This window comes from Lytechinus variegatus, chromosome 6, assembly GCF_018143015.1.
Source record: "Lytechinus variegatus isolate NC3 chromosome 6, Lvar_3.0, whole genome shotgun sequence".
NCBI classification, from domain to species: Eukaryota; Metazoa; Echinodermata; class Echinoidea; order Temnopleuroida; family Toxopneustidae; genus Lytechinus; species Lytechinus variegatus.
In genome coordinates, this window is record NC_054745.1 from 23,436,615 (window position 1) to 23,724,972 (window position 288,358).

Below are 288,358 nucleotides of genomic sequence, written 5' to 3' on the forward strand. Positions count from 1 at the left end.
GCAGTAATTTAGGTTTCTTGACAATTGCTCCGGCGATCATTGCTCTGCTCTTAATTCCATAACTAATCGAATGACAAATTTCAACCCTGGGTTGAATACTTTACCTGTATACCCAAACACCCTACATCTTAGATCAATTGTCGCAGGAGTAAATGTAGTGTCACCGTGATTTGACCTTGTATAATCTACGTCAATAGTATATATATATAGAAACTCCTTAAAAAAAGTTTGAAAATCTGATTTTCATTGATAATCCCTCCTCGGCTTTAGTGGATATTGATATGTGATTGATACTAATAAATAGATAATTTAATTCTCGTTAAAATGATACCCTACATTTTATAATTATGGTTCACAAGGAGGTGTAGTACCTTGAAATTGATTGATTGATTTTATTTGTCAGGTAACTGTGAACAAGTACATGAAAATATGAACAGTAGTGTATACCTTGAAAGGATTGCCCATGAAAGCCGAGATGGCTTATTTCCAATGGGGTCCTTACATCAGTAATTGACAACAATGTACATCTATGAAAAACACCTATAGAAATCTACAAACTACATCAATTAAGTCTAGACCACTAAAATTACACGAATAATTGTAAAACTTAATATATAAAAAGACAAAAACAAATAAGTTTGCCATGAAAACCATTTACGCAAAATATGATTAAAATTGTAAAACAGGTTGAATAAACGATCATTACTTCTAGGTTACATATGAAAATTATACTATAATCAGTTTTTAAATAGCGCTAAATGCATCGTAACTAATACAAGATTCATGAATCGTAAAACCTAAGATATGAAAAAGTACAAATAAGTTTGACATCAAACTTTCACGCAAACAACAAAAGATGATGAAAAAAATGTAAAACAAGTTGATTATTAAAATAAATCATAACTAAATAGTTATATATAAGACTACATGATACACATGAAATTAGAAAGAATATTTAACATTACAGAGTGGGGACATTTTTGAAGTGTTGTTTCAATACTCTTTTAAATTGTGTAAAAGTCTTAACCGATTTAACATGATTAGGGAGGGAATTCCAAAAATGTATACCATTATAATAAAATGTGTTGCCAATTTGACCTTTTCTCATAGGTACAACAAAGTTAAACAGACTATTTCTTGTTTCATGCCCGTGAATATTAGATGATCGTATAAAGTTTTTTGAGATGTAATGATATTCGTTTGAATAGAAAATTTTATGAACATGGTGAAGTATAAGTTGTTGCGACCTCAAGTCTATGCGAAGATGGCCAGCTTTTTCGATTTCATTCTTCCCAACGTGTGTTCTTGGGTGTAAGCAAGTAATAAATCTAACAATCTTATTTTGAATAATTCTAAACTTTTTTTGATCAACCTTTCCAAGACTGCAGTACCATGCTGCATTAGCATAATCAAATAAACACTGTATTAATGAAAAGCTTAAAATGCGTCTGGATTTCGTATTCATGCAATTTTGATACCGGTATAGAAATTTCAAGCGAGCATTAGCTTTTTTTGACAATAGAGTCAACCATAGATGTACATGAGAGATCACTATTTAATATCAGGCCTAAATACTTCACGGAATTCTGTCTCTTAATTAATTGATTGTTATAGTATATATTGAAATCATCTGTATGCTTAGACCTAGCCCGCGAACAAAACAAAATACTTTCGGTCTTACCAACATGTAAGCTAAGCTTATTATCTGTCATCCATTTAACACAATTTGATAATTCTAAGCTAAGTTTTTCACCGATCAGCTTAGGACTTGTATCAGAATAGAGTAAAACACTGTCGTCTGCATATAAAAGTAATTTACTTTCATTAACACAAATACACATATCATTGATATAGCAAATAAAAAGAATGGGACCTAATATGCTCCCCTGAGGAACTCCACACTTTATAGGCATAGAATATGAGAGTACATTTTGCATGGATACCACTTGGCAGCGATTTGTCAAGTAAGACCTAAACCAATTTAAACATGCTAAATTCAAACCCATCACTTCTAATTTCTTTAAGAGTATTTCATGATTAACCGTATCGAATGCTTTTTGTAAGTCAAGAAGAACCATTCCAACATAACGGCCTTCGGAAATTTCATTCCTAACAAAATCCAACAAGTGAATTAAACATGTTTCAGTAGAATAACCATTCCTAAAACCAGACTGAAATTCATAAATGATTTTGTATTCTTTAAAGTATTTCTCAATTTGAGAATACACGCATTTCTCCAAAATTTTCGACACTATGCTTAACACACTAATAGGTCTATAATTCCCAACATGAGTTTTGTCTTTCTTTTTGTGTAATGGTGTGACTTTAGCGATTTTCATTTCATCAGGGAAGGTACAAGTTGAAATAGATAGGTTAATAATGTAAGTTAAAGGAATAAAGACGTTTGTTGCACCATCCTTTAAAAATCTAGCAGGAACCAAGTCAAGTCCGGTACTTTTTGATATTTTCAACTTGGATAATTCATTTAATACAAACTTTTCTGTGACAGGAGAAAAATTAAAACAGCCTTTTTGTATACCTTTATTGTCGTAAAGTTTTTTTAAATTAGGACTGTCGGCCCCAAACTCACTTCTGTCCGTAATGGGGAGCTCACAAGCTAATTTATCGGCCACTGTTGTGAAATAATTGTTAAATTCGTTGGCTATCTTTAGATTATCATGACATAGTTCCCCTTTAATATTAATAACACTTTTCTGAATATTTTTTTGTTTGTTTTTTAAACCTAACTCTTTGAGATTTTTCCATAATTTCCTAGAATCATGTTTATTGTCTTCAATTTGATTTTGGAAAAATTCGTCTTTAGCTTTCCTCACTTTCCTTTGTACCACATTTCGCAAGAGTTTAAATTTCCTTTCAAGTTCTAAATTACCAATATCCTTTTTCATTTTCCTGAAAGCTATATTTCGTTGTCTTATCAAACCAATAATTTCACTGGTCATCCATCTTTCTGTTCTTTGCTTAATTCTTACTTGTTTTATAGGTGCACTCTTATCAACTACTGACATGAAAATACTTTTGAAGTGTGACCAAGCAATATTCACTTCATTACATTCAAATATAACAGACCAATTGATTTGAGATAAAACGAAATTAAAATCATTTTCACAATAGTTTTTCATACATCGAATGCTTATAGTTCTATGCTGCCCAAATACAGGCCTGATAAGTTTCCTTGAACAATACGTTAAAAAGTGATCACTTAAGCCAATTTCAAAGACACCACTTTGACAAATATTTTCTTCTTTACTACAAATTACATGGTCTATTAATGAAGAAGTGGTAGGTGTAGTTCGGGTGGGTTTTGTTATAAGTTGGCTCAAACCATATAAATTCAAAATATTCTTGTATCTTTTGGTCAGTGCTGATTGTTGTAATAGACAAATATTCATGTCCCCTAAAAGAATAACCTCATCATCTTTTGTGGGGCAAGGTCAAAATTCAAAAGTTGGAAAATGACACAATATTGAAAGTCACTGTTCTTATTTTCCGTGGTGATGAGCGAGTTTCCCAGCGGTTTCTTTTGTTTCATGCATGCTTGACATCAACATTAACATTGAATCAAACACACCTCTGCACAAGCAAAAACATAACAAACAAACAAACATGCATGGGTATTTCAAATCACGACTCAAACCATGTTATCTCGCAGAATCATAACTACATAAACCACAACAAAGCATCAAAAATGAAGAAACTGGGGCCTGATTTGAATGGATTTTCATCTTTACTGACACAGACAAAAGAATCATATTCTTCATTGACCCTTCATGACCATTTCTGCTCGTTTTGCAGTTTTTCAATTCAGACCTCATCCAACATTTTTCAATCTTGCTCTTTTCGTAATGGCATGGTCATAACAAGTATGGTATAATTTAAAAGAAAATTAAATGATATTTAGAATGATATCAAAATTGTATTGTGTAAAATTGGGAGTTGGAAGAAATTAATGGCAAAACTCTGATTTCCAAACTTGTTTGAGGGGGTTATACAAAGGCATATTGCTTAATTGGTCTTAACAGACCAATGTCAGTTTTGCCTGGCGTGTCTCGAGGGTAATTAAAAAGAATCCTTAAACATGTTAAAGAGACCACCAAAATTCCTACAGCTGCAGGGTATCGAGAACACCTGCAATCTTTGTACAGTGTAATCTCAAATGCTTTGCGTAAAAATTACAGAAAGCTATATTTTTGGCGTACGTATTGATTCTATTAGCTGTATTTTAAAAGCTTGATTTTTTTTTATATACAACCTCTTTTTTTCTATAAACGTGTGTATGAGAGAAAGGGCCTTGACTTCGGAAAACTTAAGTCGTCGACCTTCAAAACTGTCTGGCCCTGCCCTCGATTTTCGGGCCGGGTGCACAACTCTGATCGAATCTCAGGGGCCCATTTCATAAAGCTTTTCCTAAGATACGAATGACTGGTGATCCTTTCTTGTGCTACATGATATCCATATGTTACTTATTTAGCGCCTCAGATCAGGTTCCAGTCTTGCGTAAAGTTGTGCTAACTTTCCGAACAGCTTTATGAAACACACCCCAGGTAAGGTAGTCAGAATCTTCTCACGGTTTCTCAGCTATCACATCACATGATCATGCGTTATAGGACCCCAGTTTATCCTAATTGAAAATACAATATAATTTAGAAATTTATTGATAGTTGGATGAACTCGTAAACGTGGTAAACAATCACAGTTGCCAAGATACGACTGAATGAAAACAATGTAGGTAATAATCTCCAAACAGTACCAGGTACCGACATGTACTGTTGCGTACACGAGAGTGTGAGCAACGCGTTTGTAGTTATTGGCAGAAGTTTGTTTACAAAGATGTTTGCAAAGCAACAGACCGTTTTTATGGATAATTTTAAGAGGGGAGGAAGCGTGAAGATGCGATCAAACAGCTTTTACTCTTTTTTCATAAAGTGTTTTTAATTGTCTATAACTTTTTATGTATAGTGAACGTGGCAATTATTTTCATATTTCTAATGGGTTACGACGAATGATTAAAGAAAAAAATATATATATTCCGGTTGCCCATATTTTTTAGGTTTATTACATGATAATGATGATGCACAGCATTTTGTATAGCGCCATATATTTGTGAAAGGCATTCAAAGGCGCATTGGAGGAGCAGGCCAATCTGGGTCGCCAAGAAGGGCGCGCACACAGAACTGTGACCCGCAGATCTCTCCTCCTGATAACTGGTTGGGGAAAGAAATTGAGAAATTGGAAACTGCTGGAAAGATCAATGTTCCACAAAATAAAATTACCATCACATTGTTACATCCTATTATTGAAAGAAGGTGATTGAGATTTTCCTATGTTTCATTGTGTTTTGGCACGTGGTCTTTCCAGCACACCCCCTCCCCTAGCCGAGCAGTAAACATTCCCTTTGACCCCAGATTCAAGTCTCTTTAAAGGACAAGTCCACCCAAACAAAAACTTGATTTGAATAAAAAGAGAAAAATTCATCAAGCATAACACTGAAAATTTCATCAAAATCGGATGTAAAATAAGAAGGTCATGGCATTTTAAAGTTTCGCTTATTTTCAACAAAATAGTTATATGAACGAGCCAGTTACATCCAAATGAGAGAGTTGATGACATCACTCACTCACTATTTCTTTTGTATTTTATTATATGAAATATGTTTATTTTCTCGTCATTGTCATGTGAAATAAAATTCCATTCCTCCCTAAACACGTGGAATTCCATTATTTTAACATTTTGTGCTTCAGGCAAGGAGGTCCTAATCGTCAAATTCGTAAAAATGGAAATATTGTATAATTCAAACAATAAAAAACAAAAGAAATAGTGAGTGAGTGACATCATCGACTCTTTCATTTGGATGTAACTGGCTCGTTCATATAACTATTTTGTTGAAAATAAGCTAAACTTTGAAATGTCATCACTTTCTTTTTTTACATCCGATTTTGATGAAATTTTCAGCATTGTGCTCGTCTGATTTTTCTCTATTGATTCAAATCAACATTTTTCTGAGGTGGACTTGACCTTTAATGCTAATAATGTGCTTTTCGGTGTTCTAACATCACTTCCCACACTCGTGGGCGTCGTGTACTAAACATAATTACAAAGTACATGTTCTTTTCAAAGATTTTGATTTCACCTGATTTTTACATTTTCGTCTTAAAAAAGGTCCAAAGATGTGTAGGGAAGGGGGTTATTGCCTGCGCAACGATGATCTTAAACACGAGACGAATCCTTGAACTTTGTCAGTATTTCTTTTCTTTCATTTTTTTCAAAATTACTGTTCAGTCCTTTTTCTTCTCTAATGGCTATTTTTTATCCCATAAATGAAAGCCTCACAATTTTTAATGCATTATTGATCTCTTTTCAAGCGGCAGATGTAATAGAGAGCCAAAAAGAACCCAATATTTTCATAAACAATAGAACCGCCATCTATCAACTATCAATTGTTATATATATATTTCTACTTTTTGGTGCATACGTCAAATGGGTCAGGAATTGACAGAACCACATTGAATTTGATAATATCACTATCAGGTAATTGATATATATTATTTGGGGGGTAAATACGTTTTTAATCTGCTTACTGCAAATATCAATGAATTATTGATTGCTTTAAAAAGTAATTTCAGATCAACTCTTCAACAACAAAAGTTCGAAGTAAGGCAAAATACAAAACGACGTAGCGGAGTGAAAAAGGTATCTTCTGTTGAGCATACCTTTTAAATAGGAATTAGCAACAATTTCAATAGCGCTATTATTTCAAACGCCGCATACCATAACCGAAGTTTTAGCAAGGCTACTCTTACCTGGCAGTCGAGCATGTAAAAATCTCGGGTAGGCCAGTCAGACTGCAGGTCCCAAGAAAGTGGCTTCTTTCATCCAAGTGATATTCATGACATGGAATGTTTTGCATATCTAATGAGCTTGATGCGGACCAAAACTCCTCTTTTCATTCTGTCATTGCTGCTCTAATTGTGCATCGAATTTCATGAATTTGGTACCATTGTGAAGAAAAAGAATCATTCTTTCAGGTCATGCGTTTGGATTTATTCAAAGATTTTGTAATGTAGGTTAAAATTTTGATCTAAAATATGCTACAAAATAAATATTTTCACCTGACAAAAGCTGCTATTTTCACACTTTATTTTTGTTTGAGCCCCAATGATTTTTATATCATGATAAAGCTGAATATGTATGCTTTGAAATGATATAGGTTTCAAAATAAGAATTGGTTTAATCGGGTCAAGATCATACTTTTCATTTGCCAAGTACATAAAGCAGTTTGAAAACAAGGATACTGCACTCTGATTGGTCAAAGAGACCACACGATGACAAATTCCAACGGTCCCAGTGCCTGGGCTCGTGGGAAGGTCACACTTCCCATGTGGTAATCTCCTCAAATACCCCGCGCCTGTTCAGTGTTCTGTGAACCTTATCCAGCCAATCAGAACTCTGGATTTCATGCAAGAGGAAGAAAATTCAGTTTTGAGGCACATTTTCAGGCCAGAAATTTACATATTGAACAAAATATTGTATACAAAATGAATGACCAATATGAAAGAGTAACTTTTTTTCTATCTGATGGTGCAATAATATTTCATTTAACTTGAGGTTAAAACAGGTAAATTCTTAGAGGAAGAAAATCTCACGATTCACGAGATTTTGCAAGGAGGAGGATTCAGCCACGAGATGATTTGGATAAATCTGGCCTTTTTGCTCATTAGCAGAGGGACCTGCGGTCTGACTGTAGGCTTACCCATTCACTCTACATGGATGGAGAGTGGCAGACGTAGGCATGTGAGGGTGTATGTATTTGCGTGTGTGAGGGGGTGTGGGAGGATGTATGGGGGAGGGTGTGCGGATGTGTGTGTGTAGATAAAAATTATGTAGCTTGTACGTTATGTATTATGGAGTTAAGGGTAATAGTTTCACGTAATGCAGGTCCCGCTGGGAAAATCGTTCATATGATTTTGTTTGCCACAAAAAAATATATTATTTGTATTATTATTGTTACCAATATTATTTATTATTATCAACATTATTTCTATTATCATTTTTGTTGTTGTTATCATTATTATTATTACAACTATTGTTATATGTTAAGTTCAATTGATGTGGCCAACTTTACACGTTATTCACAATTGAATTAGATTTGTAACGTCGTGTTTACCATTTTGTTTTCATTGTTGACTCTTTATATCTCGTGGGCCATTTTTATTTTGTATGCAAATCAGTCAATAAATCAGTAGATCATAAAATGGTTATCACCATTAACGATAGCAAAAAAGAGGATGCAAAGGAAAGGCCAATATCAATCTTGATATACAATGATAACACAGATAAAATGACAATGAAATGACGCATTTCTACGCTTTGTATATACGAGACATCGTTTTCGGCATTCGTCTTTGAATGTGACATTAATATGATTCGTATCGTACGTTTTTTGGTCGATGACTTCTAGAAAATTGTCTCAATGATATTGTGGAAATAACTTTAATTTTATTGTGATATGGAGCCTACGTGCATTTTTTAGAGACCTGTGATTATCTGCTATCAACATGCAAATCAATACTTATTATCTGATAATTGTAATTTGATAAAGAAGAATAAAGTATTTCTAGCAAAAAAATAAATAAAGATGGTACAAACAAGTACCACTAAATAAAGAATATGGAAAAGGCCGTAGCAAGATCAATACCAGTCTTCATCAAGCTTTTTGGGCACATGCCCTTCATCAGTATCTAACCCAATATGCAAATCAAATAATGCGTGAATAGACTATATATATATATACACTGTTAAAAAACCCTGATTTTACAGAAAAATAAAAGAAGATTTTGCAGAAAGCAATACCAGAATCATTCTTTAAATTCATGAAACAGGAATTTTTCTGCAATTTAACAGAACAGGTCTGTTAGAAAAAGGGGAAAAGAGTGTTTTATTTAAGGAAATTTGTAAGATTACACACACCAAATACCAATTTCCTGTAATATTACGCAATCTGGTAAGATTACAGGTGTTCTCGAGACTCTGCTGCAGGAACTTCTTTTAGTTTAAGGATAAATTTTCTAACAGTGTAGTAAATATAAGTATATTATCAATGATAAATAATTTACATTTTATATATGACTGAAACATCTTGTAAAACCTTGTCCATTAAATACAGAAATGCAAAATACATTCTTCAAACCCACACGATCACCGCATTCATCGTACTGGACATACACATCGCCCTGGTAGGCGGGTTGCTGGGAGTGGTAAGCACCACATGATTTTTTTTTTGTACGTTATAATGTATTTCATTTCGGGGGAGGATTGCAAGATTACCACACTTCCGTCATTCACATATCTCTCTCAATTTTTGTCGTGATTGAAACACCTTCCTTCCCTCCAAAAATCACTTCCATTCAGCAGTGAAGACTTCATTCGGGTAGGGGGCAGGGGCTGTCACACTTACAGAATAAAAGAGAAAAAACCCACGATCCTGCGAGTCCACGTGAATTATCATTGTGCGAAAATGGGACCCGTTCTCCCAGAAGAACTATAGTACTCGGCAACCACACGTTTATAACGACCATTCGTTGAATATCCACAATTCACAGAAGTTTGTGATTGTCTATTTATTGAATTCTGGTTATTTTTACGTTCATTTTGAATTCGAAATTATGTTTAACGTCCCCTTTATTATGTGCATTATCAACCAGTCAAAGCTTCGCAAGCATAAGCCCCATCGTCCCTGCAAGTACCAGGGATGAAACAATGTAATATGTATAAATGTAGTAGTGGACGCTAATTAATATTTCAGCGCTTGATTATTAGCAATTTATTGCCATACTGTCTAAAATACTAGTAACCTTGTGCATCTTCAACTAATAAACTAATGGAATTCCTACAATGCCGAAATTCATATCAGCATCGCAACGTCATCATCACCATCAACAAGTGTCTTCTCTCTCGATTTATATTTCTCTATGCGGCAGGAGCGTTGGTGGTTTCCAGGGAAACACAAAGAATCATCGGTAGTGCGTCCCGCGTTGCCATAACCACGGATCGTCTGTGTTGAAATTAACGAGGCACGGGCGGGCTTCGAGATGGCGGCGATGGTGTCCATGCGTGACTCCTCAAACGAAAAATACGACAGAGACCAACTTTATCGAGATAATAATTTCTTAAGTGGGGGGGGGGGGGTGTCAATCTGGGGCCCGTCGCAGAAAGAGTTCCGTTTAAACGCAGGCCAAAAAAATCAATCGCAAGTCCCACACGCGCGCTTTTGATTGGTTGAAAATCAAGTTGCGCATGATTTTTAGCGTTGCGATTGATTGCAACTCTTTCTGCAACGGGCCCCTGAACTGATGCCATACCGCACTTGTACAAGGAGCTGTCTGTATCAATTTCCCTTTTTATATTTTGATTTTATAATGAGTGCCGAGGCTTTCTGTGTGATATTAATTTGTGATAGGTATCTCCTAAATTTGTGATGAGACGGGTTCTACTCAGCCCTGGGAAAATGATATGACAAGGCAAAGTTTGTTTTCTTTTATATTTTTCTTATTTAGCCGAAAGAGAGTTCGATTTTGGTCGATATCATAATGGTGTTGATGAAAATCAAGATCGTGATCGCAACCGTGAGAAATATGGTAACAATGAAAGTGATGATACTATGAAAAGGAATCCAGCCGTCGCTATAGGGTTTCGTTAGAAAGGAGAAAAATAAGTAAAACAGAATGGTAAAAATTTGAATGAAATCGCAGAAGCAATAATTTCCCCCTCATTTCCATTTATGCTCTATATTATACTGTTTTTTTTCCTGTTTTACGAACTAAGAATGCCCTATAAAATTGTACTTGATTTGTATTGCTTAATATTACTTTGTATTATGTTTTGAATGGAAATGAAATAAAAGAATTGAATTGAATGGAATTGAATTGAATAAGAAAGTAATGGCTGCTTTGAAATTGGGATCCCTATGACTCTGTATATTTCAAATGGATAGTCTCTTTTGGACATTTCATGTACCTGTATCATGTCCTGAAAATCGAACATTCTGGGCAATGTTTGCGTTCCTGAACAAAATCCGTATATAAATGATCGAAAAGGGACCTGTTCAGGGCTGTTTGTATTTAGTCATAAAGCGATACATATTTAATCAATAAAAAATAACGCGGTCGCAAAGCGCAAGCTGAATATTATTGACATTCAACCTACAAAATGGAAATTCTATGCTTATTTTGTAACCATGGGCATATAACTTAACAGTGTGAGCGAAAAGCGTGAGCGAAAAAAAAGAAAGATTTAAACCCAAAACGGGTCAATCTATTCATGTATTGTCAATCATGAAAAGAATGGGCAATTGGGTATTATAAATCAATAATGCAAGCATGGAGTGCGAGCAGAAAATGTTATTCTGAAACTGGATAATATGAAGCATTTATTAATATAAAGAACAAGCTGTGTATCTCAATAAACATGAGTGCAGGTGTTTAAGATTTGAACCTAGTATCTGCATGATCTGGGCATTCTATATATATGTTTATCATGAAAATCAATTATATGATCACTAAGGTCGAACTGAAAATTTTTAAAATGCCTGAAAAACTTTTTAAAATAAATTAATTTAAGCACCTAATTCAAGCACTGTGTAGGAAAATCGTGAATCGAAAATCGTTAAAATATTATGGATCGCTCCCAACAAATGATTTGAGCGCAAAGCGCATTCTGATATTTTTATTATTTGTATTTTGACCTAGGACCTCGGTATTTTGTCATATGAAATGATGAATTTCTTCTATTGCTCTTCTCAAGCGCGAGATCTTCTATTCTTAAAAAAATAGTTATAGGAATTCAAGAAAATGTTATGTTGTATTCATTAATCTAATTGGCCCAATGACAGCTCGAAATTTGTTGATATTGATTCCTGAATACTGGATATTTTAAGCACTTTTGTAATAATGCAGGGTGTCTTATTGCAAGATTCGGACAATCATATTCTTCTATTACTTTTTGTGGATAGGTGTGTGACTGTGTGTATGTTTTTGGTGGAAGCACGTTTTCTCGTCCATACTACCCCCAGCACTTTAATATCTCTTTAGTTCCTTTTTTCCTTCCCTTACTCTCTTTTCTCCTCTGTTTTCCTAAATATTTAATTGAATTATTTCAACCCCTTGTATTTTGTGTCAGTCATCGCGCTTTCTCTTCGCTTTTATTTCTGACATTGATTAAAAAAACATTCGTAATGCTTTTCTTTAGTCCTTTTTGGGGGTCATTAGGAATTAAATAATCGATACTTGTAGTTTCCTGTGGCTTACTGGTATGTTTCTTAACACTTACAACAAATACTTTACATTGCATTTTTATTTATCCAGAAAGATAATAATGCACACCAAATTAAGAAACAAACCTTCACCAACAAGATGTTACGGATGGAAGATAAAATCGCATTTTATTTATTTTGAATATTTTGCGGCAAAATATAACTTTGAAAAATGTACATATCCTCCTCCCTAGCCTCTCTCACTCTCTCTGTCTATCTCTTAAAATATTTCACATTTAGATTTAGAACATTTCATGTCTGTTCCCATCTTATGAAAATCAGTTCTCGAAATCGTTTGAATTAAATATATTTTATTGCCACCTTCGATCATTTTTTCATCTCTTCATTCTTTAAGTTCTATAATTGCTCTAGACCTAAATCTGTAAACCTGTAATTTAAGACCACACGGAACTAACGCTTACAATTTTTTTCAGTAAACATGTACATTACATTCCAATTTTTTCAGGTTCAGCACCCGCCCCCCTCCTTAGTTTCATATCTGTCCCTTGGCTGTGTGATGTAATAGGATGCAATACATGTAACATTGCCTGAACCGTTTTCATAGTCTAGATACAACAAAAATACTGTTTGTGATAATTATAACCATAATGATACTTTTATAATTTTATCATCAGTTAATAACAAATGTATTTCTTTCGGTTTTCAGAAATAACATATTTGAAAATATTTACCTGTCGTCAAATTCTAGTAACGAGAACAAATCAAGAAAGGGTCACTTCCGTGCGTATCGTTATTCGAAACTTAGAAACAGCTTTTGAAACACCAGATTTCGACATTCTCTTGAGCATGTTGAGCAATAATGGCATTTGCTTTAATCACGTCAAACGCTCTGATGTAATATTCGATGCGAAATAGATCGCATCTTGTCTTGATACCAGAAAGTGCCCTCTACGGTGACACAATGAGTTGAGTCAGGTAAGAATTCACAACAGATTTGTCACCCTTTTTTTTTTCGTTTTCTTCGCTAGGCCTATATGCAGATTTATTCAAGAAGTTAAAGACAGTCCAAGGTAAGTTTTGATACGAGAAGGACAAAAAAACATGTTGGAAATGTAATGGGTATGTACATATTTATTTTGGCAAAATAAACTACTTATAGATAGAGTAATCTAAAGGACAAAATAAAAAAGTCCATTGTTGTCGCAAAACTTTTTGTGTAATTCGAATTTAAGAATAATAATAATGATAATAGCGATATATAAAGCGCCTTTTACCTGAGGATACAAAGCGCTGCTATTATTACCCCGGCTTTAGCTCGAGCTGCCATCATCGGCGCTCAGTGCATGCAAGGAATTAATCCTGCCGGGTACCCAATCACCTCACCTGGGTCGAGTGCAGCGCATTGCGGATAAATTTCTGAAGGAAAACACGCCATGGTTAGGATTCGAACCCACGACCCTCTGTTTGAAAGGCGAGAGTCAGAACCACTAGACCACGACGCGCCCGCATGAATGAATGTTCTTCGTCAATATTATATATGAATCTATATTCAGGTTATGTATACAAGGTAGAAACCTGATGTCAGATTTACATTTTTCCCCTTGTAAACATGATGAAGCTAAGAGCGACGCGACTGGCGATCCTTTATTGTGGTAAATGGTATACACCAAAATGTTCAACGGCGATGGTTTAGCGCTTCAGGTTCGCGAGTCATGAGTCGCTCTTAAAGGACAAGTCCACCCCAACAAAAACTTGATCTGAATAAAAAGAGAAAAATTCAACAAGCATAACGAAAATGTCATCAAAATCGGATGTAAAATAAGAAAGTTATGGCATTTTAAAGTTTCGCTTCATTTCACAAAACAGTTATATGCACATCTCGGTCGGTATGCAAATGAGGAACTGATGACATCACTCACTATTTCTTTTGTATTTTATTATATGAAATATTTTTATTTTCTCGTCATTGTCATGTGAAATAAAATTCCATTCCTCCCTGAACACGTGGAATTCCGTTATTTCAACATTTTGTGCTTCAGGCAAGGAGGTCCTAATCGTCAGATTCGTAAAAATTGAAATATTGTACAATTCAAACAATAAAAAAACAAAAGAAATAGCGAGTGAGTGATACACCGACTCTCTCATTTAGATGCAACTGGCTCGTTCATAAAACTATTTTGTTAAAAATAAGCGAAACTTTGACATGTCATAACTTTCTTATTTTACATCCGATTTTGATGAAATTTTCAGCATTGTGCTTTTCTGATTTTTCTCTGTTAATTCAAATCGACATTTTTCTGAGGTGGAATTGACCTTTAAGTTATTTACGAACAGCTTTTAACGGCCCATGGATCTTGTCATGTCTACATTCTTTGAAGAGATGTTTTGATAGAAAGATCACAGAAATCTAATTAGTGTCCTACTTATAGTTTGTGCGAAATCGGCACCACCAGTGAGGAAGCATCTTGTCATCTTCTTATTTCTTCTAAAGAGAGTAAACATTATCATGTAATCCTCTCTGCGAGAGAGGTCGTATCATCCGACCATCTCTGCTAAAGGATGTCAAACTGATGACAATACAATGGATGGTATGCTTAATGATGTAGACATGGCGAGATCCTAGATCTTGCCCTCTGACATTTCGTTAATAACATTATCGACTTTCGAAGAAAATTATCCCATCATCTGTCATCGGGGGGGGGGGGCGTTTCATCAATATTTTCGTCCGACAAGTTGTCAGATCTGACAACTTTCCTGGATTCTGATTGGTTGAGAAGCACTGTTACTATAGTAACTGTCGGATAAAACAGGACTTGTCGGATAAAACATCCAACAAGTCCTTTCATGAAACGCTCCCCAGGATAACACTTTTAAGCTTCCATAGTGTTAGGGTAATTTCAAATAAAAAAAATTAGGACGCCATGAGGCACGATAGCTCAGTCGGTAGAGCGGGGATTCGGTTCCGTTGGCCCGGGTTCGATTCCTAAGTGGTGCGCTAGTGCCCTTTGGTGAGGCATTTATCCTCATTACCAGGTCCCTCGGAAAGGACTTTAAGTCGTCGGTTCTCTGGTTGCTTGCTCACAGGCATTCGTACTTTCTTGGCAGTCAGGAAAAAAAACCTCGCTAAACCTCGGTATAACATAGAATGGGACTTTCTAAAAAAGCTTCAATACAAATGTCAGCAGGATCGGTAACAATGCCAGGCTTTGAGAAACAGTGTTGGCAGTATTACAGAGTTCTCCCTCGCAGCAGTACGTGCAGGTCTCTCTGGCCCGGCCCGGTGCAGCCCTGTAGCACGCTTCTATGCACTGCGATCCACACGTCCTGGATGAGGCGTAGAACTCTTTCGCAGTTCCGCCCGTCGGATTCGAAACTGTTTCCATGGTGACGGATTTCTATTAGGTGATAACACAAGAGAGAAATAGTATCATTAACTGGTTGTTTGAGTGGTATTGATAATAAGTGGCGCTAATAAGCCACTCAATTCTTAGGTTGCTCAATGTAGTTTACGGAGCAATATTTCTTTTTAAACTAAAATCGTGAGCGAGCGATATTTTTTATTTTTTTTTCATAATGAAGACAATTATGTGAGAGATTTTGACACGTTATTATATTGCGAATATAACATTATTTTTCATGATCTTCTCTTTCTTTAGAGCTTCGAAAATAACAATACATAGAAGCAAGGATTGGTTCTGTATATTCTAAAAAGTAACATTTTTGTTCAGAAAAAAGGCAAGCGAAACAAAAAGAAAGAAAGAAGAGAAAAGTGTGAGAGAAAGAATGCAGTCACATTAATGAAACATTGCTATGGCTGTCAAGGGGGGGGGGCACCGATCTGATATGCCCGAGCTTGGATCCGCCACTTCACAATAAACCACAATACCAAATTTGCCAGTTTTTCATGATAAAAAATAGGGCCTCGTGAATTATAGTCTTTATTGACATAACAATAAGTTCAAAACGTTGTATCTGACAACATGTGAAGAGCTCAATTGTAAAAGAGTTTAAATCACCTTTTCATCAAAATTATTTTTTGGGGGGTCTCACTGTATAGATATTTGGTAACTCTATAAGATGATACTAAATAATAGTTCCCATTAAAAAGGTGAAGAAAATGGCAAAGATTTTTTTTTTCTTGCTCAAAAGGTTAGATTCATTTTAGTTTGTTTGCAAGAGAGGCTAGATCCACAAAGGTAACGTTGGATTTTTTGGGGGAAATATTAAGACAGTCAGATTTTGTTTACACCCAGTTTTATGTTCATATGCTATGGTATCATGACAATTTAGTTTTGCGTAAGAATATTGCAATATGGGAGAATAAAAAACACCTATTTTCTTGGAATGGTCTTAAGTTGACCTAACCCCTTTTGCCAACGATCGCTTCATATACTTACAATGCAATACTTTTCACATTCAACCACGGTTATATTAGTGAGAGGGACCGGGTTTGGGAATGGCTCGATGCAGTCTGGTGATCCTGTGCCGTTTACATGTGAACATTGGTAGCACTCAACACCTTCAGACACATCTAAAAGAGAAGAAAGGAGAAAATAATCGGTAATACCTTAGTCACATTTTTTCTACGGCCGTACAGTGAGTCGAAAACAGCCGTTTTATTCAATTTAATTCAAACCACCTATATGTAGTTAAATGATAAATTGACAAAAAATGTTCAAACAGCTGTGTTTTACTCTTCGTACGGCCGCCGTAGAGTAAATGTGAACAAGGTATAAGTACGATTTACAGAATGAATAACGAAAACGATCTAAATAAATAGCAAACATTTTGATTCACTATTATTTTTACTCAAAGCTTTCTTGCCTCTATTGAGAATTTAATACATCATAACAATAATGGTGTAATACTTGATACTTTCATCCGTACACTATCATGCATTCTCTTTTTTCAGAAAGGGAAATATTTTGCATAAATGAGTGACTATTATTTGCATTCAATATAATAGCTAAAAAGCGAACGACAAAAAATACATACATGTATGTGTTTAATGTTATTCAAATAAATAGGAATACGGCTTATCTGGATATTGTTAAGATATTTTATGTTATTTTATATTATTTATATTATATTATTTAGAATTCAATACATCATAATGAATGTAGCAGTACATATACACTTAAAATTTTCATAAATTATCAATATATATTACATAAATATTTCATATACACAAATTATTGCATTTTGCATGCAATATAACAATTGAAATAAACGGATCACGAAGACATGTTTTGAAAATTACTCACATTAACTATGAATTAGGATAAACTGCATTTCGGTTGGGGGGGGGGGCTCTCAGCAGTTCAATTTTAAGTAACTTTTTAGACCTCCACTTAAGTTAAGTTCTTCAGGAGATCGCTAAGATATCACAGGAATATTCGAAAACCATAAGAAAAAAGTAAATGACATAAATACACTAAAATAGAATAAAGGTTTTTGCTATTTTCGGGGGGGGGGGTAAAGTCCATTTTAACTTAGTAAATTAAAAAAAATGTTAATAACAACTTGGGATCAATTCATGAATGAAAATAAAAAGCAAAATCTTAACTTCATCTTTGCCCTAAAATAGGGAAATTGGTCTTACATGTAAGTCATTATTATTTATGAAATCGGCTTTGATAAAAAAAAAGTACTGCGTTTTTTCTAAATTTAAAATCTCAATCGAAACACAGAAATGTAGTACTCACAGGATGATTATAAATAAAATGTAGCAGACTCTAAAATGAAATCATGCCTCTATTTCCAGACTTTTCGGATAACAATAACTGGAAATATTTTGACTGAATTCAGCTCAAAACTGTAAGAAAATGACTGATGATGTTTTTGTAATACTTCATTATACAAATTTGTCTATTTTTTGTTTGTCTATCTACTGTTGTTATTTTGTTTTTGTCTACATTTATTCTTAGGAGTTCAATATCATCTCTGATCCACATGCTTTAAGTGTTTTTCCGATGTTATGTAATAACGAATAAAATGATTAGCATACTTACTTGCTTGTATAAAAATGAATAATCCATAAAAGACAATATAGCTGAAAATAGCCATGTTGGGTTATGTTATAGAAATCATCAATCAGTCGTGCCAAATAGTTAACGGAATACCCTACCATCGAATGGTAAATGCACTCTTGGAATAAAATGATTCTCAGAATGTCTTCACAATGCTGTGTCCACATTCGCGAGGTCGCAATATTTCCATTACATAAAAAACATTCACAAACTAACACCTTTACTTGTTATGTCCACAATAGTACATGGAGAACAGCATTATATATTCCAGGCAAAATCCTATCGGTGTGATGAATGATTTTAGCTCCGTATGTTTAAAATGATGTCCAGTTAACACTTATTCAAGATGAACTTTAGGGAAACAATCCAATTAAACGACTTTGGTTTAAGAACGCTGGATGTTGGATAGTATTTCTAACAGCCCGCATAAAGGGCATAGTATAATACGACGTGCAAAGCCCCTGTTTATATGCGTTGCGGGAAATCTTATTGATTATTATTGGAGATGCTATTGACCATTTCTTAAACCCCTTTCTGATGGTGATTATTGAACACAGTAGCCCTATCCTCCTTAATCAATATTGCCAAATAATGGCCAGGGACAACCTTCGTCTTAAAGATCCGAAGAATAACGAAGATTAACGAAAGTCGTATGGAAGAAAAAAAAATCATTGAAAACATTGCGAGCAAAGAGAGCGAGCAAAAATTGGACTGCAAAATCTGATATTTTGTTAAAGATTTTTAAATGACATTTAAGAATACATATCATATTTCTTCTTTTTTTTCTTTTCTCCTCTATTGGTCGTAAAACTTGTTGGGGGTCCATGGCCTCCAAACCACACGTCTGCACGCCAGTGGGGAGTGGTAGTCTTAACACCAAAGTTTAAAGTATAATGTTAAATGTATTTTTACAGGACTTGGTATTTATAAAGACTATAACAATAATGCAAGCATGAAGCTCGAGCAGATTAAAGGTTTGATAAAAGAGCCTCCTGAATATGAGTCAGTTTGAGACTAATGTGCGAGCTTTTTTTGGGGGGGGGGGGGAATAGACCTGAAAAGAATCCATTTTGGGGACTCGCGTCCTTCTGTCGTCCATACTTTATTCCTTGTATACACTCTTTTTTATCTCAATTATAATTTCTTTGAAATTTTCTTCTCTTATTTTACATAATAACTATGATAAGGAAACTAACAAAAACAAAGTGATATTTCAAATGGTGGTATCAGAAAGGACTCACACGACGTGCGCTAGGGCGGGGAGGAATGAATAAAAGAATAAAGAACTCAAGTATAAAATCAATACAATAAAAAAAATAACGATGGTCGTTACACATAGATATATAAACTATCACTTACACTTACATCATCATGTTAATCATAATAATGATATTATTAATATTAATAATAAGAAGAAGAACAACAGCAACACTAATAATAATAACAATAATGATAATAATCATGATAATCACAATTAAAATAACAATTATTTAATTCAAGTTTATATAACTTGACACATCTCTGGTATAGCGATCTCAAAATTCTATTCCGATCAACGAATGCGCACTGTGCTGAAAAACCGTTCAGAAAAAGTGTGAATTAACTTCGCGGACCAAAGTCTTAGAAAATATTTAAACAAAAATTCAAGCTCAAAGAGTGAGATATTTATATCAGATTGACGAAAAAATGCTATAGAATCAGTCAGTACCACATTGAATTCATATTTTTGAAGACATCTGCTTGCAAAATGATGATATCATGATGCTTGTTAAAATCATATTTCTTCGGAACGGTGACAAATTTGTGAATCTTTTGTCAATATTTTCACGAATACTGAACTCATCCTGAAGAAACTTACGCCATGGGGTAATTTTAGGTCGCTTTTCACGTTGATGATGTCAGATATTTAGGGTATTGGCTAGTTTTTTAGATAATGACCGTCCCTGAAATATGGACACACGCAAAGTTTGAATTCACTGCATTGTTTACGTAAATCTTCATCTATAATGATATTGTCAGGGGCCGCGGAACGGCTATGCAAAAAATCACAATCATATGGTCATTTGTACGTTTTTGTCAAGAAAATAATCATGTCCTTTTTTTCATATATATTAAAGACAGAATTCGGTAGCCATTACTCCTTACATTATGTGCTGGTATATTTATATATAATGCAGCAAAATAAACCTTACCTGTATATTTTTTTGTGTTCCCATTGTTCTCTCTCTTTCTCCTTTCTCTCCCTCTCTGCCTCCCCTCCCTCCATCTCTTCTCCTCTCTCTCTCCCTCTCTGTTCTTCATATCTCTCTCTCACACGCTCACTCTCATACTCTCACACTGTCACTCATCACACACTGCACGACCAGTGCGCGATTGTGTCTGTGTGTGTGGGAGTGTTTCGTTGTGCGTGTGTAACGTTTGTGGATGTGTTCCATTTCGGGTGATACAGTCACACACGCGATGCAGACGCCTCATTGTAACAGCTATTGTGGTATTTAAAAAAAGCAAAGCTTCAGCCATACAGAAATCAGTTACGATACGTGTGACACGATCATTGTGTATAAACCAGGCCCCCGAAGCTACCGCCATTTTGTTTAATCCATTAGAAGCTAAAATAAGCCCCCATTAATATTAATTTCGTACGATGCTCCCTCGTCCACTGTGGTTTTTGTACGTGTATTAGACAATACGCACACCAGCGCAATGACAAAGGTCAACTTGGCAAATTTATTAATGTATTCATTTTGTTACGCGCTCGTGACGCGAAGGATTCAGCGAATCAAGCGCAAATCTGAGACGATACGTTGCGCTTTATAAAGTATCGATATCACAAGCGATATCACTTAAAAACAAAACAATGTTTGTATTGCGTCTTATAGGCCTATGCTAATTCTAAAAGGGAAGATGAAAAGAGTAGATCAAGTCGCGATTAGGTAAAAAGGTGGAGGTGGGGTGGGGGCAAATCATGGTTATTACAATGATGGTATTCATTTTCACTGGTTGAGTATGAATACTAAAAAAAATAACTTTCACCACTAAAAGAGTCATTTCTTGTTACAAATTTAATTTGGAGAAGTTAAAAAAAAAAATCTTCATGGATCCCCGTGATTTAAACATCGCTATTATTGTGATGACCGTGGGAACCTTGATTATGATTGGTATTCGTAGTTACCATACTTGTAACTCATGATGAAACGGGCCCCAGTTTATTCTGTCCCCTTTATTCTCCAGCATTTCTTACTCTGTTTTTTTTTTCCATTCAATCATTTTCCCACTCAATCCATGTTCTTTTGTGCCGCCTTTCTCCTACATATGAAGAGCTCACTTTTAAAAGAGGTTAGGTCCATTTTTAATCAAATTTGATTTTTATGTCTTAATTGATTTTTAGTAGCTCTAATAGAAAAGTGGAAATTCCCATAAAAAAGTGAACTAAAAAAAGAAAATTCACTTTTTTCAAAAGGGGTTAGGTCCATTCAGTTTTCTGGAAAATAATATCTTTAAAAAATATGAAGATAAGTAGATTTCTTTTATACCCAATTTTGAATTTCTAATGGTAGGGTATCATGAAAATTCATTTTCGCATAAGAATATTGCAATATGGGAGAATTAAAAAAAATGATTTTCTTGGAGTGGCCCTAGCCCCTTTTGCAACTTAACTTTTCATATATTTCCTTATTTTCCCACTTGTTATCTGTCTCCTGGTTTCCAAAAATCTCGTCTTATTTCTCTTCCACCCCTTTCATGCCTTTTGTTCCTACTTCCAACACCAGCTCTCACCACCCCCTCTAAATTATCTCTTCATAATTATGTGCCCCTCCATTTCTTTCTCATCTCTTTTCAACCCACTTCTCATCACTCTTTCCCTCTCTCGATCTCCGTCTCACTTTGAATTTTGCCAATTCCAAATCCCTTTCATTTTAGCTCGGTACAAATACTATATGAACACAAATGAAAGACATGAAGGAATTTTCTGGTTAGTGGTGAATTTTATTAATTATCCAGAAAAAAATCACATTATCAGAGGATTAAGCTTTACCTTTTTCTTAAGCGTATGTTAATAGTTTGAACCAAAATAAATGTTTTTGTATGCTGGGGGGGGGGGCACAATTCCCCCTACTTTTTGAAGCACTGAAAAGTGCCTTTTTATGCAAGAAAATGCCCCCTCACGAACGTGTACTGTGTCCCTTTCACCTGATGAGAACCTGTTTTAGGTAATACCAATTAGTGCTCTTATATGCAATTTTCACCCAAAAATGCCCCCCACGTGTTCTGTGCCCTTCCATCTGAGAGCCCGTTTCATGTAATACAAAGTGCCCCCTCGCCTTCTTGAAAGTGCCCTTTCTTGAATCACTGCCCCCTTTTACCCAAGAAGAGCGCTTCTAAAGAATTTGTTCTGTGCCCCTTTCACTTGAGAAGGATCTGTTTTATGGTCACAATGACGAGTGCCCTTTGAAACAAGAAAACAATATTTTCATTTCTATAATATACTTCTGAAGGAAATCCTGTGTGCATTAAGTTTAATAATTCATGTGAGTGGGGTATATAAGCAGGTTCGTACAGATGGAGGGGGGGGGGCCTTGAAGGACTCTTGCCCACAGGCGATGGAAGCGGTGGGATTGGGGGACCTGTCCCCCTGAGGTGGGGGACAGTCCCCCCTCCTAAATTTTTTGTTGAGAATCTTTTTTTTTTTTGCTCGTCAATTTTTTTTCCTGTGTCCCCCCTAAATTCAGGTAGACCCCCCCTTAAAATTGTTGTGCCCCCCCCTAAAATTGTGGTTGACAACCTTTTTTTTGCTGGAAATTTTTGTGGTCCCTTCTAAGATTTAGGTGGATAAATTCAGGTGGACCCCCCTAAAAAAATCACGACCAAGGGGAAAAAAAGAAAAAGGAAAGCAAAGGGTGAAGTATATCATTTTGAATATTTTGTCGAAATCTATCACAAAATTGGATATTTGTTTTTAAAATGTCAAAATTTTGCTTGCTCGCAACTTTTTAAAAATTTCACATAAAACAGCATTTTCCCTGTGCCCCCCCCCCCACTTTCAAGCAACTTCAATCCCCTGCTCCTATTTGTATGTTTATAGCTTCTCTTTTTGCAACCAATTTTAATGAAAATCAATAAGAAATTTCATACGTCATAAATTTGGGTTGTGATAATAATTTTTTTTTTAATTGGACTTGGAAAAAAAAACCTTTTCCATCTTCATCACGTGGTTCCTAAGTCTTCAATGTTGAATAGTTGGATTTCTTGAATGAAAACATCTGTTACACCAGTCCTGCAGATTGAAAAAAATAGAGAAAGAAAATCAATTAAATTGTCATGATTTATAAAACAAATGTTTTAAGAAAAGTGAGACTATGCATAGGTATATATGTTTCTTCAACACATACCATAGGAAATCTTACTTCTAATTATAAAGTTGTACTTCTATAAAGCATATCACTTAAACATGTTCTCTGCAGTTTACATACCACTCTCCATTCTAACTACATGTACTCTTCGAAAAAATGACAGAGATTTCTTGTAAATATGAATATATAAATTAACATATGTAAATTATATGAATAGTCAGAATTAAAGTTGATATGTTTTGTTGCACAGAATATTTTGATCTGTAATTAAAAACGACACTAACTATAATCTAGAAACAAAATTGAAATGGGTTTTTCAAAGGCAGGTCTATTTGTTGCCAAAAAATGTGAACAACCTCCATTATCAAAAATAATCACTAACTAACTCACTCACTCATATAACTGCTGTAGTTTGTATTTCTCTGTGGTCCAGGCACTGCTTTATTAGGCCTACTTCACCAATTATTTATCATCATTAATCACCTCCATGGATATTGTCAAATTGCATCATCCTATTAGACAAAATTTAAAACAAAAAAAAAATCGTAAATCTACAAATATGAAATATGAATATCACACTAAAGAATGAATAAAATGAATTTTATAAAATATAACTCATGAAAAATAAATATTGCTTTGTTTATAAACAAATAGGAAATAAAAAGGCAATTTAATTACTAGTAGATCAAGGACATGTCCTAATTTTATAAATTTGCCCAAAGTACATAACTTTTGACATTGGTTCTACTTTAGACTCGAGAGCCTGTATATTTAAGAAGTGTATGTTCCGTACAGATCCTACCTCTTTGTGGCTCAGGTTATTTTTATTTAATGTAAACATGGTTAACATTCAATGCATGTAATGTATCTGTAATTTTGAATGGGTTAGTTTAACTTTTATACCTGGATGAGAATCTGCAAAATGATGCATGCACTTATGATCATCATCTTGAACCATATAGGTAGACCTCTATACTGTTTTTCTTGTCCTTCAAACTCAACCTGTTTTTCTTTTTCTTCAAACTCAACCTGTTTTTCTTTTTCTTCAAACTCAACCTGTTTGTGAAAGAAAAGAGAGTACAATAATAAGAAGTGATATTTTTCATGGCCGTATGTATAGGGGAGGGATTTGGGTAAGAGATGAAATGTGAAAACCTTCATCAAAAAAGAATTGCATGACATCCTTCAATTTTATTTTAGAAAATGCACAAAACGGCCATAGGTAATATTGGTTACTTCTGGCCCTCGCTTTCTGAATTTTAGGTTTCTCTAATTTTTTTCAAATGTCTGCCCTCCCCCCCAAAAAAAACATCTGCATCTTTTTATTTCCGAATCTTATTTCATTTGACTTTAACATAATTTCATCTCATGCACTAGGTCTAGATCTATTTGTAAGAAAGTATAGATCTAGTCCAAGACTCAGAGCTGTGCAACAGCATTCGCGTATCTAAATTACTCGTAGGTCTAGATCTAGATAGTAACGATGGACTCTCGATCTATCTAGACCTAGAAAGTAAAGCTTTGGTTCTAAACTGAGATCTAGGCCTATATGGATTTGATGTCTTTTATTCCTGGCTAAAAGTTTAAACTTCATTGCCATTATTGACCAAGATTAGATCTAGTCCTTGGTCCACTGACACTGACAGGCATACTCGTACATGTAAATGGAGTCGTTTAGGCCCAGACCTAGATCTAGGCCTAAATTACAGACCTAGATCATAAGCCCTGGGCCAGGGGTAAGTGTCGCGGGTTGGGAAAGTATAATTTAGATGACTCGATTTGAATTAGGTTGGCCTAGAATTAGAAAGCATCGATGAATAAAAGTGAAGTACCGTAGGCCTAGATCTAAGTCTAAAATAATATTAATAAGAAGCAACAGTAACACTAGGCCTAGATCCTCTGTTAACCAAGTTAGAAATTAGATCTAACGTTAGGCCTATCTAGATCTAGGTCCTAGATCTAGCCTATTGATAATAAGACAAACATGCAGAGCAGCATATTATTTCGTATACAGGAATAACCATCGTTTCTGGGGATTTATTCAACAATTTCTGACATTTTTTTACTATTCGTGAGTGAGCCAACACAGTTCAGCGGAACAACCAAAATAGAGAGACTGAAGCTTTTGGTCTAGGAGTCTAACTATAGACCCTATTTATAAATAACAATAAGTTAAAATGGGTGGGGGCTAAATGAAGAAGCCTGAAGTTATGCAAAATAAATTTGATATCTGAAACTGAAAGTGAGGATTGACACAATGACAGGCAATATATCTTCATCCACACTCCACTTCACAGTTTATTCCTGACTGGGTTTCGATCTACTGTCCTGAAGATAGATGCAGATCTCCCCCTAGATCTAACGTTACAGTGTACAAAAAGAAGCTTCATTTCTTCTTGCTTTAATCAATCGTGGGTTGGTCCTTGTCAATTGGAGGTGAACCAAACCGGCCCGAAATTCTCTCGATGCCCAATCGGCTAGGAGCCCGTACAAAATACATGTGGTTAACACAGCGGCATAACCGCAACACTGCAAGCAACATACAGGCTGCACTGCCGACGATGACAATCTAACTTCAATTTCAAAGACCAAATTCTGCTTTCCTTTAACAGAAGAATGATAGTAAACTCTCTAATTTGGTAGAGAAATAACCTAAGATCACAAAATACAGTGTGAAATTTGTGAATAGTCCACTGAATTCATGTGGTTATATCAATTTATACGTACTCACCGGAGTGTTCGTAGCCGTAGGTCCATTTTTGTGTGGAAAGAAAAGTTTCAGAATGAATAAATTAGATGACGTAATGAGGTTAAATGAATAATTACTTCTCTAACACGATACCACTAGTATCGATGACAAAGAATCGGGGAAATCGCGTATTAATGACGCTCTTAGCCAATGACAAGGCCGGAATATGAAAATATTTACGCTCATGAATGTCAATGGGGGCTTATTTTTGTCTTCAAATGATCGCGGTAGGCGGAGTCTAATCTCATTTGTTTTGTGCTGAACGCGCGCGCAGCTTTCGGTCTAGTAATATATTATAAGGTCTTTGGTATAAACTGAAACTGCTTTCATCACCATAACTACCGTTACAACCATTGCGCATTGCCACCTGCACTGTATTATGCGATGCACTTGAACTGAATGGGTTATAGGCCTACTTTTAATGCATTTTATATATCTGACGGTCGTATTGCTGGACACTTTCGCTGCATTGTAACTGAAGTGAAAAAAATCATGGCAATTAACCAAGTCCTATGTTCTTCGTTACTCATCGCTTTTATGATCGGTAAGAATTTATTGCAATTTATCGCCAATTCATATGTTGCAGTATATACAGTTGAGGCCAGAAGTTTACACACACCCAGGAAACTCAAAGAAAAGCTGACATTTTGTCAAACGTCATAGAATCTCTTATAAAATATTAATTTTGTGCTATCATTACAAATTTGATATCAAAATATAAAATATTTGTGCTATCATTACAAATTTGATATCAAATTAATGGGTATGTCATGCCCTTCATCACATTGCTTTGTCACCAGGAGCTGAAAAATATTTCGGTGAAAATTTTTCCCCCAAAATCTTCATATTTTAGACGAATTAAAAATAAAAACTTGACAAAAACATTTCATATTTGTGCTTGTTACTTCTCAAAACAAACATTTCAGATTACACTTTTTATTCAGTGGTGACATATCATGATAGAAAATGTAATATAAATCATAGATTTGACATTTATATATTTTCATGAAACGATGTTTGAAAATATAAAAATTAACAATAGAATACGAAGGCATTAATATTACTTTTTTCTTCAAAGAAAATTCCACCTGAAATATACTTTGATCTCAAAGGTATTCCAATAATGTGGAAGAGCTCAATATGCTCTTTCATTTGACACCAAGTTCTTCATGGTAGTATTTATATTTCTGAAGATACAGCAAATTTAACAATGTTTGGCAAGTGAACGAATCTCACTGAATTTCATGGGTGTATGTAAATTTTCGCATGTTTCGGCCTCAACTGTATATAGTTCAATACTCATTTGTTTTACATCATTGAATATACATGAGGGAAGGTGGGTATATCGAATGAAATATTCAAGACTTTATCGGGTACTAGGTGAATTAGTACTGAACTTCGGGTATGATATTTAATAGTTTTATTAATCGCATGTCAAATAATTAAAATCAATGAAACTTTGTGTTTTGACACACTGCAAACGATCATACCTTTTTATCATGTTTCCAAAAGAACGACTCGATATCTACTTCATGACGAAAATAATGAAAATAACATAACATTATATTAAACGGAACAGTTTACGAATTTCACTCCTCATCATCAACCTATAATGTCACAGCCAGATATATATACATTTCGGATATCAAGGTAATTACAAGAATGTAGTTACGAAATACAACGGTTTGTGGGACAAGGTAAATTTGAAAAGCAGTGAAAGTGATCAGTCAGTGTGGGTGGGTTTATTAAACAGAAAATATTATTTGATAATTGTACACTTGTTGTTGGAGTTGGGGATTTCTCCATTTCGTGAAGAGCCCTTCTGTCATTTTAAGCTGAAAATCTGTGTGGGCAGTGTCGAGAATTATTAAGAAAAATGTACACAAGTCAAGAAAATTGCGAATTCAATGTTTTCTTCGAATATGGAGTAATTGTCATATCTTGCATATTAGGCCAAATAAGAATATTACATATTATTTCTTAGTTCTTGTTTGTTAAATCATTATGTTCATCAAAGTGGAAATAGTCAATTTTAGGTCTTCACCTTCAGCTCTTAAGAATTTAGCAAATATCCAAAACAAACGTACAGCGAACGTAACATTGCACAAAATTACTCGTGTTTTCCTACATTTTAATAAGCGAATAGTACCCAGTAATTAACTCGAAAATGGCGATTATTTCTTAGCTTTCATTTAAATCACACATGTGAGGTATCAGATGTGATTGGTTGCCCTTATTTTCCTTTCGTCGACTCACACTTTACTTTTAAACACCCCCAGTGTGTTTCAATATTTGCCCTTATCACAAAAAAACTGCACATTCTTTAGAAACATACATTTTGTATTTCTATATTATTACTCTCGGCCTTTCTAGGGTTGATTGGCCGGAAACAACATCCCGATTTTCTTCCGTACATTACATCGTATAGTTACATTTTCAGGCAAATAAATCAAATGATATTATTTTCTGTCACAGATTATGTTGAAAGGGGTTCCACGATTTGTCATTTTATGCGTATTTGAAAGGTATTAGATACACAATTATATTAAACACGTAGATAATTATGTTTAATTAATTGAGACCTTTGTGCATGTTATGCCAACCTATTCTTCATTTAATTTCTAGGAGCAACGAATGCTCTGTCGTGCTACAGCTGCGACTATGATCCCTGGAAAGGCTTAGATAACAATCCAAGCACATCCACCGGCCCATATGATTGTAGTCTCGATTTCAATCCAAGCGGTGATGGTGTCAGAACAGAGACGTGCGGGGATGATTCTGTAGGCTGTTATGTGAGTATTCCGTAAACCTGTGTTTTACTTTTACAGGGAAGTTTCACCGAATAGAGCCTAAAGTCGCATTCTCACAATGATTTGTCAAATACTACACACACACACACACACATATATATATATATATATATATATATATAAATATGTATCACTGTCACTGACGAAGAGTGTGAATTTACCTTTTATTTATAAGAGGTTATGCTCCTTTTACAATTTTATTTCTACGGCATTTTCTAAACTATTTGTGATGATTTCTTTTCCATATGCCGAAGAGGCTATTTATGTAAATATACATATATATATACATACATACATATATATATATATATATATATATGCGTGGGTGTGTGTGTGTGTGTGTAATACAATATATACAACTCTTCTCAATATATATATATATATATATATACAGATGCGTGTGTGTGAGGGGTGTGTCTATATTATATACAGCGCGTCTCATAAAAAAGTCCATCTAACAAAGGGCTAAACTAATTCTAAATTATGGTAATATTCTTTGTTAAATCTACATTAACAATAGCGAACGCCAGATATTTTTCTATAAGGAGTCCATGAAAGTTATATGAATTAGTACAAAACTACTACAACATGCCTACCGATTAAAAAATACTTGAAGAAAGGAGAGCCAGTAATGTGCAATTATTTCGAACGACCTTCAATAAGACGAGCCAATTTAAATTTGAGAATGCCGTTATCATTTGTTTTAGACTTAGTTTTCTGTCAATCACTGGAATTACAATTTGGTGCATTTTGCTGTTCCACCCCACTTCTCTTTAATATATACAGTTAGCAGTGTTCACCAACGGGCAAACTCTAACAGGAACGCACAGGGGCTGTTCGTCCAACTATGTCTGTCAGCAGGGGCGTCTACGCGACGACTACGCTGGGATTGTAACCGACTTTTACTGTTGCAGAGGCACCAATTGTAACGGCTCCACCGTAGTGAAATACTCTATCGGCCTTCTGCTCTCCGCCATGCTGTATTTCGTTATGACTGCTCTATAGGTTACACATAAGTAATTCAGAATCACATTCAATCACATGGGAAATCATTGTTCATCAAAATAAAATCATCAGAAATCAATCCCCTTATAGATCTCATTTAAGTTCCCGGGACATTTATTATAAAAGTGTATAATAAACAGTACAATAAAACTACGTACTTTCATCGGGTACATAAGTTAAATGGCTTGAAGCAAGACTTAACATAATTTTGGTAAGTTCGCGGCGAGAAAAACCAGAACTGCATTGCCGATGATAGTATGCAAAAATACAGTCTAGCTTTTATGAAGGCCCTAATTATGAAACAGTGAATATGTGACTTTGACAAGTGTGAATCATTTTCTATATATTTTTTTGTATTTGTGTTATTCTTTTTATCAAGAATTTCAGGCTTTTGGGGACACATTTTCTGTCATTTATTAAGTATTTATATAGATGACCTTAATGTCGCATAAATTTCTTATATTTAATGTGCAAATGAAGTTTATTTGTATGTTTGTAATTGGAAGTATATAAAGCAATAAATGAGGGTCTTTGCATTATCCTTCAAATCAGTCAATCAATTTCAAAATGAAATAAAACCCGACCTTATTCAGAATGATGAAGGCTTTGCAATACAGGGTCATCGATAATCTAAATAGGAGGAAGATCCTAATCAATAATAAATAATAATAATAACACTAATTTACACAGGGTAGCCACTCTCAGCTGTAAGCTGTTCTTCTAGCGGGCCCTGCATAACATAATGTACTTAATAATCAATAAGAAGCATTGATATTGGTAGATAGTGGTAGTTAAATGAAAAATATACATGTATACAATTTGTTCAACAGGTTTTTTGTTTGTGAGTATCAGAGAAATATGTAAAATATTTGAGCATATCACAAGTATAACTCCTACAAAAACAATGTTAATCGTACGTGGCAAGTAATCAAATCAATATTGAATAAAACTAACAAATCTACTGGTCCACCAGTTCCTTAATCTGTGATGGTGAAGTCTCTACCGACTCCCTCCAAATTGCAAATACGTTTAACAATTTCTTCGTTAAAATAGGCCCAAAGTTAGCCAATCTTTCTCCAAATGTAATATAGATTTTAGAACATACGTACCTGAACCGAATCTCTAAGTCTTTGTTTTTGTCTTCTGTAAGTCAACATGATATTTGTTATTTTGTAATGCGTTTTGACAATAACAAGGTTCCTGGTTTGGATGAATGTTCTAAAATTATTAAATTAGTTATCAAATCAATCAGTCACCATTTTGTCAAATATGCAACGTATCACTTAATACTGAAGTATTTCAAGAACAACTTAAAATAGCCAAAATTACACCGGTGTTTAAAAATGGGGAGAAAAGGAGGACAGTAATCATAGACCCATCTCAGTTCTTTCGTTTTTTTTTATTACATTAGAGGGATTTATGCAAGAGCCTATAATTTTATTGAAAACCGTAAATGTTTTTTAATCACAACATGGTTTCCGTATCAACTATTCTACTAAAAGGGCTCTGCTTGAATTAACAAAAAAAAAATAGTTGAATCTTTTGAACATGACTCCTTTGCAATTGCAATATTTATAGATTTGTCAAAGGCTTTTGACACTATTGATCATACCATATTATCATCTAAGCTAATTAATTATGTCGTTCGTGGAATTTCACATGACCTTTTTTGTTTGTTATCACCTTTCCAATCGTCAACAATGCACAGTATGTAATAATGTTCAGTCGGACTATAAATGTGGGGTGGCCCAAGGGTCATTACTAGGCTCCCTTCTTATTTTTGTTCATTTTTTGTTTATCCTTTATCAAAGATCCTTTCTTTTATCATATATGCTGAGGATACAATCATTCTTTACTCAACTGGAAATCTTGATCAATATTGCGAAATTAGTATACAAAAAACAATTATAATGGTTTAACGCAAATAAACTTACAATTAATTTTGAAAAATGTAACTATATGATATTTCGAAACTCCGCAGGGCATATTGTCTTTCATCATGTACAGGTTAAACTGAAAGATAGCATTATTTCCAGAGTTGATATGATATGTTTTTTTAATCATTTTTCATTTATTTTTATTTTTTGGTTTTATTGTAAAAAGTAGATTAAGAAGGACTTATCATAAACGAAATTGAAAACAAAATCGCTAAAAGCAAGTTTTTATCTTCTAAAAAATGAATTAAATACATTATATTGCTCTTTAATCTTGCCGTACTATTCCTTGTGTAATTTATTTGGGCAAACACATTGCCAAGTCATCTTGAAAACCATGTTCCCTCAAAAATAGAATAGTGCGTATTATCTCTGCAGCTAACAATGTGCCGTTTTCATACACTGAGTCATTGTTTACTTCTCTTAATCTTCTGAAACTCCTAGATATTAACAATCTTTAGTATAGGTCTGTTAACTCCCAACTTATATACATCTAAATTTGCCAACAAATTGAAGAGTGACAAGTATATACATCTTGTATTGTGCGAAGTAATTTATGCCATTGCTTCTTCTTCTACTACAAGGTGGATATGTGCGCAATATAAATACCCTATATTATTATTATTATTACTACTACTTGCTCGCCTCTCTAGCGATTTTCTTCTCAACTCTTCCATTTCTTTCCCTTCTCTTAGCCCGTTCTTTTGGTATTTTTTGTTTAGTTACAGGCGTTTCCTGACACAAGAACCTACAGCTTTTGGGGTGTTTACGCCTTCTTCCATGTACATAAATTACATATTGTATTTATATTCATTGTTATATTCGCATACATTCGTAAATCCGAAGGTTCGTTAATCCGAAAACGAAATGAGGTTCGTAATTCCGAAGGATCGTTAATCCGAAAACGAAATGAGGTTCGTAATTTCGAAGGTTCGTTAGTCCGAAAACGAAATGATTAACTAACCTTGTTTCATTTTCGGACTATTGAACGTTTGGAACAACGAACCTTATTTCGTATTCGGATAAACGAACCTTCGGAACATCGAACCTTATCTCGTTTTAGGATCATCGAACCTTCGGAATAACGCAACAAATGTTCAGGTTAACGAACCCTTTTACGCTTTTGGATTAACGAACATCGAGGTATAGGCAATTTACGTGTTTCGGAATTACGAAGTGTAACCGTTATATTACTTTATTATTGATTTGTTTATTTCATATGAAAGTGGATGTAACCTGTGTAGTGCCAATAGGAAGAGAATAAATGTTTACTTGATATGAATTGAATAATAAATCAAAGGGGATTTTAGTTTATGCTTTTGAATGGAGCAATGCGCACGAAAGAATACTTGAAGAGATTTTGGTTTGAGGGACAATTACTGCTCTTTCTGTTGTACGAAAACTCAATCACACTAAATCATATCATTACTATTATTATTGGTACTCTAAAATTTCTGTTTTATTGGACCTACTCAACGGATTCATCCAACTCCAATCAATATGTTATTACTACTACTCCTACTCCTCCTACTACTACTACTAATTATAATAATAATAATAATAAAAATAATATTAGTAAAAAAGATATAATAATGATACTAATTTCATTTATATTGATAAATATTATCATACAAGTGTAATGATGATGGTAATCAGTGGCGTAGACAGGTCCTTAGACCTGGGGGGATGATCCCTAGCTGGATCATACTTTATATATATATATATATAAATGTGTAAGGTTATACATGTACAACAGCTTTTGGCAACTCTTTTTTATTTAAATATTGTAAAGAAATGGATGAAGAGAACAATGGTAGGCGTAGCTTAAATCAAGGTTCCCCAGAGCTATCTACCCTTTGGAAAAATTGGTGATGCCGAAAAAATGTCTCTGCCGGGAATCGAACCCGGGCCCCCAGCTTTGAACGCCGGTGCCTTTACCACTAGACCACAGGGACGGTTAGTAGCTAGGGCGAGCCCGATCCGATTGACCGTCAGATAGGCAGATTTTCGACACTATACCAATTATATATTCCTTTGTCGGCCCGGGTTCGATTCCCGGCAGAGACATTTTTTCGGCATCACCAATTTTTCCAATGGGTAGATAGCTCTGGAGAACCTTGATTTAAGCTACGCCTACCATTGTTCTCTTTATCCATGTCTTTACAATATATATATATATATATATATATATATATATATATATATATATATATATATATATATATATATATATATAATATATATATATATATATATATATATATATATATATATTTATATATATATATATATATATATATATATATATATATATATATATATATATATATATAATTAATATATAAATATAAAGAATGAAGGAGGCGGAATAGAAGAAGGGGCAGGATGATTTGGACTCATCCACTCTGATTCAGTTGCTTGATTTCCATCATGTGGAGTCTTCTCAACTGGAGCATCCTCCATGTCTCCTCCATCCCCACTTGGTGTTCTTTGTTCGTCCTCCAACTGTGACGTTGATGGCCGGTCTTCATCAGTTTCTTGACAACTTTTGAAGAAGGTCGTAATTTTTGACGTTTTCAAACGCTTTGCTTGCGACATGCTTGGACAATTTCACGTCATTACATTGACCGAAATTCACAAGGTTGAATTGAATCTTGTCTAGAAATTAGTCAAATTTTTATCGCGTAAATGCGCGAGATGATTATGTTTTTTGTCAAAGGTCCGACAATGAACACGCTGAGGGTCGAGTTAGGCTTGTTCTGTGATCTTAGACCATAAATTAATCTTATCCATGGATTGATTCAATCTGCCTTCGTGAATTAAGGCATGTCTATATATTGGATGATTCTACCTTCTTTGAAAAGCGCAAAGTACTCTGAAAAAAATAGTGAAATAGTTCACTCTTTAAGGAGTGAATATATGAAAGAGAGAATATTGAGTGAAAAAAACCTCGGATATCACTGAGGCCATCCAAAAAATTTGCACTTTCATTCCAAAATCATTCATTTACTAATTCGCTCCTTAGAGACTGAAAATTTTCACCTTTCCTTTGCAAAGTAGGGGTTGAGGACATGGCCAGCAGGGAAAAGGGTCAGTGTATGTATATAGGTAATTTCTTATTAATTCGTTTGAACAGTGTTAATGTGTTATGAAAGCAATTGCTCTGAAAGGGAGTGATTAAGCGACACTTTCTTAAATCTGTAATGAAATATTTTGAACTTATCTCCTTTGCAAATACATAATTATTATAAGGAAATGTACTTGGTGAAACTCTGAATTAGAATCCTTAAATGTATATGACGACGCAAGACAGTTGTTATTACTTAAAACTTGCAAGTTGTAAATGCATATAAGATGATTGACTCTGAATAAAAGTCCAATTTTGATCATGTTTGTCATTGCTGTACGTTATGATTATTACTGCTATTATTATTGATTGATTTTAACTAGCATTCATTGCTTTATTACTTTATAGTTTTGCTTCTTCCCCCACAGAAACCTGGGGGGGATGATTGTACACACCATCCCCCCCACCTAAAATTCTGGGGGGATGCATCCCCCCATCCCCCCCCCCCCGCTATCTACGCCCCTGATGGTAATCCTATGATGATGATGATGATGGTGACGATGGAAATAAGGATGACAACAACACCAATATCTATGGTAATATTGGGAAATGACTATCACCTAGGTAGAAATAATGATGATAATGATAATAATCATCATAGTAATTATTAAAACTATTTATTTATTTATTATTTATTATCAATTCGGCAATTACAATATATAAAATAAATTTCAACAAAATACAAATATTAAGCATAGCCGTAGCTGGGTACATGTAGCTTAGCTGCCTGTGTATGGGGAAAAGCTAACTCGATAACTGTGACCCGAGGGTCTCCCTCCCCGACCAAGCTACATGTACCCAGAATTGGTCTGTAATGATGATAATTGATTAAAACAATAATAACATTCATGATCATAATAGCAAGTAGCTGTTAATTCGAATATCATATCAAAACCATGTGTTGATAGAGATCCGGTAGAAGTAGCGCAGGGGGCCCTTTATGGATGTTTACAACATGGGTCTCAACAAAGGCATTCACTAGCGCCTTTCATTACAGTATTTTCCCCCATTTGCCATGTTTACTAGTGCAAGGAAACACTTACTAGTCAGACAAGCTTTGAATCGTCGCCATGGTTGCCATGAGATGGCTTGTTATGGACGAATGTGAATAGGATGCTCCAATAATATTTTCATTTATCTTCTGTACATCTCTAATCTTAATCTGGTTATACTTTGTCTAACTTATATGTTAACGTTAAATGTTTTGGACCCCACGGAAGACCAGCGTGACTGTGCCAGTCACGCTGAATGTGGGCTATCCACCGCATTCTATTGTATATAATTGTGCTTTTAATACGGAAATAAATACCACCACTACTACTACTATATACTACAGTGGATGGTGTACACTTTGTATTAAACTGTCATGGAAATGTGGACAAATGCAATGTGTGTATTCTTACAGGTATTCGTGGGCTTTGCAATATATCAGATGAATATCTCTTTTAGGACAGAATATTGATATTAAATGACCACTTTTCTTTTTGCCTGTAAATCTTGCCAAAACATCGGTTGTGCAAAAAAGACGATGACGCTCTGTCAAGCGAAAAAAAAAAGATGGAGGGGGGCTGCCAGTGCTATGTATTCACATCGTTAACCACGTGACAATATTGATCACACTGTTTAAATGTTTAACATTAACAATGTCACGATTGTTTCACACTATGTTTCACAGTGTGAATACACTGTGATACAACACCGTGTGCCCTTGCGGTTTACAGCAGATCTAGAAGTTCGCTTGCCAACTCTTGTTTTAGGTGGTAATGTTTTGAATAAACATGTCTTCGATATGAGTTTTTTTCTTTCTGTTACCGTTCCTCATATGTGAATATTAAAATAGTATTTCAGAATGTTTGACAGTATACATACGGTGATCCGCAAACATCGAAATAGGGTATTAACTTAATTGAGAGAGTGGGGGTCACAATTTGAAGCTGAATGGCTCAATGATAACAACTTCACACACACACACACATACACCATCACATAGGCCTACCTTCTTTCTTCCACCCATCAGCAATCGTATCAAAGTACCAACAGGAACTTTCTCGGCAGACAGTTTTCTTTTTTTCCCTTATTCTCCAATCATGCGATATGCGAGCCTTGGAAATTCAATACACCATATTATAACTATTGTTTGGAAAGCACATTTTACGATTTTATTTCAAGAAACTTCTTTTTAGATTTAGACCTTATGTTCCAGTCTACTGCATTATGTATATCTTTGTTCGTTAGGCACAACTCTAACGCCTTTATTCCAGTAGTTCTTTCGGATAAATTTTTATATCTTGTCCGTTGAGCGTGTTTAGAAAGCAGCATAGTATACTGAGGATGTCAATGGCCTGTAAAATGTTGCAACTGGGATTTTTCTTCACTTTCATGAATGTTATGATGGGTAAGAATTTCTCTGTATATTTTGCTCTATTTTAGCCAGTAAATGGATCTTCACTGAATAACACTGGTATAACTGATACGATTAAAGCATTTGTACGTACAATAGTTCAATAGTTATTTTTCAGAAGCGATATATATATGTATATTCACAACGTGTTTTCACAAAAAATGTTAATTATTCTTTAAATGGGTATAGTGAGAAAGTTACCAAATCATTTTGTATAAAATTTTGTAATCGCAAAATAGCACAACTGACATAAATTGTATGCGATATGGTCTTGAACACATGAAATGTGAGCATTCTTTCGCCACTCATTTTGGAATCAAACCGATGGTCTTTTAAGACTAATTGGTGTTGTATAAACAACTTTCTGGTGTTAGACCAAAACGAAACTGGTGTTGTTTAACACTTCTCTGGTGTGGAAAAATATAGATTCCGGGCTGGTGTTAATCAACACCGGAGTTTTTGCAGTGTACCCCAGTGTACCCTATAAAGACCAGTCATTTGCGCTTCTCTGACAACAAAAATCAAAGAAAGTTCTAACAGGCAAATATATACATGTATATACAAATATATATGTATATACTTTAAAAACAAGAGTCTTCGGTTTTGGTGGTAATGTTTTGAAAAAAAGTCGTCGATATGAGTTTTTGTTTTTATCTTCTGTTACCGTTCCCCATTCATGTCATTATGTGGATATTAAAATAGTATTTGAGAATATGTGACAGTATATGCATTACGGTGATCCGCAGACATCCAAATAGAGAATTAACTTAACTGAGAACGGGGGGGGGGGGGCATTTGAAGCTGAATGACTTAATGATAATCATGGAATTATTTTTTTTTAATTGACGAACCGACCAACCCACCCTTCGCACACAAAAAATCCATCATGTACTTTTTCCATCCATCAGCAATCTTATCAATATAAGGAATAACAGGAATTTTCTTGGCAAATACTTTTTTACATATTCTCCAATCATGCCATATGCAAGCCTTGGGAATTCGAGACAACCTTTTAGAACTATTGTTATTAAGAGAACATTTACGAGGTTATTTCAAGAAACTCCTGTTTAGATTTAGAGTATATTCCAGTCTATTGCATTATGCATATCTTTGTTCGTAAGACACTATTCTAAAGCCTTTATTGCATGAGTTTTTTTTTCAGATAAGATTTTATATTTTGTCAGTTGAGCGTGTTTTCGTGGGATACGCTTTTATATTACACTTTTTATCAATAAAATGTTATTTACATACACACACATATTTGGCGTTCACCGAGTAAAGGGATAGAGCCTCATCGATCTGGCGCTGCACAGCGGCTGCCAGGCCCACGATCAATTGGGCAAAGCAAATTTTCGGAGTATTTTATTTCATGTCTATTTCGAACAATAAAAAAATAAAATATGGATTTTCATAAGCCTTGTACTAGCTATCAGGGATGGTTTTCTCCTAAGTACCCATTCCCCTGTGGCAGTAATTTAATATAACCCAGGTAGTATATCGTTTTATGTCATCATGAAACCAAAAAAAATGAAGTATAACTTTGAAAAATGACTTTTTAGCCATTTTATGTAATGGAGTAATGGAGTACATGGAAGAGTAGCCCTTGCCTTACATCACTATGACATCACATATGCAGCCAACTTGAAGTGTCCATGGGTATAGTGATTACCAATTTTTTTTTACAACTTTTAAGAATTTATAGCTTTCTTATTGTCCGATATTGTTCAAACTTAATATATCAACATGTCTGATTTTTCATTTTCCTGTAAAAACAAGTTTTTTTTATTTGGATTGGATTCCCCTTTAAAAGTTTAAACATGCCACTGGCTGGTATATATTCCTTTCTAGGAGTAACTGAAGGGATTACTTGTTTCGAGTGCAATTATGACTCCGTACGGCTACACGACACCAACCCATTCGTTCTCACTGGGCCCACCTCATGCGGACCTGACTTCGATGAGTCTGGGCCTGACGTGGGGACGGTCGAGTGCGGCATACATGTGGATTCCTGTTCCGTGAGTTTGTTTTGTTTTTCTTGGCCTTATTCAATTATTTTCACCATTTCATTTTCTATCAATTAGAAATCAGAGAGATACACCGCTCTGATCATATGGTAAAACAATCGTAATTTGAATGATCGAGTGAAAAATAGGGTTTATGACGAGTTTTTAGCACGTGTGAAACCAAACTAAAACACCATTAGAATCACGAACGCTAATCACAATTACAATTTTTTTTTCTACTCCGGAGGTGAATTCCAGTTTCACTCAAATCACGGTACGAATTTTGCGTGTGAAAGGCTTGACCTCCAAAACATCATTTGGGGGCGGAGCTTAATTACGTGATCTTTTAAGCACTTCCGTAGATAATACAATTGTCATGCACTCATTGTATTTGCGATGCAGTGCTTTTATTAACAAGCCACCAATGACACATATACCGCCTTCGCTCGGGAATTCGAATTCAAATCATAGTTTTCGAGTCAACGTCAAATAGGTCCGATGATTCTAAAGACGAAGTGCAATCATTATCATAATGATGATTCAATATTCACGTGTGAAAAGGCCCAGAGTTTGGTCAAATGAATTGAATCAAAGCAATTTGTTACCATCAATCATGACACTTGATGTAACATTTCATGAATTACAGGCCTATGTTATATTTTATTATGTTATTGTAATATATGAGGTCAATGACAATAGACGTATGACACACACACACACACATTTTTTTTTTACAATGAAGAGGCCCACTAGAGTGCAAGGCTTAAAGTTTAATTGTGGGCTCCTCAAACTTATTAAGTAAACTAATAACATCTATGGGAACAAGGCAACGAAACGCTGCCCGCAATAAGCATGAATCTGTTTTAAGCAAGGGTGGGACAAGAAAAATTCCAAGAATACAGAAATTTATATGAAAACATTTATATATTACAAAGCAAAGTATCAGAAAATAAGACAAAAAAGCATATTATAAATGACTTCAAATATATCAGCATAATTTCAGATCTTTAAACATTAGCAAAGAAAAATGATTCGAAGTTTACATCAAACGAAATAAATCATAAGGAAAATCTGCACCCTAAAACAGTGATACAACAGCAAATTTTACGTGCAACCTTTATGAAAAGGATAAACATTGGCATCCTTCTTATTTTTGTTTACACTCATTTTCACCACAAAGAGTGCATATTTATTTTAAGAGCATAATCGACCACAGGGGGGGGGGGCCGGTGACAGGAGCTGTAGCCCCCTCCTCCTGGAATGCTGAAAACTTTCTTTAATGAAAATTCTCACAAACTTCAAACAAGAAGTTTGCACAAAATTATTCAATTTCACTCTTTTGAAAATGCCCACCCCCTCCCGCCCCATTTCTTGGGAAATGGTGTGCATCTTGCCCCGGCCCTCCCCCCGGAACAAAATCTTCCTGGAAAGTGTTATGCGTCTTGCCCCCCCCCCCCCGAACAAAATTCTCTAGATTTCTGTAGAAATAACGTTGTTCTCTCCCTCACCCTCTCTCCTTGTGTTCCAATCACTCTCTTTTCCAGTTAGTTCTCTTCTACCACGGTAAAGCGTTGACAGGAATCCAGCGAGGATGCGCCTTCGATTCAAGCTGCCAAGAGGGCTGTTTGGAGGGCTCTCAAATCAAGACATGCTTCCATTGCTGCGGTGAAAACTTCTGCAACTCCTCGTCAACAAACCGTTCCTCCGCGGGACTACTTCTCTTTGCGGCACTATGGGCGTATCTTACGGTTCACTTCGGGAGAGGATAGAAATAATCTTTTTTCACCGCCCCTCCCTCCTCCCACCCCTCCTAGATATGGTTTCGACATCTGTTTGACATAACCTGTGTAAGATATCGAAGTTAAAAATGGATTAGAGGATGATCCTATTATCTACCCCGACTTATGAATAGGAATATTGTTGTACGTTAGATATATTGAACTTAAAACTGATTCTATGGGAAAAAACGACCGCCGCCCCTCCCCCCCCCCCCCAGAATTATGGTATCACCTCTCTGTGCTAAAAAAAATAAGATGTCCTAGTCGGTTAAAAAGGTATTTCTGTCAACATTTTTTTCATTGTGTGTGTTGACAATGTGTGAATGTGTGTGTACATTTCCATGATAGATTTATGATTGATTTGGTTATCTAAAACAGCGAAAATGATGGCATTGCCCGGACAGTGTGAAAGAGGAAGATACCAGTCTTTTTACTCTAGTGTGTTTTTTTGTGGTGCTAAGTTTCAACACCTTAACTCTAAAAAATGAAGTGCAAATTTCGCACTTAGAGAGCTTGTATATAGTCACTGCAATTCGGAGTACTTATTTTCTAGTTCAAATTTGAATTACTAAATCAGCAATTTGAGGTGCAGTCACTATACAAGCTTATTCGGTGCTTCATTTTTTACTATATGTGTGTTAAATTAAAGTCAACGACCAACGTAAATGACGTAATCTACAATGTATACAGTCTTTAAAAAATGAGGTGCTAATTTAGCTCTTATAAGTACTGCACATTGCAAAAACTCCGGTGTTAATTTAACACAAGCCCGAAATCTATATATGTCCACACCCTGGGGGGCCACTTCCATTCACGAGTGGATACCATGCGCGACCATGGGGTCTCGAAAAGCACCCTAAACACGTAATTTCCATATTCTGAAAATGCACCCCTTAACAAGTATTGGCGTGTGAAACCCTACCCTTAACAAGTATTGGAAACAAAACGATACTCTTGGCAAATATTCCCTGAAATGAACCCCTAAACAAGTACAGGAATGTTTTATTGTTACGGGTCCTTCGGTCGTCGGCTTTACCTTATTTGGTTTAGTTCGACCCCAGCACTTCTACACCTCGCGCAAATCGGACTCTAAATACGTAGTTTTGGGGAAAAAGGACTTCCTTTATAAAACATTTTAATTTTGTTTTATCATCCCCGCAAATTCGACCCTAAACACGTAATTTTCCGAGCGAAATAGATACCCTTTTTTCATTATTTTTGTGTTTTTGACACCCTTATCACGTTACGTACGTAACGTGCCCTATCGTGTTTTCTTGGTCGCGCATGGTATCCACTCGTCAATGTAAGTGGCCCCCCGGGGTCCACACCAGAGAAGTATTGAAACACCAGTTTGGAATAAAACCGATGCTGTTTTCATACTAATTGGTGTTGTATAAACACCTATCTGGTGTTAGACCAAAACGAAACTGGTGTTGTTTAACACTACTCTGGTGTGGACATAGATTCCGGGCTGGTGTTAAATCAACACCAGATTTTTGCAGTGCACTTCGGAGTGTTCAATTACTAGTTCAAATTCAAATTACTACATCATTCAGGACTCCGAGGTGCAGTCACTTTGCAATCTCCTTCGGTGCTAAATTAGCACTTCATTTTAGAGTGTATGTGTGTTAAATCTAAGTAAACGACTAACATAACAGCGTAATCAACGATGTATACGTACTAAAATTAAATTTGTATGTTTTTATTTTACTGATGTACTTTATAATTGATTCTAAGAAACCGAAATTAAATTTAATTATCTAAATTCCGTAAAGAGAGGATGTCATGTAGGCTTATAGAGAATTTGTAGAATTCTCATTAAATTAATGTACATAATCCTTGAAAAATGAATAAATGTTATCACAATGTGTTATATATTTCTTCTTTTTTATGTTGTGTTTTTTTATTTGTTTATTTGTTATGATTAACATTATTTTTATTCTAATTAATTTTATTTCATTTTATTTGTTTATTTATTCATCAATTTTATTATTATTATTACTTCATTTATTTTTATTATTATTACTTTTAATATTATTTTTTTATTCATTTTTTTTGTGGGAGGGGGCTTTTTTAATTATTCGCTCGTTGTGAATTTCCTGATCATATACCTATAACATGATAAATGACATCAAATGTTTTCATTCAGCATAGGGACAGGTAATCGTACTGTTATCAATCCATGTCAGAAATAGACTTGCCTAAATAATAATCAGTGAATTATATTAAGCCTCACTTGTAGGCCTGCAGGAAACAGCAAAGTTGAATCCACTTACATTAATAAAAAGTGTTATATTGTTTTACACTACACTCTAGGTAAATTATCACAAGGGGTAAGGACAACTTTCCAATAGGCCACGGTACTTTATTATCAGGGATTTGTGGTTTTCTTCCAAGTACCCATTCCATTGGGGCAATAATTTAAATATAACCCAGGTAGTATATTGTTTTATGTCCTCATGAAAGAAAAATATAATTTGAAATAAAACTTTTGGGGAAAATTACATTTTAGCCATAATATGTATTAGAGTACATGGAAGAGTAGTCCTTGCCGTACATCACTATGACATTCCATTTGCGGCAAATTTGAAGTCTCCATGGGTATAGCGATTACCAATACGCTGATTTACAACTTTTAAAAAGTCATAGCTTTCTTGTTGTTTGTCCAAACTTTCACCAATCAACTTGTCTGATTTTTCTTTTCCTTATAAAAACAAGTTTTAATTTGGGTTAGATTTCCCTTTAAAGGTATTGTTTAACTTTGTGAGCAGACGATTTAAAAAGTTCTCAAACCAGGATGAAACATGCGTACAAGTGCATGTATTAGAACTAATAAACCCTGAAAACAACGGTTATTAAGAATGAAAAGCTAAAACTACATGGCAAACCCCCATTTTGTAAATAGGTGTCTTATAGACACCTAAATAGTACACATAAGTGTATGGGATGAAATTGAGATGGTGTTTCCGGTCACTTTATATTTCAATTTTTTCTGGGCTTCATTTTTGTAACATATCACAGACACAAGTGACAGGTGTGACCTTCTAGCTCAGATTTTTTTGAAAGTCAAACCAATGTTAACAAATACTAGAGCTAAACATTTTTAGAAATAAAATTTCATGGTGATAGGGTAATGAGAAATAATGACACATACATAGATAGGAATATATATCTCTAAAGTGGTTACAGACTGAAAGAGGCGGGGTTAGGTAGCATGTTGCACACCGCATATATTCGTAATTCCGAAGCTTCAGTATTCCGAAAGTTCGGATATTCTGAAGGTTCGTTATTCCGAAGGTTCGTAATTCCAAAGGTACGTAAGTCCGAAAACGAAATGAGGTTCGTAATTCCGAAGGTTCGTTAGTCCGAAAACAAAGTGAGGTTCGTAATTCCGTAGGTTCATTAATCCGAAACCGAAATGAGGTTCGTAATTCCGAAGGTTCATTAGTCCGAAAACGTAATTATTAACAATACTTATTTCATTTTCGGACTAACGAACCTTCGGACCAACAAACCTTATTTCGTTTCCAGATTATCGAACCTTCGGAATAGCGCCACAAATGTTCGGATTAACGAACATCGAGGTATAGGCAATTTACGTGTTTCGGAATTACAAACCTTCGGAATTACGAAGTGTAACCGTTGCACACTACAAAAAAAGAAGTGTTAATTTAGCACTAACGGTGCTTGTATAGTGACTGCACTACGAGTGCTGATTTTCTAATTTAGATTTGAACTAGAAAATCAACACTCATAGTGCAGTCATTATACAAGCAACGTAAGTGCTAAATTAGCACTTCATTTTGTACAGTGTATACTCCTCGCTACAAAGGCAAATGTGAGATTCCGACCGAAAAAACATCTAAATATAGACTAATTATAACCCGAAATGAGATGGCGTCCTTCCATAATCCCTCCAAAAATTGATTAATCTATATCATTTACTGACCTATACAATGGTCTAATAATCAGATGAATATCTGTTTGGTATATCAAGGAGACTCCGCCAAGCGGCCTATTTAATAGGCCTGATAAAAAAAAACCCGAAGTCAACCATGTTATGCATTGTTTAAATCATTATAAACAATGCTGTTTACTATATCAATCACACAGTAGTTGATTAAACAGTTTACACAAGTGTGGAAAATCATTAAACAACAAAGTCTAAATTCAAACATTTAATCATCAATAATTTAAGCATGGTTGTTACAGATTTTAAACACTTGTTTGAACAACTACTGTGCGATTCACATAGTAAACAACGTTGTTTAAATTACATTTTTAAAGTGTGAGAAGAACCTTGTAATTGTGATTGATTTGTTTTTCCTTCTAGGATCCAGAAAAAGGGAGAAACAAAATTAATTAATATTAATGAACATAAATGATAGAAAAGATATTCATTTCGAATGGGTTATTCTGTTTTGTCACAAGCAATATGCAGACTTGGCGGGTATAGGAAGGTCTCATTTTAAAAAAATTTAGATGCTGAAGGGGGGTATGATGATAAATCCACCGTGCTATTGTAATCATCATAACCCCCCCCCTGCCCCCTCCATTGGGCAGTCTTCAAGACGATCCAAGCAGTCAATTTGTTTTAAATTTAAGAATAATAAATTTTAAAATGAATATAATGATTTTGTGGTCAAACAGTGTTTTGGAAAAAAATAGTTGAAAATAATGTTAAAAAACAAGAAATCAGAAATCCGAGAAAACCTACACGGAATGTTCATTTTGAAGCTGCTTTTATTTCAAGTAAATTTCTTCAACATGGGACAAATACAAAGATTAAGTTAGTCACAATGGACATTCAAAATGACCATTTAAAAATGTTCGTTTTCCACAGCCAGGCAATGTCAGCACATTCAGTAAAATGGGTCTAGAAATTCCCAAAATAAAAGTCATCACTTCGTAAAAAGGGTATAAGCTTCATCTTTTCATTACGATACAACATTTGAGGCATTATTTAGTTTCGCGAATACATAATATAATATTTGTTAAGGATACTGTAAGATGGGCAAATCAATAGGGAAATCCTGGGGAAGTCTGTGTACGAGCATGATGTCTACCTGCTAGTAACAGTGACCCCCCCCCTTCCATGTTTTCTGGTATATCCTGACACTCCTGGCCTTCCATACAACTAACCATCATCTCGTCTAAGAGTTCAGATCCTAGTAGATACTCCAAGGACACGACTGATCCGATCTTCCATGATCCTATCATGAGTTCTCAGTTCGTTTCATGCACTTCTAGAATTCTTTCTCGTATATTCTGACACTCCTGGCCTTCCATACAACTAACCACCAAATCACCTAAGAGTTCAGATCCTAGTAGATACCCTATGGATACGACTGATCCGATCTTCCATGATCCTATCACGAGTTCTCTTTGCTTGTATCATAAACTTCTAGAATTCTTTCTCGTATATCCTGACACTCCTGGCCTTCCATACAACTAACCATCATCTCGTCTAAGAGTTCAGATCCTACTAGATACTCCATTACTCCATGGATACTACGACTGATCCGATGGTCCGTGATCCTATCTTGCTGGTAATTATACGTACGAATCTTTTCAGAGCGCCCTCTTGTGCCCACCTGTGAACGACGCATCGATCTTTCAGAGTTGGTCTGGTCTTCAAGGATCCGGTTGTAGATTCGAGTCTGTAGCATCGTCATGGCGATCGAACGATTCTTGTGTTGGGAACGCTCTTGTTGACTTTCAGCCGAGATACCTTATATAAGATCAAAACAAAATTGAAATAAATACGACTAAGAAAGAAGATGCTACAACTTGAATTTGATTTCTTATATGCTCAATTGTTCACATCTACTTCTCTCACCTAGTTTTTGATTGTTTTTTTTATTTCCATATTAAAATCACAAATAGAATAAATGAAAATCAAAACACTTTTTTTCAATGAAGGATAACCCATTTCAGTGATATTTACAAAATATCAATGTTCTTTCATTTGATCCTAATTATAAGAAAAATTAAAACAAGACATAAGACACAAAACAATAATTAACATACATGCAGTATTGAACAAAATAAAAGGAAACCTGACAAACCCAGGACAAATAATGTATGATGCAATAAATAATCAAGATTCATAAAGATAACTTCTAACGTTTGATAAAAAGGACTGTATCATTAAAGGGGAATGAAAGCTTTATAACAAGATAGCTTGTATGAAAACGGAAAAATCAAAGAAACAGATCAACAAAAATTTGAGAAAAATCTGACAAATAATTAGGTGGTTTTGAGCATTTGAATATTGCGATCACTATTGCTATGGAGATCTTCACATTGGCAATGCGACAAAGATGTGTGATGTCACTTGTGAGCAACTCTCTCCATTTTTTAGCATTATATTTCACTTAAATTGCCTCTTTTATCACATCTATCAGTAGATCATGTAGTCTTTCTAGAGGAGGGCATGTAACACAGATTTTTAAGGAATACATCATGGATATAAAACAGTTTTTAATTTTGTATCACCATAAGAAAGAACAAAAAGAGACATTTGATGGTATTTAAAAGTCCATCAAAGGGAAAGTTGTTGACATGTGACATCACACATCCTTGTCGCATTGCCAATTGAAGGGTCTCCATAGAATTAGTGATTGCAATATTCAAATGATCATAGCTTTCTCATTGTTTGTACATTTTTCTCAAACTTTCGTTGATCTGTTTCTTTGATTTTCAGTTTCGACACAAGCCTACTTATTCCAAAGGTTTCATTCCCCTTTAAAGAAAGATTGATAACATGGGATGGTGGTCATGTGTTTCATCAGAGCTTTCTTTTATTATAATTTTAGGGGCAGAAAACCCCACTATGTAGATTGATAATATCGGTCTGTAGTAGACATATACCTGTTGGTATATGGGTGATTCTAACAGCACTGTCTGTAGTAGATATATAATACCTGTTAATATATAGGTGATTCTAACAGCACCGTCTGTAGTAGATATATATAATACCTATTGGTATATAGGTGATTCTAACAGCACCGTCTGTAGTAGATATATAATACCTGTTGGTATATAGGTGATTCTAACAGCACTGTCTGTAGTACATATATAATACCTGTTGGTATACGGGTGATTCTAACAGCACTGTCTGTAGTAGATATATAATACCTGTTGGTATATAGGTAATTCTAACAGCACTGTCTGTAGTACATATATAATACCTGTTGGTATATGGGTGATTCTAACAGCACTGTCTGTAGTACATATATAATACCTGTTGGTATATGGGTGATTCTAACAGCACTGTCTGTAGTAGATATATAATACCTGTTGGTATATGGGTGATTCTAACAGCACTGTCTGTAGTACATATATATAATACCTATTGGTATATGGGTGATTCTAACAGCACTGTCTGTAGTAAATATATAATACCTGTTGGTATATGAGTGATTCTAACAGCGCTGTCTGTAGTAGATATATAATACCTGTTGGTATATAGGTAATTCTAACAGCACTGTCTGTAGTAGATATATAATACCTGTTGGTATATAGGTGATTCTAACAGCACTGTCTGTAGTAGATATACAATACCAGTTGGTATATGGGTGATTCTAACAGCACTGTCTGTAGTACATATATAATACCTGTTGGTATATGGGTGATTCTAACAGCACTGTCTGTAGTAGATATATATAATACCTGTTGGTATATAGGTGATTCTAACAGCACTGTCTGTAGTACATATATATATATTACCTGTTGGTATATGGGTGATTCTAACAGCACTGTCTGTAGTAGATATATAATACCTGTTGGTATATAGGTGATTCTAACAGCACTGTCTGTAGTAGATATATAATACCTGTTAATATATAGGTGATTCTAACAGCACTGTCTGTAGTAGATATATAATACCTGTTGGTATATGGTGATTCTAACAGCACTGTCTGTAGTAGATATATAATACCTGTTGGTATATGGGTGATTCTAACAGCACTGTCTGTAGTAGATATATATTACCTGTTGGTATATGGGTGATTCTAACAGCACTGTCTGTAGTAGATATATATTACCTGTTGGTATATGGGTGATTCTAACAGCACTGTCTGTAGTAGATATATAATACCTGTTGGTATATGGGTGATTCTAACAGCACTGTCTGTAGTATATATATAATACCTGTTGGTATATAGGTGATTCTAACAGCACTGTCTGTAGTAGATATATAATACCTGTTGGTATATGGGTTATTCTAACAGCACTGTCTGTAGTAGATATATAATACCTGTTGGTATATGGGTTATTCTAACAGCACTGTCTGTAGTAGATATATAATGCCTGTTGGTATATAGGTGATTCTAACAGCGCTGTCTGTAGTAGATATATAATACCTGTTGGTATATGAGTGATTCTAACAGCGCTGTCTGTAGTAGATATATAATACCTGTTGGTATATAGGTGATTCTAACAGCGCTGTCTGTAGTAGATATATAATACCTGTTGGTATATAGGTGATTCTAACAGCACTGTCTGTAGTAGATATATAATACCTGTTGGTATATAGGTGATTCTAACAGCACTGTCTGTAGTAGATATATAATACCTGTTGGTATATGGGTGATTTTAACAGCACTGTCTGTAGTAAATATATAATACCTGTTGGTATATAGGTGATTCTAACAGCACTGTCTGTAGTAGATATAGGCCTATATAATACCTGTTGGTATATGGGTGATTCTAACAGCACTGTCTGTAGTAGATATATAATACCTGTTGGTATATGGGTGATTCTAACAGCACTGTCTGTAGTAGATATATACAATACCTGTTGGTATATGGGTGATTCTAACAGCACTGTCTGTAGTAGATATATATAATACCTGTTAGTATATGGGTGATTCTAACAGCACTGTCTGTAGTAGATATATATAATACCTGTTGGTATATGGGTGATTCTAACAGCACTGTCTGTAGAAGATATATAATACCTGTTGGTATATGGGTGATTCTAACAGCGCTGTCTGTAGTAGATATATAATACCTGTTGGTATATGGGTGATTCTAACAGCACTGTCTGTAGTAGATATATACAATACCTGCTGGTATATGGGTGATTCTAACAGCACTGTCTGTAGTAGATATATATAATACCTGTTGGTATATGAGTGATTCTAACAGCACTGTCTGTAGTAGATATATAATACCTGTTGGTATATGGGTGATTCTAACAGCACTGTCTGTAGTAGATATATAATACCTGTTGGTATATAGGTGATTCTAACAGCACTGTCTGTAGTAGATATATAATACCTGTTGGTATATAGGTGATTCTACCAGCACTGTCTGTAGTACATATATAATACCTGTTGGTATATGAGTGATTCTAACAGCACTGTCTGTAGTAGATATATAATACCTGTTGGTATATGGGTGATTCTAACAGCACTGTCCGTTGTATTCACATGCTGACCTCCTGCTCCACTAGCTTTCTTCGTTTCAATCCTCAGGTCTTTAGGGTCCAGTTTCAGATCAATCTAAGTAACAAGAGTTAATATTCACAATGAAAGGAATACAAAACTTTATAATAATAATAGCCATTTATATAGCGCCATCTATCTAGAAATATTCTATTCCGAGGCGCGTTGTTATTATTATTATTACCCCGGCTTTAGCTCGAGCTGCCTCTCAGCGCTCATGCATTCAAGGAATTAATCCTGCCGGGTACCCATTCACCTCACCTGGGTCGAGTGCAGCACAATGTGGATAAATTTCCTGCTGAAGGAAATTACGCCATGGCTGGGATTCGAACCCACGACCCTCTGTTTCAAAGTCAGAAGACTTATCCACTGGGCCACAACGCTTTATGCCTAAAACAGAAATGTGAACAGTTTATTATTTATAGTACTCCAAACACAACCATTTCAGGTATTTGGGCCAACCCACAGGAATTTGAAACTGAAAGATATTTGGAAGTCATGGCTGGTATTGTATTGTTTTTTTTCTTACTTCATACAATTAGCCAATAATTATTCTAAGCTGCAGATATATATTGTAGCTTACATGAGGAGAAGCAACTAATGCTATGACATTGATGCCACAATACTTCCTAGAATATCATAAAGATTTCTTATACTAAGAATGCTACAGCTTCAATTGCAAGCTAACTAAAATGTTTAACCAATAAGACAAACAATAGTAAAGTGGGTATTAAGCAAACTCAAAATGATTCTCAATTATTTTTTGTTTGTGAAAAGTTGCAAAGAAACTTCTGGGAAAAAATCATGCAAGTTGTACCTCTATAAGTTGTGGTAGTACTGTTATAGATGTGGTACTTGTTAAGTTGTACCTCTTTTACGCATACAGCCTTGTTTTTGTACCTCTTTAGGTCATGGTACTTGTATATGTATACGCCTTTTTTTTCCTTTTTTAGGTTGTGGTAGTACCGCTTCAGACATGGTACTAGTATGTATACGCACTTGGTTTATACCTCTTTAGGTTGTGGTAGTACCGCTATTGACATGGTAATAGTATGTATACACCCTTGGTTTATACCTCTTTGGCTTGTGGTAGTACCGCTACAGACATGGTATTAGTAGGTAAACACCCTTGGTTTATACCTCTTTAGGTTGTGGTAGTACCACTACAGACATGGTACCAGTATGTATACACCCTTGGTTTATACCTTTTTAGGTTGTGGTAGTACCGCTATTGACATGGTACTAGTATGTATACGGCTTTGGTTTATACCTCTTTGGGTTGTGGTAGTACCGCTATAGACATGGTACTTGTATGTATACGCCCTTGTCTCTCTGTCTTTGGAACCCTCTGAACCCGATGGACGCCAGCCTCCTGTCTTAGAAGACGATAAGCTTGATCACCAGTGATACTAACGGTAGCATGCCTTAATCCACCTAGAAAAAAAAATTGAAGTAACTTATTTATCTATTTTTTTAGACAGGATGGTCTCTTTGGTACATGGAAACTGCTTTATCCAGATAAACTGATTTGAAAAGTTCAGGCATAGATACATGTAGATAAATAGATATATAGTTACATGTAGATAAATGGTATTAATTTAGCTCTTAAATAGACTGGGCTATTTTGACGCCTAAGAAGACTGGGGGAGGGGGGCTGATTCAGCCCCCCTCCCCCCAGTATATAGAGTATATGCAAATAGTAACTGCGCTATATAAATGGACATATTATTATTTATTGTTTTCTTGAAAATTCACTGCGCTTCCCTTTGCATCCAAAGGACAATGTGCAAATTTTTCTTAGAAAAAATTATGACACAGATGGACTTCCATAGAGTTAAGATTGATTGGATCAATAATAGCTCTTTGTAAGACGGGACCCTGGTTTTACATATTGCTTGGCGGTTTCGTTGATAATTATAGATTTGGAATGTCGAGTCATGCAGAGCCTACTGTATAAAATATATATTGATTTGATAAGGGTACATGTGGCGATCACCCGACCAGTTCCAAAGAATACCGTTTGTACTAACCTATATCTGAGGTGAAGTACTCAAGGATAGTAAAGGTCCAACGTCGGTAATCAGCGTATCGTTGATACATATCAAACATATCAGAGGCAAACAGCATAGCTTCTTGACCTCCCACTCCTGCTGAAAACTCCATTATGACATCATTATCATCGGTCTCTTCGGATGACATTAGAAGGTCGACCAACTATACAAGAAAGATGTCCAAAAGAAATGAGATAATAATAGTGTATATTTGTAGAGCGCGCACACCGTCAGTAGACGCTCATGACTATGGCCAAGCAACAGTTCTCTTTTACAATGGAAAAATGAAATTTTCTTGAACACTTTAGCGCCTATTAATATGGCGGCTCAGCTACAGCCGGGGTAATAATATGATACCAATTATCAAAGCGCAGTAGAGTATATGCACATAGTAGCTGCGCTATATAAATGGACCTATTATTATTATTATTATAGAAATTTATGTAAATACTACACAAGAACCATGAACAAGTACAATGTAAGAGTAATAATTTCACATCTGCTTCATTTACCCCAACCCATCCATCAACCCATCATCATGTGGAACCCAGTGCCCTCTAGCTGCCCCGTTCACTGACAATTTAAGGGGTAAACCCAGTCAGTACATAACTCACAGGAGCTCTAGCAATCCGAGGACACCGGGTCCCACATGAACAGCCAGAGAACGGGAAGGGATGAATCATCTTTCTTACATGTATAATCATAAATGGATTACAACAAAATACATTTAAAATTGGTTACAATTTAAATAGGTATGTCTTAGGCGACCGCACACCTTAAGATTGGTCTGCGACTCAATTTTGGAATAAAACGTATAAGAATTTGATGCTAATATTTAGACTTGGAATATCTTACTGAGTAATGTTCGAAATCATGATTCCAGGCAAGTTACCATTGGAAGGTGAAGTTACCCTAATGGTAACTTTTATACAACGGAGCCCAGGGGCCTGTTGCAGAAAGAGTTGCATTTAAATGCATGCCAAAAAATCAGTCGCAAGTCCCAAATGCGCGCTGTTGATGGGTCGAAAATCAAGTTGCGCATGATTTTTAGAGTTGCAATCAATTGCAACTCTTTCTGCAACGGGCCCCAGATTTGGTAGCTTGATCGCGGGTCAAATGATCATGGTCATATTTATCATGATCATATTTATGGCTTGATTAAAAAGTGACACAACATATGCTCCTGCAACAATTGCTCTGGGCATAATTTTGTCTAAGATATAGGGTTAATAGGGTCATGGTTGCAATAGGGTTATGTATGTTAGGATAGGGCATAGTGTTAACCCTAAAAGGACTGGGCTATTAGAGATGTCTTGAGGACTTATCTTGGCACGCACATTCTTTAATTTCATAATTTGCCTAATTAACACCCAATTTCACTTCAAATTTTCTCCTTTTTTGGAGATGCCATCTCTTCCATCTAAATTAAGAAGAGTAGACAGAAATAAACTATAGAGTTACATCACTTCTCTTAAAATACATAACTAGCTCATCATAAAAACAATGGCTGAGAAAAAAAATTAGCCTATTGAGATTTTCTTGGTCTTACCTCCTCTGATAAATTTTCAATCCTGTCCTGGAGTTGATCCTTCTCAGATAGAGCTAAATCCTGCATCTCTTTATCTTGACCATCTGATGATGAACAGAATAAAAGGATATTCAGGGTTCACTCAAGCATGAGATATGCACAATATGCAATATCAATTCGTCACAAGCACCACGAACCGTCCTCTCTGCGCACTTCGATGCGAAAGTTAAGCGCACTGTATCTATTCCACGAACCTTCCTCTCTGTTACGTTGCCCACCGTGGCGTAAATAATTAACTTCAAGAAAATATAAAGAAACGGGATGAAACTTTGGAACCTGAACTTTTTAACGAAGACACTGGTAAATAATTTGCTCTCCTTGTAGGTGCACTTATTGCTGGTTTAAAAAAAACTTCTTTAAATGCATTTTCTGCAAAAGTAACTTTCGCATCGATATGCGCAGAGAGGACGGTTCGTGGTGCGTGATGAAAATTGATGAAACTTCCAATCAGTTCAGAGAAAATGGTCTCAAAGAAGATCAGTGCCCCATTGCATAAAAGTTACTATTATGGTATTTGCCAACTCGTCCACTCACCGTATGGTCTTTTATTTAGTCCAATTCCATTCCATCCATCAATATTTCGTCTAACAACCATCTGGTCCATTAACAAAAAATAGTCCAATCAGCACTTTGTCTTATCACCATTTCATTTGTGGCCCTTTCGTCTCATTAAACCAGTTGGTCTAATATCCATATTATTTTCATCCACTTTGCACAATTTAACACTTAGTCCAATTAGACCAATGGTATATGGCCTAAATGGCTATTGGACCAACTGGTTATTAGACAGAATGGCAGTAGACTTAATGGAAGTAGACCATTTGGTAAGTGGACGAACTGATGGTAGACCGAATGATAGACGAGTTTGCAATTTGACGATTGGCTTTAAAGAAACCCTTGGAACAAGTGGGCTTGAGTGGAAAGAGAAAAATCAAAGAATAGTATCATGAAGAAAGTTTGAGAAAAGTTGGACAAATAATGAGAAAGTTATGAGCATTTGAATATTGCGATCACTAATGCTATGGAGATCCTCCAATTGGCAATGCGACAGATGTGTGATGTCACATGTGAACAACTTTCCCTTTGATGGACTATAAAACCCAGGGGGGGGGGTAATCGACCAAAAAGTGGTAGGTATTTGCTGCAGGCGAGACAAAAAACGGGGCTATGGAGCAGGCTTATTGTAAAAAAAAATTGCTATGCCTTGGAACGGAAATTAGAGTGTAAAAATGGGGGTCCCCTCTGCGGCAATTAAATGTACCCACCATGCATTATATACAGAGTGCCCCCCCCCCCCGGGCTATAAAATACGCCAAAATCTCTCTTTTTGCTCTTTCTTATGGAGATAAAAACACAAGCCCTCCTTTAGAAAGAATTAATGATCTACTGATAGATGTGATAAAAGAGACATTTTAAGTGAAATATACACAGAAGCAAAGGGAAAGTTGTTCACATATTGATATCACACACCTTTGTCGCATTGCCAGTGGGAGAATCTACATTACAAAAAAGATCTGAACTTCAAATGCTCATAACTTTCTTATTTTTCATTCAATTTTTCTTAAACTTTCGTTGATCTGTATTTTTGATTTTTCTGTATTCACACAAGCTGTCTTGTTCCAAAGGTTTCTTTTTCCTTTAAAGAAAAATTATAAATAAACTGTCATGGAGGATACTGCAGGAGGATATGAGCACTTGCATTCCACAGAAGCATTGACTAAAATCACTGTTAGTTGTACCTATCACAATGCCAGCTGATATAACAATTTTGTCCTTATTTTTCATATTTTTCTAAAACCACATTAAAATCATTACCACTACCTTGGATAAGATGCTGAATTTCATTGATCTCTTCTTCCGTTGAAATCAGCTCGGTCCATTTCTCAAGGATCTCGCCAAGCTCCAACATGGATCCCCGGAGCTCCTTCTGTTTAGAGTCTGACAACGGCTCCCCTCCCTTTTAAAACAAACAAAACAATAAAAGGGAAAATATGACTGCTTTATCTTATATCTGATGTGTATTATTTTTTTATGTACATCTGCAACTTCCAATTTTGGGATTTCATTGGGGTAGCAATTGTGAAAGGTATCTTCTCCTTTCTGCTACCCTCTGACGCTCTCATTGGCCCGAATTTAAGGTGGTTTTGAAAACCCACGGTTGCGTCCATGGTTTATGCGGATTTCCTGTATAAATTATGCTTAATTTACCGCGTATCAGGCGCGTGTATAAAAAATGTCCAATTTTGATGCGCGCTTTTATCATAGTGCACCAAATTGACACCTCTTACCAGGTTATCAACGCTATTTTATTCATGAGTCCACTCTTCAAACAATGGACTCATGAATAAAATAGTGTATCTAACCATGGTAACAGGCATCAATTTGACGCACTGTGACAAAAGCACGCATCAGACATTTTTTATAGATGCACCAGATACGCGGTAAATAAAAGCTTACTTTATACAGAAAAATTGCATAAACCATGGACTCAACCGTGGGTTTTCAAAACCACCTTTGTGAATTTGGGCCATTATGCTTATACCTTGTGTATGACATTCTATTTCTATACTTGTATTATTTTGTAGTGTGTTTTTATGATGAGTGTTAATGGCTCAGCAGCCTATCACAATCAAGTTTTCCAGATGTTGCAATAATGTTTACAACTCTTTATGAAACGGGTCTCTGTCCCGTTTCATTGAAGACTTGTTATAATAACAAATGAACCATTTCTATAAAAAATAATATTGAAGGATTTCAGTAGCTATTATTGCAGATTTGTTACTATAACAAGTTTAATGAAATGGATCCCTGAACAGGCCGTGTCAGACCAAAAGATGTCAAAAGATGGGAGTTGCTGCTACCCTGTTTGGCATTCAACGATTAAAGGGATATAGCCTCGTCGATCTAGCGCTGCACAGTGGCTGCCGGGCCCACGATCGATTGGGCAAAGCAAATTTTTGGAGTATTTAATTTCATGTCTATTTCAAACAATAAAATATGGATTTTCATTTCCATAAAATGTTATATTCCTCTCAATCCTACTGAAGGAAAGAGAATGGTAAGACTAACCTGCAGTCTCTCTGAAATAGCCTGGTGCTCATTTCTCAGATGATCCATGTAGCATCTGAACTGTGGGCTCTTAGGTGAGAGGGGATCACCGGTCTCATTTCCAACAGCACTGGATCCATACCTCTGAACTCTGCAACGTGTGAAGGCACTAGTAACTGCCGACTGGTAATAACTTCTCTTGCGGCAAACATTCATTACAGAATAGGAAGCTATTGCTGAGAAATGATGGTGCACTGGTCTATTCAACATCTGTCTACTTTCCTTGAATCTCCTTGGACCGAGACATATGCAATCAACTCGGTTCCCCTGACATAGCAACGACGAGCTTTGTTTCAAATTCCTGCAAAGAGCTCTTTGGAGTTTACAAATGTCTGACTCTGATGTATGTTGTGATAATGCTGACAGGTTCCGTTTAAAAACTCTGCCAGTATACAAAACATTAGCCTCTCCTCCATGTGTTTTTAGATTAGGAAAGTGAAACACACCATGCCTTGCTGTATGCGGGTTACTGTGACATGCTGCAAACACCTGTCGTTGAAGTCCACAAGATGAAACAAGTCTTGTTGTTCTCTGCATCATGCCAGTCATCGTCTGCACACAATATTCCTTCGAGTAAATCTTTGGTACACATCCATCTTCTGAGGAAAGGTGGGAAGAAAGAAAAAAATGATTATTAACTCTTTGCCTGCTTTGTTCAACTAGTCACAGACAGCGCACAGCCAAGTTTGACGCAAGCCACATTCTTTTACACACAGAATGCATTAAAGGAGAATGAAACCTTTGGAACAAGATGGCTTGTGTGAAAACAGAAAAATCAAAGAAACAGATCAACCAAAGTTTGAGAAAGTTATGAGCATTTGAATATTGCGATCACTAATGCTATGGAGATCCTCAAATTGGCAATGCGACAAAGATGTGAGATGTCACTTGTGAACAACTCTCCCCATTACTTTAGTATATATTTCACTTAAATTGCCTCTTTTATCACATCTATCAGTAGATCATGTCTTCTTTCTCTAGGAGGGCATGTAATCCAGATTTTTAAAGAATACATCATGGATATTTAAAAGAGTTTGTATCACCACAAGAAAGAGCAGAAAGAGACATTTTGAGGGTATTTGATAGTCCATCAAAGGGAAAGTTGTTCACATGTGATGTCACACATCCTTGTCGCATTGCCAAAGGGAGGATCTCCAAAGCATTAGTGATTACAATATTCAAATGCTCATTATTTTCTCATTATTTGTCCAATTTTTCTCAAAGTTTCTTTGTTCTTATTCTTTGATTTTTCTGTTTTGACACAAGCCTACTTATTCCAAAGGTTTCATTCCCCTTTAAGTATATTGTTCATACACAATAATATTGCGTGCATCGCATTGTACTGTGTACACAAAAAAAATCCTTTACAATAAAATAAACAAAACCAATTGTGAGCTGTATCAGATTCCACGTTATACCCCTCTCTCTTATGGTTGCACCTTAGAATAAATATGGCGCAGGAGGGATTTTGTCCGTGGCGGGCAAAGAGTTAAAATAATATTGTGTCTTCTATCTAGAATATGCTTTGTTTGTAAATGTTTTGTCAGTGAGATCTCTCTCTCTTCCTCTCTCTTTCTCTTACTAGGTGATCCCTCTACTGTCTTGGAGATCACGGTGACTGGAAAATGATACTGATAGTAAATCTCTATTCTTTTCAAGACAGACATGAGAGAAATGATTGATCTTTTCTCATGTCTGCTCGTCTCCAGATCTATTTCACTCTTGCCCCATCTATAACTCTTTGGCCATGTTGGCAGATTTCGTTATCTGTTTTTTTGTGTGTGTTTCAATACCTCCTTTCATGCAAACATGTAGACAGCCGTCTGTTTCGAGGAGTTTTTAACACTTTTTTTTATTTCTCTCCGTTCACGGGTCGTGTTGTCCAGTGGTTAGAGCATTGGACTCATAATCGCAAGGTTGTGAGTTCGAATCCCAACTCTGCCATTGTCTCCACTTTGATAAAAAGGCCCGAGAGTGATATCTGCCGTCTATAACGTCAGCCACTATGACTGATTAACCTAGACGTAACATGTTTCATAGGTAATTGGTTATATACCAGCTTGGCGTTTACCAGCTAAATGCTGTCCTGCCAAGTTCCTATTGGAGTTACCACAAACAGAAACAGAAACACAGACGGCTTGTTATCGTGCAGCCAACACTATGGGGTTGACAATGCAATTCCCCAACGGGGCTCCTCGAATTTTGTCTTTATTTCGTAAAAATATATAAAAAGAACTGTACCAAAATACAGATTATTAATATTATTCCGTTTTGGCCTGAAATGTACCAAAACGGGGAAAAATACATTTCGTCTTAAAAGCGGAAAAAACAGTGACTTATTTCAGCTGTCGCACAACTTCACTTACCTGTTTTATCCGAACTTAATACATAAACATATGGCCATTGAGTCCCTGTAAAGATCGAGCTAGTAAAGTAGAACTTCAGTCTCTGTATTTGGTGAGTGGAGCCAGTGCCAGCGGAACAACCAATAGTCATTACTACAGTGTAGGGCCTACATGTACAAACAGAGACCGAAGCTTTCGGTCTAGCAATTATGATGAGTGGAATTGCTGTAGATCTACATCTCTCATTTATTCCCCTCTTTCCACTAGTTAGTCGTGCCCTAGGCTAATTCCCATTTCACTTTCTTCTATGTCTCCAGCTTTAAGTTAGCTTACACAAATATGAATATATGGGACTTGTCATAGTACAAGTACAAACCACCAGGCCTTACCTTACTCTATTTTACTGTAATTTACTCAGTACCTTAATAAAGTTGGAATTTGAATTTTAAATCGTACAATTTTTTCCTCCTTTTCCCTTCTTCAAATTTAAAGCAGTCAATTGCTAAAACGTGAGAAAATGTTACTGACCTGGCTAAAGCCTACCTAAGGCAAAGCAGAACTTCTCGTCGCTCCGATCCGTCTTTGTCGCTCATTTCTAGCGACCAATAAGTACCTTAATTCAGAAACATAAAAAACAAAACAACAATTGTGGTGAAGGTTAATGGAAAAATCCATCTGATAGATTTTTTTTTTCATCCTACACTTCTTTTTTCAAAATGCACATGTTTCTCTGTAACCCTTCATGCATTCAACCCCTGCCGACCTCGACGGTGAATTATCGACATCAACCAGACTTAAATTTGCAGTAGCCAGGGGCGGATCCAGGATTTTCCAAAAGGGGGGCGGGCAAAATTTTCGGAGGAAAATTTTGACCAGGAAAAAAACAAAAAGTTTTCAACCACAAATTAAGGGTATTTCGTACGCAAAATAAAAAAAAAACATTAAATTTTAATCGAGGGGGCATCTCTGTTTTCATGGCATTTTTCATTTTTACATTACAGCCAACAAAATTTTTATTTTTGTTTTTCAAAGGAGGGGGGCACGTGCCCCCTGGATCCGCGCCTGGCAGTAGCTATACCTGCTGATCTCCGAACAGCAGAGGAACTGAACGACGAGGGGGGAGATGAGTCTTGCGGCTTCATTATATTAGCAGCTATTTCACATATGTAATATAAAATGTATGAATTCTATCATTTTTTCAATGGTTCATGATGACCTAGATATATACATGTATACAATTTGTTTTTCTTTCAGGAGCGATTGTGAAAGGGTGACATTAAAAATACTGAAAATACTTTAATAATCTTTTGAGAAAATGTAATCTTATTGATTTTGTTTTATTCACGATACATTAAAGCTGCTTGTCTGTGAAGTGATATATATAAAAAAAATAATAAACTTCCTATATAGGTTGGCTTTTCCTCAAACGGCTTCAAGAATATTTATTTTTTTCAGAGCTAACATATAATCAAGAAAGAATAACAAACAGTCCTTTTCAGGACTACATAATGTGTTTACCGTAAAACCTTTCAATATTCTTTCCACCATGGAAACCTTCAAAGATCATCTAATATTTATTTCCTTTTCCCTGCTTTTTTACATCAAAAGTTTTGCCAGCTAGGGTAACCTTCCCTTTAGGGCCTACGCAATTTGGCAGCAAAAAAAGGATAATGATAATATTGATAATAACCCAGGACCAAAATCCAGTTGAAACCAATTAGAACAAAACCAATTGAAACCAGTTGGCCAACTGGTTTCAATAGGGAAATTGGAACAACTGGTTCCAATTGAAAACCAGTTGCCAACTGGTTCCAGTTAAAACCAATTGGGCAACTGGAACCAGTTGGCTATTGGTTTCAATTGGTTTTCAATTGGTTCCAGTTGTACCAATTTCCCTATTAAAACTAGTTGAATCCAATTGGAGGCAACTGGTTTCAATTGGTTCCAGTTGAAACCAGTTGGAGGCAACTGGTTTTCAACTGGAACCAGTTGAAACCAACTGGTTTCCAACTGGATCCAATTGGAACTTCCAGTTGGAATGAACTTAATTAGTTACAAATTAATTAGCATTTGCACTAACTATTGCTCATGCCAACACAGAAGCAGTGTTATTTGTCTATTAATACCAATGTAAAGGGCATTGATAAAATACAGACTTTCATATGTATATATTCATATTGGAGTTCTTCAAATATATGTATTTTTATTTGATGTAATTTGGTAACAGTTAGTGGTGTACTAATTATCTTTGAATCTGTTTTAATTATAATCTATTACATTTATGAACGTGCTTTCATTGCTAAGTATTGGAAACACTTATCTGAAAAAAGTGTGGAACTTCAAATCGAAAAAAAAATAGATACATTGTAAATTATGATGATTCTCATAAAACATTAATCTGTGCACACTGGCAGAAAATATGCAAATTAACTGGTTTCAATTGGATCCAGTTGGGTAACTGGAAAATTTCCAATTGGAAACCAATTGGAAATCATTGCCAGTGACCCAACTGGATCCAGTTAGGATTTCCAGTTACCCAACTGGTTCCAGTTTTATTTCCAGTTACCCAACTGGTTCCAATTAGAATTCAGTTACCCATCTTTCCAATTAGAAGTCATCTCCAGTTACCCAATTGGTTCCATTTAGGATTTCCAGTTACCCAACTGGTTCCAGTTAGAAATAATTTCCAGTTGGAAGTCATTTCCAGTTACCCAACTGGTTCCAGTTAGGATTTCCAGTTGCCAACTGGTTCCAGTTAGGATTTCCAGTTACCCAACTGGTTCCAGTTAGGATTTCCAGTTGCCCAACTGGTTCCAGTTAGGATTTCCAGTTACCCAACTGGTTCCAGTTAGAAATCATTTCCAGTTGGAAGTCATTTCCAGTTACCCAACTGGTTCCAGTTAGGATTTCCAGTTGCCCAACTGGTTCCAGTTAGGATTTCCAGTTGCCCAACTGGTTTCAATTGGTTTCAACTGGAAATTGTTAAATTCCAGTTAAAACCAATTGAAACCAGTTGAAACCAATTGAAACCAATTGAAACCAGTTGGAAATCCAACTGGTTTCAATTGGATTTTGGTCCTGGGAATGCTGATGTCAATGATAACAATAACGGTAATAAAATATTAATAAAAATTAATGATAATAATAATGATATTCATAAAATAAAAATAATAATAACAGTAATAACAATAATAAAAACAATGTGAATGTTGTCCTTAGACGAATCCAGGATATTTTCTTCCCATAATTTTAGCACAAGTTATATAGGCAAAATATCATTATGCTCTAAGTTGAACCCATAATAAAAAAACAGTCTGTTCATGGTTAAACCTGTCTTCAGAATATAAATTGTTGTCATAAGTGATTCTGAGTGGTGGCGTAATTTTAGGCAGGGTACAGGGGGGCAAGCTCCCCCCCTTGAGGATTTCACCGGGAAATTTTGAAAAAGGGGAAAAGGCGAAAATGGAGGGAAAAAGAAAGGGAAAGGGGTAAAGGAAAGGAGGAAATGGAAAGGGAAAAGTGAACAAAAAACGAAGAAAAAATATTTTTAGCAATATGGAAAAAAAGGGAAAGCTGCGCGACGAACGAAAGAAAACTATTTGAGAAAAAAAAACATTCCGAAATAGTCCTATACTAATACATATTAGAATGAAGGGAAATGAATCAAAAGATGACAAAATGGCAAACAAAAGCGGAAAATAAAGGTAGAATAGAATTAGCCAAAACCTAAATTGGGTTATAGCCTTTACTGTGCTAGAGAATTATTACAAACGGCAGAACAATAATAGCAATATTAATAATAATTATAATAATATCAATAATGATCAATGTAAATATAAAAATATAGATATAACAGTTGCTTTATTATACCAAATGATGCAATTAACCTTGCCGATGGTTTTAAAACACGATATTTTTTAAAATTTAAAGTCGAAATACGGGGAGGGGATGGAATAAATTTGGAGGGCTCCCGGTGGGCGTAGGCTTAAATAAATAAAAAAAAACTTTCTTCAGGAAACATGTTGACTGATGTCTCATAAATCTGTCTTTTCCAAGTCGATTATACAAGTCAAACTGGTTTTGTAAAATGACGGGAATGCTGGGGGAAAGCAGTTTTGCCTATTCTGGGTCTCCAAAAGATATACATTTTGATAAAGTTAAATATGGATTTAGGTAGGATACATTCGTCATGATTCATGTGCCAGAGTTTCATAAAAGCAGTAAACTGCAAAGCAATGTCTCCTGTAAATTTTCCAAGAGAAACAAATAAAAACAATTAAAACAAAATTAATAGCCTGTTTTACCGATACCGAAATGCATTTTGCCCGTATATCCCATAGATTACGGTGTGGCAGACACACCAACAAAAGCGATACGAGAAACAGATGGAAGCTATTGTGTTGAGATTGTGTTATCTCGAATGACATACCATTGATCGCTTTATTGTCCGATTCGTGAGTGTGACTGTGACATAGAAGTTGTTTTGGTCTCGTTTTAGTGCAATATCACGTCATACATTTTGACATATGCCCTCTTTCTAAGCAAATTAAGACACTAATACTGTCATGAAGCATATCGATGTTTTCGCTAATATATTCTCTTTCATGTAGAATGTTGACATTGTGTATTAGTTGCTGTTTTTTCTTAAACAGTTCAGGATTCATGAAAAAATACTCTGTTTTAAATTATAATTTGCATAATTTATGTAAATTAGGTAATAATAAACAATTAAGGATATCCCAATTATTTTATGTTGATTTTCTTCCCTGTCTTACCCTCAGTCTTTATTTCCAATTTTTGGGCAGTTCTGGTTAAATATGTATTCTTAAATACTTGTTTTTACTATATCGACATAATATGCAAATTTATGCAAATTACTTGCATAGATACAGCGTGTCTCTTTGGATGAGTCTTTTTCTTTTGACTCAAGGAACATTTGTGACAAGTGTGACATTGTACTAAAAAATGCAGCGTTCATTAGCAAGTCTACTAAACATGATTATTATCCTAAATTGAATATCAAATTGTGTGTGTTATGGAAATGTGACCAAGGGGTGATAATTCTAAAAGGTTGACTGAAAAAAGGGGTTCATGCAGCCTGCACATTTGATTGTGATTTTCTGCATGCATGGTGACCCCGGCCTCCCCCCCCCCACTTTGAAAACCGTTCCGCGGCCCCTGCATCAGTCATCAGTCCCCATGCACATTTGCATACCGACCCGGATGTGCATCTAACAGTTTTGTGAAATTAAGCGAAGCTTCAAAAAGTCATAACTTTCTTATTCACCAAAAGACATCCGTTTTTTATGAAAATTTCAGTGTTATGCTTGTTTGGTGGTTCTCTTTATTAAAAAAAACAACAACTTTTGGTTGGGTGGACTAACCTCATTTGGTAAATTTTCTACTTAAACCCATTGTATTATACTCAATGGTATTTATATTCCCGAATTTCTACTTAATGCATTATCGTTATCCAGTAATCTCTAGCTGTTTCAGGTTTTAAATTTGACTACCGTTTCCTTCAAGAAATTTGATGAATGATTTTATTTGCTATTTTAGGTCCTGTATCCTATATGACTATGATAATAGCCCTCATTTAGTCGATTGGTCAAACATGTATCATGCTATACAAACTTTTTGTATAAGTGATTTCGCTTAATTTAATGTATTGAATTCATTATTTAGAACCTAAGTTACTCTTAATACTCTATTTGTTTTATGTACTGTATATTATTTTATGTTAATAGGACCAAGACAAAAAAAGACACCATACCGCTTTTCTAACTTCACAATCCTCTATTGGTCGCTTGACGCTAGTAGCGCATCAAATGTTTATTCTGACGGATCGCAGCTCGGGCGTCGCCAAGCTTTGAAGAGATTGACTATTCTACCGTCCGTATTTTGTAACAGTTAGCTGTGCTTGGGAAATTTGAAACTGAAAATTGCAAAGTTGGCCTGGAGGTCTTGGTCTTCACATATCCGGTTCAAATAAAGGTAAGCTCTTCACTCAATTAATCACAAATGTGAATGAGGAGGAAGCGCCACCCTTTCCGATCCGGGCGCGGGCCCCGGCGCTCCCTAACCCAGGGCAGGGAGCTCCGGCCCGTTTCTCGTGCTGAAGCCCTGCCTGGACTCGTCCGTGTAGCCTGGAGTGGAGGCGTCTGGGGACTGATGTTTAATACTCTACGTATATCACTCCCCTAACGCCTGGATTTGCTTTACATGCCTTTCCGTAGAGTCCTGGGGCCGATTGCACGAAAGGGTCTTTGCAACAAGGACCATCTTTCGTGTCACCCATCTATGAGTATGGCTATGCCACTCACACATTGTACGAGGTTAGTATGTACTAACCTCGTACAATAGACCGTGTTTGACCCTGGATTTCGAAGTAGTCGGCAAACATCGCTTCATTGCTGAAGTAATATTTGCCGAAGCTCCTTCTCGCTACGCACCGGGGCTCTTGCCGGTAAGTAGCAAGAGTTTGTTGAATATAAAAATAATAATAAAATAATAATCCGATAAAAAAAGCACATTTTGCTTACCTCGGCCTCGAAAGTGACTTCGCTTGTCTCTTCCACGGAAATACAAGGAAGCCCGTTGGTGGCGCTAATAATTTCACAACCTTGATTCAGCTCCTCGGTAATTTTATAACTGTATCTAAATTCTTTGAATGCGCAATCCTCATGATTAATTTACTAATTATGGGCACCAATTCATGAAATGCCTTCAAAAAACATAATTAATGATTATTATTGGTGATGATAACACTCATTTGCATTAATTTAAAAAGATGACTGATAAAAAAAAAATGAAAATAATATACGTGCCTGGAAAGAAACCAGCAGTACAAGCTTTGACGAACGTCAATAATACGTATACGGTATACCAAAGTCTATACAATGAAAAGATTGGACACTTCACGGACTTTGCGTAATGCCTTGCGTCGATAAGCGTGTAAAATAGTGTAGGTGCCTATTCTTTCCCTTGTCGTGTCTTTGATATGAATATAAATCGCGCGCCCTCTTCAGGAGAAAATTGATATCAACGCTGACTGATTTCTATCTCCGTAAAATCTTCACTAAAGATCAAGAAAATATACATATTTTTAGAAAGAAACTTCAAGGAGAAGTCACGGAAGGATCTAAATGATTCGGTAAGTGTCATAGCAGGATGTGGAATATTTATACATAATATTTTATGTGGGCAAAAGCCCACTGTATTTTCGAAGTGTAGTGGTGTGTCGCGTGCGTATGACTGATAATCCTTCGCTCGCGAGACGATATGAACCCATGGGTGTGGCTATGCATGATGCGCCATGTGAAACGCATTTTAAATAAATCATCTGCAAACATGTTTCATTCGTCCGTTAAATTAACCAAAATATTTGTTTATAAAATGATGTGATATATGAAATTGTATAATATTTGATTTAAAAGCAAACTAACGAATCTTATTTATCATAAATTTCAGAAACACCCCGCCTAGATCTATATAGGCCTAGCGTATCATAAAAGATGGGCGACAAGAAAGACGGTCCTTGGAAAGACCCTTTCGTGCAATCGGCCCCAGGATTACCCGTGTTGAACCTAGACCTAAATCAGCAATTTTATTTTTAATTTTTCGCCCAAAGTTATGTAGATCTATGGGCAAGTTTTATGTTTACTCCCTTTTTTTTTTACTTTTTAGTACTTTTCATTAAAATAATAAATAGTAGTAAAATTGAAAGAAGTTAAGAGCAAGAGCGTTCACTTACCCCGTCTGTTTACGTCGCCATTTTTATTTCTTTTGTTATCGATACCTAGATACACACGCGTGCAGAGCTGCAACTTAGATTTAAAAAATATTTTTTTGCAATTGCCGATTAATATAACGATTCGTAAAATATTTGTTTCGGTTGATAAATATAAGTAGTTTATATGATATTCATTGATTAAAACAAATATTTTGCAATTCCTGATATCTATCGGCAGATGCAAGTATTTTTTTAACCCAAGTTGGCAGCTCTACAGCTCTGCGCGAGCATCGCATGCATGCGAGCGATGCACGTACGGCTTCGCAATTCCGTACTTATAACCGCTCCATGCGTGGCGAGAACATTCACAGCAAGATAGTGCATTGTACCTACCGTGCCGCACTCATTCCATGAACAAGGTGATGATATATACAGAGATGCCAACCCTCCCGATTTCATCGGGAGGCTCCCGAAAATTCATCCCAACTCCCGCCCTTACGATTACCATCCTTATCCTCCCGAAATTACGATTTTTTTGCATTGATCAAATTGGATAGGAAGGACATGTATCGTCTGCTAACTTTAGCATGTAGTAACTCCATTACGTTCGCTGCTACTAAATTCTGTGTGAAAAGTAGACAAATAAGGAGCAGCGAAAAGCTGGTGCATGTGATATGCCCAACGGGAATCCACTGTGCACCAGGCCGGTAGGCCCGGCTAGCTTTGCGAGGCGTGTGCGCTCGCGGCCACTGGATTTGTCGAGTCGTGAGGTGTGTGATTTCGGCGTATTGAGGGGTTGATATTGACACGAAATGGCGGAAAATCAACAAAAGAAGACCAAGAAATGGTCTCAGAAGTATAAGACTGAATACAGTCTCCAGTACCTGTGTGTTCGGAAGTCGGAAAGAGGAATTTACCATGCATTTTGCGCAATTTGCAGCGTGGACATTTCAGTTTAGCAGGGAGGTCGTGATGATAATTCAGAAGCACTTTCGTTCGGGAGCAAACGGCATAGGCCTACGGACATTGCGATGACAAGATCTTCGAGCTCCACTAGTACCCTGTTGTCTTTATTTCACCAAGCAAGGGACCAGCGCTGAGCTTTTCTTTACTGGATTTGTAATGGAACATAACCTGCCTATAGCCGATAGTGATAATTCATCCTTATTATTGTTGTTGAACAGGTACTTCTTTTGTCCCCTCATTTTTTATTTACATGTGAAAATGCATATTTGATATTTTTAATGTTAAAAAAGTGGGATTAATGTTTATTTCAAAACATGTGAAATGCCCCAAAATAAGGGTCAGATTGCACCAGAGAGCATCTAGAAACCCAGAGCTTCCCCGGCCGCAAGGGTCGAGCGCTCTGCGCTCGAGATGTGCGCTATGCGCACATAATTTGGTGGCGGTTGCAAATCCTCCCTAATTCTGATTTCCAAAAGTTGGCATCTCTGTATATAACCTTGTTCTCAGTTACATCTCTGTGTGTGGCAAAATAAGGTTGACAATGTTTGGATTGTTTTCTCTTTTTCTTTTGGACAAATGCTTGATATGTTTAAACTGTCAGTTTCCATTACAGCTTTTTATTATATAACTTGGCTCTTAAGTAAATTTGATTCTCTTAACTATTTTTTCTTTATTAAAAATAGAGCTTGAAAAATGAAAATTTTCTTGCCATATTTACTTTCCACCAATAGAGGGCGTACACAAAAATATGCCCAAAATTCAAGTTTTTTAGCGCTTTGGTCAATAAAAAAATCATTATAAGCTACTAATGAAAATTGAATTGCAACTGTATGGAAATTGATAATTATGGTCACAAAAGTGATATTTAAATGATTTGTTTTATGTGTGTGCTCAATACAGCATTGGCGTACCATAGTCCTACCTGTAGATTCTCCACAGGCAGGAGGCAGTGAACAAGTGCCATGCCATAGACCCTGTTTTTCACACCGCACAGTAATTTAGTTCCCAAGACACCATACTTTACCCTATTAGTACTCCGTTCCTTAAAACCCCATTTCAGAGTTTCCTTTTGCTGGACATGTCACATTGAAATTTACTGATCATGACAATGATCTACATGTAGACAGTTCATTGATAATGATTTACATGTAAATATGATGATGTTGATGGTGTTGTTACTGATGATGATAACAAATAATGTTGATTATTTCATGTTTTTTTACTGCTAGTAGAAGTATAGTCACGTATTGTATTACCAGACGTAATCCGGACGCGCATATTACTGCGTATGAACATGATTTTGTACCGCAAGACTTCTGCAGTTCAATTTCACAGAGCAACACATAGAACAAGATTGCAAAAACAAGGCGAAAAAAATCAGACTTTTACCTTATTTATTGTTTAAAAGAAAATGCTTAAAATATCATATAACATATAGTTTTGCAATAAACTCCTCAAAAAAAAGTTTGGAAATCTGACTTTGATCAGTATTAATCCCTCTTCGGTTTTAGTAAATTTAAATGTGCAATTAATATCAATTTCTATCATTTAATTCTCTTTAAGGTGATACCCTACATGATATGACCATGGTTCACATGAAGATGCAGTGCCTTGAAATGTTGGGCAAGGTCTAAATTCAAAAGTTGCAAAATGACACAATATTGAAAGTTACTGTTAATTTCTGTGGTGATGAGTGAATTTTTCAGCAGTGTCTTTTGACATTTCAAGGAGTAAGCCTACGGGTACATGTTAAGTTTTAAGAATAATTAGCTTTAGAACTCCAGTTCTACAGTGCGTCTAAAAAAACTATACACATTAAAATGGCTGCCAAACAAAAAATATGTTGCTTTGGGAGAAAGATTTAAATATATGTAAAGCCAATAAAGTCAACTTTCAAATGGTACCAAAAAGTTTGAAAAACTTTTATTCATGATTGAGTGAGCACTACCCACTTAATAATAAACAAAGGGTATGAAAATTAGGCTGGGCTAAAATTAACCTTCCTATTTCTTTCAGTGTTTGAGAGGCAAGTATTAGTTTGCAACTTGCAAAGTTGAAGGTGTTGTGATAAATGGATGTTCCATCACTTGTTTGGTTGTTTTTAAAGGAAATGCTATGAGTTATTAAATTTGCATTATAATGCATTCTGAGTGAACATGAATTGCAATTTTTAGTGCAGCATTTTTAACTTTTTCATGTGGATTTCAGAAGTGTGTTCATGGAAGGCTGGGGCCGATTGAACGAAAGGGTCTTTCCAAGGACCGTCTTTTGTGTCGCCCATCTTGTATGATTTGCTGTATGCAGGATATTTCTGAAATGTATGATAAACAAATTAAATTTGTTAGCTAGATTTTAAGTCAATTTGTATACAATTTCATGATATATCATATCTTTTTTAAACAAAGATTTTGTTTACTTTAACGGATGAAAAAATATGTTTGCAGGTAATTTATTCAAAATGCGTTTCACATGGTGCATCATAATAAATGGGCGACACAAAAGATGGTTCTTGCAAAGACCCTTTCGTGCAATCAACCCCAGGAGAATAGGTGGTGGGATGACTATAAATGAAGCGTTTTGATCATAGGATAAAGGTCAACAGGGCTCCGTATCACAAAAGTTTGCGATGAATTGCAAATATGAAAGAACTGCACTGATTGGTCCCTTGCCACTATTTTGAACCTAATGCGTGTACACGTAACATTTACATGTATATCGATTGGTCAGTTCATTAAAAGCGATTGATGGAATCTTTGTGTTACGGAGCCCAGGACATTAATAGCTGGGTACTAGTTTCGTAATTCCGAAGGTTCTTCATTCCGAAGGATTGTAATTCCGAAACATGTAAATTGCCTATACCTCGATGTTCGTTAATCCGAAAACGTGAAAGGGTTCGTTAATCCGAACATTTTTGGTGTTATTCCGCAGGTTCAATAATCCAAAAACGAAATAAGGTTTGATAATCCGAAGGTTCGTTAGTCCGAAAACGAAATAAGGTTTGATAATCCGAAGGTTCGTTAGTCCGAAAACAAAATAAGGTGATAATCCGAAGGTTCGTTAGTCCGAAAACGAAATAAGGTTACATGTAGTAATAAGGTGATAATCCGAAGGTTCGTTAGTCCGAAAACGAAATAAGGTTACATGTAGTTGTTCCGAAGGTTCGTTAATCCGAAAACGAAGTAAAGTTCGTTGTTCCGAATGTTCGTTCAATAGTCCGAAAACGAAATAAGGTTTGTTAATCATTACATTTTCGGACTGAAGAACTTTCGGAATTACGAACCTCATTTCGTTTTCAGATTAACAAACCTTAGGAATTATGTCTCACTTTGTTTTCGGACTAATGAAACTTCAGAATATCCAAACCTTCGGAATAACGAAGCTTTGGAATTACGAATGTATGCACATGTAGCCACCCCTTCCCCTCCTGACAGACTACTGTAGGCTTGGCCAAGCTGGGCGTGAATTTGCCTACAGTTTATTGAGAGGCGAGTCCTTTGGAAATTGGAAAGTTAGCAGTTGCAATTCATGTTCACTCACACATTGCATTTCAATTTTTTATAATCATGAAATTAGCTCAAACACCCACAATTGATCACGTGCGATCATTAATTTCCCATAACACCCTCAAGTTCCAAGGGACTCACCTCTCAAAAACTGGAAGAAAAAGGAAGGCCAATTCTGGCTCAGCCTAATTTTCATACCCTTTGGATGGTGCTCACTCAAGTTTGAATATTTTTCAAACTTTTTGGTGTCATTTGAAAGTTGACTTTATTGGCATTCCATATGTACATGTACAGTAAGTCTTTCTCCCTATAAAAGTGATATAATTTCTTTATTTGGTAGCCATTTCCAAAGTGTATAGTTTTTTTGAGACGCACTGTATATTAGGAAAGATTACAATTTTATGTTCTCAAAAATAACTACATGTATGTGAAAAAAAGCTAAAATAATTCTACATGTACATGATCTACTCAAGATTTCCTTAAGAGTAAAACAAAAAATGTTAGTTGTCCCAAGAGCAATGTGCATGCTTACAGATCAAAAATGTCTTGGTAATTCTTGGTTCTTTATTAACACACACTATTAATTGTAGATTGCATTTCCCTACATTGTATGTATTCAGTTCTTTTGTAGTTCAATCTCTAGTATGGTGTACATTTATATTGCGCAATTTGTTATGTATGTATTTACTCCACTTTGCATTTCAATAATTATCCGCTTTGTACCTGCTGCTTACACTCAGGCATTCAAGGAATTTCTTCCTACCTGGTACATGTATATTAGACCATTCTCTTCACCTGGGTTGAGTGCAGCACAATGTGGGTATTTTTTTGCTGAAGGAAAACATGCCATGTCTACTCTAGTATTCGAACCCATGTCCCTTAGATTTAAAGACAAGAGTCATAACCACTAGACCACGACACCCCCACTGTTTATGTCTGCACTTTTTACATACCGTTACATTTTCAAAGTAACATTAGAAATGCAACCTAAGAAATGAGATTGATATAAAAAGAAAGTTTGTTTGTTCTTAATTTATCTCTTTCAACAATCAAAAGGGAGAGGTTACATTTCAGTTTAAATGAAAGATTAGTTTATGCCTGAGTCTTCAATTGACCTTGACACACACCTTGATATTAACAAAATAAGAAAAAGAAATTAAGCTATGAGAATTTATCGGCCTTGTGGCCCTCCCCGTATCCTTACAATCTATAGTGTATAGCAATACATGTGCATGTACAGTATGTATCCAGTAGATTCATGGAGAAATTTTCATGAATTCATAATGCATGGTATATCCAAGACTTTTCTCTAGAGGAAAATTGCTCTTTGAAATTAATCACCAGGACTGTGAATATTTCATGCCTTGCTTCTGCCCCGAGAGTCCTAGACCACTTTCACAATATTTTATTTCAGCTGGCAGTAGAACTACACGTACATGTGTGTACAATAAGCCAGTTCGTAGTTCCTTTCTGCGCATGATCAAAAGATTCTAGGCATGATCAGAGGAAGGTAATTTGTACTAAAATGACATGGTGGTTTAAAATCTGATGAGATCAGCTCCAACTTCGATGTCTTGATTAAATTCATATTATTTTGAATCCTTGTTTTCATTAATACATCCACAAAAAACAACAATGCGTCCACGAACGACTGGTATTTCACAGTTTGCCAAGTACATGTACATTGTGCAACATGCTATGATGCATTCAAAGTAGGAATGCAACAAATACCTTCATAAAGTGTTCATTGGTGTGCTATTCTTGTCACCTGGTCTATTCAATTTCTCCATCCTGCTATGTAAGGCCTAGTTTACGAAATGTGCTTTGAAATCTGCCTACATGTATCATAATGAAAGAAATGAAAGGTCATTTGACCAACATTGTCCATGAAGTAACTACGAACTGGTCTATTGTGCTAGCTTCATAAGGCAGTATGACTAATATAAATCTCTACAGGGTGTTTCTAAAAAAGGGTCGGAAGGTCAAAGATCAGCTGTATCAAGAATACAAGATTTATCAAGCTATTTTTATTCTACACATAAACTGAGTAGATCGTAGTTACTTCATGGACAATTTTTGTCAAATTTGAATGCATATACTTGGCAAACTGTGAAATACTCGTCATAATTCGTGGACGCATTGTTGTTTTTGTGGATACCACTATTCAAAAATATATCAAGACATCAGAGTCGGTGCTAATCTCATTAGATTTTAAACCACTGTGTCACTTTAGTACAAATGACCTTCCTCTGATCATGTGTAGAATCTTTTGATCATGTGCACAAAGGAACTACGAACTGGCTTATTTGACAACTTCCTTGTGTTACAATTGTCATGGGTAACTTGTACATGTACATGTATGGTCCATCGAAGACGAATGGTACAAAACCAACTTTTGGGGTTTTAAAGGAGAGTGAAACATTTGGAACAAGATAGCATATGTGAAAACAGAAAAATCAAAGAAACAGATCAACGAAAGTTTGAGAAAAATAGGACAAATAATGAGAAAGTTATGAGCATTTGAATATTGCGATCACTAATGCTATGGAGATCCTCACATTGGCAATGCGACTAAGATGTGTGATGTCACTTGTGAACAACTCTCCCCATTCCTTATTTCACTTATAAAAACTGCCTCTTTTATCTATCAGTAGATTACATGTAGATGTTCTTTCTATAGGAGGGTATGTAATACAGATTTTTAAAGAATACCATCATGGATAAAGAGTTTGTATCACCATAAAGAAAATGAAAAAAAGAGACTATGGGGGTGATTTTATAGTCCACCAGAGGGAAAGTTGTTCACATGTGACATCACACATCCTTGTCGCATTGCCAATGGGAGGATCTCCAAAGCATTAGTGATTGCAATATCCAAATTCTCATTATTTGTCAGATTTTTCTAAAACTTTCTTTGTTCTTATTCTTTGATTTTTCTGTTTCTACATAAGCCTACATGTACTTGTTCCAAAGGTTTCATTCCCCTTTAAGATACATGTACATCTCATGGGAGAATCATAAAATGATGCAACATTTGATAACACCTGGAAGATACAGTGTATAAAAAAAGAGTACACGTACATATTTATAAATGAATGAGGAGACAACTAGAAAGGCAAAATTTTCAATATTTGTCCTGCCACATTTACTGTATAAACTATGTACAAGAAAATTTATAATCAGTTATAAATATCAATCGTATCTCTACACCGCTGCTCCTCCTTGTAACCTGCCCTCCGGGATGCAATCTTCAGTCTTTATTGGCATTTCTGTAGGTGCCACTTGCTACTTGCTAGTGCCTATCCTGTGTAACCCCCTTCAACATGTACGCAAATTTAATTAAATTGTAATCAATAGTAGAGTCTGAGCGTTGGTGTGTAGGCCTCTATACATACACCCCAAGGTTTTGATCCTTGCTTCATCTGTGTGCATTATCAAAGGGGTGCATATCCTCGCTATCATCGCAAACTGGAATATAAACTTGTGTACTGCTCGATTGATTTCAAGATAAATTCTTCTTCATGTTTACTCTATTCCTGCACATTCTTTATCCTATACCATTGGGGACAATTTTACCACTATTGTAAAGATCATGTTTTATATTTTCTGATCATTTAATAACCCACACTCTACTCAATGAATGCTACAGGTGCATGTATGGTTGTACATGTTGGTTTTATAAACCTGTGTGTCAGATCTTGAAAAAGAAATGTAACATCTCAAGCTTGAATTTTTTTTTGAAACAGACATTTTTGTCCATGCACAAAAGCTGGGACATTGAGTGCGCTTCAAAGTGGCATTTTTATTGCATACGTTGACATTTGATATGACAGAACTATGCTGTGACAGCCTCCTAAAAGATGAAGGAGAAGAGCATTAAGGTCAAAGTTCAGGGTATCCATGACGATGGTTTTGGGTTAAAATAGAGCCTTTAGTAAAGGGATGGTCGGGGCTGAATTTTTAAAATTTAAAATTTAAATTTAAATTGGAGCTGAAAAAAAATGCTGAAAATTTCATCAAAATCGGATGACAAAGAAGTTTGAATTTGAAAGTTTATCAATATTTTGGGAAAACAGTTGTCATGAATATTCATTAGGTGGACTGATGATGTCACATCCCCACTTTCCGTTTCCTTATGGTATTACATAAAATCATATTTTTATTATTTCACACTTGTGTGAATAATGTGTCTCAATTTTTGATGAAATAAGTTGCAGCAATAAATAACTACATGTAATGCACAAAATCAGTTGTCGATCCAATTTTTCTTGTTCTTAGAGAAAAAGATTTGAATAACCCTAATTTCATGTAATAAAATACAAAAGAACAAGTGGGGATGTGACATCATCAGTCCACCTAATAAATATTCATGACGGCTGTTTGTCCCGTTTTCTAAAGACTTGTTATATATTAACAAATGTAAGATTTCTGTAAGAAACTTACTATTGACCAATCAGATTGGAGGATATCAGTAACTTATAACTGTTTTTGCAAATTCGTTATTATAACGAGTTGTATGAAACAGACCCCTGATCTAGAGTAGATATGAACTGACTCATACATGACCTTGTTCTCATTGTACCATTATAAACCGGGCTCTGTTCTCATTTGCCCATTTCCATTCAATATGTGTGTGCAGTATTTTCGAGTATTGGCATTTATTCCATTGAACTCATACCCGAGTTCCGAAATCTAGTATTTGAAAGTTGAATGCATCAATCCCTCTCTCATTTTTAATGAAGTGAAGTGTATGTTCGTTTTATGGTCAATTTTTTGAAAGATACAGTGTATATCCACATAGTTTCCATGAAGCCTTCACCTACTTGCAAAATTTATTTAGTTTAATGGAAAATGTGAAGAGTGTTATGGTAAAATAGATGAAAATTGATTTTAGTGTACTATCTGTCATATTAAAAGAGAGTACAAAATTAATGCCCTTCAAAGATTTCTTTTTGAAGAGGGATCTTTAAGAAAACAAAGCATTTGTCAGTGATTGTGAGTGGTAGCTGTTATAATTTACTGAAAATACAATCCTCTTTTTAATATCTGATTGGCTGATTGGGAATTTGCTCCCATGTTTAAGAGCTATCAGTGCCTTCACATTGTAGCATAGTGTGTCTTGTATACACACAGCACTTTTCAGTGTGTTCCTAATGATACATCCTATATTATCAATCCACACACTCTTGCCTTGGTACACTGTATGACTGTGCGTGTGTGTGTGTGTGTGCTACATGTAGGGGCATGTGCGTGGGTGGGCATTCGTGTGTGGGGGGAGGGTGGGTGACTGTGTGCATGTGAAGGCACTATAAGGAGCAGTGTGTGGGATTCCTCGCCAAAATATAATGAGCATGCTTGTCCTGAGCAATGTTACGTATCAGCATTAGTGTGCGATGGGTTTGGAGTGATTGGCGCCGGTGCATTGTGCCTTCGTGTGCTCTACAGCGCTGTAATGAGCAGGTGGCTTTTTACGATGAATCTTATTTGGATGCATGCTTCTTCAGTGGTTGGTGTATAGTTTTTACCATTAACCGTGTGACATTGCTCAGGCATCTTTATGGTGGGATGAGTTTGGTGTATAGTTTTTACTATCCAGTTCCCACATTGTGATATTGGCCAAGCATGAAATGGGATTTACTCTGGCGTATAGTTTTTATTACCCACCATTTAGATATTGGCTGTGCAGTGTGAGTCTGAACCTTTCGTTTTTGCCCAGATTCAATCGCTGATGATATTCAGCATCTCATTGTTTAATACTGTCTGAAAGAGAAGAAAAACGGCATTTATTACACTTTTTCTGACTGTTTATTTCTAATATGGAATAGTCTCATCTTATATACAGATTTTGAGAGAACTGTGTCAGTCAACAAAGGAATAACGGATTTATAAACCAATGGATGTGTGAAAATAATTTTTGTTGAGGAATAAAGCAAGATTTTATTGGAAATGAGCTGAAGTGCGATTAAGGACATGTTTTGAGCAAAGTTGCATCAGATTTGACCTCACAATTTCCTGAGGAGTATTTCATAGGGTAAGAGTAATTCTGTAAATCTTGTTTACTGGTTTAATGACCTTTACATGTATGTATTATGGCTTGTCTCTTAGGATTGAAATGTACTCTACTGTCACCTGTACTCCAATCAATTTTGAACAAGTCTTGACTTTGTCTTAAAAGAAATTGTTTTCTAAAATCCTTGTGATTACTGTTGTGAAGACTTTGAATACATAACCCTAATTTCATATAATAAAAAAAGAACAAGTGGGGATATGACATCATCAGCCCACCTAATGAATATTCATAGACATGCCTAGAACTGTTTCACCTGAATAATGCAAATCATAAAAAATTTGCTATTTCTTATCCGATTTTCATCAAATTTTTAGCATTTTGCTTTGTGAATTTTACCCTATTAATTGACATCTCCAGCCTGGACCATCCCTTTCATACCCCTTTAATAAACCCAATTACACTATGCGGCTAATACATGTAGCAGCATAATTTGGTCGTAAGATTGGAGGAGGACCTCAGTTATCCGCATTATTTTGATGCTGCTATTATCCGCATAATAGCAGCATCGGGACAAGATTTTGAGTTTATGAACGCATTTCCAAATAATGCGGATAATTGCCATGGTGTGGTCACAAGGTCACCCTTTTCCAACACAACTGCATTGGAGGGGGCGTGTCCAGTTGTCATAACGATTATCCGCTTTTTTCAGGACGGGTGCTCGTAAAAAATAATGCGGCTTATTTTGGAGTTTGTGAACGCAATTTTTGTTGAATTATCCGCATTACTCTTAGGCGGCTAATTGGAGGATAGGTTTATGAAAGGGGTATCAGATTGAAATAAAACAAGAAGCACAACACAGAAAAAAATCTTCATTCTCCAGAGGATCACAGTTCCGAAATCCCCTTTGGCAAAATTGAAAATGCGTCCTGCATCGTGAATGATTGATGGGTAAACCAGAGGGTGGTGAGCCATGTAAATTGATGGATCAAAGACAATTTAATTTCACAGCTTTATCAAGAGGCTCTCTAATGGATAAATGTCTTCTCACCTACATGTATAATCCTCAAATTGGCATCAATCGTTTATAGCTTTCTACATACATGTAAAATTTCATGCTTAACTGAGTCTATATGATAAAAAGATGATAAATGATAGTTCTCATTTTATTGAGTTACCAATTGGAACCCTGTTAAGCCATGGATTTTTTTTTCTTGTTACCATTCAAGAGTATAGTGTAGCTCAATTTAAATGCTATACTGTAAAAACTCCGGTGATGATTTAACACCAGCCCGGAATCTATGCTCCATACCAGAGAAGTATTGAAACAACACCAGTTTGGAATCAAACCGATGCTGTTTAATACTAATTGGTGTCGTATAAACAACTTTCTGGTGTTAGACCAAAACAAAACTGGTGTTGTTTAACACTTCTCTGGTGTGGACATATTTAGATTCCAGGCTGGTGTTAAATTAACACTGGAATTTTTGCAGTGTAGTAATTTAAATGGATCAATGATATTTATTAAGAGGCTCCCTTGTTGGATGTGCGTTGTCTTCTTCATTAATCCATGCCAGCTTCCTTAGCATTATTAGCTTTTGATCCTCAAATTGGTTACCATACAGATTCATTTTAACACTTTGAAAAGAAAAAAAAAACATGGATATACATACACGTATATTAACATGAGAATGTATGGGGAAAAGAAGTTAAGTTTTATTTTACATCCGATTCTGATGAAATTTTTTAGTGTTACGTTAGTTGGATTTATTCAAATCAACTTTTTTCAGGGGTGGACTTGACCTTTATTACGGACAGGCTACATGGATGCCCTCTTCATGAGTACATGAAATTGTACACAGTGTATTTCACAGTTTGCATTTATCAGGAAACTAGAGTGAAATTTATCCTCATACATGTACTTTTAAATAGATTGAAATTAAATGATATTAAACGATTGGCTGAAATGTATTGTTTTTATACAGGGTCCTGTCATAGTTTGGTTTGAACACATAGTTTTCAACAATCCCACGTTTATAAAATGATACACGAGTCAACATTAAACATTTCAAACAAAATATCAAAAACATGATAATTGGTGCTAAAGAGAAAACATTTAATTGTTGCTTTGGTTTATAGCACATCATACTACTATTAAAGTTGGGGCGTATGTAGTGTAGGTCACCCCCCCCCCTTGAATATATGATTTGCTCATTATACATCTACATACAGAATTATTCATTGAATAATAATATTAATACGCAGTTCTTGTATAGCACATATAACGTCCCTATGTGCTTCCAAAGGACTTGGATTGATGATTTTCTTTTTCATGAATCATACGACACTCCAGAAAGTCGAGATATATGCTTTTTTTTTATTAGAAAGACAGTACAGGGCATGGAAGAAAGAAAGAGACTGAAAACCATGCGATAACACACGTAATAAATACAAAATAAATCTAAAACTGGTTTAAAATAGTTAAAGATATCATACTGCATCATTAAACTGTAGATATCAGGCAATATTCCCATAAACTGTAAGTATTGAGAATTGACAGCAATTTTTTTTCAATTGTTCTGTGTACATGTCATTACTTTGTATATCATGTGAAACATTACATGTAAATTGTCTAATCCTTTCTCAGTGAACAGGAGTTTAATACATGCACATGTATTTGACCTCTACCAGTGACCAGCCTAGCGTGTTTTTGGGTTAGCCAGGCGTTATTAGAAGCAGGATAGAAAAGTTCTCTGTATAATACTGCATGCAAACTGAATGCAGCACTGGACGAATTAATCAATCAATATACATGTACACTACATGTACATGTATGGTGAGCATGTAGAGATGGGGTTTCATCCACGTGTGTAGTGATGAATACTATGGCTTGATGTAATACAGTGAAAGTACGAAATAAAACCTCCAAGTTTAATTGTACATCATGCATTTAGTCCCAGTTCATGCAAATCTGTACTGGAACAGGCATTTTAGTATTTGCACATCGTATAGATCTTTTGCAAAAAAAAGAGAGATTATGAATGAATGCAAAATGTTTTTTAATATCTTGTACAATATTAGTGATGAATTGATACTGAGGGATGATTGGAAGAACGTGTGCATGTTTCATTATGGTATGATGAGTGATTAGTATAGTACAAATAACAATGATCAAAATAATGATTATTAAAGTGACGTGTCCGGTTTCCATCCATTTGAGCACTGAATATAGCCTAATTGTCGGTGCCATTTTGCTCTGTAAACTGAGAAAAAAAATCCAAATCATAATTTAAAAATAAAATAATTATAATCCCTTTTACTACAAAGCTTTGAAATCACAACTCTTCTGATGCAGTGTGACGCCGTTTTATTGCTTAGGCAAAGTACTCAGCTGTCAAGGAGTGAATAGATGCATAAAACTTTTAAACATTGCTGTAACTATGTATGCTTTTCGCATTTGTCAAAAGGACCGTCTGCACCATCCCGAGTTTTCAAATCAGCGCGCTATTTCTGATCCGGCAAATTATCCCGATTTCGAGATTATTTGTAATGGAGATGCAAACATCGTGCTACATGTAGTTTGTAGGATTAATCACGAGATTGCAATCAAGTCAACTCGGGATTATTTGCAACATAGCGTGCTATTTTACGAATTATCGTGCTACTTCGCAGGGGCAGACGCACTTGGGATTATTTATTCACGGCGTCAGACCATAATGCATCGATGCCTCGCTCGAGCAGGAATCGCTCTTCTTGCGATGGTGGAGACGGGGTTTCTTGAATTTTCGAGATTAATCGCGAAGAGGGCCGATCGGGCTAAAATCTCGAGATTGAGCAAACCGGGATGGTGCAGCACTGCCCAATGTCACTTTTAGCTCTGGTCTGGGCCTTTATTCATCATGAGGAATGATCTACAACTGTATGTGAACAACTGGTGTGAACAAAAGATACATTATCATACAGAGGATAAAAGGGATGATATGTATGTGAACAACCCCTCTGATGACCAAATACATAAGGGATGATCACATGTGAATGACCCCTTTGAGCACAGTTCTATACATTTTCATATACAAAGGGTGAATCTGTTGAGGACAAGATACGTACATGTTATCATAAGGGGTGATGTGTGAACAACCCCTTGAAGATATAATCATGAGGGTTAATCTATTCATGTGAACAACCCCTTGAGGACATAATCACAAGGGAAGATCTGTGCATCTGAACAACTCTTTGGAGGACATTATACAGTGAGAGATGATTCACTGTAGCTGGGTTGTCTGTAATATATTAAAGCAGTGAGGGATGATCATTGGATCTAATCTCATTCAGGGGCTCAACTAATCAATAGAGACTAATATCCTGCATGCATGCGTTGTGATAGGGGGCTATGGTTAGGGAGAGAGGGAGGGATGGAGGGATAGCGGTTAGGGTGGGTGAGGGACGGAGGGAGGGAGTGAGTGAGAGATGGGAGAGGGGAGGGATAGAAGGAGTGGGTGAGAGAGTGATGGAGGGAGGGAGTGAGCGAGTGAGAGATGGGAGAGGGATGGAAGGAGGAGTGGGTGAGGGAGTGATGGAGGGAGCGATGGAAGCGAGGGAGGGATGGAGGGAGGGAGGAGTGGTGAGGGGAGAGGGAGAGAGAGGGGTGGCTAAGAGAGGGAGGGAGGAGTGTGGGAGCGAGTGAGTGAAAGATGGGAGGGAGGGACTGGTAGGCAAGGGGAGGGAGATAGCGATGTGAGTGTGTGTGATGGAGGGAGGGGTGGGTATAAAGGGGAGGGAGGATTGAGAGATGGGAGTGAGGGAGGTGTTGGTGTGGGAGGGAGAGGGAGGGAGCATGGGAGGGGTGGGTAAGGGGAGGGAGTGAGTGAGACTAGGGGTGGGTTAAGGCAGTGAGGGGTGAGGAGGGACTGGTGAAGGTGGGTGAGGGAGGGAGGGAGGGCTGGGTGACAGCTTGAGAATTAAAAAAGGAAGGGGAACCGGGGGGGGGGGGGGGAGCAATTGTGTGTCAATCAGATTCTTTTTCAACATACATGTACAGACCTAATGTGAAAATGTGAGATAACAATAAACAATAGGACAAATAGAAAATGAATGATGAAGTAAATTATTGTAAAACGGTAATAAGAGAGCAATACATAAAAGTATTACACTTTTGTTAGGAATAAATTTAGGCTACATAATATGTGTGCCACAAACCAATTATATATTGGCTAAGTGATCAAGTGCTATATATATACATGCATGTTTTGTATCTGGTAGGTTTCCAAATTGGATTAGCAGTTGAGCAGTATTGAATTACTCAGTACACATGGAGATCATGCTAATTTGCATTCATATCACACAGGAACATTCTAATATAAAGTCAAATACTACATGTACATGTTTATTTCACATTTCAATGATTAAATATTTATATACAGTATGCGATGTAAGGTTGAGTGTTAATCCAAGTTAATTGATTGATTAAAATTTCCTGTGTGTTTATAAGACATGTGATAGCCAAGTGTCATCTGATTCTAATTGTCACTTTCACGATTAATGAAGGTATCTGCAATGTAAAGCAGGATCGAGTTTAAAGTCAGCATGTCTGTTTAGTTGAAAAAATAATTCCTGGTCTAATTTTTTTCCTCCAACTCTCTTTCAAATGACAGTAAACATTAAAAACATTATTGTTATAATTTTTTATTCATTATCTTGCCTTCTTTGTTCTGATGTATTTGCTTAAGTATCATTATTATCATCATTATTTCCATTTATTTTTTAAAAATTATTTCTCGGGGGGGGGGGGGGCACTTACATTGGCGAGTGGGGATACCATGCACGACCAAAAAACATGTAAAAAGGATGTCCTTTTCAAGATAGGGCACATCAAGTACATATCATCAAATGCCGATACTTGTTAAGGATGTGGAAAAACCTTGTTTAGGGTGCTTTTCGAGACCCCATGGTCGCACATGGTATCCATTCATCAATGAAAGTGGCCCCCCTCCCGGGATTTATACATGTTTATATATTTGTGTATTATTTTTTGTTGGGAATACAGGGCTATTTGTGCTCTTTTGGGGAGAGGGGAGAACTTCCCTTTTGCCTTTAATATTGTGGCTATATTGCACTGTACACACTAATCCTACATTAGGGGCTAGATAATCTTATAGTGGTTTATTCATTTATTATCGTCAGGGGAATGCCAGGGGCACAGTTCATTATAATGTAGGGCATGTTCTGTCCTAAGGTGGTTTCAAACCGCCTCGATCACAAGAATCTCTGTTATATTACGAGAACTTTTTCATGCTAAAAAATAGCATTTTTCTCGCATTTCTTTCAAATGCCATCAAAATAATTTAGTTTCGTTCATGCATGAGTGAACACGGAATGTTTTTGTCTGGGGTTAGAAAGGAGGCTTGCGCCAAAATGGCATGAAATGATCAATACGATGGTCGGACTTCTTGCTAATCAGGGGACTTCCTCTGAACCTTTTCATTACCTTTGCCATAATTTTCGAATTATGCGGCCAAAATTTGTTTCCAAATCTACTTATTTGCTTGAATAGTTCTGTTATTGTTCGTTTTCAATATGTTTTCTTTCAGCTTTGAATATTCCTTCTTTAAGCAAAAACAATTTTTTTTACAACCCAAGTATGGGAGAGCGTCAATTTTATTTTTCCAACCCTTTCATTGTGTGCTACAAAGGTTATGGTGCCTTTGAACAGTGGCATATTCATGGGTGGGGGATCAGGGTGCCCACCCCACCCCCCCAAAAAAAAATGATTATAAAATTAATAAATAAATAAATCATGACCAGAAAAAAATAGAAAAAAGAAAATCACAGAAAACATAGAAAGTGAAATATGATATCATTTTCTGAATATTATGTGAAAATCACAAAATTTGATATTTTAATAAAAAAATATAGAAAATGTTTTGCTTGCTCGCTTCAAACTTTTTAATACATTTTACCCAATCTGCCTTATCTTGCTCCTTCAAAATCGACTCAATAGGTTACACCATTGCCATTGAAAGACATGAATCCTTTTATGTTTGTCCTACCAAGCACATAATTAAAAGTGAAGGATTCAATAACCCCTTGAAAATAGGATTCATGTCTTTTATAGGTACCATAGCATAATTTGTTTCAGATAATAAAAGGATTTGAATAACTACAAATTTTCCCAATTAATAATGTAAATCTTCGTACTTGGGTTGACAAAAAGTCTTCTTTTCTTACTAATGAAGGAAAATTCAAATATTAAAGAAGTTTAAATGAAAAACAAAATAATTCAAGTAAATAAATGAATTTGAAAATAAAATTTGACAGCATAATTTGAAAATGGTGGCAAAGATAATGAAAAGATTAAGAGGAAGTCTGCTGATTGGTCAAAAGTCTGATCATCAAATTTATAATTTCTGCCATTTTGGCGCAAGCCTCTTTTTGAACCCCCAACAAAAATGTCACATGTTCACTCAAGCATGAACAAAATATATTTTTTTTAATTGCATTTCAAAGATAAGATATAGAGCATCTATTAACATCAAAATATAGATATCATAATTTCAAACAAGTTTTTATAGACTTTTCAAAAACTGTCCCGTTTTTTTATATGCACTGTATATAAAACATTCTTTATTCTGTTTATTTTGTTGTAGGTGCCATAGCGACCATCATGGAGGTGGGCTCGCGAGTGGTGGCCATCTTTGATTTTGAGACGACGGAGCCCGGAGAGTTGGCGTTGAAAGCGGGAGATGAGGTTGATATTACGTCGAGAATCAATGAGAACTGGATAGCTGGGACATGTAATGGGAAGACTGGAACCTTTCCTGCTAACTTTGTCAAGCCTGTTGATGAAGCAAGCTCAAACAGTGAGTTTTATTTTCATAACCTCATCAGTATCATCATCATCACCATCATCATAATCGTCATCACCATCATCATCATTATCTTCATCACTATCATTATCATCATAATTATCATCATAATCGTCGTCATCGTCATCATCACCATCATCATCATCACCACCATCATCACCACCATCATCACCATCATCACCATCATCGTCATAATTAACATCATCATCACCATCATCATCACCATCACCACCACCACCACCACCATCATCATCACCATCATCATCATCACCACCACCACCATCATCATCACCATCATCATCATCACCACCACCACCACCACCACCATCATCATCACCATCATCATCATCATTATCACCACCGTCATCATCACCATTACCAGCATCTCAAATTATTATCAATATTCAGTTGCAGTCTCTGGCGGAGGCACAAGTGTTGCATGCCTCCCACCTATATATATTTTGAGAATAGCCCATGGAATTTATATCAATTTTGGTAATTCATTACAAAATTGTCATCTGTACCCTCTCTATTTTTAAATTTGCTATTGTGACCCCCCCCCCCTACTCTTCATGTATTTCAAAATCTTTGATTTCTTATTATCAATATTCATTGGTTGATGGGGGAACAAGGGGAGCATGTCCCCAATATACATGTATTAGAAATTCCTATTGAAAATTCAGTTATAATTGATACTGGTATACATTTTGAAAATTATTATCCGCCCCCCCTCCCTTTCAAATTTGCTATTTGCAGCCAAGGGGGAAAACTACATGGGATGGGAGCAATTTGCGTGTACGTAAGACCCTTTTTACTTTTTGATTCAGTGATATACTCATGATTTTATTTTTGCCCCCAAAATTATCAAGAGATCATTGGAAAGGAAAAAAAGGGGCCCTGGGAAATGCCAATTCATTGCAATGTTAAAACTTATCCAGTAAGTTGTGTAAATCAGAAGATTCTGTGTCATAACAAACCCATAAGACATTTTTTTTTGGGGGGGATGGGGGGGGGTTATTGGTGTTGTGTATACATAAGACCATTGTTCATTTTGATTCAATGATATAATAATTATTTTACTTTAATTTTACTAGGAACTACAAGTATTTTTTCTCAGTTTTTTTATATACTTTTCTGTGGTGTCTGTTTTTTTTTATATAATATCATGCTATTTGTCATTTCTGTACAGTATATTTATTGTATTTTGATTTTGATGCGGGGAAATTTAATTTATTGTTCAAAATGGCCTGAATCGGTTTTATCACCATGGATCTGGGCTTCATCAAGATGGAGATCATAACTGAATTCATAGAATGTTATTGATAAAAACGTGCAACTTTTCAAAGCACGATGAGCATTCAAAGTTAACATGGCTCTACAAAAATTATTACTATTAATTGAATTTTAAAGGACTTGCTCTTATTTTTTGCTCATTTATATTTATATCTGTAGTATCAGAGAAGAAGCCCACTTCATATCAAGTCACGGCAGTACAGGATTATCAGAGTAGCACAGAGGGCGATCTCTGCTTCAAAACAGGTGAAATTAACTAGTATACAGTCCGACCTCTCTTATCCGGACACGTTGGGACCAGCACCAATCCGGATAAGGGATTTATCCGGATGTGGGAGACCCAGTATTAGATACACGCAGCTGCGCTGCCGGCTGCCTCCCCAGGCCACCAGTGGTAACTACACTGCACTATTGTAGTGGGCGTACGGTAAAGACAATATTCACTGCAGAGTCAGTGCAAATAATAGGCAGTGTTTTTTATTGAAATGAAATCGATCGATGGCCAAAAATCTTGGATAATTTACCTGCTAAAATGACTGAGGTATACATCGAGCATACTTCAAAAGAAAGTGAATGACTAGATGAAACCAAGTTTTAAAATTAGATCATCGCGGCGGGTATCGCAGCTTCGCAATGTCAGCCATTGTTCCACTGACTGTAGGCTCAAACATGATAGATGGCGCTGTCCGTATTATGCCTAAAGTTAGCTAGCAAGACATGTGTTGTTTTTCCCGCGAATCAAAAAGAGAAACGTGATGAAATGTTTGCGCTGCACCCTGATTTACTGGAAATTATCATTCCTAAAGTTCTTTTGGTGATTTGGGTGGGATATTTTCATGAAAAATATGTTTGGTGTAGGGTGACTATGTTTGGAAATATATGTAATCAGAGTGGGTTTATGTATAGGATTGAGTTTAGATTGAAATCTCATTTCCTCATGTACCTGTACTAGATTTAAAAAAAAAAATCTCAGCAAGTGTGCATCCGGATAATAGAGAGATCCGGATAAGGGGAGGCTGGATAAGAGAGGTCGGACTGTATTTTTTTTGCTTCATTGATATGGGGGAGGGTTATAAATCTCAAAATTACACGATCTTGTGTTGCATGAAAATTTATGAGGTATAATCTAGAAAGAAACACTATTGGGTAGAGGGTCTGTCGAATCGACACTGATATGCATGTCGATTTGGTAGACTACACGTACATGTAGTCTTAAAGGAGGTGCATTATTATTATTATCATTACCCCAGCTTTAGCTCAAGCAGCCTTCCAGCGCTCAGTCCATTTCCAGGAATTAATCCTGCCTGGTACCTATTCAACCCACCCGGGCTGAGTGCGGCACAAAGTGGGTAAATTCTTGCTGTTCAAAGGCAAACACGCCATGGCTGGGATTGGAACCCACGTCCCTCAGGTTGAGAGACGAGAGTCGTAACCACTAGACCATGACGCCCCCACATAATAATAATGTAATGATTTTTATTTTTTGTGTATAGGTGACGTAATAAGTGTTTCACACCAGATTGATGAGCATTGGTTGGAAGGAACATTGGATGGTAGATCAGGGATATTTCCAGTTAGTTACGTGAGTAAGGACATCTCTTGCACCAACCAAGCAGCAATACTAGGTACGTCTATCTCCTCTCATAATGATAATAATAATAATAATAATAGGCATTTATACAGTGCCATCTATCTAGAAACATGCTATTTCAAGGCGCGATGTTATTATTATTACCCCGGCTTTAGCTCCAGCTGCCTTTCAGCGCTCATGCATTCAAGGAATTAATCGTGCCGGGTACCCATTCACCTCACCTGGGTTAAGTGCAGCACAATGTGGATAAATTTCTTGCTGAAGGAAATTACGCCTTGGCTGGGATTCGAACCCACGACCCTCTGTTTGAAAGGCAAGAGTCAGAACCACTAGACCATGACGCGCCCGCTTTGTTATTAAAATTTATAACTATGTACTGGTAGCTATACAAATTGAGACCAATAAGAAGTTTTGATAGGTTAATGAAGAGATTCAGGTTAAATTATTTTTGTGCAAAAATATGTCAGTCTTATAGATTTATATGTTAGCAATGATATACAACTGATATATTTCCTCCTTTCCTATCCTGTTCTCAGAATACGAGGCTAGAGCCACTCAGAATGTTACAGGACAACTCAGTGAAGAACTGACCTTCATGATCGGTGACATCATCACTATTACGGGAAAGGTTGATGATGATTGGTTGAAAGGAAGAATCAACGGCAAATCAGGAGTATTACCAGCAATATGTGTGCAACCACTCGATACAAACTCATTAAACGGGCCAAAGACTGATGGAACAACCCAGGGTTCTGATTTAAACTTTGATGTGTTGGATAAAGCTTTCCAAGGGACCAGTACTACAGTGGGCGCAACGGGAGAAAGGCCACATGCAAAGACATTGTTTCCGTTCAGTGCGGAGAGAGACTGCGAACTTAGCTTCATGGACGGTGAGACTATATATCTCAGAGTAAGAGTGGATGAGAACTGGTTAGAAGGAGAGCTTGATGGGAACGTTGGACTGTTTCCCGCAGAATTTGTTGAGATCCTTGTGGATATTCCTCCTGGGTATGTTCCTCCAGAGGCAAAGTCAAAGAATGTTTCTCTGAAGCAAGGTAAAGCATCGGGTAACCCGGTGCTGTCCTCATCATCAACACAGGGTGAAGTAGCTGTTGTTAAACCTCAATTACTTGACGTTGGACAAGATAAAGGTGTCACTCCTGTTAAAGGTAGACGAGGGAAAGTCCTGTATGACTTCAACCCTGAAACAGAACACGACGTCTCGGCCAAACAAGGTGATATCATCACCATTATGAGCAAACCGGACAATGAGTGGTACGAAGCTAAGAATCCTGCCGGTAAGGTTGGTTTCATCCCAATCGCTTATGTGCAATTATTAGAGAAACCAAGGACTCCATCTTTCAAGAGACCTGCTCCCCAACCACCGGGGGTGAAACCATCAAAGAAAGGCACGGCTCCAAATGTTCCTAAAGGAGGACCTTCAGATAATAATGCCAATGATTTGTTTTCACTTGACCAGCTTGGGACCCTCGATTCACGGAATACATCAGCTCAACCTGATAATCCTAAGCCAAGTTCCGGTGGTGGATTGGATGATTTGTTGTTCTTTGATCCCCTGGGTGGAGGTACGGATCCTCCCCTCGCACCCTCAAAACCAGGATCCCATAATCCTACACTTCCACATGCTTTCAAACCAGGTGGCAGCACCTTCAAGCCGGTGTCCTTTGCAGGGAAAAGTACAGCCAACACTGCAACTGTTGCTCCTATGACCGCCGAAATCCAAAGTTCATCTCCTGCCCCACCTCCTCAACCTAATAGGGGAAATTCCCTTCTTGACATGAGTCCTGTTGATAAACCGATGTCTCCTGTAATGATGCCAATGGCTCCTGTCGATGCAAGCAATATATCGTCAGAGCCCAAACCTACAATGACCAAACAAGAATCCCTTGATAGTCTTTCAAAGTTTGACATCCTTGCCGCAAGGCCATTCAATCCCACTAGCTCTAAGCAGATCAGGAGTGTGCAGCGTCCAGTAAATAGAGGTTCATCATCAAGCAGCATAGATGCCAGTGCTGCCATTCACTCCACCGCTGCTATGTCTGGAGGCTCAGAGCCGGTGGTCCGAGATCCAGAGCTCTTGACGATATCCCAGGTCAATCAGGACTTGGATCGTGCGATGCTGGAAGGGAGTTCACCGAACAATAGTGCTGGTTCAGGACTTCTGACATTATCCCAAGTCAACTCAGACCTTGACAAGGTAATCCAGGAAGGCAGCCAGGAAATGACACCAAACTTCAATGCAGCCTTCAGCAGTGAGATGGAGGCTGTCAACAATGTTCCTTTATCCTTTGATCAGGATGATTTCAGACCACCTGTTCCTCCGCGCCAACCGTCCCCTAACCCATTTGCCGCAGCTGTCGAGGAGCAGCAAGCAGAGATGCAACCCAGCAAGCCCCAATCTTCCAACCCATTTTCTGCTGTTACTCCTCCAGGAGAGGTGGACAATGCCTTTGCAAATTCATTTGATCCATTACAAAGTGTTCCAAATGCCACCCTTCCTCGAGATGATAGTATCCCATCGGACATGTCTGATGATGCCTTTGCCCAAGGGATCAACTTCACCATCAACTCTCCTCTCAGCATCCCTCAGGAGACCCCTCCTACCTCCACCTCCTTCAAGCTTCCTCCTCCACCATCTCCTGGCAAGCGTCCGATGGCTCCGCCCAAGCCGCAGAAGTTTGATCCTCGGAGCGCAGTGCCCCGTCCACGGCCTAGATCCAGATCCAGCGTGGAGAGCATCGAGGCTGACATACCTCATCCGCCCCCGTCCCAGAAACCTGCTCTTCCTCCCAAGCCAGACCTGGATCTCCTATCTGACACCCAGCGTGCTGCTAACCCTGAGCTAGCAAACTTTGAGGCCAGCATTCAGCAGATATTTGATACGTCAAAGTGGGAGACGGACGAGGCAGAGGTCCCGGGTCAATCAGCACCAGTTCCACCACCTCCTGTCACCAGAGGTGCTTCTCTCCTGGATCAAGATCTTGGTGTTATCAGTCAAGGTAAGTTCTTGGTGTTGATATCTTGATGTAAAGGACTTGGTGTTTAGTTGTTGGTGTTAAGATCTTAGTGTTATCTGTCAGGGTAAAATCTTGGTTTTAATAGCTTGGTATTGAAGTCTTAGTGTTGGGCATCTGGTTTTAAGTCTTTGTTTTCATCAGTTGGGGAAATTTCTTTGATTTATATCCTGGTGCTAAGATCTTTGTGTTATCTTTCAGGTTAAGTTCTTGGTGTTAATACATTTGTGTTAAAGACATTGTCTTTGGATGTTGCATTGTTGTAAGATGTTTGTGATATCAGTTATGTAAATTTCCTTTCAGAGCCCATATTCTGATCACTCAAGATTTGAATCCTTTTGTTTTTAGCTCATCCGGCCCGAAGGGCCCGATGAGCTTATGGCGTCTGTGGTCCTTCCAAATTTCAAAATGCTTTCTTCTTTGGTATTTCAAGTCCAATTTCAAATCTTTTTGCTTTTAATATTTCATGGCACTAGGTGGGGATCCAATACTTCTATGCAGAATTTTAAAACTCATTAAATATGCTAATATATGCATATTTTTCAAAATTCACAAAAAATGTTTCTCCTTTATTTGTCGACAAATTTTGATATTTTTTGCTTCCATCTGATAGAGCTTCATGAGGTTAACCAAATTTTCTACGCAGAATTTTGAAATTTTCATTAGAAAATTATCCTAATTTATTCATAATTCCAAAAATTTGCTTCTTTTGATATTAATATGTCGACCAATTTTGTTTTTGCTCTGGTAGAGCTACATGAGAGTCACCAAAATTCCACACAGAATTTTGAAATTTTTACTATAAATTAGTTATTAAAGTGTATGCAAAATTTATTCCTAAATTACAAAAAAAAAAATTTCTCCTTCACTTGTTGATCAATTTCAATTTTGTTTGCTTTTTATGATACTCTAGGTAGGAATACAAAACTCCTACACAGAATTTTGAAACTCATTAAATATGCTAATTCATGCATATTTTTCAAAACTCACAAAAATGCTTATTGATGTGTTGACCGAGTTTGATTTTTTTTGTTCCATCTGAGAGCTACATGATGTTCACCATGGTACTACACAGAATTTAGAAATGTTAACTAGTTATGCCGATTTGTACAAAATTTATTCATAAATTACAAAAAATGCCTTTTCTCCTTCATTTGTTGATCAATTTCAATTTTGTTTGCTTTTTATGATAGCTCTAGGTCGGAATACAAAACTCCTCATTAAATATGCTAATTCATGCATATTTTTCAAAACTCGCAAAAATGCTTATTGATGTGTTGACCGAGTTTGATTTTTTTTCTTCCATCTGAGAGCTACATGAGGTTCACCATGGTACTACACAGAATTTAGAAATTTTGTCTAGTTATGCTGATTTATACAAAATTCATTCATAAATCACAAGAATTGCTTCTTCTCTGTCGTTTCTTCAGTTTCAATTCTGTTTCCTCAATTAATGTCACCAATATAATTCAGTACAGTGTCAACTGGGCTGAAATCAAGAATTGTGTTAAATTTTGTTGCAAGATGCCGGATGAGCACCACATCATTAATGTTCTAGATAAAGTAAAAATCTAGTTTTATACCAATATATTTCTTTTAATTAGTTGTGTATAAAACAAAACATATTATTACTTTATCCACCTTGTGGTCAAAATATTATTATTATCAGTGTCTCGTAAAGTGATCTGTTATTATTTTTACCTTTTTGCAGTTCTTCAGCAACATTCCTCTACGAGTAAAGGTCCGTCTGGCCAGGCTGCAGTAGGTGATCTTCTAGGAATTGGTGGGGTAGAGGAGACAGCGCCCTCTCAGTCCAAACCCAGTAGACCAGCTCCAGCTAGGCCAGCAATGCCAGGTAAATATCAATATGAATATTGAATGAACTCTCACACCAGGAACCCATCTTACAAAGAGTTGCGATTGATCCGATCGATCGCAACTATGGACGGCCAGCAATGTCAACATCTGTTATGCATTTTTGTTCAAAAATATTTTCTAGCTATGATGTATGTTCGTGCATTCATCGTTGTCTTGAAAATTCTCTGTGCTTCTCTTTGTTTACTAAGGACATTGTGCACTTTTCTTGTAGAAAAAATTATGACACTGACGGCTTTCCATAGAGTAACAGTTGATTGGATCAATCGTAACTGTAAGACGGGGCCCAGGAACCAATTTTGCAATGAGTTACGATTGATCCGATCAATTGTGGCATAATTTTTCTACAGGAGATTGGCCCAATGTCCTTGGTATACAAAGAGAAGCACAGTGAATTTTCAAGAAAACAATGAATGCATGAATACTTCATAGTATAGAAAATATTTGGAACAAACATGCATAATACATGTTGACGTTGCAGGCCGTCCATAGTTGCGATTGATTGGATCAATAGTAATTCTTTGTTAGACGGGGCCCAGGAATCCATCTTACAAAGAGTTGTGATTGATCCGATCACACACAACTATGGGCGGCCAGCAATGTCAACATTTGAACTGCATGTTTGCTCAAAATGCTGTACATATATGCATACCTAGAAATGATGTATACACTGTATGCATACCTTCATCATTCTCTTGAGAAAAAATAATTGTAATTCTCTTTGTGTACTAAGGACATTGTGCAAATTTCCTGGAGAAAAAAAATGATGGCGTGGATGGATCTCCATGCAGTTGAGATTGATTGGATCATTCGTAACTCTTTGTAAGACGGGGCCCAGGGGCCCATAGCACAGACCTTAGCAATGATTGTAGAACATTTCTGTATGATTGATCACATTGACTACAATGTACAATCATTTGTGAAAATCAAGCATGCAATTAATGGCTAACGTTTGTGTTACAGGAGCCTGGGCTCGGTCTGGGCTCGGTCTATAAAGAGTTGTAATTGATCTGATCAATCTTAATTTTATGGAAAGCCATTGATGTCATAATTATTTTTTTCTGAGAATTTGTACAATGTCCCTTGTAAACAAAGAGAATCACGTTGACTGTATTTTTAAGAAAGCGATAAATGTACAAATTCACAGTGATGCTCTAAAGTTAGTGTACCCACCAGAAAATGCACTCCTTACGCCGAGTGATGAATGTAGACAACAGCAGCATCCAGCAAGCCAAAAGAAACAAACTTTAAAGAATGTAATAATGTATCACCTAACTTCACAATTGAATATCCAAAAGATAGCAGAACTTGACTTTTTTTAATTTTATAATTCATTTTCTAGTGGGGTGTTAACTCTAGAAAAACACTCAGTTTAGATGTTGACATTGCTTGATTTCCATAGTGGTGGTTGATTTGATCAATCTCATGTATATTAACCTGTTTCATATGGATTTACGGGGCTTGGTACAACCGATAATTTCGCACCAACTCATAAAGCTTTTCTACTAATCACATAATGTCGCAGTGGTATTCGCTTCATATAAAGATATAACGTGTTTTCACTGATTAATTTGTGCAAGCTCTGTCATCTGAACGTTTTGAAGAACGTGTTTGGTGGGACAGGTGCGAATGCAGGGGAGGGGGTCAGTATCGAAATCATTGTCAGGAGAAGGGGTGGACTTTGAAAAACGGTAATGTGTGGATAAGTGAAACGCAAGTATACGCATATCATCATTCATCTGTGCATATCGCTTTACATGCAATTCAACTTATTTTGCAGGTGAGTAATGTCATCTAGCTGAAAATTGAATACATATTTAGTTACATTTCATTGTTGTTCATGACATTTTAATGAAGAAATCACATTTTGTATTGTTACTTGGAATGTGCCATCAATATATACTGGCAAAAACTGCTCAGAATGTTCATTGCTTTGGTCTATATGCATCAAATATAAAAAAATTTGAGCTCGCACTTCGCGCTTTCATTATCTATTAAGGCAATGTGAGAAAGCCTATCTTGTTTGTAAGAATAAAGCTAATTATAAAATGCACTTGAAAATTTAGTCTTTAGTTGAGACTACTCCCTTTATAAACCAACAGCAAAAATTGGCTTTTAGCGGCTCATCAGGGAAACATGAATGAAAACATTCTGCGCCCAATCCCCTTTTGGCCAAATCCCTCTTTATATACTGTATTAGAAACAAGAACATGTGTGCTCTGACCCTGGACTTTAGCAGGGACCTAAAAGTTAGATCCAGCGCCCTAGTCGCACTTCACACTCCATTTTGTGAAACATACAAAACTAAATTTTAGTCCCCCTCTATCCCTTTTCCTTTGTCACCCAGCACCAGTTTTAAAATCCTGGTGCCATCACTGCTCGGAGGCTCTCATTATTTAGAAAGGAAACGAAAGCAGGTTGTCAATGCATTTAAAACATTGTAATGCCCGGTTATTTTCTTTTTATAGAAATACATGAACATATTTTTTTTTCTGTGAGGAGGGGATGTGATCATGTGAAGAAAAAATATAACGTGATATTTGATGATTTCGTGCACATTTTAGTGAAGTTTGTGATACTCTTCAGCAAGAGAAAAAGGTTTTCATATTTTTTCTGGGGGGGGGGGGATTAATTCTGCCCCTTCCCGCTACATACTGTACCAACATGTTATTCATTTATCACGTACCTCCCTCTCCCCCACGGGGGATTTGTATAGGACCCATCGCTTTCAAATTACATCTATTGTTCATTCAGTACATTCTGAGTTACAATCCGTAATGTAATTTCTTTCTTAAAATGTCATGAACAACAATGAAATATAATTTTTTTTAAAGTTACCACTCTTCATCATAATGAATTCAATACTGCCCCCCCCCCACATTCACGCCTGTCCCACCAAACACACTTTCAAAAACTTTCAGATGACAGAGCTTGAATGAATTACTGAGTAAAAACATCCTATCTGCAACTGGATTCTTGAATAAAGTACCGCTGCGACATTATGCTTTAGCGTCACTGTGACTTTATGCCAAAGTCATGCAAAGCGACATTATGCGTCACTGCGACATTATTGGTTGTAACAGGGCTTACCAATGATAAACAGTATTCTCAAGGAAAAGATGTTTGTTTGCCCTTTTTTTTCCTTCTTTGTGACTAATTCAAACATTTCTGTTTGAAGAAAAAATTTTCAAGCCAGTTTAGGCTGAAAAAAAAAAATATTTTTTCACACAAACAACAAGTATGGATATGCCACCTATGGCATGGTATGGGTTAAGATTATGTCTACTTTTCAAATCTTTTTTGCTTAAACTGTTATTAGCGATAAACTTTGATTTTTTAATGATAATTTGGCTCATAGTCTATCAAAGTTAGTGATTTAAGAAGCTTATCACGTACATGTATAATAATTATTGATAAGGAGTATTTATAAAGTGGGGGGGCCAGGTTACACAAAGGTTATATCAATCACTAAACGATAATAGCCAATCGTGATCACCGTGGCATGTGTAATTTATTCATAAACTAACCGGGAACCAATCAGAAATGTTCTTTCATATCTGCAATCCATTTCAAAGCGTTTGTGCTACTGGGGTCTTGGTCTAAAGTTCATCTGCCTCACTGCACATGTCTACAGTCTCTAGATTACTCAGGCATGTAATCTCTTCTAGCTACTGTGTGCATTGCATGTATACTCATCTGTTCTATTTCTACATGTACATGTAGTGCTTCATATGAAAGATGGTTATGCACGTACATGTACCTACACGAATTTGAGACTATTTGGATTGTGCTCTAATCCAATCTGTTTTGGATAAAACTTTACGTGCGTTCAACGCTTCCAACTAGTGAGCCTCTTTTCGCTGACAACTCTACCTTATAAGTTACTGAAACCCTTGCACCTTTTTGGCCCAGACTAAATTAGTGCATTGAATAACTGATTATTTGCTTCTTGACGCTTTTCTGTGTTCCAGCAAAGAAGCGAGTCCCGCCTGGTAGACCTGTTCCTCCGAGACTAGGGCCAGGTATGAAGACGGACCAAGATGGCACATCGGGAGCAGGTAAGATTTCAATTTCAATTCAATTTATTTATTAGGTAAAAATGACATGAGTAGATATATACATTGTAAAATGTGAGGATCAAACACCCTAGGAAAACCAGAGGCTTGAAAAGCAGGGGGATCCATGACAAATAAATTACAGTGATACAAATACAGCAAATAAATTACGGTAGGAATAAAATGCATAGGAAATAGCGATTGAAATAATACATGAAACAAGTTTCAATATTTACAAGTATGACAAAACAAGATAAAACAAAACATATCATAAGTGTGTGTTTAATTTTGGTTTAATTTAAAGGAATCACTTGTAAGTGGCAAAAAGATGCTGTTTAATTTTAGCTTTAAATGAGGTAACTGTGGTCATTCTTTTAAAGTAGTCTTTTAGACCCGGCCCATGCCCCCACCCACCCCCCCCCCCCCCCTTTTGAGAAGCAGAAATCAAATTTGTTTGTGCTTGTCAATTTTTATCTGTCTGAAATATCCTCAAATTTTGGGTCAATTCTTTTTTTTTAATTTTTTTTTTTAATCCTGGATCCGCCCCTGAGTGGAATACTCCAAGTTTCCAAGTTGAATATTGTTATTTGTTGTAAGTAGAAACTTTATACACTCAACCATCTTTTTGACTGAAAATCTGAAGAATATTTTATTGTAATTGGTTTTTGAGACGCTTTTTTGTGTTTTTCATTCCACCATAGTGAACGGGGAGGGGCACGCTGCCGAGGCTGTTGCCAATTTACAGAGCAAGATATCACAGCTCAAAGAAGAGATCGAGGTACGTTTCTTGTGTACGAAAATGGCCATTGAACGATTTAATGTTCTTTAAAGTGCTACTGGATATTCTTTGTACAAAAGTGCCTTATGGGGCATTGCAAGAAACTTGTGATCAAGTCTACATTCTGTCCCTAAATCAATCATCAGTAATTGATTCCTCATATGCTTCTGGAAACAAGGAGTGTAATCTGATTTGCTACGGTTAAAACTGATCTTTCAATTGTCAAATTGAGACAGAAAATTTGCAATTGATCGCAAGTACATGTATTTTCTTGCAACACCCCCTTAGAAATAGAATTCATTTTAACTTTTTTTTTATGTTTAGAACTTTGCAACCGATATGGATTCTCCCATGTTCAGTATATTAATAGTAATGATAATAACATCGATAATAATCTCATACATTCGTAATTCCGAAGGTTCGTTATTCTGAAGGTTCGTATTTCTGAAGGTTCGAAATTCCGAAGGTGCGTTAGTATGAAAACGAAATGAGGTTCGTAATTCGGAAGGTTCGTTAGTCCAAAAAACGAAGTGAGGTTCGTAATTCTGAAGGTTTGTTAATCCAAAAAAGAAATGAGGTTCGTTATTCCGAAGGTTCATTAGTCCAAAAACAAAATGATAAACTAACCTTATTTCGTTTTTAGACTAACGAACCTTCGGAACAACGAACCTTATTTCGTTTTCGGATTAACGAACCCTGGGAACAACAGACTTTATTTCGTTTTCGGTTTAACGAACCTTCGGAATAATGCCACAAATGTTAGGTTTAACGAACCCTTTTACGTTTTCGGATTAACGAACATCGAGGTATAGGCAATTTACGTGATTCGGAATTACAAAACCTTTGGAATAAAGAACCTTCATAATTACGAAGTGTAACCGATAATAGTATGACCATTCATATGGCACAATAATTCCAGCCCTCAGTTGAGAGTATCTTGCTCAAAAGAAAGTATGGCTGAAATTCAAACCCACAACCCTCTGTCTCAAAGTCCAAAGACTAATCCACTGGGCTACAATGCTCCTTGTAATCAGTTCTAGAATTTAATACATGTATGTTAAGGCCACCGCACACCTTTGGACTGCCCGCGATGGGATTTTGGAACAAATCTCATTTTTCTAATTTTCTGAGAATATGAATGGAACATATCATTTTATTACAGGTTGAAATTAATTGAAAGAATACTAAATATAACCATTTGAAAGATTGGAGTAAATTCCAAATAAGTTTCAAATCGTAGCCAATCGTACGACTGCTATGACGTCATAACAACTAGATATTAAATTTTCTTTTATTCTAAGAAGGCTGATAGCATAGTCACAGATTTTAACATAATGTATTTGTACAATGATTTCGAACATTACACAGTAAGATATTCCATGTCTCAATGTTAGCATCAAATTATACTACGTATTATTCAAAAATTGGGTCGCAGCAGTGTGTGGTCGCCATAATCCACTTGGCTACAATGCTCTTTATAATAAGTTCTAGAATTGAATAGGCATTGATATTTTATTGGTTTCTTTTGTTCGTACAGACCCAGAGACTTCAAAAATCCAATCTAGTAAGAGAGTGTGCATTCGTTACTGTGGAGAAGGATAAAGCTGAACTACAGCAACAGATAGCTGATGAAGAACTAGCCATTTTGGAAAAAGAGAAGCAAGTCAAATCTTTACAAGGTATAGAACACTGGTGAACAGATTATGGGGGCTATGGACCCCCTGCCTCCCCCCCAAAAAAAAATAGGATCAAGGAAGAAAGGGATGAAAGGTCAAAAGTGTTAAATGTCATACTATTTTCTAAGTATTTGTGTATTATTCTACCACAAAATTTGATTCTTGTATTAAAAAGGCAAAAATTTTGCTCCTGTAAAGCAAATGTGACCGAGGTATCAATCAGAGCTCCCGGGGGGGCCACTTACATTGACAAGTGGATACCATGTGCAACCAAAAAAACACATTAAAAGGATGTCTTTTTCAAGATTGGGCACGTTACGTACTTAACGAAATAAGGGTGTCAAAAACACTAAAGTAATAAAAGAAGGGTATCTATTTCACAAGGAAATTTACGTGTTTAGGATCAAATTTGCGAGGGTATAAACAATCAAGACTAAAATATTTTATAAACAATGTGCTTTTTGCCCCAAGAGTCAACACTACGTGTTAGAGTTGGGCTGTATACTAAACCCATTGTAGGTAAAACCAACGACCGACGTCCGTGTTTGAAATATATCGCTGGACTTGTTTAGGGGTACAATTCAGGGAATACTTGCCAATAGTATCGTTTTGTTTCCAATACTTGTTAAGGGTAGGGTTTCACACGCCAATACTTGTAAAGGGGTGCATTTTCAGAATATGGAAAATTCGTGTTTAGGTTGCTTTTTGAGATCTCATGGTCGCGCATCATGGTATCCACTCGTGAATGGAAGTGCCCCCCCCCCTCTCCCCTGGGTCAGAGCTTCGGAAAATAAGGAGAAAACAAGGATTTAAGTTCAGATTTCACTCAGGCATAAGATAGGCACACTGTGCTATCCAATGAAACTTCCAAGCAGTCCGTGAAATATACGGACCAGTGAGTTTACTTAGTATTCCTACTTGATTTTTTTTAGATCAACTTTCAGAGCTGATGCCCGAGCCGCCTCCCGCGCCCAAAATGACACCGGCCGATTTCAGAGAGAAGGTGGTGAAAGAATTACTGAAGACGGAGGATGATTATGTGAGGGATATCAAACTCTGTCAAGAAGGATTTATGACTGTCTTACAAGAAAATCAGGTAAGACACAGAGAGAGGGAGAGAGAGAGAGAGAGAAGGGGAGGGGGGTGGACTTAGAAAGAGAAAATGAAATGATGCGAACTAGAGACAGAAAAAAAAACAGAAGGTTGTAAACGGGAAAAATAAAGAAAGAGAGATTGATTTATATTGAGAGCAAAAGATTAAAAGACATATATAGGAGAGGAAGAGAGATAATGATAAGGGGGGGTAGGTAGGAGAGATGTCCAAATCATCCTGGGTTTAGAATGACAGAGAAAATAAAATGATGCGAACTAGAGACAGAAAAAACCCCCAGAAGATTATAAAGGGGAAAAATAAAGAGAGATCGATTTACATTGAGAGCGAAAGATTAAAAGACATATAGGAGAGAAAGAGAGAGAGATAATGATAAGGGGGGGGGGTAGGTAGGAGTGATGTCCAATTTATCCTGGGTTTAGAATGACAGAGAAAAATGAAATGATGCGAAATAGAGACAGAAAAGATAAAGACAGAAGATTATAGAGAGAACCAAAGGCTGAAATAAGATTGACATTGAGAGCAAAATATTTATAGTGCGACATATAGGCCCGAATTCACAAAGGTGGTTTTGAAAACCAACGGTTGAATCCATGGTTTATGCAGATTTCTTGTATAAATTACGCTTCCAATGCTGATGCACGCTTTTGTCACAGTGCGCCAAATTGACGCCTGTTGCCATGGTTATCCACGGTCTTTTATTCATGAGTCCACTGTTTTTATTCATGCGTCCACTCTTCAAACAGTGGACTCATGAATAAAAAAGCGTATCTAACCATGGTAACAAGCGTCAATTTGGTGTACTGTGACAAAAGCGCGCATCAGGATTGGAATTTTTCATACACGCGCCCGATACGCGCTAAATTAAGCGTAATTTATATAGGAAATCTGCATAAACCATGGATTCAACCATGGGTTTTCAAAACCACCTTTGTGAATTGGGGCCAAAGAGATGGTTAGAGATAGTCAGGGATGAGAGGGAAAGAGAGACAGAGAGAGGTGAAAAGAAAGCACTCTTACATTGAGTTAATGTGTATAATTATTAGTCTGGCAGAGATTTTCCTTGTATTGTGGCATGAGTTTATTTTATTACCTTTTTGGATATACATGTACAATTGTATTTGCATGAAAAATTGTGATTTTATTTATTGTGTATATAAAATGCAGCAGTTTTATACATCAATTTGAGTATATTTATATTAGATATACATTGCACGGTGACCTTCCCCTATTCATATTTTATAAACATATAGTTGGAGAGTAAATGCCATAGAGCAGAATGTATTAGAATGAAATTAAGTGATTTTCCTTGTTTATTGTAATGCAGTTTGTTTATTGTATCATTGTTCGCATGTTATTCAGTTTTGTTACCTGTATGTATATAGGTATGTACATCTACATAGATATGCTAAAGCATGTTTTTTTTGTTTTATATTGCTTTACATGTAATGGGTATATAATAGTCCCTACATGTATGCCTTTATGCGCAGTGTGCTGAGAATGAAGAACTGTAACCCCATATTATCCTGACTAATTGTGAAATTATATTGTAATGCTTTTGAAATCAATGAAAGTGCTTTGTGCAAGTATTGGCAATTATGAAATTTCTGTTACGCAATAAAAGGTGTTGCTATTCCAAAGTTTGCATTAAACTTTTGATAATATTTACTTTGTGAATTAAATTTGATTGTGACACCATTTCCTAATTTCTGATTTATTATCAACAATTCTTAAAATGAAGTCATTCAAAGCACGCCCAACCATTCGAGGAAGATCAAAAGTCTAGTAATTTGACCCCCCCCCCAAAAAAAAGAATTGACTGAACAAAGAGCAAGCATGCAAAGTCAAACATGGCACTTGAGACAGTTCTTTTTAAGTTTTGCAGATATATATTCAATTCTATTTCCAAGTATAAACTTAGAGAATTGAAATGTACCTCTATGCTTTGTAGAAAATTTTGATACAATGTCTCACAATGTTCCAATGAAATTGGAACTTTAGTGCGCAAAATTTCAGGATTTAATGAAATTCTTGCACACTGCAACTGCTTCAAAATTCAGTGCAAGTAAAGCCATGTTCATCAAATTTAAACACAACTCACATGTTTACATGTGTATGTCGAATTGTCAATCAATCGTGTTCTGCTTAAACTCGATAATTTTGCTTATACTTACATGTATAAACACAGCATATTTCAATATGTCTGCCAAATTTTGAAAGTCCTGGGCCCCGTTGTACAAAGAGTTACGATTGTTCCAATCAATCGCAACTATGGAAAGCCTTCAAAGTCAACATATGAAATGCATGTTTGTTCCAAAAAAATTCTAGATATGAATCCATATCCATAAATTCATTGATTTTTTGACAATTTGGAGTGTTCTCCTTTGATTAGAAGGACATTTTGCAAATTTCCTGTAGAAAAAATTATGACACTGATGGATTTCCATAGAGTTACGATTGATCAGATCAATCATAACTCTTTGTGCAACAGGGCCCTGATATAGTTCTCAGCATACTGCATGTAAAGGGGAATCCAACCCAAATAAAAACTTGTTTATAAGGGAAAGAAAAATCAGACAAGTTGAAAGGTGAAAGTTTGAACAATAGCGGGCAAACAACAAGAAAGATATGAATGTTAAAAGTTGTAAATATTGGCAATCACTATACCCATTGAGACTTCAAATGGGATGCCATAGTGATGTAAGGCAAGGACTACTCTTCCATGTACTCCAATACATATTATGGCTAAAATGTCATTTTTCCCAAAAGTTTCATTTCAAATTATATTTTTCTTTCATGAGGACATAAAACAATATACTACCTGGGTTATATTTAGATTACCACCCCAGGGGAATGATTACTTAGGAAAAAGCCGCAAATCCCTGATAATAAAGTACATGGCCTATGGGAAAGTTGTCCTTGCCCCTTGTCATAATACTGTACCGAGTTGCTAATTTGAAATCTACATAATATTAGTGATCTCAATTTTAAAGCAGCTCTAACTTTCTTATTGCTTGTCCGATTTCTTTCACCATTCTGTTTTAATTGATTTTTCTCCTTCCCAAAACAACATTTTACGGCCAAGGCTGGATTCCCCTTTAATTCCCTCACCATTGTCCCCCCAGTGTATTATTCCCTCCCCTTGTTTCGCTTTTGACCAGATGATTATCAGTGAGATTTTGATAGCGCAGGCCGAAGAAGAAATGGAAGAATTGGAACGGAGCGGAGAGAAGAAGAAAGCGGTCAGAATAAATGTCCCATATCTTTACAGGATGCTGTCCGAACTAACACTAACAAGCACTTATAATGGATTTTGAATATGCACTAACCAATTGACTCCATTCTGCATTTGAAGTTTAACAAAAGTTGTGCGAAAAATAGGAATAATCAGTTGGAGCTATCGTTATTTGGTGATGTAGGTAAAGGGGAAAACCGACTACCGATGTCCGTGACATAACATTGAAATATCGCTGTACTTGTTTAGGGGTCAAGTTCAGGGAATACTTGCCAAAAGTATCGTTTTGTTTCCAATACTTGTTAAGGGTAGGGTTTCAGACGCCAATACTTGTTAAGGGGTGCATTTTCAGAATATGGAAAATATGTGTTTAGGGTGCTTTTTGAGATCTCATGGTCACGCATGGTATCCACTCGTAAATGGAAGTGGCCCCCAGGGTCAGTCCAAAAGATGTTAGAAGATGGGAGTTGCTGCTACCCTGTTGGGATAGAGCCCCTTCGATCTGGCGCTGCACAGCGGCTGCCAGGCCCATGATTGATTGGGCAAAGCAAATTTTTGGAGTACATGTATTTCAAACAGTAAAATTTTGATTTTTTTTTTCATATTTTACCAAGGACTGCTCTTCAGATGCCCTTATGTTTGGCATAAAGAGCTGAAACATGGGAGAAAAAGAGCTGAACTGGCATTTTAGATGTAGTCCCATATACGCTTATCTGTGTGCAGTACGAATGATCTTTAAAGGAATCAAGTGAGCGACTACATGTCGGTATTCACTTGCTAGTTACTAGCTAAAACAGCATAACGGTCAGTTAAACTAAAATTTGTCTGATCAATCTTCATCTTTTTAAGAAAACGCTGTCCCCCAAATTTTCCTTAAAACTATATACTGAATCAAACATTTTTATAAAGCAATATCTGTGAGTAAGTTTTAAAAGAAAACCCTTTTTGTGCTAGACCTGTGACTTACACATAATTAACCTTTACACTTGCTATAAACCTTATATTTTTAGCCCGTTTGCTTTATTATTCTTAGCATTATTTATGCATACATGCTGCACTTTTAATGCATGCTTTATATTATATGTATGCATAGTACAATCCTGCACGCTCTACATGTACATGTACATTGGAAAACTCGATACTTTTGGACTAACATTAATTTTATCCAGTAGCGTACACATGATTTTTTTAAGAGGGGGGGTGTTCAAACTAAATAAATGTTGACAACAACAAAAAAAATGGCTTGACCACCAATTTTAGGTTTTTTCGTACTGCAAAAAAAAATAATTGAAAAGCAATAAAGTAAATAAAAAAAAGGTCTTATGGGGGGGGGGAGGGTTGGGTATTGAAAGAATTTAAGGGGGGGGGGTTGAACGATTGTAAACCCCTGTGTATGCTATTGATATTATCTCAAATATGTAATGCTTCTGCATAAATATTATTAATCTGCAGTTGATCCGATTTATGGTCTTTATACACAGATAGTACTAAAAAGCTTTCACTGTATTTAAACGTCAATTACTTGGATTGCATGAATTGACTTTGAACATGTCTGTAGGTGCATCATGTTTTTGTTTTCTCTCATTTGGTTTGGTTTTTAAGTATACTCTGCTTGTTTGCTGTGTATTTTTTCTTTATATTTCGTATTCTCCAAGTGGTTTGTTTTATTGTGTTAGTATTGTAGCGAATGCACTATTAACATTTCTAACCTTTTAATGACCATACATGTACATGTACCTATGATATGCATGTATGGTAAGTTCCCCCAAGTCTGTGCAGTCCCCCTTCTCTGTGCACACAAGTATCTGCGCGATTCTAGAAAAAAATAGATACGCAAAGACCAAAAACTTTACTATTGCAATACATAGACAGATATTCATTAAAAACTCTCACTCAAGATGGTAGAAAATATAGAATTTGGGCATTTCCTGTGACTACCTCAAAATGCAGCTTTTCTCATATGAACATTCCTGAATCGCATGCAAAGTGAATGGGTGCACAGACATGGGGCACCATTTTTTTGTTCAATTATAAAATGACTGGCCAAAGTTTTTTCAAAGGAAATAATTTCTTTCACATTTTTATGAGCTTATTGGCACACATACTCATAAGAAGATAGGGAACAGTATCAACTGAAAATTTTTGTGAAAGAAAAAGAAATGCATGTTAAATCTTAAGTTAAATAGTTGGTTGGTGCTCATACGTGGAGTAACCATGAATTGCTGATATCATGTGTTAGGGATGATCTTATACCCAACTTTTAAAGTTTCTACTAACCAAGATGTTTTACTTGTCCACTTTTGTAGACTTTGTCAAGGCAATTAATCAATCACACATTTCCCTTGTGCTGCTCAGTGTGTTTTTTTTTTTGCAGAAGCTGAAGTTATTTAATGAAAAGATATTTAAAGTGAATGGGATTCAACATTGTTGAGTCAATAAGAAACTAACAATATCACAATCATTTCTGCATGTATGTCATTTTTTATTTAGAGTATTTATACTGTACATATTGCAGTTAATCATTATTGTTACAAATTAGACATTCAATTCAATGAAAATAAAAGTGTTACAAGGTATGGAGAGATCTACTCATTGGCAAGAAGAAACAGCAATATAAAGTAAATAAAATGATAATACTGTCAAACAATTTACAAAACAGACAGAGTATCATGGAAGCAAAATCGTTCATGTATTTCATATATTTCCTATGCTGGTGGTCACTGCAATCAACGTTATTCTACTGCGATGAATGCCAAGCTTTGTGTTACAATCCCCTGTACATTATTTGCTTTATTTTCTCCTTTATAAACAGGCGAAAGGTCTGGAGCTGGATGTATTATTTGGTAACATGGAGCAGGTCATAGAGGTTGCAGAGAGCTTCCTCAAGGAGATTGAAGCTACGGCACAAAAGCCTGTTGAGGATCAGCTTTTTGGTGAGTCCTTGATGTCATGATCTTGTCGATGTATTGATATTGATGATTCTTACTGCCTCTTTTGTGATGGTCAGAGCAGGTTATGGAAATTCAGAGAGCTTCCTCAAGAAGATTGAAGCTACGCCCCAAAAACCTGTTAAGAATCAGCTCTTTGGTAAGTCAGTTATATCATGGTCTTGTCAATGTATTGATATTGATGATGCTTACTGCCTCTTTTGTGATGGTCGGAGCAGTTTATAGAAATCCAGAAGGCTTCCGTTACGAGATTGAAGCTGCAGCAGAAAGGATTGTTTCATTTGATGTTGGTGTCCAGAATATAATTTTGTTTGTGAGTGTAATGCATAGACCTTTTCTCTCCCCATCCTTGATGCATAAGTGTGTTGAACATTAAGTATTTTGTAGGGTTTAGTTTAGTGTGAAAGTTCTATGTATTTCTTAGATTGAAATAATGTCAATGACAAGGCTTATTAGTAAAACCTTATTCACTTTGTGTATGGATGTAATAGAACTCATGTCGTTTGGCATTACATCTCCCCCCAGGGAGGTGGGTGTTTCATAAAGCTGTTTGTAAGTTAAGAGCGACTTTAAGAACGGCTGGTGAACCTTTTCATACGCGCGTAATCATTGGCAACGAATATACCATTTACCACAATAAAGAATCACCAGTCGTTCTTAAAGTGACTCTTAACTTACGAACAGCATTATGAAAGGGCCCCAGGTCCAGGATTGCACACCCAGTAATTTGCTGTGCTTTAGAAGCATTTGTTTTAAGACATGTATCTACATGTTTATGTTATTATTATTTTAATATTTTTATTTGTTTTTATATTTATTTATTCTGTCTACCTTATGCAGGGTAGCCCTTTCAATAACAAGTATTATTTCGCTACAGACCATGTCTGTACAGATCAAAGCATTAAAGTGCACACTAGATTACAAAGTAAAGCTTAGCACAGCACATGATATATAGTACAAAATAAAAATAAATTAGATCCAAAATTCATGTATTATGGCAAAGTCTCATTCTTCTCTGTTGTTCTCTTTGCAGGTAAAATTTTCATGGATCAATCCCGTAGTCTTCATGAAGCTTACGCACAGTACTGTAGAAACCACGATGATGCTTCCGCTCTCCTAGAAAAGGTACGCTTCCAAGGGCCCCGTCTTACAAATAGTTACGATTGATTCCAATCAATCTCAACTCTGTGGAAATCCATCTATACCATAATGTTTTCCCCAGGAAATTTGCACTTTCTCCTAAGTAGTAAACAAACAGAATCACATTGAATCTTCAAGAGAACGATGAATGTATGAATACACATCATTTTTAGAAAATATTTTGAACAAGTTTACATTTCAGATGTTGACATAGCTGGCCATCCATAGTTGTGATTGATCAGGGTCCTGATTGATCCAATCGATCGGAACTATGGAAAGCCAGAAAAGTCAATGTGTAAAATGCATTTGTATTTAAAACAAATTCTACAGTGCGTATCAAAATAAAGTTTACACTTTGAAAAAGCCCTAGGAATTAAAAAATATATAACATGTGGGTAATTTTTTCACATATAATATTGGGTTTGGGTCTCATCTATCTAATGACAGTAAAAATTTTGACAGAATGTTACACTTGAGTGAGCACAGTAAATTTTTGTAAAGCTCGCAGAAATCTGTTTGTACAGAAATTCTCGTTTTCACGCTGTATAAAGGGGAAAGGGCGAAATCAAACTTACCCTGCGAAACATTTCTCATACATTTCCCTTGCACATTTGTCCCTTTATGCTGTCGGTGAAGGACAAAACAAGTAGGAGGGCACCTGACCTGGGCCGCATCTTCCAAAGATTTATACTCTATGGAAATCCATCAGTGTCATAATTTTCTCTACAGGAATTTTGCAAAATGTCCTATATACAGAGCTGCCAAGTAGTATGATTTTTCCGTATTTCATACGGAAATCAATTTAAAATACGGCAGTACGCTTTTTCATGATAAAATACGGGAAAAACAAATTAGAGAAGAAAAGGTATTCGCCTCACTATAGCGTCTGGGAGCTTCCGGGCGGAGATGAAAAAATGGCAGCCGTGTGTTGCTGCCCTCTACGTTCAATGAGTTATGCTTTCATCAAGGCTTTCCGATTAGAATTTTCAATATCCTGGCGAATCAATGTGGGTGACAAGTTCCGAGCGCACGCACGTAGTTTACTAGCGCAAAGCAGCAGCTCAAATCGCGATACAGTATTTTGCGACTGGTAAATACGTCTGTAAGGATGATGACGTCATCCAAGATGGCAACTTACGTTGACCGACGGAAGGATCGAAGATGACGATGTTTCGATCATAATTTGAAACGAATTAGCGGTAACTGCGGTCTAAGGTACGATATTTCTGAATTTCATACATTTTTCCGTAAATATGGATGCAATTTCTTTTTCATAATGTGACATTTTATGATTTTATGTGCAAAAAACGATCGGAAAAAAATCAGGTTTCCGTCAAATGTTAGATCTGACGTTACTGCTAATACGTTGTCTGTACGTACGGGCCTCCAAATTCTTCAGTCTATGTATTGGTGAGTGAGCCAACGCAGTTCAGTGGAACAACCAAAATCTAGAGTGAAGCTTTCGATCTCGTGTGCGACGGTGTGGGGCGCAAAATAATTTAAGAAGTGATCAAACTTTGCCATTATGGATGCATATTTATCTCATGGTAAAAATACGTTTTTTGGGGTCAAAATACTGATTTTGGGGGATAAGAATACTGAAAATGCAAAATACAACTTGGCAGCTCTGTCTATAAAGAAAGGAGATCACACCAAATTGTCAAGAAATCAATGAATTTATGGATATACATTCATATCTAGAAATTTTTTTGAACAAACATGTATTTTATTTTGACTTTGCTGGCTTTCCATAGTTGCAATTGATCGGATCAATCACACTTCATTGTAAGACAGGCCCCAGGCCTCATCGTTCAGAGCCAAGAATTCCAGTGAGGGACTGAAATTGAAATTAAAACTTTAACCACAATCTTCATAAAAAACATACAAATTAAGAAGTATTAATATTTTCAATAAAATACATTATAACAAAAGTGAGTATACATGTATTTTAGAAAGTTGGAAGGATCACTGAAAAGTTACAAGGAACCTATAAATTAGTGATCCTGAAATTAACACAAAACAACACAATTTAAAAAACAAATGCTGAACTTAAGGAAATACAGAACAACAAAAATAACAAAAGTATACAATTGTATTTATATCAGTATTACTATTAGTATTAGACTTTCTGCGTATAATGTATTTTTAAATGTCTTTTAAAGCTTTGAAGTATTTTGCACTGCTTGATATTTTGAGGGATCTTATTCCAAATAATGGGACCCCTACATAAAATTATGTCGCTTGAGAAAGACTAATGGCCATATATTGCACGAGGATGCCAAGTTGTACTCCCAAGTTCTATTTGTTGAATTTGTTTATATCTTTAGTTGTCAATGTATACAAAAGAACTGTTGCAGGATTAGTGCAATGAGCATTATAATAAAATAAAACTTTTATTATTATAATTATTCCATCAAGTTGTTTTAAGGTTTGTTGGGTTCAGAAGATGGAGGAATTTGTTCGCACGTGTAGAGTATTGTGGATCTAAACCAAAGTCTTATTTTTTTTAACAGTATTAGTTATTGGCACTTTGACACTCATCCAAACTATCTCATTCTTTCTTTTCTTGTGCGCCTCGGAATATAATATAGAATAGAATCGAGATAGATGGCGCTTTATAAATGCCTATTATTATTATCATCATTATTGTTGTGGATGAATGTACGAGTTGTGTAATCATTAATATATGTATTTTCTTATTGTTTGTGCAGTATGAAGAAAATCCAGAAGTGCAGGAGTATATCAACCAAGGTCTAGAACTAGTCAGGTAAGTTTACTCCCGAGGGAGTGGAAAAAATAGGTATTTATAATAATTTTGATGTATTATTATAAAACGGGAATCATGCATAAGGAATTACTGATGCATGGACAACCATGCATCCTGTAAATTTGCCATGCTTCCGGTGATTACTTGTGCATGGTTGTAAAAAACTTTATTTTTCACCAAAAATTCATCCATTATATAACACAAATGATGCAAAGGTTTGTTCGCGCATCTGTAAGACTGATGACAGTCTAAACCCACTCGGCTGCCCCACTGTAGATTTTAATAGTTCCATAGTTCATTTATGCTCACAAAACCTGCCGATGCACTCACATATGTGCATCATCTGTATACTAATAATGTATTATCCGACATGACCTTTGACCTTATCGAGAAGTGCTGGACTATACAAACAAAGGTCTAGAATAGTCAGGTAGGTTCAAGTTCAAGTTTATTCAAACCAATCAAAACAAGAGACATATTACATAGTTTAAGAAGAAATGAGAATACATGATAGGTTTGGGACCACATAGAAGCAGAGCTTGTGAGAGGGACCCCTGATACAGTACATTACAGCAAGAATGAGATGAAAAATATATACAATGATAATCTAGAGAATAAATAAGAAAAATACCTACAAAAATCCACACACACACATGCACACATATGGTTTGTCAAGATTCAATTAAAGACACTTTGTAATCTTTCAAATAAATATTTTCGACATGAATTTTTAAATATGGGCAGTGTCTCCTCAGTAAACCTACCTGATGGAACAGAAGGAGAAAATGGATGCTTAATGCCAAGCTATGAGCAGCTGTCAAGGTAAACAATTTATGCTTCAATTTACAGCTGTTTACCTTGACAGCAAATCACAGATCGTTGCTTAGCGTCTATTGTCTCTTTTGGTTCATTATTAAGGATGTTTCGCTCTAGCGCTCTGGTCGTTCGTGCGATTTTACTCCAATTAGTGCGTGTCGAAAAGCTTCAGTATGTTTTTTTACAAAAATGGTGGATGGATTTCCCACTTAACTTATCCGTTTTTTTTTTCAGACAAAGTACCAATTGTTGGGATCTTGCTTCATTTCTCATCAAACCAGTTCAAAGAATACTCAAATATCATCTACTCATTGCTGAGCTTTATAAGGTAGGAATCATTTGAATTTTCAGTTCCTTAATTTTCACGACTTATCTGTTGATAATTACTTCAAATGATGTCTTTCTATCATTATAATAAATGTGACCTAAACCACCAATAAGGTGCCAGGTAAGGTTCTTTGTCAATAGCAAAAATAGTAATTTAGTCTTCAAAATCCCCAAAATAAAAACATAGCTTATCCAAAAGAGCCATTCTTCTTCTTCTTCATACTGTGAAATCTCATGCTTGAGTGAACCCCAAACTTCAAACCTTGTTTTCTCCTTATTTTTTAAGCTCTTGCTGAATTTCCTCTGTGTGTGTGTGTATTTGAGTTTTGTCAGACGTGTATCAATCAGATATGATTATTTACCTTTAACGTCACCATCCGAGACCGGGGCTCGAACATCGAACTTCTACATCAATTTGTAACTTTCCCCACCTAGCTTGGGTTACAGGGGCACGCCACAACACCCTCTGGATTCAATCGAGTACTTTTAATGGTTATTGTCGGTCAATTTACATACATGTATATCATTTTAATGCTCAGGAAAAGAATTTTCAAGCTCGATAAAAATCTCAATATTCATTTTGGTCGACTTATTGTTGGTTTGGGAATGGCAGGTTACAAATGTGAACATTTTCCAAATGTATTGTTTTGTTGTGAATGTACAGTTAATTTTACCATCTTATTCATTGAAATCGAAATGTACCTCAGCCTACGTGCTAGCATTATCAGTGAATGATTAAACCATACTTCTTTTATACCAATTTCTTAACCAGTTTTTGTTAGTAAAATTCGAGGGAATCTTCATGAAAATGGTTAATATATTGGACAGAGATTAAGATTTTGCCTGACGAAGTCTAGTAGATTGCAAACGAAAACGTCGCTTTCCTACTTCGTTAGATACATCGTGAGACAACTGGTCATTTCTTCTCCTCAGAGATTAAGATGTTTTTTTTTCAAAGATGACAAATGCAGTAACGATTTGATTTTTTTTGAGAATTGAATAAAAATGACTTGGATGGAATAGAGCTTTGAATTCGGAGAGTGTTGTAATTATTTTATTTTCTCTCTCTTTCTCTTTCAGTATACTGATGAAGACCACCAAGATAGATCGACCCTCAAGCTTGCTCTCACAACCATGACAGAGGTTGCCACGGATATCAATGAATTCAAGAGGAGAAAAGATTTAGGTAACAATGAATGATTCATTAAAGAGACCCAGATCATTCTCAACAACATGTTGATATGGATGGAGAGGGGCAGTTCCATAAAATAATCAACCTTTTTGTACGTCTGACCCCCCCCCCTCCATTTTTCTCAAGTTTTACTTCTTTTCATAAACTGACCAAGCCATGGTCCTTTGAGAACATTATGGACAGTCAAAGGTACAAGAAACCAGAGACAGGACATTTTATGAAGTCCCCTTATATAGGGGATTGTTACAAACATGTCTTATGGAATTGCCCATGGGAAAATATCAAGCTTACTGAAAATGACTTTAAAACCAGATAATAATGATAATAATAGCCAATTTTTATAGAGCGCTTTTCCCAGAATGGCTCAAAGTGCGTTACAGCATATTATTACCCCGGTCTTTGGATTCATTTCAATCCCACACAAAAAGTGCACAATTTCCACTCCCTGGGGAGCATTCAATGCATTTATCGCAGCCTCATTTCTTGAATGCACTAGCACTGAAAAGCAGCTCCAGCTAATAATGATAACAATGAGCCTCGGAATCGATTGCTTCTAGATACATGTAGATGGCGCTATGAAATGCCCATTATTATCTTGTTTTTTTTTCTTTAGTATTGAAATACAGACATCGAGGTCAGGAGGCAATCACCGATAAACTAGGGAAGATTAATCTACATTCACTCCGAAAGAAATCCCAAAGGATTAACCAAAGATTTACACAGATGACCGGTCTCGGTACACAGGTATAGAATGATGAACTCTTACAAGGAGTTGCAATTGAACCGATCAATCGCTACTATGGAACGCCAGCAACATCAACATCTAAAATACATTTTTGTTCAAAATATTTTCTAGAAATGAATATATTCATACATTCACTGTTTTCTTGACAATTCAGTATGCTTCTCTTTGTTTTCAAAGGACATTGTGTTAATTTCTAAACGAAACACGATTATGACATTGATGGATTTTCATATACTGGAGATTGATCGGATCAATCGTAACTCTTTGTAAGGCGGGCCTTATTTTAGCTTAGACCCTGGTCTGAATTGTGGTCTAAGTATTTAAAGAGAAATGCCAGTAGTTGCAGTAAACGCTGATTTCATGAGAAAGTCTGTAAAACCAGGCTTAATTGTCAGAATATAATCGTGGATCTAGTTCTGGTACAGTTACATAAACTGAACTTTGTGAAATTTTGAAATCTACGCTGAAAAACGTTCACACTTAAGATCACCAACACAGATAGGCACACGTGGGACAGTGTATTACTATTGCTGAAGTAAAGACCCGACGGAAGTGACCGAATCCGCGCTTATTTTGCTTATTTCTCAACAATTACACAATTTCTCCCAGAATCCTTTGGCACATATTTTTTATTCATACAAACAGACACTTGAGTGGTCATTATATTAGATTCTGTAAAAAGTCATTTTGAGATCGTTACCAAAACTGGAATTTATCTTTAAAGTCAAATGTAGCACTAATCTGTTGAGAATTAGGTGATCAGTTTATCATTACATTTGGAAATCAAATCATTGAAAAAAATTCTCAGAATGAGGAACAACTACTTGCATGGAATCGTTGATATTGATTGTATGTTGAGCATCTTCACCATGGCTGTTACCATTGGATAGCAAAGTTACCATAATAGTGTCTTATATGCAATCGGGCCCTCGTGCATTTTCGTTGCTTTGAATATTGAAGAAAAGTACATATCTAACCTACATGTAGCATTCCATTAAATTTTATTTTTAGACTGATGTTATGTTGTTCTTCTCATGTTCTTGATGTCTCCTAAAATTATGGAAAGCCAAATGTGTACACATTTTTCTATTCATTATTTTTGTTATCTTCAGAATATTGATGAAGAGTAACATGGGGTGGGGCTATTATTCACTTTAAGTGATAGTTCTAGTTTATTATATTTTTCATAGTCTCGATGTCTAAAAAAATTATGGAAAGCCAAACGTGTACAAACATCTCTTTGTATTCATTACTTTTTGTTTTCTTCAGACTTTTGATGAAGAGTAATGGCATAGGGCGGAGTTATTAATCCACCTTCAGTGATATTTCAAGTTTATCATGTTTTTCATAGTCTCGATGTCTCCAAAAATTATGGAAAGCCAAACGTGTACAAACATCTCTTTGTATTCATTACTTTTTGTTTTCTTCAGACTATTGATGAAGAGTTTGACAAGGCTGAGAGGCGTTTCCATACCTTAGAGAAAACCATCAAAATCTTCGTCAAGGATGTCCATGCGTATCTAGAACAACTCAAGGTAACAAACACTTAGCCTTAAAAGATCCCCTCCTCAGCATTTTTTTGTTGAGGAGAATTGATTACATTGACAACCAATCACAGCTCGTTGTTTAGCGTCTATTGTCTCAGTTCTATGTATTGTTTTACTTTAGAGTTCTTGGCGTTCATGCAATTTTATTGCGATGGGTGCATGTCGAAAAGCTTCAGTATTTCCGTGTTTAAGGCTAGTTTACAGCATTTTTCGTGATAAATTTGTAACGTGATAGTGCCTTACCATTTTGTGACTTTATTCTTTCAAGTCTCACACAACTGTCGATACTGAATTTGCGACACTTGGGTCAGGGGTTTCAAAATTACGCAACATCAGCTGGTGAAAGTACATTTACTGTGTCAGCTTCAAGTAATTGAAATGATTTATCACTTTCATGAAACATGCTTTATCTCTAAAAATATTTACGTACATGTATATTCAGAAAAAACCTTAAAATCCCATCTTTTAGCATATATGTGACCTACCAACCCAAAACCAGGAATAAATCGATCAAAATGAATATTGAGATTTTTATTGAGCTTGAAAATGAATTTCCTAAGCTTTGAAATGATATATAATATGTTAAAATTGACCAACAATAACCATTACAAGCACTTGATTGAATGCAGAGGAAATTCAGCAAGAGCTTAAAAAATGAGGAGAAAACAAGGTTTGAAGTTTGGGGTTCACTCAAGCATGAGATGTGCATACTGCCTCACTGTGTACTCTCAGTGAAACTTTCAAGCAGTCTGAAAAAGTAGTGTCCAAGAAACTCTTGTATCTTTTCGTTTATTCAACTTCACAACTTCAAATTTTGACAGTATGAAGAAGAATGAATTACTCTTTCAGATAAGCTATTTTTCAAAATTTTGTATTTTGGAGACTAAATTACTATTTCGGCTATTTACAGAGAACCTTACGTGGCGACTTATTGGTGGTTTTGGGGTGGTAGGTCACATATGTAGTTTTAAAATCACATACATGTACTGTATATGATTGTACACAAACTCAATTTATTTGCTCCAGCGATAATTGCTCTGGCGATGATAGCTCTGATGGAAAATCTTCACATCCAAAACTAACCTCCAAAACTAAATAAACCCTTATACCTTGGTCACATTTGCTCTATAACGAAAACAGTCGTATTGATTTCAATTCAAACCACCTACCGGTATATGAAGTTGGACAAAAAATGTTAAAACGGCTGTTTTCGACTCGCCGTACGGCCGCCGTAGAGCAAATGTGACCATGGTATTATCCTTCTGTTTACATTATTCTGAACCAAAAACTCAATTACAATCCTAACTCTAACCCTATATGCCTTCTGAGATATTAAAGACTGGAGCAAATGTCACAGGAGCAAATATCATGTCACCAGTGGGGAAAAGCACTGTGTATTTGTAACATTGATATTAGTGGAGCGTTGTGGCCCAGTGGATTAGTCTCCGGACTTTGAAACAGAGGGTCGTGGGTTCAAATCGTAGCCATGGCAGAATTTCCTTCAGCAAGAAATTTATCCACATTGTGCTGCACTCGACCCAGGTGAGGTGTATGGGTACCCGGTAGGATTTATTCCTTGAACGCTTTAGCGCCTATTAATATGGCGGCTTAGCTATAGCCGGGGTAATAATATGATACCAAGTATCAAAGCGCAGTTGAGTATATATGCACATAGTAACTGCGCTCCACCTGATATAAAAGGACATATTATTATTATTATACAGATATTGCCTACCTAGAGTTTGAATATAACATTTTCTCTTCCCGACAGAGTTATATTTTTCCCAAGAAATTATATTTTGCTCGAAGCGCGTAGTGCTGAGGGAAAATATCCCGAGGGAAAAATATAGCTTCGGAGGGGAGTTGAAATGTTAATGTATTAAAACGATAGACCAGGCAATATCTGTTATATTACATGTATATAGTGTATGTGGATTCGCCATCCGAAATTGCATTCATCATCTGGCTCAAACTCAAAATTCTTGCTACAGCTCTGATCCATCTACATGTATGTCATAATATTATTTTTTTTTAATACAAGCATGTTCTTCATGCAATTGACGCGTTAACACAAGCGCGTACATCAAATAAACTACCTGGTTACGCAACTTGTATTCAGCGAGTGACGTCACCTTAGTGAATATAACGTCGCAATTGACAATACAACGCAGTTATATTCACTGAACTGACGTCAAAATCTAGAATATAACAAATGCGATCCTCGCAGCTATGGTCACTTGATGGCGTATTGACCTATCACTGATTCGAATCTACATTAACCTATGTAATATAACGTTATATTTCCCTGTTTTAATGATGGTACATGTAATGTTATGATTTGTATGGCAGGAAGCAACATCAGTAGAAGCCACAGTGGGAAGTGATATATCAGATTACTATGCCAACCAATCTAACCTTCACGAGGTCAACAAATACGAAGCAGTACAAAATCATCTTGCCAATAAACTCTACAAAGATTATGTAAGTTGATGGGTATGTTTTGACGATGATGATGAAGACGATTTTTAAGATGATGATGATGTTGACGTTGGTGATGATGATGATGATGGTGATGATGATGATGGTGATTATTGTGATGATGATGGTGATGATGGTGATGAAGATAATGATGATGGTGATGATGGTGATTATTGTGATGATGATGGTGATGATGGTGATGGTGATAATGATGATGATGGTGATGATGATGATGCTGATGATGCAGATGGTGATAATGATGATGGTGATGATGATGGTGATGATAATGATGATGGTGATAATGATGATGATGGTGATTATTGTGATGATGATGATAATGATGATGGTGGTAATGATGATGATGGTGATTATTGTGACGATGATGATGATGATGATGATTGTAATGATGATGATGGTGGTGATGATAATGATGATGATGGTAATGATGAGGATGATGAGGAGGATGATGATGGTGGTGGTGGTGGGAATGTGATGAGAATCCCTGTGGTAATATGGATGATTATTATAATTACAATTTGATGGAAACAATGATGTTGATAAAATAATTCTGATACATTCATCATCTCAAAATATTTTTCTGGTTCATTAAAGAACGGGTTTCAGCATTCCACTCATTTACGAAAGCCATCTTGAAGTCTTATGCCTATTTTTTCTCTCGTTTTCTTTACAGACATTGTTTGTCCAACAGAGAGTAATGTCTCCTCTGAACAGTCTGTTGAACATGTTCCAAGGTCCACATAAACTCATTCAGAAACGCTATGATAAACTTCTTGATTACGATAGCTATATCAACAAGGCTGAGAAGAATAAAGATAAAGACAGAACTAAACAGGTATGCCACGTTTTTTCAATCATGATATTCATAAACTTAACATTTATTAAACGTTGTATTCAGAAACTCATTAAAAAACGTTATGATAAAGTCCTTGATTACCATAGCTATATCAACAAGGCTGAGAAGAATAAAGATAAAGACAGAACTAAACAGGTATGCCACGTTTTTTCAATCGTGATATTCATAAACTTAACGTTTATTAAACGTTGTATTCATAAACTCATTCAAAAATGTTATGATAAAGTCCTTGATTACGATAGCTATATCAACAAGGCTAAGAAGAAGAACTAAACAGGTATGCAACGTTTTATCAAACGTGATATCAGAGAGTTTACTACAGATGCACTCTCTACAACGCCCCGATTCTTTTGAAAATGCAAGTCAAATCATATTAAGAGCTGAGAGGCTTTTTGTCGAAAGTTGGTGGACCAGGACAGCAGATCATCTTAAGTTTTGGACCGGACAAACAATAGCAAATATGTCATTGTCCTGAGTCAAAAGACGACACTGCTGTCCCGGTCCACCAACTTTTTACGAAAGCCTCTCAGCTGTCCTTCGTGATTTGTTTTGCATTTTTAAAGGAATTGCTGCGTTATAGAGAGTCTTTCTGTAGTAAATGCAAATACTCTCTATTCATAAACCCAATATTTGTAAAACTTGATATTTTTTTGTTTATAAGTATATCAGTTTATCAAACGTGATATTCAGAAACTTATCGTTTATCAAACATGATATTCATAAGCTCTGTTTATCTAATGTGGTATTCATAAACTCAACATTTATCAAATGTGATATTCATAAACTGAGTGTTTATCAAACATGACATTCATAAACTCGACGTTTATTAAATGTGATAATCATAAATTCAGTGTTTATCAAAAGTGACGTTAATAGCTCATTCAGAAATATTGTTGTGCGATCCTTGATATAATAGCTTTGTATCTATACACATTACTGATAGTTTTTCATCTTCCATCATAACTTGTCATGCTGGCTTTAATCAATTTTAGATGTGCTTTTTTAAAAATATTCCTAAACAATTTTAACTCTCATCTCAGAATACATTCATCCTGTCATTCATGGCATTGGGGTATGTAGGGCTCTCTTTTAGCTGTTATTTAGCGATTGATCGTAAAGTTGTTTTGATCATTGATTATTCATAATGGTCAATACAGCAATCATGCAGATCTGGGCCCCGTCTTACAAAGAGTCACGATTGATCCTATCAATCGTAACTATGGACGGCCAGCAACATCAACATGTAAACTGCTTGTTTGTTCAAAAAAAATTTCTAGATATGAATGAATATCCCTAAATTAATTGATTTCTTGACAATTTGATGTGTTCTCCTTTCTTTACAAAGGACATTTTACAGATTACCTGTAGAAGAAATTATGACGCTGATGGATTTCCATAGAGTTATGATCGATTGGATCAATCGTAACTCTTTGTAAGACGAGGCCTTGTTCTACAATTTATTGCTATGCTTTGTGTGGTGGGGGCTTGGGACAAAGTCAAAACAATTTTCGTTTGATGCCCAAAAAACTGACCCAAATCCTCATCAGACATATACCAATTTGTTTTGTTGTTTGAGATTTCCTCGAAATGAACTATCACTAGAAGTCAGCTATAAATGGATCCTTTTTTTTTCCATTTTGCCTTGGTAATGCTTATTATCATATCCATGTATTTACATTAAGCCACTTCTTTGTGAAATGTTCATTGTCAATCAGTTTAATGAAATAGAAATGTGGAACATGTAAACGATGCTGTGTACATTTGATAAGTCGCACGTGGCGAAATATTCATTGTTTGCAATATGACTTCATGATGTGAAAAATTTGAGACCAACCCGACATTGATGTCCTAATTGCATGTTGCCTTCCTGTTTTGAAGTATAAATACAAGAAGAAGGAAGGGAGCAGTGACGAAGACGACGACACACCGCTTAGTCCACGGCGATTGAGTGCACGGCGATCGAGTGCAAAGAGGTTAAAGGTTGGAAGCACGCCCTCTAGTGGTCAAATATCTCTTGATTTTAGTATGCAGTGATTCACATCATATAACCCACACTGTCTTGAAGTGATTTCTTTCTGAAGGGCAGGGCCCCGTCTTACAAAGAGTTGCGATTGATCCGATCGACCACAACTATGGAAAGCCAGCAATGTCAACATATAAACTACATGCTTGTTCAAAATGTTTTCTAGATATGATGTATATTCATACATCAATCTTTCTCTTGAAGATTCGTGTGGTTCTCTTTGTTTACTAAGGACATTGTGCAAATTTCCTAAAGAAAAAATTATGACATTGATGGATTCCCACATACTTGAGGTTGATCGGATCAATTGTAACTCTTTGTAAGACGGGGCTCGGGGTCGGTATTCAATCAAATTAGTGGATCAGAATTTTGATTTTTTTTTTTTTTTAGGTATTTGCTAATATGAACAAAGTATTTTCATTTGAGATTCTATTTCTGAATCTGTCTAAGTATGTATTCATGTCATGTCTCAATGAGAATTAAGCGAGATAGTTTGGAAATATCATTTGCACAGAAAAGTTTTTTTTTGTACGCAGCAGTTCTGGGGCCCGTCTTACAAAGGGTTGTGATTGATCCGATCAATCGCAACTATGGAAAGCCAGCAAAGTCAACATATAACATGCATGTTTGTTCAAGAAATTGTCCAATTATGTATGTATGTCCATAAATTCATTGATTTCTTGATAACTTTCTGTGTTCTCTGTTGGACATTTTGCAAATTTCCTGTAGAAAAAATTATGACACTGATGGATTTCAATAGAGTTAACCCTTTGTAAGACAGGGCCCTGTTCTGCAAAGGATTGCAAAGTAGCGCTGTTCGGTGCAGCACATGTGCTAATTGCATGTTAGCTTGCATTTTAGTACATGTACCTGTAGTAAGAATTTTGGCTTTCAAGTTTAACAGCACATTTTGGTTTCTAAAGTAAAATGCTAACTATTGTACTGTCTACAAAATGAGTCAAAATTCTGAGCCAAATGTTTGGCCCAATCCATGATTTGAATTGAATACCGACCCAGTTCGAGCACTCTACACAACCTTTAATACTGTTTCATCAGGCTGTTCTTATGACATCCATGAAACCAAGAATGATTTGACGCACAGCTGAAACACATCCTAGATTCGATTTGACCAAGATGGATTTAACATTTTTAATAGGCATAGGAGTGTCATTCATTTTAAGTACATTTCTCAGGTGATGACCATTCTATATTCTGTTGCATTTGGCAATGCAGGAAGCAGTGCTTTGTTCATGTGAAACCTTCATTTTCCTCTTAAATTATTTTTTAAAGATACCCTACACAGGTTTTTCATCTCATTTTCATTCTCTCATTATAATAATAACTTCATTTCAGCATGGATAATATCTTTGATTTTTGCCTTTTATTTCTTAGCCCATGGAGGTACTGTGTCTTCATTATGGGAAATTCCGTAAAATAGTCAACCGTTTTGTACATCCGACCTCCATTTTTGTCAAGTTTTATAAACTGCCCAAGTCATGGTCACATCAGAGCATTGCAGAATGTCAAAAGAAATCAGAGACAGAAAATTTCCTGAAGGTCCGACATAAAGGGGGTCGGAAGTACATATCTTATTGCCCTTATGCTTGGACTATTAGCAGCTAATAGTCCATTGGGCAGGTGCCAGTTGGTGCCACTGCAAAGTGGCTGCAGTGCTTAGTGTCACCAATAAGGTGGCTAGTTGTGTGCAGTGGGTCAAACCTTTATGGGTTAAGATATTCATGTACATGAACATGTACCTTTCATTCAACACTCTGAACTGGCAACACAATTATAGAAAAAAAAACACTGTTTGCAAATGCAAAATGGTGACTTTTGCTTTAAACTTGCTACAATCATCCATTCCTAATTTTTTCAAAGTTTGAAAATGATTAGAAAATTTGTAATTGTTGCCAATTTGAGGATCACAAGATTCGTCTGAAATTTATGTAAGTTGGTTACCTCTGTGGGCCAAGATCATCCTTTCACTTACTAATCTATCACCTCTTCTTCTTCATCACATCCATCATTCAGTCTAAGCACAAGAAGAAAGACCTTGACAGCGACGATGACGAGGTCACGACCGTCGGTAGCCCTAGACGGCTCAAGGAAAAAGTCTCGAAAGAGGTCTGAAAACACAACTATCCGTTCGCATGCCTCCAGTCAATGTTGTATCCCACGTGGCTATTGGTCTTTGTAGTAAAAAAAACCCTTCACCTATCCCTTTGCCACACAAAAACCTCCCTTACCAACCTACATGTACCTACCTACACTACTATGTTAATAATTTAGGAGAACGTTTTGTAGATCCTCAAGGTGTAGCCTCTCAATGGCCCGTATTCTGAAGTCAGGTTTAACTTAAACTCAGGTTTAAAGTTGTAGTTTAAGTATGGGAAGCCAAAAGTATCAAAATTTTTATTAAGTTGTATGTTTCGTGTGTTTACTGTGCTGTTTCCTGATTCATCGATGATGAAGACAATCATCTATTTATACTTCCTAGACAATTGAGAATGATTTGAGAGCCAAATGAGCTGAAGTATGATATCTGTACTGTTAGTGATTTATGTAACAATTGGCTATCCATACTTGAACCACAACTTTAAACCTGAGTTTAAGTTAAACCTGACTTCAGAATACGGGCCAATAGCTTTAGGAAAGTCTCAAAAGATGTATGAGAATATACTAATAATTTGCTTGCCTCGAGTCAGTTTCGGACTCCAAGTTGCTTTTGTTCATTGTTGATTATGCCTTGTAAAACAGATTGCCTTCACCTATCCCTTTCGCACAAGATACCCCATCCGAAATTACCTTGCCTATAATTAACAAACCGTTCTTAAAGATTTGTAAAATGTAGCCTTTGACGGCAAATGGAGTACATGTACTCTTGAAGGAAGTCTGAAAACAATTATTTTGCATGCCTCTAGCCCATGTTGTACCCCTTTGGTCCTTGTATATAACAAATCCTTTCATATGTAGCCCCTCTCAATTAAAGGGAAGTAGATTGTGAAGTAGCTGTCACCAATCTTGTGAAAACCAGTGGAAGTGCATGTGGTGTAGGTGTATCAAATAGGGCTCAGCCAAGTATGATGATGTCCCAATAGACCAGTTCGTAGTTCCTTCATGGACAATTTTGATCAAATGACCTTTCATTTCTTTCATCAAGATAGGCAGATTTGCCTTACATAGCAGGATGAAGAAATTGAATAGACCAGGTGACTAGAATAGCACACAAATGAACAATTAATGAAGGCATTTGTTGCATCCCTTCTTTGAATGCATATTTTAGCATGTTGCACAATGTACTTTGCACACTGGGAAATACCAGTCGTTCGTGAAAGTATTGTTGTTTTTTGTGGATGAAAATGAAAACGACAATTCAAAAGAATATATGAATAATCAAGACATCAAAGTTGGTGCTTATCTCATTAGATTTTAAAGCGCCATGTCACTTTAGTACAAATGACCTTCTTCTGATCCTGCGTAGAACTTTTGATCATGCGCAGAAAGAAACTACGAACTGGCTTATACGCCAGTTCACGGTTAGCTCATGATCAACTTTTCTCAAATGACCTTTGTGATATTTCATTAGGATAAGCATTATTATTTTCAAATGTAGATGTTACGTAAGCTTTACCGTAGAGTATTCAAATTCTAAGAACATAGGCATTGTATAGACCAGGTGACTAGAATAGTACATCAGGGATAAAGTTTGGAAATCTGTTTTATTGTCTGCGTTTGGCACATTTGACTATTGTTTAGGCTACTGTCAAATACCAGTGATTATGAAGGCTCTATTCATTACTCTTCAGCTTGGATGTGATAAAATGAATATTTTGAAAGGAATGCATGAATAATCATCAAATCACAAATGCCTATGTCAGTGAATTTAAAGCCACCTTCATGGTTTATCTCAAATGACCTTTTTCTGCTCGTGCGCCGTTCTTTTCTGCGCATGATCAAAAGAGTCTGCACATGATCAGAGGAAGGTCATTTGTACTAAAGTGACAATGTGGTTTACAATTTAATGAGATATTACCAACTTTGATGTCTTGATTATTCATATGTTCTTTTAAAATGTGTTTTTATTTATGTCCACAAAAACAACAGTGTGTCCACGAAGGACTGGTATTTCACAGTTTGCCAAGTACATTGTGTAACATGCTATGATATGCATTCAAAGTAGAAATGCAACAAATACCTTTGCTATTCTAGTCACCTGGTCTATTCAATTTTATCACCCTGCTATGTAAGGCATGCTTACGCAATATCTTGCTTTGAAATCTGCCTGTCATAATGAAAGAAATGAAAGGTCATTTGACCAAAATTGTAAAAAAAGTAACTATGAACTGGTCTATAGACATTGAATTGTTAGCTGGAGATAATTTGCACATCATTCTTTTGAGACTGCATGCCATTCTGGGAGGTAGGCAGCTCAGTATACTGATGCTTGAGAGTCTTTTTCATTACATCACACTGCACTACCTGTTTCACATATTAAACCCTACCTACCCCACCTGTCTTGCTGTTGTGTATGTCTTTCATTTAAAGGTCAAGTCCACCGCAGAAAAATGTAGATTTGAATTAATAGAGAAAAATCAGACAATGATAGCGCTGAAAATTTCATCTAAATCGGATATAAAATAAGAAAGCTGTGGCATTTTAAAGTTTCGCTTATTTTTCACAAAACAGTTATTATGCACAACTCGGTGACATGCAACTGAGAGATGATGTCGATGATGTCCATCACTCACTATTTCTTTTGTTTGGTATTGTTTGGATTATACAATATTTCAATTTTCACCGAACCACAATATGTTAAAACAATGGTAATACCACATGATCTGGGAGGAATAAATCTTTGTTCCACATGACAATGAGGAGAAAATTGGAATACATTATATTTCCCATAATAAAATACAAAAGAAATAGTGAGTGGATGACGTCATCATTCCCCTCATTTGCTTACCGACCTTGATGAGCATATAACTGTTATTAAATGAAACTTTAAAATGTCATAACTTTCTTATTTTACCTCTGATTTTGATGAAATTTTCATTGGTTTACTTGTTAGATTTTTCTCTTTTTTATTCAAATCCACTTTTTGTTGGGGTGGACTTGTCCTTTAACTTTGGTTGTGGCTTAGTTGCAATTTTAACCTTTGTGTGATTGGTGGGATATGAATTTGGTTCATTTTGTTATGTACGTAGAAGAAATTTGATAAAAATGGTTGATAGCATCTGATTATTGATATGATGTAAGTTCTTAGATTACAGTGTCCAAAGACATAATAATAGTGAATAATGAAAATACTCTCAAAGCATAATATAATCATGTCATTGGATGCGTGGTGGTACAGTGGTTCTGACTCTCACCTTTGAAACATAGGGTCGTGGGTTTGAATCCTAGCCATGCCGTGTTTTCCTTCAGCGAGAGATTTACCCACACTGTGCTGCACTCGACCCAGGTGAGGTGAATGGGTACCAGGCAGGATTAATTCCTTGCATGCACTGAGCGCCGATGATGGTAGCTCGAGCTTAAGCCGGGGTAATTATAGCAACGCTTTGGATCCTCAGGCAAAAAGCGCTTTATAAATCCAGCTTTTATTATATATTATTATTATATCACATGCATATCTTTCCAGCATACAAGATACACTTGAGTTTCTTCACCATATTCCGTTTCAAAGATCCATAAAAAAATCTTTTAACTGAATAATGTCACAACTAAGGGTATTGTCGAGTGTGGTAGCTTAAGGAAAAAAAACATTTTGATCATTTTTGCCTTTTTCTTCATCATTATCTGTGATCGATTATTTGAATGATACGGTTGGTCTTGAGTGTTTCAACGTTCCTCACCTGAGGGAAATGGGAGTCATTTTCACAACTGAAGAGGAACAAATGATTAAAAAATGTCCAACTATTCCAGAATGTTTTATGTTCCTATATCTCCCTATTACTTATAGTCCAAACATGCAAGGCTGAATGATAGTACTAGCGAAGACGAAGCAACGACTGTGGGGGCGCCCCGCCGCCTCAAAGAACGTCATCCGAGAGAGGTTTGGCAATTGAGATTCCAAAATTATATCTGCCTGCCGCCTTTCTGTCTTTGTCTGTGGTCATGAGAAGAATTTCCTTTTTAAATAAAAAAAGTATTTTTAAACAAGAAAGATGCTTGTGGATGTGAATTAATTTAGTAAAACAAAAGTGTTATACATATATTCTTAACTCGAAATATTGTGTGTCCTTCGTGTTTTCATATAATTTGATACATGATGCATGTATTAATAATGATTGTTCATATTTAAGTTTGCAATCGATGTTTGAAAAAATGCTGGTCATATATTTCATTTGTTGGCAATTTTCGACATACAATTATTTCTGCATTACGTGTTGGTCCTAACAGTGAGGCAACCTTTGCCAATGTGACACTGTTTGAAAGATCTGTTTTTTATTTCATAATTTCTCTCATTCAATGGTTAGCACCTGATTTATGGATTAAAATTGTCCATTTCATGAATCTCTTTCATTTACTTGATTATGCCCTGTCCTGCAAATTTTTGGTGACACAACATTTGCTCCGGCGACAATTGCTCTGGCCTTTATTTTGTCTTAATTATGGTTAGGGTTGCAATGTGGTTTTGTGTTCAGTTTGCAGATATGTTTAAGGTAGGGTATATTATACAACTCCCAAGAATGTTCTGTAATCTGATTGGTCCAAATCGGATCACATGATATTCAGCAAATCACACTATTGCATCCAAAATGCACTATCCTGCACTCTGACGTCAGAGTGCAGGATACTACGAGTTCTGGAATTATTTAGAATTATCTGAAATTTAGACCAATTATATCATTTGGGGCAACTCAGTAACATGGGTGAGAGAGGGGGTGGGGGTGTATGAAACCAACAATACAAGCATTCTTGTGCATGGAGACCTAAATAATGAACACTGTGCTCGACTCGCAAAGTGGATATACCTCGGTGCGGTATATCCTTTGGCTCTTCTTGCACATCGTTCATTATTTGGCCTTGCATGCATGCGCTTACATGCATTATTTGATTAGTGTTTAATCCAGGGTTGAAGTTGGTCATTCCATTAGTGTGTGGAATTTATAGCGGAGAAATTGTCGCCAGGGAAAATGACATGGAACCAAAGTGTCTGGTTTTATGTATTATTATTTCATCATATTTGCATGTTCATCAACGAAGTGAAGTAATATGATGATGATAAGGATCATAATAAATGATTTTTAGTTTTTTATTTACTTATTTATTCATGCATGTTCACTGTGTACAATGTAAAGGAATACACAGATAATATATAAATAAAAATAAAACACAAGTAAATAATGAGCATACAAAGGTGTTGCAACATAAAGCTAAAAGTTTGATTGGTTGAAGCATCTTTAAACTGGTTTTGCATCCAAGAAAACAAAATAAAAATGTAAGAATAAGGAAGAGAGGAAAGAAAGAGAAGAATATAAAAGTGATAGACTGCCAAGATATAACAATTAAGTTTCAAGTTGTTATGAATATATGTGGTAATTCAACAAAGTTAATTTCTTAATCTTCAGTTACGAAGGAAAGAAATAAAACAAAATTACCGGTACTTTTATGTACATGTATACGTTACTAGCACTTTACAGATTCTGTAATTTTGAAAGGAGATTGTGCTTTACAGCCAATTTAAAAGAGTGTGAGGTTTAATGATGTTTAATGGTTTAATTATTATTATCTTATGAACAGGGGTGAGGAATGGAATCGCATTCTGCAAAAGATGCATAATCCATCAACCCTGCCTTTGCATGCCATTATTTAGTGGCCATAAAATCTATAATGAAGATGATATTAGCAAATGTTAACATTAATAGCCATTTATACTTAAATTACTTTCTAAGTTTTTAAGAAACTTTGTTACATCTTAATATGCTATCATTAATAAATGCAAATGGTATGTTTTTGCATATTTTTTCCCATAATTTTTGCTTTTTTTGAAAGGGGAGGGGGGGGGTGTCGATAGCATGTTCATATGAATGTATCATGTGACAGTTTATTCCTAATTCAGAGTTGAGAAATGTGTCCTTTTTTCCATTTTCTTGTTCATATGTAGGTGTGTTGAGGGACATTTATTTTCATTAATTTTTTTTGAATAATTAAGCATGTCATTAATACACAAGTACATTGTACATGTACTTGCTTGTTAACATAGTCTTTTCAATGAGATGTTCTCTATAAGGAGCGCTGAGAGGCAGCTCGAGCTAAAGCCGGGGTAATAATAATAATAATAACGCGCCTCGGAATAGATTATTTCTAGATAGATGGCGCTATATAAATGCCTATTATTATTATTATTATTAAGGATATTTTTTTTACTTCACTTCTTCATACTATATTCCTAGCTCATAACCCATAGTACTGTATATGGGATGATGAGGATTATATTAATAAGAAGAAGGGTGTTTGAGGGGTGAAATTGATGATTTGCTGTTCCTTGATTCCATTTTACATCACTATCTTTATTTGCATGTCCAACATATTCATTATTCATTTGTAATTCTAATCATTAACTCTTTTAACATTACTTTATATTATACATGTAATACATGTTACCCATGTACAAGCCTAGCCTGGGTAATCTCATGCATGGGATTCAATGGGTTAAACCATGCTGTATCATGTAAATATAAAGAAATTACTATTAACTCTAACAATCTTGTGTGCATGATAATATTATTTGCATTCATTTGAATCACACTCATTCACTGCAGTGCTGTTGTATGTGATATTTCTGACTAGTTTCCAAGTGTGAGTGTGTTATTTTTAACCATACCAATGACTTATGACCAGGGTCCTGCAACATTGATGGCTACTTTCAAAGGACAATTCTGATTGGTCCATAGTCAGTGTACCTAGCAAAATGCACATGCATTTTGGATCTTGATTGGTCAATTCATTGAGTGATTAATCGCTAACCTTTGTGTTAAAGCGAGCGCCAAGAATATCCATATAGGTACCATGACAAAAGGAGGAATCCAGCTATAAAGTCACCATGGCCCGTATTCTGAAGTCAGGTTTAACTTGGACCATGGTCTAACTCTGTGCTGAAATTATGGGAAGCCAAAAGTGTCAAAATTTTTATTAAGTTGTATGTTTCTTATATTTTCTGTGCTCTTTCCTGATTCATCGACGGTGAAGATGATCATCTATTGATCATACTTCCTAGACAATTATGAATGATTTGAGAGCCAAATGAGCTTAAAGGTCAAGTCCACCCAAGGATAAAGTTGATTTGAATAAATAGAGAAAAATCAAACAATCATTATGCTGAAAATTTCATCAAAATCGGATGTAAAATAAGAAAGTTATGACATTTTAAAGATTCACTTATTTTTCAAAAAACAGTGATATGCACAACTCAGTGACATGCAAATGAGACAGTCGATGATGGCCATCACTCACTATTTCTTTTGTTTTTTTATTGTTTGAATTATACATTATTTCAGTTTTTACAGATTTGACAATAAGGACCAACTTGATTGAACCACATAGTATTAAACAATGCTAATTGCACATGTTCAGGAAGGAAGTAATCGTTATTTCACACGACAACAGGGAGAAAATTCGAATACTTCATATTTCATATAATAAAATACAAAAGAAATAGTGAGCGGGTGATGTCATCAGTCTCCTCATTTGCATACCGACAAGGATGTGAATACAACTGTTCTGTGAAATTAAGCGAAACTTTAAAATGTCATAACTTTCTTATTATACATCCGATTTTGATGAAATTTTCAGTGTTATGCTTGGTGGATTTTTCTCTTTTTATTCAAATCAACTTTTTGTTGGGGTGGACTTGTCCTTTAAATATATCTCTACCGCTAGTGATTTATGTAACAATTGGCTAGCCATACTAAAACCACAACTTTAAACCCGAGTTTTTAGGTTAAACCCGACTTTAAAATACGGGCTATAGAATAGTTTTTCTGATAATTAATCCTCGGTCTAAATGAGAATTTTAAACATCACTTCTAAGGAATGCTGGCTTCATAATACTCCTTCCTTATTCATAGCAATTGTAATGTACCAATTAATTCATTAAACAATCATTATATTTTTGTGTTTCCTATTCTTTCCATTTCAGAACTAAATTAATTTTTAGACAATTTTTTGCAGCAGGATAAGAATAATTTTTAATTGGTGAATGGGGCAGACAATTGGCACTCCATAAAAGTCTGGTCTAAGTTAACCCAGGTTTGACTAAAGTAAGGCTACCCGAATACCACACTATGTCCTGTATTCTGAAGTCGGGTTTAACTGAAACCATGGTCTAACTCTGCTGAAATTATGGAAAGCCAAACGTTTCAAAATTTTGTTTATAGTGATTGCTTCTCATGTTTGCTGTACTCTTTACTAATCATTTAATGGTAAAGACAGCCGTCATACATGTACATGTACTTATTCTTCCCAGGCAGTTAATAATGTTTTGGGAGTCAAATGAGCTGATACATTGAACCTCTACTGTTAGAGATTTATGTAACAACTGGCTTTCCATACTGTATTCCTGCACGATAGACTTTGACTTGTAACCCTACCCTAAAACATCAACTGGAAGCATCAACTGTGTTGGTACCCCTATTGCATCCCCCTGTCAAACATTTTTAATTTTTTTAAATTCAGTTTATTGACTAAATACATACATTTTCCAAAAGCGACAAAAAAGGTGCCTTAGTGGCCTACCTCACTGCAGTATCGCAGGTCTCTGTCTAACACTTTCCCTAGCTTAAAGATAAATGAAAGTAGTTGCAGTAAACACTGATTTCACTAGAAAGTCAGTAAAATCAGGCTTAATTGTCACGATATCTTCGACAATCTAGATCTGGTACATTTACATAAACTGAACTTTGTGAAATCTTGAAATGTACACTGAAAAATGTTCACACTGAAGATCACCCACACATTGAAGCGCATGTGGGAAAGTGTGTTATTGCATTGAATGTCGGCCCGATGCTTGACCCGAATCCCGTGCTTATTTGCTAATTTCTCAGCAATTACACAATTTCTTCCAGAATCCTTTGGCACATATTAAATACTAACAGACCCTTTGGTGGTCATTTCATTGGATTCTGTACAAACTCATTTTGAAATCGTCACCACAACTGGCATAGTTTATTGTTAATTTCACAATCTTGAGGTACAGGTGCATGTACATGTAAATATGGGAAACAAATTGCATATTAAGTACTCCCGAGGAAATTCTTAATTGAAACAAATAGAAAATGATTTCATAGATCAGTCTTTTTTTTCTTAAAATCTTTATAACCATCAGGGAAGTTTGCGAAGTCAGTTCTCTTTTTGTTGTCTTTAAATGCCCTGGTGAATTTAGCGGATTCTGTCTGAACTCATTTTGAGATCGTTTTCACGATTAGCATTGCTCTTTAGATCCATTTTTTATTTGAAAATCTTCAGGTAAAAGATGAGAAAAAACCTGCGATCAAGTCTGTCCTCTGTTTTTTGTACCATTTATCTTGGATTCATGATTCTGTAATTGCAAACTAAAATCTATTTTGTTTTTTCAAATCTTCAGGTGAAAGACGAGAAGGAAGTAGCCAGGAAGAACTATGAAGCGCTCAATATACAACTCAAGGATGAGTTACCTAGACTCTGTTCCATGTCGATGGCGCTCTTTAAAAGCTGTGTAATCTCATTCATTGAAGCAGAGAGAGATCATATAAACTCAACACTCAAGAGGCTTTATCCATTAATTGAAGTAAGTCGCATCTCTACCTTTTAAGGCCACCGCACACCTTACGACTTTTTGGGATCCGATTTTGGAACAAATTGCATTTTGCTCATTATCTGAAAATGTTAATGGAACATATCATTTTATTTGAGGTTCAAATAAAGTGAAAGAATACTTATATAACCATTTTGAAAGATTGCAAGCTTTTAGTTTGGAGTAAAAGCCAAATAAGTTTCAAATCGTAGTCAATCTTACGACTGCTATGACGTCATTACGACTAGATATTAAATTTGCTTTTATTCTAAGAAGGATGATAGCATACATGTACATGTAGTCACAGATTTGAACATAGGTATTTGTACGATTCTACTACATTTTATTCTGAAATCGGGTCGCAGACCAATCATATGGTATGCGGTCGCCTTTAAAAGCCAATATACTGAATATTACTTCCGTTATTACAAACTACTTGGCCTTTAATACTGATAGTTCCTCCATACTATAAGGGATGGTCCAGGCTGAATCCCCACTTGTTCTTTTGTATTCTATTATATGAAATTAGGTTTATTCAAATTTTTCCTCCAAGAACTAGAAAATTTTTATTGTTACCGGTATTCATTTTGCCCATTTCACAGAGTCCAATTATTCCAAATGGTACATGTATATGGACTGAATTGCTATTAGGCCATTGAGCAAGCAACCAGGGGACAGATGGCTTAAGGTCCTCTCCGAGGGACGTGGTAATGAGGATAAATGCCTTACCAAAGGGCACTAGTGCACCACTTAGGAATTGAACCCGGGTCACCAGAATCCGAAACCCTTGCTCTACCGACTGAGCTATTGCGCCTCCTCAAATAGTCAAAAGTTTTAAGGTTCTGCCATATTTTAGATATTTAATTGTGGAGTCAGGTGATAAAATATTACATTTAATGAAGTTTGTTTCTCTGGGCTTGCCGAACATTGATTGATGGATTTATTTGATTGATTTTATTCGTCAAGAATTTCACAGGTTTTTACATGTACAATGAATTTGAAGAATACCTTGAAAGGAAGCCCATGAAAGCCGAAAGTCTTATTTCCAATGGGGTCCTATAACAACAAAAAGTATGAACTACAATAAGTACTGGAACATGGTTTAAAAAAAAGAAGAAAAAAAAAGACATATTCATCAGTCAAATAATTTGCAAACCCCTGAAGCAAACAATAATCTACCTAATATGGAACAAGATTATGTTTTAACATACATGTACCCTACATCATTTTAGATACTAGAAACCAACGGTCAAAATGTGTGATTTTTACTGGGAACACTGTTCTCAAGTAGATGTAGTGCTATTGTTTCCATTCAACACTCGGCATGAAGGAGTACATTTCATGGTAGGGTTTACTAACTTTTTAGCACCAATGTATATTGTACAACGTCTACTAGCTTGTACGCAAGCAAATGGGAGGCTGAATGTCAAACATTTGTACCATTGCACACAAGACGTACCATCCAAAATGTACCGTCGCATGGTTTTAGGAGGTGACGTCACAATACAATTTAATTAATTGCGCTCAGTAAAAATGAAGGTGCAATACGCGTATAAGCTTGCTGGCTAAATGCGCAATGCTGCCCGAGGTCATGTGCGCTTGTGGGATTTTGCTTTTCGCCTTTAGTATTCATGCTCCCTTTTCAAGGATTACTACAGGGAAAAACTCTTTGTTTTTTTTCATATTTTCACTTAATTCTCAGGCGTACAACACAAATAGCGAATATTCTTATTAATGCAATGCGCCGAGTTGAATAGAGCATCTCCTTCTTTCACCGAGTGTGAAATCTCGCACCATCGCACTCATGTCTATTCACTATTTGTATATTTTTTTTTACTGTAGCTGTCAATTGTCAAGTCGACCGATATGACAGACATCATGTCAGACTTTGAGAGCAGTCACCAAGAAGCATCAGAAGGAATGCTCATCTATTCATTCGTACCAAGAAACTTTGATCGTAAGGTGGATAAAACGGACAAGAAATCCAAGAAACCATACACAGAGCCAAAGGTACCTGCCAGTAAACCGGTAAGCATTGATGAGGGGATGATTATGATGGCGGTGGTGGTGGTGATGATGATGATGAGCATTCGGGGCAACTCAGTAACATGGGGGAGGAGAGGGGTTGTATAAAATAAACAATGCACACATTCTTGTGCATAGAGGACCTAAATAATGAACTCTGTGCTGGACTTGCCAAATGGATATACCACACTCGGTTTTGCGGACCTCGGTGCGGTATATCCATTGGCTCTTCTCGCACATTGTTCAGTATATGGCCCTGCATGCACGCGCTTACGTGCATTATTTGTATACTATATAATTCCAGACGTCGCACTATCCTGCACTCTGACGTCAGAGTGCAGGATAGTGCATTTTCGATGCAATAGTGCAATTCGCCGAATATCCTGTAATCCGATTTGGACAAATCAGTTGTATAATATCTATTGATGATGATAATGAGGAGGAGAAGCAGGATTTGTGTGAAGATAGTGGTAATATTAATAGTGAAAATTAATGATGGTATTTACGAACAATATAAAGACAAGTTCTTACAGATCACTACCTGATATCATTTTCCAGCCCTCATCAAAGGCCCAGAGTGAATCCCAGCGCCAGAGCGTCCTCTCTCGCTACCCAACGGGTCGTGTTTATCAGGTCAAGACAAACTTCATAGCTCAGCAGCCAATGGACATTAGTGTTTATAAGGGTAACATCGTTGGGATTATCAAGGAACAAGACCCCACCGGTAGCTCTGATCGGTGGTACGTTGATAGCGGAGGTGAGTGTAGATTAATCCCCCCCCCCACCCCTTAACATTTTTTGTAATAAATCCAAAATTTAGAAAAAGCAAAGAAATTAATTAAGAACTTTAGAAAACATTGAATTGTGATGATGAATTTTCTTTTTAAGTACATTTGATCAGGATCCTCAAGAGTCTGTGAACGAAAATCATATTTTAAGGGGCCTTATTCAGTTGATTACAGCAAACTTAAGATTTTACACTTAAAGTTAGCATGATTAATTAGAAATTAGATTTTTTGATGAATTTGATCTTCTAATTTTGTAGATTACGCCTTGGAAACCATGTGTGCCAATTTATTTCGCGATTACGCGATCAACGGCCGAGATCATAGCGGGATGGCTGAATCAGCCCCCTCTCAGTGTTAGCCATCCAAATAATACAGTCTTTTTAGGTTTAGCAGATTAATATACTATATTATGCTTTTTCTTGACAGCCTCCCAAGGGTTTGTACCTATGGGTATTTTAGCTGCATGTAATGAAGGTCATTCAACGAACATCTATTCTAGTGATGATGAGGCGTACAGGGGACCATATAGTGATCTTGGTTCACCGCAGGTAATATATATATATATACTGGAGAGAGAGAGATGATGGTGATGATGATGATGGCGATGGTGGTGATGATGATATTGATGATGATGATGATGATGACGCTGGTGATGATGGTGATGATGATGATAATATTGATGATATTGATGATGATGGCATTGATAATGACGATGGTGATGATGATGATATTGATGATGAATTGATGATGATGATATTGGTGATGATATTGAGGATGATGACAATGATAATGATGATGAATCGATGACGATAATGACTGATGATAATGATATTGATGATGGTATTGATGATGGTGATGACGCTGATGATGATTTTGGTGATGATGATGATAATGATATCCCTCTTACTTGACCTGACATTCTTTCCATGTTTCATCTCTAACAGTATTACTACGCCGAATGGGCGTTCACAGCGACCAGTCCAAATGAACTAACGCTCACAGAGGGCGCTGTTGTGACAGTCATCGCTGCTCAAGACACTGAAGGCAACTCAGAATGGTGGTTAGTAGAGAAGGATGGTGATCAAGGTTACGTCCCAAGCACCTATCTCGCAAAGGTCTAAACTCTTTGTCTGAATAGGATGCACAAAACTGAGTGATTGATCCTATAGTTGATTAATAATGTATGCAATCAATCATGAGAATGGATCTGTGATCAAATGCTGAGATTCTTGTTACAAGGTCCCTGTTTAATCCTCTACATTATGAAACCCTTGGCTTCTACATGTATGTTGTTAGTCAAAGTTGTTTGGTCAACTACAATGTGATGCAAATTACTCTAGAAATTCAGTGAATATAACTTCATGACTGTACATTGTGTGTATGTATCGATCAGAGGCATTCCATTATCTTGGTGTGTTTATTAAAGATGCACAGAATTGAAGTTAAGTTTTAGTCTGGCAATAGCAATTGCAACATCCATTATTTCTATCATTCTTCACGTGGAGTGTCGACCTACATTGCCGAAAGCAAGCCGGGACAGACGACGATGATCGGGAGTAACTGGGATATGGTCAAAGTCAGACTTGATTACTCAATACACCTGAGAGAAAAACTTTGAAATCAAAGTGAATTGTTATGTCACCATTGAACTAGAACTAGACATATCTGGCTGAGGGGGGTGTTGCAAGAAAATATATGCAATCAATCGCAAGTATCCTGTTACAATTTTACAGTTGATTGATCACTTTTAACTTTAGCAAATCAGATTACACTCCTTGTTTCACAGAGCAGTTTAGCAATCAATCGCAAATTTGCAATTACAGGTAATTACACGGCATATGCTTGATTTCGGGAACAAAAATAGACTTGCAATTGATCGCAAGTTTCATGCAACACCCCAAAGTGTAAACAATCCAAACTTTGTAAGGTACTAACATCAAGCTGGACACCTAAATATGCTGAACACCGATAAGCACACATGGGCACGTATATTAATCATTGTTTGGATAAAGACCGTTCTACTTAATAGTAAATATATCTCGTACCTACTGATTGAAGGTACAAATCATATTTGTTGAAGAACGATCATACCAGGACTAGAAAAAATCACTATTATTATCAAATTGGCAAACATCAGAGGTTATTGCTCTATTTACATGGTATTAAAACAAGGTTGTTATATTGACAAGTCATAGATATAATGCAATGTAAGGTATAGTAGATCGATTGAATATTTATATGTATTATGCAACGATGAGTAGAACCCATTGATATCAATTGCATATAGTTTGTGGTAAATAACTAGTATTTATTTTTTTGTATCAGAGTATTTTGTGCAGAACTTTGTTTTCCTGCTGCGATTTCTTTTTTTATGAAATGTCTATTTATTTATGTTGCTCATGGTGAGTTGTGAATGTCTTTCCTTGGTTAGATAAGAATATTTTATTCAGTATTTATTCTGCTTATTTGTGCTTGTACTTTGATAGATAACCAGTCTACTCTCATTCTGCATGATATTAGAGTAGTTAAGTTGTAGGTATATTTTTCAGGGCTGTTGATAATGAAAGCCTGTACTGCTTTGAAAACGGTTCTTCTGCGCGATTATAATACTAGAGATAGCAGGTTGATATTCAAACCAGAGCTAAAAGCAACCTCTTTGATTGGTAAATACAGGATATATGGGACACACAATTATTATTTCACTCACTTAAAGGGATGGTCCAGGCTGAAAATATTTATGTCTCAATAATAGAGTATAATTCACAGAGCAAAATGCTGAAAATGTTATAAAAATTCAATAGCAAATAAAAAAAGTTATCAAAATTTAAAGTGTGCAATTTTCTGGTGAAACTGTTCTAGGCATGTCTTTATGAATATTCATTAGGTGGGCTGATGATGTCATATCCCCACTTGTTCTTTTGTATTTCATTATAAGAATTTAGGTTTATTAAAAAAAATTCTACCAAGAACAATCGGATTGACAACTGATTAAGTGCATTAGTCATTTATTGCCGCAACTTATTTCATCATAATGGAGATTCATCATTTACACATGTATGAAAAAAATGAAAGATGAATGATTTCATGTAATAACTATAAGAAAACGGAAATTGGGGTTGTGATATCATCAGCCCACCTAATGAATATTCAAGACGATGTGCATATAACTGTTTCACAAAATACTGATAAACTTTAAAATACAATAACTTTGTTATTTGTTATCCGATTTTGATGAAATTTGCAGCATGTTGCTCTGAAGTTTAATCCATTTATTTAGAAACAAATATTTTCAGCCCAGACCATCCCTTTAAGATAAAAATTTAGGAAAATCTGCAAATGTTTCAGCGATATCATTTCCGTATCTGCATTACTCAGGTGACTTTTTTTGTCACTCTTATTTTCATCAGCATTATGTATGTATCACGATGGTGCTCTGATTGCTATGGGGAGCATTTCATGGGGAAAAAATCATTGATTTTCACTTGGTAATTTGCTGTCGGCCAATCGGATGCAAGGATTAGCCCTAGCTTATAACATTTTTCAGTGAAAATCACTTGTAAGAGCATTTTGTGAAAGGGTCCCATAATTTACCCTTTATGGACAAGTACTTAATGGAAAAGAATGAATTCACAATGATATGAAAAAGGGTATTTGATATTGGATCTTGCCAGAATAGAAATTATTTTAAATGTGATTTTTAATACTATGATGTTTAAGACACCCCCTCCCTCCCACCCCACCCCTCCTCGAACCCATCCTGCATTTAACATGTTTCCTTTAGGAGGTCTGTGGATGCAACGTACATGTTTTAGATAGATACTTTACAAGTGATCTTGGACAGTGATTTATACATATGTATGGTTACACTTTGTAATTCCGAAAAGTGTAAATTGCCTATACCTCGATGTTCATTCATCCGATAATGTAAACGGGTTCGTTAATCTGAACATTAGTGGCATTCCGAAGGTTCGATAATCCGAAAACAAAATAAGGTTCGATGTTACGAAGGTTCATTTATCCGAAAACGAAATAAGGTTGTTCCGACGGTTCGGTAATCCGAAAACGAAATAAGGTTTGTTGTTCGAAGGTTCGTTAGTCCATAAACAAAATAAAGTTCGTTAATCATTTCGTTTTCGGACTAACAAACCTTCGGAATAACGAACCTCACTTCGTTTTCAGACTTACGAACCTTCTGAAATATGAACCTTCGGAATAATGAACCTTCAGAATATCCGAACCTTCGGAATAACGAAGCTTCGGATTTATGAATGTATGCGCATATCTATATACTGTCCTGAGATTTGATTAAGTGTAATACAGCAATTGAAAGAATGCTACCTTTTGAAACTTTCAGGATATTAATTCCATTTTGGGATTCGGAGAGTTAGAATGATGCAGAAAATACTGACTAGTATCTAAACTATCAGATATTCATTTCTCATTCGATTTTCTTTCTAATCTTGTCATGTATCTTGTCGTCCTGACTGATCACATTTGCCATGATTTATTTTGTAATGATAGTACATGTATTTGATATGAATATGAGAAGTTGGATATTGGTTATATTTTGTGATGTGTAAAAGAGAATATCCTATCAGTGTTATGCAAAGTTGTGATTTATATTATGCATTTTATCTTTGCGAAGATAGCTTTAGACCTTTGCGTCCGATTACCATACTGTATACCATGTATATTCCACTTGCTTCGTCCATTTTGTATCTAATTGTTTTTTAATATATACATGTAATAAAATGTGAAGATTAATTCGTGGGAAATTGACAAAAAATTGAGAATTGTATTTTGAAATTCAACATGGTTGAAGTCGTTCTTTTGCTGAATGTAAGAAAAACATTGCTAGCAATAAATATCAAGTGTTTGGTGCTAGAAGGCAGTAACTCATATCCTTCAAGATTGATGTTACGCCCTTCTAGCTCCAAACAATTTGTCAGTGTTAATGTATATTGAATGAATTAATATATTATTATCTCAGTGTTGATTTGAACGTATATAAGTAGAAATGGTAAATATATTTTTGTGTGTGTTTTGAAAGTTATATATTCTTTATGATATGGTGTATGACGTATTATGATGATTGAAAGTAGGGAAATTTCAGGTTAAACTGTGGTGTAACATGTATTACATATCCAAGGTGGAATGGTTTATCTAGTGTTGTTGGAAACAATATCTATCACTACTATTATGATCATCGGGACACGACTATAGTGGATATTCACATGATATCGTTGAGTTGCCATAAGTATTAGGGTAAATTCTAATTGAAAAGATTCATTAATTTATCTGTGCTTGGAGGGTCATGATTTCATACTGCATTACCAGTAGTCACACATATAGGCACATAACCCTTGACAAATCTATCAAGTATAGTCACTGCTCTGACATACCACGTGTCTTTATTAATGAAACGTGGTCGGTTTATCTTGGTTTGAGACCTATTCCAGTATTAGATTTCAGCAGTTGTGATTATGAACTGTTATTTTTCATTATAAATAGAGGTTTACTGTATACCAGTTTGTGAAATCATGATTTTCTCTTCCACTATTTCTACCCTTACTCTGTCTCCTCTCTTACTTTCTTACTTATACCCCCCATCTCATCTCTCTATTTCTCTCTCTTTCTTTCTCTCTCCTATCTATTTTACTCTCTGTATCTATCCACTTGTAAGTTATTGTGTTATTTTATATTTCATATATTTTGCATAGATTTGAATTCAATATACCTAGCTGTAATGTTTCTGTTTGCTATCTTGTTTTCCATTGGTTCTGATGTAGATATAATGAAATTGATTAATATATTGAGGTCTGTGAATTTTGTGCAATTATATAATATATTACTTATCTGATAAAAATGTTTAACTATGCGAAATTTTAATGACAGTTATTTATCATAGTTGTTCATCAAGGGGTAGTTTACCCCGAGGTTGAGATTGGTTTTACGAAATCCAATCCAATCAAAAGTGTAAACTGATAGATAATTACGACAAAAGATAAGCACCATTGCCTAAAATTTTAAACAACTTTAACCAATTTTAAAACAACTTAGCCACAGTGGTCCCTTCTGCAAAATATATAGAACTTTTATTGATGAAATTTTTATGGGTTTCTCATATATTTCTGCTAATTTGAAAACTAATTTGACCTCATGGTAGACTTCCCTCTAAATATATTTGACAATCTCACAAACTAAGAGATTCATTGATTGTTTATGTTCATGCAAACCAAGATAATCATCTTTTCACTATCGATTTGTGATTACTTCGTTAGTCTTTACACTGCCGATACCCATCCTCGGTGAGTCAGCATTAGTCAAGGGCCGTCTGCACCATCTCGAGTTTTCAAATTAGCGTGCTACATGTATTTATGATCCGGCAATTATCCCAATCTGAACAATCTCGAGATTATTTGCAATGGAGACGCAATTATCACGCTAGTTCGTAGGAATAATCTCGAGATTGCAATCCCTAGTCAACTTGGGATTATTTGCAAAATAGCGCGCTATTTTACGAATTATGACGCTAATTTGTAGGTGCAGATGCACTCGGGATTATTCATTCACGGCATCAGACCATAATGCATCGATGCCTCGCAAAAGCAGGAATCACTCTTCTTGCGATGGTGGAGACGGGGTTTCTTGAATCTCGAGAATAATCGCGAAGAGGGCCAATCGGGCTAAAATCTTGAGATTGAGCAAACTCAGGATGGTGCAGCACTGCCTACTGAGTAATCGTGAAGAAGCCAGTAGGCAAGAAAAAATCAACTCGATTATGAAAAGATCAAAATCTCTGATTGGCAATATCATAAGACTGTTTTGCCATCCATTACACTATGTGAATTAGGTTATGGGAGAACCTATCTATCAGTATTATATGGTAACTGACATAATATAATAACATTTTTTACTTCACATAAGTACATTTGTGTTTTATAAGCAATGGTGCTTATGTATTTAATTTGTAATAATGTATTGAGAATATTAGGGAGGCTCAGTCGGTAGAGCGGGGGTTTTTTGGATTCCACTGACCCAGGTTCGACTTCCAAGTGGTGCACTAGTGCTCTTTGGTAAGGCATTTATCTTCCTTACCAGGTCCCTTGGAGAGGACCTTAAGCTGTTGGTCCCCTGGTTGCTTGCTCTAAGGCATTCATGCTTTCTTAGCAGTCCGGTAAAAAACCTTGGTATAATATAGGCCTATTATATACCACACATTGGAGGTAATACATATAAAGCATTCATTAATATCAAAGTTTAAGCATTAACATAATAGTTTGTATGCATCCATCACATTCTGCATGGAAAAGCTGAGGTATTGAATTCAGTTATTTATAATTTGTTTTATTGTTTCAATTCATTTGATCTCCATTTCTTATAACTCTCTCTCTTCCTTTCTCAAAGTTTATTTCATTCCAGATTTTCATGCTTTTACAAAACGACTTATCAAAATAAATTGATTATGTTGATTCTTCCGTAAACTGCTCCTATGATACAAAAAAAAGCCCCAAAACTGCCATATAAATATGGTGTAGAACATTCAATTTGTGATCGAGACATCTCAGTGACACATTATTTTGCAATTAGTAAAATATTGAATTGTTGGTTCAAAGGAGTTTAGAAACTGATATTTGAATTCTCCACTATGGTATTGGCTATTTCAGCAAAATTTTATGCATTGAGAGGCGTATGACAATGTATAAATATATAATTGTTATTGAGGGGTTAATTTCTAGACATGTTCATTTATTTTTAAGTGAAAATTTAATCTTTTTAGATATATGTATATATCATATATATACAATATGATATGATGGCAATTGTTAAAAACCAAACAGCAAATGAATTGAATTACTATTGTGCATTTGAACATATAGCAAATTCCTATATGCAATATTATAGACGATTGTCCGTATAATTTTACCTTTAAAAAAGGGGACCAGTCAGATTTAAAAAAAAATATGAAGAGACTTAACTTGGATATTCAAGTACAGTCGTGTAGCTTTATAGGATGACGTTCAATAGACCCAACATTTAATGTATCAACGAATGGAAGCTATCTGTGACAGATAATGCTTTTGGCCAATCACCTTTCAGGATTTTGGTAGCTTTTAACAGTGTCTCATACCATATGTTATCATTGAAACAAGGCCCTTTTCTGCGATTGTGGAGCTAAAGGCCTGGTCACACCGCCCGAGCGTTGTTGGAGCGGTGGTGGAGCGGAGAGAAAAAAAATCATCACCGCTCGCTACCGTTCACCATGTTCGATTTCGATTGTTTTTTCCCCCAATTTTGTGAGCGAAATTCGACCCTCTCTCCCCACTGCTCCACAACCGCTCCAACAACGCTTGGGCGGTGTGACCAGGACTTAATCAACGAATTATGTGATAGTTATGCAAGGTCAAGGTCTTATTCATTCATTTCTTTGAAATGTAGAGCGCATACAGCATAGCATTGATTTGTAATCCTATGCAAATGATCAAGATATGAGTATTGTTGATCTGATTGTACATGTAGCTGGGGGCGGGGTGTTTCATTTTGTTGCTCTTAGGTAGGCATGAATGGGTGATATGTTCTTGTAATAAGCAAGATGTCATACTTCTCCCTGGTGTTTGGAGAAAATGGAGCTGAAATTCCTGTCATTGATAAAATATGGCAAATCATAAATGTTTCATTTTAGACAAGTTTGTCTTGGTGCTTGTTAACAAGATGAATGTTAATATACCGGTACACAAATCATATTGTAACTTTAGCCTGCCAAATACTCTCCCAGCTTCATTCATTAAACTCTGACTGCCGTGAAAACCATGTGTTAATATGGGAGAAGCAGATATAAATACCTGCTAAATTAAATAATTGACACACTATTACTTGTTTAGATCTGACCCCCCCCCTCTCCTCAAAAAAAAGGGAGAAAAAGCATGTTTTACTGAGAGAAAAGCACACATAAATTAATGTCTGCCAGAGTAACTCAGCCTCCCTGAAACCATGCTTTTCCCCATTATTATATCCCACACCTGGGTTGAGAGAAGCAAATATGAACTAATGCCTGCCAAATGAAATAAATGCCCCAGCATTACTTGTTAGATATGATTTCCCTAAGAAAAAAAAGTTTTACTGTGTGGAAAGCATACATACATGTATGAATTAATGTCTGCCAAAAAGTACCTCACAGCATCCGTGAAAACCATGCTTTTCCCATTATTAATAGCCTAGACCAGGGTTGAGAGAAGCAAATATAAAATATTGTCTGCCAATCGAAATAACTTTTTTCCCTTGAGTAGATATGACTGCCCCAAAAACCTCACCATTCCTTCTATATTACGTATGTCAATGTATTTCTATCAAAATATTTGTTGTGAATATGAAAATCTGTCAGCTCTGGCTACTTCAAATGCTGACCGATCATGTGTGATATGGCTTGTACTTAATTGCTGTTGTGGTTTCTTTTCGAGAAAGAGTGGTATTATTATTTATATCTATAGTATCAGTTTTGTAATAAGTTTTGTTTGGTATATCAATATGTACATGTATCTATCGGTACCCAGTACTCCATTCCTGTATATCTCTATTCATGTAACTCCATGAAATTCCTGTGAATAAATATTTGTGCAAATATTTGTGAAAATGGAAGAGTATCATTGTCTATTTGTTTTGTAGATGATAAAGCTGAATATTATTTTTTTTTTGGGGGGGAGGGGTGAAGAACAATACCTACAAGAGAACAAATCTACAAGCTCATTTACCCATATTCAAAGGTGGTTTTGAAAACCCATGGTTGAGTCCATGGTTTATGCAGATTTCCTATGTAAATTACGCTCAATTTAGCGCGTATCGGGCGCGTGTATAAAAAATTCCAATGCTGATGCGCGCTTTTGTCACAGTGCGCAATATGGACGCCTGTTGCCGTGGTTATCCACGCTATTTTATTCATGAGTCCACTCTTCAAACAGTGGACTCCTGAATTTTTAGGTGACATAAGCCAAATAATGTTTTTTTCATTCGTGCAATGGACAGAATACTTCATTCGGTGAAAGATGAAATTAATGATCCATTCATCTTTCACCTCCTGAAGTATTCTGTCCATTGCACTCATAAACATTCATTATTTGTATAACATTGTATTTATTCCTTTTTGTAATCAACTATTGACTGGTCAGTGTAGTGGCTTTCACGGTACACGGTATGTATCTATCGTGGGCATTTTTTATCCTGAAAGAGGACCACCCATGCTCATCGTTTCTTCTCAAGACGACAAGAACGTCAAACATCGAGTTTAGGTGGTCCTCTTAAAGGAGAATGAAACCTTTGGACCAAGATAGCTTGTGAGAAAACAGAAAAATTAAAGAAACAGATCAACGAAAGTTTGAGAAAAATCGGACAAGTAATGAGAAAGTTATGAGCTTTTGAATATTGCAATCACTAATGCTATGGAGATCCTCACATTGGCAATGCGACAAAGATGTGTGATGTCACTCTTGAACAACTCTCCCCATTACTTTAGTATATATTTCACTTAAATTGCCTCTTTTATTACATCTATCAGTAGAACATGTATTCTTTCTATAGGAGGGCATGTAATACAGAATTTTAAAGAATACATCATGGATAAAGAGTTTGTATCACCATACGAAAAAGCAAAAAGACACATTTTCAGGGTATTTCATAGTCCATCAAAGGGAAAGTTGTTCATGTGTGACATCACACATCCTTGTCGTGTTGCCAATGGGAGGATCTCCATAGCATTAGAGATTGCAATATTCAAATGCTCATAACTTTCTCATTATTTGTCCGATTTTTCTCAAACTTTCTTTGTTCTTATTCTTTGATTTTGCTGTTTCGACACAAGCCTACTTGTTCCAAAGGTTTCATTCCCCTTTAAGGACCAACATTTGCTCACGATAGATACATGTAGGGACCCACTACACTCTTCTAAAATATGGAAACTTTCAGAAGTTACATATACCGTATTGACTGATCTCTTGTCTCTTTCAAACCCTGTATCACAAGCCACAAAGAAGAAACCAAACCAAACACAGCAAATAACATTAAAGATTATGTCTTTCTTCACAATATCACTTTATGCAAAGCCCAATTGTACTAATATAAAAAAAGCTAACGACACATAATATTGCTATTACGAGTAATGTCCAATAAGAGTAGCACGATATCAAAGTTATAAGAAATAAATAGAACTAATTTGTACACAAACCCACAGCATATACAAAAGTAAAGAAATGAGTATGTCATACAAAGGTCACCGAGTACAGAATTGAAATTGGATGATTGAAATTCAATTTTGATGAAAAACAAAATGTAAACATAAATAAATACAGGGAATAATTGTCCTGGTATCGCATCACAATTTGCTCCACATTTGTGAAAGACTGCTATGCATAGTCTTGTACAGCATATGTTTTACATAGGACTTTACATTACTCAGTTGAGAGCTTTTCTCTTATGACCAAAAATGCTATTTAAATTTGTAAAGCAAAATTATTCCCTGGAATATGATACTCCTGAATTGCACAGCACATGAAAGTATTGTTATCAGCGAGTAAAATTTGTCATTCATTGATCTGACATGTATTTGCTACTTGATTCAAACCAATTTAACAAATAATCTGAATCTGAAAAAGAAATGAATTTGTCATGATTAACAAGATCTTAATTGTTATGATTAATTCAACCTCTGTACTATATTGATATCACATCTTTCTGTAAACTCAGCCATGAATCAGATTTCAATACAAAATTTCAGGTACATTCATATATTTCTAACTGAAAGGTTATAAATGAAAACAACACCAACACCATGATATAAAATAAGCACAATTCCATTAGTAATAATAAATATGATAGCACTGCAATAAATAGTACTTATTTTTCAAATTGCTGACCATTTTATTTAGAGAAATCTAATTTCTCCTTCTTCCATTGGAAGTGCTGCTTCAAGATGATCAAGATAAATGCACTGGTTGTGTGTGTATATGTGGGACTTTTCACATACTCTTAGAGGTCTCAAAAAAGCACCCTAAACGTGTATTTTCCATACTCTGAAAATGCACCCCTTAACAAGTATTGGCATGTGAAACCCTACCCTTAAAAAGTATTGGAAACAAAACTTTGTACTTTTTCTTAATCTTGCATTGTACATGCTGTCTTGTTTTTTATTACGTGCCGAATAAAATAATAATGATACTAAATATTACTATTGGCAAGTATTCCCTGAATTGAACCCCCAAACAAGTACAGCGATATTTCAATTATGTCACGGATGTCACGTCCGTCGTCTGTTTTACCTTTACCTACATTATTGGATTTAGTACAGGCCCACTCGCGCAAATCTAAACACATCTCTAAACAAGTGTTGACTCTTGGGCCAAAAAGTACATCCTTTATAAGACATTTTCGTCTTGATTTTTTTATACCCTCGCAAATTTGACCCTTAACACGTAGCTTTCCCATCGAAAATAGAAACCCTTTTTTATTATTTTAGTGTTATTGATACCCTTATTATGTTACGTACGTAACATGCCCTATCTTGAAAAAGACATCCTTTTTACTTTTTTTGGGTCGCGCATGGTATCCACTCGTCAATGTAAGTGGCCACATTCTCGATGCTATGTAAGGTACATAGTGATATATCATTTATTACAAGAAAGGGTCACCATTCATTTCTGAAGTCATTTGTATCTTACAACAGCTTTATGAAACATCAACCAGGGCTTTTTGAGAGAAAATGGCCATAGAATTCCTCTTTTCTTATAATATTTTTAACTTTCAAAGACAGCCCACAACTTGCCAATCAGCGGAACCTACAATAATCCCACCCATCTGAAGCTGATTGTCCAAGTTGTATCTACATACCTATTTAAATGCGTAAATAAACGTTAATATTAAATTCTTTATGAAATTCAAAATGTAACGCAGACCTGGGGACCGTTTCATGAAAGTTGTCAGCACTGACATGTTGTCTTTCTCCGACAGTTACTATAGCAACAGTCAGAGGCCAGTGCTTCTTAGCCAATCAAAACCAAGGATTTCACTGAAATAGTCAGCAATGACCATCTATAGTGCTGACAACTTTGATGAAACACCCCCCCCCTGGGTCCCATATTACAAAAAATTGTGATTGATCCAATCGATGTCAACTCTCTATGGAAATCCATTCATAGTCAGAATTTTCCACTGTAAATTTCCACAATGTCCTTTGCAAATGAAGAGGAAGCACGCAGAGTATGGTCAACACAACAATGAATGTAAAATACATTCAAAACATGCCTTGCAGATGTTGACGTTGCTGGCTTTCCATACTTGTGGTTGATTCAGAGCTGCCAACCTGAACAAGAACATTTCAGTATTTCTAAAGCTGAAAATCAGTATTTTGGCGAGGAAATCAGTATTTTCAAAGAAATACCATAGGACAACACATAAAAATAAAACTTGAGAAATCAGTATTTTGCATGAAACCATCAGTATTCTCATTTTTCAGTACTAAATACGGAAAATCAGTACAGTACTACTTGGCAGCTCTGTTGATTGGATCAATCGTAACACTTTGTAAGACGGGGTCCTGGGTCTCATTATACAAAATCGTGTGATCGATCCAATCAACCTAATATGGAAATTCATTCATTATTGTCATCTATTTTCATACAGGAAATTTATGCAATGTCCCTTTGTAAACAGAAAGCAGCAAAGTTGTGAACTGTTACAATGAAGATTCATGCAAAATTTGGAAAATAATTTGAACAGACATGGTGCTAATGGCTTTCAACTGTTGAAATCGATTGATTACTCACAACTCTTTGTGAGAAAGGGCCCCGGTTTGGGCAAATAATCTAGACCTATTGGAGTATAGAAAACAACAAAAGGTTAATAGCACCCTACTAATTGTACATGTACATAGTAAAATATCCATAACAACTTTGATAAAATATTGCACACAAAATATAACTAAATATCAATAATTTGCACAAAGGACCTCTAATAGATATTGCAAGAGTGAATACACTATGAATACCATGGTCACATTTGTTCTACAGCGGCCGTACGGCTAGTCAAAAACAGCCGTTTTAACATTTTTGTACCAGCTAAATATAGGTGATTTGAATAAAAATGAATAAAACGGCTGTTTTCGACTCGCCATACGGCCGCCGTAGAGCAAATGTGACCATGGTATAAATACAACTGGGTTTGAGATTATGATTCAGCATAAATAAATCATAAAAGCCTGTCTAAAGATTTGGTAGAGTTTGAATAATCTGAATTATATGGACAGAACATCTATACAATTTTTTTTTTACTGTTGATTCGTAGTTGAAATTTAAAGTTTACCTTTGAGGATAATTACACATGAAACCAACTCTCCATTATCTTTTTCATTTTTTTTTAAACAGATTGTTATTGTACAAAGTATAAAGTGGTTGCGTATCACAGAGCTAAACAAAGAATGTATCTTGGAATTTTCAGCTTATTTCATGTTTTAGCATTGGTTTCATACCAAAAAGAAATAATACTACTTGAGTGTAAAGTTACTACAAAACAACAAACTTTTTTCATGCAAATGGGCCTTTATTTGGTTTCTGAATATTGTCTAGTTTTTGTAATACCCTTTGTCTCGTCTCAGTGAGATAGCTAGCTAAAATCTTAAATCTGTATTCTGAAAATAACTTCAACCCTGTTAGAACCAGCCATGTTTTAATAATAATAATATTCCGCTTTTATGTAGCGCTTAATACTGTACATCGGAACGTGTCGATTAAAAGCGCTTTACAGATATATTATTACCCCAGCCATCAGATTCAAGCAATCATTCCTGCACACAATGTATGCACATCCTCCACTCCCTGGGGAGTATTCCAGTCAGTCGCCGGTGAGGCGCGCACAGTACTGGACAACCTACAATGACTTTCACATCCTACCGGGTACCCATATCACACCTGGGTCAAGAGTGGCAAAGTGTGGATTAACACCTTGCCAAAGGACGCTACACCGCGGTGGGAATCGAACACACAACCACCACACCACGGCAATTCTGTGGTGTAGTCATCTCCTACACACCTGTCACCATTAATCATTAAATGTTAAAAATAATGTGTTTATCCTGTTAATACATTTACAAACCCAAATACAAAAAAGCACACAGTAAAAGCAAAGCCCTACAAAACAATCCACCACCAATAAAGAAACCACTTAACAAAAGAACGCACGTCTCGGCGAACCACTTTAAAAAGAACGCACAAGAACCTGGCAAATTTCTACAAACAAGCATACTGATAATAAATAAATTACAATGTACTATTTACAATATTGAAGAAATCCACTGTACACTGTTACACACATTTAAATTTATAAATGATGCATTTGAATTTGATGAATAATACATATAGGAAGAAAGATGATGTATTAAAAGTACAGTATTTGTGCTGCTAATAGTGCTATAAAACAAATACGTGATTTGCCACCCCAAAACCAACAATAATTCAACCTAAATGAATATTGAGATTTTTATTGACCTTGAAAATTCATATCCTAAGCTTTGAAATGATATATGACATCTTAAAATTGACCGACAATAACAATTATGAGTACTTGATTGAATGCAGAGGAAATTCAACAAGAGCAAAAAAACATAAGGAGAAAACAAGGTTTGAAGTTTGGGTTCACTCAAGCATGAGGTGTGCATTGTGTGTAATCTCAGTGAAACTTCCAAGCAGTCTGAAAAAGTAATGTCCAAGAAACTCTTCTATCTTTTCTTTTATTCGATTTCACAACTTCAAATTATTACAGTATGAAGAAGAATTGCTCTTTCAGATGAGTTATTTTTCTAAATTTTGCTTTTTGGGGACTACTATTTACTATTTTGGCTATTTACAGAGAACCTTTACCTGGCGACTTATTGGTGGTTTTGAGGTGGAAGGTCACACACAGTAAAACCTGTCTGAACATTCACCTGTCTATAGTAGCCACCTGCTTACGGTGGCCATTTCAAATTCCCACGCAGGAAATTCCTGTGTTGTAGATCCTGTCTTGTGCAGCCACCTGTCTAAGGCGGCCAGCAGCCACTTATTTTGCATTCCTTGGTCAAATAACCCACCCTCAATAGTGACCACTAAAAAAATTAGTTTAAAAAAACTTCTAACTCTGACAGGAGCTGAATAGCTAGTCCTTGAATCTAAATGCAAATCTTACTCTCAGAATAACAATGTACCTTTGAGTAGTAGGTTATGGTAATACGATCATGTATTTGATGTATTGAAATAGATACATGTATGCAATGATATATTCAAAAATACTTCATTGCAACTCATTAAAAACACATACTGTATTGTAAATTAAGAGGCTTTTATAGGAGATTATAATTTGTTTAACAAATTTTCGGCATTACTCCTATTTGTTTAAGATCAGTATGCTCGATCTGTAATGAAAATCATAAGATCAGTATGCTCGATCTGTATGAAAATCATAAATCATAAGTCAGAAAAAAATTGGAACTAGTGGGATTCGAACCTGCCAACTACTGCTACATACTTTATTATCAGTACATTTCACAGTATCTACAATATATGGTAAATTCAAGATGGCCGCCAGTATTGAAAGAATCTTTACTTGGGGAATGGATTTCCCGCTGGCACTCCATAAAAAAGTGTGACGCAATAATAACATCTCTGAACCTTGACCTGAAGCCTGTTGCATAAAACTTTTTACCTGAGAAAACTCCGGTAAAAGCTGAAAACTAAGGTTAGTCTGATTTCCGCCATTGACTAAAGCACAGGGCAAAAACTCCGGTAAAAACAACCTGAGTTTGAGTTTTCTCAGGTAAAAAGTTTTATGCAACGGGCCCCTGATGACATAATGTTCCCTTTTCATTAAGACTTGTTATAATAACAAATGCAAACACTCACTCCATAACAAATTTACTACCAACCAATCAGATTGAAGCATTTTAGTAGCTTTTAACTAATTTGCAAATTTGTTATTAGTCAGAACAAGCTTTATGAAACAGGGCCCTGATCATGTGTAGGCCTATTTGTATTATCTGGATTTCAATAATTTATGACATGACTAGCAAAGAGTCTATGACTACCATTATGTAATGCATGAAATCAATCCCTACACAAACCAACTGTATGTACATGAATAATGTTGTATTATTTACAGTAAAAAATAATTTAACATGGCATAAATCACTTGGGTTAATACATAAAAAAGAGAAGATCAACCTTCTATTCCGTCCCCTTTAACATTCCTCCGTCTTAGCGTGTCTGATGTCAGAACGTCCTCTACTCCGATGTTCTCAACTTCAGACTCATCATCGCTATCAACATCCCCATCGTCGTCGTCATGGTAATCATCCGCCTCCACGTCAACAATGTTCATCTTGTTCGGTCGTCTTCTATCGACATCGTCATCCATATCATACCTCTTCGTGCCGACATCGTTTTCGTCGTCGTCCGAACTGCCACAGGGATCCATGCTGTCGCCAATGATGAGGTCTTCTTCATCGCTGAGATCGTCGACATCAATGTCGAGGTCATCTTCGTTGTCCGCGCCCTTAGTTAATCTGGGCTCATTGAAGTCAGGCATCACGGTAGGCGATGCAGACTTCTCACTTGCTGTAAGATAAATCAAAACACCAAGGTAAATGTTTACGAAGAATTGATAATCATTTGTGTTGGTAGAAGACATTTAGACATTCAACTTTTGTTCGGACACACTTAGAAGGGGAGCATCGTAGTCCACATTGTTCTGCACTCGACCTAGGTGAGGTGAATGGGTACCAGCAGGATTGATTCCTTGCATGCACTGAGCGCCGGTGATGTTAACTAGAGCTAAAGCCGGGGTAATAATAGTACTGCTTTGTATCCGCAGGCAAAAAGCGCTTTAAAAATCAAGGATTTCAAATTCAGAATCAAGCATTTCAGGGGAGTTACTTTGCTGTCCAATTGAAGGACAAGTCCACCCCAGGATAATGTTGATTTGAATAAAGAAAGAAAAATCAAACAAGCATAACACTGAAAATTTCATCAAAATCGGATGTAAAATAAGAAAGTTATGACATTTTAAAGTTTTGTTTAATTTCACAAAACAGTTCTATGCACATCATGGTCGGTATGCAAATGAGGAGACTGATGATGTCATCCACTTACTATTTCTCATGTATTTTATTGTTTGAAATTTGAAATATTCTAATTTTCTCCTCATTGTCAAGTGAAACAATGATTATTTCCTACATGAACTTGTGAAATTAGCATTGATTAATACTATATGGTTCAGTCAAGTTGGTCCTTATTGTCAAATATGTAAAAAAATATTGTATAATTCAAACAATAAAAAACAATAGAAAGTGAGTGAGGAACATCATCAACTCTCTCATTTGCATGTCACTGAGTTGTACATATCACTGTTTTGTGAAAAATATGAGAAACTTTAAAAATGATTACTTTTTCATTTCACATCCGATTTTGATGAAATTTTCGGCGATATGCTAGTTGGATTTTTCTCTATTTATTCAAATCAATGTTTTCCTCGAGTGGACTTGACCTTTAAATACATGTATAAGTTGTAGGAAGGGTTAATAAATGTCAAATTTTCGGTGCCGGACAATGCTTATTTGATAAAACTTACAAAGATGTTGAGAAACTTGGCTCATAGCTACACCCATAGAGTTCATCATATCCATCATCCGTTGCATTGTTTTCTCAGTTTCTTCTAAACGTTTCTTCAGCATATCAACTTCTTCATTGGATCCTATGATAAAATACACAATAATATATTCCATTAAAGGTCAAGCGTACAGTGTATTCATTCCGCTTTTACACAGCGCTTAATGATAACAATAATAGTAATACACAGAATTTATAAAGCATTTTATACATATGTTACAAAGTCCTAAGGTAAGGATAGAATAAAAGAACAACTATTGATAAATCATTACAACTACTAATAACAAATAAAATTATCTCATTCAATTCTTTAATAAGTACTCTTTCTGTTCTTAACTCCAACTACAGTATATCACTTACTTTTGTAATCACACATTATGTGACTAATTTCTTGAAATCTTTCTGTCACCAATACTTTATATGAAAATTCATTAAATTTACTAGTTTGCAAAATGTAATTCATGGTTTTTCAGTGAACATTTTCACCGAAAACTCAAATGTCCATTTCAGATCAAGGTTGAAATGGAATAACAGGTTTTAAGAAATGGAAAATACATTTTTTGAAACAGAAATTACTGTATTTGCCACAAACCTTGACAACAAAAGATGATGATGAAAACATTAATTGAATGATACAGCAGACTTGCTTGAAGAATTTGATTTTGATTTGATTTGAATTTGAATTTAATTTTTTTATGAAATATTGTTAGCTAATTTGATCTGTTCATGCACCCATACATTTAAAGCAAGCATTATTCTGTAATTCCTAAGCTCCCCCCTTGCCTCTTTGCCTTTAAAAAGTTCACTAAATTGATGGCACATAATAAATACTGTGTTCATTATCATTACATCAAATTTTTCTCTGGTGCTCAAGACGATTATGCAGCATTATCCAAGCAACCTCTCCCCTAGCTACTCACCAGGCGCCGGAGGGTGCACTACCTCTCCCATCGCTGCCGCAGCAGCAGCAGTAGCGGCGGCCTCAGCAGCTCTCCGATCGCTCTTCTTCAATTCGGGATAGTTAGCAGCCTTGAGTTCTGCTGCTAGTTTACGTTGTAGGTTCTCTTGTTGTTGTCTCTGTAGGGTTGGTCCTTCCTGCTGGGCGACGTCATCAGGGTACGACCACGTTGGTCTGCTGGATGGGGTGGATGGCTTGTCGCGCAGGAAAACCTATTAAATCAAAAGAATGTGAGTTGTAGGTATAGTACATTACATGTATATAGAGTAAATATAGTATAGTATAGTATAGTCTAGTCTAGTCTAGCATTATATTTGTATAGTATAGTATAGTATAGTATAGTATAGTATAGTATAGTATAGTATAGTATACATGTAGTAAAGTATAATATAGTGGAGCATATTATAGTATAGTAAAATATACCAGGCTTTGAGTAAGTATAGCAATCGTTATGGCTGTGTGGCCGGAGAAGCATTAAATAGACATAAAATGTGTTGCATTTAGCAGCAATCTAAGCTCATCAATATTGATATTTTGCTCGCTACAGCTTGACCCCTCCGCCCGTGCGTGCTATGCACGCGCCGAGGCCGCTACGCGGCTTGCGTCATTTCACGCAGTATAATACTGGTAAAGTCATGACGTCATATTTTTTTGTTTAACAAGTGCACGCATACATGTACCTGTAGTTACCAATAATGCATCTAGCTCCTTACATCTCTTTAGTTTTATACATATATCCCATAATGCAACTTTCTGAGAAGTTTAGTCTTGCATTATATGTGCACTTGTATGAAAGCACCAATTTAGTACTCGATACATACACACCACAATAATAATGTTAATACTAAGTAGCAAAACAAGCAGACTGTGCTTTTTCCTTTTTTACAAAATAAATTTCTATATAAGTTATTATTATAATGATTTATCTTTAGGTGAATTTTAAGACAAACTAATATCATTTTAAGTTCTTTGACATTATGCCTTTTACGTTATAGATCACAAAGCCAAAATAGATGAAGATAGTGACGGCATAAACAGGACAAAACAAACTCTACAAGACGAACCTCACCTTATAGATCACATAGCCAAAATAGATGAAGATACCGACAGCGTAAACAGGAAGAACAGTTCCCATCATGCCTCTCCCTCTCGACTCCTGTGTCTGTTGACCCATAAAATTTGATGGATCGACCCCGCCTAAATAAAAATTAGAACAAACAACACAATTATAATGTTTAAGATTAATTTGTGCACATGAAACTTTAGTTTTCTCCTCATTGTCATGTGAAAAATGGTTTCATTACTCTATGATCATGTGGAATTACCTTTTTTTTTACATTTTGTGGTTCAATCAAGGTCTTCATTGTCTGGAAAATTTAATATAATTCAAGCAAATAAAAAGATAATAAGCTGTGAGTGAATGATGTCATCGACTAATTATATCACTGAGTTATGAATATAAAGTCCCATCCATGAATATGCAAAACTTTAGAATGTCATGTCTTTCTATTTTACATCTGATTTTGATAGAAATTTTCAGCATTATGCTCATTATTTGATTTTTCTCTATTGATTCAAATCAACATTATCCTGGGGTGGACTTGACCTTTAGTTGGACAGCAAAGTAATGGCTGATTAGCATCGTTACCACGACAGTTACTATTGGAGGGCAAAGTCACTTTAGTAACTTTTATGAAACGGTCTCTGTATGGGTTAAAGCGACCTACCATTGCTAAATCATGGGGAAATCAAGTCCAATCTCAGAACAGAGAAGGGATTCAAGTCTTTCACTCGTCTGCATGCCTGGGGGTGTTAAGTAATAGACATCGGCATGTCTGGGAGGTCTAATATAGGAGAGCAATAATTTTACCAGAAGTAAACTGCATGCTTTCACTTTGAAACATGTAACTTCACAGAGGATATTTATTTTGATTTAGCAATCAAGAGACCTACTGACTAGAACTGCGACAACCCGAAGTAAATAACGATCATGATTTTGGTAAAATTTGTGCTGTCCGAACTTTTATCACATTAATCCGACGGGCTCTCCTGACAGACGGATTCTATTATGAAAGTCAATTGGCCTTTTGCGAATTCCATATTGATTCAATTTTCCCATGATTTATCAATGGCAGGCCGCTTTAATATACCGGTTATTATCATTTGCTCTAATGCCAAATCGACCAATCAGCAACTCATCTACTATCATTTGGTCTACCACCAGTTCCTTCACTATCCACATGGTCTAATTACCATTTCATCAACTCACTATGTTGTCTAATAACCAGTTAGTCCAATAGCCATTTAGTCCGTATACCATTTGGTCTAATTGGACTATGCGTTAATTGGGGAAATGAATGAAAAAAAAAATGATTATTGGACTAGTTATGAGTAGTGCTGTTGTCGGGAACAAAAATCCATGTCGACATGTCGCTTAAAAATTAATCCCGACATCGACAATGTCGACATGAAAAAGGGACCGTAATTTAGCCTGCGCCTAGGCTCCCTAACAAAAATCATTCGATCATGGAACATAACACTCTCAATCAAACGTATTCACCTTGACACGAAGAATATCCCCACACTAGATCTAGATCTATATAATACAGGCTCAGTTCGGGAAAACATATTTTCACTAAGCTAGAGTGAATTCACTTTCAAAATCACCGATTTAATCCACATCTTTTTGTGGAGAATCAAGTTTTGTACCACGATCCGGTCTCGAAAGCATTGCGCAATAACACTCGGAGCCAATTTGAGAATCACCAATTACAATAGTGATCATTGCGTATTATACGCTGGTACACATGTGCTGCAAACGCAAGCTCCTCAAATTGACAGTAAAAAATAATGAAAATCGACCGATAATTTCAGTATCACTTCCGCGGCGATCCGTGCAACGATCTCCAAACGAAGGAAGGGAAGTTTTCTGTGACTTCGTGATTTGAATTAAGCGCTCAATTGCGGCGGTCACAACTTTGACAAAAACGTTTATGTGAAAAGTAATGCATTGAGGAGCAACGTATTATCAAGCACGGTGAATAGCCATGGGTACATATGGATGGGTACGGTGAATGCTACTACGGCTACGCTACGCTCGCGATCGTCGAGCGAGGGGCGCGGCAGCTCGATCGGGCAGGCCGGCCCACACTCGACTCAGGCACTGACGTATTTCTGCTGCCGCGCAGCTCGCAGGTATTCTTTTTTCATTTAATGTGCCGCTTTATAGCTGAATAAACCTTTTAATCGCGCCACTTACTGTGGATAAAAGCTTCCAACTTTTCAGCTAAGCTTTATACTCGTGACTTTAGGCTAGACCCCTTTTTATTTTATGTTTGCATGTCGATGTGGGTGCGTGCATGTCGACATGTCGGAAACATTGAAAATCCTTTGTATGTCGACATCAATGTCGATATGAGGCCTATCGACAACAGCACTAGTTATGAGACAAAGTGATGATTGGACCAAATGGTTCTTCTTTTTCTTCTGGAACCAGTACAGTCCACCGTCTGGTGTATTGTCGTACTGTCATTATTAGATGAAATGTTTATGGACGAAATAGCATTAGACTAAATGAAGGTAGACCATGTGATGACTTGATGAATTTACCAACATACCTGAACTCTGTCCTCCTCCAGGCATGGGAGGTTTGGCTCCAGATGGTCTCATCCTGCCTCCAGCGCCACCTCGGATCCCTCCATTTGGCCTCATATGAGGGGGGTATTCTATGAAAGTAACAGCAAAAAATGAGTGTGAGTCAATGTCACACCAGGGGCCTGTCTTACAAAGAGTTGCAATTGATCTGATCATTGATCATTCATTGATTTCTGGACACTTTGGTGTGTTCTTCTTTGTTCACAAAAGACATGTTGAAAATTTCCTGTAGAACAAAATTATGACTTTGACGGATTTCCATAGAGTTACGATTGATTGGATCAATCATAACTCTTTGCAAGACGGGGCCCAGGACGACTGGTGATCCTTTCTTGTGGTAAATGATGTTCACCATTAAATGTTCATTGGTGGTTAATTAGTGCATAAGAAAGACCTGTTCAATAGTCGTTCTTAAAGTCACTCTTAGCTTACAAATAGCTTTAGAAAACACACAACTGTATAATAACTGTTAGATACAACAGAAAGTTGTTATTTACATTAGGAGTGGGCTATACATGGGTCAAAAATACTTTTTTTGTAATTTCAATATGGGAACAGTTTTTTTTTATTCCTTGTAATGTATCTCAACATGAAATGACAATATTTTTTGTCTTGGGTCCGAGAAAAAAGTGTGCCGGGCCAAAATCCAAAATGGCCGCCAAAACCACCCAAAATCACAGTTTTGGCCACATCTTCTTTATTTGGTGGTCATTTTCTTTGGTTTTGGTGTCTATTCATATGTTATAGGGGGCAGGCAATTTGTTTTTCCTAAAATTAGTACTTTTAAACCATTATTTGTAGAGTTAAAAGGTAATTATACCTAAATTTTTCAATTTTTATAGCCTTTTTTCAGCCAAAAGTAGATTTTATCATCCTGGGGTTCTTGGATATTAGATGGTACGAGGTCAACAATAGCAAGCAGCTTCATAGAGCTATATCGCTTTTATTCCTCTACTATGGGTTTTACGGATATTAGTGAAATATATCTTAAATTAAAAAAATCACCCATTTATAGCCCACTCCTATTTACATTTACGTAAATTTACATTATTCATTTTCTTCAAGATTTCTTCCTTTTTTACTATTTTTAGGGAGTTATTCTATGCTAATTTCTTTGATTTCTTTATTCATTTTTCCTTCCTTCTTCCTCTATTCCTTTCAGTCCCTCCTTCTTTCCTCTCTTTTTTTTCTTCCCCTTTTTTTCTTTCTTTTCCCTTCCTTCGTTCTTTCTTTTGCATTTTCTTTGTTCTCTCTGAATCTTTATTCTTTCTTTCCTTTCATTCCTTTAGTCACCTATTCCTTCCTTCCTTTCTTTCCTTCTTTCCTTCCTTCCTTTCCCTCTTCCGTTTTCTCTTTTTTCTGGTTTCATTTCTTCCTTTCCTTCTTTCTGAACATTTTTCTTCTCTTTCCTTCTTTCCTCATTTTTTCTCCCTTCTTTCTTTCTTCCTGTAATTTAATTTGTTCTTTTTTCTTCTCCCTTTTGTCTCATCTGTTTTCTTTCTTTCTTCTTTTCCCTTTTTAATTTTTGGTTCCCCTTTCTTTCAGTCCATTTCTGTTTTTTTTGCTTCTTCCTTTACTTCTTTCTTCACTTTCTTAACTGTTTCCTTCTTTACCTCTTTCTTTAGCATTTTCTTTTCTTTATTTCCTTTTTATTTTCTTTCATTTCCCCTTTCTTTCCTTTTTCTCTTCCTTTTTCTTGCTTCTGTCTTTTGGTCTTTCCTTTCTTCTGTTTCCTTCTCCTCGTTTCTCAACTAGACCTAATTCATTTTTCCCCCTTTTCACTCTTTTGTTTTTCCTGGGTATTCTTTGTTCTTTCTTCCTTCTTTTCCCCTATCTTATTTGTTTCTTTTGCTTCTTCCTTCACTTTATTACTCCTTTCATTCATTGATTTGCCTGCCTCGGCAATGCTATTGCTAGGCAGTAGGCTAGCCCGCCTAGTCAAGCCGTTTATTAAAGCTCCAGGTCCAGTCATGCCAGTTAGCTGAGCTGAGCGGGGCACAGCCCATCGTCTAATGCAATGCCTGGCAATTGACATACAAGTCGCAGGGCAGGGCTTTTCTACCGTCTACGGCTGGGCGGGCGGACAGCTCCTCCGGCCGCCAGCGGTAGCTCCTGCATCCGCACACGACGAAGAACAATTTAACAATCTAACGAATGACAAAATATATCTGTTCTTGCTTAATTTTAAAACAGTAACTGACACAGTTTTAGAGATCTTACCGGGCATTTGTTCTTTTTCTTGCTTTGGTGGTGTTCCCCCAAACCAAGTCCGGAAAATTGAGCTAAATATTGTCGGGTATAAGATGGCATTACAAATAATCATTACAGTGATCACAAAACAAGCAGTGTGGTAAAACGCCATTTTGGATTTTTATTGCTTTCCGGATATTTCTTCCGATGCGGTTATCCGGCCGGCCAACTAGCCACAACCGGATACAATTGATCACAAATGGAGGGGGGTATGGTGTTTTATTGCTCATAAATAAGTCCCCATCATGTAAAGGGGGTGGTAATCCAAACATTGCTGATATTTTTTCCGCTTTTTAAGTTTGATTTTTTTTTAAAGGTCAAGTCCATGTTGATTTGAATAAAAAATAAAGCTAGCATATAATGCTGAAAATTTCATCAAAATGGGCTGTAAAATAAGATGGCATTTTGAAGTTTCGCGTATTATTCACAAAAGAGTGATATGCACAACTCATGAGTGGCATGCAAATGAGAGAGTCGATGATGTCACTCACTCACTATTTCTTTTGTTTTTTATTGAATGAATTATATTTCATTTTTTTACAGAATTGACTATTATATAAGGACCAACTTGACTGAACCATGCTAAGTTCACATGTTCAGGAGGAATCAATCGTTGTTTCACTTAACAATGAGGAGAAAATTAGAATATTTCGTATAATAAAATACAAAAGAAATAGTGAGTGGATGACGTCATCAGTCTTTTCATTTGCATACTGACCAGGATGTGCATATAACTGTTTTGTGAAATTAAGCGAAACTTTGAAAATAATGTCAAAATCCGACTTTGATGAAATTTTCAATGTTATGCTTGTTGGATTTTTCTCTTTTTATTCAAATCAACTTTGTGTTGGGGTGGTCTTGTCCGTTAATAATTCTATCGCAGAGGCATACAGTTCCCGTGGGATCGATGCTCATGCATCCAGCAATAGAAGTCCGGGGTCTTGTTATCATGTTTATTCATAGGCGTCTTTTTTTTTTACTAACTGTTTTGTGACAAAAATTACATTTCGATCGGGATTGATTAAGGGCCATTTTCGAGGAGAGGAGATCGTGCCTCGATATCAATGGGGAGGGGGGGGGGGACACGTCGGGCCGGCTGTGCCCCCCCCCCTTGATTTGACTTTATTTTACATATTTCACAAGTACAAACAGCAATATGAAAACAATATCCGAAAACTCATGAGAATACAAATCGGTCAGACAAGGCATGACAATTAATTCAAATTAAAGAAAATAGCGATTTGGAATTAAAAACAATTTAAAAGAGTGAAATATGATCAGGGAACCTGCATAAAAAAGCAAAGCTTGTTAAATCTGCAGAATCCAGAAAAAAATATCAGTCTTAATGAGTAGGAGAGGTCAGTTAATTGATTATTATAAAGTAATTCCAAAATGTAACAATAATAAAATTGTGGATATGTAAGGAATACAAAAAAAATAAAAAGGAGTCTACCAAACACTCTATGAATATTATTTATTACTCATTACTCAGCCAGAGCGTATTAACATATTACATGTATATAAATGTTTACACAGGGAAATTATAAGATTTGATAAGCATCGCTTTAACGTTTGAATATATTAAAGTGAGGCACTATGTACCATATCATGGGGAAGATTGTTCCAAAACCTGGGCCCTTCAAATGCAGTTGTTCTCTGAGCAAATTGAGTGCGAGTATGCTTTTCAGGTGATAGGAGCCACTCAGCCGGATGGGATATACAAGGGATTGAGAGGCATATAAATCACAATTGTGCCCCCCTCCCCTTGAAAGTGGGGGCCCATTTTTTTTCTTTCGTTTTTTCTTGTCAAATGTTTTCCTAGACAAAATGTACTCTTTTCTTGGTTGAAAACTTTTTTTGCGAATGTGCCCCCCTCCTCCAATTTGAATTAAATTTGGCATTTTTTTTCTTTTTCTTTCCTTAATTTTCCTACTAATCATCTAAATCATTTGTTAAAATTGTAATTTGCAGTATTTTTTTACTAATTAATTGGATCTTTCTGTGAAGATTATGCTTATATTCCTATTCTTATTTTGGTTTTCATTTTAATATATCATAATCGACATTTTTTTTAAACAGTCAAACCGAGTGGCGGCGGAACGTATTTTCGTTTTAGGGAGCAAACCGAAGATGGTAAATATAATGTCCATGGTGGGATTCGAACACACGACCCTCTGATTGCAAGGCGAGAGTCAGAACCGCTACACCAGCGCTTCGAGGTGGTCCATATGTTCTAACTAAGGAATGAGCGCGAAGCGCGAGCTGAAAATTTGTGATAAACTGTACATTCTAAGAACTTCTTGTAACCAGGAACAGGATGAGTACCTCAATAAAGAATAATTGATGCGAGCGCAAAACGCGAGCCCAATTTTGTAGTTTAAAAAGGGTATTTCATTTTGAAAAGGGCCACATTTGAATTTTTTAAAAGGGCATTTTCAACTTGAAAAAAAAACATTTTTTTTCTATGTGAATTTTTTTGAGGAGCCAGTGCCTGAACTATAACTTGGGGTCGTGGGGATCATTAACACATTGCGCATATTTACCGATCTGATGCTCGTAGATCGAAAAACTATCATATTATTCATGTGATAGCTTGTACCTAAAAACCAATATGTTTTTAAACCATCATTTTTCAATTTAATACTTTCCCACGCAGGTGCAGATCCATAGGGGCAGAGGAAGGCTTCAAACCTCCCCCCCCCCCGCCGCTGCATAAAAAAGAAAGAGGAAGAGGGGAAAGAAGAGAAGAAAATCGGGAGGGAGGAAGAGGGGGGAGATTAAAAAATAGAGATCGACGGAGGGGGAAGGAAACGAGGAAAAAAGAAAGATCTAAAGCAAAGTTTTTCACTGAGTCTGAAAATGAAAATCTTAAGCTCGCACTTAATTCGCACTCGCATTAAAATTGTTTGGTTAAATAACTTATGTTCATTTTGACAAAAGTGCTCAAAGTTTATTATACTGCTCGCACTATGCGCTCGCATTATTATGACTGATATAACCTTGTTCTCAGTTACATCTCTATGTGTGGCAAAATAATGGTGGCAATGTTTGGCTTAATTTCTCTTTTTATATGAGACAAATGCTTGATTTTCTTACACTGTCAGTTTTCATTACAGCTATTCATCATATAACTTTGCATTTATGTAAATTTACTTCTTTAAATTATTTTTTTCTTAATTAGAAATATACCCTTTTTAGACAGGCTAAAATTTCCTTAACCCCGTACTATTGGTGGGGCTAAATGGCAATTTAGCCCCACCTATAGTACGGGGTTAAGCTTAGCCCACTTTCGTTTTACACAGCGTTTTTGCAAAGTGGGCTAACCCCACCTATAGTACGGGATTATTTGGCCCTGCAAAAAAGCAGGGTTATCCCACCAATTGCGGTGCTAAGAGCAATAGTACGGGGTTAAGATCGCATGTGTAAAACGAAAGTGGACTAAGCTTAACCCCGTACTATAGGTGGGGCTAAATTGCCATTTAGCCCCACCTATAGTACGGGGTGCGCGTTTCCGTTTTACACCCTGGCGAAGGCATTTTCCGGAAAAGTAGCCAAAAAGCGACTAGTGAAGAGTCTACACACGTCGCTGGTTGCATGCAGCGTGCGACACAGGCGAGTCCACCACCGCATGCAATTTGCACAGTTACTGATCAGAGCACAGAGTTCCTCGGCACTTCATGTACAGAGAGAGCGGCAGTCAGGATCGAGTGAAATCCGAACATGCTTTTGCAGTCGCGTTGTTTATGATAGTTTTTTTTTCTAAAAATAAATTATTAACTAAATGAATAGAATGACAGACAAAATCAAAATAAACAGATACTTATAATGGAAAGACAAATTGAAGTTTGATGGATTGATACACTTAGAAGCTGCCGAAAGATAGATATAGAAGACTGATAAATAGATCGATAGACAGATAGATAGATAGAAATAGAGACAGAGAGAGAGGTGGATAGATAGATAGAAAGAGAAAGAGGGAGAGATGGATGGATAGAATAGAGAGAGTGGGAGAGACAGAGAGGTATATATATAGAGGGAGAGGGAGAGAAAGAGAGAGAGAATGATAGATAGATAGATAGATAGGTAGATAGATAGATAGAGAGAGAGAGAGATGTTATAGATAGAAATATGGACGGACAAAGAGAAAAAAGACAGACAGATGCTAGACTGAAGGAGAGAGATAGAGAATTTGAGAGACAGATAGATAGGAAGATAAAGAGGGAGAGAAACAGACAAATAGACAAATTAACCGATACTGTAGTTTCATAGATAGATAGATAAATAGATAGAAGAAAGACAGACAGATGGATAGAGAGAGCTGGAGAATTTGAGAGATATATGTCAGATAGATCAAGAATGAGAGAAGAGCGACAAATTAACAGATAGATACTGAAGTTACATAGGTAGAGAGAGAGAAATAGAGAAAGACAGACAGATGGATGGATAGATAGAGAGAGATAGAGAATTTGAGATAGATAGATGTTAGATAAAGAATGAGAGAGACAGAGAAGATTATTAGATAGATAGATACTGCAGTTACATAGATAGATAGAGATAGAATTTGAGAGATAGATATATAGACAGATAGAAAGACAGACATCAGCAAATCGGCAAGGCAAATGATCAAGGCAAACATTCATATTGAACCTGGAAAGTATAAGCTCAGCTGCATTTGCAAGTACCGTATGTTCTGCGGATAACTTCGGTGCGGACTTTGGATCGCGCGCCCAGCTGATAATGTAAACAAACGTAGACTCTTCACTAGTCGCTTTTTGGCTACTTTTCCGGAAAATGCCTTCGCCAGGGTGTAAAACGGAAACGCGCGTACGGGGTTAAGGAAATTGTAGCGTGTGTAAAAAGTGTACGAGTGAAGCACTTGTACTACGAATGATCGACAAAAACCAATAATCCGGGGTTAGCGAGTTTCGTGTGTAAAAAGCAAGCATTCCTTATCCGGGGTTAGCAATAACAATTTGGCATGTGTGAAAAGGAAAAAAAATAGTACGGGGTTAAGGATAGTACGGGGTTAGCGATAGTCCGGGGTTAAGAAAATCCTGTGTAAAAAGGGCAATAGAGATCGAAAAATGCAAATTTTCTTGCCATATTACTTTCCACCAATAGAGGGCGTAAACAAAATTATTCAAGTTTTTGAGCACTCTGGTGAATACAAAAATTATTCCCAAGTTACTAATGAAAAATAAATTGCAACTGCCCAGGACCAAAATCCAGTTAAAACCAATTAGAGCAAAACCAATTGAAACCAGTTGGCCAACTGGTTTCAATAGGGAAATTGGAACAACTGGTTCCAATTGAAAACCAGTTGGCAATTGGTTTCAATTGGTTTTCAATTGGTTCCAGTTGTTCCAATTTCCCTATTGAAACCAGTTGGAGGCAACTGGTTTCAATTGGTTCCAGTTGAAACCAATTGGAGGCAACTGGTTTCAACTGGAACCAGTTGAAACCAATTGGTTTCCAACTGGATCCAATTGGAACTTCCAGTTGGAATGAACTTAATTAGTTACAAATTAATTAGCATTTGCACTAACTATTGCTCATGCCAACACAGAAGCAGTGTTATTTGTCTATTAATATCAATGTAAAGGGCATTGATAACATAGAGACTTTCATATGTATATATTTATATGGGAGATCTTCAAATATATGTATTTTTATTTGATGTAATTTGGTAACAGTTAATGGTGTACTAATTATCTTTGAATCTGTTTTAATTATAATCTATAAAATTTATGAACATGGCCTTCACTGCTAAGTATTCTAAACACTTATCTGAAAAAAGTGTGGTACTTCAAATTGAAAAAAAATAAATAGATACATTGTATATTATGATGAATCTCATAAAACATTAATCCGTGCACACTGGCAGAAAATATGCAAATTAACTGGTTTCAATTGGATCCAGTTGGGTAACTGGAAAATTTCCAATTGGAAATCATTTCCAGTTACCCAACTGGATCCAGTTAGGATTTCCAGTTACCCAACTGGTTCCAGTTAGAAATAATTTCCAGTTAGAAATCATTTCCAGTTATCCTCTGCTTCCAGTTAGGATTTCCAGTTGCCCAACTGGTTCCAGTTAGGATTTCCATTTACCCAACTGGATCCAGTTAGAAATCATTTCCAGTTGGACGTCATTTCCAGTTACCCAACTGGTTCCAGTTAGGATTTCCAGTTGCCCAACTGGTTCCAGTTAGGATTTCCAGTTACCCAACTGGATCCAGTTAGAAATCATTTCCAGTTGGAAGTCATATCCAGTTACCCAACTGGTTCCAGTTAGGATTTCCAGTTGCCCAACTGGTTTCAATTGGTTTTCAACTGGAAATTGTTCAATTCCAGTTAAAACCAATTGAAACCAGTTGAAACCAATTGAAACCAATTGAAACCAGTTGGAAATCCAACTGGTTTCAATTGGATTTTGGTCCTGGGTATGGAAATTATTAATTTTCGTCACAAAAGTGACATTTTAAAGGTCAAGTCCACCTCGGAAAAATGTTGATTTAAATCAATAGAGAAAAATCACACAAGCACAATGCTGAAAATTTCATCAAAATCGGATGTAAAAGAAAGTTATAACATTTTAAAGTTTCGCTTATTTTCAACGAAATGGTTATATGAACGAGCCAGTTACATCCAAATGAGAGAATAGATGACGTCACTCACTCACTATTTCTATTGTTTTTATTGTTTGAATTATACAATATTTCAATTTTTACGAATTTGATGATTAGGATTTCATTGCCTGAAGCACAAAATGTTAAATAATGGAATTCCACGTGTTCAGGGAAGAATGAAACTTCATTTCACATGACAATGACGAGAAAATAAAAATATTTCATATAATAAAATACAAAAGACATCGTGAGTGAGTGATGTCATCAACTCTCTCATTTGGATGTAACTGGCTCGTTCATATAATTATTTTGTTGAAAATAAGTGAAACTTTAAAATGCCATAACTTTCTTATTCTACATCCGATTTTGATGAAATTTTCAGTGTTATGCTTGTTGAATTGTTCTCTTTTTATTCAAATCAAGTTTTTGTTGGGGTGGACTTGTCCTTTAATGATTTTTCAAAGTGTGTGTTATGTACAGCATTGGCATACCATAGTCCTACCTGTAGATTCCCCACAGGCAGGATGGTTGCAGTGAACAAGTGATTTTTATGAGTCACTGGAAACCGTCATTAACAATACATATATTTTCAGCTTACAACTGAAGATGTCTCTTTTTCATAATCTCATTATAAAAAAAAATCAGCTCGTGCTCACATTATTTTTTTTTAATTAGATATCCATTGTGTTTACAATGACAAAACGACTAATTCAAGGCACTTTTCTTGTCTGAATTTGTCAATTTCATGACTGAAAAATGAAAAAATTTCGTCCGGTGACCCATCATATAAAGTTTGTACCCTTTCATTTTCCTGTTTCTCCGATCTAAATTTATATAGGATTTTTTTTTTCATTGTTTGTGTAGGCCTATATACTTAATAAATCAATACATAATTTTCATAAGCCATGGTAGTCCTCAGTGAATTTAAGTTTGTTCAATTCCCATGCAAGATTCTTGTTCAATTCTCCATAAGGGCGAATTTCATATCCCCTTTTACACAAATTCCCAATTTTGGGGTGGGGGGGGGGGGGTCAAAGGCTGATTCGGTGGTCGGGTGAAGCGGCAGAAGCGGCTTGCTCTAATGAGGTACTGAGGTAAACGAAAGAGAAATTTAAGGGAAATGAAACCTTTGAAACAAGTGGGCTTGTGTCATATATGGAAACAGAAAAATCAAAGAAGAAGAACAAAGAAAAATTCAGAAAAATCGGACAAATAATAAGAAAGTTACGGGCACTTGAAATTATGATCACTAATGCTATGGGGATCCTCTCGTTGGCAATGCGACAAAGATGTGTGATGTCACATGTGAACAACTTTTCCTTCGATGGACTATGTCCCCCCCCCAAAAAAAAATATCCATAATACATTCTTTGAAAATCTGTATTACATGCCCTCCAATAGAAATAATACATGATCTAGCTATAGATAGATGTGATAAAAGGGGCAGTTTAAATTAAATACATGTATATACTTAAGTAATGGGAGAGTTGTTCACAAGTGACATCACACATCTGTTTCTTTGATTTTTTCTGTTTTCACTCGAGCTTTCTTGTTCCAAAGGTTTCATATTCGTTTAAGAAGACTGACGTAAGATCGGAGGAGTAATAGAATCGAATAAAATATAAGGGGAGGGGAATAATTGAAAAAAGGGAAAAGTTTCCGGTCAGAAGTACTGATATAAAGGTAAAAAAAACTTTGCGATTTTGAAATGTTGCCTATTGAAAGAATAACAAGAATGTATGGGCTTGTAATAATCCATTATCAAATTAATGTTCACATTTTTTTCGCTATTCGATCGAGTTTCCAATATTTTCTTTTGCGCATTTTATTTAAAGATCAAATCCACCCCAGAAAAATTTCGATTTGAATCAATCGAGAAATATCCAAATAAGAATAATGCTTTTAAAAATCAGATGTAAGTAAGAAATTTAAGACATTTTAAGGTTTTGCTTATTTTTCACAGAACAGTAATTATGCACAAGTTAGTGACAGGCAAATGAATGAGTCGATGATGTCCCTCACTTCTTTTATTGATAGAATTATACAATATTTCATTTTTAGAGAATTTACAATAATTAATGACCATCTTGGTTGAGTCATATAATTTTAAATGTTCAGGGTGTGTTTCACAGGAGAATTGCATATGAGAAAATTGAAATATTTCATATAATGAAAAAAAAATCGTGAGCCGGTGACGTCATCAGTCCCTTTATTTGTATAGCAACCAGGATGTACATATTACTGTGTTCCGAAACTTTAGCAAAAGTTGAAAACGTCATTTTTTTTACATCTGATTTTGATGATTTTTTCGGGTATATGCTTGTTTTTAAGTTTTCAATTTTTTGTCGTCACTTAATTCAAATCATCTTCAATGAGAAATGGTCTTCAATCGTACCAGAAAAAAAATTGAAAAGCAAAAAAAAAAAAAAAAGTTTTCAAGCTCGTCAGGGGGGGGGGGGGGGCAAAATAGGTATTCAAGCTCGTCGGCGCGCGGGGGGGGCAAAATAGGTTTTCAAGCTCGTCGGGGGGGGGGGGGAGGCAGGGATACGTCCTTTGGATGGGTTGTGACTCGTCAGGCAGACTGATGCCCCCCGTAGGTATGCTAGTATTCCCACTACATTTTTATGGGGGGGGGGGTGCATCAGAGGCCCGGGGGGCACTTCCATTCACGAGTCAATACCATGCGCACGACCATGGGGTCTCGAAAAGCACCCTAAACACGTAATTTCCATATTCTGAAAATGCAGTATAGGCCTATTGGCGTGTGAAACCCTACCCTTGACGTATTGGAAACGGAACGATACTCTTGGCAAATATTTCTTGAAATGAACCCCTAAACAAGTACAGGAATGTTTTATTGTTACGGGTCCTTCGGTCGTCGGCTTTATCTTGTGGTTTAGTACGACCCACCTTCTAAACCTCGCGCAGATTGTACTCTAAACACCAGGGATGGAGTTTTGGGGCAAAAAGGACATCCTTTATAAACATTTTCATTTTGTTTTATCATCCCCGCAAATTCGACTTTAGTCACGTAACTTTCCTAGCGTAATAGATACCCCTTTTTTCATTATTTTTGTGTTTTTGACACCCGTACGTAACGTGCCCTATCGTGAAAAAGACATCCTTTTACGTGTCGTGCATGGTATCCACTCGTCAATGTAAGTGCCCCCCCCCCCGGATCAGAGATCCAGGCGGATTTACTTTTCAGTTTTCCGAATTTCTGTGGGAGGGGAAGTTCCGAAGTGCTCCTGACGGAAGGGGGTGGGAGACCCGGGGGGGGGGGATAACCCTCACGTCCGTCCTCTCGTCGTGCTACCGATGCCCTTCCCCTTCCTCATTACACTCTTCCATCTATCTCCAACTTGAAGTTGAAGGAGCTTTGAACACTGTTGAACAAGGTTCCATTCCGAAGGCTGGCCTTGTTCCCCTCTCTGCACATACGTACACCTGTACCTGCGCCTGCGTCGTCTTTAAGGGGGAATTCCCGCCATGAATCGGACTTAATCAAACGCTCAAAATTACAAATATCTGAGCTTATTTGCAAAATATCCTTACGTTATGCTTCAGAATGTAGACAATTCGTACACTTTTTAGCCTGAAATATTTGCGAAAAATCCTAATAATGTATACCTTTTCAGTTAAATACACCATTCTCAACATGTGGGACTAGGATTTTACCAATAATTTTGGAACGAGCCTGTCGATAACGTCACCACGCCCATGACGATTCACTTCAAAGCTGATATGTATTCATGTACTTTTAAAAGATTTCATGAACATTTGTTTCTTTGCTCCAACAATGAAAATTATTAGTTGAGTTATTATTCTTATTACGAATATAAACTCACATAATCTACTCAAATTCAGGAAATAATGCGATATATCTCAGCTTCAATGAGAACTTGATTTTTAATCGCTCAAAGATTATGCTTTGTACTGCGGTTTCACCTACCGCGCGCGTATAATTTACTTCCCGTGCTCGATGAATGAAAAGAAAGTGTCAAACTTAACTTATTTTGCATTCGACTCTTGTCCATCACCGCCACAATGCTTCGCTTAAGGCCATTTGAGGTAAAGGAGACGTAATTAATGTTGTATTAAGTGTTTGATGAATGTTGTTTGTGATTGAATTAGGGGCTTTTTTTATTCCCGGAAGTCGGTAGTGTATGCTTGCGGCACGTTCGTGTACTTCACAGAGACGTGACGTGATCTGTGTGTGTGAATGTGATGTTAAGTTGAGCTGTGTGGAAAACCGCGAGGAGTCATCTCCCTCATTGATGCGTGCGATTTTTAATGCACACACTTCGGCTAGACCACACACGTTTTCGTGATACAGTATTCAAGAAATAACATGAATTAAGGTTAGACCATTGTACACTAAAGTAGTGCCTTGTGTTGTTACCCGCAATGCAACTTACATGACTTACATGACTTAAGCGTACGCAAGTGTACTGTACTAGGGCTAGACAGCTGACACTTGACAGCCGTCTGTTTCGAGGAGTTTTTAAACATTTTTTATTTTTTTTATTTCTCCTCGTACACAGACAGCTCGCTATCGTGTACTGTAACCCAGGGAACTCCCCCCGCGCGCGTAGCGGAGGGGAGCCAAGGATCTTATGTGTAAAGGCATACCTGACAAGCTTGAAATATGGTCAAAATAATTCTCGGAATAAATAGTTAAAACAGAAATCAAGCACTTAGTTACCACGATTATATGGATGAAGGTCTAACGAGTGGCAGTTTCTCTGACTGTCATCTGGGCACAGACTGGAAACCTCAAAAAACGAAAAGTTCTCTCCTACCCCCGTCTCGATCGGCCATTTTTGTTATGAATTCGTTCAGATTTTCCTATAATTTTTTTTTTACTGTTGCTTACCATCCTTAGTTTGGACTTGAACTCACTTCATTTTATCTGCAGTCAAGACCTCTTCCCGCTATGCTAGTGAGAAGCACTGATACCGGAAGGGGTATTTTAACAATTATCAGCTGGAAGTTCGACTAGTCTTAACTCACAGCCTTTACAGACTAACTAAATCACCCAACCCTGACGTTGCTTAATGTAATGGACACGACTCTTGACTCGCTTCATGATGGCGTAAATTATCTATGATGACCTACGCTATGAGGCGCTGTTGTAGAACAATAGCGAATAGTAATTATTTGCATACAAGTTTAGTTTTAATTAATGAATATTTGATATAACAATATGTTCTGAATTTGGCTCTTGCTTGTTGTAATGAATGAGCTTTTTTTTTTTATCTTGTCAGGTATGAAGTCTCTTTTCTGACAAAAAGGAACATCGGAAGAGATCTGTCAAAGAACAAAACAGACCTCTGTTTGAAGGGAAGTAGTCTTGACCCTCACAGAATACTGTGCGTGGGACTACACAATTGAAAAAGGAACACACAGAATACTGTTAATGGGACTACAGGTTTAAAGAAGGAACGGTTGCAATCCTACATGAAGAACAGTTAACAGGACCAGAGTCGATCCTCTCATTCTGTGAATTGTTGAGAGTGCATCAGGGCACGGACAAAAAATTCTTTGTATCGAAGAAGAGCGAAATAAAGGACTCTTTCAAAATGGGTAAAATGCTTTCAAAGATCTTCGGCAAGAAGGATCTTCGGATTCTCATGCTAGGATTGGACGCTGCAGGCAAGACAAGTATCCTTTAAAAAAAAATCTATAATTAAATAATCCAATACTCTAAACACAGAGCTGGGTATACGTCAAATTGAACAGGTGAACATTGTGATCATCACAATAATAGTACATACAGCATTACGCTTCTATAGCAGTCTTTGTACACGACGGTCCTTGGATTGTGGCATGCCTCATGCCTGCACACAATGTATGCACCTTCTCCACTCCCATGGGAGCATTCAAAAAATGAGTTCCAAGACTTTTGTAATACATCACATGTATCATTTGTACCTGTATGTCCATATCATAGATGTTCATATCCTATTCATTGGTTACCATCTTAACACCAGGTGGGTGTTTCATAAAGCTGTTCGTAAGTTAAGAGCGACTTTAAGAACGACTGGTGATCCTTTCTTACGTGCTAAACCATCGCCTATGGTGTATACCATTTACCAAAAGAAAGGATCACCAGTCGTTCTTAAAGTCGTTCTTATCTTACGAACAGCTTTATGAAACTACCACCAGGTGGGTGTTTCATAAAGCTGTTCGTAAGTTAAGAGCGACTTTAAGAACGACTGGTGATCCTTTCTTACGTGCTAAACCATCGCCAATTCAATATACATCTTACCGCAAGAAGGGATCACCAGTCGTTCTTAAAGTCGCTCTTAACTTACGAACAGCTTTATGAAACACCCACCTGGTGGGTGTTTCATAAAGCTGTTCGTAAAGTTATGAACGACTTTACGCACGACTGGAACATGTTCTTAGGTCATAACTCAATTACATAGGGATATCACAGCACAAGAAAGGATCACCAGCCGTTCGTAAAGTCATTCGTATCTTACGAACAGCTTAATGAAACACCCACACAGGGCCCGTTACATAAAGCTGTTTGTATTAAGTTAAGAGCGACTGGTGATCCTTTCTTCCGGTAAATGACTTTCACCATTATATGTTGGTGATTATTTAGCCTGTAAGAAAGGATCACCTGTTGTTATTAAAGTCGCTCTTAACTGACAAACAGCTTTATGAAATACCCACCCCGTTTGAGAGTGGCAAAGTAGTCTGCAAGCACAGACTCATATTTGACACTTCAACCAATAACAGGTCTAAAGTTAAAGACTAGACTCCTAATACTTGTGTCTGTGTCAAAATAGAGCGAGCCACATTACTTATACCCTTTTTACACAGGCTAAAATTTCCTTAACCCCGTACTATAGGTGGGGCTAAATGGCAATTTAGCCCACCTATAGTACGGGGTTAAGCTTAGCCCACTTTCTTTTTACACAGCATTTTTGCAGAGTGGGCTAAAGGACATCCACCCTCGGAAATCCATCCCCCAGACATCCACCCCCCGGACATCTACCCCCGGACATCAACCCCCCGGACATCTACCACCTGGACATCTACCCCCTTAGGACGAGTACCCCCTAGGACAAGTACCCTCTAGGACATATACCCCCGGACATCCACCCCCCGGACATGGGGGTAGATGACCAGGGGGTAGATGTCCGGATACGCGCATGATTCCGGGGGGTAGATGTCCAGGGGGTGGATGTCCGGGTGGTAGATGTCCGGGGGGTAGATGTCCGGGGGGTGGATGTCCGGGTGGTAGATGTCCGGGGTTAGATGTCCAGGGGGTGCATGTCCGGGGGGTGCATGTCCGGGGGGTAGATGTCCGGGTGGTAGATACCCGGGAGTAGATATCCGGGGGTAGATGTCCGGGTGGTAGATGTCCGGGGGTAGATGTCCGGGGGGTGGATGTCCGGGGGGTAGATGTCCGGGGGGTGGATGTTCGAGGGGTGGATGTCCGGGGGGTAGATGTCCTAGAGGGTACTTGTCGTAGGGGGTACTTGTCCTAAGGGGGTAGAAGTCCGGGGGGTGGATGTCCGGGGGGTAGATGTCCGGGGGGTAGATGTCCAGGGGGTAGATGTCCTATAGGATTCTAGGAACACAAAATACTTTATTTTTCCAGCTTTTACTGCATCGACTTAAATCAAATTAAGGTACGATAATACGCTAGTGGCGGACTGTACCAGACTGGAAGAAGAAGAAGAACCCCACCTAAAGTACGGGATTATTTGGCCCTGCAAAAAAGCAGGGTTATCCCACCAATTGCGGTGCTAAGAGCAATAGTAAGGGGTTAAGATCGCATGTGTAAATGAAAGTGGGCTAAGCTTAACCCCGTACTATAGGTGGGGCTAAATGGCAATTTGGCCCCACCTATAGTACGGGGTTAAGGAAATTGTAGCGTGTGTAAAAAGTGTACGAGTGAAGTACTTGTACTACGAATGATCGACCAAAACCACTAGTCCGGGGTTAGCGAGTTTCGTGTGTAAAAAGCAAGCATTCCTTATCCGGGGTTAGCAATTACAATTTGGCATGTGTGAAAAGGAAAAAAAATAGTACGGGGTTAGCGATAGTCGGGGGTTAAGAAAATCCTGTGTTAAAAGGGTATTACACGGTGAAAATGAGTGAATCTAGTCTCACTACTTCAGACACTATAATGAATTATGCAAATTGCGAAAAACCAAGGGTCTGTGACTGCAGACTAGTGGCAAAGTGTGTTGATTTACGCCTTGCAAAATGATGCATGCAAACATGTATATAGCCTACTGATTGTATGAACAAATTGGTTTGGAAGAACATTTAAAGGACGAGTCCACCCGTGACAAAAAGTTGATTTAAATAAAAAGAGAAAAAATCCAACAAGTATACAAACACTGAAGATTTCATCAAAATTGGATGTAAAATAAGAAAGTCATGACATTTTAAAGTTTTGCTTAATTTCACAAAACAGTTATATGCACATGCTGGTGGGTAAGCAAATGAGGGAACTGATGACATCACTCACTATTTGTTTTGTATTTTGTATATGAAATATTCTAATTTTCTCCTCATTGTCCATAGAAACAAAGTTTCATTTCTCCCTGAACAAGTGGAATTACCATCGTTTAACAATTTATGATTCAGTCAAGTCGGTCCTTATTGGCAAAACTTTAGAAAATGAAATAATGTCGATTCAAACAATAGAAAGCAAAATAAATAGTGAGTGAGGGACATTGATTCTAATTCTGCACGTGACTACATTGTGCATATAAACTATTTTTGTGAAAAATAAGCGAAACTTCAAAATGTCATAACTATCTTTATATCTTACATTCGATTTTTATGAAATTTTCAGTATTAGGTTTGTTTGAATTTTCTCTATTGATTCAAATCAACATTTTTCTGATGTGGACTTGACCTTTAAGATCGCTTCCACGACTCCTAGGCAACTCTCCTGTATGCTACTAGATTTCCAATATAAAGTGCTTTCCAAGTATGAAAACTAGTTTGAAGTAGATAAGGACAGGTTGCGATGACTGCCATGTAGATCTTCCGATTGGCATTGCGACCAACATCTATGATGTCACACACGATTAACTTTCCCCATGACACGTTTCGCGATAGCTCAGTCGGTAGAGCAGGGTTTTTGAACTCTGGTGACCTGGGATCAATTCCCATTCAGTGTGCTAGCGCACTATGGTAAGGCATTGATCCTCATTACCAGGTCCCTTGGAGAGGACCATAAGCCGTCCGTCCCCTATACATGTATGTAGTTACCATGCTTTCTTTCAGCGATCAGGTAAATACATAAACTTTAATACCATGTTTCTCATTGGTCTAATCTGTCGCAAAACCCCCAAAATTTCTGCTTTCACACGAGCATGTTTCATGGGATTCATTCTCATTTAATGTTCAATTCCACCCAAACACAGAGAAAAATCAAGGAAGTTTTTATAGGTGAAAGTTTCACAGTGGTCGTCATATGTTGACTTTTTAGAAGTTTTGCTTGATTCCACAAAACAGTACAAAGTACAGTGTATGATATGCACATCCTGGCCAGTATGTAAATGAGGGAGTCGATGATGGTCACCCCCTTTCACCGTTTCTTTTTTTAACTTCATATCAAATGATTTTATTTTCTCATCACAATGTGAAACAAAGTTCAATTTCTCCTTGAACTTGTTGAATTTACATTATCAAATCAGCAAGAAATGAAAAGAAAAGAAAATTATTTGCAAAGAAACCTATTTTATAGTCGATGGGTCAGTGAATACTTTCCCTCCCATTAAACCTTTTTTCCTCTTACTGTTTTGTGAAAAATGAACAAAATTTTAGAATGTCCTAACTTAAACTAATATTTTTCATTCAATTTTTATGAAATTTTTACTTTTATGCTATATAGTATTTTATTATATTTTTCTTCAATGACCACATGTATTTGTTTGGATGGACTTTATACAAAAGGACCACTCCAGGCTGAAAATAATGATTTGAACAGAGGATGTCAAATTAGAGAGCAAAACTTTAATTTCATAAAAATTACGTAGGGAATAACAATGCAATAACATTTTGCATTATTTTGGGGAAACAGTTCTCTCTCTGGAATATGCAATAAGCAAGCAGATGATGTCATATCCCAACATTTTTTTTTAATAAGAAATCATATTCAAAATTATCTTCAGAGAAATAAAAAAAAATGGATTGACTAGGGATTTAATGTGTAAGATATTTATTGCTGAACTTACAAAGGAGATTTACATGTATATGAAATTATGAGATACTGATTTCTTGTAAATGGTAAATTGACAATGTATTGAATAAAGAGAAAAGGAAATAGGGACATTACATTATTAGCCCAACGGTCTACACTGTATTAAAAGCGTATTAAATCTTATGATGGCATCACCAAGCAAACATACGCTGTAATTGTTTTCACAAACTATTGCTAATCTTTAAAATTCAATAACAATAATTGATAAATCAGATTATGATGAAACTCCCAGCATTACTCCTTCATATAGAAAACTATTTGTTGTACATGTACATTGTACAGCTGTAGGCTTTAAAGCCAGGATCATGTACTTTGTATAGCATATTCTTACATGACTGTACATGAGAACTATGACCAAAAATGCTATTCAAATTTGTAAAGCAAAATTATTCCCTAGGTTATTAAATTAATATGATACTGTACTCTTCAGTTCATGTATGTTCTGGAACATACAGTGACTGAAAGGAGACTATGTACATGAAGGCAGCAACGTGGAAAAGTATGTAAACGGTGTATAGCCAAATACTAATAATGCAAGAATGATTTGTTCATACAAGTAGTTTAATAGCTCTTTTATGACTATTTTATTCTACTTCTTGAATTACAGTGCAAAGAACTTGCAATAATTCTGTTTACTTTGCTCCCACAAGGAGCTCTCTCTCCCCCTTTAACATGGCATGCGTCAGCTTTGTTCCCCCGCACGCTTCCCTGACTGGGGTAATATACACTGAGAAACACTGAGAAACGCTGAGAAAATATTTCCGCTTTTTCCTGCAGCAATTAACACAGGACATTCAATTACTCATGCTTCGGGTGGGCTCTATTGTCATGGGTGAATTAGTACATGAACTGTACTAAAAGTTGCACATGTACTGTGTACTGATTAACTCAGTGTGGGATGTTGCAGACACTATATACATGTACATGTACGTGCATGTACATGAAATTGAATGTACAGTGCATGTATATGTATGCGTTCTATAAAGTGCTATAAACCTATTAAAAAGGTATTGCTAAAATAAAGTAGTTGCAGCAAACAGTCATTTTATGAGAATATCTGTATAAAGTCAAGGTTGATTGCCATACAATATGTATGTAGATCTACATGTAGATCTTCTATATTGAAATTAACTTATCTTTGTGAAGTCATGAAATCTTAGCTTAAAAACCCTGATAATTCTGATGATTACTCACACAAAAAGGCATGTGTGGAACAATGTAATATTGCTTGGATTTTTTTTAATGATTTTTTTTATACAGAATTCCATGTTCATTTCTCAGCAATTAAACAGTTTTTCGATCCCAGAGCCATTTTGCATATATTTTAAACGCTTGGGTGGTCATTTCATTAGATTCTGTTCAAACTCATTTCTGAGATTGTTACCACAACTGGCATACAGTGTAATTAACTTGACATCATGTAAACCTTGGTTATTGCAAACAGTACTTGAGAAAACAATACACGTTTCAGGAAAATATGGGTTTGCCACTATTATGTATGCATCCATTTTTTTTTCTGCAAGACAGATTTTCTGAACAATATTCAGATCGTCTTTTACACTGTACTAGGCTGTATGTACATAGATGTACACTACAAGTACATACATGCACATGTACAATGCAAAGACCATCACATTTTTAATAGTACAGTACCGTCATGTACTACTGAAGTTCGGGATGTACTGCTGAAGTTCAGGAACGTGTACAGGTTGGCCTGAGACACTATCATAACATTGATTCATTGTAGCATCAATGCATTGTACAGTTTAAATATTGCAAGTTTGATAGTATACATATAGGTATTGAGTGTTAAAGGAAGGAAGGAAACGATCGAGTTTGCTTTGACAGAGAAGGAAATCGAACAAAAATGAGGATGCATTAACGCTTGGTTTTTGTACTCCTATGTAGCATGAGGAGTGTTTGGAAACACTTGTTGATGAACTTGGGACGATGGAAACTTTACTTTAGAAGTGCATTGTACTATGAACCCACAAAAGGGCTGTCTGCACCAGCCTGAGTTTTCAAATTACATGTAGCGCGCTGTTTCTGATCCGGTAAATTATCTCGATTTGAACAATCTCAAGATTATTTGTAATGGATATGCGATCATCGCACTAGTTCACAGGAGGTTGCGATCCCAAGTCAACTTGGGATTATTTGCAACATAGCGCGCTATTTTACGAATTGTCTTGATAATTTGCAGGTGCAGACGCACTCTGGTTAATATTCATGGTGTGAGACCATAAAGCATCGATGCCTCGCTCGAGCCGGAATCGCTCTTCTTGCGATGGTAGAGACGGAGTGTCTTGAATCTCGAGATTATTCGTGAAGAGAGCCGATCGGGCTAAAATCTTGAGATTGAGCAAACTCGGGCTGGTTCAGCAACACCTACTGGGACAGTTTACTTCCCCTGCTCCCCCGATGATGCAAAACATAAAAAAGTGATAAAGGGTACCGAGGTAAAGTTCTAGTCGAATTTCTTATAAAAGTCAAGCAATGTCCATTTCTATCTATTCGTCTTGGGCAAATTTCTTACATAAATGCATATACATGTAGGCCCGTATTCTGAAGTCGGGTTTAACTTAGACTCGGGTTTAAAGTTGTGGTTTAAGTATGGCGAGCCAATTGTCACATAAATCACTAACAGTAGAGACATCATACTTCAGCTCATTTGGCTCTTAAATCATTCATAATTGTCTAGGAAGTATAAAAAAATTATTGGCTTCACCATCGATGAATCAGGAAAGAGCACAGTAAACATAAGAAACATGCAACTTAATAACAAATTTGATACGTTTGGCTTCCCATACTTAAACCACAACTTTAAACCTGAGTTTAACTTAATCCCGACTTCAGAATACGGGCCGTAGGATCTATAGGGTACATGTATAGTGTTAAATCAAGGGTTGAAATTGGTAAATGCGATAGTCTGTGAAACTAACAGCGGAGTAATTGTCGCCAGAGAAATATCGCCGGAGGAAATGCCATGGAACCAAAGTCTACATATATTTGAAATTTTGAACATTAGCATTGTGAGATAATGCCCCCTATCATAGTGTATTATTGCCAATTTGAGGAGCAATATGAATTGATAAAGACCTAAAAATAAATCTGCTCTGAATATAGCATGCCCTTTTATTAAAGTTTGCTTGAGAAGGAAATAGCAGATTTAGTTGAACATGAAGTTGTCTTGGCTCAGGCTCTGCTCAAATATGATCACCGTGACTCATCATCTTCATCAGGTTATCATTATTTTTTTCATTCAGTTAGTACATGTACATCCCTTATACACTGTAGACCATTCGCTGTACATTGTACAGGGACTTGTACAGGCATTGTTACATCGGTAATAAAGAGTGCAATACATTGTTATCCGAATTCAATTAATAATACAAAGTTTCAAAACCCAATCACACATGCAGTACTGTGCTGTATGTTTATAATGTTAGAATACACTATACACAATGTACAAGAACATTAAAAAATATTTGCCAAACCTTTTACATGTACTGTATGTACATACATGCATATTGCACTGTGTGAATGAGGATCAGCAAAGTATAATTTTTGAAAATCCTCAATGACACAGGACATAAAATGTTACTCTGACAGTAATTCCTAGAATGAAGTTTTATTTCACAAACTAATATAAGTGACCACATTTGTGGTTTGCCCCATTAACTCTATATACTATTGTATAGTGAAAGAAAAAAAAACTATATACAGACTTGTACAGCTCATTTCAAATCATATGAAATTCAGAAAAGAAGAGAGAGAGAGAGAGGAAAATGGAATTTCATAATTTCTTTTGTTTATATCAGTTCTATTCCTTAATGAGTGTTTGTTTTTTTCTCAGCGGTTTTATATAAACTTAAGCTTGGTCAATCAGTAACCACCATACCAACAGTAGGATTCAATGTAGAAACAGTCACGTACAAAAACGTCAAATTCAACGTCTGGGTGAGTAATCTCCTTAATTATTTTTAAGGTGATGGTGGTGGTGGTAGTGATGATGATGGTGGTTGTGGTGATGATGATGGTGGTGATGTCATGATGATGATTAGGATTATGAGGTTGATGATGATTGTCGTGGTTATGAGGTTGATGATGGTGATGATGGGAATGATTATGATAATGAAGATGATGAGGTTGATGATTGTGAATTGTGATGATGATGATGATGGTGGTGATGATGACGTCATGAGGATGAGGTTGATGATAATGATGACGATGATGATGCTGTTGATGATTGTGGTGATGATGATGATGTCATGATGAGGTTGATGATGATGATGATTGTCGTGGTTATGAGGTTGATGATGGTGATGATGGGAATGATTATGATAATGAAGATAATTATGAGGTCGATGATGGTGAATTGTGATGGTGGTGGTGATGATATGATGATGATGATGATTAGGATTATGAGGTTGATGATGATGATTGTCGTGGTTATGAGGTTGATGATGGTGATGATGGGAATGATTATGATAATGAAGATAATGATGAGGTTGATGATTGTGAATTGTGATGATGATGATGGTGGTGATGATGACGTCGGGAGGATGAGGTTGATGATAATGATGACGATGATGATGATGGTGGTGATGATGATGATGATGCTGTTGATGGTGGTGATGTCATGATGATGACGATTATGAGGTTGATGATGATGATGATTGTCGTGGTTATGAGGTTGATGATGGTGATGATGGGAATGATTGTGATAATGAAGATAATGATGAGGTTGATGATTGTGAATTGTGATGATGATGGTGGTGATGATGATGTCATGAGGATGAGGTTGATGATAATGATGACGATGATGATGATCGTCATGGGGATGAGGTTGATGATGGTGATGATGGGAATGATTATGATGATAATGATGGTGATTATGGTGAGGTTGATGATTGTGAATTGTGATGATGATAATGGTTGTGATGATGATGATGATGGTGATGATGATAGCAATGATGATCAGGATGACTCATGGTGGTGGTGATTGTGATGATGATGTTGATGACAATGAACATGCTGATATGAAAATCATGAAGATGGTTGTGATGAGGAAGATGAGGAGGAGCAAGGAGGTGGATCATGGTTGTGATAACGAGGATGACGATAATGACCACGAAGATAGCGACGACACCGTTGATAGTGGCGATGGTGATGATGATACCTGCTACCCCCCATCCCCGGATTCAATTTTGTTCTTCTATAATACCAGTTTGCCATTGGCATAAGTGTTCTGCCTGTTTTCTGCTAATAACATGCTCGAAAGAATTTAAATAGGCAATTAATCCTTTATGGAGGTGCTGTGGCTGAGTGGTCTAAGAGGCCGTTCTCATTACGCTTTCTAAAACTAGGTTACTGGAAACCGATTCAGGAAACCACTTTGGAAGATCGCTTTGCTAGCGTTCCCACTTGATGACACGAAAGTGGTTTTCAAAATCACTTCACGTAAAGCGCTCTTGTTGCTATGGAAACGCTCTCAGTGGGGTGACACGTTTCGCGCGAAATTCGAAACCGCAGCAGAGGCATTCTACACCTGTCGTGTGGAGTAGCGCGCTCAAAATGTGCGAAGATCGCTTCCCGAAGAACGGTTGTGTCCTCACTTACGCTAAAACCAGTTTAACGAGGCAAAGCGATCTTGAAAACTACATCGCGAGGTGGTTTTCCAAACTGGTTTGGAAGATCGCTTCCAAGACCGCTTTGACCGTTCTCACTACGCGTTAAACTAGTTTCCAGTAAACTAGTTTTAGGAACGTAGTGAGAACAGCCTCCAAGGCGCCTGGCTATACATGAACAAGTCCAGGGTTCGATCCTTGGCCGCGGCAGCTATGCCCCTGAGCAAGGCATTTAATCTACAATGCCCTTTTATCCTGCTTTAAAATAAATGGAAATGCTATATGCATTACTGGTATAAACTAGGTATGAACTTGCTTTCAAAAAAAAGGAAAGAAAAAAATTATCCTTTATTTTTATTGCATTCTGAATATGATTAGACTTGAACATGCTTATTTCAGTACCATATTAGATTGGAACTGATCTCTTAGGAATTCAAACACTGTAGGTGATAGCGTTGTATGCCACCATTCACCACTATAATTTTCTCAATTTCCGATTGATGTTTTCCCCTCACTTTCAGCCTTTGATATTTTTGTGTTCTTGTTCCCTTTTCATTGGAAACAAAAGATCATGTGGCTTTCATCAAGGGATTCATATGACATTAATCCAGTCATTTCACCTACATGTATCCCCTTGATTTCATTCATTTCAAAAGGAAGAATAGAATATTAGATGACCCATACTTTGGTTATGTCGTGGCATGTAGAATTTTAAGGACAAGTCCACCCCAGCAAAAAGTTGATTTGAATAAAACACATCCAATTTGATGAAATTTACAGTGTTGTGCTTGTTGGATTTTCTCTTTTTATTCAAATCAACATTTTTCATATCTCAAAGGGTGTGTTTTTTATTAAATGATCTATAACTATGATTAATTCTATTGCAATAACTTGATTCTAAATCTCTATTTCATAACTTAATCAAACCTGAATTATATTTCTGACCTTTTTGTTGTATAATTTTAAGTTTAAAACAGGTTTTTTCCCCCAGTACACAATTATCAGAATCCCATGCTAGTATTATCTACTGCAATCTCACTTATGCATGAATCAATCAACCAACCGTTTCTCATTTAAATGTGAATTATTTTTTTAAGTGTATAATACAATCTTCAAATGTAAATAATATTCAATGTAGACATTGCACAATTAGTCTTCAGACTACAGCATTGTATTCTGTTATATATGTAATAAACCATTGAATTGAATTGCATTTTCTTGGCAGACTGGCCCTTAAAGATGAAAGTGACTATATAAATTTTAGATTCATGTTCATGTTTTTTGGGTTGAAGATGGGAAGGTTAGGTTGATTTTATACATCTTCATGGAAACAAAAAAAAAATCGCAACTATTACATGTGGCTATTGCAGTCTTACATTAGTACATACACAATTTTATTCATTTATTTATTTTTTTTTTGGGGGGCGGTTCTTTTATAACATGTATTTCAAAATCCAGTTGTTGCACTTGAAACTTGCATTGCTTACTTCACTGCAGGATCTTCCTTCCGAGGCAAAACTCTGATCACACTTATGTACATGTATAAAACCAATTTTTATTGTATTAAATGTATATTTGAACTAAAAAGCTTTAGATTAAAAACATCAAATATGTATTTTCTTTTGCAGGATGTCGGCGGTCAAGACAAAATTCGACCTTTATGGAGGCATTATTACACGGGAACTCAAGGGTTAATCTTTGTTGTAGACTGTGCTGATAGAGATAGGATAGACGAAGCAAGGCAAGAACTTCATCGGATAATAAACGACAGGGAAATGAAAGAAGCTATAATCCTCATCTTCGCAAATAAACAAGACCTTCCAGATGGTAAGACAACCCTCCCCCCTCAAAAAAAAGCCGCCCCCCGAAAATAGAAATTATTTTTTTCCTATTTTCCGGGGCTACCTTTCACACCTTACTGCCTAATTCTGCTACCCTTTAAACATGGCGTTAATGGGTGTTTTTAGGGGCTCTTATAAGCATTCCAGGGGCAGAATCTGCCTGAACCCCTCTGTGACTTTCGCCCTCATATTATGTCAAACCATCACATGTGGTCATTTTCAAACTAAAGTGGACAAGACCTTTCAGATGGTAATACCCCCCAAAAAAAGGTGCCCCTGTAAATAAAATTATTATAATGTACTGCCATAATGATAGAAGCTGTAATACTCATCTTTGCAAATAAACAAGACCTTCCAGATGGCAAGATCCCCCCCCCCAAAAAAAAAGCAACCCCCATAAGTAAAATTATTTGTTATTTTTTGGGGGCTAGTTATTACAATTTACACTGGATATTCAGCTTTCTCATGGCAGTAATTAAATGGGGGATTTATCTGTCTCTTTTTCTACGTTGCTGGCTCTTTTTAGCATTCCGGGGGCAGAATCCCTGTGTGATTTGTTCCCTTGGTGTGTTGAACCAGCAAACATGTTTTCAGGATATTTGAAAACATTTTTTTTTAATTTAACCTCTTGAAAACGTAAATTTTCACAAAGTTGACAAAAAAATTTCAAACCTTTTGTCCTTGGAAATGATTTCAGAATGTGAACAAAAAACACTTTCAAAACATTTTACGAATTCTAAAACAAGTTCAGAACAAATAGACTTTGTGAAAACATTTTTTAAAATGTTTGAACAAATTTTTCTAAATATTTCATAGACATTTTAAGTTCCTTCTGGCATGTTCGTTCAAAAGAAGTTATTAAAATCTTCAGAAATATGAAAATGTTTGTAGAATGTTTAAAAGATGTTTTCAACACAGGCTGTTTAAGAACTTTATTCTTTTATAATTCTTTAGAAAGAATGGAGGCATTTCAGATGATAAGATAATGAACTAGCAAACACAAAAGCCTGAATCCACATTCACACATGTATGGTTTTTAATCCATGGATTGAAACCATGATTGATGCAGATTTCATATTGGTGTGTTGGCTCAGTTGGTAGAGCGTCCGTCTCACAACCAGGGGGTCGGGAGTTCAAACCCCGGCCATGTCAGACTAAAAGATGTTTAAAGATGGGAGTTGCTGCTACCATGTTTGGCGTTCAACGATTAAAGGGGAAGTTCTCCCTGACAAAAAGTATATTGTCAAAATAGTAGAAAAAATTATAAAAAAATACTGCTGAAGGTTTGAGAAAAATTCATCAAAGAATTAAACAGTTATTAGAATTTCAAAATGTGACGTCAATATGCGGGCCCCATTCCTACATATCGAATGATAAAAAATCAATGAAATATCTTTTTTTTTCAGAAAATTGAAAATGGTTTTCACTGTACCTTTTGTATCAATAGACAAATCATTTCACACCCGATCATGAATAGAAAACAAAATTAGGTCATCAGGAACCATACAAAATTTGAAATTCATGCATTTAATGTTACATAACATATGGGCAGCTGCTTGTTGATGACGTCACAAATACAAAACTTTGAACTCAAACCTTCACCAATATTTTTTTTTATATTTTCTGCTATTTTTACAACAAAGTTTTCTTCAGGGTGAACTTCCCCTTTTAAGGGATAGAGCAATGTCGATCTGGCACTGCACAGTGGCTGCTGGGCCCATGATCAGTTGGGCGAAGCAAATTTCTGGAGTATTTTATTTTCTTGTTTATTTCAAACAATAAAGAGATAATTTAATTTCATGTTTATTTCTAACAATAAAACATATGGATACAGTGATAATACCTTCACAGTAATTCAGTGTGTACAATATATATGAGGGAATCTTCAAAAAATTAATTCATGTTTTTGCCTCAGGTAGCTAAATTTACAAGTCTTTTTTAAGGCTACATGTATTATTAATGAGTCCATTGTTGAACATCCACAGAGGACTGGTTAATTCAAAATAGCAGGCTCATCTAAAATGCAGTAACCTTTAGTGATAAGTGTAATTTTAGCATCCTGTGGTGGTAAGAGTGCACTCATGATTCGATTAATGCATGTCATCTAGGCCCTGTCTTACAAAGAGTTACAATTGATCCAATCAATCACAACTATGGAAAGCCAGCAACATCAACAAGAAACGTAAAAACTACATGTTTCCTCAAAAATATTTTCTACGTGTAGATATGATGTATATTCACACACTGTTTTTTTCACAATTCGGTGTGCTGCTCTTTGCTCACAAAGTACATAGTGCAAATTTTCTAAAGAAAAAAAATTATGACATTAACGGATTTTGATATAGTTGAGGTTGATTGAATCAACCTCAACTTTTTGTAAGACATGGCCCTGCATGGTGTCAACTCATGGAATCCAAATCACCTCGAGTTCTCAAGCTCTTATATATTTTTAGAGTGCCTGATAAGAGTAGCTGTGCTAGAGCTGGAGTAATAGTTCACAGCCTGTAGAAACCTTGGCCCGTATTCTGAAGTCGGGTTTAACTTAAACTCAGGTTTCAAGTTGTGGTCTAAGTATGGGAAGCCAAAAGTACCAAAAAATTTATTAAGTTGTATGTTTCTTATGTTTATTATGGTCTTTCCTGATTCATCGATGGTGAAGACAATTATCTATCTACCCTCTTTAGACAATTATGAATGATTTCAGAGCCAAATGAGCTGAAATATTATTTCGCTACTGATAGTAATTTATGTAACAATTGGCTGTCCATACTTAAACCACAACTTTAAACCTGAGTTTAAGTTAAACCCGACTTCAGAATACGGGCCATTGTATTTAAAGTGCAGGATACAATGTTGCATTGTTATTGTTATAAACTATCATTATTATACAGCCAATTCTTTTAATGTTATTGCAGATTTACCTATTCAGTTCTATTGTATGATTGCTTTTTGTTTGCAATCAATGCTTTGTCTTTGTTATTTCACTTTTTATGTACATTTCAACCTGCCTTGAACCAGTATAGGCTCATGGACCAGGTTTTACTTGTTACTCTTTCATTGTTTCACTTTGTTCATTTGTATCTGCTTTTCTTTGCAATGAAGAAATGATAACAATCAGTTGTTGTTGTTTTTGTCATAGTAATTATTATTCTTGTTTCTTTTTTATTTTCTATTTGATACACAGCAATGAAACCCATCGAAGTCCAGGAGAGATTAGGTTTGACGAGAATTAGGGACAGGAACTGGTACGTTCAACCTGCTTGTGCGACGTCAGGCGAGGGCCTATCGGAGGGTCTAACGTGGCTCACTGCTAACAGTAAACCATGATGAACACAAACACATATATATATATTACAAAAAAAATAAACAAAAAAAATGTCTGCCTACTTTTCTTAACCTAGCTCTTCTGCAAGGGGATTTAGAATCTAGCACAAGTTTGAAGTCTCATCCCCAGTCATATATTTGGGGTTCAAATTTGTGCTGCCCTCGCTTGGTAATATATATGAAGGAATTCAATGTGTATTATTAATTTGAGATGAGAGGAAATGATATGGAGAGGGTTATATATATATATATAAATAAATCCTCTTGCATTGAAGCTAGACTAACTACTCTATACCTTCTTGTAATCTTATATACATAAAGACAATTTTTTTAATAAAAAAAGATTTGTTTATACTTACTGTACAAATGGTTAAGTAGACAAAATTCTCAGCCGAGTTTTTGTTGTCATGATGTGTAAATTGCTCATTACATTGTTACCTGTATGTACAAATCTCTTATAATTATTATTTAGATGGAGTTTCAGTGTATGCATAAAGGCCTGTTTACATTTGAAGCAGAGAGTGTTTTGTCGCGCATCATGTGTGCGTATACACGTTGCAGCATGTTCAGAATTAATCTATTTTGAAATTGATTTTAGTTGCATAATGCACCCCATGACGACATGCTTGTAACGTCAGGGGCCCGTAACACAAAAGTTCGCGTGTAATCGTACTTGAATTCACGAATGATTGTGGTCAATGCAATCAGTCGTAGAAATATGTACAACGATCTTTGCTAAGCTTTGTGATATTGGCTCCAGTTATCTTTGCCATGTCGACTGTTTCATTATATTTTCCTCAAATTGATATGTTTTTTTATCTTAAAATCAAATGTAAAAGCGATTTAGATTGGTGACATCGCACCAGTCCATATTTACATCAATAGCATCATAGGATGATTGATACCTGTTTCTCTTTTCTTTAGAATTAAAAGAGGAATATGTCTTGCTGTTCGCATTATTAGATTATTCCTACAGTGTTTGGATATGAGAGTTATAAAGATTCTTCAAGCTGATATGGCACAGCTACACTGCAAAAAAAACACCGGTGTTGATTTAGCACCAGCCTGGTATCTATATCTGCCCACACCAGAAAGGTGTTAAAGCGACACCAGTTAAAAGTCAACACTTAACACTTCAATTGGTGTTGCATAAATGCCAAATTGATGTTAGTCTTTAACGTCAAACCAGTTTTGTTTCAACACCTCTGGTGTGGACGATATTCGTGTAGATATCAGGCTGGTGTTAAATTAACACCGTTTTTTTGCACTGCACTTTAAAAAGCACCAGCTGAAGGCCTATATACTCCATGGGGTGTTAAATACAAGAAACCAGAATATCGATTGCAAATCAATTTTAGGTCCGGAAATCAATCATAAGTCGTGAAATTAATTGCAAATTTGCATGATTGATTGCTAATCTGCTTCTTAAAACCAGCAGTGTATTCTGGGCCCAGTCTCACAAAGAGTTACGATTGATCCAATCAACCACAACTATGGATGGCCAGCAATGTCAACATCTAAAATACATGCTTGTCCTAAATGTTTTCTAGATATGATGTTTATTCATACGTCCCCTCATTTCTTGACAAATTTAGTATGCTTCTGTATGTTTTAAAAAGAAAAATGATGAAATTGATGGATTTCCATATAGTTGAATTAATCTTCAGTCTTTATAAGATGGCGTGCTGGTTTATCTATCAATGAATTAATTGTAAAATTGCAGCAGAATATTTGCAATTTGTAAAAGGACCTTCCATAAGCCATATGTTTGTTTTAGTCAAAGTAATCTTACACATCAGGGGTCAGTTGCAGAAAGAGCTTTGTTTAAACGCAAGTCAAAAAATCAATTGCAAGTCCCAAGTGCATGCTGTTGATTGGTAGAAAATCAAGTAACGAACGATTTTTAGAGATGCGATTGATTGCAACTCTTTCTGCGACCGGTCCTGGAATATGCAAAAAATATTCATAGGTCCCTTGATTTCTTGACAAATTTAATATGCTTCTCTATGTTTTAAAAAGACAAATTATGAAATTGATGGATTTCCATATAGTTGAATCAATCGTAAGTCTTTGTAAGAGGGGGCGCTGGTTTATATCAATTAATTAATTACAAAATTGCAGCAGAATATTTGCAATTGGTTGCATATTTTTTCTTCCAACACCCCCTATATAGTTCTTGGATGTTTACCCACGATGCAACCTTCCAATTGAATTATGGTGTCTCATAGAAATCTACCCAAATGAATGATAATAATATTCCACCACTCTTTAATAAGACAAATCAACGCCACAATATTTGCATGGTAACAAAATATTAACATTGTGGTTTTATGCTGCATTCCTGCTTTTGAATAAAAGAAATCAAAGCTTTCGGGAGAAAAAATTCACGATTCTGGTTAAACGTTTGGCCGGCCCTTTTATGAAGAGCTCCCCAGTTTTTCCTTGTGTTATCTATGCATTTGTAAACTCCTTGATTTATCAAGAGGCAGAGTAGAATTACTGCTAAAAGTGAAAAAAATGGTTTCATTCATATAGCTATAGATATTCATTCAATTGGTTCAAAGCACATGCTTGTATATATTTTAGCCTACTATTGACATGTGACATTTGAAGCTGTCACGTGACTTAATCACCTGACCAGTCCGATGCATCGTTGTACCGTAATATACATGTTTATTTGATTTGCTTGATGAATTAAAATCTTGTCTCTTTTTACACCTATTTCACAACGTGTTGGGTAATGTAATATTTTTTTCTCTCCAAGATTGTTGGGTGCTAATGGTAATCTAAGTTGTCAAGTAATACATGTATAGGAAACATGCTGGCAGTTTTCCGCAATTCTAATTTGTTAAACATGAATTGATTTGATAACTCTTACTCCCAGCCATGGCGTAATTTCCTTCAGCAACAAATGTACCCACATTGTGCTGCACTCAACCCAGGTGAGGTGAATGGGTACCCGGCAGGATTAATTCCTTGAATGCATGAGCGCTAAAAGGCAGCTCGAGCTAAAGCCGGGTAATAATAACAACGTGCCTCGGAATAGAAAATTTCTAGATAGATGGCGCTATATAAATGCCGATTATTATTACCAGTATAATTACTTTACAGAAATGTGCACTTACGTAATGCACATAATGGCAGAGTGTGTACAGGTACCGGTCTTACAAAGAGTTGCGATTGATTCGATCAATCACCACAAAAAATAATTTCCAACTATGATGTACATTCATGCATTCATTGCTTTCTTGAAAATTCATTGTGCTTCTCTTTGTTTACAAAGGAAAAAAATTCCTGTAGATAAATTATGATATGGATGGATTTCCATAGAGTTACGATAGATTGGATCAAATGTTACTTTTTGTAAGACGTGGCCCTGAGCCTTCTGGGCCCCGTCTTGGAAAGCCATCAATATCTACAATGCATGTTTGTTCAAGAAATTTTCTAGATATGAATGTATATCCATCAATTCATTGATTTCTTGACAATTTGGTGTATTCTCCTTTGTTTAAAAATGACATTTTTCAAATTTGCTATATAAAAAGTTATGACACTGATGGATTTCCATAGAGTTACACTTGATCCAATCAATCGTTACCATTGATTGGATCAATCTTAACTCTTTGTAAGACTGGGCCCAGGATTCCTTCTCCAGTAATTGCAGAAAACACAAGCAGTTTGAATGAAAAATAGGTCATGGAAGTTCAGTTCCATTTTACAATTATTTTTATCCATGAAAGTTGGTAAAAGTAAAGGGCATTTTGTATCTTTCTATATGTGATATTGTTTTTCTACAACAAATTTGTGTTATTTTGGAAACGATTTTCCAAATGTGGGTCATTTTGAAAGCAAGTTTGGTGAAGGATTAGGTAGAGGATTGAAACAAACCTCTTAAAAGGGTTTAAAGCCTATGTATGGAAGCGATTTTCATATAAAGAGAATCTGATTTGTAAAGGACCTTCCATGAGCAGAATGCCTGTTAGAGTCAAAGTAATGTTACAGATCAGGGGTCCGTACAGAAAGAGCTACGTTTAAACGCAAGTCAAAACATCAATTGCAAGCCCCAAATGCACGATGTTGATTGGTAGAAAATCAAGTTACGCGTGATTTTTAGAGATGCGAATGATTGTAACTTTCTGCAACGGGCCCCAGAATATGCAAAAAACTTTGTGAAGTTTAATTTGGCAAATGGTCTATATACAGTCAAACCTGTGTCAGTGGCCACCTATCTATAGCAATCACCTGTCTATAGTGACCACTAAAACCGATTTCCATGGAAGCAGATTGTATGTATTTGAACTTGTTATAGCAGCCACCTGCCTATAGTCACAACTAAAACAGATTCCCATGGAGGCAGATTGTGTGTATAAGAACCTGTCTATAGCAGCCACCTGTCTATAAACGCCACATTTTGTATTTCCCTTAATAGGTGATCACTATAGACGGGTTTCACTCTACATGGGACTTGGGCAGAATAATATTATTATTACAAAGTATCACAAATGCTACAATTATATTTTAGTCCTAACTTAGTAATTATGTGCCATGGACCTGGGTTGAATGTGAAACCTTTTTTTACTATTAAAATGAAGTCATTAAATGATAGTAATTGTAAATGTGATATTTGATTATTTTTTAAATGCATACATTGTAGCGGCTGCATATCAACAAAATCAAGCTGTGCATTGCATACACTTGTACGTGGGAACGCTTTAAGTTATTTGCCATAGGGCTATTCACACTGTTGTATGTGATTCTTCCATGAAATGTTGAGGAGTATGCCTCCGAGTGGGGTATATCGTTGGGACAGATTTATTTTCTTGCTTTGTGTGTGTTTATATTTGATTGAGAAACAAAAAAGATGAAATTTGGTGCAGTAGTTGTGTGTATTGCTTTCAAATTATAATGTATATATCATATATATAGAAGCCTGCCTTTCATTTCAAATGGAAGCAAGTGAGGACAGTCTCGCGCCCCGTCGTACAAATAGTCGCGATTGATCCAATCAACCACAACTATAGAAAGCCAGCAAAGTCAACTTCTAAAATGCATGTTTGTTTAGAGAATTCTCGAGATATGATTTATATTCATTGTTTTCTTGACACGCTCCTCAATATGTGTACAACAGGAAATTAAGCAAATTTTGTGTAGGAAAATGTATGACATTGAGGGATTTTCATACAGCGGGATTGATTGGATAAATCGCAACTCTTTGTAAGACGGGGCCCTGATGCGCATTACACAGAATTTAGTGAATGATCATAACATTGATTTTAGGGTTGATAGTACATAATAATCAAATGTAATCAATCGTATAAATCAGCCCTATGATCAGATACTAAACTTTGTGATACAGTCCCCAAAGTTTGATGCTAAATTAGAGTTATGTACTCAACCCTGACTTTGCACAATATTTTTCTTTAGCTATTAGCCAATAAGTGCTGTTCTATGTCATGGTCTAAAAAAATATGCAAACTATGTCAAATAAATGACTGCATTGTTAAAGCATATCCAATGGGGGATTTCAAGTTTAGTGTTAACCTTTTGGTGTTGGTGTTAGGTCAATTCTGACACGACTATAACACGAAACATGATATGAAGATGGTCCTGATAAGTCACTTACTAGCTGTTGAAATGTTAATAATGTGATCTGGATCAGTTTTACAAACTCTGAATAAGTTTTAGAGCTATGGTAAGCACTAAGCAATCCAAATTTCAACACCAACACCAAGGCAGACACCGGACTTGAAATCAGGTTTTGTGAGAGGATTGTGCAAAGAAGCTCATCTCCATCCCAAATAAAAAAAATAATATTTTTCCTTTCTGTCAAAGGCATTGCTCCATAGGTCATCGTAGTATTGTATTAAAATGATATTAAATGACAAATATGTTTGTCTTGTTACATATTCACAGGAAGCGTCTGTCATTTCTCTCACTTATTTCCTTTTTTATTTGTTTGGCAGGATTTCTCTTGTATTATTTACCTTTTCCTCTTGTAGATGCTCTTGATCTTCCCTCCTGCTTGGAATGGAACGGTCCTGTATTGTATTTATAGCATAGTTTATATCTTGAGTGAGTCAGCACCACTTTCATACGATAAGGGTGTGTTTCATGAGGAATTCTTCCACTCTGTGCATGTTTGTGAAAAGCTATTGCTTAAGGAAGATTTCATGTTTTTGTCTCCATTGAAAACTGTAAAATAATAAAGACATGAATTTACCTTACATGTATGTGATTAGATTCTCATTGCTGCAAATATGAGTTTTAACACTAGAGGGCGACATATAATGTCAACCACACAGGTCAACTCATCACGTGTAATGGGTTGACAGTTGTTCTACACAAAACTGATCTTTGGCTTGATTGCATTGAATGTGCACTCTTGCATACAAATCACCATTATGTCAATCGCAATGATTTGTGTCACATGACTTGTCACATGTCTTGATGTAATATAAGGGAAGATTATGAATAGGCCCTAGTGTGTTTGATAAAATTTGCTTAGCTATTTTTCTTTAGGTTTCTTAGAAATTGTTGACCCAGACAATAGATTGGTTTCACTAAAAGAAAGAAAAAAAAATAAATGATTCGAATAAAAGTAAACAAAAATATCACTTAAGGTTTGATAATAATCCATTGAAGAATAATTGGAATTTGTTTATTTTTTTTTACTTCATAGACGAGCAACCCCATCATATGTTGTGCGATTTAAATCCCCCAAAATGCCATTTTCTGAAAAAAGGTAATTTTATTAATATGCAATGTATATATCATCAGACACATCATAAGGTTAAACTCACAATTTGCCCAATTCTCACTACCACATGTAATTGTGAGTTTGAACTTTACAATTTTCACCAATTTCCAGTAAAAGATTTATAACTAATCTCTGCTATTTTTTATGGATTTTTCAAACCTTAACCAATATTTTTCTTTATTTTATCATTTCGGTTTGCTTTTGGGCGATTCTATGCTAGAAAAATCAGTCATTTTCACAACATTTTTCATCCTGCTTTCCGATGAGAAACTTCAATTTGTTTTATGGTAATAATGAAGTTCTATGGGGTAGTCATGTAAAAATATGACAACCAACACATACATGTTGTCCATTGGACATAGAAATAAAAATGTTGCGTGTCGTACGGGACATATCTGAGTCCCATACGACACACAAAATTTTCACCTGTAATTCACCCACAATCAAACAATTTTTTGTTGGTTATCAGTTTTTCACATGACTGTCCCTACCTTACACTGACAAAAAAAGAACATTTTATCACTCGAGCATTCAGCTAGCTAGACTGGAAATTGTCGATATGTCCCGTGCGACACGTATGGAATCGCCCTTACCAGCAACAACTCGGGGTCAACGTTTCCCTCATAAGTAACAGCATTTTGTTGCTTTCATTATCTTGCCTTGATAATAATATTGATAGGACTCTTGGGTCCCATTTCATGGAGACATGTTAGAAGGATAAAGGTATAATTTCCATAACAAATTTACTATCCGCCAATCGGTTGGGAGTATTTCAGTAGATTTTTAACTGTTATTTCAAACTTGCCATTAGAACAAGTGTTATGAAACGGGGACTCTGCTCATAATGGAAGTGCCTAATCCGACCCAAATAGTAGAGGAAATAGCGCCATCTACTGTCAAACATTGCTCTTATAGTGACATGGACAATGAAATCTTGTCTGCAAGAGGATTTGTAGTGCCATGAGCCTAATTGCATCAGGAGGGCTAAAGATATTATTTGTTCGACCCAACCCATTCGAATTTTCGATTTGATATTGCTGATTGACAAAAGTGTATGAATATGATTCAATATCTAACACTGAATCTAGAAATTTTTACTACTGAACTTCCTTTGCCCAAATTGGGAAGTTATATCAATGAATTTTGAACTATTTTTTCGACTGGCGGAAGAATCGGGGCTATTTTACAGTTTCAGATGATGAATTTGATCCCATCATAGTTATCTTTATAAATGGCGATTTATTTCTAAAATGAGCTGGCTACGAGACCCTTCTCTGTCAAATATGGAATGTCAGATAGGCAAAGGTAGTAAACATTCGATCCTCTATTTTATTTTTTTTGATTTTTTCTTAAAGGGGAATGAAACATTTGGAACAATTTGGCGTGTGTCGAAACAGAAAAATCATATAATAAGAACAAAAATGTTCGAGATAAATCGGACAAATAATAAGAAAGTTATTTGCATTTGAATATTGCAATCACTAATACTTTGGAGATACTCCCATTGGCAATGCGACAAGGATGTGTGATGTCACATGTGAACAACTTTCCCTTTGATGGACTATGAAATACCCTCAGAATGTCTCTTTTGCTTTTTTCTTACTGTGATACAAACTCTTTATCCATGATGTATCCTTTAAAAATCTGTATTACATGCCCTTCTATAGAAAGAACACATGATCTACTGACAGATGTGATAAAAGAGGCAATTTAAGTGAAATATATACTAAAGTAATGGGGAGAGTTGTTCACAAGTGACATCACACATCTTTGTTGCATTGCCAAATTGAGGATATCCATAGCACCAGTGATTGCAATATTCAAATGCTCATAACTTTCTCATTATTTGTCCGATTTTTCTCAAACTTTTGTTGATCTGGGATTGTGGGTGTGAGGGGGGGGGGGGGGGAGGTTGGTCTGCATCATATGAAATATAATAATAGCAGTGGAGAATGATATCATTTATTTTTCAAAAGGACAGGTCCACCCCCCAAAAAGTTGATTTAAGTAAAAAGATAAAAATCCAACAAGCATAACACTGAAAATTTCATCAAAATCGGATGTAAAATAAGAAAGTTATGGCATTTTGAAGTTTTGCTTCGTTTCGCAAATCCTCGTCCGTATGCAAATGAGGGGACTGATGACATCACCCACTCACTATTTCTTTTGTATGTTATTATATGAAATATGAAATGTTCTAATTTAATCTGCACATTGTCATATGTAAAACAAACTTTTATTCATCCCTGTACATGCGATATTGCCATTGTTTTGACATTTTTTAGTAAAGTTGCCCTTAATGTGAAATCTGTAAAATTAACATAATTCAAACAATAAAGAAAGAAATAAATAGCGAGTGAGGGACATCATTGACTTCCTCATTTGCATGTCACTGAGTTGTGCATAAATTATAAAGAAAAATAAGTAAAATTTTGAAATGTCATAACTGCCTTCTTATACATCCGATTTTGATGAAATCTTCAGCATTATGCTTGTTTGATTTTCTCTGTTGATACAAATCAACCTATTTCTTGGGTATAGACTTGATATTTAATAAGCCAACGCGAAATCACATTAGGATAATGAAAAAGAGGTATAGCACCGAACGAAAGCGGATGAGCAATGACCCATCATTTGTTATTAAATAGCTATATACAATCGGAATATATACGGTGTAATATTCAATATTGATACGGCCATTACACGGGACCGATTCGTGGTATTCTGTTCATCCTTTATCATGAAGATGTTGCTCCCATGTACCGTACTGGCTTTAGGCATACTGGCCACGAATTTCGAAGGTGAGTGAAGCCCTTTTTTAAAGGGCAGTGCCCTGGTAGAGGGAGGGTAGAAAGGGGGGGGGGTGAAATTCCTCGATGAGGCATTAAAACAACGGGTGGGTCCGACTGGGTCGTGTCCTCTCTTCCATCCCCCCTTACCCTTTATTCCCAATATCCTTTATACTTAAACATTTTTTCCAATGTGCCCTTCCTACCCTTTTTCATATTCTGCACCTTTTACCATTGTTTTCCCCTCAATTTACCCCTCCTCCCAATCTATCATTTTCTGCCCCTTTTTACCTTTATTCTTTTCTTCCCCTTTCTAATTTTCTGGCCTCTTTAATTTTAAATTTAATGTTTCCTTCCTCCTCCCCCTTCTCATTCCTGCCCCTCTTCACTTATATTATTTTTCCGATGTGCCCCTCCCACCCCATTTTCATCTTTGGTCGCCCCTCTTTACTTCCACTTGCCATTGCGCCCCCTCCCCTTATCCGTTCCTGCCCTTCTTTACTTTTAAGTTCCTCATATGCCTCCCTACACTGTAAAGAGTGTGGTGTTAAAACTCACACCAATCGGTGTTAATAGAGGACCACACCCTGAGGTGTTAAAATTACATCCTAAAGATTGAACATAACACCAAAGAGTGTAAATGTAACAACCAAAGGTGTTGAAATAACACCTATAGGTGTAAAACTAACACCACCAATTTAACACCGGTGTAAAATAACTAGTGTGGTACTCTATGTACACCGGGTAACACCACAGTTTTTGCTGTGTGTGATTATAATCTAAAAAAAAATATGTGTGAAGGGTTTGCACAGTAGACTGCAATGGTATTGGGACAATTAACCTTGATCCTAACAAGAACTTTCAGGTTTAATTAGTTTAGATACAGCAAACAATTCGGCTATTTCATAAAAAAGTCCTTTGGTTGTTAGATTTACACTCCTTGGTGTTATGTTCAATCTTTAGGGTGTAATTTTGCTGTATCTAAACTAATTAAACATGAAATGAAAGCAAAAACAGTCCTATATGATTTTTTATAGCTATGAATACGTTGATCGTCAGCCAATGCCAAGATGAAATACTTCCTCAAAATGCAAGTCTGGATTGCCCGACGGACTATAGGATTGTGGTCAAGAACGCGATTTATTCGCTGGTGACATCTTGTGAAACCTTCAACATTTCTTCAGATTCAGACTGTGATTCGAATATGGTGAGAAATTAATTTTCTTTAAAGCTCAACTGCCCTCTTCATATTTCCTTTAAATTTTGGCCACCACGCTATGTGTCTTTAGTTTTCGTATTTCATTCGTATCCAGCGAGACGGTACCGTTTTTGTTTTAATGGGGGGGGGGGGGATAAGTGGGGAGCAAAATGATTATTTTGGCAGGGATGGCAATAATTTTTTTTTACAATACATGAACACATTTTTTTTATTTCGGGGGGGGGGGGGGGAGGGGAACTCAGGGACAACGCATTTGACTAGGTGGGATTCCCCCTACATTTCACATAATGAATTACAATTTTAATAATTTTCCAATGAAATCTTACTCTTTATTAGTACTAATATTGGTAATTCGGCAATTACTGTTAATTGAAAGAGGTATTATGAATTATTAGTGTTAATGTAAACGTTATATAATTATTGTAAATTCGAATTGGTATTACTAAATAGGTTCATTATTGCGGATTGAAATAATCGCTAGAGGGTATTCATTTGTCTCGCAATCTACTATGGTCAACAAGGAAATTCGTGATCACTCTCGCAAAAAGTGTTCACTGGCTTTCTTGGAAATTCGTGATCACTCTCGCAAAAAGTGTTCACTAGCTTACAAGTTCACGAGCTTTCGAGTCAATTGATAAAGAGTTGCAGCGGCACTCGAAAGCTCGTGAACTTGTAAGCTAGTGAACACTTTTTGCGAGAGTGATCTCGAATTGGTATTGTTTCATCATTACTCAAATCTTGTCAGGTTTAAAGTCGAAATTAAACGTTTTGCGTGTATTCTTGCAATGCAAATCCATTTGAATTTTAACACTCCAATACACACCCCAAAACTTTCATACCTTATATAAAAAAGCTGCAAAGCGGGTACTGTTCCTCTAAGTCGCAACATATAAATTTTCTTTACACAAATGAACTATAAACCAATATGTTCTGTATTATCAATACACACTTAAAATGTTGGGCAACATACTGTCCACTGTGCTGGGCAATGTGTGTTGGTAAAAAAATATAATGTATATTCTTGGCAATTATATCCAATTGAGCAAACCTATTACCTGATTGTTAGTTTTTATTACCCAATTTGGACAGATTTTAACCCCTAGTTGTGTGGAAAGTATGTTGCCCAGTGATGGTTAAAAATTTGCCTTTTTGCCCAAACTTTTGAATAGTGTACACCCCATGAGGTTAATTATGTATCCAACCAACATTTGGGCATTTCTTTTGTGTATTTCATTCATCCAGTGTGATGAAAATTTTGCCCATAGGCTAAATTGATTGCTGCTTATTTTTTAAGGACAGCATGCTTCCTGCATTGGGTGAAATACTGCCCCGAATTGGTTGGACACATAATTACCCTCGTGCTGGTTAAAATTTTACCCATTATTTTTTTTCACAGTGTATAGGCCTACATGAAGTTATTGCAAAAGTATTTTAAGAGCAGTTACACATTAAAAAACCCCGCGCTATTTACTATACAGACAACAACTTAAAGTAATTGTTTACAATTTTAACCACTATGCCTATAAATTTATTGAGAATTGAATATTAAACTTTGTTGTATAAGACTTTAAACAATATTTGCTTAAATCGTTTAAACAACTAGTGTAATCTGCATTCTTGTAGCAATTCTAAACTGCGTTTTTACTATGTAATAACTCTAAGTCCTGGGGGGCGTTTCATCAATATTTTCGTCCGACAAGTTGTCAGATCTGACAACTTTCCTGGACTCTGATTGGTTGAGAAGCACTGTTACTACAGTAACTGTCGGATAAAACAGGACTTGTCGGATAAAGCATCCGACAAGTCCTTTCATGAAACGCTCCCCTGATGACATGACATTTGATCCTGGGACATTTGCTCCGGTCTTAACATCTCAGAGGGCAGAGGGTTAGAATTAGGATTGTAATAGAGTTTTTGATTTAGAATAATATAAACTAATGATTACAATTTTTACTTAGTTTGGAGTTCAGATTTTATCCCGGGGGGGGGGGGGGCACTTCCATTCACAAGTGGATACCATGCGCGACCATGGGGTCTCGAAAAGCACCCTAAACACGTAATTTCCATATTCTGAAAATGCACCCCTTAACAAGTATTGGCGTGTGAAACCCTACCCTTAACAAGTATTGGAAACAAAACGATACTCTTGGCAAATATTCCCTGAAATGAACCCCTAAACAAGTACAGGAATGTTTTATTGCTATATACGGGTCCTCCGGTCGTCGGCTTTACCTTATTTGGTTTAGAACGACCCAACCTTCTACACCTCGCGCAAATAGGACTCTAAACACGTAGTGTTGGGGCAAATAGGACATCCTTTATAAAACATTTTAATTTTGTTTTGTTATCCCCGCAAATTCGACCCTAAACACGTAATTTTCCTAGCGAAATAGATACCCTTTTTTTCATTATTTTTGTGTTTTTGACACCCTTATCACGTTACGTACGTAACGTGCCCTATCGTGAAAAGGACATCCTTTTTACGTGTTTTTTTTTGGTCGCGCATGGTATCCACTCGTCAATGTAAGTGGCCCCCCCCCCCGGGAATTTTATGTTTGGCCTAACGTGTATATTTTTCATCAGAGCAATCGTCGCAGGAGCAAATGTCATGGAACTCACAGTCAAACACAGTAGATGGTTCAAAACCCTTTAACATGTTGAAATACTTTGCCGTTGGTCCGACTTTATTCTCACTATATGATTGCATTTCAGACAGAGGTTTTTGCTGCAATTTGCAATCCCCTAAACACATGCATCATCTTGTGTATAGAAGCAGGTGAATCGAATGATTGCCCTGGCAAGAACACGTACCTTCATCATGTTCATTATGAATATTATTGTAAGTATAAAATGCCTGGCATACGGTGAAGAAGGCGGGGGGAGGGGGGTGGGAGGGCGAAACTGGGGGTCCCGTTGCCGAATGTTATACGTACTATTGGTTACAAAGTTTTCCACTGAACCTGATCTTAAATGTACTGTAATATGCACTCTACTGCTCTAGTTAACACCATCGTGTCAGTTTAATTACGCAGAATTGAAATCCACAATGGGGGTAATGTTTAATATTGATTATCGTAAAGAAATCGGAATTTGTCTCGATAAAGGAGAAATATTGACATTCTGGGAAGTGTAACAAGCAGAGTTAGATTTGTGAATCCTTACTGAAAATGGTAACATATCTCTTTAAAAAGAATACAAAAGATGATGAGCAATGATATTCTTGTTACACTGCTATATTGTTTATAAGGTTTTCCACTGAGACCGGATATCGGCGTGGCCGATGTTACATTGCTATATTGTTTTCCACTGAACCTGATCAAACCAATGTTTTCCATTGAACCTGATCTTCAATGTACTGAAATATGCATTCTACTACTCTATATAAAACACCATCGTGTTATTTTAATCATTCACAAATCCACAATGGGGGTAATGTTTAATATTGATTATCGCTAAAAATTGGAATTGTCTCGATAAAGGCGAAGTATTGACATTCTGGGAAGTGTAACAAGCAGAATTAGATTTGTGAATTCTTACTAAATATGGTAACATATCTCTTATGGAATAAAAAAGATAATGAGCAATAATATTCCATTATCTCCTTTGCATTAAGGTGTGTGGAACGGTACAGGCGACGCTCCAACTACACAAGCCATGACCCAACCCATGATGGATATGGTAAAATATATTCTTTCATATATTCTTTGAATGGAACTTCCCCCAGTTACCATAAGTCTTTGATGCGTAATTACCAACCCTCAAGAAATTTACGACCTTCATTATCTAATTTCTTACAAATTCCAGTTGCTAAAAAACCATGCGGGGAACGGACCTTTGCTCATACAGGACCTAACCTGTTGAATTCTCTCCCACAGAGTTTGAAAACCCAGGTTGCCCACCTTCAAGGGCAACCTGAAAACAGACCTGTTTAAGAGTGCTTTTTGATAGACATTGACTTATTTTTCAGACATGTATTATATGTAAATAGTTTTTGTTGTTCTGCTCTGAAGTGCCTTGAGCATCTAATCAAGAAAGATCAAAATTTCATGTATTATCATTGTGATTTATAAGAAGTATTGATCCAGTGGCGTCAGAGTATTTTCCATATAATTTTCGGCTTTTTATCACACCCCTTCCCCTAAATGTCCGAAAGGTCGGGCCCAGCTTACCCGATGGTTTGAGAAAATTGTTGGCCACTTGAACAAAGTGTTGGGCAAAATGGATACGACATTTTCTTTAACTTGGGGGGGGGGGGTATCTCAAATGTTCCGGTCACGTGATTATACCACCGAACGCCATAACCATGCAGATCTGATAGCGCAAGCCTTATTTCCTGCTAGTCTTATGTTCGCTTTATTTGTTTGTTATATTTATTTAATCATTCATTCATTTAATTATTTATCTATTAGATGTAACCTATCATACAAATATCGAATTATGGAAAACGTACATAAAACTAACAAGGTGATAACAGAATAATGAAAAAAGGTAAATGGATAATCAAACTTATGAACATGAATCACAATAATTAAAACTGGTCCGAAGATGTAGGCCAGAGGGGAATGCTTGATTAGCATTAAAACAGTTCGAACGTTTATTTTTACAACATCTCTCATATTCAGTGCCTTATTTCTCATCTATAGCCTGTACTTAGCCCATCAAAATAAGAGGCAATAAAATCCGCCCTTCAAATAGAAATTTGAAAGTGGATGTTTGAAGAAAATATTTGCAATGAATCGCAACTTTTAGTAGTTGCAAAGTGGGAAATGATAATTCAATTCTTACTGACCTAAATCAATTCGTACTTGTTAATACTGTAAGAGAAACATATACTACCGATCAATTGCAAATTTTCAATGAATTTCTAGACTTATGATTGATTTGAAGACCTTAAATCTATCATTTGCAATCGATATAAAGATTCTTGAAACAATCTATCTATAGGCATTTTGAGGCTCATTGTGGAACATAGCAGCAACGCGTCTTAATGTCGTCAGGCCTACAGGAATTACGCTTTGCCATTCTTGTTTATGCAGTTCGGCAATTTGAAGGAAAAAATGTAACATTTTTTGGAAGAAAATAAATGTTTACTTGCGTTTATTTTCTTTGAAAAATATTTCATTGTTATAAATTTGTGATTCCGACCATTTTCTGCAATGAAGTGATTTAGTATGGTCCAGTAGGGGATGTGGTGGGGAAACCCTATCTGGTGACCGATAAGCTTATATACTTTTTTTTTACGGAAATGATGAAGTCAGAACGTATCCAGCAATAATTTTGAGGGAAATATGTTAAAATATTTTGCAACTGAAGCACACAATTTTTCTTCCCAACAGACCAGCACACAATTTTCAGCATTCCCGGGTACAACCACGCAAGGTTCAACCACCCAAGGTATTACCACACAAGGTTCAACCACCCAAGGTATTACCACACAAGGTTCAACCACCCAAGGTATTACCACACAAGGTTCAACCACCAAAGGTACTACCACACAAGGTTCAACTACACAAGGTACTACCACACAAGGTTCAACCACCCAAGGTACTACCACACATGGTTCAACCACCCAAGGTACAACTACCCAAGATACAGCAACACAAGGTTCAACCACCCAAGGTACTACCACACAAGGTTCAACTAAAGAAGGTACAACCACACAAGGTTTAACCACCCAAGGTACGACTGCACAAGGTTCAACCACCCAAGGTACTACCACACAAGGTTCAACTACACAAGGTACAACCACACAAGGTTCAACCACCCAAGGTACTACCACACAAGGTTCAACTACACAAGGTACAACCATACAAGGTTTAACCATCCAAGGTATAACCACACAAGGTTCATCCACCCAAGGTACAACTACCCCCACCACCAAAGTTTCAACTACAATATGTATAACCACACAATTTCTAACAATCGAAGGTACGGCCACACAAGATCCAACCACCAAAGGTCCAACTACCCAAGATAGAACCACATCAGGTACTACCACACAAAGTACAACCAACCAAGTTACAACCACACAGGGAACAACCATCAAAGGTCCAACAACCGAATGTTACACCACACAATTTCCAACAACCCAATGTGCTACCACACAAACTGCAACAGCCCAAGGTACAACTATCCAAGGTCATACCACAGCAGTTACCACCACCAGTGAAACAATCACCAAAGGTATAACCACTGAAGGACTAAACATACAATGTACAAAAGCTCAAGGTCATACAACCAAAGTTACGACCACACGAGGTCGAACAAGGCTCAACCACATAAGGCACAACAACACAATTTCCAACAATCGAAGGTACAGCCACACAAGATTAAACAACCCAGGGTACAATCCACTGGGCCACATCGCCATAGTTCCAATCACCAAAGGAACAACCACACTAGCTCCAACCAGCCAAGGTCTAACAACCAAAGGTACGACCACACAAGTTCCAACCACACATGGTTCAAACACACAATGTACAAGTACACAAGGTCCAACAACCAAAGGTGCAACCACCCAAGGTGAATCCACACAAGGTACAACTTCACAAAGTCCAAGAGCGCAAAAACCAACCAACAAATTTTAAACAACCACAGAAACAACTACACAAGGGTCAACCACACAGGTTCTAACACCGAAAGCTCCTACCATCCAAGGTACAGCATACATCTCTCAATCAGGGTGCCTGGCAGGGGCCGCGGAATGGTTTTTAAAAATGGGGGGGGGGGTGGTATGGCTCTAGGCGAAAGGCGAGGGGTGCTGGACATGCAAAACCCATTCACATATAGGACCCCATTGGAAATAAGCCTTTAGGCTTTCATGGGCTATCCTGTCAAGGTATTCTTTAATTTCATTGTAATCTCCTGTGATATTCTTGACGAATAAAATCAATCAATTAATCAATCGATCAATCAATCAATCAATCAATCACATGATCATTATTACCACTAACTTTTTTAAACCCTTAAAAACCACCAAAGCACCATCGGTTCCGCTCCCTCTGCCTTAAGCCCTTTTTACAATTGGTGGTGCGAAAGCTTACAACCGTTGCGATTCTGTGCAACATACATTGTGCCGAAATGATCGCAAACGATGGTACGAGTAATTGTAAAAGCCCCTTTAGTCTTCATTAGTAAGTTCCAACATTTTTACTTCGTCTTCAGCATGACGCCGATAAGATTTGAGAGCGGTATTTACACTGTAAAAAATGAAGTGCGAATTTAGCACTTTCAGTGTTTAATTAGCACTAAAGTGATAGTGACTCCACTACGAGTGCTGATTTTCTAATTTCTTTTAAATTTGAACTAGAAAATCAGCACTCGTAGTGCAGTCACTGTACAAGCACTGAAAGTGCTAAAATAGCATTTTTTACAGTGTACTTATTAAAGAGAGTTTGTAGGATTTCCTTTTAAATTTATTTTTTTTTAAAAGTAGAAAAGGCGATTATCATTTCATTTTTTTTTCTTTTAATGATATGTATCAGGCTGATGTAAGATGAACGGAAGCGATCAGTTGAATTCTATCATTTATCAAATCAATTGGACAGTCAGATTAATTAATTATTCACAAGTCATCGGCTTACTCGGTCATGGTTGTTGGAGATATAATTGTGTGATAATCGCTAGTATATAGCGTTATATCAACCGTATGTACTTAAATATTAATAGTGACCAATCAAGATAATTATATATCTCTCAATGATCATTGTAGTTGGCATAGCGTTGTGGCCCAGTGGATAAGTCTCCTGACTTTGAAACAGAGGGTCGTGGGTTCGAATCCCAGCCATGGCGTAATTTCCTTCAGCAAGAAATTTCTCCACACTGTGCTGCACTCGACCCAGGTGAGGTGAATGGGTACCCGGTAGGATTAATTCCTTGAATGCATGAGCGCTGAGAGGCAGCTCGAGCTAAAGCCGGGGTAATAATAATAACAACGCGCCTCGGAATAGAATATTTCTAGATAGATGGCGCTATATAAATGCCTATTATTATTATTATTATAGCTGCAAATGGGGCTAATTAGAATAAAAGGGCTTTTTACTCGCAAAGAAGGCGCCTTGGGTAACTAATTATGAGCAGGAAAGGGCCGTCCCTGCACTTTCACTCTCAGATCCTTGCTTTTGGCTAATAGCTATAAGGGGTGAGGGGGATCTGTCCCCTTTTCTTGTATCGTCCGTTTAGGAGACTACCCCCCCCCCCGTCACAAAAAAATTAAAAAATAATAAATAAATAAGAAGTAAAAGAAACGTTGGTGTATACTTGGAAATCTTTTTCCTCCACGAAAAAAAAACCTTTCAAGCAGAGAACAACAATAAGAAAGAACTGTTAGACGAAAATAAACTGTCCGACATTTTGGTTTATCAAGCAAATAAGACAATAACAAACGATAAATATTATTCAAAAACTGGGTGGTCCTTTCATGACCAACGCATGTCAACGTAAGTACACATGGTATATCATGACACCCACTACACTCTTCTTATAATAAATCATTCGAAATTCTAATTTCTTGAAAAAAATAAATAATATGGGGCAAAGTGGGGAGGGAGGGGGGAGTTAACATTTTTCAAACCCCTAGTTTCGTTGCGTTTATTCTCCCGCTGTCACTATTTTCATTTTTTCGCTCTATTTCATCCAGCATCTAAGTCTCGAAACCAACACACCAAATCAAGCTTGTTCACGGCAGCCAGATGACAGTGAACGAAATCTGATTGGCTACTGTCTTACCGGTCACGTGATGAAGGTTGTTCAAATGGTTAGCCAGTTACGGTGCGCTATGATGTGCAACGACAATGCAAGCTGTGTGTCATTTAACTACGTGAAGATAGGCGGTGTGTGCGAGTTGAATGACGAAAGCAAAGAGGGCACCGAGTCTGAATACTTCACTCGTTCTGACGAATGCACTTATTTTGGACGAGTCTAAGTTTTAAGGGGTGGGGTGAACTGATCAACACTTTTGTCTCTAATTGACTCTGTGTTAAACTGGTGTTGAAATATTCCTTTTTTTTAGATAATACAGAGAATGTTTTGGACTACATTGTTACACTATTATTATCATCATCATTTTGAGAGGTTAAGAGTTTATTCTACATGATTATTGTGGAATGAATGCACTGTAGGTAAGTTAGTGTGACATCAGTCAAGCGGGTATACACTGCTCAGAATGTTTCACTATCGGATGGGAACCTAAAAAGGTTCTATACATAATAATAATAATAATAGGCATTTATATAGCGCCATCTATCTAGAAATATTCTATTCCGAGGCGCGTTGTTATTATTATTATTATCCCGGCTTTAGCTCGAGCTGCCTTTCAGCGCTGATGCATTCAAGGAATTAATCCTGCCTGGTACCCATTCACCTCACCTGGGTCGAGTGCAGCACAATGTGGATAAATTTCTTGCTGAAAGAAATTACGCCATGGCTGGAATTCGAACCCATCACCCTCTGTTTCAAATTCAGAAGACCGAATCTTCTGGGCCACAACGCTCCACCACTAACATTCAAGGTGTTAGTTCGCATCCGCTTTAAACAAAATGAGATCCCAAATTTCGAATTTTGAACTGGTTCTCTGACAGTTAATACAGACAACTTATCGTATCTGTGTTTGCCTAAAGGGTTAAATTTTGGGAATATACAAACGATAAAGTCCATAAATGTTGTAAATGTTTATTTTTTTACATAAATGTATTGAAATCGCCAAATCCGTTTCCACGACCTAAACTTTCATAAAGCTTTGCGACCGAAAGTATGAAATTATCTTCATGTAGCTTGTTAAGAATGATCTCCCTTAATAATCTAGATAACGAAAGAATAATCGTGTAGTATTTGTACATACATACCCCTGTACACTTGTTTGCATTTGTACAAATCAAATTGCCTCAATACGTATATTTTGTGTCCATTTTAGTTTTTAATCCAAAGTCTGGAAGGAATACAGAACGGGGGGGGGGGGGGAAGAAGTGTGGGTCAAAGTCCAATTTGTAATCTTTGCCAGTGATTGCATTACTACATGTGAATGAACAATGCTCTGTTTAGGTTAGAATGGTTTGCTGTAATAAATAAACGATTTCAAATCAGAGTAAATTGTAATCGCTATTATTGTTGTAAATAAGTGTGTTCAATTATACTTCATCCCTGATAAGTAATAAAAAAAGAAAGTATAGGTCAAATCCACCTCAGAAAATATCGTGTTGAATCAATCAAAAAAATCATTGAGAATATCGCTGAACATTTCATAAAGTTGAACGTAAAATAAGAAAGTTATGACATTTTGAAGTTTCGCTTATCATAAAGAAAAGTTATATGCCTGACTCAATGACATGCAAATGAGAGAGACGATGATGTCCCTCATTCAAAGTTATTTTGGTTGTTTATTGTTTGAATTGTACGATATTTAAATTTTTACAGATTTGTCAATAAACACCAACTTGACTTAACCATAAAATGTTAAATCAGTGGCATTTTTTTATGTTCAGGGAGATCATTTACTTCGTTTCACAGGAATTCAATGAAAAAATAGAATAATTCACAATAGTGACTGAGTAAAGTCATCAGTCCCCTCATTTGTATATCTTCCAGGATGTTTTTTTATATTCTTTATTGAGCGATCTTGAAAATGATATATCTTTTTTTACATCCGATTTTGCTGAAATTATCAGCATGATGCATGTTAGATTTATCTCTTTTAATTCCAAACAACCTTTTGTTGGGGTTGACTTGAAAAATATGATTTATGAGGAAAATCACTCTGGGTTTATATAGTTTCATGCGAATACCATGTAAATTATGAAATGCTAATCTTACAGAAGTGTACAGCCGGTGGGGGGGGGGGGAGGGTGGGGCACATCTGACACCATATCCTTCAACAGAACAAATATTGCGTATCCAATGAGGGGCTTACGACTCCACTGCAAAAACACCGGTGTTAATTTAAAGGGGAATGAAACCTTTGGAACAAATAGGCTTGTGTAGAAACAGAAAAATCAAAGAATAAGAATAAAGAAAGTTTGAGAAAAATCGGACAAATAATGAGAAAGTTATGAGCATTTGAATATTGCAATCACTAATGCTATGGAGATCCTCCCATTGGCAATGCGACAAGGATGTGTGATGTCACTGATGAACAACTTTCCCTTTGGTGGACTATAAAATACCCTCAAAATGTCTCTTTTTGCTTTTTCTTACGATGATACAAACTCTTTATCCATTATGTATTCTTAAAAAACAAGTATTACATGCCCTCATGTAGAAAGAACACATGATCTATGGATAGATGTGATAAAAGAGGCAATTCAAGTGAAATATATACTAAAGTAATGGGGAGAGTTGTTCATCAGTGACATCACACATCTTTGTCGCATTGTCAATTTGCTATCTCCATAGCAATAGTGATCGCAATATTCAAATGCTCATAACTTTCTCATTATTTGTCCGATTTTTCTCAAACTTTCGTTGATTTGTTTCTTTGATATTTCTGTTTTCACACAAGCTATCTTGTTCCAATGGTTTCATTCTCCTTTAACATCAGCCTGGTTACTTCTATATCAGTCCACACCAGAATCAAATCGATATTAGTTTAACACTAATTGGTGTTAGCATAGTGCTAAACATGCTAAACCGGTGTTATTTCAGCACTTCTCTCTGGTGTAGATACTAGGCTGTTGTTAAATTAACACCAGCGATTTTGCAGTGTATAACGAGTTAAATGAGCCTCTGAATATAAGTGCTGCTTTGAAAGTGAAGTTTAATATGAAATGAGGGACATTCGACCTTACGCCTGAAATGATGGACTTGGGGATGGGGGAGAACATGTTGGCCAATGAAAAAGGGAGAACATGATCATGCTTGCACTGCAAAATCCCCAGTGTTGATTTAACACCAGCCCGGAATGTCCACACTAGAGAATTATTTAAACAGCACCACTTTTGAATCAACCGATACTGTTTTAATAATAATTGGAGTTGTATAAATACCTATCTGGTGTTAGACCAAAACGAAACTGGTGTTGCTTAACACTTCACTGGTGTGGACATAGACATGTATAGATTCCGGGCTGGTGTTAAATCAGCACCGGAGATTTTGCAATGTAGGTTCTTTATTGCGATCTGGTAATTTAAAGACAGGTGAGAGGGTCTGTCTAAAATATTACCTCTTACTTAATAGGGTCACCCTTTGCAAGACTTAACCAAAGAACTGTGATGTTTAGCTTGTTTGATTCTCGAATGCTACATGACCTTCAAGAGTCGGGAAGACTGGCACAAATGTTCTCTTTTTGCCACGGACAATCGATAAAAAAAAATCTGCCGGACTGCAGATCTCTTGAATTTCTGTGGTTGTTGTTTGGGTTTCCATATTCCTGCGATTATAAATGGTTTTAAGTCATAGTATTCTGTAGTTACTCTTTGGAAAGTCAAGAAAAGAATGAAATCTTTGGTCACTTGGAGTCAGTCAGTCTCACTTTTGATCCCAGTCTGCATCATTTTGTAACAAACCACAACGGTTCGTGATGGTCGTATCCGAAACGTACATGCACGTACCAGATAGTCGTAAATCAAGTATCTGATCGTGATATTCGTACTAGATCTTTACCTCACCGCGTATTCAATCAGGACAATCCCAATCGGAATGTATTCGATTATATTTGAACAGGATACCAGGGGCGGTATTCAGGGGTGGTATTCTGTAACTCTGTCATAACTTTTGTCATAAATTTTGTCATTTCTCTCCGAGATATGACACCGCTATGATTGTCACAAATCGATATTCTGAACATTGTCTTTTCCCTGTCATATCTCTCAAAGTTCCCACCCATCTTTTCGGAGCAAACCAATTAAAATCATCGTTAGTTCCCAGTTGGAGCCCTTCTAGCCAATAGGAAAGCCCCGTGGCAGGTAAGGCGTACCCCCCAAACAGTTGCTTGCATCGCGCAACTACGCGTATATTGATGCGCTTAATTACAAAGAGAGAAAGGAGCTGTGAAGAATTTTAGAGGAGAAGTTTAAAGGTAAGGAAAACAGAGAAAAAAAAGGAGGAATAAATATGTAGGGCCCAACTAATTGTAGCATGAAAAAATAATTTTGAAAATTGTCATGGAAAATGAATGAAACTAATACCACAATCTAATCTAAATAATATAATTATTTGCTTGACATTCAGTCGGCAGGGTATCGGGATATTTGGTACTAAAAGATATGACAAAATTTATGACTGCTACCCCCCTGTCATAACTTTTGTCATATCTTTTGCTTGTAGAAAAGGATTACGCGCATTTCAAGCCGCGTATTTTTCCTGCACGCTAAAGAGAAGAGACAAAATTTATGACATCCACCAGGGGTGGTATTCTGTAACTCTGTCATAACTTTTGTCATAAATTTTGTCATTTCTCTCCGAGATGTGACACCGCTATGATTGTCATAAATCGGTATTCTGAACATTGTCTTTTCCCTGTCATATCTCTCAAAGTTCCCGCCCATCTTTTCGGAAGCAATCCAATCAAAATCATCGTTAGTTCCCAGTGGGAGCCCTTCTAGCCTATAGGAATGCCCCGTGACAGGTAGGGGGTATTCCCAATTCTGTTGGTGGCATCGCTCAACTACGCGAATATTGATGCGCTTAATTACAAAGAGAGACAGGGAGCTGTGAAGGATTTTAAAGGAGAAGTAGAAAAATAAGGAAAACAGAGAAAAAAAAGAGAAATTAATATGTAGGGCCTAACTAATTGTAGCATGAAAAAATAATTTTAAAAATTGTCGTGGATGATGAGTGAAACTAATACCACAATCTAATCTAAATGATATCGTTATATGCTTGACATTCAGTCGGCAGGGTATCGGAATATTTGGTACTAAAAGATATGACAAAATTTATGACTGCTACCCCCTGTCATAACTTTTGTCATATCCTTTGCTTGTATAAAAGGATTACGCGCATTAAAGCCGCGTATTGTTGGTGCGCGCCAAAGAGATAAGACAAATTTTATGACAATTTTTGTGACAAAAGTTATGACATCCACCAGAATACCGATTTTGTCATATCTCTGAGATAAGATAAAATATGGAGAAAAGACAATGTTCAGGGGCGGTATTCTGAACAGAGTCTTTTCTCCATATTTTATCTTATCTCAGAGATATGACAAAATCTGTATTCTGGGGCGGTATTCTGAACATTGTCTTATCTCCATATTTTATCTTATCTCAGAGATATGACAAAATCGGTATTCTGGTGGATGTCATAACTTTTGTCACAAAAATTGTCATAAATTTTGTCTCTTCTCTTTAGCGCGTACTTGTACTGCAACGGAATGATAGCTGAACGATCACACGGGCAATGCAGACACAGAGATACGATCTTACGTACAGATGTGAATACTGCCCTCTCGCGTTCACAAGTACCGAAGGCGGGGGGGGGGGGGGGGGGTCGCAAGTGAGCGGAGCTTATTCAAATTAGAGCAGAATAATGTATGCACTTCTTCTAAATCAACTTTATTGCAAGCTAACATGGATACAGAAAGGTCGAGCAAGAAATCCTCCTCTTCCTGGGGATACGTCATAGTTCTCAGCAAGTTTGTTGTGCTAACTATTGACACCGGGATTGCCAAATCGTTCGGTGTCCTTATTCCGACAATGGTTAAGCGGCTGGAATCGGACTATGCAACCGTTGGTTTGATATGCAGTATGCCGTCTACCCTTATGTATATGTTATGTGAGTACATCTAAAAATAAAATCTTGAACAATTATAGTGAAATTTATGATCAATTTCAAGTGTACCATAAGTACTTACTTTAGCGCATTTTATTTCAACATATGAAGAGCTCACTTTCAAAAGGGGTTAGGTCCATTTTTCATCAAATTTGATTTTCATGTCTCAATGAATAGATTTTTAGTATCTTTGTAAGATGATACCAAAGACAAAAAATGAAATTCCTATCAAAAAGTGAACTAAAATGGCAATTTTTTTTTCAAAAGTGGTCAGGTCCATTTCAGTTTAGTTGCAAAAGGGGTTAGATCCACACATATTTTTTTTGGAAAAGAATATCCTTAAAAATAATGAAGATAGGTAGATTTCCTTTATAACCAGTTTTTTTTGTTCTCATGGTAAGATATCATGAAAATTCAGTTTGGCATAAGAATATTCCAATTTGGGAGAATTAAGAAAAATGAATTTCTTGGAGTGGCTCAACCCCTTTTGCAACAAAACTCTTCTGAAGAACTTATTTTTCAAAAGGGGTTGGGTCTATTTATCATTGTTTTCTGTCTTTAAACCTCTAAATGTTTAGTTACTCTGATGATACCAAAGAAAATTTGACATTCAAATGAAAACGTGAATGAAAGTGGCAAAGAAAAATCACTTTTTTGATCAAAAGAGATCGGATTAATTTAAATTGGCTTGCAAAAGGGGTTAGGTCCACAATGATAAATTTTTTAAAAAATAAATAGAAAAAAATTGAGGACAGGTAGATTTCTTTTATACCCAATTTTATGTTCACATGATAAGGCAGTACATTATGACAATTTAGTTCCTCATAAGAATATTGTAATAAGTGAGCATAAAAAACATGGTTTTTCTCGGAATGGTCCAAACTGAAGCTAACCCCATTTGCAACTACTTTCTTTATATTTAATAAAACAATCACCTTCAAAAATAATTTACATTCAGGTTCAAGAGAAAACACCCCCTGTGTGTCTTTTGTAACAACGACCATGATATAGATTTTATTGTGTGAATTCCCTAAAGCGAAAGCAGGCTTGGATGAAATTATTTCTCATATAAATAAAAAAATTAGTGCACCTTCTACTATTCAGAAAATATTTGGCATCCAATATTTTCAACAAATATATTCCATCTTTTTAAATATTAGGCCTATCATATGGCTGCAAATTTCAAAACGAACCTCTAAATATTTATGATTTTAAGGCTCTATTAAAATGTAGCAAGGACGTGAAAGTGTTGTCTTGCAAAGGAAATAGACAAACTTGATCACGACTTCCAAACACTGGCGTAAATCCGTGTTGATGGGGGGGGGGGGGATGACTGAAATACTTTGGCACTTTTTACAATCATGCAATCATGTATTTAGATATGCAAGGAATTGTCATTGATATGTCCACAGTGGTGTACCGTGGATCACGGCATTATGGGGGCACCAGCAAATATTTTGAATCACTGAGTGAGCGCGCGAAGGGCGCTCATTTGACAATTTCATTAAACGGATATGTATCTCAATGATCAAATAATGCGAGCGTGAAGCACGAGCTGAATTTTTTTTATATTCACACATAAAAAGGGACATTATAATCAAATTTGTGTAATCACGATAGGTACCTGACTTGCTAAATAAAGCGAGCGCGAAGCGTGAGCTGAAATTTTCGCATATTTCGACCCCAAACAGCGAGATTTTAAGGAATATATTTTAGGAATCCATTAAGAGTATGCATATCTCCCCATAGTCATCTAATGCGAGTGCCAAGCGCTTGCTGATTTTATTAGAATTACATCTGAACACATGAAACACTTTTTGTAGTCATTGCAATCATGATTATCATACGCATCTCACTAATCAAATATTGCGAGCGCGAAGCGCGAGCTGAAAATTTAGACAACTTAGACTTGAAGTGGGGCATTCTAAGGTTTCTTTGCAGGAAGTAACTGGGACCATACGTATTTCATTAGTCAAATGATGCGAGCGCGAAGCGCGAGCTGAAAATGTTTGATATTCAGATCAGAAGAAGGGACATTTTAAGGACTGATATTAGGAATTCATGAAGAGCAGACATATCTCACCAATCCACTAATGCGAACGTATTCACGGACAGGAAATGTTTCATATATACGAAGACCTAAACATGGGGCAATCACTCGAGTCATATAAAAGAAGCATATGTCACTACATAAAACAATAATAACTCAAGTGCTAGGAAATATATTTGGTTTATATTGACTTGAAAACGGGATGTTTTAGTACTTCAGGATTAAATATCTCGTAAAATAGACAATGCGAGCACCAAGAACAATGAAGACGTAGGCCCTGGGCAAATTATGTTTCATAAAGTTATGATAAAAATGTTTCTTATGTAATGTAACATAACATAATTATGATATAATATAACATAATAATAAATAATATTTTCTTCTTTCCCCCACTACATTTCTCTTCCTTTCTCCCTCTTTCCTCCTTTTCCCCTTTTTGGGGGTCCGCCGATGGAGAGGGTGGGTATATACCCCCCGTAGTTACGAGACTGTATGTCCATATGGCAAATGCCCCTCCAATATTATTATTTTTCTTACCCCATGATGGTTCAATGGTTTTATTAGAGATTACATTAAAAAAAATTGACTTTCCATCTTAATCCCTTCCCAAAGACCCCAACATTGATGAATTGGAAGAAACGAGGGTTTCTCTTCAATGTTATAATAAGGACATAAGTATTTCGTTTGGAAATGGTGAACTGACTCTTTATTTGCATTTTATGATTCAATAATATTGTTTTATTTGTTAAGCGGTATTTTAGGAAGAATTTTCACCAGTAAAGCAACAATCTCTTGTGATTTATTTTTTTAATTTCTTTCGTAAAAAGTGGGGGGGGGGGGATGTTTGTACAGGCCATCACCCCCTCCTCGAAAAGTGTGGGGGGATATATCCCCCCATCCCCCCGGGATTTACGCCAGTGCTTCCAAAAGTGGAGATTTGATTTAATACCTAATTCCTCTAACGTATGTTCCGTAGCGGTGTTGCTGTGTATGCAAACTTTTTTTTTTGTTATTATCCCCTTTTTCATGATTTGTTTAAAGGACGTTTTCAATAAAGAACAAGATATATATCCAACAAAAGATTATTGCAAATCCAAGCTGGAGTTCTTTTGAGGTTTAGTTTTTGCTACAGAAATGATGCGAGATCAAAACGCGAGCTGAAAATTTTCATATTCCAATCTGAAAAGCGGACATTTTGAGCAAGATTTGAAATTAAGAACAAGTTGTGTATCTCGATCTCGCTTGTTGATTTCTGTGTAACATTACTATCTTATTTTATATTTTGCATATGCGGAATTATTGGGGGAGGGGGCAAAACGATATGTTTGGCCCGCAATATTTTCATTGGTGGGGCGATCGCCCCCCTCCCTGCTCCCCAGGATCGACGCCTCTGTTTGGAGATTGCTTTATTCATACATATTCTATGGAATCAAGATTGAGAGATGAAGTTAGGTTAGTGGGATCAACAAATTAGGGAGAAAGTTCATGAATGCAGGGATACATGGTAGCACAGTCCTGTCTATATAATTTAAGTGAAATTAGCGAAAACATGATATTTCTAAATTTTGCCATATCTTAGACCGGTATTGCCAACGCTTTCGCTTAAAAAAATATATATATTAGGCTAGTAAAATAAAACCCAGAAAGACCCACAACCAATGGCAAATCGGGGGAGGGGGGGGGGGGGGGGGGGTAGGCTGCACTGTAAAAACTGTGGTGTTAAAACTGACATCAATTGGTGTTAATAGAGGACCACACCATGAGGTGTTAAAATCACACCCTATAGATTGAACATAACACCCAAGAGTGTAAATGTAACAACCAAAGGTGTTGTAATAACACCTATAGGTGTAAAACTAGCACCACCAATTTAACACCGGTGTATGTGTGGTCGGCTCTATGTACACCGGTTAACACCACAGTTTTTGCTGTGTAGAAGTATTATAAATATATCGTAGTAAAAGAGGGCGTTGTGAGCTAGTGGTTATACTACTGTCGTCTATCAGTCAGAGGGACGTGGGGTCGAATCCCAGCCATGGCGTGTTTTCCTATGCACTCGACCCAGATAAGGATGTATTTATTGAGCGCTTTTGCGCCTGTACTGTATGGTGGTTCTCCTACAGCCTTGTAATAAGTATCAAGCGCAGTAGAGTGTGTACATTGTGGTCTGCGGTGCGTATCAAAAAGGGGGACAGATTTGAAAAGTCTATGAAATTTTTGTTTCAAATTATGACATCTATATTTTGGTGTTAATAGGTGCTCTGAAGTCTTATCTTTCAAATGCCATAAAAATAATTTCGTTCATGCTTGAGCGAACACAAAATGTATGTGGGGTTAAAAAGGAGGCTTGTGCCAAAATAGCATAACATGATAAATATGATGATCGGACTTCCTCTTAACCTTTTCATTATCTTTGCCATAATTTTCGAATTATGCGGTCAAAATTCATTTTCAAATATGTTTATTTGCCTGAATTGTTCTGTTGTTTCTTTTTGATATGTTCTCTTTTAGCTTTCAATATTTATTCTTTAAGCAAAAACAAATATGTTTAAACCGAAGTATGGAAAAGCGTGTATTTGTTTTACTCCTTTCATTGTGTGCTGCAAAGGTTATGGTGCCTTTGAACAGTAGCATACAGATGGGCGGGAGCTCGGAGTGTTCCCCAAATAAAAAAAGTGGAAAGGGAATTATAGGAAAGATAGAAAGTGAAACATAATTTATTTTCTAAATATAATGTCAAAATCTGGCACAAAATTTGATATTAAAAAGGGAAAATTTTTGCTTGCTTGCTTCGCTCGCTCACAATTTTTTGAATACATTTTATCCGATCTGCCATATCTAGCTCCTTCAAAATTGACTCAATACACCATTGCTATTAAAAGACATGAATCCTTTCCTGTTTGATCTGTCAAGCACATGATTAAACTTGGTCAAGGAATAAAATCCCCTTGGAAATATGATTCATGTTTTTTAAAGGTACCATAACATAATTTTTTTCACATAATAAAATACGATTTGAATAATAACAAGTTCTCCCAATTAACGTCTTGCAAATCTTCTTGCTTGGGTTGACAAAAGTCTTCTTTTCTTTCTTATGAAGGAAAATTCAAAGGTTAAAGAAGTTTTGATGAAAAAAAAATAGTTCAAGTGAATAAATAATTTGTAAATAATAATAATAATAATGGTATTTTTTATTTCGAGCAAACAGATACAAAATGATTTACAAAGTACTGGATAAAATGATTAAAATACAAAACATTATTACAATAGCAGAAATTCTGAACTGAAGTAACAATGTTTACACAATAGGTGGCCTGTAACAAATTTCAAATATGTATTACAATTAACTATTAAGAAGTATAGGTACAATAAGCACTTACAAAAGAGAAATAAATTGAGAGGGGAAACAAACGAATGATCGTGAAAGAGAGTCGGGAGAAAAATAATAGGAGAGGGGGGGAGGTGAAACAAGATGGAGTGTATGAGAAAGTGTGAGAGAGCGGGTGAATCAAATAAATAAGAAAAAAGGGTAGTCAGAGCTATACAAGGTATAAGAAGATAAAGCGAGGGAGGCAGACAATTGCGAATAGAAAACATAATTCTCACAACTGGTAATACAATATACATGTCCATTTGATGGGTTAACTCGTACTTAAATGGATTATTTTTTTTAAATGAAGGTCCAATTTATGGGTGAGTTAGTGAGTACATTAAAAGGATCGAGAATTTTTGGATGTATGTATATATTATTAACTGTCCAGTGGGTCTAAAGTAAGTAAAATAGTTGTAAACATTGACTTTTATATTTAACATGTTCAGTTAATAAAATGCAAACAAATGACATAAATATAAATACAATTTTGCAGAATCTTAGGATTCAAAAGGAGGAGGTGGCTCAATCGAGGACAATACAGACATTGTGTTTTATAGTCAACGGACCCCTCTGTATTACTATTCAGTTCATTTTATTTTCATTCAGAATTGACACAAGGAAAGGAATTGGACTTGATCTATATCGTTCAGTGCGACATTTGAATTGTGTCAACATATTACTACTGTTATTCCGCAAATTCCATCTAGTCTCCCTTCTTTTCTTAGGGAGCCAGTGACGGAAAGTGTCAGACTTTAAGAGGGATTCGCCAAATTTGAGACAGGTTTCATTGCGTCTTATCTCTAAGGTCTCGAGGTTGGTTTGGTAAATGAAATTTGACAGCACAATTCGAAAAGCATGGCAAAGATAATGAAAAAGGTTAAGAAGAAGTCTGCTGATTATAGCAAGAAGTCTGATCATCAAATTTCTCATTTCTGCCATTTTGGCGCAAGCCTCTTTTTGAAACCCGACAAAAACGTCCCCTGTTCACTCAAGCATGAACAAAATCTATTTTCCTAAATGGCATTTCAAAGATAAGATTTCAGAGCATCTATTATCATCAAAATAAAGATATCATAATTTGAAACAAAAATTTTACAATTTTTTTTAAAACTGTCCCGTTTTTTTATACGCACAGTATAAAAGAGCCATAGGTGCTGCAGTAGCAGCGGTAGTAGTAGAGAAGTAGTAGTAGTATTATTGGTAGTGGTAGAAGTAGTAGTAGTAGTAGTATTAGCACCGGCACTAGTAGTGTAGTAGCAACAGCAGCCGCAGTACAGTAATAGTAGTAGTAGAAGTAGTAGTAGTAGCAGTAGTAGTAGTAGTAGCAGCAGTAGTAGTAGTAGTAGAAGTAGTAGTAGAAGAAGAATTAGTAGTCATTGTATAATATGTTTTAGTAGGAGGTGGAGCAGTAATAGTAGTAGTAGTAGTAGCAATAGTAGTAGTTGCAGCAGCAGCAACAATTATTATTACTACTATACCATGTATGCAGTGCGTATCAAAAAAAAGTTTACACTTAGAAAGAATCCTGTAATATCCTGAATATTTTTCCACATTTTAAAATTGGTGCAGATCCATTTGAGCAAATGACGATGTAACTGTCGAAAAATATTTCCGCTTGAGTGAGCACCACTTACTTTTGAAAAGTTAGTGAAAATGATTTGCGCAGAGCTTTAAAATATTTATGCGAATAAAAGTAGACCTTAATCATGAAAAACACATGGAATTTAGCTAGTAAAATTGATTTGAAGATATCTTTTACCTTTTTAACTTGTTTCCTTGCTCAAAACACTTCGTAGAGTGCATTGCGCCCCATCCCGCTCTCCCACACACCGAGGCCATCGTAACGGCATTTGCTTTACACTGAGCTGTGATATACTTAAAGTGGCTTAGGCTTGATTCCAATTTTGTTAATCATTGCCAAGCTTGGGAAAAGTGTAGAAAATCAAGTATTAAATGAAAAATAAAATTTAACCCACTTTAAATGATAAAAAACTTAGTAAAAAATGCTGGAGATGTCTGATATAGACTTTTGTTCAGATTCGTTTATGTTCTGAGATCCAGCTGGCACAAAAAGGTAAGTGTTGTGCTCACTAAGTGTTGAATTTTTAATTTGGGTGGCAAAAACGCTTGAATGTATCTGTTTTATTTATATTGGCTAAAAGTGCAAGGGAAATGTATGAGAAATGTTTCGCAAGGTAAGTTTGATTTCGCTCTTTCCCCTTAACACAGCGTGAATGCGAGCATTTCTGCGCAAACAGATTAATGTGCGCTTTACAAAAATGGAAGGTGCTCACTCAAGTGTAACATTTTACTTTCATGGGATAGATGAGACCCAAACCCACGATTATACGTCAAAAAATACCCACATGTTGTATATTTTGAATTCCCAGGGCTTTTTCAAAGTGTAAACTTTTTTTTGATACCTCTTGTAGAAGTAGTAGTAGTTGCAATATTATCATTACTATTATCATTATCATTATTATTATCATTATCATTATTACTATCATTAGTTAGTAGTAGTCGTAGTATAGTACTAGCAGAAGCAGCCGTAAACGATGTGACAGCATCAGCAGTAGTAGTGTGGTACATGTAGCATCAGCAGCAGCAGCAGCAGCAGTATAATAGTAATAGTAGTTGCAGCAGCATCAACAATTATTATTATTACTACTATATAATGCTACTTGTAGAAGTAGTAGTAGTTGCATTATTATTATTATTATTAATATCATTATTAGCATTATCATTAGTTAGTAGCAGTCGTAGTATCAAGTAGTAGCAATAGTTATAGTAGTATATGTAGTAGTAGTAGTTGAAGTAGTAGTGGTGGAAGTAGTAGTAGTAGTCGTAGTAGTAGTAGTAGTAGTAGTACTAGTGGTAGTGGTGGAGGTGGTAATAGTAGTAATAGAAATAGTAGTAGCAGTAGTTGTAAGTGGATTGTGGTAGAGTAATCATACCATGTCTCATATCAAAGTTATCGTTGTGTTTCCTTTTGCATGTTTTGGGGGTCAACTTCTAAGGTCCTATTGTAATAATGTGTCTCAAGAAGATGAACCGTCGAGTAATCGCAATGATTGGTGGACTGCTCTGTGGAACTTGTATGATAGCGTGCTCCTTCTTTACAAATATAGTCGTTGTCGGGGTCTTACTCGCTTTATCAGGTAGGTCTGCCTTTGCTTTTCGTATTTATTCTACTATTAGTCGTCTATGGAATATTATATCATAATTAGTGCCACCCAGATGTTCAAATAATCATCTCGTCACGTCTACAATCCTTGGAAAACAAGATGAGATGACAAGTTCATGGATCTCGTCATGTGTACATCTTTAAGAAGAGACAATAAGATGATTATGATCATGGGTCCAAGCTCTCGTTATCTAATTATCTCTCCCACAGGATGGAGACATGACGAGATCCTAGATCCGCGTCATTTTGATCACCTGTCTTACAGTATGTAAATATTTATGAAAATGGACCCTCGCTAGACCAACGTACGTGGAGCTCTCGCCTCGACTATATGGGCAATATCCCCGAAGAATATTATGTGATTTCTCTTTCAAGACCAGTCATTATAATTACATTATTATTTCATGTTATTGTTTTTGGTCCCATTCAGGTGCAGGGTTATCAATGTCTTACATGCCAACAGTTCTTGTATTGAATGAGTTCTTCCCAGAGAACTTTGTTTTTGCAAATAGCATCTCGCTATACGGCTACACTGCTGGGTCAATCCTATTACCAATTATAACGGAACGATCTCTGGTAGCGTACGGCTATTCTGGCGCCTATATCATCCTCGGAGCTCTTACCCTTAATCTTGTTGCCTGCGGTGCAACATTACGAAAGGCTCCTAGAGAAAACACTACCAACACTATGAGCGAAGGGGAAAACAAAGCTGACATGGCCGAAAGGCAGAGTAGTACCGCTGGAATGATATCCCCAAATGAATGTAGCGCATTTCTAGACGGAGGGGAGGATGAAGAACCTTCTGAAGACGAAGGCGATCGGACACGATTGATTAAAACCAAGATGTTGACAATTGGGAAGCAGGACAAACTACAAAAAGCAGGATCAACCTGGATACGTTCTTTCTTTCAGTCTTGTAAGCAGTCGTTCGGGATTTTTAACGAATCCATATACCTCTTCTCCTTACCACTCCATTTCTTCATTTACTACTTGACCTTCACTTGGATGCTCTTTCTTGTTCCTCACGCTGAACAACTCGGCATCCCACCCTCCAAGGCCATCTTCCTCTCTACAATAGGTGGCATCGGAGGAATCATCGGTCGGACCCTCTTGTTAATAATCATCCACAAAGAACTCCAAGTGTATGCATTCTACATTGCAACGGGTGTGGTATGCACGGCATCCCTCCTGCTAGACTTTATCGGCTCGTCTTACGGAGTACGAGCCGTGCTGGCCTTCGTCCAGGGATACAGTTTCTTCATAGTGGATTGCGTTCCAGGAAGTCTGTACAAAGATGCCATCTTTAACGACGCGAATTTCGGCGCTTCCATTGCTCTTAGTTCGTTCTTGGGAGGACTGGGGGCGACGGCTGCAGGAACATTCTCAGGTAAGTAAGACCCCATTATCATATACTTTCTTGAAGTGGTTTAAACCCATGAAACAAGTTTAGCAGATCGCTCCACAAGCGTTCTCATCACAATCTCCTAACCTGGTTTCCATTACCATTTCACGCGATATTGCCTTGTTGCTAAAGAACACTCCTCGTGGTTCACATGTTTCGTGCGAAAATGATACTCCAGCGTAAGCATTCTACAGATAGTGTGTACTAAGTAGACCACGCAACCTGTACACAATCTCGTTGATCCGTGCGAAGATTGGTTCTCGAAGAACGGTTGTGTCCTTAAACCAGTTCAAGAACCAATGCGGTCTTGACGTACACATCGCGAGGGGGTTTCCCCAAACTGGTTAGGAAAACCATTTAAGTTGACTGTTCCCATTAAAATTACTATGTTGAAATTGTTTTCACGGAAAAAGTTTGAGAAAGTAGATGGGAACGGGGTCTAATACGCAAGGACAGATGTACATTATTTAGCAAGGTGAGGGCACCTAGTAGACGAACACAGGATATATTTTTGTGCACTCAAAATAATGCATCCAAAGTAATATGACATCGTTACATAATCTTACAGCCTCCTGCTCATTATAGAAAGTTAAGAGGCCTAATGCATATGACGTCATTATGTAATCTTACAGCGCCCCCCTTAAGGATATAGGAGTCCGTGAAAATGAGTTGTCAGACATGCGCTAGCTACAGATCAACGACACATGCAAGGCAATTGTTTCAACATCTTAAAATGGAATCTACGCATATTCCTCTAGCCTCTAGGGAAAAGCGCTTTGGGAGTTTGACGTCACAAGTAAGATTTATTTTCAACGCTATTTCATATCATTTATTCCAGGCTATCTGTATGATGTCACGCAGTCATTCACGAAAGTTTTCATCATCAACGGCTGTATTCACGCCTGCGCTGTCTGCAATCTTGCCTTTGTAGCCATCTTGATCAAACAACGAAACGACAGAGCCCAATCATCTTGATTCAATCTGTTAAATTATAAATTGCGAGTCACATAGGATTTGTACAGGGGTCACCTTATTCCAGGAGGCAATGGGTTAAATGCAGATGACTCGTCATATCCGAGAGCAGAGACATTTTTTCGATATTTTTTTGAATAATCATTATTCATATAATGTATTTTGTCTTCAAAGCTACAAAAAGGAATAACGTTCACGGTGGTCAAGCCCTTCGCTCGAGTTAACGGGTTTAAATGCAAAGCCTACAATGTCTTGTGTACTTAAGCAAGTTCTATATTTTTAGGGTTTTGGTGCGATGATCCAATTGTCAAACTTTCAATAAGGGTCTGTGTATGTAGACTACAACACTACAGAGTCTACTAGGCTCATTTCCGCCAAGATACTATGGAAGCTTAAAAGTGCCACCGAGATGTTGAGATAATTACCTTGGGAAGTCGACATCATGATAGCAATAGATCAGATGACGAGATCCCGGATCTCGTCATGTCGACATCTTTTAGAAGAGATGATCAGATGACAAGATCCCGGATGTCGACATCTTGTAGAAGAGATGATCAGATGACATGATCCCGGATCTCGTCATGTTGACATCCTTTAGAAGAGATTTAGACGAGTTACGAGATCATGACATCTGATCATCTCTTCCACTGGATGTAGACATGACAAGATAGAAGATCGACATCCTTTAGAAGAGATTTAGACGAGTTACGAGATCAAGACATCTGACCATCTCTTCCACTTGATGTAGACATGACAAGATAGAAGATGTTGTCATCTGATCATCTCTTCTACAAGATATCGACATGACGAGATCCGGGATCTTGTCATCTGATCATCTCTTCTACAAGATGTCGACTTGACGAGATCCGGGATTTTGTCATTTGGTCATCTCTTCTAAAAGATGTCGACATGACGAGATCCGGGATCTTGTTATCTGATCATCTCTTCTAAAAGATGTGGACTTGATGAGATCCGGGATCTTGTCATCTGACCTTTTGCTCTCATGATGTTGAATTCTCGGTGGCACTTTTAAGCTTCCATACATTTCACCATTCTCTCTTTCCCTTTCTCTCTTGTCGTTGGTTATTAACGCACTGTGGGAGTAAAACGTTAACATTTTTTTGCTGGTTTCATTCGAATGATGTGCACACATAATGTGAAGCCATGGCTGACTAAAAATGTCGAAAGGCAGTTCCGAACAGTAGGCTATACATTTTTTTTAATGACCGGTCACGCTCGCGTTAGACCTGGAAAGAGTTTTATTTCCCATTATGTTTCCATTATTTGATTTCATTGTGACAAACTTCGTGATCGGTAAAGCGCTTCGTTCAAAAGGCATAAATGCGTAAGAAAAAAAAATAGATTTGCGGGTGAAAGATACTTTATGTAGGTATGGAATAGAGAGAGATCAGAAAAAAGGATAAGCACTGATTAAGAGGGAGGGAGAGAGAAAGGGATTACTTGCACATTTTCAATCTACCATGTATTTGATCTTGACAAGTTTTGTTGACCTATATAATTCGTTTCGTTCATCTGTAACCAAAATATTGTTAAAAACGTATATTGACTGCATATCAAGGACATCATGTCATGAGTATTGTTTTTCATGATATGTAATAGTTATATATCAAGATGTTATAGTTACGATACTGTATACAGTATTTGTTTATAATAATCATACTCATGATAACATCATATCAATAATAGTGATGATTATAAGAGTATCGATAATGATAATAATAACAAAACTAGTAATAATGATAATAATAATATTATTAATAATAATGATTATTTTCATAATAATAATAATGATAGTCATAATAAAAATAGCTCCATTTATAAGTGTTTTTTGCAGAGGATACAAACCGCAACTATCATTACCCTGTCTTTAGCCATGTTATAATGTAATTGTTAACTATATTGCGAAATTCAATGAAATTTCTAATTATTTTGACTGAGAAATAGAGGTTAAAACTCATTGTGATCTTGTGAGGTCTCAAAATGTCAAATTCTTTTGAATGCGCAATTATTTAGAACATCCATTTGGGTTAACTTTGAAGTTCTATAGCAAACAAGGGGAACACCTCTTGCAGTCTCACCTGCATTATGTGATTCAATATAGCAGCAGTGCTGACTTTGGAAAATGCTATAAAATAATAATTCACAGAAACCATCATTCACATAATGATACAATACGACATTCACTGACCCTGAATAACAGTTAACCTTGATCATGACCCTAAGACTTGTAAGTGATACTTGATTACCCCTCTGTCCACAAGTCATAAACTACATCCACAAACGTTGAAAGTTATGGCATCAATTTGATAATCACCCCCAACATGGCCAAAGTTCATGGACCTTTAAGACCTTTGATCTTGGTCATGAGATCCGAAACTTACACAGGATGTTCGGTGCTATTTGATTACTCGTGTGTCCAAGTTTTAGGAACTAGGCCAATACAATTTCAGAGTTATCATGGTAATTCAATACCCCCAAAATTGACCAAAGTTCATTGACCCTAAATGACTATTGAACTTTATAGTCATGTGACTTGAAACTCAAGCAGGGTGTTTATTTGTATTTGATTACTCTTATGACTAGATTTCATGAACTAGGTTTATATACTTTCTAATTTATGATGACATTAAAATACTTAACTTTAGGCTAAGATTTCGATATTGAGTCCCCCAACATCATGAACATTGTCAATTAAAGTTCATTGACCCTAAATGACCTTTGACAGTAGTCATGTGAATTGAAACTCACACATGATATTTAGCAATACTTGATTAATCCCCGGGATCAATCCTATGTTTAAGTTTCATTAACTAGGCATATATATTTTTCAAGTTAAGCTCTCATTTAAAAAACTTTACATTCGGTGGAGATTTGATGTTGACACCACCGCCGCCGTCGTAATAGCGGCGGCTTCAGTCTCGCTCTGCTATGCCGGTGAGACAAAAATCAAGCGAATAAACTCATGTCTATTTTGGATGTTTGGAATATTCAGTTGATGAAATATCTATGTGCAAGGTATGGAAAAAATGACATGGATTTCACTTTAATTGTGGAACGTCCAGTATGGACAGTATGGTATTCTTAAAACACTGTATTTGAAAAAAAGTGTGATCACTATAACAAAACAGAAAAAACAAGCAGGGTAGAAATTCATAACAAATTAACAGTTCACCTGCCATCAGAAATACACCCGAAATGAATGCTGAGATTGAGCATGATGAAAAGGATCATAAGCCTTTAAATGAGATATGACCTGTTAAAATTGATCATCAATACCCAACAGTTTTATTGTAAAAAAAAAAAAAAACCGTTGGATGTATAAAGAATGAGAAGCAAACAAGGTTTATAGTTTGGGGTTTACTCAATAATGTCCCGAAAATGATACCAAAGAAACTTCTTCCATGTCTTCTTTGATTTAACTTTACGACTTCAAATTATGACGGTATGAAGAAGAACAGTGACTCTTTCAGATAAGTTAATTTTCCAATGACATCTCTTGAAGACTAACTCTATATTGTTGGTTTTGACTTTGTGTTCGTTGTGGTGGTTTATTGAATCTATTCATTATCAGCTCCCTCAATAGAAACAAGCCAAACATCCGTGAAATGTTTTTTAAGAAGATTGTCAAGGATGAAATAATCTTAAATAAGAAGGACATTCAGTTTAAATTAAATGATATTTGATATACAATAAGCCTTTATATCGTTTCATTTGCCTGAATTCTGAATTTAAGGGGGGGGGGGGGGGGCTTCACCGTGACGAAATGTTTGTTGTAAAATAGCAGAATGAATGAAAAAAAATATTAGACACAAACTTACAAGTCTAGTGACTTTGATCGATTTTCCTTAAAACTTCCAAAGTATGTTTTTATTATTTTTCTAGTATTTTCATATACATGTACATGTACTTCAAAAGAAAATAATTATAAGCTCCCTCAATACAAACAAGCCAAACATCCGTGAAATACTTTTAAAGAATAATGTCAAGGATGAAAAAATCTTAAATCAAAAGGACAATCAGTTTAAATTGAATGATATTTTTGAACAATAAGTCTTAATATCGTTTCACTGGACTGAATTATGAACTTGAATAGGGAATTCACCGTGACGAAAATTGTGTTGTAAAATAGCAGAATAAATGAAAAAAAATATTAGACAAAAACTTACAAGTCTAGTGACGTTGATGGATTTTTCCCAAACCGTCAAAAGAATTTTGATTTTCTTTTTTGTGGATTTTTTTTTATTTCACCTACATTGACATTAGAAATACATTTTTACATATCAACCGTTAAACCATGGTCTAATTCTCTGCTAAAAGAAAGGGAAACTGAAAAATGCCCAGGGCCCCGTCTTTCAAAGATTTACGATCGACCCAATCAACCGAAACTATGGAATGCTAGCAATGTCAACATATAAAACACATTTTTGTTCAAAATATTTTCTACATATGATGTATACTAATACATTCATAGTTTCCTTTAAAAATCAATGTGCTTCTCTCTGTTAAAAATACAGTGTACAAAGTTCCTGAAGAAAAAAAATATGACGTTGATTTGATTATCTGATCAATTGTTAGTCTTTGCAAGTCAGGGCCCAGCAATTGTTCTTTAACCCTTCTTATTTCAATTTTTATCGTTGCTGGAATAATTCCTGTGTTCAATTGTGACAGTGCATTCAACACCCTGAGCACCTAGCAAGTCGGACTGTGTGTGCTATTCAAATACCATTTATCTTATTATCACTTCAAGAATATATGTTTATGATTTGAATGTCAAGTGTGATGAAAATGTGATCCTCTGACGTTTTCCCGATAAATCCGCAGAATAAAAACTTGTTGACTGACTCTTATATTTTCAAGTCTAAGTCAACTTTTGATTGTTAAAATATATAGCTGCCAAAATTGATAATGCACAAATGGTGCAAGATGATGCCTTGTCTTGTCTTTCCGTTCATGCCCACAATCATCATATTAATTTTCATGGCATATTAATGTCAAGATTGACTTGGCCTGAATCTTGCCGGGACCGGCAGGTGCAATACACCGGGTGAACACCCTACCGTATATGACGAAAAGTGTATTTAACGTGCATAGGTTGGGACTCTCCTATATACGGAACCAACTAACGTTTGCGGCTTTTCTGCTGGACGGATTCTTTTCCAACTGCATTCACAACTTTATTTACAAGGTTTGCACTGAATACAGAGGTGAGGCACGCTAACACACAACGTTATAGCATCAAATTTTTTTAGTAAATTAAGAGGCTTTTATAGGAGGAAATTATAATTTGTTTAACAATTTTTCTGCATTACTCCTATATGTTTAAGATCAGTATGCTCGATCTGTAATAAAAATCATAAGATCATAAGTCAGAAAAAATGGAACCAGTGGGATTCGAACCTGCCAGCTACTGCTTTCGGGGCAGCGACTCAACCACCAGGCTATTTTGGTTCACCGCTAAGCCATGATGAACTGGAATTCAAATACCCTCGATCCTCTTCTTTCTGACTCCATACTATTCAAATGCCGACAATAGATTTTTTTTTGTTAGACGCGATTCGGCATGAGCGAGACTCGAACCCCTCACTTGAGATCTACGATCTTATCCGAAACATGCGCTCTAACCGACTGAGCTACGCTGCCTGCTGCACTCGGTACTAAAACGTGATGATGCTACTGCGACATCATGGGATCTGAAAGCAGTCATTAGAAATATTCTTCAAGTGAAATAAGGTAAAAGATTGCAAAAGTGGGAAAGGACATAAAATGACAGAATAATTGTATGCATAGTTATGTGCGTGTATGGGGGTGGGGGATGGTACCAGTGTCTGAGAGAGACAGATAGAGAGAGGGGATGGGGGCAATTACTGAAATTTGTTCAGTTTGTTTTGGAAGAGGTTATTTTAAGACCTTATATACTGTTAATAATGGGTGAAGAAGGGAGGGGGGATACTAATTTATGCTATGCTTTGGAACAGCTTACTTTGGTCTTTTTCTCAATAAGACAAAAATGTTATGCCTTGGAACGAAAATTTGAGTTTAAAAATTGGGGTCCCTTCCGCGGCACATACCCAACATGCATTATATACTGAGTGCCCCCCCCCCGGTTACACTATATGAACAGTCATCCAACGAATTCGTTATTGTATTCCGCCAGGCTGCAAGTTTCTTCATACTTGCCAGACCGTCGCCGTAGATGGCGTAGTTGCTGAAACATCACGACGAACAATTAATTTTTTTCTATACGGTTTTTTTTCCAGTTATATTTTGGGGTAGTTTTTGACATTGTTAGATTATAGAGTTACATTTTGTCTTATGTAAAAAGTACAGTAACATTTCATCTGTAATCTGAGATTTGCAGTCATATTGATAGACAATTTCGTCTTTGTTTTATTTACACGTACATGTACAAGATCTTCATTTATGTGATTGATTTCAAGAAGAGAATGAATAGTAGTGTCTTCACAGGGCGTTAAAATCGTTTGAGGGTGATACAAGGGGGAAAACGGGAAATATTTGGGGTAGTTTCCGTCTCCGTAGGCAAATAGCAACCATTGCGTCTCCCCCCTCTCTCTCTCCCCTTCTTTTCCTCTAGGGAGATTCACATTATACAAGCTCCCATTTCCACAGATATCTTTTTTCTATTTAAATAATATATTATAATTTGTCTACAAAATGCACCATATTTTGTATATATCTTTATATCTTAATTATCATGGAAGTTTTTGAATATGATTATAATGACAATGATTTGTATCGCAAATATTTGTTATAAAGTATGAAAATAATTTGTATCAATTTCTGTTGGAAATAAATCTAAATCTGAATATTAAAACAGTCCATAAAACACTATATCAAAATTCAATAACTAACATCACATTGATCCAGACACCGAACAGTGATTAAGAAATAAAAATAAAATTTATATACAGGTATTGCGTATAAAGGTGTGGGGGTCGGTAATTGCATCAAGATTGATCCGTCAAGAGGTCAGATTTTGATTTTTTTTAATTATAAAACATGTTTTAAATCATTATAGTTTACATTATCATCAATTTATCTTCATTATTAAGTAAAGTCATAGTTGATTTCTCGTCATATATTTTTCTAAGTTGCACTCACGCTATTAATCTTTTCCTTTTCAACTGCCAACACTCAATTACCTAAATAGTCTGGTTAAAACAACTTTCCCCTTATTCAACTGTAAAAAATAAAACATGTCGCTTCATTATATTTTCATATTGAAATACCGCTCGACCTTCTCGAATGGTCTTTCAAATTTCTTTTGTAAAATACATCTTCTCATATAGCTTTCCAAATTTTATCTCACTTTCATTTTGAGTATACCGTCATATTTTTTATGCATATTACAATTATTGTTCAAAGAATTACATTGCTTGTTTGTTAAATTCATCGCTTTTTTATTGTAAAACATCTCTCGACTCAGCTTCTTAAGCTGCAAATACATATTTTAATTAATCTTAAATGTTGACTCTTTTTCTGAAATTTTATAGCTATTTAACTTTGTAATGTCTGTTTGAATATGTAGAAAATAAATAAACATTAGATTTATAAATTCAAATCTGATTTATGTCATACTTGTTTCTTCACACTTCGTATTTATAACCTCGTTTATATAACTATTTCCATTTTTTAGAAGGAAACAAATGTCAAATAATTTGCCATTGCTCTCTGTTTAATTCTATTCGAGGCATCAAAACACATTGGCAATAACACCAAAATAACTTAAAAGTAAATGAACGTCAACACAATCTAGATAATGTAACGAGACATAAAAAAAACTATGCATTACAACTGTGGCATACCATTAAACTCATTGAAATATACAGTGCGTCCCACAAAAAACGAAACCGAGATTTATCGATGATTTATCATAACTTAATCACAAATACAAAAGACTAATGACCTACCATTTTGAAGCCTAGAATCTCCTCTTTCATCTGGAATTACTTAAATTAATTCTTATTCACGCATGAGTGAGCAAGACCAATTTGAAAAGGGGATTAAAAAAGTCACTTGGCGGGCTGTATCTGGGTTTTAAAAAGAAAACAACATTTTTAAAAAGTTCAATATCTGCTGTTTAATTTGATACCTCAATTACAGAAAATGGTCAAGGAATAACAAAGTTCTGGTTATTTGAAATAAGGCTTGAATTTCAATAATTTCATAAAATGAAGAGGTTTTACAGGCTGGCTTTCAAACTCACTCGACGCTCCGTTTTGTTGACAATCAGCCATGCATTAAATCTTTTGTTACCGTGCGATAGCTTCTGTGGGAAACTGGTGAAAACACGTTTATTTAATGAAATTATGGAAATACAAGCATTGTTTCGAGGGATCATAACTTTTTTACTTCTTGACCATTTTTTGTGATTTAGGTATCAAATAAAAGAGCAGATGTTGAACTTTTTAGTCATGTGACTTTCTTTTTGAAATTTAGATACCCCCCGCCAAATGAGTTTTTGGCATCCTTTCTTTGAATTGCTTTTGCTCATTCATGCGTAAATGAGGAATAATCTAAGTTGTACCAGATGAAAGAGGAGATTCTAAGCTTTACATTGGTAGGTCATTTGTCTATTTTATTTATGATTAAGTTATTATAAATCATCACTAAATCCCGGTTTCGTTTTTTCTGGGACGCAATGTATGGCCACGTGAAAACTCCTCCCTAGGGCTGTTGATTACGTGACCCACCCGCAGGATAGAAGTTCCCACGGGTATTTCCCCTACATTTTGATAATCAACATCTTTGGAGCATATACTTTGATATCAGGCGCGTAGCCAGGGGGGGGCGGTCGCCCCCCCAAAACGTCCCCAAAAAAGAAAAAAAAGAAGGAAAAAAAAGAGAGGAGAAAAGGAAAAGGAGGAAAGGGAAGAAAGGAAGGTAGCTTTGTGTTTTTTTTTATTTTTTTCTCAAAAGAGAAACTCCTTCACTCTTCTTGCTGGAAATTTATATGAATTTTGCTTCCGCGCTGCGCGCGGTTAGATGACAATATTGAAGTTCTCCATTGTTTCCCCACCTTTTCTCTAACCCTGTTTTTCCACCTCAGCTATGTGCTTCTTGCCAGTTAAAGTTAAAATTGTATACATTAGGGTTTGAATTTGAGTAAGGTTAGACCAAAGTAAATATATGAAGTTATCTTTTTTTTCAATTGATCGCGCAACTTCTGGTCTGGTCGGCTCCGGGCGGGTAAAATCTTTATATCAGTTTCTGCCGTCACCTACATAAAGTCAACTTCTCCCGCTTTTCAGCTCATTACTAAACAACCATAATTTTTCTTCTTCTTCTTCCAGTAGTGTGCATAAACCTCCACGGAGTATCGTCGCACAACAGGTTCCTAATTTCGTTCGTGTCGTATCAATAAAGTACATTTTTTTTTTCAAATTGTATTAAACTTCATGTCATTTCCCTGTATACATTCATCTCCTGTCCTGTTTTGCGCCCTCAGTTTGAAATTTTGAATGACACTTAAGTTTCTTTATATTCAAAATGAAGCGCTTCAGGATAAGTAAAAAAATTAGGCATCCTTTTTTTTTATATAGATAGATAGTTTCAATAAATCGCAGGAGTTTCATTTTTTTGCGCACTATATTCCTTGTAATGAAGTTCAATAATCTTAGAAAATCAATTGAATTAGAGCCGATTGGGTATTCATCTACATTTGATGAAACGTCCGCCCTTTGAAATTTCAGAGTTTCATTGCTCTGCACGGGGAGGAATATCTTCCTCTACCAATCTTCTCCTCTGTTTTGCGAGTTAAAAATATGCACTGTTGCTAAATTGTTTGTAATCAATGATCTGATCTTTCCAAAGAAAGTATTCAATATATCTTTGAGAAAACCCTTTTCTCGGGACCCTTTTTATGGCAAGAAAAATTAATAAAACGCTTTAGCTTCAGCGCTTCGCGCAGATTTATTATCATTTTAATTTCCTCCATTGTATACCTCTTTTGTGCATTCACAATCATTTGAAAACAAGGTTCAAAATCGCAATATAGTCAACCGAATTGGAGGTACTAGAGACAAGAGAAACGGCTCCTTTTCATTTTAATTTATGAAACACTAAAAGCTTCGCGCTTCGCGCGGGAGGGGGAAACTCTCCCTCCCTCCACCCACCCCCTAGGGAGCGCGCTTCGCGCGCTCTGTAAGTGTTGGCACGCTTCGCGTGCATTTACCGCCCCCTCCTAAATGAAATCCTGGCTACGCGGTTGTTTGATATTGATGGTAAAAAGAAGCTGCTGAAAACTGCTTATCTAAAAAAAGAGCCAATGGAGTAAATAAGAGAGTCAAAAGGGGCCTAAGCTTTCGATCCTAGCAGAATCTTCTTCGGAGGCAAAATGACAAACATATAAAGTGGAACAACCATAATATAGACCACAGACATTCAACAGCAACACTGGAAACAAGGAGACAAAAGGGGCATTAGTGAGAAGAGATGACCAATCAGGTTAATGAAGGGGATGAAAGAAAAGGAGTAGGCAGACACAAAGGGAAGTTAGTGTGAGTAAGGCCAAAGAAAGACCTCAAGTGGGGAGGGATTAAGACATGAGGCAGGCAACATCAAACAGGATCTAGAACAAAACAGTGATGGGGGGTATGAGGAAGAGATGAATAACAAGAGAATTAGTGAGAGGTGGGTCAAACAGATAACAAAGAAAGGCATAATAAACTGGTACATAAGAGTGGGGAAAAAGGGAAAGAAAAGGGAACAACTGATAATGTGCAAAAGACATAAGTATGTATGATAGAGCATTAAACAAACTAAGAGAAAAAATAAGTCTAAAAATGAATCTATAACTATAACAGTATATAAATATATCAAAAAGGAAAAAATATATGTATATATATATATATACAAATGGTGTAACTGATATAATCCACTGAGTGTAAGGGGGAAAACAGAAGACTATATAGTAAAAAAAAAACCTGTATATAAGGAAGGGAAGCAACTTGCCTAAAAGGGTAAAAGCAAATAAAGAAGCTGATGCTGTATGAGAAAGGGGGTGTAAATGAGAGAAAAAACAAACATAGTTAACACGAAAAAAGCAAAATAAATAACTGGTAAATCTGAGAGGTGAAGGGAGAGAAAAAATAAATATATAATAATAGTTATATAGCCTGAATAAAGGAGGAAAAAAAGGAACTGAGCTTGTATGAGATATGGGAGTAGAGTAGAGGCAAAAACTAAAATGTAACTAATCTAAAAGAGCTGAGGGGAAAAAAATATATATATATTAGTTACATTAAAAATATATATATGTATTAGTTACATTTTAGTTTCTGCCTCTACTTTACTCCCATATCTCATACAAGCTCAGTTCCTTTTTTTCCTCCCTTATTCAGGCTATATAACTATTATTATATATTTATTATTTCTCTCCCTTCACCTCTCAGATTTGCCAGTTATTCATTTTGCTTTTTTTCATGTAAACTATGTTTGTATTTTCTCTCATTTACACATCTTTCTCATACAGCATCAGCTTCTTTATTTGCTTTTATCCTTTTAGGCAATGTGCTTCCCTTCCTTATATACAGGTTTTTTTTTTTTGTTTTTTCTACTATATAGTCTTCTGTTTTCCCCCTTACACTCAGTGGATTATATCAGTTACACCATTTGTATATATATACATATATTTTTTTCCTTTTGGATATATTTATATACTTTTATACTTATAGATTCCTTTTTTAGACTTACTTTTTTCTCTTAGTTTGTTTAATGCTCTATCATACATACTTATGTCTTTTGCACATTATCAGTTGTTCCCTTTTCTTTCCCTTTTTTCCCCACTCTTATGTACCAGTTTATTATGCCTTTCTTTGTTATCTGTTTGACCCACCTCTCATTTATTCTCTTGTTATTCATCTCTTCCTCATACCCCCCATCACTGTTTTGTTCTAGATCCTGTTTGATGTTGTCTGCCTCATGTCTTAATCCCTCCCCACTTGAGGTCTTTCTTTGGCCTTACTCACACTAACTTCCCTTTGTGTCTGCCTACTCCTTTTCTTTCATCCCCTTCATTAACCTGATTGGTCATCTCTTCTCACTAATGCCCCTTTTGTCTCCTTGTTTCCAGTGTTGCTGTTGAATGTCTGTGGTCTATATTATGGTTGTTCCACTTTACATGTTTGTCATTTTGCCTCCGAAGAAGATTCTACTAGGATCGAAAGCTTAGGCCTCTTTTGACTCTCTTACTTTGATATTAATATTGGTGATCAGTCTGGTTTCAAACAATTTGTTTCTAAATACGAACCTTCTATATATTGTATAAGGCTACCCTTTCAGTGATTGAATGATTGATTGAGTGGCTGATTGATTGATTGTGTGATTGATTGAGTGAGTGATTGATCGATTGAGTGAGTCAGTGAGTAATTGATTGATTGAGTGGGTAAGTGATTGATTGAGTGGGTGAGTGATTGAGTGAGTGGGTGAGTGATTGATTGAGTGAGTGGGTGAGTGATTGATTGAGTGCGTGATTGATTGGTTGATTGGTAGAGTGCGTGAGTGAGAGGTTAATTGATTGATTGAGTGGGTGAGTGATTGATTGAGTGATTGAGTGAGTGGGTGAGTGATTGATTGATTGAGTGGGTGAGTGAGTGATTGAGTGCGTGATTGATTGGTTGATTGGTTGAGTGCGTGAGTGAGAGATTAATTGATTGATTGAGTGAGTGGGTGAGTGCATGATTGATTGAGTGAGTGATTGATTGATCGATTGAGTGAGTCAGTGAGTGATTGATCGATTGAGTGAGTGATTGATCAATTGAGTGCGTAAGTGATTGATCAATTGAGTGAGTGCATGATTGATTGAGTGAGTGATTGTTTGATTGAGTGAGTGGGTGATTGATTGAGTGAATGCGTGATTGATTGATCGATTGAGTGCGTAAGTGATCGATTGAGTGCGTTAGTGATTGATTGAGTAAGTTAGTGAGTGAGTGAGTGCGTAATTGATTGGTTGATTGATTGCGTGAGTGAGAGATTATTTGATTGAGTGAGTGAGTGGTGAATGATTGATTAATTGAGTGATTGATTGAGTGAGTGCGTGATTGAGTGAGTGAGTGGGTGAGTAAGTGGGTGAGTGAGTGAAAGGGAGATTCATTGCAATCATAGTATAAAGCAGCAACTATATAATAAATAAAGCAAACAATATATGTGTAACTATAACATATAATTATTACTCTTATTCAAAGGTATTTCACCAAAACGGAAATGGAGTGATATGTTTTAATTCTGTATGAAAGTTAATCTAAAAACATATGATTTTGTTTTGTTCACTGTTTTTAAGAATTGCATAATCACATAAATGATGTAAATGGATTACGAGCATCTGTTGGGCTTTCAAACATAATTAATCCTTGTTTGGGATTGATATGCGAGGTGATTTGTTGCGTCATCAGTGTGCCAATTAATGTAGTGTAAAAAATAGTCTCGCGAGTAGATTTCCTATATTTTTTCAACCTCCTTGAAAGTGACGTTACGAATCAAAGAGTGAATTTCGAAAAACAATCATTACAAAATCACACATTTTAAATAAATTTGACGCATTAAAAATATATACCAGTTCTGGGAACGATCTAAAAAAGGAGTTTGAACAAAAATCCAATAAAAATAATGACCACCCAAAAGTTTGTTTGTATAAATAAATAAAATTATGTTCAAAATTGCTATGGAAGAAATTTGTAATTGCTGAGAAACGAGCAAATTAAGCACTGAATTCCATTAAATATTGGGTATTTTTCCAAAAAAATATGCATCACTGTCTCGCATTTACCTTTTTGTGTTAGCAATCATCATTTTTTTTTAAAACTCCACAATGATAAGTTTATTTCAATGTACCGGATCTAGACATATCATTGTATGGTAGCATTTAATCTTGATTTTGTTTACTTTCTCATGAAATTATTGTTTGAACGAGATATGATAATATACAGTTCCGTGAAATAAGGAACAGTAATAGCAATATCAAGTCATACACTGTTGGAAAGGCTAACATTACAGCATCAGAGTTTGGAGAACACCCGTAATCTTACGTCACTCTTTCACATTTCATGCCTTGTGTAAAATTACAAAAAAATCGTGTGTATGTATAATATATATACAGAGTGAGTCAGAAAAAATTCCAACTTTTGTAAAGTTGATATGTCTTGATAGAGGTATCCTCCAAGTACATTCAGGTACCATTTTTATTTGATCCCGTGCACGCATGACTGAACAGCGGACAATCTTTAGAAGACTGTCAGATCTCACTTGCGCCAAGTTACAGGGTGGGGAATAAAACACTCTTTTGAACAAAGACAGTCCGACAGACTGAAACACACACACAAGCACACACACGTACGCACACACACACACCCTCACGCACTGGCAGACCCACTCAAACATGCACACACACGCACACACACACACACAGACACATAAGCCCACAATTACAGCAAACGTCGGTGAATAAAAACACAAAAAATTAAAAAGGGAATTGCTGTTCTGCGACGACCTGAATGCCCTGCGTTGAGGTTGGTACTCGTTCCTGTTTGGTGATATTTCTGAACATTCCGGAGAACAGTCTTTCTGCTGGGACACCGAACATCTGGGTAACGGCGGCGAAACCCTTGCAAAACAACTGCTACACTCTGAGTCCTTGCATATTCGGTGACCATAAATGACCTATGTTGTGGTGTGAATTGAAGACGAACCATGATTCGTGTACTTTTGCTACTGTAAAAAGAGGCTCAAGTGACTGCTGCCAAATCAGGCAAGCCCTTTTATAGGCAAGTGCAACAAAAGCACAGACATCATTGTTATCATCATTCTTCACCAACAAAAGACATAACCAGCATATTGGATTTATGTGTACTTGATGATGATGATTATCAAGATGATGATGATGATATGATGGTGGTAGTGAATGTGTTTTAAGGGGAAAAATTGTCGGGAATTGCCACTTAAACATTCAGCGATCTTGCTAAAATCAATGCTTAATCAGAAAAGAGAAAATTATGAACCAGTTATTACCATGTGTGTTGTGTTTGTTTGTGTGTGTGAGCATGCCAGTCTGTCTGTCTGACTGTCTTTGTCTAAAGCACTGTTTTATTCATCACCCAGTAACTTGGCGCAAGTGAGATCTGACAGTCTTCTAAAGATTGTCCGATGTTCAGTCATGCGTGCACGGGATCAAATAAAAATGGTACCTGAATGTACTTGGAGGATAACTCTATCAAGACATATCATGATCGAACTAATGATTAAATATTCATGTTTTAAACAATTCAACTTTACAAAAGTGGGACATTTTTTCTGACTCACTCTGTATATATATATATATATATATATATATATACATATGTATATATATATATATATATATATATATATTAAACAGACCTGTTCTGTTAATTTGGAGAAAATCCTATAATGATTTATAAAGAAATTGCCTTATTTTTTTAAAGAAAGATATATATATTTTTTTCATTTGTAGAAATTTCTCTTTTTTAACAGTGTAGGTGATAATGACATTCGACTACAAACAAAAAACAAAATGATAATCACCAAGTTCTAAGAGTAGACATGGTAGATGATAATAATGACAGAAAGATTTGAATGGCCAAATATAATGTCGTACGTTCTTCTACACGCTACCCTTGAATGTCAGCTAAGGCAACTTCAGAATGATAACAATCAGCTTCGCGACCAGTATGAGGACGAATGTGAGGCCCGTGCCGAATTCCAGCGCCAACTATATAGCTAGCAGTGAGGTCGACCAACTCCGTGATCAATTCGACGTTGAGGTTGCCAAGCATGCCAAGGAGCTCGCAGAGACTAAGTGAGCAAACAATGTATAGAGCGAAAGAAAATAGTTGATATCTGGGGGTTGGGGGGTGCATTTCCACTGACGAGTGGATACCACGCGTGAACATGGGGTTTCAAAAAGCACCCTTTATATGTATTTTGCATGTTCTGAAAATTCCCTCCTTTACGCGTATTCGCGAGCAAAACCTTACTATGGAAGCTTAAAAGTGCCACCGAGATGTTGAGATAATTATCTCGGGAAGTCGACATCTTGATAGCAAAGGATAAGATGACGAGATCCCAGATCTCATCATGTCGAAATCTTTAAGAAGAGATGATGAGATGACAAGATCCTGGATCTCATCATGTCAACATCTTTAAGAAGAGATGATCAGATGACAAGATCCCGGATCTCATCATGTTGACATCTTGTAGAAGAGATGATAAGATGACAAGATCCTGGATCTCATCATGTCAACATCTTTTGGAAGAGATGATGAGATGACAAGATCCCGGATCTCATCATGTTGACATCTTTTAGAAGAGATGTTGAGATGACAAGATCCCGGATCTCATCATGTCAACATCTTTTAGAAGAGATGATGAGATGACAAGATCTCGGATCTCATCATGTTGACATCTTTTAGAAGAGATGTTGAGATGACAAGATTCCGGGATCTCGTCATGTCGTCATCTTTTAGTAGAGATGATGAGATGACAAGATCTCGGATCTCGTCATGTCGACATCTTTTAGAAGAAATGGTCAGATGACAAGATCTTTGATCCATGATCATGTCATCTAATCATCTCTTCTACAAGATGTCGACATGACGAGATCCGAGATCTTGTCATCTCATCATCTCTACTAAAAGATGACGACATGACGAGATCCCGGGATCTTGTCATCTCAACATCTCTTCTTAAAGATGTAGACATGACGAGATCCAAGATCTTGTCATCTCATCATCTCTTCTAAAAGATGTTGACATGATGAGATCCGGGATCTTGTCATCTCATCATCTCTTCTAAAAGATGTTGACATGATGAGATCCGGGATCTTGTCATCTCATCATCTCTTCTACAAGATGTCAACATGATGAGATCCGGGATCTTGTCATCTCATCATCTCTTCTACAAGATGTCAACATGATGAGATCCGGGATCTTGTCATCTCATCATCTCTTCTACAAGATGTCAACATGACGAGATCCGGGATCTTGTCATCTCATCATCTCTTCTACAAGATGTAAACATGATGAGATAATTATCTCAACATCTCGGTGGCACTTTTAAGCTTCCATACCTTACCCTTGACAAGTATTCCCTGAATTGACCCCCTAAAACAATTACAACGATATCTTAATTGTTATGTCTTGGACGTGATCACAGACGTCGGCTTTACCTTTACTTTCATTGGGTTTACGAGTACACCCCTACACATCTCGCTCAAATCGGACCCTAAACATGTACATGTAGTGTTAGAGCAAAAAGTATTATATGGCGTAATTTTCTTCAGCAATAAATTGATCCACAATGTGCTGCACTCAACCCAGGTGAGGTAAATGGGTACCTGGCAGGAATTTATTCCTTGAAACGCAGCGCGCGTAATAGCTGCACTGCTAAAGCCAGTGTAATTATGCTGCATATACTGTAGAGCGCTTACAGACTTCTGACAAAGTAAGTGTTAAGCGCTACATAAGCAAGTATAATTATTATTATATCCTCGTAAATTGAACCGCAAACACGTAGTTTTCCTAGCGAAATATATACCCCTTTTCATCATTTTAGTGTTATTGACACCCTAATGACATTGCTTACGTACGTGCCCTATTTTAAAAAATAGATCCCTTTTACGCTTTTTAATTTTTTTGCGCATGGTATCCTCTCGTCAATGGAAGTGCCCCCCGCTGCAGTTGACAACAGAGTTAACATAAGCAATTCAAATGTTAAATACTGTTATAAATAATAAATGCTAGTATTACTATATGCTACAAAAATATATTGATAACGCATGCATTCAGTTCTTTTACAGCGCATACCATAACACTGCGCTTTCAAAGGACTTGGATATTATTACCATGGCTTCTGTAGATGTAATCACAAACACTCTGAAGATCGCCAACACAGTTACGCGCATGTGGGACAGTGTATTATTGTTTCAAAAAAGACGCGACATTTGGCAAGAATGCCATGGTTATTTCGATAATTTCTCAGCAATAATCATGATAATATGGCACATTTTCTTCCAATCCTTTGGCCCATCTTCGTTCTTTAAACACACCTGGTCGGCTATTCATTCTATTCAAAATCATTTAAACATCGTTGCCAGAACTGGCAGTAATTTTATGATTCCTACACTAAAACAAATAAGTCAAATTGACTAGACTAGTAGTCAGCTGGGAGCAACTGATATGGCAATCACTGATATTCACATTTCTGTCATACATTCTAGTCAGAAATAACTCTGTTCTAGTAAAATATGACTAGAAAATAGTCAAATTTGACTAGAATAACAGTTGCACCCAGCTGACCCTATTAACTAGTCATTTTTGACTGATTTGTTTTTAGAGTGTATTTTGAACCTTACAAGATATCTTGTCGTTCAGGGAAAAACTTACGACCCATCTTGCAAAAGTTGAGGTAAAACTTTCAACCGCCCTCGCCAATAACGACAGTCTTGAGAAAGTCAATGCTCATTTGACCGGACAGGTTGAAGATCTTCAGATAGAACTTGAAAAGGTAATTCTTTTTTGTGGGTGGCCAAACCTCAACGAACACATACCCACACCCACAGACATATTGAATATATTTCATATTAAGTGCGTCCCAGAAAAAACAAAAACAAAGAGTAATTCGTTGTACACTGTTAGAAAATTTATCCTTAGAATAAAAGAAGTTCCTGCAGCAGAGTCTCGAGAACACCTGTAATCTGTATACCAGATTGCTTAATGTTATATTATATCATGTAGAATTACAGGAAATTGGTAATTGGTGTATGGAACCTTACAAATTTCCTTTGATAAAACACACTTTTATCCCTTTTTAAACAGACCTGTTCTATTAAACTGCAGAGAAATAACTGTGTTATGAATTGACAGAATGATTCATTTATTACTTTCTGCAAAATTTTCCCCTATAAAATCAGGGTTTTTTTTAACAGTGTAGTTTTTTTACTATCGTGATCATAAATTTGTTTGATGAGATGTGTCTCACTCCGATATTAAACCTGAGTTTTTCTGTAAACGTCGTGCATTGCTTTTGCATGAAACTATTGTTCGCCATTGAGTCAGCTGTGGGGCCGAGGCCGGACTCACGACGGATTCAAACCACATCCATAGGTGGACTAAGTTCTAGCCGCCATGAGTCCCTTTAGGCGACATCAGTCAACTTCCGACGTCTAGGGCCCGTTGCAGAAAGAGTTGCAATCAATCGCAACTCTAAAAATCATGCGCAACTTGATTTTCAACCAATCAACAGCGCGTATTTAGGACTTGCAATTGATTTTTTTGACTTGCGTTTAAACGCAACTGTTTCTGCAACGGGCTCCTGAATGTGTAACATACGTGTTTATTACCTATCAACCAAATGGTACAGCCGTCACATTTCCCTGGTTTCGTATCTTTCACAGGCCAACCTTCTCTGCGAATAGCTCCAGATGAACGTAGACTGTCGTTTGAGAACCGTTACCACTTCGTAAGTGATTCGAGATGCAACCTCACAGCATTCATGGGGATGAACCACGGTCATGACGGTCACTGTAGAAATTCCTTATTTTTGTCCCTGGATTACACACAGAAAAAAATGAATTCAATAGATGTCATCTTCTTCAGTTTTGTTCTCTATAAATACTAAAAATCAATGGAACTTTTCTTGTTAACTTTCCAAATGGCTGTTTAATATCGATTATCCCTGAACGCAACGAGTGGCTAACGCAGCACGAAATAGACTTGGATTCCATCCTTCAAAGCAATGTGGTTTAAACTGAAGAAAATGGCGCTAAGTTTACGGATATATATGTTGAAAATATATATAATGATATATGAATAACAATATATTTGTTGAAAGAATAATGTTTGTTTTATTCGTTTTATGCTACTCGAAAAAGATAATGATACTTTATTGTTTCTATTGAATGAATATAATAAAGGCAAATTATTAATCCATATATATTGTGTGTAATTGAGTCAGTGTTGAAAAAATTGTCTGTTTTATTTGTATTATGCTACTCGAAAAAAATGTGATGCTTTATACATGTAATTTCTATTGAATGAATATGATGAAGACAAAATAACAACAATAATCTTTTTCTGGTGCTATTTTAGCGCGGGCCTGGTATGGTGCGGACAAAGAAATCTGTGTCGTTAGTCTAACTATCACACGGCGATTGCTATTTGGTCTTGCATTAGCGCAGTATCTAGTCATGCATTATTTCAATTCATTTCATTTCTTGATATTTGTTTGTTTGGGGCAGGGGGGGGGACTGGGGGGACTTGACCCCCCCCAAAAAAAATCCCGGTTTCAAAATAGAAAATGATTTTTTTTAATGAAACATATCCCATTTTGGCGTAGAAAATCACAAAACTTTTGGCTCGCGATTTGCGAGCAAAAATTGCTTTGAGTGTTCAGTTTTCTATGTTGGATTATCACATATTTTCTGCTCGCACAAAATTTTTTATTTTTGGTTACAAAATTGCTTAGAATATTCAGTTTACGGGCTGGGAAAACAAATCGAATGTTTGGCTCGTGTTTCGTGCTCATATCATTTACTGTTTAGCAACTGATCCTGTTTCTGATTATAAAAAATGTTTTGAATGTCCTGTTTTCACGTCGGAATATCATATATTTTCAGCTCGGGTTAACTCTTTATTCAGATAAACATCCTTCTCATGAGTACATACGAAACTGCAATGAATGCTTAGTTCTGTGGCCCTTATTCTGTATCGGGTTTAAAGTTGTGGTTTAAGTATGGATAGCCAATTGTTACAATTGTTAAATAAATTACTAACAGTAGAGATATCATACTTCAGCTCATTTTGGCTCTCAAATCATTCATAATTGTCTAGGAAGTATAAATAGCCGATTGCCTTCACCATCGATGAATCAGGAAAGGGCACAGTAACATAAGAAGCATATATATACAACTTAATAAAATTTTTGAGGTATACAATCCTTTGCCTGCAGGTAAATCATTATGTTTGAGTCAATGATCTGGATCAAAAGTCCCCTTCGCGTATAATGCGTTTTGTTTAGGTCAGTGGGCAGTGACTGGTTATAAAAATCCAACGCGTATAACTAAACCATTCAATCCAGGCCTTCAAACTGAATATATCACATTGCTTCGCCCATTTGAAGATGTGTTCAATATTGTCAGAATTTGCTGATAATAGTCGTACGTATTAAGCCGGTTGGATCGCGTTGGTTGCTCAACAAAATAGGACCGCAGTGGTGAGAAGCTTAATAGTGATTCTTATTGAGATACTAATAAATATATGCCATTTTTTAAAATCACTAACTTTGTAGATTTACTGTCGATGCATGAAATTGTGGAATTGATTCACTCCTGTTTAAAGGTGTGCATGGTTGTACGGATCAGCACGGAAAGGGAGTCACGGTTAGCCCTTAGGCCTCCGTGATGATATTAAAAAAAATATTTGTACATTTACTTGATGTAAAAGTATATGTAAAAATGTTTACATTTACTTGATGTAAAAGTACATGTAAAAATATTTTTACAATATCATCACGGAGTCGTCAAGGCTACTTAACGGTACGCCATGTGGTGAGTCTAAGAGCATGAAGAGGGCTAAGAAAAGTGGATAGAGTTACAGTCAGGGGCTGTGGAATCCCATTTCCCGTTGAAAAAAGATGCCTTTTTTCAAAATGGAAAATGCTTTATTTAAATAAAATGTGCCCTTTTTCAACATGAGATACCCTTTTTGAAGTAAAACATATTACATTTTAGGTTAGCAAATCACAAAATAATCGGCCGCGCTTCGCGCTCGCGTTAGTTATTGTATGGTATTCGTCCTGTGTCACCAAAAATGCATCGATCCTGGGGGGGCAGGGGGGGCGATCGCCCCACCAATGAAAATATTGGGGGGGCAAACATATCATTTTGCCCCCCCAATAATTCCGGATATGCCCCCCAAAAAACAAGATTGTAATGTTCAGCAAGCGAGATTGAGATACACAACTCGTTCTTTATTTAAATTCTTGCTCAAAATGTCCACTTTTCAGATTGGAATATAAAAATTTTCAGCTCGCGCTCCGCGCTCGCATCATTTCTCTAGCAAAAACCCATACATTTCATGATTAAATAGGTGAATGTAAATGTCCCGTTTTCAGTTCTAAGTCTCACTAAAAGAACTCCTGCTTCGATTTGCAATCATCTTTTTATATATATATATATATATCTTGTTCTTTATCAAAACCGTCCATTAAACTGTCATTGTTTCAGATCTGAATATCAAAATTTTCAGCTCGCGCTTCGCGCTCGCATCTATTCTTCTTTTAGATACCATTCTTAATCATTGGTACCAAAATGCTTAGAATATCAAGCTTTCAGGTCACAATATAAAGACATTTCAGCTCACTCTCGGCACTCATACTATCTGTGTAGTGAGAAGGCCTTCTCATGAGTTACTACAAACAGTCCTGAACACGCACGCTTTTCCTGTCAGTATAAAAAAAATCAGCTCGCGCTTCGCGCTCACATTAATTTCTTGGTGAGATACGTGTCTGTGTGATACGAGTCTCTGTTCATGAGTCTTATGTGTGTGTGTGTGAGTGTGTGTGCGTGTGTGTGTTTTGTACGATCGACCGCCTTTGGAACGTTAATGATTTTGCCCCCCCAATCTGAAAAATGGATCGACGCCACTGATCCTGTGTCAAAAATGCATAGATTTTCCAGTCTTCAGGTTGGAATATCACACATTTTTGCTCGTGCTTCGAGCTCGCATCAATTATTGCTTATTAAGGTCATCATTCTGTTTCTGGTTACAAACGGTGCTTAGAATCAGTGGTCGACCGGGACCTGGAGGAGACAAATGATTGGGGGGCACTGTATTCTTTGTTAAACAATGCTGTCCCCCTCCAATGCTTTGTCTGCTCTGGGTCACGGTCCGCCACTGCTTAGAATGTCCATTTTTCAGGTTGGAATATCATACATTCTTGGCTCGCGTTTTGCGCTCGCACCAATTATTGTTTATTAAGGTAGTCATTTTGATACTGGTTACAAAGAAGGCCTAGAATGTCCAGTTTTCTGGTTAGAATATCAATTTTTTCAGCTCGCACTTCACGCTCGCAATATTCGATTGGTGAGATATGAAGTCACTAAATGCAGTCTTCAAAAGGTTCCTTTTCTGGTTAGTATATTAAAAATATCAGCTCGCGCTTCGTGCTCGCGTTAATTCTTTAGTTAGATTCACATCTTCTTTTTCATGATTACAAACACTGCTCGGAATTTTTACTTTTTATTACATGTAATTTCTTAAGGTTTAAGCTCGTGAATCGTGCTAGCAACATCTCACAAGGAAGCCATGTTAACAGTAATATTAGCATCATAACTGACCAAAAAGCGAGTTTTACAACTTAAGATTTTATAATTTTTCCAAACCGCTCGCTCGATTAGCTCACTCGCGAAAAACAAAACCTCCATCTAAATTTTATCAATCAAAAATCACTTTAACAAATAACAAATTTTGATTACCACACAACACACAACTTCCTTACACAGATGATAATCTCATATCCGTTTGCACCAAAATACCAATTTTGGCACTTATATAGGTGCTCTTTTTGGCTTTGCCACCAAACGAAAATACGTTTGCCGCCCTTGGTCATGTTGGTTAGAGTAAAAGGGGATATGAGTAAAAATGATAAGTTGTAAGAACACTGGAGCCTATACAAAGCAAAAGAAATAATTCTAGCCACCCCCTTTCCCCAATTATTTGTTTTGATATTGTTGATTAACAAAGGTGCATTTAATACGATTGGCCAAATATTCTAGAAAGGGCAAGTATCGAACTTCCTTGCCCAAATATCACTTAGTTTGGAACTAGAGGAAGAGGAAGGTTTGAGAGTGGGGAGAAAGAGGAAAAGAAGATGAAGAAGATGTAAAGGAGAAAGGGGAGGAAATAGAGGTAGAGGAGCAGAAGGGAAAGAAGAAGAGGTGGGAGAGGAGGTGGAAGAGAAGGAGGGAGAAGAGGAGGAAGAAGAAGAGGAAGAAGTGGAGAAAGAGAAAGAGGAGAAAGAAAAAGGAATTGGAGGAGGGGAGGAGGAAGAGAGGGAGGAGAAGGAAAGGGAGGAGGAGGAAGAGGAGGAGAAGGAAGAGAGTTAGGAGAAGGAAACGGAGGAGGAGGAAGAGGAGGAGGAAGGAGAAAGAGGAGAAAGAAAGCAGAAATCGCTTTTCAGCTAAGGAAACAACGTATAATTCATGTACCCGCACCAGATCTAGATATACAAGAACAAAATGACAATCTTGGTTTTGCAAACTTTTTCATGACAGCAGTGCTTACTGCATTACTTACAATTTATCTTTCATCGTGCTTATTTAGGGGTATAAATTTGTATTTACTTTTCCCATGGACTTTTCCAAGCCGTGTGACCCATCATCGCTTGTAAATTCTCTATAAATAGGCCTACTATACAATGTGAAGGACATACCAATGATGCACCGAGTATTTTTTCATTATTTGTGAAGAGAAATCCAACGGGCTGTGTAGAAAAAAATAGAACATAACAAATTCAATAGACCTTCTTTCAATGGCACGGTAATAAACACTCATATATATCCAGAATGGGGGTCAAAATAACAGTGTCAAGATGAAACAGGTCAGTGGCTTTTTATTGATAGGATAAATCAACCAGAATAGCAATAATACAATTGTAGTTATAAACATGATAAAGGACAATCATATTTGTATGAGCCTAATCACGTGCATGGGGGACATGTGCCTGCAAAGGTTAGCAATGAGGCGTACGCCTGACTTTTACTAGTATTTTTTTTCTTTTGGCAAGTCTTCCCTTTTTTAACCATCAAATCGTTCAAAACAAAGGAGCAAATACAAAAATATTAAGAAAGAGCCCGCCGGACGTATCTGAGTAAATAGAACTAGCGCTGCATGCATAAGTAACAGAGCATGATAACAAAATAACATTAACAATACCAGTTGAAAATAGTTAAACATGAAATTGTGATAAACATGCCATTTTGATACAAATATAAGCTATTGCAGTAGAAGGGGGGGGGGGGGATTCCATAATAAAATAATCAAATCTTTTTGTACGTCCTAACCCCATACTTCTCAAGTTTACTTCATCATGTTCATGAACTGACCAAGTCATGGTCCTCCGAAAACATGAAAGTCTGTCAAAAGAAAATGAAATCAGAGACAGGAAAATTTATGAAGGTCCCACATACACACTGTAAAAACTGCGGTGTTAAAACTGACACCAATTGGTGTTAATAGAGGGTAACACCCTGAGGTGTTAAAATCACACCCTAGAAATTAAACATAACACTAAAGAGTGTAAATGCAACAACAAAAGGTGTTGTAATATGTCATAGCACCTATAGATGTAAAACTAACACCACCAATTTAACACCGGTGTAAAATAACTAGTGTGGTCCTCTATGTTCACCGGTTAACACCACAGTTTTTGCTGTGTAGGAGCCTGGAAGTACACATTTTGTGGAGTTCCCCCCGGGGGGGAGACCATTAGTAATGAAGAAAGAGGGGCGGGGTACATATCTAATCAATGCAAGCAATCAAAGAAAATGTTCTATAATCCTGATAATGATTGCTAGGCTCTGCTTTAAGCGCCGCACACATTATGCGATCCCATGCGACATAAAAAAAATCACATTTTGCATTAAATGTAAAAGTTCCAAGAAGTAAAATGATTTCATCTGAAGATCGGCATAATGTTATGAATGACACAAATCACAATTTTGCTTTGCGGCAAGCCGTGATGTCGGCAGAAAGTCCAAATTGGCTTCAAGACGCAGCCGATGATGACGTCATTATGATTTGTATTTGATTATGCATTTATTCCTGCAGAGAGATTCTAACTACACTGAATTTTGATTTTCGTAGTCCTACCACTATTCTTAAATCTTAAATATTCAATGTCATTACAAATTCGGATCGCAACAAATCGCACAAACTGAAAACTTGGGGTGTTTCCGGCGCATACATTCGTAATTCCGAAGGTTCGGTTATTCCGAAGTTTCGTAATTCCGAAGGTTCGTTAGTCCGAAAACAAAATGAGGTTCGTAACTCCGAAGGTTCGTTAGTCCGAAAACAAAATGAGGTTCGTAATTCCGAAGGTTCTTTAGTACGAAAACAAAATGAGGTTCGTAATTCCGAAGGTTCGTTAATACGAAAACAAAATGAGGTTCGTAATTCCGAAGGTTCGCTAATCCGAAAACGAAATGAGGTTCGTAATTCCGAAGGTTCGTTAGTCCGAAAACGAAATAAGATTCGTTAATCCGAAGGTTCGTAAATCCGAAAACGAAATAAGGTTCGCTAATCCGAAAATTGAATAAAGAACATTATCCTTCTTTCTACAGTGCGTATAAAAAAATCCTGTAAAATTATAAATTTGTAATATCCTGATAATATTTTTTCCACACTTTAACATTGGTACACAACCTTTTAGGCAAATGACGATATAACTGTGGAAAAAAATATTTCCCCTTGAGTGAGCACCACTTACTTTTGAAAAGTTAGTGAAAAATTATTTGCGCAGAACTTTGAAATAGTTATGCGTATAAAAGTAGACCTAAATCATGAAGAACGCGTGGAATTTAGCTAGTAAAATTGATTTGAAGATACGTTTTACATTGCTTAACTTGTTTCATTGCATTCTAAAAACACTGAGTAAAATGTTGAGTAAAAAGGAACATGCTTATTTGCTAGGTAATTTTAACCGTATATTGGGCTATTTCAACGCAACATTGCGTAAGATTTACCAAATATCTTTTTACCCAACAACATGCGTGTTCCCCATTTACCCAATAATGTGTAAACTTTTTTTTAGAGTGTGCCCAAAACACTTCGAAGAGTGCATTGCGCCCCACCCCACTCCCCCCACACACAGAGGCCATCGTGACGATGTTTGCTTTACCTGTTACATGAAATGGCTTAGGCTTGATTTTTATTTTGTTAATCATTGTCAAGCTTGGAAAGAGTGTGGAGAAACAAGTATTAAATGAAAATGAAATGTAAACCCACTTTAAATAATAAAAACTTAGTGAAAAAATGCTGGAGATGTCTGATATAAACTTTTGTTCAGATTTAGTTATGCTCTCGGATCTAGCTGGCACATAAAGGGTAAAGGTTGTGCTTACTAAGTTTTGACATTTCAACCTTGGTGGCAAAATTGTTATAAAATGCTTGAATGTATCCGTTTTATTTTAATTGACTAAAAGTGCAAGGGAAATGTTTCGCGGGTTAAGTTTTATTTTGCCCTTTCCCCTTGACACAGCGTGCTTTACAAAAATGGACGGTGCTCACTCAAGTGTAACATTCTGTCAAAACTTTTACTTTCATTGGAAAGCTAAGACCCATGAAACCCAAGATAAAATGTGAAGTTTTGTATATTTGTTGATTCCCAGGTTTTTTTCAAAGTGTTATTTTTTATACGCACTGTATAATAGTCCACTTCTAGAAGACTCTTGAATGACCTGAAATTAACAATGTAAACAAGATAGCTAATCCTATTGTCCATTTCCACTACCACTATGAGTGTCTTGTGTAGCAGTCTCTATTGCGTATCTTTGCACATTTCAGAAATAAAACTTACTCTCATTAAATAGGTGTAGGCATGCCTAACAAAGCTTTAGACATTTTTTAATATTCTTAATCACTATATGCTACGACTACCCTTAAGGTAGAAATAACTAAACGAATGAATGCAATTGTTCTTTCAATTTCTATAGATTTATTTTATAACAACATATTTACTACTCTCTGTCGAAAGGTCAACGATAATATTCACCTATAATGCCAGCGTTGTCGACCTTTGACCTCACGTGTCATTTACCCTTTCTTGCATCTACCCCCTCTCTCTCGAGATATCAAGCTCCCCTCCCCCTCTTCCTCCCATGTCCTCCCTCTCTCCCCCTCTCATCCTCTCCCATCCTATTCTACTGTGCCCCCCTCTCTACCGATCTTTAGCCTTTTCACAAATCCTCGCGCGCTGTTTGCCTGCAGAACATGGTTTGAAAAGGGACCAAGAAACCGTGCGTTTAGGCTATACATTCAGACGAGTTTACGGGACAATTTTTCTGGAAAATAACAGACCGAGTGCCTTGGCTAGTGGCGCAGTAAAAACAGCCATTTAGTGTTTTGGGGGCTGTTTAAATAAAACATGAATAAAACGGCTGATTTTGACTTGCCGTGCGGCCGCCAAAGAGAAAAATTGACAGCAGCATAATAAAATTTAACCACTCTCTCGTTTGTGTTCTCTCCTCCTTTCACCTGACCGTCTGTCTCCGATCATTTTATTTAGGTTTGTAGAAGTTCTTTGAGGAATCTTCGTTTTCAAGATGGCGACCGCAGTACTAGCACCTGGTGATTATGCAGCTATTGTGTGTTACTTCTTGATAGTTATGGGAGCAGGGCTTTACGTGAGTAGTGATATATTATACTTTTAAGATTAAATTGATTTTGATTTTTCATTTTTTAACAACTTACTGATAAAATAAAGCAATTCTTCAAAAAAGACCATTCTATAACGTAGGCCCATTTTTTCATTCAGCGATTTAAAAAGAAAACATAAACTGCATTATTTCGTATGGTGTAGTCACATTTTCCTTATGGCTGCCGTAAAAACGGCCGTCTAATTCAAACCTTTATGTAAAAAATATTAATACGGCTGTTTTCGACTCGCCGTATGGCCGCCATAGACCAAATGTGACTGAGGTGTTAGCTCCAGTTTGGCAGCGACGGGCCGGGGTTGGAGGGGCGGGGGCATAGTGTTCTATGACATAATTCTATTGAAATGGCTTATTTTTCGACAGTGATGTGATCCAACTTCAACAAAACCCAAACCCGTCCTTTAAAAGACCCTCCCCCCTCATTCGTCCCTTTCGCTTTATGAGATTTGTAGTATGGTTGCTTTCAAAATTGAGCTGTGGGGCGCATAACAATGGCGGGTACAAACACGCACTGATCATGGACCTAAAAAGAGGGGGCAAGGGGCGTGGTATGCCCCTTCACTTGGCCAAATAGAACGAGGAAGAAAAAAGCATGGTACTGATAATGAGTAGAGGAAGAAGAAAAACGCCACTTATCTCATTTCATTTATTACACATTCATGTGTAAAACCAATAACAAAATAAAATATATACATTACGCTTAGTACAATATTATTACTTGAGGCATTTATAGATAACGTGAGGACTCTTGGAAAAGCAACAAACTTTAATACCATCAGGGGCCCATAAATGACATAGGAATATGTATGTATTAATAACATACATTGATAAATAATTACACTGAACGTGACAAAAAAAAATATTCGTAAATTTAAATAATATATGCTTCATTTATAAGACAAAAAAGTTTAATCAAAACAAACATTAACTATCGAATATTTTTCATGTTACAAGTAACCACCTCTTAAGTTAAAATGTTTGTTTTTATGTCTGTATAAATGTTTTGATTTAGTTTCCCCATAAATCTGGTAGCATTTGATTGACCTAACAAATATACTGTCGCATAAATTTCTACTTTCTACGTGTTTTATTTTATAGGCACTTTTTACATCTAACCGAGGAACTGTTAACGGCTACTTCCTGGCGGGAAGGTATATGACATGGCTTCCAGTAAGTTGAAGAATTTCCAAATTATTCGTTGAACTTAATGTCTTGTTTTTGTTTATTATTGTTTTGTTTTGTTTTACAACAATCATTTTAATATGATCTCATTTGGTTTCTTCCATAATTGAATGAGTGCGAGAATTTATTGAATCGACTGTTGGTCGTGCTTTCCTATGTTCTCTTGTTTGTTGTATAACTTGATTGTTTTCGCTTTATTTATATAGTTTAGCAAATAAACACCGAGGACGACCAGCTGCCGAAAAGTTTACTACTCATGTAACTCTGCGTCATTTACCTCAACAAAATTTACATCATGTCCACATATTTTTGCGATCACATACCGTCTATATCAAGTGGTTTAAGGTCGTACGATGTATGGTTTTATTATCAGTTACTTTTAAAACCTTGCTACTGATGATATTGTCCGCAACCTAAATTAGAGGTTGCATGAATTATGTTGATCTAAAGCAAATGTTGAATAGGTCTTTATGAAATGTTGACTCTTGTTTGATGTTATACCGATTACTGGTCTATAAACCAATTAGATTAGGATATAGCTCCCGTCGTCGTGTCAGAGCTCTGTTGCTGTGTCTAAACCTTGTGACCGCGCAGGGCATTGCTAAATTTCGTTTAAAATAGCAGCCATCTTTTAGGTGTTAAAACAAGTGGTTCCATGGAGCTGTTCTGCACATTACGCGACATTTGCTCCGGTCTCTGGGTCCCGTTGCAGAAAGAGTTGCGTTTAAACGCAAGTCAAAAAATCAATCGCAAGTCCCAAATGCGCGCTGTTGATTGGTTGAAAATCAAGTTACGCATGATTTTTTAGAGTTGCAATTGATTGCAACTCTTTCTGCAACGGGCCCCAGAAGACAGAGGATTAGACTTAGGATCGAAATAGGGTTTTTAGTTTAGAATAATGTAAAGATTAGGAATAGGGTTCATCAGTTTTGGCGGTTAGGTTTTATGTTTCGTTTAATTTTAAGATTTTCCATCGGAGCAAATGTCATGGGATCGTTCGGCCTGCCCAGAGAAACAAAATTATTTTATAATGTAATGCTTTATCACTTTACTTCAATATAACATATCTAAAAAGAAGGTGGAACTTGAACATTTTAAATAGGTTAATTGTCATATTACTTTAAAAAAGATGTCTTTTTGAGTTAATTTGAAGTTTGTTGGTTTGGAACCACTAGTGATTTTTTTTCCATTTCAGAATTTATGTTAATATATCGAACGGGCAATTACCAGATACAAATAAACTTTTATCGTCTGCGAATAAGGTAGTAGTTAAAATGTCACTTACGCGTCGTAGGTCATTTACATTTAAATATGTATTGTGTTTCGAGATAAACGCTAAACATGACAAACTGTTTTTTTATACCTTGCTGAAAAGTGATAAAATCAATAAAGGTTTATAATTAGTTACTTGTGTTTTATTATTCTTAAGGACAGGAATTACTTGCGCAAGTTTTAAAGAGTTCAGAAAAACACCCTATTCAAGAGACATATTAATAATTTTACATAAAGGAGAAACTCTTCATGGACTTAATATTTAACTACTTTATGAGTAATATAATCGTAACCCACGCTTTTATTCGCATCCAATTTTGAAATAATATCATACATATTACTTTTTGTTACTGATGAAAAGTACATGGAATGACAGATACCTGTTTGTTATAAATCTTTTAAAGTTATTTTCTTGAGATAGATTTCTAGTAGTGTCATGTATTTGAGAACCAATACTTCTAAAAATCGTTTAATATGATAGTGTCTTGTTATTAGCAACTAAAAAATTGTTTTCAATACCACACTAAAAATATCTAATCTCTATTTTTAATCTATTATTTTTCATGTCGCTCTAGAATTATGTTCTAAATTTTCAAATTTATGATAGAATTCACGTTTGCTTTTACGAATGAAGCTATGAACCGTGTTTCTGTATCTTTATACACATTTTCTGTAAAGGAAGTTGGGTTCTTGAAAACATTCTCATATAAAAAGTATTTCCGTTTGCACAATTTCTCGTAATCCGTATGAAACCATGACCTTTCAGTAGAATTTCTTTTTGTCCATATTTTAGAGATTTCAGTGTGAAGCCAGGAGATAATATATTGCACTCAACCATGGATAGGTCCATGACTCAACCAAGTTTGTTTTTCCGGGCTCGCCGAACATTGTATTGTGTTCTACCTTGAACACCCAGCATGGAGGAGTGCATTCTGTTATGGGGTTCAGTGAATTTTGAGCACAACTATATATAAGACACACACACACACATACATACATATATATGCATATGTATACATATGTATGTATATATATATATATATATATATATATATATATATATATATATATATATATATATAGAAAGAGAGAGAGAGAGAGAGAGAGAGAGAGAGAGAGAGATGGATGTTATCAGTCACGCATTCAGAGAGATTACATTATTTTATATTGTTTAGTATTGACTTTTAATGTTGGCATTTTTTTGTTTTCGGCGCGTGTGTATTTACATTAATTCTGTAGATAGAATTTTTATTTGTTACTTGCCCACGATAGTTTCGGATCTGAAGATCGATATAAAACAAAAGATAGACATTTTTTTTATTTGCACACGTCTGAAGTATACCGATATATGCTTTTATACCCACAGAGAACATAAAATGCTATTTCCCTTGGGTATATTGGAGTATACATTACATGGGAAACTTGTAGTCTGACCCCAAAATAGAAATGAACAAAAAAATAATCAATAATAATGACACATGTCAGTAGAAGAGCGTTTTTAATTTGTTCCTGAACGGTCTTTGTGAAAAAAAGAAGATTGCATAAATGATCTAGTATTTATAGAATAAGTCATTTTCTGAAGTAGGATGGTGACCTCTTTTCATTTTGTTAGTAAGTTTGATATTCAATGTAACTCCCAGCCATGGCGTATTTTCCTTCAGCAAGAAACTCATCCACATTGTGCTGCACTGAACCCAGGTGAGGTGAATGGGTACCCGGTAGGACGAAATTCCTTGAATGCTTGAGCGCCTAGGCAGCTCAGCTAAAGCCGGGATAATAAAAAAGCAGGGCCCACTGGTAGAATAGTTTTCGAAAATTAAAGAGAAATTCCAGTAGTTGCAGTAATCACTGATTTCATGAGAAAGTCTGTAAAACAAGGCTTAATTGTCAGTATATCATCGAGGATCTACATCTGGTACAGTTACATAACCAAAACTTTGTCAAATATTGAAATCTACGCTGAAAAATGTTCACACCGAAGATCCCCAACACAGATAAGCGCACGTGGGACAGTGTATAATTATTGCTTTGAATGTCGGGCCCGACGCTCTACCCGAATCCTGTGCTTATTTGCTGATTTCTAAGCAATTACACAATTTTTCCAGAATCCTTTGGCACATACGCTTTATTTATACAAACAGACACTTTAGTGGTCATTTCATTGGATTCTGTACGAACTCATTTTGATATCGTTACCAAAACTAGTATTTACCTTTAAGTGGCAACCCTGGGTACATATACCTGTATTATACTCTCTTGACAATAATTCTGTCATATCTGTTAAATGGATAAATATTTGCAAAGGGTGTTTTTTTTTTGCTAAAAAAGGATGTTTATTACCATTGGAAAGTTATATCGCATTAACAAGGTAACGAAAGTATGTAAATTTATTCACAAATGTGTGTCGAGACAACTTTTAAAACCCATATTTCCCCTGAAAGGGATGGTCCGGGTTAAAAATACTCATATCAAAATAAATATCCATAAAAAATCACAAAGCTTACATGTTTGAAAAAACCCAGCTCTTCATAATTATATATCCTTGTTGTCGACGTATATTTGAAAACTCTTGGTATATTACAATGAGAGTTATGTCACTGTTGTTTAGACAACATTAAAACTATTGCTTATTTATTTTTGGAATGCCTCTTGACTTGTTTGTTAGTCGATTTTGAAAAATACTCGCATAAAACTGCTATTTAGTATCTTTAATGATTTTTCATTTGGCAAATTATTCTTCTCTAAAGTTTGATATTTTAAACATGTTTTCGATGTTTAAAATGTTGTTCATCGTTTTCATCATTTCAAAATTAATCAAAATGTCAAGACGATTTAGAAATCATTGTAAGTATTCACCTATTTATATAGATTTAATATACTGATGGATCCAGGCACATCGAGCTGATTTTTCAATACATTTTTTTTAAATTTCTATACATGTATAATTTAATGTAGAGGTGTTGTGGCTCAGTGGATAAGTCTCCGGACTGTGAACCACAAGGTCCGGGGTTCAAATCCCACCACAGCACTAGCGTCCTTTGGCAAGGCGTTTATCTACATTTGCCACTCTCGACCCAGGTGTAGTAAATGGGTACCCGGTAGGAAGAAATTCCTAGGAATGCTCGATGCGCCCGATCAGGGTAGCCGTGCTAAAGCAGGGGTAATAGTATGCAGCGCTTAGAAACATTTGTAGTAAGCGCTATATAAATGTTGCATATTATTATTAATTTATGTATCTCATGTCTTTTGTATTTAATTGTATGATTTATGGAGAAATATTGAACACAGTTCTTCCTTGAAAAAAGAAGGTTGCGGACATTTGCTTTCAGTAGTCAATACAAATGAAGCTTTTATTGCCATTTATCAAGTTTGCTCTCGTTTTTTGGAGGTTGCAGCAGTTATTCACTTCAATATAAGCGATAATCCTGGAGATTTAGCAAATTTATTGATAGCAGTAAAAAAACATGAAGGGTCAACGAAGTGTCAACTAAAGGCTATTGCACACCTTACCATCGGTCTGCGACGCGATTTTGGAATGAAACGTAGGAAAATTTTATGCCAATGTTGAGAAATGAAACATTTAAACTTTTCTAAGTTCCGTATCACCGTACGATTACTGACGTTCAAAAAAATATACTACCTTATTAGAATAAAAGCCAGTCGACTATCTAATGAAGTCATAGCAATCGTACGATTTGAAAAGGCCTTGACTCCAAAATACATGAAATAAAAAGCATGCAATTTTTCAAAATTGTTAAATTAGTATTCTTACAGTAAATTTACTAAATTTACTACTAAATTCTGCAGCCTTACAACTTCACGTTTTCACCTCTTTCATAATGTTTGTACCTTCTTTTCTTCTGACTTTCTGCTCAACTCCTTCCCTGCACTCCCCCTCTCTTTCTCTCCATCCCTTTCTACCCCCCCTCTCTCTATCTGCCTGTCCTCCTCCCATCTCTCTCTTTCCTTTCTAGAATTCCACAACGCAAGTAGTTTAATTACCATACTTTATCCGTATTCATGGTATTATTTATTTTGTAATTATCTGTGTTATTGTTTGAATATTATTTTGTGTCTTTATTACCTTGTGAATACATCGCAATTCGGCCTTAGCCGCGATGATGTTTTGAATTTTATGAATAAACCATTCATCTATTTGAACCCAATTGTTACTACTACTACTACCACCACCACCACTACCACTGCTACGAATAAAACAACAAGAACAACTACTACTACTACTTCTACTACTACTACTGCTGCTGCTGTTACTACTACTTCCACTCCTACTACTACTACTACTACGACGACGACGACGACGATAACTGTGCTACTGTTACTATTACTAGTGTTTATATTTTTCTGCTCCTGAACTATAATCTTTAATAACCCTTCTCTTCAGGGTATATCAGTCATTATATTGATGATTTATTATGCTTTTTTATTTAGGTTGGTGCATCGATATGGGCTAGTAATATTGGGAGTGAACACTTCGTTGGGCTTGCTGGCGATGCAGCCGTGACGGGGATTTCACCGGCGGCTTTCGATCTCAACGTAAGTATAATCTTTAGATAAAGATTATGTTCTTAATATCGCTAAACGGTGTAGATGAATTCAATGGGAATATAACTGATAACCATCTACGACACATCTCTGTGATAAGACCTATCCTGGGATGAGGTCAATGGAGTAAAAACGTCGATTTACTTTCGCGCATGCGCCAACGATACCTGTACGTCTGATCCTCCGTCCTCTGCAATTCTATGACGCTATTTTAGCCAAACTAGCGTCGGTACCGTTAAGATAACGAGTCCGGGGCATTACGACTTGATAGTCTACCTAGCGTCCGAGAAAATTGTGCGCTTTAAACTGTTAAAAGTTGTTCCATTTAATTGCATTCTAGTATTTAGCCATCCCGAGAACTCTGAACAAACGACATATTTGCAATTTTCGTCAGCTCCGATACACAGGATGAAACTTTTGTTCCTGTTGACCAATTTTCAATTTTTAATAACCTAAGTTCTTGAACAGTTGAATCTGTTCTCCGTCGCCATGCGAAAATTCCCTCTTATCGGATCGTTACATTTTGCCGCGTCGTGGCCTGGCGGGTGAGTCGTGATCTAGTGGTTCTGACTGTCGCCTTTGATACAGAGGGTCGTAGGTTCGAATCGTAGCCATGGCGTACTTTCCTTCGGTAAGAAATTTATCCACACTGTGCTGTACTCGACCTAAGTGAATGGGTACTCGGCAGGAGTAATTCCTTGCATGCACTGAGCGCCGGTGATGGTAGATCGAGCTACAACCAGGGTAATAATAGGTAATAATTGATCTGTATTGAAGATAAGAAATATTGAATGTTTTCTAGCTTGCTTCTCTCGCTTAACATTGTGCGCTCGTAGACTGTAAAAACGCTCTTTAAAATCCGAGGTATATTTTTAGCCCGTCACTCAAACAACTTTTGTTTAAAGTTTTAAACAAGATGTTAAAAGAATCGGGCTTTAGAAATTGCTTGAAATTCTAATTAGCATTTTTACAGTGTATAAATCGAGAACGTTATCTCCTCAAATGGTGAGGCTTATTTCGCCAGTGATATAGAGAGTAATGACATCGAACTCCAGTATGAAATAAATCATTGCCCATGAACTGTTATTAAATGGTCATCAAATCGCTGACCTTTCGATTGTATTTAGGTTACCGTTTGTCTAATTTTATTAAGGTATAAATACATCAGCATTATGACGTTGCAGTTTGCATTGTATAAATATATGTTATCATTCACAACTTTTAGCTTACATAAAACAGATAATGTAATGACCCTAAATTATACCCAAGGCGGTGATTGTATCGTTTTATCTTTTGTTTTACAGGGATTGTCGCAGCTGCCATTAATGGCGTACATATTTGTTCCTGTTTACATCGCAGCTGGGGTAAGGACCAAGTCATACCTATCCAACCGATTCCAGACCGATTAGAGCAATAGATAATATGGATTTCAGGGCCCCGTCTTACAAAGAGTTGTGATTGATCCAATCAATCGTAACTCTATGGAAATCCATCAGTGCCATAATTTCTTCCACAGGAACTTTGTAAAATGTCCTTTGTAAACAAAGAATTTATGGATATACATTCGTATCTAATTTTTTTTTAACAAACAAGCTTTTTGTATGTTGATGTTGCTGGCCGTCCATAGTTGCGATTGATCGGATCAATCGCAACTCTTTGTAAGACGGGGCCCTGTCCGTAGTTACCTCATGGGCAATTTTGGTCAAATAACCTTTCTGCTGTTATGATAAGATAGGCAGATATCAAAGTAAGATATTTCGTAAGCATGCCTAACATAGCAGGATGAAGATATTGAATAGACCGGATAACTAAAATAGCATACCAATGAACACTCTGAAAAAGTTTGTTGCATTTCTACTTTAAAATTATTAGCATGTTGTTTTACCCATGTACTTGGCAAACTGTGAAATACCAGTTGCTAGTGGATGCATTGCTATTTTTTTATAATTTGTTTTATTTATTTTTCCATTCATTTATTTATTCATTTATTTTTTTTTTTTGGGGGGGGGGTTGGGGATAATGAAAAAAAATATCAAAAGAAATAATGACTCATCAAGAAATCAAAGCTGGTGCTTATCTCTTTTAATCTAAAACCCTCATGCCACTTTAGTACAAATTACCTTCTTCTAATCATGCGCAGAATGGAACTCCGGACTGGCTCATTTGTTTCGAATATCATAATCATCGTCGATCGATTTCAGTTGTTATCGTCAAAGTGACCTGACCAGTATTTTTATATAAAAAGTAATCTTAGATAGTGACACTGTCGTTCTTACACAACCGATTACATATCATTTAGAGCTATCATACAATTTCGAATTGCTTACTAACGGTCAGTCTGATTAGATTTCTTTTGTTTTATTGTAATGTCTCTCTATCTATATATCTACCTACCTACCTACCCATCTATCTATCTCTCCCTCCCTCTCTCTCTACTGACGCAACTATAGGTATGCACTCTACCGGAATATATGATGAAGAGATTTGGAAGTCATCGAATTCGTATTTACCTCGCCTGTATGTCTATCTTTCTCTACATCGTTTCCAGGATTTCAGTGAGTAAACCTGATGTAAAGAACAGTGTGTTTCCACAGTTAGGAATACAGTGTGTTCACAAAACGATTTCCCACACGGAGGAATACAATGTGTATCCACAGTGTGTACCCACAGTGAGGAATACAAAGTGTTAACACAGTGTGTGTCCGCAGTGAGGAATGCAGTGTGTTCACAAAAAAATCCCACAGTGAGGAATACAAAGTGTTAACGCAGTGTGTGTCCACAGTGAGGAATACAGTGTGTTCACAAAAAAATTCCCCCAAAACATTTAGGAATACAATGTGTTAAAACAGTGTTTTCCCATAGTGAGGAATACAATGTGTTAACACAGGGTTTTCCCATAGTGAGGAATACAATGTGTTAACACAGGGTTTTCTCACAGTGAGGAATAATGTGTTTCCACAGTGTGTACCTACAGGGAGAAATACAGTGAATTTCCACAGTGAGGAATACAGTGTGTTTCCCCAGTGAGGAATGCAGTGTGTTTACAGAGTGTGTTCACACAATTCAAAATCTGGCCTAAATTTTAACTGCGGAAAGCCAAATGTGATGCAATTTGTAACAGTACACGTTTAATTAAGATGTTCACCTCTTACTCAGATCATTATAATAGGCTGGGGATAATAACTGCATCAGTTTTCTTCGCCAATGTAGCATGATGAAACAACATAATAAAATTAAGAAATATCCAATGTTAACAATTAAAAAAAAAAAAATTTCGGCTTCCTATAATTCAAGCACAGAGTTAGACAATAGACTTCTATGAACTCGACTACAGAATTCTGGTAAAGGTATGCTAAATAGTCGAAATGTAACCAAAATCATAGTTTTGTGTTTGAAAACCGTATTTTTTAAAACATTTCTACTTGGCGGTTTGACAATGTAGGAAACACCCCCTTTAAACTTGTCTAATTCCACCCCCCCCCCCATTACAAGATCATGCTCAGGGCCCTGGGCAGGTTAGCATGCTACACCAATACATTCTACATTAGGGATTAAATCCTAAGCTGCATAATTGTGCCCATTTTAAGGACGCTGTGAATTGTCAAGAGGGAGCTTTTGCTTCAAAAACATTTCAAAAAAAGTGTTGACAATACCCTCCATGACAATGAATCGCCAATAAGTCTTTGTCGAAAATAAGTGAATCAGGTTTCGTCTGGTCGAATGACATATATTTTCAATTTTTCGTCAGATCTGAAACTTATTGGAAAAAATGGCTAATCCGGCACAAGTGTTTCGACAATGACCTTCCAAGCTGTTCATTGTCATTTGACGAGCATTTTCAATTTATTTACTGCGTTCTTAAATATGTGATGTGTCTTGAAAGTGGACACTCTAATAATACCCTTTTCGAGTAGTGTTATTAATATCATACAATTCTATACATAGGGTAATCTTATCCAGGGTTCCTTAACACAAAGGTTTGATATGGATTGCAAATATGAAAGAACCGCACCGATTGGCTCCCGGTCAGTATTCTAAACAGAGTGCGCATTTAACGATGATCTTGATTGGTCATTGGTATGAATTGATTGATTGCAGGCCTTTGTGTCACGGAGCCCAGAACGTAGTGCAATATTTAATTTGATGCGATCCATTGTTGAGTTTCTTTCTCTTTCTCTTTTTTTTTCTTTCATAGAAAGATTTTATTCAAAATCAAACAAGAAAGCAAATTCAATTTACAGAAAAAAAATCATGAAGCAAACACAATGTACATGCGTACTATTATCTATTGATAAAACAAAATTATGTTTTTGACTGAGAACCCTTTCAATTTCACAATAGCGTTTCAATACGTTCTTCAAAAAACTAAAACACAACCGATCTCCCTTACAACGTGTCGAAAAAAAATAAAATATTTAGCGTAAAGAATATTACGGTTTATAGTAGAGTATTGAGCGTCAGGGCAACCAAACAAAAATAAATTCTTATTGAAATACACGTCATTGTTCAAATAAGAGGTTTGGAAGTTGTGTGTTGGCTCAGTTGGTAGAGCGTCCGTCTCACAACCGGGAGGTCGGGGGTTCAAACACCGGCCGTGTCAGACCAAAAGACGTTAAAAGATGGGAGTTGCTGCTACCTTGTTTGACGTTCAACGATTAAAGGGATAGAGCCTCGTCGATCTGGCGCTGCACAGCGGCTGCTGGGCCCACGATCAATTGGGCAAAGCAAATTTTCGGAGTATTTCATTTCATGTCTATTTCGAACATTAAATTATGGATTTTCATTTTCTTTTCATTTTTGTTGAATTAATATTTTGAGTTTTTGTTTTATTAACTACAGGTTGATTTGTATTCCGGGGCGCTGTTCATTACGCAAGCTTTAGGATGGAACCAGTACGTTGCAATCGGGATACTTCTCTTATTCGTAGCGATTTTCACGGTCACAGGTAATGGCCTTCTAATCTTCATTTATCATACTTCTAGGCTCCGTTGAAATATAATATAGTTACTATCATTGTCACTCTACCAAACAATGGTTACTATTATATGACATCTAGACAGATTCCTGCCATTTGATTGGTTGTTTGATATCGATAATTCGGTCCATTTTACAATGACGTCATCAACCGTGCAATTTTGGATCCATACGATTTGTCTATTGCACTCACGCACCGAGACTGCAGCTCACGCACCAGCAGAGCGCATGTTGTAATGACGTAACAATCAACAGACCGAACTCGCACTGCATGAACACGTTTTGCATCGAAATTCATCAATTTCATATGATTTTTAAGGTGTCATATAAACCAAATAATAATGCTTTTTCATTCATGCAATGGACAGAATGCTTCTTTCGGTTTAAGATGAAATAATGATCCATTCAACTCGGCTACGCCTCATTCAATGGATCATTTCATCTTTCACCTCATGACGTATTCTGTCCATTGCACTCATAAACATTCATTGTTTGTATACGATAGTAACAATGCTCATCAGCCAATCAAAATCAAGGATTCCATGAAAGTTGCCATCGGATGGCAAATTACCATTACAATAGTAACTCTTGTGAAACAGGGCCCTGGGGCCTATTTTTTCATAATAAAAAATGTTGCAATAACAACATGAACAGTTGAAAGCTATTGAAATCCGTCTATCTGATTGGCTGATGTTGAATTTGTTATAGAAATAGTATAACCAGACCTTATGAAACGGGATGCTGAATTCAATCTGAAAGGGCCTATATAATAATGACCCCCACTCACCCCCCCCCCCTCCTAATGTACATGTGCCGCTTACGTGGGAGGGGGTTTTCAGTAGCCACTTGTTATAACAAAAATAAGGCTGTAAAAATACCATCCGATTGTGATTTAAACATGGCCTCCCTCAGACAAGTTCGGCAAAGACCTTCCACTTCCACCCCCCCCCTCCCGCCGCTTCCTCCAAAACCGTTACGTACCTCAGAGCTGATGAAGCATGAATTGTTATTAGTTGAAAAGATTTGGTAATCTCGTATTATTAAAAAACTTGTGAAGCAAAACGTTTCACAAAATAACATTAAGTATTACATGTGAATTATATATGATAGCAGATAAACATAATGGCTCTCCTGTCCATTTTTAAATAAAGGGGGACTGGCTGCCGTCATATACACGGACACCGTACAAATCTTCATCATAATTGTCGGTGGAATCATCCTTATGGTATTGAGTAAGTTCATGTCTTAAAAGTGTTTACTTTATATATGTTTAAGTTTTCTTAGACAGTGTTTAGTAGCGACTTTTAAGTAAGTGTTAATCGCTACAATATAAGGAGGCATATTTTTTCATTGTATCGCCTGCATAGCAGAGCGAGACTATAGGCGTCGCTTTTCCGGCGTCGTCAACATGCCATCTTATCCAAGATTAAGATTTTGATATGTCATCATAAATTGGAAAGTATATGGACCTAGTTTATGAAACTTACACATTAGAGTAATGAAGTATTACTAAATATCCTGCCTGAAGGTCAAAGGTCATTTAGGGTCAATGGACTTGGAATATGTTTGGGGAATCAACATCGAAATCTTAACAAAGTTTAAGATTTAAAAATTTTGTCATAACTTTAAATTAAAGTTTATTAATGCAGTTCATGAAACATGGACATAACATGCATAAGGGTAATGATCTATCACTAAATATCCTGTGCGAATCTGACATCACATGACCATGGTCTGACATCACATGACCATGGTCAAATCTGACATCACATGACCATGGTCAAAGGTAAAAAACAGAGTCAACGTATTTTGACCATGTTGGGAGTATATACATGTATATTAAATTGTTATCATAACCTTGAAAGTTTACGGATTTATTTCATAAAATCAGGCATAGGAGTATCAAAGTATCATCGAACATCATGACCAAGGTCAACGGATGTTTAAGGTCGGTGAACTTCGGACATGTTAGGTTAATTATTGAATTACCATCATAACTTTTCAGTTGTATGGATCTAGTTCATGAAATAATGACGAACGGGTAATCGAATATTGCTTATTGTTTTGCACTAGTCGTAGGTCACATGATCAAGGTCTAAGGTCATTAAGGGTAAATGAATATAGTGTTTTCTTTTTATATGAATGGTGAATTGCCACATTGAATCGCATAATGCAGGCGAGACTGCCAGAGGCGTTTCAATAGACTATTATTAAGCAATATCACCGTAATGTAACAATTTGTATTCAGAGGCCTGTGCACTACGAGTAGATATAATTATTACCAAAGTGGACAAGTGTAAGATTCGTTTTTTTTTATTTTGGCAGGTCATCAGTTTAAAGTGTCACACTGTGTTCCACACGGGATACACCGAATAGAATGTTCCTTACACCATGTTTAGGAACTTTCACGGAATCCACGCATGTTGTGAAATTCTGTTTGTTCCATACAGCCAGGGTTGAACCAAAATCGAATTCTCCCGATTATATTCGGACCGATTCTGCCCAAGTTCGGCCTGATTCGGATGAATTCGATGGATTCGTTCGGATACCAATCGTCTCTGATTCGGGGAGCTCCCAGAATCAGAGACGAATAAGTCAGGATGATTCGCTACCGATGTTACCCTGGGTTTAAGGCCGGGTTACACCGGAACCGAATCAACTGCGAACCCATCCGAATACACGTATCTCGATGGCTTAAGGAGTATTATGTTCTCTGTCCGCGAATGCGAGAAAATTCAGGAAAGGATCGGGAACATTCGAATTCACCGAAGCCATCCGAATTCTGCTATAATCGTCCGAACTTTTTCGGGAGAATTCGGTTTTGGTGTTACCCTTGATTTACCCAGCCTTAGGTGAAGACAGGTTATCGATCACCATTTTTTTATCATAGGTTATGGCCAGATTGGTAGCTTCGAGGAACTGAAAATCAAATATTTCCAGGCGATTCCGAACGCCACGCTCCAAAACCCTAACTACACCTGCGGCATACCTGCAGAAGATTCATTCCAGATGCTGAGAGATATCAGTCCCTTCACGTCTAGCTTCCCTTGGTTAGGATTCCTGATAGGACAGACTATGTCATCCCTCACATACTTTTGTGCAGAACAGGTAGGCATTATGGCGCAGTATTCAACTTAGCTAAAAAGATAGAAAATATCAATGATATAAAATTATTAACTTTTCTATTTATTGAGCCTCAATTATACACAATTATAAGAAACAAAAATGCGACACATATTTTGAAAAATTATTTGTCTTTATTGTTAAGAGATCGTATAGAGGTAGAAACAAACATAAGCAAAACAAATAATGAGATAAATATTGAGTTGTGGAAAAGGGTCCTCGGAGGATTGTAATTCATTTTTAATTCAATTCATTGTTGTCATCGTATTCCGACAATCTATATTGTTTTCCTTGTCTGTACCTTAGATTATAGTATACAGTGTTTTTTTTTTTTTGAAAAAAGGGAAATTTAGCAATAGCCTGTAATTTTTATGTGAATTTGATGTGTAATAAACAAGACCAGAAATGGTATGAGAAAAAGAAAAAAAATGGCCCAGTCACATTTTCCTTACGGTCGCCGAACGGCGAGTCGAAAACAGCCGTTTTAACATCTTTTGCACCAGCGACATAATGGACGGCTTGATAGAAATTAAATAGTTTTCGATTCGCCGTACAGGGAATGTGACTGAGATATTAGCGATACCTGCATTTCTCTGTCGGGACAAGATTTTTGTGCCTACAGCTTTGCCGTAACCAGGTATAAAAAAAGGATGGGCTTTCTTGCGCCAGATATCTGAAAAGCAAAAAAAAAGTGTCTGCACTTGCGTATGCACCACATTTTACTCTAATATTCTAATATCATTAATGGCACTCACGGGGGAGAGGTGGGGGGGGGGGGGGGGGGAGGGAGGGAGGCGGGGCGCAATGTGCCCTCATCTCCGGGATCTGCCACACTGCTACGACTTCCCTGGCTTTCCATACCACAGATAAACCGTATGGTAGTTGCGAATTAGCAGTATTAATATTACTCTTCGACTAGTTTTGAAATTGTGCAGCTTTTTTACTTACATACTGCCCGTCATACCCCCTGGCATGTAGGGCAGCCAAAAATGTTCTCCCCTTCTCCCCGTTTTGGACCATTCTCTGAATAGACCAAAAGCTTCAGTCTCTGTATTTTGGTTGTTCCGCTGAACTACGTTGGCTCCACTCACCTTACATAGACTGAAGAGCTTGGGGGCCCGTGGCTACAGACAACGTATAGTGAACTAGCGTTTTATAGATCGCGATTAAAAACTATTTTTTGAGCGAAATTTACAGTTTCATGGTTTCCATTATCAGGGAAATATAAATAACTTAAGTAATTGCATACCTTGGACCGGAGTTATTGAAAAGAAATCCACCGGATGATTGAGAAACCTGTCATCAAAGACATTTTCACCTGACCTGACGGTTTTTTTGCAAGTTGCCATCCTGAATGACGTCATTATCGTTATTAACTTTATAAATGTCTCGATATATCGCGATTATAACTAGTATCGTTTGTCTTCGTGTAGTGTATCGTATCGTATTATTGTATTCGTATATTGCCTTGTAGGTGTGCTGGTGGAATGCAATATCGATATCACATTCGTAAATTGTTGACACCCTCTCCGTTCGTTTGTAAATATTTCATAGTTTGGCTGCCATTTTGATCGTTTTTCCTGTGTCCTACCCAACTAAACATCGGTAAAGTGTAATTTTCATGCATTTTCATCTATATGGTTTAAAGTATTTTATAATAAATAATCATGCATTCTTCATTTGTAGTTTATAAATCCTTAAGAGTGTAAATTCGATGTGTAAAATTACACCAAACTCTGGACTGTGGATTGACAAAAGTGAGGGTGTGATACCAAATGCGAGCCCACACGGACACTTTACCGTCGGTGAATGGGGATTACAGTAAAATGTTAGAAATTGTTGAATAAATCCCCAGAAACGACGGTTATTCCTGTCTATTCTCTGAAGTGATTCTCAGGTCTGCTGGATCGTTTCATCATCAAAGGACTGTCGTCAGGTGTTCTTCCTCCTTGGGTTCACTGCAGTGCTGTCTTTGTTGCATATATCATAGTCTTCTTTTCTTAGAACATGCCCAAATATAACTCCACCTCCCTTTTATAGGAGCGTCTTCCATACTTTCTTGCATGGCATTTTCAGTTCAATTATTTCAATCAGTGGCGTACCCAGGATTTTCAAAGGGTGTGGGGGCAAATTCGTCCGCCCCCAAAAGTCTTCAACCACGAGTATAGATATCGTAATAGAAACAAAATTGACAAGCAAAAGGGGGGCAGTCTGCCCCCACCCCTTAGGTACGCCAATGAGTTCAATTGTCGTTCTGTTGGGCCAGAATATGCGAAGCATACGTCTAAAGATTTGAAATCCTGGCATATCTAGTTTAGAACTTTAAAACTTCCTAATCATGTATAATGTCTTATTTCTAATATCTCAGGTGATGGTCCAGAGAGCCTTGGCAGCGAAGAGTCTCTCACATGCCCAAGGTGGATGCCTCTTCGCTGGTTTCTGTAAGATATTACCCCTCTTCATGACAGTCATACCAGGGATGATTGCAAGGGTTCTTTACACAGGTAAGAAGATGATGAGGATGATGATGGTGGTCGTGGCGGTTATGATTGTGGTCGCGTTGTGATGATGTTGATGGTGATGATGAGGAGGATGATGTTGATAATGGTGGTGGTAATGGTGATGATCGTAATGATGATTATGATGATGGTGATGTTGGTTATAAAGATGACAATGATAATGATTGCGGTATTAATAGTGGTGGTGATGATTTTTATGATAATGATGATGAGATTGAGGAAGATAATGATGGTGATCATGATGATGATAATGGTGATGAAGGTTGTGGCGATGATAATGAGTTTGATGACGGTATAATAATGATTATTCAGATCGTGATGGTGGTCAATGATGGTGATAATTATGATAATGGTGATGATGATGACCATGGTGGTGGTGATGATGATGGTATGGTAGCGGTGGTTGCGGTGTTGTTGGTGATACTTACCTCAACATCGGCCGAAATTGTCATATTAACATGCTTTGTTTACAGATACCGTAGCCTGTGCCTCAGCAGAAGCGTGCATGGAAGCCTGTGGAAACCCTAAGGGGTGTAGTAACACTGCCTACCCTACTCTCGTCCTCGGCATTATGCCTGCTGGTAAACTCAATGCCTCGAATACACAAAGGTGGTTTTGAAAACCCATGGTTGAGTCCATGGTTTATGCAGATTTCCTGTATAAATTACGCTTAATTTACCGCGTGTATAAGAAAATGTCCAATGCTGATGTGCGCTTTTGTCACAGTGCGCCAAATTGACGCTTGTTGTCGTGGTTATCCACGCTATTTTATTCATGAGTGCACTCTTCAAACAGTGGACTCAGAAATAAAATGGCGTATCTAACCATGGTAACCATGGTAACAGGCGCCAATTTGGCGCACTATAACAAAAGCGCGCATCAGCATTGGACATTTTCTTTATATACGCGCCAGATACGCGCTAAATTAAGCGTAATTTATACCGAAATCTGTGTAAACCATGGATTCAACCGTGGGTTTTCAAAACCACCTTTGTGAATTCGTGCGAATATTTAAGTCAGTCACATAGGCTTCACCTTTCATGGAGAACGGAATGTCATTAAAATTGCTGACTCCAGACGCTCCTAAAGAGCATGGGAAACCCTGCATTCGAAACAAAAGTGGAAGTGGGAGGGGGGAGTGATCTCATATCTTGATTACTTTTTTCATTTAAAACAATTATATCAAAGAAACTTTCAATGACCTAATATGTTTGATATCTCGGCGCTCCTTCTATAAAGACGTCACTGCAACGGCGGAAGCTCCACGTCACCTCACTAAGACGATCATAATAAAAGATAATGATGATGATGATGATGATAATAATGATATAATAACAATAACAATATCAACGACAATACTAATGAAAATAATAGTAATTATAATGATAATAAAATTAATGGTAATAATTATAATATTGGGCTCACTTAACACCCATGCGGAACTGGAGAATTCTGATACTCATAATTCGTAAAACATGTCGCTGAATTTCCTTGCTTTTTATACTATTTTGTCAGGTCTTCGAGGGGTTATGCTTGCCGTAATGCTCTCTGCCATAGTCAGTAGTATGACGTCACTACTGAATAGCATCAGTACTCTCTTTACAGTGGATATATGGATGTTCATCCGAGAGAAGTATTACCACACCAAACCAAGCAATAGAGAGATGATGATCGTCGGAAGGTGAGATGAAACTTTTCTTTTCTGTCTCTCTTGTTTATCCGTGCATGGTACTTTCTTAGTGCGCAATAATGGCGCGGTTACGTTTCTGTTACGGCTGTCGTACGGCAAGTCGAAAACAGCCGTTTTTGTCTCACCTGCGAAGCAAAGTGAGACTATAGGCGCCGCTTTTCCGACGGCGGCGGCGACGGCGGCGGCGGCGGCGGCGTCAACATCAAATCTTAACCTGAGGTTAAGTTTTTGAAATGACATCATAACTTAGAAAGTATATGGACCTAGTTCATGAAACTTGGCCATAAGGTTAATCAAGTATTACTGAACATCCTATTAGAGTTTCATGTCACATGACCAAGGTCAAAGGTCATTTAGGGTCAATGAACTTAGACCATGTTGGAGGAATCAACATCGAAATCTTAACCTGTGGTTAAGTTTTTGAAATGTCATCATAACTTAGAAAATATATGGACCTAGTTCATGAAACTTGGACATAAGGTTAATCAAGTATCACTGAACATCCTGCATGAGTTTCACGTCACATGACCAAGGTCAAAGGTCATTTAGGGTCAATGAACTTTGGCCGAATTGGGGATATCTGTTGAATTCCCATCATAACTTTGAAAGTTTATGGATCTGATTCATGAAACTTGGACATAATAGTAATCAAGCATCACTGAAAATTTTGTGCAAGTTTCAGGTCTCATGATTAAGGTCAAAGGTCATTAGGGTCAATGAACTTTGGCCGAATCGGGGGTATCTGTTGAATTACCATCATAACTTTGGAAGTTTATTGGGCTAGTTCATTAAACTTGGACATTAGAGTAATCAAGTATCACTGAACATCCTGTGCACGTTTCAGGTTACATGACCAAGGTCAAAGGTCAATGAACTTTGGCCGAATTGGGTGTATCTGTTGAATTACCATCATAACTTTGAAAGTTTATTGGGCTAGTTCATAAAAAGTGGACATAAGAGTAACCATGTATCACTGAACATCTTGTGCGAGTTAGAGTAGTATTCAAAGTCAGCATTGCTGCTATATTGAACCGCGTGATGCAGGTGAGACGGCCAGAGGCATTCCACTTGTTAATTGTGTTGTACCAGCTACATAGATGGTTTGAATAGAAATTAATAAAATGGTTATTTTCGACTCGCCGTATGCATGGTATGGCCGCCGTAAGGGAAACGTAGCTGTGCCATTAAGCATCAGTGTACTAAAGTATTGTGCTAAAGTACTGGTGGGTGTTTCATAAAGCTGTTCGCAAAGTTACGCACAACTTTACGCACGACTGGAACATGATCTTAGGTGCTAGGCCAGCTACATAGGGATATATCATATAGCACAAGAAAGGATCACCAGTCGTGCGTAAAGTCAATCTTAACCTAAGAACAGCTTTATGAAACACCCACCAGGGCTATATTTTATTACAAATACAGTGCGTATCTCCCCCCCAATACACTTTTAAAAAAGTCCTACGAAGAATAAATTTGTAATATTCTGGGGCTCTTTCCACATGATATAACGGTACATGTCTCTTTAAGCTAATGAGGATATGACTGTTGGCAAATCTATCCGCTTGAGTTGGCACATCTCTCTTCTAAAAAGTTGAAAATTGATTTGCCAAAAATGTAAATAGTAGCGGTATCGGACGTAAATCATGAAGAGCGCATAAACTCTATAGCTATGAAGATTGATGTGAAGATATCGTTTTCCTTTCCAACTCATTTTTTATTTTATTATTCCTTGTGCCAAAGGAAAGTGTGGAAAAACATGTATGGCACAACTATATAAATATTATACTGGAAAAGTCTGGAATTGTCTGAAATGAACGTTTGTTTACATTGATTTGGGTCATTTTGCGTCCTCATATCCAGCTTGTACAAACAACCTAAACGTTATTTTACCTCGGGTAAATATTTTCAATTGGGTAATAAAGTTGATTTCTAAGTTACAATGTATCTTTTTAAGTTCTTTGACCCACAAACCAAATACATATGATAGATCTGCAGCAAGTTTAGTTTTTGTATCCTCTGTTCATCGGCACGGCGTGAAAATCAAAGTACTTGCGAACACAGACTTCTGCGAGCTTACCAAAATGGACGATGCTCCCTAAAAGTGTAGAGGTCGAACCAGTATGGTGAAACGACATTTGCTCCTGCGACATTTTCCCCGGGCTTAATTTCGTCTAAGATGTGGGCTAGGGTTGCAATAGGGATTATGTTAGGTTAAGGATAGGGTATAGTTTTAAATCCAGGGTTTAGTAAAGTTGGTCATTCCATTAATGTGTAGAATTTGGAGCGGAGCAATTGTCGCCGGGGCAATTGTCGCCGGGGCACATGTCATTGAACCGTCAAACCGTCTTACATTATAGATGAGACCAAGGGCCCGTTGCAGGAAGAGTTGCGTTTAAACGCAAGCCAAAAAATCAATCGCAAGTCCCAAATGCGCACTGTTGATTGGTTGAAAATCAAGTTGCGCATGATTTTTAGAGTTGCGATTGATTGCAACTCTTTCTGCAACGGGCCCCAAGACCTCATTATATATGAAAAAAAAGCATCCAAATGTCATACACTTTTTCAATTTACAAACCTTTTCAAAGTGCGAACTTTTGTTTAATACGTATGTACGGTATACATTTTCGTTTTTAATGTTGTATTTCGAAAGGGTGATTGTACTTCTGATGACTGCTCTGAGCGTTCTCTGGATCCCAGTCATTGATCTATTACAGGGAGACAACCTACTCAAGTATTTTACTCGTATCCAGGGCCGAGTCACGCCCACCATAGCAGCCGTCTATGTCCTCGCTGTCCTCTGGCCGAGAGCCAATGAAAAGGTTCGTAATAAACTCTCTGCGCCCCAGTTAGATTCGCGCTCTCATATCGCTTGATTCTCTGGAAACTGAGGTGCAGGAGAGCCAATCAAAATGGATCGTGACATGGTTTATGCACCCCGACAACCAATCACAACATTTCTGTCAAAACCTATTGAGCTATGAGGCCCAAATTATCAAAGGTAGTTTTGAAAACCCACGGTTGTGTTAATGGTTTACGCAGATATCCAGTATAAATTACGCTTATTTTACCGCGTATATAAAAAGTAAGTCTAATGCTGATGCGCGCTATTGTCACAGTGCGCCAAATTGGCGCCTGTTGCCGTGGTTATCCACGCTATTTTATTCTTGAGTCTACTCTTCAAACAGTGGACTCATGAATAAAATAGCGTATCTAACCATAGTAACAGGAGTCAATTTGGCGCAATGTGACAAAAGCGCGCATCAGCATTGGCAATTTTTTTTACACGCGCCCGATACGCATTCCCCGCAAAGTGTAAACGGTACGCCCCTTTAAAAAATACAGGTTTTTTTTCGAAGAGGTAGAAAAGTACACTTGCACCACCATTCATTTTTTTTTATTTTGCTTAAAAAAATTATAAGATAGCGTATTATTTTACAATATGGGAAATTAATGAATTTATTTTATGAAATTCATTGAGGTACCCTCTTTCGAAGGGCTTCATTGGTAACAGTACATTAATAACCATTTAATTTTGGCAATTAATTTATTTGATCATTTTGTTTTCTTAACATAGCAAGCAGGAACAGAACACTGTAAAATAATGTTTTTTTATATCAAATTTAGAAGATTATAATAAAATGATAGACCAGGTAAGAGACAAATGGTTAACTAATGTTATCTTTTTTTAATGTTCTATTTCTGCTCATCTCAGGGAACGTTTTTGGGATTAATGATCGGAGCACTAGTCGGTTTCATCCGGTTAATCCTAGACTTCACCTATCCGGATCCGTCTTGCTGGGACGAGGATACCCGGCCAATGGTGGTCAGAGTGCACTATTTCTACTTTAACATGATTCTCTTCACTATCGTGTTCGTCTCTGTAATCATCATTAGTCTGCTAACCGAACCGTTGCCCAAGTATCGGGTAAGTGTACTTTACGATACCGGACGGGACCACGCCGGATCCGGATCTGAGTGCAATAGCAAATATTATGCACTGACCGCTTTTCTGAATATCATCAGATCAGTGGCACTCACCCAGATCGTGCAGCTATAATAGAGGTCGGTAAAATTTCTTGTGTATTGGTGATCTGCAGCTGAGATTATGCGTATAGTTTAGGTTCTGAGGGAGGGCGCTTGGAGACTATGACGCCACATGCATAAGGTCTTGTAAGCGTGCGCGCTTACGCCAATAGTCGCAATAAAAGACGTTTTGATATATTTATGACATGGGAATTGTCCATAGGCAAAGAAAAGGTTTAGAAAGGGATAAAATCTATTTCCTAAAACAAACACTTGTGTTTTGCCAATGGTATGAAAAATCTAGTTTTAATGTTCATCACTGCACTCGTTGCGTTTGATTATTTAATGCCTTTTTTCCCAAATTGTTCTGCGAGCTGCAGTCACGACCCCGTACAATATGGTAAAAATCATTATTGGTTAGTGTAGTCATTCATCGAATGCGAGGGGAAAAAACCTTTAAATAATGTTGTTTACCCCAACCCTTTCCCCTTTCAATTATTACCGATCTTTGGTATAATTATGTATCAAAAAAGCTGCGAGCGAGTAAACTTTTTGACTTTTGGGGGGATGATACAAAAGTTATTTGTGTTATACATTAGGATTAGATATTCAGAAATTGGCATCGCATTTACCCCTTCCCTTCCCATATCTTTCTTTCCCTCCCCCTTTTTTGTATTGGTCTTGACATTTTTCGCGGCCTGTACGCCAATGGAGGGGGAGCTACAATTTTGCAGTTGTTATTAACAATAATTTAGGTTGGTTTATAGTTGGATTCTTTGTCTTTGTTTCTTATTATCGCTTCTTCTAGGTGATAAGGGCGACGTTCTTCACTCGATACCAAAAGCAGAAGCGACCGGATGAGAAGGAGCTCGACGGGGATGCAACTGAAGAGAGACATGTGGAAGACAAAGACTACAAGATGTTACCAGCAGAGGAGTTCAAGAATGGACACGGTGAGTGTTCTCATTAGCGTTCTTAAACTAGTGGAAACAATTTTAACGTGTGTGAAATCGGTCGAAGCGGTCTTGGAGTGATCTTCCAAAGCGGTTCGCGATGTATTTTTTTCGATCGCTTTGCCTCTTAAATTGGTTTAGCGTAAGCGAGGACATTCTTCAGAAAGCAATTTTCACACATTTTGCGCACGCTACTCCATACATTGTTGGCGTGTTTAGACGCTGCCCCTGCTCGCGGCGCAGACTCGGTTCGCAAAATATTGTACGTCGTGTTTACATGCACGCTTTTCCACCTTGGGGATCAGACTTGTCTCGCGGGGCAGAATCACAAATCAGGAGAGATATTTACGTCATGAAACGCGCGGTAATTGCCGGGCCCAGTTTCCGGTTGACTTGACTTCGTGTTTACGCGGATGAAAAATGCCGTATCTGCCCCGGCTCGCGGGTCTGATCCTACTATTTTGGTGGAGCGAAATTGCCGTGTCTGTCCCTTGAGCTTGCGAATTAATAATCATTGACACCCCCAACAAAAATGAACCTTGTATACTGGAAAAAAGGAAGTAATGATTGTTTTCGCAAGTCTTTTAAATATATATCATCATTAGAACGCAGCAATGATGATCCTAATAGACAGAAACAACCAAATTGTCTGTGATTAATCTTCGTCGCTGTTTTAAACTAGATTTGTGGCGTTCATTTAGCATAAAGAATAATAATCTCGCTCAGACATGGAATCTTAGAGAAAAATTGTATTATGAACGGATTAAAATTCAAAAGATATTGATCTTATCAGGCCTCAGGTGTAGGCTATTTTGGTAAAAGAAAGGGTCGAGGGAGCCTCACTAAAATAGCATACGTATGGGTTGTGATAAGATAAATATCTTTTGAATTTCAATTCGTTCATAATAGAATTTCCCCCCGCCTATATAGATTCCACGCCTGTACGCGATAAATGGAATAATCTCCGTGATTCGCTTTCTTGTTTGCAGCCTTCAACGGAGAAGAGCCACCTCGACCGGAGCTCCGGAAGCGAATACTAGGATGGTTCTGCGGTTACGGCGATGACACAGAAGAGGGCCGGCGGTTGGCCCGAGAACAAGAGTTCCACAACCGCAAGGTCGGAACCCTGGAACAGGATCCAAGGGCTAAGAAGTTCCTGTATTTCTGCATGGTTCTCCTATTGGCTATCGTCATATTCATGTACACATTCTTCTCTTTCGATTGGATTTGATACTCGTCGCTCTGTATACTTATTTAGTTTTGTCTGGTAAAAGGCTTCCCAAGGGGGATCAAGGATTTTTTAAGGGAGGGGGGCACATTTTCCCGAGGAAAGATTTGACGACGAGAAAAAAGCCCTTTACTTTATCAAAGGGGGGGGGGGGCACTTCTGTTTTAACGGCATTTTTACATTTACAATTTTAATTGTGCTCTCAAGGGGAGGGGGCAAGGTTATACCCCCCTCGGATCCGTCAGTGCCAAAAAAACTTACGACTGGTCCACAATCCGATTATGGAACAAATTGCACATTGCTTATTTCTTGAAAACCCTAATGCACAAATCAATCATGGCAAGTTTTAGACTTCGTCCAATGATACATTACTGTATACATACAGATAAGGGATTTCGCTTAATTTACAGTGTCTTTAACAAGACAAAGCTCATGAGAGGATTTTTTTTAATTCAATGAAAATGGCTCCTCCTAGCTCCTGTCTATTCATTGAAATATAGTTATCAAATCCTTTACCGTATATTTTTTACGGGTTTCTGGGGCTTCAATGTAAGTAGGCGAATTTTTACAGTAATTCTTGAATATCTTTCTCTCTTTTGGAAGACTTGGGTGCATGTTCATGACACAGTCATTTTAGTCCGCACCGCTAGGAATGTTTTTAGGTATTTCATTGAAATTTCCTGGAAAAGATAATGATGTTCTTTGCTGCATTTTCTAGTCATTTTCATTTTGTGTGTAATGTTATACATGTACAGCAGCTTTTGGCAACTCTTTTTTTTAATTCAAATATTGTAAAGAAATGGATGAAGAGATCAATGGTAGGCGTAGCTTAAATCAGGGTTCCCCAGAGCTATCTACCCTTTGGAAAAATCGGTGATGCCGAAAAAATGGTGAAGAGCCACGTTAACGATAAATTTCAGTTTTAGTAACGATCTCAAAAATGAATGACTTTTTACAGAATCTAATAAAATGACCATAATGATAATGAAGTGTCTGTTTGTATGAAAAAAATATGTGCCAAAGGATTCTGGAAGAAATTGTGTAATTGCTGAAAAATAAGCGCGGATTCGGGTCTTCCGTCGGGTCTTTATTCCAGCAATAATAATAATACACTGTCCCACGTGTGCCTATCTGTGTTGGTTATCTTCAGTGTGAACATTTTCAGCGTAGATTTGAAGATTTCACAAAGTTCAGTTTATGTAATTGTACCAGATCTAGATCCTCGATGATATACTGACAGTTAAGCCTTGTTTTACAGACTTTCTCATGAAATCAGTGTTTACTTCAACTACAGGAATTTCTCTTTAACTTAATAGAATTGTGTATCTTTGTTCGATATACCTTCTATTAAAGTAGACCGTTTTGATTTTAAAATGTACAGTAGTATGCCTACTTTTTTGCCCACTTTCCTTACTGAACAAAGGAATGACGATGTAAAATATATATATTGATTGTGTGTGTGTAATTGTGTGTATATACACCCCTAAAAAAATCTGACTTTGATTGATAATCCCTCATCGGTTTTGGTGAATACCAATGAATAGATTATTTAATTTTCTTTAAAAGTATACCCTACATGATATGATTATGGTTCACATGGAGGTGCAGTGCCGTGAAATGTGGGGGCAATGTCAACATTCAAAAGATGCAAAATGACAGAATATTGAAAGTCGCTTTTTTCCGTGGTGATGAGTGAGTTTATGAGCGGTTTCTATGTTTTCATGCACCTTAACATCAATATTCACATGGAATCAAATACATAAACACACATGAATGGGTATTGGGTTCAAACCACGACTCAAACCATGTTATCTCACAAATATTCATTGCGTAAAATTGGGAGTTGGGAGAAATAAATGGCCAAACTCAGATTTCCATACTTTTTTAGTGGCTTATATATTTATTAAATTTATTCAGTGTATTTTTATTTATTTATTTTATTGCAATTACTATTTTTATTCATTCATTTTTATTTTATTTTTTATTTACTAATCTTATATATTTTATTCATTTTTATTTATATTTATTTATTATTATTTTTTTGAGGGGGGATTCCCGAAATTCAAAATAGCGTTAAAATATCCCCCTTATGGCAGATGAGGAGGGGTGAGGGAGGGATTTAAATAAATTCCGGAAGTAGTTTCGGACTCTGAGAAAATGGCTATTTGTTTTTGTTTTTTTAACTGTTCTCAAACTGTATCTGGCCTTCATTGATTTTAATAAATTTTAACACAAGGAAACGCGTTCCTAGGGAACCACATTCCTTTAATCGGTTACCAAGTGGGCTAGATCGATTATCTTTCAATTACAATGATTTTAGTGGCTTAACTCTTCACCGAAACTTTTATTCTACGGTACACTTAAACCATGTCCTTAAAACAAAACAAATAAACAAATGGTGGGAAATCAATTGTTCAATAAACAAAATGTTAAAATATTACAGCCGCTACAAAATATAGTACAGTAATATAAACAAGTGGAATGCCTCTGGCCGTCTCACCTGCATCACGCGGTTCAATATAGCAGCAGTGCTGACTTTGAATACTACTCTAACTCACACAAGATGTTCAGTGATACATGGTTACTCTTATGTCCACTTTTTATGAACGAGACCAATAAACTTACAGAGATATGATGGTTATTCAACAAAAAACCCCAACATAGCCAAGGTTAATTGACCTTACATGACCTTTGACCTTGATCATGTGACCTGAAACTCGCACAGAATGTTCAGTGATACTTGATTACTCTTATGTACAAGTTTCATGAATCAGATCCATAAATTTTCAAAGTTGTGATGGTAATTCAACGGATACACCCGATTCGGCCAAAGTTCATTGACCTTTGAACTTGGTCATGTGACCTGAAACGTGCACAGGATGTTCAGTGATATTTGATTACTCATATGTCCAAGTTTAATGAACTAGACTAATAAACTTTCAAAGTTATGATGGTAATTCAACAGATACTCACAATTCGGCCAAAGTTCATTGACCCTAAATGACCTTTGACCTTAATCATGAGACCTGAAACTTGCACAAAATATTCAGTGATGCTTGATTACTATTATGTCCAAGTTTCATGAATCAGATCCATAAACTTTCAAAGTTATGATGGGAATTCAACAGATATCCCCAATTCGGCCAAAGTTCATTGACCCTAAATGACCTTTGACCTTGGTCATGTGACATGAAACTCATGCAGGATGTTCAGTGATACTTGATTAACCTTATGTCCAAGTTTCATGAACTAGGTCTATATATTTTCTAAGTTATGATGACATTTCAAAAACTTAACCTCAGGTTAAGATTTCGATGTTGATTCCTCCAACATGGTCTAAGTTCATTGACCCTAAATGACCTTTGACCTTGGTCATGTGACATGAAACTTTAATAGGATGTTCAGTAATACTTGATTAACCTTATGGCCAAGTTTCATGAACTAGGTCCATATACTTTCTAAGTTATGATGTCATTTCAAAAACTTAACCTCAGGTTAAGATTTGATGTTGACGCCGCCGCCGCCGTCGCCGTCGGAAAAGCGGCGCCTATAGTCTCACTCTGCTTCGCAGGTGAGACAAAAATGAAATGCCATCATGGACAATCTTTGTTTTCTTTTAGTTTTAAAAGTTTTATCGGAACAAAAGACCTTAATTTGGTAGTGAGAACTATTATTTCTGTGGGGGGGGGGTGTCAGCATTTTCCCGTTCAAAATGCCTCCCACCCCCTTTTAGAAAATCCTGAATCCGCCCCCGATGCAACCCCAGCATGGGGTAGGACTTTTACTGTAACTGCTTCGTAATATTGGAATAAAAAAATACCTCTGTCACTCAGACAACCGTGAAACGCTACTTTTCTCGATTTTCAAACCCATCTCATATTTCAATTTCATTCCATATTCACATTTATGTTCTTCCATTTCTTTTTTGTAAACGTATCTTTGCACAAAATTCGCATGTCATAAAGAATATGATTAATATAAAAGTCCCAAAAGCAATGGCTTGTGGTGGGATAATCACCTATACAATACAAAGATAATGACGATGAGTTACAAAAGAGCAGAGAGGGAGAAGAGTGACTTTAAGAACGACTGGTGATCCTTTCTTACGCACTAAACCATCGCCTATGGTGTATACCATTTACCAAAAGAAAGGTTTTGCAAGTCTTGTGCAACTTTTGGGACCAGTTTTGCGTCACCAGGGTACTCGCTTGCGAAATTAGGCAAGGTTATGTAAGTGCATGTCAGACCGAAAATTGCTCAAAAACGTGATTTGGGTACAAAGCCAATGCAAATTGTGTTTTCAACCAAAATTAATAAATGTGTGATTATTTCATTTTCGGTGGTCTAAAATGTTTGTGATTTATGCTGTTTATGATCACAGACGAGTCCCCAACGGATTTTACTGAAAAAACAACAACAGAAAATACATAAGAATTTGATCTGATGTCGCATTTTTTTCCATGTACACTGCTAGGAACAGCAAAAAGAGTTTGTATTCCAAAAAATTGAACACTTGGAGCTTTATTTGGGGAGTTAGAGGGAAAGGTATGATTTCGCTTAATAATTATGCATAAATTAGCATAATTGCTTAATAGTGCGTAATTTGCATGAAATAAAATACTATACGGTTTTGTAGATTATGTCCAAGACAACCTGTGTGCCAATTTTTTGCGCGATCACGCGGCCAACGGCCGAGATCTTAAGGGGGCCTTGGAGCCCCCCCCCCCGCCAAATAAACTCCCAAAATACCCCGGCCTAGATAAGGTTAACGGAAACGTCCACCTCAACAAGAAATTTGATTTGAATAAAGAGAAAAATCCAAGAAGCATAACGCTGATAATTTCATCCAAATCGGATGTAAAATAAGAAAGTTATGACATTTTAAAATTTCGCTTAATTTCACAGAACAGTTATTATTCACATCCTGGTCGGTATGCAAATGAGGGAACTGATGACCGTCACGAACTCGCTATTTCTTTTGTAATGCATTATATAAAATATGAAAATAAATTCTCTCCGTTGTCTTGTGGAATAAAGTTTCATTTCTCCCTGAACATGAGGAATTACCATTGTTTAACATTTTACGGCTCAGTCAAGTTATTCCTTATTGTCAAATCTTTCAAAAATGAAATTTTGTATAATTAAAAAAAACAAAGGAAATAGTGAGTGAGGGACATCATCGACAGGTCGGTTATCTCAGTTGCATGTGACTAAATTGTGCATATAACTATTTTAAGAAAAATAAACGAAACTTAAAGTGTCATAACTTTCTAATTTACATCCGATTTTGATTGAATTTTCAGCATTCTACTTGTCTGATTTTTCCCCATTGATTCAAATCCACATTTTTCTGAGGTGACTTGACCGTTGCGATTGTGTGCAACATGAGTATATTGGGATCAAATGATCGTAAGCGTGAACGCTCGCACGAGCAATTGCGAAAGCCACATTATCCAGGCAAGTAACTCGCTGAGACACTATACACATCACAACATATCAACGATAAGTAAACTAATTCATACAGCTTCATATTTTTAATGAAAACAAATAATACACAGGCGCCCTGTGATTATAAAGGATGAAAGAAAGGAACGTTTAATCAATCATTTTGTAATCTTTGTAATATTGTTGGGAGTGGGGTTGGGAGGTAGAACATCACCCTTTTATCATTTTTTTTTCTCTCTCTTGTCATTCCATACATCTTGTTGATATTTCATTTACAATTGGTAAAACGCATCAGTATTAAATTCCAATATATTTGAAGTTTGATGTATAATTTGTATAATCATATGGGATATGGATTTATTGTATAATTTATAATAAAGCTTTAAATTATTTTTTAAACTTGTTTTGTTTACGGAATGAAATCGAGTATTTTTTCTTATGGGGGAGGGGGGGGGCTGGGGAGGTTGGTGCAGAAAAAATAGACATAGGACCAATAATTCATAAATCTTTGGTCCGCCAAAATTTATGTTAGTTAATACTAGGAACGTTAAATATCGATGCAGAAAGACAAAGTTAGGGAATTTTATTTGTTATATATTCCATTTTAAATATGTTGGCCAATCTATTTTTTACTTTATTTTTGAGGCTAAAATTGTTTCAATAACTCTATTTGATAAGACTTAAAATGTTTCAAAAAATCCCTTTTTTCATTCAAAGTAGGAATTCGAAAAAGGGAGAATGAGTAGACCAGCTTCTAAGAGTGTGTGTCTCGTTTTTTACCTTGAAATAGTTCATCGAACTAGTTCATTTTTTGTATTGAATAGTTTTTTATTGGCAACTTCAATTCATATACCAAATAACATACATATATAACAAATAGAACTTTGATACCTTGGCAACTCATAAATTTAACATAATTTTTTTCATGAATGTTACAATAAAACACAAAGTCAGATATCAAAAATGTAATCGATTACATATCAACTTGCTGTCCTTATTTTGTCTTGTGTGTTTTATCATTAAAATTAACCATAAAATAGGTAAATAGGTGCGTATATATTCAAGAAAAAAAGTTATTTCACAAACAAATTATACATCTTAATAACTATAATAATAGTAATAATGTTAATGGTGATGATAAGAAAAGTATTTCTTTCTGATACTGCATAATAATGATATAATAAAGATATTGTTATCAATAATGATCACAATAATAATAGTAGTAAAAATCAAAATAACAGTGATACTAGTGATAATAATGATAATTATGATAATAACAAATAATTGTGGTCACAAATAAAATGAATAACAAATAAATATAAAATATACATGATGCCTTCCGTCAATGATGTCCCTTCTTTGTAATTCTTTTTCTTGGATTTTGGGGAAAAAAAATTGTAATTTAAAACAGAGGTTTGTCCCTTCTTTTTAAATTGATTTTTTTGCATGTCAAAAATTTGAGGGTAATTTTGTGTCCAACCAATTTTGTGCAGTATTTTACTCAATGCGGGAAGCTCATTGTCCTGTGAGGTTGAAAAATAAGCAGCAATTTTCATCACACTGGATAAATGAAAATGCCCAAAAGAAATGACCAATGTTGGATGGACACACAATTACCCTTATAGAACATTTCACCCAATAATTATTTTAGTGTGTAGCGCATTACACAATATTTATTATTCTATTTACCTTGGAGCGTTGTGGCCCAGTGGATTAGTCTTCTGACTTTGAAACAGAAGGTCGTGGGTTCGAATCCAAGCCATGGCGTAATTTTCTTCAGCAAAAAAATTACCCACATTGTGCTGCACTCAACCCAGGTGAGGTGAATGGGTACCCGGTAGGATTAATTCCTTGAATGCATTAGTGTTTGGAGGCAACCCGAGCTAAAGCCAGGGTAATAATGATAAAAACATCGCGCCTCGGAATAGAACACAGCCACCAACCTAATAATGAAACGGTATTTCACGCACCTTCAAATTAAACGATTACAAATACCGTGGGTTGGGGCCGAAGAGGAGCCGTGGCCGAGTGGTCTAAGGCGCTTGATTGGACATCCGGGGATCGTGTAGTCTGTAGGCACAGACCCTGATTGAAACTTTGATCAACAGGTGTATCTCAACGCAAAGACTAGCACGTGCAAAACTTGCTGCTTCAATTCACTGCACAAGGCATGAGTAGGTTGCAACTCAGACCCTTTACTCGAGTGATGGGTTTGCATAGCAGACTAGGGATCGTGGGTTCAATTACCGGCAGCGTGATAATTTTTCACACCGACGTTCCGGAACCGAAGTCTACACGATATGAATATTCATGACTTGCGTCTTCGGAATAAGATTACGCATGCGCGTGGACTAATCTTTGTAAAATTTATTGTAGTCGTTTGTGCATGCGTACTTTTATTCCGAAGACGCAAGAAACTTTTTTTCCAACTCCTCATAATCCCGTTTTTGAACCGGTATAACTAACGGATGTTAAGTGAATTAACTTTTCCCAGGTCTTCTACCTTCCCCATTTTCTTATTACATGTTTAGGAGCACTCTGAATATCTTAACAATTCCACTATCTGACCAAAGGGTGCTCCGTTAGAATTTCGGTTAATTCGGTTACCCAATCCGGGTACCGAATTAGCACCTGGGTGACTGTGGCAAAGTGTGGAGTGACGCCTTGCCAAAGGGCCCTATGCCATGGTGGGATTCGAACACACGACCCTCTGATTACAAGGCCAGAGTCAGAACCGCTACACCACAGCGCTGATCCCCATGAAGTCGTTCTATAACGCCGTTTATAAATGTACTCATCCATTTACACAAGACTTGAACATATTCTTAGGTGCTAAGTCAATTACGTAGGCATGCTAGGAATGTATCATCTAGCACAATTAAAGGGTCCCCATCCGTCGTGTGTAGGGTCGTTAGTTGTCAATATGGGTCCATTTGATTATATTTATGAAAAAAGAAAACACGGATCTGTTTCATAAATCTTATTATAATAACGAATTGCAATCATTCTGTCTGATTGGCTGATGGTAATATTTTTTTTTATAGAAATTCTGCTTTTATGAAACGGTACCCTTGTTAGAGC

General features: G+C 36.4%; 10 protein-coding genes across 16 annotated transcripts; 7 read left to right on the plus strand and 3 right to left on the minus strand.

The window, feature by feature from the left end:
* Positions 1-15,251: 15,251 nt before the first annotated feature.
* Positions 15,252-18,778, minus strand: LOC121416565 (U-scoloptoxin(05)-Cw1a-like). Its single transcript, XM_041610059.1, has 3 exons — positions 18,298-18,778; positions 16,684-16,817; positions 15,252-15,681 (listed from the first exon to the last, which is right to left on the minus strand). The coding sequence occupies exons 1-3, from the start codon at positions 18,350-18,352 to the stop codon at positions 15,442-15,444; spliced, it is 429 nt and encodes a 142-aa protein (XP_041465993.1). The 5' UTR covers positions 18,353-18,778; the 3' UTR covers positions 15,252-15,441.
* An 8,058-nt stretch (positions 18,779-26,836) lies between these two features.
* On the plus strand, positions 26,837-32,275 carry LOC121416566. The gene is made up of 3 exons (XM_041610060.1): positions 26,837-26,959; positions 29,041-29,207; positions 30,012-32,275. The coding sequence occupies exons 1-3, from the start codon at positions 26,908-26,910 to the stop codon at positions 30,228-30,230; spliced, it is 438 nt and encodes a 145-aa protein (XP_041465994.1). The 5' UTR covers positions 26,837-26,907; the 3' UTR covers positions 30,231-32,275.
* Positions 32,276-37,415: 5,140 nt separating this feature from the next.
* Positions 37,416-41,633, plus strand: LOC121416567. The gene is made up of 3 exons (XM_041610061.1): positions 37,416-37,686; positions 39,541-39,707; positions 41,240-41,633. The coding sequence occupies exons 1-3, from the start codon at positions 37,623-37,625 to the stop codon at positions 41,462-41,464; spliced, it is 456 nt and encodes a 151-aa protein (XP_041465995.1). The 5' UTR covers positions 37,416-37,622; the 3' UTR covers positions 41,465-41,633.
* Positions 41,634-46,548: 4,915 nt separating this feature from the next.
* On the minus strand, positions 46,549-60,615 carry LOC121417242 (peptide chain release factor 1-like, mitochondrial). Its single transcript, XM_041610877.1, has 8 exons — positions 60,546-60,615; positions 57,634-58,271; positions 56,386-56,521; positions 54,526-54,608; positions 52,956-53,139; positions 52,196-52,359; positions 50,865-50,982; positions 46,549-47,204 (listed from the first exon to the last, which is right to left on the minus strand). The coding sequence occupies exons 2-8, from the start codon at positions 58,219-58,221 to the stop codon at positions 46,846-46,848; spliced, it is 1,632 nt and encodes a 543-aa protein (XP_041466811.1). The 5' UTR covers positions 58,222-58,271; positions 60,546-60,615; the 3' UTR covers positions 46,549-46,845.
* A 5,223-nt stretch (positions 60,616-65,838) lies between these two features.
* LOC121417243 (dynamin-binding protein-like) lies at positions 65,839-137,988 on the plus strand. Of its 7 annotated transcripts, none has more exons than XM_041610879.1 (27): positions 65,839-66,011; positions 85,869-86,081; positions 87,540-87,626; positions 88,874-89,005; positions 89,508-91,991; positions 93,718-93,861; positions 97,853-97,939; positions 98,638-98,714; positions 100,252-100,393; positions 101,323-101,486; positions 104,663-104,743; positions 107,549-107,669; positions 108,718-108,809; positions 111,536-111,591; positions 112,642-112,735; positions 113,815-113,920; positions 114,540-114,670; positions 116,102-116,206; positions 118,568-118,699; positions 119,388-119,549; positions 123,625-123,717; positions 127,553-127,645; positions 133,178-133,360; positions 135,209-135,394; positions 135,950-136,148; positions 136,606-136,727; positions 137,124-137,988. In XM_041610879.1, exons 2-27 carry the CDS (start codon positions 85,886-85,888, stop codon positions 137,298-137,300), a joined length of 5,646 nt encoding a protein of 1,881 aa, XP_041466813.1. In that variant the 5' UTR covers positions 65,839-66,011; positions 85,869-85,885; the 3' UTR covers positions 137,301-137,988. The 7 variants fall into 7 exon arrangements, with proteins under 7 accessions (XP_041466813.1, XP_041466815.1, XP_041466817.1 ...); XM_041610881.1 differs by having other exon boundaries at positions 88,874-88,993; positions 89,505-91,991; XM_041610880.1 differs by lacking the exon at positions 65,839-66,011 and adding an exon at positions 77,519-78,249.
* Positions 137,989-152,999: 15,011 nt separating this feature from the next.
* LOC121417244 (resistance to inhibitors of cholinesterase protein 3-like) lies at positions 153,000-161,850 on the minus strand. Its single transcript, XM_041610886.1, has 6 exons — positions 161,686-161,850; positions 159,429-159,536; positions 156,881-157,008; positions 155,774-156,023; positions 154,816-154,938; positions 153,000-153,803 (listed from the first exon to the last, which is right to left on the minus strand). Exons 1-6 carry the CDS (start codon positions 161,825-161,827, stop codon positions 153,406-153,408), a joined length of 1,149 nt encoding a protein of 382 aa, XP_041466820.1. The 5' UTR covers positions 161,828-161,850; the 3' UTR covers positions 153,000-153,405.
* A 10,337-nt stretch (positions 161,851-172,187) lies between these two features.
* Positions 172,188-192,100, plus strand: LOC121417245 (ADP-ribosylation factor 6). Its single transcript, XM_041610887.1, has 5 exons — positions 172,188-172,412; positions 173,609-174,005; positions 182,441-182,544; positions 185,843-186,041; positions 189,240-192,100. The coding sequence occupies exons 2-5, from the start codon at positions 173,924-173,926 to the stop codon at positions 189,380-189,382; spliced, it is 528 nt and encodes a 175-aa protein (XP_041466821.1). The 5' UTR covers positions 172,188-172,412; positions 173,609-173,923; the 3' UTR covers positions 189,383-192,100.
* A 13,332-nt stretch (positions 192,101-205,432) lies between these two features.
* LOC121417641 (mucin-22-like) lies at positions 205,433-206,731 on the plus strand. Its single transcript, XM_041611379.1, has one exon. The coding sequence runs from the start codon at positions 205,433-205,435 to the stop codon at positions 206,729-206,731; it is 1,299 nt and encodes a 432-aa protein (XP_041467313.1).
* A 7,945-nt stretch (positions 206,732-214,676) lies between these two features.
* On the plus strand, positions 214,677-225,828 carry LOC121417642 (monocarboxylate transporter 14-like). The gene is made up of 4 exons (XM_041611380.1): positions 214,677-214,847; positions 223,285-223,425; positions 223,882-224,838; positions 225,692-225,828. Exons 1-4 carry the CDS (start codon positions 214,769-214,771, stop codon positions 225,826-225,828), a joined length of 1,314 nt encoding a protein of 437 aa, XP_041467314.1. The 5' UTR covers positions 214,677-214,768.
* Positions 225,829-241,547: 15,719 nt separating this feature from the next.
* On the plus strand, positions 241,548-279,938 carry LOC121417643 (sodium/myo-inositol cotransporter 2-like). The gene is made up of 18 exons (XM_041611381.1): positions 241,548-241,675; positions 244,248-244,380; positions 249,430-249,487; positions 254,178-254,275; positions 255,404-255,475; positions 261,209-261,313; positions 262,627-262,686; positions 263,773-263,877; positions 266,162-266,267; positions 267,448-267,528; positions 269,187-269,404; positions 271,788-271,923; positions 272,412-272,519; positions 273,454-273,619; positions 276,279-276,447; positions 277,341-277,553; positions 278,460-278,604; positions 279,594-279,938. Exons 1-18 carry the CDS (start codon positions 241,548-241,550, stop codon positions 279,833-279,835), a joined length of 2,343 nt encoding a protein of 780 aa, XP_041467315.1. The 3' UTR covers positions 279,836-279,938.
* Positions 279,939-288,358: the final 8,420 nt, after the last annotated feature.

Excerpts from the sequence above, each read along its gene's own strand:
- LOC121417243 (XM_041610879.1), top strand. The coding sequence starts at position 85,886 with ATGGAGGTGGGCTCGCGAGTGGTGGCCATCTTTGATTTTGAGACGACG. Across the intron at positions 127,646-133,177 it reads AAGAACGTCATCCGAGAGAG|GTGAAAGACGAGAAGGAAGT; the intron begins GTTTGGCAATTG and ends TCAAATCTTCAG. Across the intron at positions 136,149-136,605 it reads GTGGTACGTTGATAGCGGAG|CCTCCCAAGGGTTTGTACCT; the intron begins GTGAGTGTAGAT and ends TTTTCTTGACAG.
- LOC121417244 (XM_041610886.1), bottom strand. The coding sequence starts at position 161,827 with ATGGCGTTTTACCACACTGCTTGTTTTGTGATCACTGTAATGATTATT. Across the intron at positions 156,024-156,880 it reads TTGGCTATGTGATCTATAAG|GTTTTCCTGCGCGACAAGCC; the intron begins GTGAGGTTCGTC and ends TTGATTTAATAG. Across the intron at positions 153,804-154,815 it reads CCAAGTTTCTCAACATCTTT|CAAGTGAGAAGTCTGCATCG; the intron begins GTAAGTTTTATC and ends TTTATCTTACAG.
- LOC121417641 (XM_041611379.1), top strand. The coding sequence starts at position 205,433 with ATGTTAAAATATTTTGCAACTGAAGCACACAATTTTTCTTCCCAACAG.
- LOC121416567 (XM_041610061.1), top strand. The coding sequence starts at position 37,623 with ATGTCAATGGCCTGTAAAATGTTGCAACTGGGATTTTTCTTCACTTTC. Across the intron at positions 37,687-39,540 it reads TTTCATGAATGTTATGATGG|GAGTAACTGAAGGGATTACT; the intron begins GTAAGAATTTCT and ends ATTCCTTTCTAG. Across the intron at positions 39,708-41,239 it reads TACATGTGGATTCCTGTTCC|TTAGTTCTCTTCTACCACGG; the intron begins GTGAGTTTGTTT and ends TCTCTTTTCCAG.
- LOC121416566 (XM_041610060.1), top strand. The coding sequence starts at position 26,908 with ATGGCAATTAACCAAGTCCTATGTTCTTCGTTACTCATCGCTTTTATG. Across the intron at positions 26,960-29,040 it reads ACTCATCGCTTTTATGATCG|GAGCAACGAATGCTCTGTCG; the intron begins GTAAGAATTTAT and ends TTTAATTTCTAG. Across the intron at positions 29,208-30,011 it reads ATGATTCTGTAGGCTGTTAT|TTAGCAGTGTTCACCAACGG; the intron begins GTGAGTATTCCG and ends TAATATATACAG.
- LOC121417643 (XM_041611381.1), top strand. The coding sequence starts at position 241,548 with ATGAGGACGAATGTGAGGCCCGTGCCGAATTCCAGCGCCAACTATATA. Across the intron at positions 261,314-262,626 it reads CGGCGGCTTTCGATCTCAAC|GGATTGTCGCAGCTGCCATT; the intron begins GTAAGTATAATC and ends TTTGTTTTACAG. Across the intron at positions 267,529-269,186 it reads AATCATCCTTATGGTATTGA|GTTATGGCCAGATTGGTAGC; the intron begins GTAAGTTCATGT and ends TTTTTATCATAG.
- LOC121417642 (XM_041611380.1), top strand. The coding sequence starts at position 214,769 with ATGGTTAAGCGGCTGGAATCGGACTATGCAACCGTTGGTTTGATATGC. Across the intron at positions 214,848-223,284 it reads TACCCTTATGTATATGTTAT|GTCCTATTGTAATAATGTGT; the intron begins GTGAGTACATCT and ends TCAACTTCTAAG. Across the intron at positions 223,426-223,881 it reads GGTCTTACTCGCTTTATCAG|GTGCAGGGTTATCAATGTCT; the intron begins GTAGGTCTGCCT and ends GGTCCCATTCAG.
- LOC121417242 (XM_041610877.1), bottom strand. The coding sequence starts at position 58,221 with ATGACTGGCATGATGCAGAGAACAACAAGACTTGTTTCATCTTGTGGA. Across the intron at positions 50,983-52,195 it reads TACTACCACAACCCAAAGAG|ATTGATCTGAAACTGGACCC; the intron begins GTATAAACCAAA and ends CTTGTTACTTAG. Across the intron at positions 47,205-50,864 it reads AATCACCCATATACCAACAG|GTATCTCGGCTGAAAGTCAA; the intron begins GTATTATATATC and ends ATCTTATATAAG.
- LOC121417245 (XM_041610887.1), top strand. The coding sequence starts at position 173,924 with ATGGGTAAAATGCTTTCAAAGATCTTCGGCAAGAAGGATCTTCGGATT. Across the intron at positions 182,545-185,842 it reads ACGTCAAATTCAACGTCTGG|GATGTCGGCGGTCAAGACAA; the intron begins GTGAGTAATCTC and ends TTTCTTTTGCAG. Across the intron at positions 186,042-189,239 it reads TAAACAAGACCTTCCAGATG|CAATGAAACCCATCGAAGTC; the intron begins GTAAGACAACCC and ends TTTGATACACAG.
- LOC121416565 (XM_041610059.1), bottom strand. The coding sequence starts at position 18,352 with ATGGCTATTTTCAGCTATATTGTCTTTTATGGATTATTCATTTTTATA. Across the intron at positions 16,818-18,297 it reads ATTCATTTTTATACAAGCAA|ATGTGTCTGAAGGTGTTGAG; the intron begins GTAAGTATGCTA and ends CTTCTCTTTTAG. Across the intron at positions 15,682-16,683 it reads AATGTGAAAAGTATTGCATT|AAATCCGTCACCATGGAAAC; the intron begins GTAAGTATATGA and ends ATCACCTAATAG.